Source organism: Lissotriton helveticus, chromosome 5_1, assembly GCF_964261635.1.
Source record: "Lissotriton helveticus chromosome 5_1, aLisHel1.1, whole genome shotgun sequence".
NCBI classification, from domain to species: domain Eukaryota; kingdom Metazoa; phylum Chordata; class Amphibia; order Caudata; family Salamandridae; genus Lissotriton; species Lissotriton helveticus.
The window spans coordinates 81,540,230-81,795,170 of NC_136065.1; the positions used below are offsets into that span (position 1 = coordinate 81,540,230).

The following is a 254,941-nucleotide window of genomic DNA, read 5'->3' on the forward strand; positions in this document are numbered from 1 at the left end:
CGGAGCGCGAACAGGATTTGCATATTCAGGGACTGTGTCGTCCAAATAGGACGAAATAAAAATATCAGCTGCGGTCGGTTTGTGACGTAGCTTGGTCGGAACTAATGGTGGCGGGAAATTACTGGATGCCTCCGGGGTCGCTTTTGGCAAGCCCTCGGCAAGAAGAGGATACATACCCTTAATAAGGGCATTCCTCTGTCTGTCTCTCTGTTCAGTTTTGACTTGTTCACCTATCTCGATTAATTCTTTTTCTTGGGCTCGCTCTAAGGATTCTCTACTTAATTCTGACTTTCTGATTTCCTTTTCAGTTCTTTTATGAGCTTCTTTACGCCATAACTCGATGGCATCTTTCTGTGACTGTCTGGCTTTCTTTTTCCATAATGCTTCTTCTACTCGCATGATGCATTCGGCATCCCATGTACCCGATACGGGCCATCTATACTTTTCCTCTAACTGTTTGGTATACTCTACCCATAAATCTAGATACAATATGGCGCTTATGCCATGTTTCTGATACATAAAGTGACCTGGACTGTCCCTGGGCGGGACGGGAACTGCTGCTTCCAGCAGACCCTTTCTAGTTTTTAACTGACGTAACTTGGAAAATATGGGCATGACTAAACTGTAATCTGGACACAATACAATACACAATGAACACGATACTTATTCCCCATTCATACCACGACATTAAAATACATGAAAAAACATTTAAAAATAACAGTTCGAACAGAATACTACCTGGAAATACTGAGAACAGAACACATAAATTTTCTCGAGAACAGAAACTGACTAGAACAGAAACTAGATGCACTGCTGAAACAGTACGAAACTTACCGGTCTCATAAAGAGACACGTCAGGACCCGCATCCACCGAAGTGGACACTTCGTTTGTGGGACTGTGTACCACCAACCCACAGACCAGAGTCAATTTAAATTGACCCTGTCTAGATACCACCCCAGTAACGGTACTCACCGGGCAGCAAGAACGGAAGGCCTCAGACTGGACTGGACTGCTACGACGACGGACGACGAACTTCGGACTTCGGACTTCAGTTACGGGTGGACCTCCGGATACCTCGGACCTTGGACTCTTGGCTTGGGCTCTGGTCGGGACTCGCCGCGTTCCTCCACCGTCTCGTCTGGATGCTGGACCGCCTCCTCCGTCTCCTCCGTGGGCCTGAGGGATACTTGAGCAGAAATATCTGCCACTGCGCAGAAGAGTTCCGTCACGACTGCAGAGGGTCAGGGGGTCGGCGTGGCTTCACCGACGCGTGGGGAAAGGGCAAGTCCCTGTTCGGGCGCCATTATGTGGTAAATAAATAAATAATACCCTATTTTTGACTAGACATATATCATAACAGATAGCTCAATAAATAAGAGTCAAGATTCGAGGTAGTAGGAGTTTTGCAGGTTTAATACAGCATAAGGACAGGAACAGGACAACCTGCATAGGAATAGGATGACAGGGCCCAGCAGCTGCTGGGGCTCGATCTAGGATGAGCGCGCTGGCTTTTAATAACAATACATGAGCATATATACATAACGCAAACACATAGCATTACATTGCAGTGGGCGTAGCAGTGGGTGGAGCAATAGGTGTGACGCGTAGCAGTCGCGAAAGATAAAGGCAAAAGTAGGTGTAACTGGGCGTATACATAGACATGTGATGCAAACGTAACAGAATATGTCATAAATGGGGCGGAAACCATGGAGGGGGCTACCTAAGGAGCCGGGACCTCTAACCTGATGGTGCGCGCAAACTGGCAATGACGTATTACTAGGAGAAGCTGGGGGCTATGAACTCTGTGCTAGGAGCAGAGACTGAAGTCTGGAGAGTCAGGGCGACATGTACCTAAACAGTATCTAGTATCTGATGTTTAGAGAACATGTTGATAGGAACTAGAAGTCAGGAGGGGAAAGGCTAACTTGATTCTGAGACTGGACCATGCATTATTCTACATGTAGTGCGTGATGAAGAATATTAAATGACCATTAAATGCAGTATTTCTCTAACGTGGAGACGTGAAGGCTAGACAATGACGGAAACTATTGATGCGATTCAGTAGTTTAGGAATGCAGGGAAGGAGGGCTGAACTGATAACTGGAATCATAACATATTCTTGGCAGACTCAGAGACTGAGCCAGGCTGGGCCGGGCACTGCGAGGCAGGAAGTAAGTGAAGGGTCGAGGATACAGGTGGGGGCTGTATCCCTCCTCAGCGAGGCTTCAGGAGACAGGAGCTGAATCTGGTGTCCGGGCCCTTTTGAGGCCTAAAAACGGGGACTTTATAATGGAATAACGTGCACACTGAGAAACGTGGCAACGTAGCTTTATATAGGCCTGATATTCGTATTATTCACGAGGACTGGAAACTGGCATACTAGAGGTGGACACAACTGTAATTGCGTCATTAATCGGACATGGGGAGTACATATGCATATTTAATCATGCACACATAACATATGATGGATGACACGTAGGGACACAGAACATGGCAAAATTTACTTTTCCACAACTCTCTCCACTGTATGCTATTACACTGTACGTCACTTCACTGTATGTCACTCCACTCTACCATATTACACTGTCACCTCACTGTGTCACTCTCTCCACTGTATGCTATTACACTCTACGTCACTTCACTGTATGTCACTCCACAATACGCTATTACACTGTCACTTCACTGTGTCACTCTCTCCACTCTACGCTATTACACTCTGCATCACTTAACTGTATGTCACTCCACAATACGCTATTACACTGTCACTTCACTGTGTCACTCTCCCACTCTACGCTATTACACTCTACGTCACTTAACTGTATGTCACTCCACAATACGCTATTACACTCTACGTCACTTAACTGTATGTCACTCCACAATACGCTATTACACTGTCACTTCACTGTGTCACTCTCCGCTATTACACTCTACGTCACTTAACTGTATGTCACTCCACAATACGCTATTACACTGTATGTCACTTCATGTGTCACTATCCCACTCTACGCTATTACACTCTACATCACTTAACTGTATGTCACTCCACAATACGCTATTACACTGTCACTTCACTGTGTCACTCTCCCACTCTACGCTATTACACTCTACGTCACTTAACTGTATGTCACTCCACAATACGCTATTACACTGTCACTTCACTGTGCCACTCTCCCACTCTACGCTATTACACTCTACGTCACTTAACTGTATGTCACTCCACAATACGCTATTACACTGTATGTCACTTCACTGTGTCACTCTCCCACTCTACGCTATTACACTCTACGTCACTTAACTGTATGTCACTCCACAATACGCTATTACACTGTCACTTCACTGTATCACTCTCCCACTCTACGCTATTACACTCTACGTCACTTAACTGTATGTCACTCCACAATACGCTATTACTGTCACTTCACTGTGCCACTCTCCCACTCTACGCTATTACACTCTACGTCACTTAACTGTATGTCACTCCACAATACGCTATTACACTGTCACTTCACTGTGTCACTCTCCCACTCTACGCTATTACACTCTACATCACTTAACTGTATGTCACTCCACAATACGCTATTACACTGTCACTTCACTGTGTCACTCTCCCACTCTACGCTATTACACTCTACGTCACTTAACTGTATGTCACTCCACAATACGCTATTACACTGTCACTTCACTGTGTCACTCTCCCACTCTACGCTATTACACTCTACGTCACTTAACTGTATGTCAATCCACAATACGCTATTACACTGTCACTTCACTGTGTCACTCTCCCACTCTACGCTATTACACTCTACATCACTTAACTGTATGTCACTCCACAATACGCTATTACACTGTCACTTCACTGTGTCACTCTCCCACTCTATGCTATTACACTCTACATCACTTAACTGTATGTCACTCCACAATACGCTATTACACTGTCACTTCACTGTGTCACTCTCCCACTCTACGCTATTACACTCTACGTCACTTAACTGTATGTCACTCCACAATACGCTATTACACTGTCACTTCACTGTGTCACTCTCCCACTCTACGCTATTACACTCTACATCCCTTCACTGTATGTCACTCCACAATACGCTATTACACTGTCACTTCACTGTGTCACTCTCCCACTCTACGCTATTACACTCTACGTCACTTAACTATATGTCACTCCACAATACGCTATTACACTGTATGTCACTTCACTGTACACTACTCTACTCCATAATCACTTGGCTTCATCATTACCGCATTACATTACTTCTCTTGATACACCCAAGTTCTTCTCGCATTTAAGTGATCCCACAAATTTGATGCCCCGCCCCTCCCCTCAACAAAGCCATCAATTCCCTTGTATGATATGAGAAGAGCTCCACAAATTTTCCACAAAACTGCACAATTCCCAGGATCACCGCAAATGTTGGCATGTCCTAACTACTACCCTTTATTGACAGCAAAGCAGTATCATTCCTCAGACTTCTGGTTAAACCTGCTCTGCTCAGAATTTGCAACATGTCTCTCACCATTTAGTCATGTTGCTCTTGATTCTTGCCCCCTACCGACTTGTTCTCTTGGAAATATTTAACTTGACACACTCCGGTAAAGAACTTCTGCATGGACTTTTGAAACATGGCTAAAGTGGGAAGGAGCCCAAAGGCGTCCTCACAAATGTTTACATTCCTTTTATTGTTCTAAAGGATGTAAGTTTTCCAGAGGAGGAAAGCAACTTGATTTGATGGTAAGCTACAGACCAATCCAATGCAGTAAACACACTCCTTCGCCAATGATAGATAACTTTCCCAGATGTTCAGTTGCCAGGCCACCCAAATAGCTGTATTAATAGATCCCTAAGGTCAATGCACTAAGAGATCGTTCCATCCGGTTTCTTGGCCAAGGCAATGAGACTCGCCCGCTGGGCAGACTCAACCTGTTCCATTATGCCTAGTTTTTCTGTTATTCATGCAGCGATCTTATTGAGAATGGAACATTCCTTGGCTTATGCATCACCTGTGTTACTTCATCTTTCACAATAATATTGTTGCAAAAGCACTTCAGTAAAATGTAACCTCTCTGCAAAAAACATCAGGAAATTAATATTCGTAGCATATGTGGCTGTAGATACATGTGCTTTGCATACTCCTGCCATCTGGTGCTGGGCTCAGACATTTGCTACTTGTTTTTGTTTGAAGTCTTTCAAATTGTGATGTATGGTGACTTAGTTGGCAATGTGCATCAGCCCTATTGTTTTCTTGTAGCTGGTGAGCATACTGATGGAGCAGTGTGTAGGACATTTTGATGACCATGGTGAAAATGTATAAAGAAGGCTAAATCTGTGGCAGCCACTGGCTCCTGGGAAAGAGGGTGGGCACTACACGCTATGAGCAGATGCTTACAGGGTAAGTTACATTTTCTGCTCCTAGCATGTGTGGCTGTAGATACATATGCTGTGTATAGTCTGTAGAGCAGCATTTAAGTGGTGCTCTCCCAGTGAACGGTACGAATGATTGAAACAACATCCTTAGTATTGTTTGACCAACTTTAGTTTGTTGGTGAGCTAAGACATCCACACAGTAGTGTTTAGTGAATGTATGTGGAGTGGACTATGCAGCTGCCTTGTAAATGTCATCTATTGGAATGATACCCAGGAAAGCCATACTAGTTTCGGTTTTGTTGTTAGAATGTGGTCGGGGTCTAACTGTGAATGTTCTCTTGGCTTTAAGGTAGCAGGTCTGGATGCTCTTACCTATCCACCTAGCTATATCCGCTTTTGACAAAGGGTGGCGTTTTTGGGTTTGGCAAATAGAATGACGTTGCTGTGTTTTGCGGAAAGTTTTGGTTCTTGGGCGATACACACCTGTCGTACGGGTTGTACTTACTGAGTAAAACTGTGCATTTGCTGGGCATCATAAACATCAAAACTGTGCGAGACTGAGTCCACGCACACCATCGGGATATGTTGTCCTTAGTCCAGGGTAGCTCACAGTGTACCATCTGTACCCTAACCCAAGCAGGTGACAGGTGGAATGTGCAACCCCAGTACATGAGAACCCTGAGTCCCCAAGGAAATTGTGGAACCCCTGAGGAAGGGTCAGGAGGGACCCGAAATGCATTGGGTTATTTTGAGAGTTTTCTTTTCATTGTTTAGAAAATGTTATTGATTTGATACATATGTACAATATTTGCATTGATGCACGTACGAGTCTTATGGAAGTTATGATTCATTGCAGCATCTTTAAAATTATGTTGGACAATTGAAATACTTGAACAATTTGTGTAAAAAATAAACAAAGAATTTTTTTTGAAATCATAGTTACAAATGTTTGAGGTATAACTACCTTACAGCTGTGCGCTGCATAGTCCCCGGTTCCCGAGGACTCATTTCAGACATAGTACCCAGGGGGGGTGGTACCCTCTCCCCATGCACCGCACGCATATAAATTGATTACAACACTGCACACATCGAGATTACATAGGTTTACTTAAGGTGTGCAGACCCACCCACATTGTTCACAGATGTACAATGGAAGCACGTCACATGTCCGTAATAATTTTGTTGAAAGTGCATAGTGCTTTATAAATAAATAGCTTGTATCATTGTATAAAAAGGGGGGTTTTGCCAGATGGTGGGGCTAAGCTTGACATCTACTGATTTTTATCCAGTGGCTCATTTAAAGCTTTCAAAAATACCCTTCTTGCACACCACATGGAAAACAGAAACCCTGCAACTGAGTAAACAACTGGAATATTGAGGTCGTACTTCAATATCCTAAACACTTCAACACAGTGTCTACTGCCTAGGTTTCTGCAGATCTGAACCAGCCATCTTTTTCTCACTTTGTTGTAGCCCGGGCAACCGAAAAAGACATGCAACTCTGATTCCTCAGAGTAATCGCAAACAGGGCACCTAACCTCATTTTGTGCTCTCCACTTTGAGGTGAAACAGCGGAGAGGCAGAACCCCAAATCTAAATTGTAGATAAAGTTTTCTGGCAGTCGCTGGTTTAATGAGGTCAACAGTTGTTTGATGAGGGAAAACCAGGGCAATCTGGCAGCGCCCCTAATCTTTAGGACTTCGGACAATTCTTCTCTATATGGAAGGAGTTCAGGTGTCGACCATTAGCGTCGCCAGTATAAAAGGGGTCTGAGACACAGCACTTCTCCTAATGCCATCAATCCCACATCTAGGCGAAGTGGGATTAGAGGAGTACTACGAGGCAGTCTAAAAAGGTTCTTAATGTATTGGTTCTCAACCTGTAATAAAGACTTGGTGTTGCAGTGACCCCAAAGCTCTGCACCATATAGTGCACCCCCTCTTGCCTGGACCCTGTAGATTTCTAGCTCTGGGCTGACAGCGCTCTTGTCTGATTTATTAAAGACCTTCAGGATGCCCCCTGTTGATTGGGCTAGTTTTAATGTTGACTTCACTATGTGCGCCCCCCATCCCATGGACTCAGTGATGGTGATGCCTAGATACATAAAAGATGTCACTCTTTCCAGGGGTTTACCATTAAGTGAAGGATTTGGACGGGTGCTCTTTGGTTTGTTAAATACCATAAATTTCGTTTTCTGTAGGTTGATGTCAAGACATCGTTCCTCACAGAACAACTGAAATCTGTCCAAAACCCTTTGGATCCCCATAGGTGATTTGGACACCAAAAGGGTGTCATCGGCAAACATCATAGCCGAGATCCTGCGTGAAGCTAATTTTGGGGCATCTAGATCTCTTTCTTGTGTCAGAGCGTCTATCGGGCCGTTAATGTAAAGACTGAACAAAGTTGGGGCAAGAACGCAGCCATGACGTACACCACGTTTAATAGGTATGGGTGCTGTCGGCTTTGCATCCCTACCATATCTTATTTGCGCAAAATTATTTTCGTGCAAGCGCCTAATAAGTTGTATTAAATACACGGGAGCCCCCAACTCAGATAAAACAGACCACAGTTTTTCCCTGGGCACCAAGTCAAGTGCTGACCTCGGGTCTACAAATATTAAATAGAGACTACACCCCTCCAAGCAGACCGTCTTCCAGTGTAATAGTTGTAATCCTAATACTTGGTCCAAGGTTGACAATGTTTCCCTGAACCCTGCCTGGAAGGGAGAAAGTACCCGCTCATCCTCCATCCATGATTGAAGCCTGAGGACCAAGACTCGGGCAACATTTTTTGGGGGGGATATCAATTAAACTGATTGGTCTGTAATTGCTTGGTAATAGAGGAGACCCCTTTTTAAAAATCGGGATTGTTTCCGCGCCTGCCCAACTAACCGGGATCTTTATACCCATTAATATTGCATTAAAGAGGACCCAAAGGTAGGGGGCCCAAATGGATGGCTCGCTCCTAAAGAGATCCCCTGGAATCTTATCCAGGCCAGGGGCTTTGCCTGGGGCTATTTTATCTACTACGCCCTTTATTTCCTGTTGGGTTATATTCGGTCCTTGGCTATTTTCAGAGTGGTGATTAAAATCATTTAATACTGGCAGACGGAGAGGAGCTACGACACCAAACAAGATGGCCGCATAGTCTCCCGGCTCCGCTGACCTCCGTCCTTTGCTCTATCATCCTGTTGCTTATCCTGATTACCTGCACCGGATCTGTGTGTGTGATCCGACCCGCACTCCAGTGGTGCAATCCCGGAGTTTCTCCGCCGTTGTGGAGCGGAGCTACGTCGATGGTCGCATTGAGGCCTAACCCAGCGGAAAAGCCGGGGTCTCGAGTGCTGGCTCTGCCGGGTCCGAGTTGAATAACAACGGACTGCTGAAGGTGGTTGGGTCCGGTCTCTGGAACACTCGGACTTTTTTGATTGTTTTGCTGCCATCGGCTGCCTGGTGCCCTACAGAAGGTGAGGTGACGAGGGACGCACGGTGCTGTGTCGTGGGGGTCCCTGACCGGGGGTCCGGCATTCACATCGCCGTTCCCCCGGGTCGGTGCCTCGCTGCGTACTACTGATCGCTAACCGTCTGTCCCTCATGGCTTACTCCTGCTCCACCTAATTTTGCCCCGGTGGAGGCGCCTCTCCGTGGGGTCCACCATGTTGGAGGACGAAACGAATCTAGCGGAACAGGCTCGAAATGGCCCGTCACTGCGTACGGTGCTGGAGGCACTCATGGCACTTAAGGGAACTATTGAAGTCCAGACTTGCAGTTTGCTGTCTGCGACGGATGGACTCACAGGCATGAGACCAGATCCTGACTCGACGCCCGCGACCCGGCAGCCAGCCCGCTTTTCAATAGATGTCTCGGAGGTGTATCTTGACCCGGCGATGGAAGCAGTGTTTGCCCCTATTGAAGTGGATCTACCTGACTGTACTGTGCCTGGTCACCCCACGGAACCGTTGGAACCCCCGATCGTGTATCCCCTGGAACATTTACATGTCGTCTCCATTTTGGATCCTTCCACTCTCTATCCTTTGCTGTTTCGGACCGTGTCGACTCCCCTCCCCTGTCGGTCTTTCAAGATGGCGGATGGGGTAAAACTTGGCTTCGGAGGCAGGGAGGGTCAACATTGGTACCAGCCATCTACATCGGGACCTGCCGTTCTTTTCTTATCTGTGTACTCCTGTTCGGTAGACTTTGACAGTACTTTGTGGGAAGTGCTTTCCTTAATTGATGACTTCAGTGACTTTGATAGACGGGGCCAGGGTTGAGATTCTTCTCCGAGTCTCTCATTGTGGCACTATGTTTAACGGGATTGTTTATTATTGACCCAACGGAGTCCGGGGCGGGGCGGGCTACGACGGGGGAAGGAGACCGGGAGCCCGTAGAACTATGCCCTCCTCCGATTTCCCTCATTATGTGGGGTTCTTTGCCTTTTCCTTTCTTTCCCTTTCTACTATATTTCGGGTTCTGGTTACTGGGCAACAGGCACGCTGCGAGGGGGGTGGCCGTAGTCATCAGCAGGGGTGCAGGGTGGGGGGGTGTGGGGGTGGGTGTTTCATTTTTTATTTTTGTTCTATGGCCTCTTTTCTTCCTTCTCTTCCCTTGCCTTTTCTTTCTTTTTCCTTTTCCGGGTTAGTGTAGTGGGTTCGGCTTTCCTTCCATCCTTGTTTCTACATCTGTACCTTGACTTTCCTGAGGTTTTGGTGCTGTAGGGCGGACAATAATGATGGCGTAGACGAATAATAGTGTGCTACTTATCCTGATGTCGTATATCTTAACGCCGCTGACCAACATGATAGCGAACTTATTTTGGACACGTTGTTCTTTTGCTCGCCCCCTTTTGTGATCCGAGACACTGTACGACACCTGATCCTTTCAACTTTTTATATGTAAAATGAAAACCTCTTATCCTGTTTCCGAGTTGAACTGCTTTTGCAACCGATGTGCTTTGTGGATGGAGTTCCTATGCTCCCCAGGGAGGATGGGTCTGACGTTGGATTGTAGTAACGTACTGAAATGCTTAGCGGCCAGCCCTGGGGGTTGTAGGCCCGTGTCTGTATTTGATTGCAAATATTAAATAAAGGTTTTAAAAAAAAAATAAAAAATAAAAAAAAAATACTGGCAGACGGCCTACTTGTGAGGGGGATCCAGTTGGGAGCACCTCATAGGTCTTCTCCTCCTTATATAGGGATTCAAAGTACTCCCTCCAGACTTCTTCTTCCAGGTTAGGTTCTAGCGCTCTTTTGGGTATAGTTGAGCCAGAGTTAACAACTCCCCAGAATGTTCTCATATCTCTATCCCCTAGAGATATTTTTAGTAGTTCCCAATTAACCATCTCCCACCTGTGTTTTGCTTCCCGGACAGCTACTTTATAAGCCCTTCTCAAAGTTTTGATTTGGGGGCCGTCCTTCGCTTTAATGGATGCCACCAATGCGCTTTTGGCATTGCGGCAAGATGCATTGTATCACGGGTGGGGCGTAGGCCTCCTAGGTCTGATAGGTTTACTAGGGAAGAAGTAAGCTAGTAAAATTCCCTTTAATTTTTCGAGGTTTGACCCAATCGCCTCTTTGTCCATAAGGTCGATATTGTGATTATAAAGGGTAGAGGCTTCTAGAAAGACCGGTAGTAGAGCTTCATAGAGACTGCTCAGGTTTTCCTGCGATTGGCTAAAATTAATCCATTGTACTCGCCTCCTACAGTTTGGAACAATTAGCCTGGAGTCATCGGGGGTATCATCACAGTGCATACGCCCAGGGTTTACTATTTGGAGGTCTGCTACAAGCGCGTCGTGGTCACTGTCGACACGGGGAAGAATTCTAAAATCGGACATCTTGTCCCAAAAACTAATATTTATAAAAATGTAATCTAATAGGAACCCTCGAGCCTTGCTGTGGAATGTGTGACCACATGATGTTTCGGAAAGTGATCTTCCGTTACACGCTCTTAGGGAATGTTTAAGAATAAGGCAATTCATCTAGATTACCAAGGGTGTCCATTTGGTCACGGTCGGGCATCTGGATTCTGGTATTTCCAAGAGGAGGTCCTCCTCAGATATACTGTCAAAATGCAAGCCCTCAAGGGGCCCGAACTGGCAGTTGAGGTCCCCTCCTACTATAACCATGTGTTTGGAGTGATACTAGATAGAAATGTATCTAAATCCTCCAGAGTGGTGGATTCCATTCCCATAGTGGTGGGCCTTGAATACACATTAATTAAAACAATAGGAGTTTTAAGAGGAAAGTGCAGTTGTACACATAATATGTCAATGGAGCCTGTATCAAGTTGCACAGCCGTGCAGCCTAGGTGGACGCCTACCCATGTGATTAATCCCCCTGATGGTCTCTCTGCACCAACAGAAATTGCCGGGATGAAGAATGAAGCAAAACCCAGCATGGTAACCTCTCCTCTTGCCCATGTTTCCTGGAACATACAAATATCGTGTTCACCAATGAATGATCTCCACTCAGGGCCATCTATCTTACTATTGATGCCCGCTACGTTCCAGGATATGGTTCTTGTGATCTGGTGATTAGAGGTTATCATATTATCAATTTCCAGAGGCTCGGGATAACAGTTCTTAGTTCCTGTTGGCGTAGCCAGTTGTGTGGCTACCTGCTCAACTTCCCCTCAACTATAGGGCAGTGGAGACCTTCCAACTGTGCTAGACCACCCCCATTAAATATGCTGGATCGGGAACCGCTCAAGTACTCTCCGACCAGACCTTCCTTTCCAATGGGGTGTGGCCCAGGGGAACAAACCCCGTCATCATAATTACAGGAGTTAACAGAATTTTCTTCCTGTGCCATTTCTAGGGCTTTCACTAGTTAATCCACCCCTTCAACCTATTCCCAGTAGGGATGTTAAAAATGGGTTGGTTTCTCCAGTTTTGACCCATATTTCGAGAGAAATGATCATTGTGGAGAGGTCTCCATCCCATTTGCTGGCAATAGTCAAACTGCTGGGGAACTTTTGGAGGGTAGAAGAAACCCAGAGGGAGTAACAGAATGCTGCCCGTGTTCCTCCCAAACACCGATGCTAAAATTCTCTCGGTGATTGTTGGATTTCTAAAATTAATGACTATAGTTTCCAGGAATATCCTTGTGTCGTGCACCAATCCACCCCACCCTTCTTGTAGATAAAATCTTTTCAGTATTTTCGTATCCAAAATCACTGTGATTATTTACCCAATGAACGCTTCTATTTTTTAATTCTTGGTGGGATTCTGTCTGACCCTTTCTTAATTCGGGTACCCCCGCCAGAATTAATACATAAGGGGCTGATGCCGGGGGAAGATTTATAATCGGATGGCAGTATATATGTTAATCACGTCAAAGGGGTGGTTGCATTGCTACCAGTCCCGGACCCGGATTTTTTACATTTTCCCCTGCGCAATTGATTGCTGATGATTGGGCAGTTATCACGTTTGTTTGATTTGTAGTGGGCTTTGCTACTCCATTTTCCTTGATGGTCCTCGCCTGTTGTGGGGCATCTGAAATTACATTTATTGTAGGTGAGAGGACTCTTCTATTTGTGTGAATGTTAGGATTATCTCTTATAGGGCTGTTGGCGACATGCTTTCTTGTCACATAGTCAGGGCTATGATTGGTCTTACAGCCTAATTCATCATTGGGCCGTTTTGCGAGTCTGAAATAGCGATTCATAAGGAATCGCTATTCCAGACTCGCAAAACGGTATTCATGTAGGAATCGCAAAAAAATATGCGATTCCTACACATTCCTTATTTGCGATTAGCAAATTGCTAACCGCAAATAAGGAAAAACTCCCCATTCATTCCTATGGGCCAAAAGGCCCATAGGAATGAATGGGGAGTATTCCTTATTTGCGATTAGCAATTTGCTAATCGCAAATAAGATAGCGATTTGAAGGGTGCCAGGGGTGTCCAAAGGACACCCTGTAGCACCCCTCAAATGCACATTTGAACAGTTGTTGCGCACACACATGTCCAAAGGATATGTGTGTGTGTAACATGCAAAAGAAAAAAATGCACTAAAGTGCTTTTTACTCTTTTTTCGCAATTTACCACCAAGTCAGACTTGGTGGTAAATTGCGACCAAATATTGCGATTTCGCAATTTCTAAATGGTTGATGAATTGCATTTAAGGAATCTCTATTAGAGATTCCTTAAATCCAATTCCTCGCAAATATGTGATTTCGGTAATAGCGATTTTTGCATTTGGGATGATGAATCCCAAATGCAAAAATCGCACTCGCAAAGGGCCAGATTCTCAGAATCTGGCCCTTTGCGAGCGCAATTACCTTTGATGAATCAGGCTGTTAGTTTTTAGCCCCTCATTCACAATTGCTTTCAAACCCTCCAGCCTTTCCATTATAGGACTAAGTTCCTCTTTAATGATGGCTCTCATCTGAATATGCAAATTTGTTACCAGAGTTGTCACCCACCCAGGCTGGTCAATAACTTGAGCAGAGGGATCTGCCGCTAAATTAACCTCCGGGGTCTGTTCTACCTCTACAGTATGGACATGCATTTTTTCCGTTTAGCTGGTGGCTTTGCTTTTGGTCTCACTTTCGCTTTGGTGTTTCTTTCGAGCCGTGGGCGCACACTGCAATTCTGGGACTCCCCACATGTCGTATCTGAATTTGGCGGTAAATCGTTTAACAACTCAATAGAAGATGTTTCCATTTCATCAGGGGGGTTAGAAATCAGTGAGGCAGTGTCTAAGTTTGGTGTAATAGAGAGACGCCTTTCTGTCCTTTCTATTTCAGAGGCTACCGCTCCAAGGGCTTTTTCCACCATTCTGTCTATTGATGTTGGTTTGGCGGCAGGTTTAGGCAGGGGTGATGCTGATTTCTTAGTGGGACCAACCCTTTTGCCCATCTTGATGGTGTTCCAGGTAAAAGGATAGCAAATAGGTTTGGAGATACACGTAGAGAGACCAATATAATTTGCATGAGTGGTTTTGGTAGCTTTTACAAGTCCATGCTGGGTGTAGAGATGGTAGTTAGCCCTACAGGGGATTTTCAAAATACAGGACCAGAGAAAAGAGTAACAGTACCTTAATGTCCAGCAACCTTCTTTGCAAACGCCAAGAGGGGGGGCCCGGCCCGGCCTCTGATGGCCTAAGACGGTCCCGCCCTTCTCCCGGGCTTCTCCCGGCGCTGCTCGGGCACGTCCCGCGAGGCAGGAGGCGTTCCGCTGTTTAGTAGCGCCTCCGGGCGCAGGCTGTGATGTCACGGGTGCGCCGGTGGTCCCCGGGGACCTGGGATATGGAGTCTTTAGCCGTTGCCCTCACGGCGATGCGGGGGAAGCTGCGTTTTTTCCGGCTGTTTCCCTCACGGCGGTGGGTAGAGTAGATGTGGTGTTTCTGCCGTTGCCCTCACGGCGGGAGTTTCAAGCCCTACAAGCTGGCGTGCCTCGCCACCCCAATATTATCCTATGCAGGCAGGCAATGAAATGTGTGTCAAATGTCAGTGTTCAGGAAAAATGTCAAATGTCAGTGTTCAGGAAAAGATATCAAGTTTAAACGTGAACATGCAAAGTGGTGATATTATTGCTCGAACCGAATCTGACCACATGACACACCCTTGATATAAAACGTGCCCTTATGTACTAACATATAGGCGTGTTTTACATCAAGGGTGTGTAATGTCCTATCTGCTACCGAGTCTGGCTGTGGGGAAAAGGCAGGGAGTGTGATCATTTGATTGAGGTGGAAGAGGGATATGAAGTTGGAGAGGAATTTGGGGTAGGTCCTATGGCCGACTGTCATTATGGACATGAAAAAAAGGCTCTCCTAAGGGGGGAGCCTGTAGCTCGCTAACTTGTCTTAGGTACTTGAGTGCGGCCAGGACAGCAACCTTCCAGGAAAGAAATGTAAGGTGTGCGAGTTCAGTGATTCAAAATTAAGAGTCCTGGCGGGGCAGGAGCAACTCTAGGTGGGATGACCTGTTTGATACTCTCCGTGTAAGACTAGATGATAGGAATGTTAAAAAAGATGAGTGTTCCCTGTTTACACGTAGGTTGCAACGGCAGCCAAGTGAATGCATCTGGAAGTGCAAGCTTAATTTGATATCTGTAAGTGAAGTGGGCAAGCAACAATATTTTGAACATTGGGTTAAGGAGGGTTTAAGCGTTTTCCAATGCAGTCACTGACGCACCTTTTCCAGTCAACAGCGTAACAGGCGCACGCAGTGAGCATGCATGCTTCCTTGAGGATTCTTGTTGGAGATTGAGATAACCAAACTCGAAGACCCCAGGAGCCAAATTGCTGTATTGACCTGCTTTTGGTCTGGTTATCTGATCTTGCCCTGACCCCGGCCTGGTGGGGAGCTTTTTGTGGGGTCAACAAACCTCACAAGAAGGCACCCCGAGCTGTCTCACCCATGTGAGAGCCACCATGAGGAGGGAAGTTTGCCAAACCTTCTTGACCACATCCACAGGGAGCATATGCAAATATCTCCGATCAGTTCCTCGATAGAGCATTATCCATTGACTGAGGTTGTGGAAACCTGAGGTGAAGTTTTGACATTTTGCGTTCGCGCAGTGGGAAAGAGGTCAAACTTGGGGCCCCAAACCTCACACCTCCAAGACAAAGGTATGGCAATAGGACTTGTGGGTGGAGTTCCCGCTCATGGGTTTGTTGCTGCAGCCTTCTGAGTAGGTATGCAAAGTCGCTGTCCACTCCTAGGAGGTACTCCACCAGGAGGTGTCTTCAATAGTGAACTGCCCTATGCCAAATACTCTGCACTAGTTCTTATGACTGCGGGAGTGTGTGCCATGCCTCTGTAGGTAATACATTTTGCTCTGATGACCTGAAGGAAGGCCTTGAGTGCTAGCATGAGGGCTAAAAGCTTGCGACGATTGGTGACTAGTCCAATGACAGTAATGGTATAGAACACCACACAGGTCTTTTAATCTCCAATAGTTTTATCCTTCTGCACATTCCCAGAAGTTCTGACCGCCACCAGAACCAACCAAACTGTAAAACAACCAAGCTTCGTTTCAAACAAACAAACACAGCCAACTTTTTCCGTCCGTGCAAGTGGACTTCATTAGGGCTGAACATATTTTATCTGGTGTACATTGTACTATGGTCGTGTATATATTTCAGACAATTATAACGACATCGCAATCAGCAAACCACCAGGCAAAATCCTGATGGACAATCACTTAAGAACAACATGAAAATAAAAGAAGTTCAGAAGCCCATCTGTTTGGAATCTAATTTGCATATGAACTAACGTTGCTACTTGACCATCCAGATGAGAAGTTTGATTGGCCTTTTCCCATGGAATCTTGGATAACTACAGAGTTAATATAAACTGCCTTCCCCATGGGTGTTGTTTTTGAGGTGATTGATGTGTAGGCTCCGCTGATGTGGTGATCACAAGTCCTGAACTCTCAGATCTTAATGTGCTCCCCACCTGAAGCTGAAAGGGAGGTATCTGTGGTGATGGTCATCTGCAGGCGAGTTCCATGAAGGGCTAGCTCTGCAACATGTTGTCGCTGTTCGACCACTGCAGAGAGCGATAAATGCTAGCTGGTGTCAACACTCAATCTTCACAGTGGCCTCTGCCTGTGAACATTAGGGCAACAGGCTCTGCTAGAGAAGACACAGGTGCAGTCAGGCATGAGGGATTATTACTATGCGGGAAGCAATCCTCTTTAGGAGACACGTTTCTTTTCTTACTGATAGGTGAAAGTGTGGCTGAAAAAGAGGCTGTAACTCTTGGAAAGATTGTACACCGCCTGGCTGGGTAGGCCTTGGCCATGATTGAGTTGAGAGCAACCTTTAAGAAGGGCTGAATCTGAAGTGTAGGTCAAGATGGCATTTGGTGACATTAATGGTAATCTCAACATGGAGAAGGGGGATGGTGGTGTGTGTGTGTGCCAGGCACTGATGCTTACCTGTGCTCGTTATTAGCCAATCGTTGAGATAGGATACACAAGAATACTCCCTTCTGCGAGGGCTGGCACCACAGCTAGGCATTTGGTGAACACGTGTCGAGCTGTGGTTACTGAACCTCAGTACTTCGAACTGATAATGCTGATCACTTACCACGAATCGCTGGTCGCATCCGTGAGCAGGATGGATGGGTGTGAGAAAGTAAGCCTTCTTCAGATCAAGAGCAGTGATTCAGTCGCTTTGCTGCAGCAGTCGGATGACGTCCTGCAGGGTAGAAATATGGAATTGTACTGACAGAATGTAGCTGTTGAGGGGCCTCTGGTCCTGTATGGGTGTTATTGACCCAACTTTTTGGTGAATGAGATAAAATAGGGAGTTCACCCCTTACCGTGGTGCTTGGGCCGAGCTGGCTCTGTGACCCATTGAGGATGAGCCCCTGAACCACCTTTGAAATGTCTGGCTGATCTGTGTTTTGCAAGATAAGGTGCTTGGTGAGGTTGAGGTGAGCTCAAGGCACTACCCGTACCTCAAGGCACTACCCGTACCTCAAGGCACTACCCGTACCTCAAGGCACTACCAGTACTCTATGATGGAGAGAACCCACCAATCGGAGGTGATCTCTTCCCAGTAGGCTCATGCTCTTTCTGTATCGTGGTGTGACAAACCCGGATTTCACTGGCTCCAGGGCAGTCTTGATAATCAAATTTGATTGTATTTATATTTTCCAGTCCAAGCATCCACTGCGATACAATTGTTAATAGTAACATCTCTGGGTCACATGAACATATAGAGTAGTAATCCCAGACAACCTGTTCTTACGGCGGTGTCCCATGGTACTCCCTCCACCTCCCCCATATTTTGTCGGTTTTATGAGACCGCCTCTTGCCTCGTATATCAGTTTCTCCTGGTGTTTAGACCAGTCAACTCCCTTCAACCACAGCTGCAGCAAGGGGGTGGGGCTGAAGGCTGTTTCCACATGCAAGCAATGCCTCATTTCACCACTAGACACTCGAGTCGGGTGGAGGTCAACTCCGTCAGGCAGCGATCCCACCAGTGCAGCCCTCCAACAGAGCACCGCCCCCTGGGTGCAGGACGGTGGCGATAGGGCCATGCAGCCTCCATAGAGCCAGTGAAGGAGTCCTTCAGACTGCAGCAGGTGGAGCTCTAGGTGGTAAGCAGGGTCATCCCGGCCACCTGTGAACCATTCATTTATGGGCACTAGCTGGGGTGTTGGGTAATAGCCGTAAATTTACGACATGTCAAGCCCGCCATCAAAGTGAGATTCAATGGTGAGTTAAATGCTATACAATGTTGCATACCCGCCCATATGAAGGATGAAAAGGTGAGGACCTGGATCAAAACCATCCCTGGGTGATTGGATAGGGGAATGCACATCATTTTGAAAAGTGTGATACGTCCCTTAGAGTTAAAATGCATTCCATTTACACAAGTCTGTGCGTCGCAGCATATCATATGGGCCAGAGGCTCAATAGCCAGGGAGAATAGAAGTGGGGATAGAGGCCATCCCTCACTGGTGCTTCTTTGGATTGGAAATGGGGATGGGGAATAAAACTCTGACACGGACCGAGATGTGGAGGCATTGTATAGAAGATGTAGCATTCTCCGAAACATGGGGCCTAACCCTGCCAGCTGAAGCACAGCATCAGGAAAGACCAAGAAACCGTGGAAAATGCCTTCCGTAAGTCTACGAGAAGGAGGGCTAGATTACCACCCAGGTGATGCATCGGGGAGAGCACCAACTTCACTCGGCGAATAAAGTGATGGCTACTTCTTTCCGGCATAAAAACCACATTGGTCTGGATGAATAAAGTGGTTCAGAGTTCAACTCAGTCGAGTAGCAGGGCTTTAGCACATATCTTGACATCAGCATTAATACAGGAGGTTGTGCGGTGAGAAGAGCCCTGATCCATAGAGAGAACACCTTTGGGCAATACATCGATAATGGCACAGCGGCGATCCTTGGGGAATGAACCCTGCCGCATTGCCTCCGCATGAAGGGCCAGTAAGCGTAGTATCAGATGGGTCCAATATCTTTTGTAGTATTCAATAGGAAAGTCATCTGGGCCGTGGGTCTTCGGAGATGGCCTAATTTGCCTCTCCACTGTTAAGGGTTGGTCCAGTTCATGGGCCAGGGAGGATGGGGTCGAAGGTAGGGGTATGTTCCAGATAAGTGGTCTTTGGGCCTCGGGGAGCAGTAGGGGGTACACCTCATATAGGGCTTGGTAAAATGCAACAAAGACTCGAACAATTGCCATTGGGTCCTCATGGAGGTTAGTGGCCGAGTCTTTGATAGTGAGTATGATTCTAGTGGATATATTACGGATGGCTAGCCAATATATCAGTTTATCTGAGTTGTCTCCTGATTCATATACTTATTGAGTCGAGGCCCAACAGCACTGCTTCGCCTCCTCCAGGGAGACTTGTCTTAGGTTGAACGGCCAGAGCCACGGACCCGGCGTTCCAGAGCAAGGGTTCGGGCCTCTCGGTCTGTCACTTGTGCCTGTTGTGTCAATTCCCTCTGCTGATGTGGGTCTTGAGCAGCCCTCTCAAGGTGGGCTAACTCTCTGCGTCGTGTCGGAGGATACCAAACCCCATTGGTTTGAAAGAAGGCCCACAATTCCTCCTTCACAAAGGCGGCGCATTCAGGGCCTTATTTATGAAAAGTGACGCATCGCTGCGTGAAAGCAGCGATGCGTCACTTCTCAGTTCTCCCTCCTTGCGACATGATTGATGCGTCATATTTACTGTAAGACGCATCGTGGCCCAAGGAGTTACACATGCATCAGTATTTCTGACTTATCTGTATGGCGCAAAAGTGGCACATTGCTGGAGTGTGTCACAAAAGTGACGCAACTCCAGCAATGTGTCCTTTCACATGGGGCAAGCCCCATGTGAAAGGGCCTTCATCATTCTTACGCCTGCTGTGAGGCAGGCGTAAGATATTGACGCATTTGTGTCCTAGAAGTGGCGCAGTGAAATCTCATAGATTTTACTGCGTCACTTCTACGACCCTTTCTTGCGTCAATACGCCCCCCCTTGCATACATTATACCTGGCGCAGGTATAATGTGGCACAGGGGTTTACAAAGTGACGCATCTACCTAGATGCGTCACTTTGTAAATATGGCGCAACAAGGTGCATTTTTTATGCCACTGGTGCGTCACAAAAAGTGACGCACCGGCGGCGTAAAAGTGACGCACAGCCTCATACATGAGGCCCTCAGAGTCTAGCGAACGCCACACATTAACTCTCCAAATGGGGCTTGGGTGCTCAGAAGGGCATCCCAATCAATAAATAGGGAGGGGGGGGGGGGAGGCACGGTTGGATATCCCACGCTGGAGTATCCGAATGGATCGCAGGGACAAGAAGTCAATCTTCAATGCCGTGTTCTGAGGCGTGGATTGGTGTGTTAGATATAAGGGCCCACGGGGGAGCAGGCCATAGGTTTCCTCATTTCGGGGTAAAAAGGAAAACCAGTCCCTCCCGTCCGCTTTAGAATGTCTGTGTGGGAGAGAGAGAGACTTCGGCCACCTCCCGGCCTCGCACTAGTGAGGAAGCCTGCAACCCCCATGTTTGCTCCGGCCCTGTGCGTGGCTGAGAGCCGAGCTGGAGCAGGCCTGCAAAACAGGCCCGGCGGGCTCTGGACCGGAGGTGGGGCCAGAGCGCTCCACACCAGCTGGCAGGGGTGGGAGGTGGCGAGGATTTGGTGGAGGGGGCAGCCCTCAAACCACTCTCCATCTGGAAATTGCGAATTAAATTTGATCAGGTCGAGCTATTTTTAGCACCTACTAGTCCCATTTGGCCAGTAAACTTAGGCTGGAAAGGAAGAGGTGTGAATGAGCAATAAAGATGCCATTAAATCTTGTTTTTATCTTGATGCATTTGCTGTCTTTTCAGGGAAAGAGGTCAATGGTCAGTTTGTCTTTTAACCCCTTCCATGCTGATGACGAACCCCAGCGGTAATGCACTACGGTGCTTGTGTGCTGATGACGGCTGGGGTTCGTCACGGCCCGCCCCTGTTCGTGTTGTTTACAGCACACCAGGGGAATCGCGGCCGCATGGAAAGGGTTAACTAATGGCTGATGGTAAAGAAGGTTTATTTTTCTCTCTATTACTAGAGTTAGATATGTTTCTCAAGTGAGCTTTCTGAAGATGGTATTTAACTGTTGGTACATATGAAAAATTTGAAAATGATATAACAAATAAGTGTTTTCTAAGAATACTTAATTCAGTTAATGCGAATAAATGTTATGAGCTTAAGTTTAATGTACATATAAAAAAAACAAGTATTGTGATGTATACATCTAAACAAAAGTTTTAAAAAAAAATGAAATTTTATTAAATATATAAAGAAATTAAATAAATAATGATAATGATAATCAAATTATACATTTCAGTGTCACAGAAGTGATTTAATTGATTATTGAGCCCAGTAGTGATTTAGTCCTCAGGATAATAGAAAGATAGGCCTCGAAGGAGTTTTCTCAGTGTATAATGTGCAAGTTAAATACATCTTGCTGTGCGCACTAGGATCCAGGTACACATTTACTTGAAATGTATTCCATTAACACGGAACGGGAGACCGGCAGCTCCCTGGCCTAGTATAGCACGCAAACATTTTAAATAGGTGGTGTAAACGCTGACAAACATAGTTAAAACAGGTGTGTGCCACTCAACTCGTTGTTTAGTTATTTTTCTATAACACGTACCATTTATATAAATAGCCTGTAAATTAATTTTGCCAATATTTCAAAATATATCAGGAATTACAAAAGCAGATGTTTTTTGTAATTAAGAAGTGTGATACAGAGTTAAATAGGAGCAAAACAAACCAGAACACGTGGCTTGGTGATGAGCAAATGACACATATTTGCAGAAACTCTATTTACAAACATTATTGTATATAGTTTTATCAGTAAAAACGGGCTACAGCCACATAGAGATCTAGATGCGGGACGGTCCGCCCCAAGCGGTAAGAGAAGTATCATAAAAGATGTGGTACACAGTCAAAATATCGAGTTAAAAATATCGAACTACTAAAATATCGTGTTTAAAATTTCGAAGGTGTAGAATATCGATGTCAAGTATATCGTTGGACAGAATATCGACCCTAAGGTAAGTAATATCGAAATTCTTAATATCGATGTAAGTATTATCGAAGTTAGTAATATCGATACCATATATATCGATGTAACTAATTTCGATGACACTAATATCGATATTTGTATTATTTTTTAGTATTTTATTATGTATGTGTTATATGTTTTATTTAAGTATTTGAAATAATTTATATTATATGTGTATTAATTGTATAAAATAATAAATTAATTTATAAGTAAATTATATGTTTTTTTACCGGAGCAGGATGTGGGTTTATAGGGGAATAGGGTGGGAAGTAATTTAATTGTAATTAATAACATATATTTATGTATAATTTATTTTTTAATTAATTATTAATTGGCAATTATTATTTTAATAGATAAATTAATTATATAATTGGTAATTAATGTTAATTTTAATTAAATGTAATGTTTTAGTACCGGAGCGGGTTGTGGGTTTATAGGGGAATAGGGTGGGAAGTAATTTAATTGTAATTAATAAAATAATTATTTATGTATAATTTATTTAGTAATTAATTATTAATTGGCAATTAATTATTTTAATTGATAAATTAATTATATAATTGGTAATTAATGTTAATTTTAATTAAATGTTATTTTTTAGTACTGGAGCGGGTTGTGGGTTTATAGGGGAATAAGGTGGGAAGTAATTTAATTGTAATTATTAAAATAATTATTTATGTATAATTTATTTAGTAATTAATTATTAATTGGCAATTAATTATTTTATTGATAAATTAATTATATAATTGGTAATTAATGTTAATTTTAATTAAATGTTATGTTTTAGTACCGGAGCGGGTTGTGGGTTTATAGGGGAATAGGGTGGGAAGTAATTTAATTGTAATTAATAAAATATTTTTTATGTATAATTTATTTTGTAATCAATTATTAATTGGCAAATAATTATTGTAATTGATAAATTAATTATTTAATTGGTAATTAATGTTATTTTAATTAATTGATATGTTTTTGTACCTGAGCGTGTTGTGAGTTTTTAGAGGTATTGGGTGGAAAGTAATTTTATAGTAAATATTTAATTATTTATACATGTTTAGTAATGGATAATTACTGTATTAAATAATTATTAATTGGTAATTAATGATTTTAATAGATAATTATATTTCAAATTGTTAATTAATAATTTTAATTTGGATATATTTTATAATACTTAGAAAAATTAATTAATTAATTGTGAAACATTTTTTTAAAAATATTAATTTGTATAATGTATTTAAAAATTTAATATTGATTTAAATTAAAAAAAATATTTTATTGTTATGAAAAATAATTTATTATTTAATATTTAATATTTGGTGAGTAATATTTAATAAATATTATTTATTAGTTGTTTGTTGTTAATTTATTGTCAATTAATTATTCTATTTTAATTCGTTTTATTTATTATTAATTGTTTTTATTGATGTTGATGTATTTGAAAGATTAATTATACATTATGTCAAATAAAAACATTATTTAGAAGTATGTTAAAATAAAATCTATGTTATTAAACGCTTTCTCTACTGTTGTACCCTTTGGAGTTGGAATAGTAATTTTTTCCCCTACGCTATCCAAAGTTTTCCCTACTGTTGCACCCTTTGGAGTTGGAATAGTAATTTTCCCCCCTATGCTATCCAAAGCTTTCCCTACTGTTGCACTCTCTGGAGTGGGAATAGTAATTTTACCCCCTACACTATCCAACGCATTCCCTACTGTTGCACTCATTGGATTGGGAATAGTCATTTTTACCTACCCGCTATCCAAAGCTTTCCCTACTGTTGCACCCACTGGAGTGGGAATAGTAATTTTACCTCCTACACTATCCAACACTTTTCCTACTGTTGCACCCACTGGAGTGGGAATAGTAATTTTTATCCTTACGCTATCCAACGCTTTCTCTACTATTGCACTCACTGGAGTGGGAATAGTAATTTTTACCCACCCGCTATCCAACGCTTTCCCTACTGTTGCATTCTTTGGAGTGGGTATAGTAATTTTACCCCTTACACTATCCAACGCATTCCCTACTGTTGCACTCATTGGAGTTGGAATAGTAATTTTTACATACCCGCTATCCAACGCTTTCCCTACTGTTGCACCCACTGGAGTGGGAATAGTAATTTTACCCCCTACACTATCCAACACTTTTCCTACTGTTGCACCCACAGGAGAGGGAATAGAAATTTTTATCCGTATGCTATCCAACGCTTTCTCTACTATTGCACTCACTGGAGTGGGAATAGTAATTTTTACACACCCGCTATCCAACGCTTTCCCTACTATTGCACTCTCTGGAGTGGGAATAGTAATTTTACCCCCTACACTATCCAACGCATTCCCTACTGTAGCACTCATTTGAGTGAGAATAGTCATTTTTATCTACCCGCTATCCAACACTTTCCCTACTGTTGCACCCACTGGAGTGGGAATAGTAATTTTACCCCCTACACTATCCAACGCTTTCCCTACTGTTGCACTCACTGGAGTGGGAATAGTAATTTTTATCCACCCGCTATCCAACGCTTTCACTACTGTTGCACTCTCTGGAGTGGGAATAGTAATTTTTACCCACCCGCTATCCAACGCTTTCTCTACTGTTGCACTCTCTGGAGTGGGAATAGTAATTTTACCCCCTACACTATCCAACGCTTTCCCTACTGTTGCACCCTTTGGAGTTGGAATAGTAATTTTTACCCTTACGCTATCCAACGCTTTCCCTAATGTTGCACTCATTGGAGTGGGAATAGTAATTTTTACCTATCCGCTATCCAACACTTTCCCTACTGTTGCACCCTATGGAGTTTGAATAGTAATTTTTAGTCTTACGCTATCCAATATAATTTATATTTATTTATGTATTTTATAATATTTTTATTATGTTACATAATGTTGTGTTTAAATAATGTTATAAATATTGAAAGTATATTTCATTGTTTTTATGTATTAATTATAAATATGGATTATTATTTATGTTATTATTTTATGAGTGTTGATTTATTTGTAATTTATAGTATTTGTTAATAATTTTAAAATAATAAAAAAAATATTATAAATAATTAAATATATATTACATATTGTATGTTTAATTTTAATTAAATGTTTAACATTAAATATGTATTATTTATTCATTTTAAACATTCTAAAATATTTTAACATAACTTTAAATTATATAGAAGTATTATTTACTTTATATATTTTTTTTAATAACAAAAAAACCCCGATATTTTTAATTACGATATTTGTAACATCGATATTTTATTTTCGATATTTTTGTACTTACCATGTTGTAGATAGGGTGTCGATATACTTACCTTCGATATTCCAGCGTTGATATTTTGTCTGTCGATATCCTGTCTCTCGATATTCTGTCAGAGATTCAAAAGATGTACTTTGCAATGTTCTATTTTTTTTTTTTATGTTCATTACTTCATTTGTTTCTTACAGAGCTTTCGGGCAACCCAAGAAAGGTGAGGACTGATTTCACTTTGCTGTAGTTTGGGGACGCCGGTCCTATGCTTCTGCCTCTTTGATATTGTCTTGCCCTTGATGTTCCACTCATGCCTTCTAAAGGGGTATTCTAAAATGAGAACATAGTGACTTTTGTCTGTTTCGAAGTCGCCTTCTCCTGTGTGAGCTGGGGGTGGTCTGTGGTCCTCTCCTGCTTGTGCCTGTCATTGGTCCTTCTACGACTAGTATTATTGCATCTCTTGTTTTGCTCCAGTTTTATTTGTGCGTTTGTCCTGCATGTGGGAGAGGGAGATGCTCTTTTCCGTTTGCCAGTATATGCGGGGGCCCTAAAATGCACACCTTCATTTTATTGGGGGGCGAGGGAGGTGGATGCGGGGCAGGTGGCAAGTCATTCTGTACACACTGACTGTGGCTGTCAAGAGGCTTGGGGTGCCCCCCCCCCACTTTGCAGAACCATTATCCCAACAGTGGATGATGACAGCACCCCAGTGGAGCTTAAGGAGGAGACCTACACTGGCCCCTACAGCTCTGGGTGTGTCAAGTCAAGTCAAGTCAAGAGATTTATATAGCGCGCTACATACCCATAGGGTCTCAAGGCGCTTGAGGAAGGGTGGGGAATTACTTGTCGAATATCCAAGTTTTAAGTTGTTTTCTGAATGCTAGGTGGTTCTGAGTGAGGCGAAGGTGGGTGGGAAGGGAGTTCCAAGTTTTAGCTGCCAGGTAGGAGAAGCGTGGCTCAGTGGTTAGAGGCGGCAGACCCGGAAGCTGAGATCAGCCGTGGACCAGGGTTCGATTCCCCGCCTCGGCGGGTCTCGGGCTCAAAAATTCCACGGACTTGACAATTCTCGCTCCGGTGCCTACTCGACTCACGGGGTCACACTCTGCGACTCTGGGCAATAGCTTGCTTAATCTCCACTACGGCCCCTCGCGGCGGGATGCCTGGCTTTCACCTTGTGGATACCCTGCCGGGGTATCTCACAGGGGAATACCAGGACGGGTTCCCTAAGCAAGCGCCTTGATACCTTCGGGTGATACGTGCACTATATAAGTCGCAATACATTTACATTTACATAGGAGAAGGATCTACCTCCCATGGTGGTTTGGTTGATGCGAGGTACAGTGGCAAGGGCTTGGTTGGAGGATCGTAGCTGACGGGAGGGGGTGTAGAAGGACAGTCGTGTGTTGAGGCATTCGGGTCCAAGTTCGTAAAGTGCTTTGTGTGCGTGGGTTAGGAGGCGGAAAGTAATCCTCTTATTTACGGGGAGCCAGTGGAGGTTTTTCAGATGACCAGAGATGTGTTCTTTACGCGGGATGTCTAGTATGAGCCTGGCTGAAGCGTTCTGGATGCGTTGGAGTTTTTTCTGGAGTGTTGCGGTGGTACCGGCGTATAGGGTGTTACCGTAGTCCAGGCGGCTCGTGACCAGTGCGTGGGTGACCGTTTTTCTAGTTTCAGTGGGGATCCAGCGAAATGTTTTTTTGAGCATGCGAAGAATGTTGAAGCAAGATGATGAAACGGCGTTAACTTGTCTGGTCATCGAGAGTGAGGAGTCCAGGATGATGCCCAGGTTCCGTGCGTGGTCCGTCGGGATGGGTGCTTTTCCCAGGGCCTCTGGCCACCAAGAGTCATCCCAGGCGGAGGGGGAGGTGCCTAAGATGAGGACTTCTGTTTTGTCAGAATTCAGTTTCAGACGGCTGTGCTTCATCCACTCGGCTACTTCTTTCATTCCTTCGTGTAAGTTGGTTTTGGCGGTGTTAGGGTCTTTGGTGAGTGAGAGGATCAGTTGAGTGTCGTCAGCGTAGGAGATGATGTTGAGATTGTGTTGGCGAGCGATGGTCGCAAGGGGGCTCATGTATACGTTGAAGAGGGTGGGGCTGAGTGACGATCCTTGTGGCACGCCGCAGATGACTTCAGAGGCCTCTGACTTGAATGGTGGGAGGCGGACTCTCTGGGTTCTTCCGGTAAGGAACGAGGTGATCCATTCCAGTGCTTTTCCTTGGATTCCGACGTTTCTGAGGCGCTGTAGAAGGGTGCTATGGCAGACTGTGTCGAAGGCAGCGGAGAGGTCGAGGAGGATGAGGGCGACTGTGTCTCCATTGTCCAGTAGAGTTCGAATGTCGTCAGTTGCTGCGATAAGTGCGGTCTCAGTGCTGTGTTTGGCTCGGAAGCCGGACTGTGAGGAGTCGAGGGATTTGTTGATTTCGAGGAAGGTGGCAAGCTGGTTGTTGACAGCTTTCTCGATGACTTTGGCCGGGAATGGAAGGAGCGAGATGGGGCGGTAGTTTTTGAGTTCGGTGGGGTCAGCTGTGGGTTTTTTCAGAAGGGCTCTGAGTTCTGCGTGTTTCCAGCTTTCCGGGAAGGTGGCGGAGTTGAGGGAGCAGTTGATGACATCTCGGAGGTGTGGTGCTATGATGGAGTCTGCTTTGTTGAAGATGTGGTGAGGGCATGGGTCAGTTGGGGATCCTGAGTGGATGGAGTTCATCAGGCGGATGGTGTCCTCAGTGGAGATTGGGTTCCAGTCGTTAAGGGTGTTCAAGGGGGGTGAAGGTCCTGCAGAAGGTTGGGTGGGTTGGTCTCCGGGTCGGTTGTCGAAGCTGTTGTGGATGTCTGCGATTTTGTTGTGGAAGAAGGTAGCAAGGGAGTCGCAGAGGGCTTGGGAGGGGGTGATGTCGTTGGAGTTGGCTGATGGGTTGGTAAATTCTTTGACGATGTTGAATAATTCCTTGCTGTTGTGGGCGTTGTTGTCTAGTCGGTCTTTGAATACGGCTTTCTTGGCAGACCGGATTAGTTGGTGGTGTATGCGGGTGGCGTTTTTGAAGGCGTCCCTGGTGCTGGTGTTTGGTTTTTTTTTCCAGGCCTTCTCGAGGGAGCGACAGAGTTTCTTCGATTTCTTAAGATCATCGTTGTACCAGGAGGCGTTTTTGCTGCCTAGTTTGATTTGACGTTTTTTCAACGGTGCTAGGATGTCGGCACTGTTGGATAGCCATTGGGTGAGGTTAATGGCTGCTTGGTCGGGGTTTGAGGAGTGGGCGGGGGGGGTTAGAAGAAGCGATGAGGAGATCTGGTCGATGGTGATTTTGTTCCAATTTCTTCGCAGGGTGGGTTGAGGAAGGTTGTGGATTGTGGTCTTATTGTAGATAAAGTAAACGCAGCTGTGGTCCGTCCAATGGAGAGCTGTGGTGTGACTGAACGAGACATGTTTGCTGGAGGTGAAGATAGGGTCGAGTGTGTGACCTGCAATGTGGGTGGGGGTAGTGACAAGTTGTTTGAGTCCGAGGTTGGCGAGATTGTCCAGAAGGGTGGTGGCGCTGCTGTCATTGCTCTTATCCAGGTGAAAATTGAGGTCTCCCAATAGAATGTAGTCCTCGGAGGGGAGGGCGTGTGGGATGATAAAGTCAGTGATGTCGTCACTGAATTGTGCACGGGGTCCTGGTGGCCGGTAGAGGAGGGTGCCTCTGAGTGTGGTCTTGGGGTCGGTGTGAATCTGGAAGTGGAGGTGTTCGGCGCTGGCAAGGTTGACGTTTGAGCTGGTTGAGATGCGGATGGAGTTCTTATGGACGATAGCGATGCCTCCTCCTGTTTGCTTGATGCGGTCCTTACGGATGATCTTGTATCCTTCCGGGATGGCAATGGTGATGTCTGGGGCTGAAGAAGCATTCATCCATGTTTCTGTTAGGAAGGCGACGTCCGGTGAGATGGTGTCTAGTAGATTCCAGAGGTCGATGGTGTGTCTGTGGACTGAGCGGGTGTTGAGTAGGATGCATTTTAGGTGGTTGGTGTCAGGTCTCTGTTTGGTGTTGGTGGATGAGGAGTTGGTTCTGGTGCCGTCAAACTTGCAGGAGTTGCATGAGAAGGGTCCATGGGTGTGTCCAGGAACGGCTTGGACGCAGTTGGGGAAACGGCCGGGGTTCAGGGCTAGGAGGGTGGTGGCATCGTAAGCGATGCGAGTGGGCTGGGCAATGCGGGAACCAGGGGGTCTGGCGCTGGGCGCGGTCTTGGCGCGGACGGGCGTAGATGGGCTTACCTTTGGCACACCTTCGGCGCGGCCGTAGCGCGTGGACGCTGCGCGTTGGGACATCAGTCTTAAATGGAAGGTGGAGGGGGATGGGCGGGGGAGGGACAGCTGGGAGGCCGAGGGCGGGGTGTAGATCCGAGCAAGGAGGCGCCACAACAAATGTGACGATGCAAATGGCTGCTAGCAGAGTAACCAGGTTGGAATGGGCAGTACTACTGAAAGCAATGCGAGGCAGAAACTTAAGATGCAGGCGCTACGGTGTCAGATCACTAGAGGTGGCACAGTTACAATATATGAGCAATGCAAGGCAAAAACAATTAATTAATGCAGGCGCTGCAATGCCAGAGCGCTACAAGCAGCACAGTTACAGCTGATGAACAAAGCGAGGCACAAACAATTAATTAATGCAGGTGCTGCGATGCCAGAGCGCTACAAGCAGCACAGTTACAGCTGATGAGCAAAGCGAGGCACAAATCAGTCTGCAGCCCAGGCGCTACGATACCACTGCAGGCGGGTGAGGAGCTGCGTGGGGGAGCGGCCGTCTCAGGAGGAATCCGGACGGTCACGGTGTGGAAGAAGATGCTGAAAATTCTCGATGTTGGCGAGTCTTAGAAAAGCGCGCGACCCAATCCCAGAGGAGCAGAACTTCACTGGATTGAGCAGGGCCAGCGGGTGGAGGCCATCTTGTAGTCTGGATGCGCCTTATGGGTAGTGTAAGATGGTCTGTGGGGCTAGTAAAGTGGGATGCATTGGGCAGGGAAGATTATGGAAGTGGCAGGAGACATTTCCTTTTACAAACCTGCTTCAGAAGCAATAGTCTCCACCCCCAAACCTCTTTGCAGGAGGAAATTTCCTGGGCATTGGCTGCTTTCAGGGATGTTCCGTCTGTTTTCCCTAAGATGTCTTTGCTCATGTTTTACTTGCCAGCTCCAGAAGTCATGAAGCTGGACAAACACGGCCAGCCCCTTCCTGGTGATCACGGACAGTGTGAAGGTGGCTGTGGAGACAAAACACGGCCAGTGCCGGACGGGCCAGAGCCGGATTGGCCGGAGCGCTTCGACCCTGCCGCGTGCGTGCTGGGCGCTACTGGCTTCGACCAAGGCCGACACTACTGGGAGGTGATGGTCGGCCAGAAGTCAGAGAGGGGGCTGGGTGTGGCGAAGGAGTCAGTGACCCGCAAGGGAGAGGTCATGTTGTGTCCGGACAATGGCTTCTGGGCGGTGGTGCGCAATGGTGAGGATTACTGGGCGTTCACACTGCCCCCTACACCACTCATGTTGGAACGGAAGCCGCAGCGAGTGGGCATCTACCTTGACTACGAGCAGGGGCAGGGGTCCCGGACCCGAACAAGATGGCGCACTTCACACCTTCAGCGGATCTTTCTCTGAGAAGTTGTTTCCCTTCTTTTTCACTGGTGTGAAGGAAGGCACGGGGGACCCTCTCGAATTCTGCAGTTCCGATTGTAGAGTCTTCCACCTGATGCTCCTATGGAAAGATTTTACTTTGTCCTCTGTTTCTACACCAGAAATACAAAGTTTCCACTTTACTTTCCTTTTGGATTTTTCTGGCGTCCCTAAACCATTTCTGCCCATTTTCCATGATGAGGGGGGGCATTAGGGCACAGGGTCAAGGCTAATTTGCATATGGCTGGGTTCAAACTGGAATCGCATGGTGAGCAAAAAAACGATGGATTTAGGCCCAGATCTCTGTACTGGGGCGAATGTATGACATTGTTCTGCATTCTGTCCATCAACGGTTGTTTTGGCCAACACTAAAGGCGCATCGTCAAATCAGTCGGCCTCCTGTGGCGCTACGACAGAGCCTAGTGGGAGGGGAAGGAGGAATTTCAACAGCACCTCCCTAACCAATTCAGAAAAGGGGTGGGGGGATAGTCTCAAAGTGCATAAACATCTCTCATGCCACCATACAGTTTGCCCTTGACCCAGCTCACACCTCAGCCAGGGGAGTAAATGCTTCCATTACACTCAGATGGCACTTCTGGCTCTGTGTGCTCAGCTTCAAGCCAGACGTCCACAGCCAGTCATCAACCTGCTGTTCAACAGAGAGCACCGCTTCAGTCTGCGGTTTGTTCAGATGCTTGATAAAATTAAAAAGGACACACAGACGACCAAGGCTATGGGTGCTCTCCGGACCGCGTCTGCTAGGGGCTCCTTTCGGGAGCCACAGTAGAGGGGCGGATTCAAGGCCTTCTCTGCAGACCCACTTGTACCTCAGGCCGCAGCAAACCTACTACCAGCAAGAGGATAAATGGTACATGCGGGGCATCATTTAGGGTGGCAGTTCAATAGAGGCAAAGGCATGCCCGGTAAGAGAGCTTCTGCTTCCAGGCACAGACTTTTCCTACTTTATCTCAATCACAACTGACAGCAGAGAGGCTTCAGGATTTCCTCCCTCATTGGGAGGCCATCACCTCAGATCATTCAGCTCTGGTATTGCTTGGCACTCCTTTTAACCCACTAAGCATCCCACCCTACCCCCACACATTCAGCCCAGAACCGGTCCACTGCAGGAGTAGGTTCAAGTGTTCCTTCTCAAGGGAGCAATAGAGCCAGGCCCCTAGAACACTAGAGCAGAAGTGTCTACTCCTTGTACCTCCTCTTCTCCAAGAAGGGCGACTGCCTCAGGCCAATCCTTGACCATTGCACTCTCAACAGATGCATCCTCTCAGAACATTTCCATATGACCACCCTGTAGGATGTCATTCCCCTGCTGCAGCAATGGAACATCATGACCACGTTTCACCTGAAGGACGACTATTTTCACATCCCCGTTCATCTGGCTCACCGGCACTACCTCTGCTTCATGGTAAGTGGAGGGCACTACTAATTCAAATTGCTGCCCTTCAAAGTCACCTCACTCCAAGGACCTTCACCAAATGCCTAGCAGCAGCTGCCGCCTGTCTCTGATGGAGGTACTCATGCGTTCCAAAGTCTGCCGCCCGTCTCTGATGGAGGTACTCACACGTTCCCTAGTCTGCCGCCCGTCTCTGACGGAGGTACTCACGCGTTCCCTAGTCTGCTGCCCATCTCTGATGGAGGTACTCACGCATTCCCTAGTCTGTCGCCTGTCTCTGATGGAGGTACTCACGCGTTCCCTAGTCTGCCGCCCGTCACTGATGGAGGTACTCGCACGTTCTCTAGTCTGCCGCCCATCTCCGATGGAGGTACTCACGCGTTCTCTAGTCTGACGCCCGTCCCTGATGGAGGTACTCACACGTTCCCTAGTCTGCCGCCCGTCACTGATGGAGGTACTCGCACGTTCTCTAGTCTGCCGCCCGTCTCCGATGGAGGTACTCACGCGTTCTCTAGTCTGACGCCCGTCTCTGATGGTGGTACTCACACGTTCCCTAGTCTGCCGCCCGTCACTGATGGAGGTACTCACTCGGTCCCTAGTCCGCTGCCAGTCTCTGATGGAGGTACTCGCACGTTCCCTAGTCTACCGCCTGTCTCTGATGGAGGTACTCACGTGTTCCCTTGTCTAGACGATTGATCAGGAGTATGAGCAGGCAGGAGTGCCTATCTTATACCCAGTCTATCCTCTCCCTCCTCCACAACCTGGTGTTTACAGTCAATGCCACCAAGTTCCTCCTCTAACCCTTTTAGGTTCCACCTTCAGGTTCTTTGGCGTCTGTCCTAAATGCAGTCACCCTCGAGGCATATCCAAGCGACCAAAGGGTGGCTCATTTCAGCAGCTATTGCCTCTTTTTCAGCCACATCGCGCTCCCATAGTCAGAACGGTAATGTGCCTCCTAGTGATTATATCCCCTTCTTAGCCATATTCTCCCACGCCAGGCTCCAAATGTGTCCACTGCAGGAGTGTCACAAGCAGAGCAAGAAGATCGAGTGTTAATAAGGGCCAGCACCCATCACCCGCTGCAGTGGTACAGCAGTAAACATGCGTGGCAGGCCCTTATGGATCTCATTCTGCAGCTGACCATCACCACAGACGCATCCCTCTCCGATTGGTGGGCGCTTCTCCTAAATATGGCAGTATGGGGTCTGTGGCCACCTCATCTACCATCTGGAACATTTAGCCATCCAGCTAGACCTCAAACTGTTTCTCCAAGACATTCTTGGCAATGTTGCCCGGGTACAAACACAACATCACTGCCATGTACTGGCTCTACAAACAGGGCGGCGCACATTCACCACAGCATCAGCTCTGGCGCAGTTGCCACTGGATACACATCCTAGCTGAATACCTCCCAGGAGCAGACAATACATTTGCAGATCTGCTCAGTGGGTCCCACCTCCAAGTATGTCAGTAGGAACTTCATCCACCAGTCCTTCTCCTGTACTTCTACTGGTAGGGTGTCCCAGAGATGGATATCTTCGCCACTTGTGAAAACGCTGATGGACAAATTTTACCTTCAAATCTCCACACCTCTAGTTCGTGGGCAGTTCACTGTGGATTAACTGGTCAAGGATCTTTGCCTATGTTTTTTCTCCTGTACATAGTGATGAAACTAAGGCAAACATACCTCACCCTTATCTTGGTGGCTCCCGCTTGGGCCAGGCAAACATTGGTTCTGACCCTTTCTAGAAATGTCCATCGCTCCCTAAGCAAAGCTCCAAAACATGCCGGGCCTTCTCATGGAGAACCAAGGCAGACTCCCTCACCCAGACCGCAGGCAGCTCAACCTAGCAATGTTAGTCCTCAGGTCCTAGAGTTCGGTTACCTTAATCTACCTCAAGAATGCATGGACATCTTAACGTAGCCCATTGACCCACCACACAGCCCTGTTAGGCTGCTAAGTGCAACAGGATTGTTCCCTACTCCATTTGCAACCACACAGAGCCCCTTAAACCAGCAGTCCAAGACACTGCTGGCTACCTTCTAGGATACAAAACGCAGAGCTAGCCTATACCGCGATACGGCTACATCTAGAGGTCATCGCTGCATATATGCAGAACAGCGAACACTGCTTGAAGTTTAAAATCCCTCTCATCAAAGCTTTCCTGGCAACCAGTTATCCCACCGCATTTGCCACCAGTCCCAGCGTTGAACCGTAATATTGTCCTTATCAAGGTCATGGGCCCTCCTTTTAAACCACTACATTCTTGCCCTCTGCAGTTCCTCTTGTGGAAGGTTGCCTTTCTAGCAGCTGTTCCATCTCTCAGGCATAAAAGAGATGTGCAGGCTCTTACATTGCAGAGGCCTCTCTTCCAAGTCCTTAGAACTAACTCTAAGTTCTTACCCAAGGCTGTTCTCTTTTCCTCTCAACCAAACACTAGAGCTCATGGTCTTCTTCCTCCGGCCTTGCTCAGTAGCTGAGAGGACACTACACACTCTTGATGTCAAGCATGCACTAATGTACTACATTAACAGGACTAAGCCCTTGTGGAACACACATGTTTGTTGCCTTTACTGAATCTCATAAAGGTCGCCCTTTATCGAAGGCAGGTCTGGCCAGGTGGATCGTCCAATGCATCCAAACCTGCTACCTCAAAGCCCTGAGAGCCCTTCCTGCCTCCTCCCAAGCCACACTCATACACAGAGCGTCACTATGGCTTTCCTTGCCAATGTTACCATAGCTGACATTTGTAAAGCTGCCACATGGTCACCTCCACACACTTTCACAAAACATTGCATGGACATCCTTGCTAGGCAACAAGCTAGAGTTGGACAAACTGTCCTAAGGACTTTATTTCATACATCTGCACCATCCACTGGCTTACCAATGATCAGGGGAGCACTGCTTACAGTCAATGCAGAGCATGTGTATGTACACCCAGACATGCTACAAATGGAATTTGTTACCCTGTAAGTATCTGTTTGTTGCAAAAGTACTCTAGAATCACATTCGCTCGCCCACCTTCCATGGAACCAGTGCTTGCTACAGATACCATCACCCTTAATATTCTGTTTCTCATATACAGCACATGCATGGTCACCATAGTGTTCTACTCAGTACTCCATACCAACTTTCACCCGCTGTACTGAAAGAATTCGAATGGAGTTGGTATCCAAGTGAGTTACTAGTTAAGGCTGGAGCCACATGGTACCCCATGACTCACAAGACATTCCATAGAAAAACACAAGTTGCAACAGTCCAAGCCCAACACTAGATGACAGGAGTATATAGAGCATGTGAAACTACAGCACTGCATGCAAACAGCAGATGCTTACAGGTTAATTAACATGTTTCTTCCAGATTATGACACCATCAGCTCTCTTCTTCACTTGAAGATATACCTGATGAAGGGTGTGCTGGGCCTGCCTACGAGGATGGAGGCCCCATAGATGTATGCTCTCATACATATTTATGTCTCCATTGTATGTGTTAAACACTTGGACCAGGACATGAGCTGATTCTATACAGGTTAAATCCAGATATGTAGGGTGCGACCAGATGGGTGGATTAGGGCAACCCTTGTTTAAGGGTTTCGGGGTTATCCTTTCTGAAGACAGGCGAAGAACTGACAAGACATCAGTCAGTCGCCTTTCAAGTCTGTGGGGTGTGAATCAATGCTAGAGTGAATAACCAAAGTTGTTAGGTTAATACTGCAGCATCCTCCCAGGAGCAATGAAAGAAACACACAATACAGCAGTTTGTGCAGGAACTAAATTAAATGCATTTGTTGGTGCCCATTCATGTTTGCTGGCCAGCAAGGAAGAAGTCATTTTACACAATGGTGCTCTGTCTGCTTCTTCTCTGCATGTCTGGTTTCTTGGCCATATATGGAATTAGTAATGCATCTTCAGCAGAACTGTAAAAAGACAAGGTGCCAAATATGGGCAACAGAGAAATGCAAGATTGGCACTGTGCCAATTATAATACAGACATATAGTGTAAGCAGAAGTGAACAACCTGATGAGCAAACTAACATGGACGTCAGGACTAGGAAAGTAACCTCTGAGGTGGTTCCGAACAGCTGTTGAAACTTGTCCAGGCAAGGTCAGATGTGAAGCCTGAGCAGCTCGATCAGGGAGAAGTGAGCTATTTTAAGGATATGGATATCTATTTTTTTTTGTATCCAACAAAATTGGCTCAATGAAAAGAAATGGAAGGGAATAGTATCCAGATACCATATATCAGTCTTAATTCTACCAATCGCCCCATCAACAGCCTGTATTTGAGTAGTCGCACTTCTCAGAGTAGTAGCCCACATCCCAGAGAGCATGAATTTTGGGTTCTGTCTCTGCAAAAAAAGTTCTTTTGTGGGTTAAAGGTTTTCATAGAAGTGGGTGAATTAAAAAGATGCAATGTTTTATCCTGAGCTGTGATGGTTCAAGCTCAAGCAATTCTTGAACACCGGGGTTTGAACATATTGGACATTTGTGAATGGAATGGTCCTGACACATGACTTTACTGTCCCTTAGGAACAGGAGATTGACATGGAGAGAAATCACTTGTGTAACTGCCTTGCAGGATCGAAATAATGACACTTGGAGCAAGTCCCAACCACATATGAACAATTTCACTATTGTTTCCTAGGTTCATTAATTTATTTATATAATTGTGTATAGTGTATTGTACTGTATAAAACAAGCAGCTACAACATACTGTTTAAGGGTGTACTCCTTTTAATGGACATATACATTTCCCCTCCAAAGGAATACATATTTGTCACTATGAAGCTGAGTGACTCCAGTAATTAAAAGCTACACTGGCTTGAAAGCAGCCTTTATATTTGGTGATGAACTGTTGCACACATTTACATTTCTTTCAGGTAGCAGGCACCTTGGTGAGAAGACCTGTTTCTTCTTTAGTTCTCTACCATCTGTTTCACATCACAGGAGCCCCCACACTCTGCGAGGGGGCACTGAACCCCAGTTATGGCAGTCTTCCTATGAAAAAAGAACATGGGGTGTATTTTCCTTGCTTGCATTAGGGCCCAGGTCACCATTTTTACGCAGGTAACCGGTCCCAAGCAACGGGGGAGGGTCGGGCCTAAAGTAACGCCCATGTCGAGCTTCGCAAAGCTGTAGGTACTGATGAAGCGAGATTGAGAAATAAAATGCGTTTTCACTCGCTAAGTTAAACTTTCATACTGAATTAATAATACTAATGGGTTTATGCATGATTTGTACTAATTCAACCTAGTTTTATAATGCATTTACACGAACATGAGGGGATTAACATTATTTGCTCTTTCTTGCATCTGCGTGTACGTTGAATTAATAAACTAACTTTGTCTTTTCGTTTTGTCAACATTAATTGCGGCTGTTTAAATAATAGCATGTGCTTATTTTTAAATGTGCTTTCGTCTATGTCGTGTCTTTTATGTGGCAAAGGCTCGTGGTGAATCCTGAGACTCGTGTGAAGAAGGTCTTTATATTTGCTGCTTATTCGTGCTCAAAGCTAGGTAACATAAACTAATGGGTTAACGTTAGTAAAGGGGGTGGGTAACAGAATGACTTTCATTACTCAAATTAATTAATGTTTTGTGTTTCTTTGCATACTAGTGCTTCCAAAAAGAGGCCTGAGGCCTAGTTTTTCAAAAGGGTGTTTGGAATCGTTTGGAATCCTGTCATGATGAGCCGAGCACAGCAAAGAATGAAAAAGAGTTTGTCGTTCATAATCTTCAGTAAACAAAATATGAGGAACTGTGCAGGATGTGCTCCGTGTTGTATAATTTTCCAAGGACAGGATACGGCAGAAAAGCCAAGGTGAGGAAGCAACGAACTGTTATTCAATAAAATGTTGCAAAGGACCTCGGAAGCTAATGTCACTTGTAGACAATAGACAAAGACGTTATGGAAAAAGCACGATTTCGAATGAAGAGTCAATGACTTCATGTGGTCTGACGTCTGACAGCCAATGAGCGTGCTGAATGTCACTATAAAAGTATTCTTTTAGTTAGTTTTAGATAGAGAAAAGGTATAAAACTTGACCCCTTGGGAGGAGCTTTGCTGGCTCGTTACTGATTCCTGAAGAGCGTGAGATGCCGACAGACTTTTGACTCACGTAAGTGAAATCTGAACTAATGTCTTTCCTTTAGGTTCTAATAAGTTTAGTTAGGGAAATAGGGTTCAGGGAATGAGATTCTTTTTGCTTAAATTCTTTCCGTGCTGATTTGTTTGAGACTGACAGTCTAATGTGCCTTTACTTAATAAAATGATGCTTATTAAATGCTAATAAAAGATTTATTAATTAAAAAATGCTCTTTATTTGAAAATAAAGTTAATAAAATAGATTTAAAAATGACAAGCTGGTCTTGGTTATTTTGAGTCTAGTTACCATTAGTTAATCCATTGCCTAGGTGACTTAATTAAATGACATTATTTTATAAACATGATGATGATAAACTGCAGTTGTATATAAATGTAAATAGTTTTGTGAATAGTTCCGATTAATTAGGTCACATGGTTCAGTTGGCCAATTCTTGTCTCAGTCTTTTATGGGCCTTGTGAAGAGTTTATGTTTAATGGTGAGTATCATGGTGTATGTTAGTGCTTTTGAGACAGAATTTCTTTAGGCCCGCTGGATCAATTCTCTGGTAGCAGAATTTGATGGTTACTATGGTAACTAACATGCTACATGTAGATACATAGGATACATGTGATACATGTTTAGCACATGTTAAGTTTGTCCAGTTGTTATATGTAGTCGAAAGGTTTTTCCAGCAATGTGAAAATACCTGGTTAAGTTGCAGGCAGAGTAGTGTGACAGGTGAAGTTACACAGTTCATTTGTTCTGTTTCAAATTAGTGATATTATATCACTAGTATTGTGGACGTACAGCACAAGTTTAGGGATTCTAGGTATGACAGGTTGTATGTATAGTGAGGATTGTCTATGAAATCGTAGCTTTGAGTATAGGGACTAAGAGCCCGTTTTAAAACTCGCTGTGAAAAGAGTAATAGGATTTTTCCAAGCTTGAGTGAAGGGTAAGGAAGCGTTGTCTATTCTTACTGGCGATTGAGGATTTCTATTGGTGGGTTAAAGTCCTGCTGAAGATTTCATGTGTACATGGTCAGGGTTTTCCGTTTGAATGTGTAAAAATGATTTTGTGAAAATAGCGCCGTCTATTTCACGAGAGTGAGTACTCGAATGATTGATAAAAACTATCACTTTGTTTAGCGAAACAGACAAATGGTTTGTTTTTCTGTAGTTACTAACTGAATTTCATTGAAAAGAATTGTTTTAAAATGGCGCTGTGAAAATATTTTGTAAAGGAGGGGTGAGTTTGCGAAGCGGAGACAGCGAAGCTGCAGCGGCTGTATACGTCACAGAGTTCACGCTGCGATTGGTTGACATACGTCACAGCAAACACACTGATTGGTTCACGTGACTGAAACGAGCTGTTAGCTGATTGGTCCTTTCTGAAAACTGTATTTCTATTGGTTGAGCAAGGTAGTGACGTGGCTTAACCTGATTGGCTTGTTGGTGAGTTTCGCTCACGGATTGGCTAGAGTAGCGGAACAACAAAGAAATACATACGATCTTTTCCAAATTAAACGGAATAGTTTTAAATCATGAGCTATTGGTACGGAAAGGAGGAAAAGAAGCCTTCATGGTTTCAGAAATGTAAAAATGTATTCAGCCCTGATAAGAAAATTGAAACGCGTGGTGGAAAATTACTCCATAAGTATAAAACACCCGCAGCATATATGGAAGGTGAATATGGTTATCATACTGTCCTTTGGTTTGAAAATTGGATGCAATATACCAAAGATGATGGTGTATTAGCATGGCCAGAAGATGGATCATTTAATGTTAAAGTTTTGAAAAACCTGAGAGAAAAAATGATGGCTCTTATGCCACAGCCTAGACCTACACAATTTGAAGCTTTAGTTGAATGGGAGATTGAAATGATGGAACTTGAGCGAGAAAACAGAGAAATATCAAGAGGCCCAAAATTAGACATAAATAGGGAAACTCATCAGGATAGAGTGCGTCATTGGAGAAAAGCAGACATGTGTGATGGTTTGTACCCAGTAAGGGAGATGGTTGTTGAAACATCAGGTCAGAGGAATACCCGAAAGAGAGGTCATCTTGATGAAGAATTAGATGATGCGGTTTTAGAAGCATTTTTTATTAATCCACCACCCTATCAGCCAAGTTGTTCACAGTCTACCCCGAGAGTTTCTTCAGAAATCTCTCCTAGTGCACCTCCTAGAGAGTCTAATGAAAATTCACCCAGATTTTTAAGATTACCTGAAAGAGCAAGGTCAATAATTAAATCTAATACTCCAAGAGAAAACAGAAATTATCTAGAGATTCCAGAGCAGAGAAAGGAATTCCCGAGAAATGAAAAGAGAGCAGAGGGACCTGAAAATGTACCAAATATTTCAGAATATTATAGAGCAAAAGAGGAATTAATACAGCAATTAACGAAAGGGATTGAAGCAGTAACAGTACCAGTAACAATTGGTCATGTTGTACCAGTTTTTGAACAAGGAGAAAATAGACACTCAGCTCTGACTGTTCCATTAAATGCAGAAATTCAGAAAGGTGCTGAAAATTTTTATTCAGAATTATCAGAAATACATCGAGAAAAAACAATGCCAAATTTAACTTTTAATCAAAGTTTGTCAAATGGTCAGATACCATCAGTAGCAGGATCTGATTCTGGATCTTCAGAAAAGAGCATGAATAAAACAGATTTGACACAGACTCCATTAACTCCACAAGTTCCTGAATCTAAACAACTTGATGTGGCAAAATTAAAAGCAGATTTAGAAGAATTAATTATTGGCACAATTGGAACTGACTGTTTGAAACAATATCAGGATGATGAATTGTTATTTATCTGTTAGAGCATACAATGGAAAACGAAAAACAAATATGATCAATTTGAAGAAGTGGCTGCTGAATTAGTCATAGATTTGAGCAGACAGAAACAATTGCAAAAACATTACAGAGTGGATTTTTCTGAAAAAGACATGGAAAACCTAAATACCACAGGCAGAATATCCCATGTAAAAAAATGAATTGTGTTTTTAAAAAGATTAGGTGAATTAAGTAAATGGAGAGTGAAATGGACAAAGAAAAGAGAAGAAGAAAAAAGAGAAAGAGGGGAAGTTGTTACAACTGAATGTCCTTTGAGAGAAATAGCTGGTGGAGGTTATGTTCATGTTCCATGGACAAGGCAGGACATTTTACTCTTTACAAATGATTTTCCTCGGCTGAGAGAAAAGTCAGTAGAATGGTATCGTCAGGTAGACAGGTTCATTAAAGTGTCAAAAGTTCTGTGGATTGATCTTGATGGATTCTTTGACGTTGTTGTCCCATCAGATCTTTGGACAGAATGTAAAATTTCTGTAGGTTGGCCCAGAGAAGAACCAGCTCGAAATAAAATAACAGGTGCTCCTTCAGCTGATGTCATGGATTTCTATGACAAGGTAATTGTGTGGCTGAAAAACAAGATTCCTCCAAAAGAAGTAGATTGGGTTAAAATTGACAGAACAAATCAAGAACCAAAAGAGTCAGTACATTCATTTTATGAAAGATTACTGCTGGTATTGAAACAATGCAGTGGCTACGAAAAATTAAGTGAAAAGGACATGAGCCACTTCATATACAGATTTGTTTATGGCTTGAGACCTGAAATTGGTGAGATGATTAGAAACGGAATTGTCGGTTGGCAATCACTTACAGTTGATGACATCCTGAAAAAAGCAAAATACTGCAGTGATGAGATAGATGCAAAGCAGAAAAAGCTTAAGGAAAAGGCAATGTGGGCACAAGTGAAGGTAGCTGAACAGCAAATAGCAACCTTAGAAAATAAAAATGTTTACCAGAATCAAGGCAAGTTTAAGGGGAATTTGAACAAACCAAAATTTAATGTTAATATTGAATAACTCAAACAGAAGCTACCATGTTTTAATTGCATCGAGATTGGACACTGGAAGCGGGAGTGTAAGAATCCGCCCAGAAATTTAAAAAAATCATCATTAAATCCACAGATACAGAATGAGATAAATCAGCAGCAACAGCTACAGCGACAGTTAAATGAAATAAGTCAGCAGCAACAGCTACAGCGACAGTTAGTGAATCAGCAGAGCCAATTGAATCAGCAGAGCCAAATCCCACAGCCACCACTTCCAAATTGTGTGAATGCGCAAAGGTTCAGTCCTGAGACGGGATTCTGCGGAGGTGACCAGGTAAACAGATCCTACAAAGAGTGAATGTGCCAAAGGTTTCTCATCAATTTTGGTTGAACGGAGGGAGTGACTCAGAGAATAACTCATGACGGTGCCTGAGAGAGGAAGAAGAGTGTGTGCTTGGAGCCACTCTTGAGGTAGATCAGTCAGGTCCATTGTAAATGGTAAAGTGAATGATGTAGAAATCACTTTTCTTGTGGACACTGGTGCTACCCGTTCTACTGTTAGATCAGTGGAAATTGAACACCTTCCTCTCTCTGGTGAGTCCATCCAAGTAGTAGGTGTAGCAAATCAGCAGATTAAAACAGATTTAACAGAACCAGTTAACATAGAAATTGGAAATTACAAAGATAAACACAGATTTGTAGTCTGTAACAGCAGTCCAGTTAGGTAGGGATATTTTATGCAAGATGAACTGCAAAATATATTGCTCACCGGATGGTATTGAGCTCCAAACTTTAGAAGAAGATGGTCTGTACAAATTGACAATGCTAATGGTTGAGGAAGATAATAAACTATTTCCTGCTTTTGATAAAAACAATTTACCTGAAGAGTTGAAAGAGGCAGTTAATCCAAAAATCTGGGATTTAACTGGTGATGAAATGGGTTTCATGAAACATGTGGACCCAGTACAAATTACTGTAAAGCAAGGAATAGATTTCCCAAACATTCCTCAGTACAAAATGAAAGCAGAAACTATTGAGGGTGTCATTCCTGTGATTGAGAAATTCATAAAACAAGGTGTTTTAAAAGAGATTGAGAGCAGCCCATGTAATTCACCGATCATGGGAATCAAAAAGCCAAACGGAACTTACAGAATAGTTCAGGACCTGAGAAAGGTTAATCAAATAGTTGTTCCTTGTTGTCCAGTTTCCGCATGATGCAGAATGGTACACGGTCATAGACCTGTGTAATGCCTTCTTTACAGTTCCACTGCATCCAGAGAGCCAACACATTTTTGCGTTCAGATTCCAAGATTGTATCTTTGCATGGTGTCGTATCCCTCAAGGGTATACTGAGAGTCCATCTATCTTTAATCAGTTGTTAAAGAAATCTTTAGAAGATCTAGATTTGCCTGGAAAATCAACATTTGTCCAGTACATTGATGATCTCCTAGTGGCTGCAAAAACACGAGAAAATTGTGTAATAGACACCATTACACTTTTGAATCGTTTGGCAGATGAGGGACATAAAGTGTCACCTGCAGTAAAATACCTTGGTCACAGAATTGCAAAGGGAATCAGACAAGTGACATTTGAGAGAATCAAAATGATTCGAGCAATACAACCTCCAACAACACAGAGACAAGTCAGAATGTTTCTAGGAATGGTAGGTTATTGTCGTCAATGGATTAGTGGATTTTCAGTAATTGCGAAACCACTACAAAGATTGACAAAAGCAGACTTAAAAGACCCGATTACTTTGACAAACACTGAGTTAGAGGCTTTTGAGCAGCTAAAGAAAAGTCTGTGTGAAGCTCCAGCATTGGGGATGCCAGACTACGACAAGGAATTTGAGCTGTACTGCAGTGAAAGGGAAGGTTGTGCATTATCAGTTCTGATTCAGAGACATGGAAAAATGAGAAAGCCAATAGCTTACTTTTCAGCTGTTCTTGATCCTGTTGCAAAAGCATTGCCAGGTTGCTTAAAAGCAGTGGCTGCAACAAGTGTAAGCCTTGAGCAAAGTGAAGGAATCATCATGGGGTTTCCTGTAAAAGTGTATGTACCTCATTCAGTTGGAACTCTCCTTACCAGAAGTAAGACACAACACTTATCAAGTAACAGATTAACCAAATATGAAAAGGTTATTCTGGGATCAGATATGTCTCGATTGCAAGATGTGTGAATTTAAACCCTTCCACATTGTTGCCTTATGGTGTTATTACCGAAATCAAAAATGAAACTGATGTTGATCACGAGTGCTTGGATGTTTTGGAATACTGTACTAAACCTAGAAAAGACATAAAAGATATGCCCTTACCAGAGTCAGACATTGTTTACTTTGTTGATGGCTCTTGCCTAAGAACAGATGAAGGCATTCTGAGAGCAGCATATTCAGTTTGCACAGTTGCAGAAGTGGTTGAAGGTTCAATTCAAGAAGGAATTCGTTCGGCTCAAGTGGCAGAATTAATTGCTTTAATTCGTGCATGTGAAAGAGCTGAAGGGAAAAAGGTTACCATAGTGACTGATAGTCAGTATGGATATGGCGTAGTCCATGACTATGGCCAGCTCTGGTCTCAAAGAGGTTATTTAACTTCTGCGGGAACACCAATCAGGAATGCAAAATTGATCAAGAGGTTGATTGATGGCATTCAGGTACCAGAAAAAATTGCTGTTGTGAAATGTGCAGCTCATGAAAAGGGTGAAGACTATATTACTAAAGGTAATTATTTTGCTGATGAAATGGCACGTTACTGTGCGAAAAACAATTTTTCAATTAATCGGGAAAAAGACAAAGAACATATTTTGAACTCTCTCATGCTAATATCTGTAGTTGAAACATGGCAGGGAGTAAAAGATCTACAAGATGAGGCAGATGATGAGGAGAAAAACACGTGGCTGAAAGATGGTTGCAGACAGAGGGAGGAAGATGAAGTTTGGGTTTACAAAGATGACAGACCTGTGATGCCAAATTGCATGATTGCTGACATGGCACGGATGTACCATGATCCAGGACATTTAGGAAAAGACTCTATGATAAGGATGTTCAGGCAGACATGGTATAATCCAAAATTTAGGATTATTGCAGAATCACTTTGCCAGAGATGCTTGATCTGCCAACAGATCAATCCAAACAGAAAAACAGTTGTAAGCATGGGAACCATAGGACGGGAGGGTGGTCCTTATACCAGGTTGCAAATGGATTTCATGGACATGCCACCACATAATAAACTAAGATATGTTCTTGTGATTGTCTGTCTGTTTTCAAGATGGGTGGAAGCATTCCCACCTCGTCACAATGACTCAGTTACTGTGGCAAAATTGCTCTTAAGGGAGATTATACCGAGGTATGGATTTCCAGTCACTGTTGAAAGTGATCGTGGCCCACACTTTGAAAACAGATTGTTACAAGTGATTTGTGAAGCTCTGAACGTAAAACAAAAGCTACACTGTGCATACAGACCAGAAGCATCAGGTGTTGTTGAACAAATTAATGGGACTATTAAGAATAGACTAGCGAAAATGTGTCTAGCTACAGGAATGAAGTGGACAGATGCACTTTCACTTGTCTTAATGTCTTTGAGAAGCACACCAGATAAAAAGACAGGTCTAAGTCCCCATGACATACTTATGGGGAGAGTAATGAGACAGGCATTTATACCAGTTGGAAAAGTTCTAAGCATTAATGAAAGTGCAATTATGGAATACTGTACGAATGTATCTGATGTGGTAACTTCTGTATTCCATCAGGTGGGAACTGATGTGGTTTCAAAAGAAAAGGAGCAAGCTCATGATCTGTTACCAGGTGACTGGGTGAGGACAAAAGTTCACCGAATAAGAAACTGTTTAGTTCCCAGGTGGCAAAAAGCAAGACAGGTGATACTAGTCACAACAAATGCAGTTAAATGCAAAGGTTTGAAAAGGTGGGTGCATGCAAGTCATACCATTCGTGTACCACCTCCTGATAATCCTGATGAGGATAGTGACACAACAACTGATTCAGACACTGAAGAAGAACCTGAAAGAAATCCAGATTCTGAAGTTCAACAAGAAGGTCGACATCTGGAAGATTCTGATGCAGATCAGGCACTGAATGAAAAAGATCTAGAGATTGTGATTTTAGATTCAGAAAATGATGAAAATGTTCTAGAAAAAGAAGCAGAAAAAGAATCTGAGTTAGAAGAGATTCAAGGTCAGGAGAGTATTGAAAAGCAGATTAAAAACTCTGAAAGCAGGAACAAGAATTCTGAGACTGGGAAGTTAGAAGTAATTCCAGAAGAAGAAGACGAATTACCGAGTACCAGCTACAAGGATGATGTTCCTAACGGAGTGAAACATCCGAGTAAAGAAGATCCTGGACATAAATTGAAATCTCTGAAACAGATTCGGATGAGAGTGATGAAGACTCTGAGATAAGAAAATTCAGAAAAAGAGCTTGGAAAGCTGAATGTAACGAAACTGAACCTAAGAAGAAATCCATAAGAAAAGGAGATAATTGGCCAAGAGAAAATATAAAATTCAAACTGGTGAACAAGTCAAAGGAACAGATTAATGAGATATCAAGTCAAAAAAGTGACTCTGAAAAGAAAAATCAGGCAGGAAAGAAAATTGAAGTGATTAGCAGTAGGGGCAAAAGACCATTAAGGCCAAATCAAAAGTACAAGTCCCCTGAATGGACCTATATAATAATTCCACCAGTAGTGAAAATCAGTAGTAGTAGTTGGAAGAAGCAAGTGACATTGATTAGTTTAGTTTTCTTTAGGTTGAGGTTTATTTTTGGCATAAGGCTGAAGAAATTGTGTTAGGTGACACAAGGTCGATGAAATTGTGTTAGCTGGAAAAACACTTTGATGTAAGACGCAAGGTCGAAGAAAAGCTGTTAGAGGGTTATTAAAAAAAATTAAAAGGGGAGGTGTTTATAAGTACTATTTTTAATTTTTACATTTTTGTTTTTGAATTTGATTTAAGTAAAAACTTTGTAAAAAAAAAAAAGATGCCTAACACTGACAATTCAAGGTGGGCTATTTTTGGAAGATATTGTAAAATGTCTTCTATTTGTGTGATCCTAATAATCTTGGTTTGGTTAATTTTGGCAGTCATCTTTCCCTTTGGCATAGATAAAGAGGATTACAAGGCTAACATGACAAGCAAAGCTGAATCTAAAAAAGCTGTTCATGATGTTACAGGCAAAACTAATAGAGTTATTGAGCACAAACCAGAGATCCACCAAGATAGATCTGTTGGTGATTTTTCTACTAATTCGTTTTCAAGACTCTTGACTGAATATGTAAAAGTCATGGATGTGAAGGATTGCTACGTCTGTGTGAAGCTTCCTGCTTCAGTTTCAGAGGGGGTTAAGTATAACATGCTTCCTCTTACTTATGGCATTACATGCAGTGTCATAGCTAGCTTGTTCTATCAAACAGGTCGTCTGGAATACTATTACTCAGACTATGACGAAATATTTGCTAACCTGAAAGTTGTAAATAGCTTAAACAAAGTTAGACCTGCTAAACAGATGAGGGAATTCTTTTTAGTGACTAATGAACTTACCTACGAATATGCTTACAAGAACAACTTAACTTGCAAAATGAGAGATGAAGAAAGATCTTTCCTAAAGTTGGTTGAGGAGAGAAGGGCGATTTATAAGAGAAATGAGATGCTGAAACAAACAAAATCCAAATTTTGGCAGCTTGAGGATGAGAAGCTCAATGGTGGGATAGTTATGCTGCTATTCACATAGATGATCCTGTTAGTGAGAAACTCTGTATTAGAAGAGATAACACATTGTACGACAGTTATTTTGTAGGAGCTAGTCAATGTGAGGATACTTATCGTATTGTAGGGGGATTGGGATTTAAAGGTGGCAAAGACCCAATTTTTCCTGGAATTCATTTTGTTTGTGGGAACAAAGCTTACTTTAGCCTCCCAGACCATTGGTATGGGTCGTGCTACCTTGGATTGGTTTTTCCCAAAAAAATTCATGTGGACAGAAATGCAGAAGGATCATTTGAAATTGGCAAACACCTGAACAGGTACAACAGAGAGAGTTTTTCAGAAATTATGGGTGACATATTTGGTGCAATAATTCCTATGGTGGGAATAACCCTGAATGCAATCAAAATCAGAAAGGTTTCCACAATTGTAGATAGATTGTCCACAGACACTGCAAGTGGTTTCCAATTAGTTAATACTGAACTTGTCGCCATCAGAAGCATGGTTATGCAGAACCGTCTTGCATTAGACATTCTGCTAGTAAAAGAAGGAGGAGTTTGCGGGATTTTACATGTCCAGCATTGCTGTACTTATATCCCAGACAAGAGCCAGAATATAGAGATGCTTATCAAAAATATCACTGAATTTCACTCAGAAATAGAACCCATGGAAAGTGACAATTTTTCAGAACGTCTGAGCAAAAGGTTTGAGGCAATTGGAAAATGGTTTAGAGAAATTGGCAGTTCAATCATTGGCAAAGTACTTTATCTTGTAATAATCATAGTTTTTTTTTTTTTTTAGGTGTGCATTATGCCAATGTTTTTTTTTTTTTTTTTTTTTTTTTTAAGTTTCAAAAACCTTTATTTCGTCGTCAAACAAGTTACAGGGCACACTGCTCCCAGCACAGCAAGGCTGAACGCCGGAATAGAAACGGTACATGCAATCACGCTCACGTATCTTAACACAGCCAGATTGCCGACATCTCGGAGGCCCGGCGGCGTTCAAGGAGAGCATGGTGCAACAATATGCAATAGGCATGTGGCCAGCAACTCAGCACTTTCACACCCACATCCACTCAGTGCCCTTTGTCGTGAGTTACTAGCTGTCGTTCAGCCCAACCCCTAGTGCCGCAAACCCATACCCCCTGAGCGTTAAAGAAAAACAACTACTAACTACCCCAACTAACCCCCCACCCATTATTGTCGATTGTGTGTCTGCCCGCACCACCTCTCTAGTTGGATTAACCGAGTGTCACCCCAGGGGGCAGCCGGGGGGAGGGGGGAAGGGACGAGGAAGGAACAGAAGACACGCCAAGCGTCCCCAGCCCGCCGCCCAGCCCCCCCCATCCCCCAGCCCGACCCCCCAGCAGGCCCGAATACACACATTAAGTGTGCCAACAATCCCAGCCCACTCACACTATCCATGCTAGTGACCGTGTCAGAGTATCTATCCTAGATCATCTTCCCGCCCCCGGCCCGCTCCCAATCCCTGAGTCCCTGTATCCTCCGGCTCCGATGAATCAACATCCTGCTCACTGCCCTCCCTACCACCGCCGCCCTCCGCATGCGCCTTATATAAACTCCAGAAGTTCTTGGGGCGACTCTTAGGGGGAAGCAGTTCACTATATACTTCCGATTGAGTGCAGCAGTACAACATATCTCTATTCCACCTCTCCTTAGTAGGCAACGGGCCCCTCATCCAGCAGGTAGCAACAACTCGTCTGGCCATAAGGAAAGCCATATCCACCAGACGCCGCAACGCCACTGGAAGCGGCTTCGAGTATCCAAGCAGGGCCAGCGCCGGGGAGACCTCAATCTCCGTATTCAGCAACAGGCTTACTTCCGAGAACACGTCGCTCCAAAATTTTTGTATCCCAGGGCAGTTCCACGCCATGTATAGGAAGTCGGCTACTTGTGCATGGCAGCGTTCGCACTCCGGGGACTGTCTCAGACCATATCTGTGTAGTCTCTCCTGCGTGTAATAAACCCGATTCAAGTACTTGAAATGCACCAGTCTGTGCCGTCCGTTCAAAGAATTTTTTTTCGTGCTGACACAGCAATAGGTCCACATTGCATCATCTATCTGCGTCTGCAGGTCGTGCTGCCACTCTGCTCTGGCTTTGGAGGGTAGGAGTTGTTTATGACGAACCCCCAGTTTATTTAGGTTCGTTACCAATTTGCGGGAGGACACTGTCTTAATGACGTACGTGAGCTCCGGCAATTCAGAGGGCTCTGCCAGCTCCGGGCCCAAGAGTTCCTGCATCGCCCCACGGAGTCTGTGATATTGAAAGCGTGTCAACAACGACGCTGCAGCCCGCACTGGGGGCAGTTGTTCCCATGTCTTCACCTTCCCGTCTAAGAACAAGTCTTCCAATTTCGTAATCCCAAGACCTGCTAGTGATCTCGTGACACCTCTCTCCATCAGCAAAGGGAGCCATATCGCCCAGTCGATTGGCATGACGGGGGAGTACAGTAAATCGCATCCCTGCGCTCTCGCCAGCTCATGCCAGGCATGGTTCGTGGCTTTTATGGAGTCGAGCTGGCCAACCCTACAGTCCACCGGAAGACAGACCGTGGCCGGCAAAGGCGTGGGCTCCGCGAACAAGCGTTCTAGAGTTACATGCGGAATGCGAGGGTGCCCATGTATCCACGAGTGCAAATGAGCTGCCTGTGCCACCCGGTAATATCTTTCCATATCCGGGGCAGCTAGGCCCCCCATTTCATATGGCAGTGTCAGTACTTTCCATTGAATTCTAGGCTGGCCCCCCCCCCAGGCAAGTCTCGTAAGAACTTGTGTCAATTGTTTAAAGAAGGCCTTCGAGAGGACAATAGGTAAATTATTGAACAGAAACAGAAACCTAGGAAGAACTACCATTTTCACTATAGCGATCCTACCCATGAGCGACAGGGGGAGCCTGCACCATATGTCTACTTCGTCAACCAACCTGGAAAACGCAGTCCCATAGTTCTCCCGGAGCAGTGTTTCGGGGTCCGTGTGTAATCGTATTCCCAGGTATCGTACCGGGTCCGTGGACCACTGCAGCGGATAGTCCATCTCAAATGGTTCCGTTACTGGTGTTAGGGGGAACACAACTGACTTGGCCCAGTTGACCTTTAGGCCCGAGAGGACCCCGAACCGCACCACCTTTCTGATCACTGATGTAAGGTTGGAGTCCGGATCTCGTACATACAGCAGGGTATCGTCAGCATACGTGGAGATACCAATTTTGTACGTTGGGAAGTTGATACCTTCAGCCGCGTGATATTCCCTAATAGCGCATGCCAAGGGTTCCGCGATCAAGGCGTATAAGAGCGGGGAGAGGGGGCACCCCTGCCTAGTACCTCTACTTATTCCAAAGGCGTCCGTGACATAGTCTCCCACTCGCAGTCTGGCAGTGGGTGTATGATATAAAGCCCCTAACATTTGCAGGAAGGGTTCTCCCAACCCCAATTTCCTCAGGACCCTGACCATGAATGGCCACTCGACAGAGTCGAAGGCCTTTTCCATATCCAGGAAAACTGCAATCGCTTTATTGTCCTGTCTGACATGCTGCATCGTTCCCAACACAGTACGAATATTGTAAGTCAAGTTACGATCTGGGACAAACCCAGCCTGCTCCGGGGCCACTAGGTCTGGGACTAGGAGGGCCAAACGCGTGGCCAGAATCTTTGCATACAGCTTGGCGTCGACGTTCAATAAGGAGAGTGGACGATAGGAACCGCACAAGTCGGGGGGTTTCCCAGGTTTCAAAATTGTGACTAAAAGCGCTTCGCTCATGGTTAGGGACACAGACCCCTCCTCGCAGATGTTGTCAAAGAGGGCCAGCAGGTGTGGGATCAGTTTGTCTAAGTATACCTTATAAAAGCCCACTGTGAGGCCATCCGCCCCAGGCGCGCTACCGTCACGCATCCCTCCCAAAGCATCCCTAATTTCGTCCTCCTGTATCGGTGTCGACAAGAATTCCCTCTGTGCGTTCGTCAGGAAAGGCAATTGTATATAGCTTAAGTAGTCCTCAATCTCTTCTTCCATATGGGAAGCCCTAGACTTATAGAGGTCAGCATAGTCGTCTTTCAATCCTCCTATAATCGCAGACTCATCCGTCAGAACCTCTCCTGTGGCAGTTCGGAGTTCCTCTATCACCAACGGTTTCCTGTCCTGTCTCAGTATTCTGGCTAGGACAGAGCCAGGTCTGTCACCCTCCCCATAGGTCCGTGCCGTGGCGTATTTGCCCATGTGGTGTACCTCCCTGTCTGCCTCTTCATTATATTCAGCTAGTAGTGTTTTGAGCTGTTCTGCAACGGCAGCGTCCGGGTCAGTGCGCTGTCTATGCTCGGCATTCTGCAAGAGCGATTCAAGAAGTTTCAACCGCTGTCGAATGGCCTTGAGCACACTGGAGTGTTTAGCCATAGCCATCCCGCGAATGTAAGCCTTGAATGAGTCCCACAGCGTTTGGAAACTATCAACTGACCCCAGGTTAGTCTAAAAAAAAATATCTATGTCATTCGCCAACTCCCCTCTAAATACTTCATCCAGCAATGAGTAGGGAGGGAATCGCCACGTGAATGGGGGAATCCGCTTTGTAGGGGTCTCTAGGGTCAAAAGCAGCGGAGAATGGTCCGACAGGGTCCTAGGGAGCACCGTGCATCCCCGGGTCCAAGGGAGAAGTGTTTGGGACGCCAGGAAGTAATCAATTCTCGTGTGGATGTCGTGGAAGGCCGAGTAGTGTGTAAATCCCCCCTGCATGGGATGTTTGTAGCGCCACACGTCCACAATGTCAAGGTTGAGAAGTTCTACCTGCATCAGCTGCGCCGCAGCGGAAGGCGGACGGGAAGGTCCCCTGGATCTATCCCTGGTAGGGTCAAATACAAAATTGAAATCCCCACCCCAAAGCATATTAGAGGAAGCGTAAGATCTGCAGAGCCTGGCCAGTGTCGCATAGAACTCTGGATTATCAAAGTTCGGCCCATATACATTTATCACCATGAAGTCATGACCTTTCCCCACACACCTGGTTATCAAATAGCGACCGTCAGTGTCTGCCGCCAATAGCGTCTGCTTCAAGTGTGAACGCGGATTTACCCATGTTACCACCCCTCTGGAGTGCGTAGTGTAACCCGCTGCCAGGCTATTACCCCCCATACCTCTAGTGGTGTGCATCTTACTCTGAGGGGGGAGATGGGATTCCTGTATGAGGGCCAGGTCAATATGGTGCCTGTATAGGTAGTGCAGCACTTTCCTGAGTTTACGGTGGTCATTCAGCCCCCTGACATTCCAGGTCAACACTTTCAGTGTGGTAAGGTCACCATCTTCAGGTACACTGTTCAGGTCAGCCATAATAGAATAAAAGTACAGTGTTTGTGCGCAATAGCCACACCCGGCTGGTGAATTGTCTCTGCAGGTACACACCCTGTATGAACTTTCCACGCCCAACATAAGCATTCGAGATTATGCGAAATTCAAGACACACAACCATAACAGTGCTGAAAGAACATCCCCCCCCCCAACCACCCCCCCACCCACTGCAGGCCACCCCCAACCTGGCCAGACAGAACCCCTCCCCAATCCCCACACGCAAACTTGAAACCATCCCCTGAGTACTCCCTAATGAAGGCAGCTCGGGGAATGCTGGGCCAAAGGCTCTAGGGCGGAGGTCACCAAGTGAGTCACACACTCGTGTGTCGGGGAACTATCGCTGCAAACGAGCCCTCAGCGCCATTACCCCAAACAAGTTTCCCTCAACGGACACCCAATCCAGGGTGCTACTGGACACACCGCAGGCATCCCTCCGATCAGTGACCCACACCCCACCGTTATGTAGGACCATGTGCAGTTGGGAGTAGCAGTGAGCGCAAAACTTAACACTACACAAAAACAAACCTATGCGGCTCCCAACAGTGTCATAGTTCACAGGAGACGATGCCAGTGTAAATAAAATGAAACTATCTCACCCAGCCGCCACCAGGCAGCAAGTCACAGAGTGCAGGCCTCTCCGCTTCCCAGCCATAGGATTCTACTGGCGATCCCTCTAAGCGATAGGTGTCCAATCCCTCAATGCCACAACAAATAATATACATCTGACAGAAGTTCAAGCCTTAGAGAAGGCAGGAGGTCATTCCTGTTCGTCAAGGCGGCTATCGTCGGCGAGGTCCTCAGCTTGTCCGCGCGGGCTTCTCCGTTGTTCCTTGGTCCATTCCTTCAACGACTTCTGGAGAGACTTAGGGTCCGTGAAAAAATGAGAATGTCCCTGACGATTAACCCGTAGCTTCGCCGGATACAGCATCGCGTAGTCCAGGCCTAGGTCACGCAATTGCTTCTTGTAGGGGGCAAAGTGTCGTCTCTCCTCCTGCACTTTAGCCGTGAAGTCCGGGTATAAAGAGACATCCATGCCCTCGAATTGCAGCTTCCCCTTGTCCCTGGCCACCCTCAACGCCGCGTCTCGATCCCTGTAATTCAGTAGTTTAGCTATGATCGGGCGCGGTGCGGCTCCCGTGCGCGGGCGCGGGCCCAGCGTGCGGTGCGCCCTCTCCACTATGAACATCGGGGAGAAAACATCATCGCCCAGCAGAGTGACCAGGAGTTTCTCCACAAATAGTTCCATCTTCCCAGTCTGGGTCGTCTCCGAAATCCCAGTGATGCGGATATTCGACCTTCTGGAGCGTGCCTCCAAATCCTTGGACTTGTCTTGAATGACCTGCAGTAGCTTGGAGAACTGCCTGCGATCCTTGTCCCATTCAGTCTGGGCCTCCTCCACCTCAGTCAACCGTCGCTCCGACATGTCCAGTCTCTCCGATTGTTTGTCCACACGCTCCGACATGCGGTCCATGCGGTAGGTGAGTGCGTCGATTTTCGTGCCTATAGAGGCCATGCTGTCCTGCAACCCCTTTTCCATAGAGACTAGCATGTCCTTAATGTCTGTGTACATAGTGTTCTCTGAGCCAGCGCCCCGCTGGGATGGGACCGGCGGCGATTCCTCAGGGGCCCTGGTCTTACGCTGTTCGAACGCCAATTTCGTTTGGGTCCTGTCGCTCTTGCCCATAGTGCGACACCTGGCGTGGGCAACGCACTGCCGTCAATCGCTCGGTCCACCCGGAGAGGGGTTCCCCACCAGCTGAGTCGCACCCCCAATATCCGCAGTGTTCTAGCGTATCCGGGGAGCAGGTGCAACTGGGAGCCACTGTAGTAAATAAACTGCCAAGTTCAGTTCAGCTGCACACCCCAGACTCCGCCCGTGTAGCAAAGGCACAGTCAAGTGTCCCCCAGTGGTCAGACACACGTGCTCACAGGTCTGTAGGCCCCCGAAGTCCTAAGGGCGAATACTCCGGCGGCGCGCAGCCCCCAGTGTCCAGTAGCTGCCCTTCTCTTCCTCCCTCAGTGTAACTCACTCGTTGTCCAGTATGCAATGCCCAAAGTTTTATGAGCTCAGGCGCGCTGGCTGCTCGTGCCACATGCGGTGGGGACCCCGCAGCATACCTCAGGTCCTGGGGGGGTGAGAGCGGGCTCCAGAGGCCAGGGCCGCCATGCCCGTGTGCAATCGCCGACCAACCGTCTGGTAATAGGCACCCCTAGTAAAAACGGCCTCCGGGGCTCAGCAACAGTCCCCCGTGGTCCCGCACCTGTATTCCGTCCGCCGGGGCCGTCCGAGACCGCCGGTACTCCAGTGATGTCCCCGCAGTCAGGGGGAAAGCAGGTCCGTCGGGCCTCACACCGCCACCAGCCGCACGTCGAAGCACGCACACCGGCCAGCTCACCAGGCGAGGCCGCGGCTTTTGGGCCTATTGGCGCGAACGTCTGCGGGGCTCGTAACTTCCCCGTACCACCGCCAATCTGCTCCGGAAGGCCACCGGGGGTGTCAGCATGGGTCAGCACACCGCCCCACACTTAATCCGCTGCGGGGGTCCGTTTAGGAAGGATAATTATGAATTGTGTTCAGGTAATGGCGCGGAGCTCCGCTCTTACACGTCTGGCATCGACGCCGGCAAGCTCCGCCCTCCTGTAATAATCATAGTTATAGTAACGCTTTTGTTAAAAATTAGTTGCATGATTCACAAGAGAAAGAAGCATGTGAGGGAAAGGAGAAGGATTTACAGACTCAAAAAGGCACAGGAGAAGGAGATAGAAATGGAAGAGTTTCGTAGAGCTCAATACGAGAGTTCTAGACAAACTGCTGAGACAGGGGTTTAGAAATAGAAATACTAACACAGAGAGTGTTCAAAATATGTTGTCTACAAAAGATAACATTTTGGTAAAATTTTTGGGTATTGTTTGGTGATTTTAAAATCACCAGATGAGGGAGTTGATGAAGCAAGATTGAGAAATAAAATGCGTTTTCACTCGCTAAGTTAAACTTTCATACTGAATTAATAATACTAATGGGTTTATGCATGATTTGTACTAATTCAACCTAGTTTTATAATGCATTTACTCGAACATGAGGGGATTAACATTATGTGCTCTTTCTTGCATCTGCGTGTACGTTGAATTAATAAACTAACTTTGTCTTTTCGTTTTGTCAACATTAATTGCGGCTGTTTAAATAATAGCATGTGCTTATTTTTAAATGTGCTTTCGTCTATGTCGTGTCTTTTATGTGGCAAAGGCTCGTGGTGAATCCTGAGACTCGTGTGAAGAAGGTCTTTATATTTGCTGCTTATTCGTGCTCAAAGCTAGGTAACATAAACTAATGGGTTAACGTTAGTAAAGGGGGTGGGTAACAGAATGACTTTCATTACTCAAATTAATTAATGTTTTGTGTTTCTTTGCATACTAGTGCTTCCAAAAAGAGGCCTGAGGCCTAGTTTTTCAAAAGGGTGTTTGGAATCGTTTGGAATCCTGTCATGATGAGCCGAGCACAGCAAAGAATGAAAAAGAGTTTGTCGTTCATAATCTTCAGTAAACAAAATATGAGGAACTGTGCAGGATGTGCTCCGTGTTGTATAATTTTCCAAGGACAGGATACGGCAGAAAAGCCAAGGTGAGGAAGCAACGAACTGTTATTCAATAAAATGTTGCAAAGGACCTCGGAAGCTAATGTCACTTGTAGACAATAGACAAAGACGTTATGGAAAAAGCACGATTTCGAATGAAGAGTCAATGACTTCATGTGGTCTGACGTCTGACAGCCAATGAGCGTGCTGAATGTCACTATAAAAGTATTCTTTTAGTTAGTTTTAGATAGAGAAAAGGTATAAAACTTGACCCCTTGGGAGGAGCTTTGCTGGCTCGTTACTGATTCCTGAAGAGCGTGAGATGCCGACAGACTTTTGACTCACGTAAGTGAAATCTGAACTAATGTCTTTCCTTTAGGTTCTAATAAGTTTAGTTAGGGAAATAGGGTTCAGGGAATGAGATTATTTTTGCTTAAATTCTTTCCGTGCTGATTTGTTTGAGACTGACAGTCTAATGTGCCTTTACTTAATAAAATGATGCTTATTAAATGCTAATAAAAGATTTATTAATTACAAAATGCTCTTTATTTGAAAATAAAGTTAATAAAATAGATTTAAAAATGACAAGCTGGTCTTGGTTATTTTGAGTCTAGTTACCATTAGTTAATCCATTGCCTAGGTGACTTAATTAAATGACATTATTTTAAAAACATGATGATGATAAACTGCAGTTGTATATAAATGTAAATAGTTTTGTGAATAGTTCCGATTAATTAGGTCACATGGTTCAGTTGGCCAATTCTTGTCTCAGTCTTTTATGGGCCTTGTGAAGAGTTTATGTTTAATGGTGAGTATCATGGTGTAGGGTAGTGCTTTTGAGACAGAATTTCTTTAGACCCGCTGGATCAGTACCATCAGTGCTACAGATGCATTAAAGGCCCAGGACATACTTGATGTGCCACTGTTTCTTTGAGCCTTGGAGCAATGGCCGAAGGGAGGGGAAAATAAAGCATATTGATTTGGGCATCAGAGAGATGAGAGGGAGAGGGAGGCTCAGAGACCAGAGGGCGAGGGACAGAGAAAGATGAGAGGGAGAGGGACGCGGAAAGATGAGAGAGGGACGATGAGAGATGATAGGGAGAGGGACAGAGAAAGATGAGAGGGAGAGGGACGCGGAAAGACGAGAGAGAGAGGGACGATGAGAGGGAGAGGGACAGAGAAAGATGAGAGGGAGAGGGACGCGGAAAGATGAGAGAGAGAGGGACGATGAGAGGGAGAGGGACAGAGAAAGATGAGAGGGAGAGGGATGCTGAGAGGGAGAGGGACAGAGAAAGATGAGAGGGAGAGGGATGCTGAGAGATGACAGAGAGAGAGCGACGGTGAGAGATGGGAGGGAGAGGGACGGTGCGAGATGGGAGAGAGACAATGAGAGATGGGAGGGAGAGAGACGATGAGAGACAGGAGAGAGAGAGAGAGACGGTGAGAGATGGGAGGGAGAGGGACGATGAGAGACAGGAGAGAGAGAGAGATGGTGAGAGATGGGAGGGAGAGGGACGATGAGAGACGGGAGGGAGAGAGACGGTGAGAGATGGGAGGGAGAGGGACGAAGAGAGACGGGAGGGAGAGGGATGATGAAAGACGGGAGGGAGAGAGACGGTGAGAGATGGGAGGGAGAGGGAGGAAGAGAGACGGGAGGGAGAGGGACGATGAGAGACTGGAGGGAGAGAGACGGTGAGAGATGGGAGGGAGAGGGACGAAGAGAGACGGGAGGGAGAGGGACAGTGAGAGATGGGAGGGAGAGGGACGATGAGAGAGATGGGAGGGAGAGGGACGGTGAGAGATAGGTGGGAGAGGGACGCTGAGAGACGGGAGAGGGACGGTGAGAGATGGGAGGGAGAGGGACAGTGAGAGATGGGAGGGAGAGGGACGAGAGGGAGAGGGACGATGAGAGACAGTAGAGAGAGCGAGACGGTGAGAGATGGGAGGGAGACGGACGAAGAGAGACGGGAGGGAGAGGGGCAAAGAGAGATGGGAGGGAGAGGGACAGTGAGAGACGGGAGGGAGAGGGACGGTGAGAGATGGGTGGGAGAGGGACGCTGAGAGATGGGAGGGAGAGGGACGGTGAGAGATGGGAGGGAGAGGGACAGTGAGAGATGGGAGGGAGAGGGACGATGAGAGAGATGGGAGGGAGAGGGACGGTGAGAGATGGGTGGGAGAGGTACGCTGAGATGCAGAGGGACGCTGAGAGATGAGAGGGAGAGGGACGCTGAGAGATGAGAGGGAGAGGGACACTGAGAGGGAGAGGGACGCTGAGAGATGAGAGGGAGAGGGACGATGAGAGATGAGAGGGAGAGGGACGGTCAGAGATTGGAGGGAGAGGGACGCTGAGAGATGGGAGGGAGAGTGACAATGAGAGATGGGAGGGAGAGGGACGATGATAGACGGGAGGGAGAGGGACGCTAAGAGATGGGAGAGAGAGGGACGATGAGAGATGAGAGGGAGAGGTATGATGAGAGATGGGAGGGAGAGGGACGCTCAGAGATGGGAGGGAGAGGGACGATGAGAGACGGGAGGGAGAAGTACGATGAGAGACGGGAGAGAGAGGAACAGGAGGGAGAGGGACGGTGAGAGACAAGAGGGAGAGGGACAGTGAGAGATGGGAGGGAGAGGGACGATGAGAGACAGGAGAGAGAGAGACGGTGAGAGATGGGAGGGAGAGGGACGATGAGAGACGGGAGGGAGAGGGACGGTGAGAGATGGGAGGGAGAGGGATGAAGAGAGACGGGAGGGAGAGGGACCGTGAGAGATGGGAGGGAGGGGAGAGGGACAGTGAGAGATTAGAGGGAGAGGGACGATGAGAGAGATGGGAGAGAGATGGGAGGGAGAGGGACAGTGAGAGATGGGTGGGAGAGGGACGCTGAGAGACGGGAGGGAGAGGGACGCTGAGAGATGGGAGGGAGAGGGAAAGAGAGAGATGGGATGGAGAGGGACGATGAGGGAGAGGGACGGTGAGAGATGGGTGGGAGAGGGACGCTGAGAGGGAGAGGGACGCTGAGAGGGAGAGGGACGCTGAGAGATGAGAGGGAGAGGGACGCTGGGAGATGAGAGGGAGAGGGACGCTGAGAGATGAGAGGGAGAGGGATGCTGAGAGATGAGAGGGAGAGGGATGCTGAGAGATGAGAGGGAGAAGGACGCTCAGAGATTGGAGGGAGAGGGAGAGGGACGCTGAGAGTTGAGAGGGAGAAGGACGCTGAGAGATGAGAGGGAGAAGGACGCTCAGAGATTGGAGGGAGAGGGACGCTGAGAAATGGGAGGGAGAGGGACGTTGAGAGATGGGAGGGAGAGGGATGATGAGAGATGGGAGAGAGAGGGATGATGAGAGATGGGAGGGAGAGGGACGCTCAGAGATGGGAGGGAGAGGGACAATGAGAGACTGGAGGGAGAGGTACGATGAGAGACAGGAGAGAGAGGGACAGAAGGGAGAGGGACGGTGAGAGACGAGAGGGAGAGGGAAATTGAAAGATGGGAGGGAGAGGGACGATGAGAGAGATGGGAGGGAGAGGGACGATGAGAGAAGGGTGGGAGAGGGACAGTGAGAGATGGGAGGAAGAGGGACGCTGAGAAACAGGAGGGCGAGGGAGGCTGAGAAACGGGAGGGAGAGGGACAGTGAGAGACGGGAGGGAGAGGGACAGTGAGAGACGGGAGGGAGAGGGACAGGAGGGAGATGGACAATGACAGATGGGAGGGCGAGGGACAGGAGGGAGAGGGACGATGAGAGACGGGAGGGAGAGGGACACTGAGAGACAGGAGGGAGAGGGACGGTGAGAAACGGGAGGGAGAGGGGTGGTGAGACACAGGAGGGAGAGGGACGAGAGGGAGAGGGACGCTGAGAGACAGCAGGGAGAGGGACAGTGAGAGATGGGAGGGAGAGGGACAGGAGGGAGAGGGACGATAAGAGACAGGAGAGAGAGAGAGTCGGTGAGAGATGGGAGGGAGAGGGACAATGAGAGACGGGAGGGAGAGGGACAATGAGAGATGGGAGGGAGATGGATGATGAGAGCTGGGACGGCGAGGGACGGGAGGGACAGGGACAATGAGAGATGGGAGGGAGAGGGACAATGAGAAATGGGAGGGAGAGGGACGATGAGAAATGGGAGGGAGAGGAACGGTGAGAGACGGTAGGGAGAGGGAAGATGAGAGATGGAGGGAGAGGGACGATGAGAGCCGGGAGGGAGAGGGACACTCAGAGATGAGAGGGAGAAGGACGAAGAGAGATGGGAGCCGATGTTGTTTACAAACGTCAGAGGAAACAGTAAGGCAGTTCTTATCATTAGTAAAACAGGTGTATGGACACTTTTGCCCAGAGTCCTCTACATTGCAATTATGAAGGTTTTACAATAAAAAGTAAACACAAGGCTCATTTTCATTGCTGCATTAGGGCAGATTTCGTCCTTGGCCTAAAAAAGGCGGCAGCAGGCAGTAGCTTGTTTTCTTTCAGGAGACCGGACTAGTTTTGAGATTGAAGGGGAAGGAGTGAAAGAAGAGGAGAGAGCCTGCTTCTCAGGGCTACAGTATCATTAGTGCAGCACCACAAATTTAGTCAGAGTCATCCAAGGAAGTCCAGCAGTTTTCTTTATTTATTTCAATATTTTAAAATGGCCTTCAGCCAACGCTGTGGAAGATCAGCCCAATTTACAACCGATGCCCAGGCTGCTGGCGCAAGATGCCTCTTAGTTCCCATCCTGAATAGTTACCAAATAAAGAGACGGGCACTGGAAGCAGGAACACAAGAACAGAGTTTTATTTTTCATGAGGAGAGCCTGTCATTTCGGACACGAAACACTGTGTCTTTCGGGAGGTGCTCTAACAAGTTCTCTGAGACTTCGCTTTTTATACACAAGTTTATGATGCACAAACATTCCTTATTACAATAAAGACTTTGTGAAGCAAGGAAAAGACATCCCCGACACCTCCCTGTTCCGGCTCAATCCAACACGTGGCTACAGTAGAGGTCCTCACCCCCCATACAATAGGAGGGGGCTATCACGCAGCAGAGTGTTCCGCTGATTCCTTTGGAATGTGAGCGCCTGATCGGATCTTAGGGGGTGGGGAGATCATGATCAATAGTAGCTCCTTTGAAGAGGGGCGAGTGCATACAGTAGGGGGCGATAAACCGTATCCTCAGGCTAAGGGATGACCAGCGGTCCGTGCAAACAATCGGGCTCAGTGGAAGGGGTCATCAAAGGAGGGGTACTCATGAAAGGAAGGGAGGTGATGGTCAGGCGCGGGGTGTGATTCCCAGGGGCAGAGTCGCACAGAAAGAGAGGTCTTATGACCCGTGCATGAGAGAGCAGGGGCAGTCAGGTACAGCTGGGGGGGTTTCGTCAGCAGAGGGGAAGGGTGTTCCTAGGAGGAAATGGGGGGGTGAGGGTCAAGCAGGAGAGTTACTTCTAGAGCAGCGTCACGCGGACGGAGAGGGATTTAGGGTCTATGCATGTGAGGGTGGGGGTGTTCAATGCGCGCAGGAGGGAAGCCGGGGATTTTTAACAAACGGGCAGAGAGGCCATGGTGCCTAAAATGGCTGTTGTGTACATACGTGCATGGACCTATACTGGCGGAATGATGCGGTCAACGCTTCACGGTATTCATGCTGCTTACAGTGAGGGGTATGGTGAAAAGCAAATGAACGCCGCTTATGTACACTAACATTGTTATTTTCCACAACGCGTTTCGTTCCTATGGAGGTACTTTATCACAGCTGAAACAATCACACAAGACATAACATAAGTCATCACAGGAAATATCCACAGTAATAACAAAAATATTGCTCAAGGACAATTTGAAAAAATCAGAATTACAATGAATGACGCACGTAGAGTAATCACAGGAACATACAATCACATTATAAGACGGCCCACCTAATGTAAACAAACTAAACATATACTGTACATATATACATATAACCACTGTTATATCATTTTAATATTCCAAAAAGTATTCATTCCTATATTGTATAAAAAAAGAATATATATATATATATATATATATATATATACACATATATATATTCTTTTTTTTAGACAATATAGGAATGAATACTTTTTGATAGCCAGTAGGTAGTTATAGTTAGGATCTACTTTCCATAGGAAATCCGCAACATTCTATTGGGAAAAACTTTGGCGCCGGTGGACGAATCTTCGCGAATTTCTCAAAGAAGATGGCCCGCTCCGCTCCGCTCCTTCCCTGAAAATGTGGGGGGGATTCGTCAAGCGGGGCCGAGATAAAAGGGGGGTCCCAAAACGTGTTTTCTCCATGTTAATTTCCATAGGGCGGTCGAACTCACTTTTAGCCCGAACGGCTGAATGGATTTCCAACAAACTTGGCAAAATTGTAGGGACTGGTAGCCCAATGTGCCTTTGCTATGTCTCAAGATATGTGCTCCAGTGGATTTTGAGTAATTTAGGTTAAAAAAAATATATATATCTATAAGCGCGCACCGGGGAGCGCACCGGGCGCGCCACGCGAGGAGCGCACGGAAAGCTGATTGGCTCTCGGGTGTCTGTAAACATTCGAAACAGTCCAGAGCGACCGCCATCTTGTGTCTCGGTAGGATCGAGACACAAGAGGTGGCAAAAACAAAGGGGGAAATGACCAAAAGGGGGCAGGGTAGACCCCCCTGACCCCCTAGGATTGATGTGGGGGCCATAAAATGGCCCCGTGGGGCAAAAAAATGTTTTGTTTTTTTTTGATTTGCGCGGGGGGAGCGCCCGGTACGCGCACCGGGGAGCGTACCATGGGGAAAATGAATGACAGAGTTTTTAAAAAATATAGCCTTTTTTTATAAATTGGAGGTAGTTCTAAAAAGAACTGTTTTTTTCTTCTTTTTGTTGTTTTATATTTTTTTATTGCTTTTTTGAACATTTTTTTACTTTTTTTGGGTTTTCTGAACAGTTTTATATTTTTTTTGTATTTTTTATGGGGAGAAACAAAAAACAGGGAATTGTAAATGGCTCAACTGGAGCAAAAAAAAACAGAAAAAATTAGGGATTTTTCGGGCACTCATGGTTATCCCCAGCACAGATGATAAGTTTTATACTTTGCTCACCATAGCAAATTAACTTTCCACAATATTTGCACATGATTTTAAAATCGTTAAATTTTGGTTGAATGATAGACATTGTCTCTGTTGCCTCTGAACCCGATGGAGTTGGTTCTGTTGTTGAGGGTCTAGATGTGGATGGGGGTAGTGTACTGCAGAGGTCCCTTACCTCTGCAGCAGAATAGTTGATTGGGTGCCAACTGATCATGTGCCGAATCATGGTATGATTCCCGAAGGAATATTTTTTGTTAGGGTTCCCCCTGGACAGCTCAGCATCACAAATCAGACAGGTTACCTTCGCAGCGTTGACTTTTTTGAAACCCCTTGGGATTTTGTAGAACTGCCATACGAAGTACTCTTTTGGTTTGTAGGGCTGTTGAACTTCACACAGGAAATGCCTTCTCTGTCCCTCCTCTTCATCATCCTCCTCCTCTTCTTCTTGACCACCAATGTGATCTTCTGGTGGTCTTTTTGATGGTGGTGGTGGTGGGGCAGATGCTCCAGCTGCTGTTGCTACTGTAGCCAGTCCTCAGTCAAAGGACAAAGTCAGAATAAGGAAAAAAGGTGGGGGCTTTCATCATTTGGAAAACAAAACTGTTCAGGACCAATGAAAAGTGTTATTTTCAAGTCACATGACCAGGGCTTTCATCATTTGGAAACCAAAAGTGTTGTGAACCAATGAAAAGTGTTATTTTCAAGTCACATGAGCAGGGCTTTCATCATTTGGAAACCAAAAGTGTTGTGAACCAATAAAAAGTGTTATTTTCAGGTCACATGACCCGACGCGCTTAGGCTACGCGCCCCGGGGCGCGCCTTGTAAGCGCGTCAGGACGTTTCGCGATCGTATGCGCTCGCGTGCTTCCGGGTGCGCTTACGCTGTGCGTCATATGACGCATCACGCGGCTACGCGATACGTCACGATGTTGTTTTCGTTCGCGGCAACAGCGCTAACGGGACGCTCACTGGTACGCGCCCCGGGGCGCGCCATAGCACTGCGCTTACCGGTGAGCGCACCGGTACGCGCCCCGGGAGCGCACCGGGGCAAAAAAAATAACAAATAAATAAATAAATTACATAATTATACCATATAAAATTCGTAATAAAAAATATTACATTTCATACCTATAAGGATTTGCTATTAAAAAACCTATGAAATTCACTGAAAAACCATAGGTTTCACATCAGTTATAGTTAGGAATTAGCATTTAAAAAACCTATGAAATTCATTGAAAAAACCGTAGGTTTCACACCAGTTATAGTTAGGAATTAGCATTTAAAAAACCTAGTAAATTCACTGAAAAAAAATAGGTTTCACACCAGTTATAGTTAGTTGCAAATTTTACTGATATAAAACCAGTGAAATTCCACGTTATAGTTAGTTGGACTCACTATAACTTGCGCTCCTGCAATGCACTGCTGATGACGTCACATATTACATCACTCATGACATGGTCAGTGACATCACTCATGACATGGCCTTTTGGGCTTCCCTCCCCTTATCAGTGCTGGGCCGAGTGGCACTATTGAAGATGGTGGCACTTCCGCGGCTGCTTTATTATTTCCGGACATTGCCGATATGGATATATGGATATGGATCCCATAGCGGATATTTAAAGAACTGAAGGTGATGGTGACAGGCTTCCTGTGGGGCCACGGACGGCGCAGGGTGGCGTTGAGTACCCTGACTAGGCCCAAGCTCGAGGGGGGGATGGCAATCCCCGATTTTGAATTATATTATCTGGCCGCACAACTGCAGATATTGACGCAACATATAGCCAGGGAATTCAGGGGACCAGACCACGAACGAGGGTTCGGTATCCAGCGGCATGTCTTGTCTTACATAGTCATGCAACAGAAACTAGATATGAGGGACCTCACGATGGAGGAAAGAACACTCAGGTTTTGCTGGAACAGAAGTCTGAAGAGAGCGAAAAGCACCCGGTCGTATGCACCAGAGATACCACTGGGGATGCTGACTGCGCTGCCACATGGGGGCGATTGGTCCCCGTTATCAGAGTGGGAGGAGTTGGGATTGCAGATGGTGGGAGACCTATACTTTGAGGGGACACTGGTCCCTTTTGTGGACGTTGCAGGAACAGTTTGGCCTACCGGACGGGAATTTTCTGCTGCACGCAGCAGTGGTTGCAGCGATGCAAAGGCACTGGAAGGGAGGGCTGGCAGAGCCGGAGACGACTATGGCATGCCAGTATGTGGTTATGGCTGCGGGCACTACCAAGGCGGTGACCTGCCTCCATACTAGAATGTTAAACGAGGGACTGGAACCGCTACTGGCGCTGAAGGCGAGATGGGAGGATAGTATAGGTAAGCCCATACCGGACACGGTCTGGGGACATATTTTGAGAAGAACATGGAAGAGCACAAGGAACGCCCGATTCCAGCAGGTACACTTCTTCATCATACATAGAGCTTACCTGACCCCGGAGAGGATTAAGCGGTACTTTCGGGTGCATGACGCTACGTGCCCGAGGTGCTTGGCGCCTGAGGTTGACCTGGATCACCTGTTGTGGGGATGTCCAAAGCTGGGGACATACTGACCTGAAGTGGGGGAACTCCTGAACATGGTTACAGACAGGGAAGAAGATTTCGACATGGCGACATGTCTGCTGCTCTGGTTCCCTCACACAAAGAGGACGAAAATCACAAGCAAATTTATCGACTTAGGACTCATGTTGGCTCAGATAGAGATCACCTGGCACTGGAAATCTAAAGAAGGCCCTTCAGTGAAGAGGTGGATGAATGAGCTGTTGAAATGGGCCGGATGCGAAAGTATTCTTAGGATGCGACAGGCTGCCAGGACTGATAACGATAAAAGCTTGGAAATGGCGAGAGCATGGGAAATGATAGTTCAAGCATTGCGTGATTACATGTTAGAGGATGAGGATGAAGCACAATGAATGAATAGGGCTCCATGAGGCTTAAACGAGCGATAGCAACTCCCGATTAGTGGCGTGCTCCATTACTACTACTGATTACATACACCCACATCAGCAGGAGTTGGGGGGGTGGGGGGGAAGGGAGGGTTTGAAATGGGTAGTTAGGCACCGCGACACAGTTACGGAGGGTGCTGGGAGATGGTACCTAGGGCTGGGTCACAGTACTAAGGCCCCCGAAGGAATAAGGCAGGAACCCGGGTGGCGAGAATAGTATATCCCAGAAGATGGTCACCACAAGAGGAAATGGTAGGACTACGTTGGAATAGGGGTTAAACACTGAAATTACCTCCGCAGGATGTTTGTTTGTGTCTGATGGTGCATAGGGGGGTGGGATTTTAGGGGGGTAAAAAGCGGATACCGAATGGTGTTGTTAACCAAACACCCACGTGAGGTGGGCACTGTGACATCTTCTTGCAAATATGACCTGGCGCGCCGCCCGACCTCGGGGATGTGAGCTAAATGGCTGTGTACGATTTCCCTGTCACCTATATGCTTTGTGATGTCATAAGTGTACTGGTTGACCTGTTCTGAGGTCTTGTTTCTAATTCTGCAATAAAAACAAATAAAAAAAAATAAAAAAAAATGGAGCTGTATAGTAAGGCTTCGAGTTAGTAGTGATAATATTTGAGGGTGAGTAGTATAGAGTGAGTATTTGAGTGAGTATTGGGAGTTGTAGAGAGACAGAGCCACACACACAGACAGAGCCACACACACAGACAGAGCCACACACACACACAGACAGAGCCACACACAGACAGAGCCACACACACACACACAGACAGAGCCACACACACACACACACACACACAGTGTGTTACAATGCAACGGTCTCGCCTTTGCAAAAGTTAGAGCTATTGGCATTGTAAATGACAAATTTTTTATTTATGTGTTGGTTTTGAAAACAGATAAATATATGGCATTGTCATTTACAATGCCAATAGCTTAATCTCTCAGAAATGCGAGACCTATTGCATTTGCACCCACACCCCCACACACACACACCACCCATCAAGAAGGGTCATATCAGTTATATTTATGAAAGACAAGAAAATCTTGAAAAAGTAATGGAATGCATGCTTTCATTGAAACAGCATAAAGCAGTAGACAGGTTAGAAATAAAAACAGACTTATCTGAGACTGAAGCATGGAGGAAATTTCTAAGGGCTTTTACACGACTTAACTTGCATGCCTGTCAAGTAAAGGAATTCCACGTTTCAAAAAAGTTTCCAGTTGCATAAATGCGAAGTGTTTACACCATCATATTTACTTAGAAACTAAAGCTAGCCATCTCTGTACTAATGATGCGCTGCTGAGGATAAATTAATGCACATGGCTCAACATGCAGAAAGTCATGAACTATTTGGCCACTGGATTAGAGTCCAAAACCTTGACAAAACGGGAAATCCTTATTTATAGTCCATATTAAAAACAAAAATCCTCATACCTTACCAAGAACACTTAAAATCATAAATGCCATTGATTAATACCCTGGATCGAATTAAATAACTAGGAAAAAGTTCAGGAGAAAAAACCCACTCATGGGCAAAAAACAGGCAGCTGTACCCTACCATCTCAGATACTCTTGACCCTGCTTGAAATACCTGGAATTCGTCGAAGAATGAGTGGGATCAAATCAACCCCGTAAGGACAATTCCATCGAACGGAGTTCATTCTCTTCGTCAAAGAATCATCACGTGCCCATCTCTGGGTTGAAATTCTCCTTTTCGAATGTCCCCAACAAAACGTCTGAATGATCACGTGACTTTTCAACCGCACACCACCATAAAATCCAAAGTCACCCACTACCACATCTGCCAAACCAGATCACTCTCGAACAAGGCTCAGTTCTGCTTGCAGCTAAAGGTCCCACGGAAATTGTCACAGGTAACACCAACCTGAGTGCACCCTACACGCTGCCAGCCTCAATCAAATGGCGTCATGGGAATAAGCTAGGCAAACAACCCACCTTTACTCCCCCGAGTCCACCTCAAACGGATCCTGCAAAATGAAGGGTATACCCGTTTTATTCTGGAAACTACCTGAGAAAATGGGCCTGACTGACAAAGCTTTTTTTCTTGGAGTAACTGAGTTTCACCGACCTCGGAGGTTAGTTACAGCGGTATACCTTGGTCAGATCCACAGGCCATTTTTCGTAAACAGTTCCAATTTAATTTATGCCTACTCACAAAAAATGTGGGTAAGCCTTACTCCTAAAAACTCATGATGAAGTCAAACATAAGCCTGGACTATGCTACACCTTCTCAAAGAGAATGATTGGTGAATCATGTCTGGCTATTTGAGGTAACTCACGCGAGCAAGGAATTAGACAGACCTATTCATAGAAAAGGCTTTGTGAATCGAGACCAAATAACATGAAATCAAACCACATCTTCAGCTGTTTTGTGAGCATGGAACATTCACCATCAAGAATTATGACAGGCCTCCACTCTTCTTTACAATGCAACGGTCTCGCCTTTGCAAAAGTTAGAGCTATTGGCATTGTAAATTACACATTATTTATTTATGTGTTGGTTTTGAAAACAGATAAATAAATGGCATTGTCATTTACAATGCCAATAACTTAATCTCTCGCAAATGCAAGACCTATTGCATTTGCACCCACACACAGAGACACACACACACATGGATGTGGTGCATCTGGTGGTGGATGTGGTGGATGTGGTGGTGGTGGATGTGGTGGATGTGGTGGTGGATGTGGTGGTGGTGGATGTGGTGGTGGATGTGGTGGTGGTGGTGGATGTGGCTGTGGTGGATGTGGTGGTGGTGGATGTGGTGGTGGTAGATGTGGTGGTGGTAGATGTGGTGGTGGTAGATGTGGTGGTGGTAGATGTAGATGTAGTGGTTTGTGGTGGTGGTGGATGTAGTGGATGTGGTGGATGTAGTGGTGGTGGTGGATGTGGCTGTGGTGGACGTGGTGGTGGTGGATGTGGTGGTGGTAGATGTGGTGGTGGTAGATGTGGATGTAGTGGTTTGTGGTGGTGGTGGATGTAGTGGTGGTGGTGGATGTGGTGGATGTAGTGTGTGTGGTGGTGGTGGATGTGGTGGTGGATGTGGTGGTGGTGGTGGATGTGGTGTGGTGGTGGATGTGGATGAGGTGTTGGATGTGGATGTGGTGTTGGTGGTGGATGTGGTGTTGGTGGTGGATGTGGTGTTGGTGGTGGATGTGGTGGTGATGGATGTGGTGGTGAATGTGGTGGATGTGGTGGTGGATGTGGTGGTGGTGGATGTGGTGGATGTGGTGGTGATGGTGGATGTGGTGGTGATGGTGGATGAGGTGGTGTATATGGTGGATGTGGTGGTGGTGGATGTGGTGGTGGATGTGGTGGTGGATGTGGTGGGTGTGGTGGTGGATGTGGCAGTGGTGGATGTGGTGGATGTGGTGGTGATGGTGGATGTAGTGGTGATGGTGGATGAAGTGGTGTATATGGTGGATGTGGTGGTGGTGGATGTGGATGTGTTGGATGTGGTGGATGCCATATTAAGAAATACCGAGTCATAAAACGATACACACTCCACGCCAAGATGGAATCTATCACATAGAAAAAAAAATAAGGTACCATAACATAACGTACTGAAGAGTAACATAGCATAACACACCATAACATAAAACAACAATACATAACATAAAATGATACATACAATTATAGGATAAGAAAATGAATATCAGTCAACACAACAAAATGTAACGCAACGTAACATAACGTAAAGTAACGCAATGCAACATAACGTAAAGTAACGCAATGCAACATAACGTAACAGTGTAACATGATAATATTACATAAAATAACATAATGTAAGAACATAATATAAAATAATAATATAAGAAAACATACTGTAACGTAACATGACAACATAACATTAAATAATATATAACATTAGAAGATAAGAAAAATGAATAACATAAGCCCTGCATGTGGAAGAGTCCTTTGAGTCGGTGTGACGTAACCGGCAGACATGGTTCAAATCCTGGACTCTCGGCATTGCTTCTCTTCCAGTTCAGGGCTCTGCCCTCCCAGGGCACCTCGAGGCCAAGATGCCCGGGCCTTTGCTAAACTGTGCCAGGTGGTCTGCACGCAGCTCTGAAAATGCAATCAGTACAAGGCTGCAACATTAGAAAGAGGCGGGCGAACCAACACAATAACAGTGGCCACAGTATCCCCTCGTCCAATACTGCCTCTTGCCCACAGCCCTGCCAGGGCACCGCAGGGTTCACAGGCAGGCAAGGTTGCCATCAACATGTGGGTACCGGGACCCAGACAGCTCTGTCCTGATCGCCAGCACTTGAATCTTTTTTCAGTAGCCGCACATATTAAACAGTCATACACAAACTACTTTCATGAATGCTTGCAAAGCGCTCCGAAGCTATTAAGTCGGTTCTGTCAAAAATGAATCTAAAAAATAGGAAATTGTCCCAGAATAGCAGCACCCATATATCAGACATCCCCCCATCCCGTGAAATACGACCCAAACTACTGACAACAAAAGAATAAACTTACTAATCATAAGAACCAACCTTCTTGGGTCCCGGAGTATCGTGCAAATTAAAGTATCGCCAGGGGTAGTAAGCGCTATATAAATGCAAATACAATAACAGAACAAACTGTACAAACTTATTGGATGGCTCGCAATTAAATCGAGGTGTAGTGGACGGTAAATCCGCGTAACCCATGAAAAACTCAGCGGGGTCTCCGCTCTAATAACGGGACCGGTTATTGGCGAAAAACAGGCTGTTGTCAAAATGCCGCCTGTAATCGTGTGCAATAATAAACTTACAGCCAGGGGCGTAGGAGACACTAAAATTCTGGGGGGGGGGGGGGGGACAGGGACAACCTTGTGGACTTTCCAGTGCCCCTATACAAATCACAGCCCGTTAAACAAATGCAATCGCATACTTTCGAAGTGAAATATTAAGAAAAGCAGGCATGTTGTCACAATTGTCATTTATGCTTTATTGTTATTTACATTCATACAGTAATCAGACCAAATGTTAAAAAAAATGTATATGAATCATCTTGCTGCACCAAGCAAACATAGGTGGCTGCCTTAGGGTGGGGGCGTCGTGTTTGCAAGTGCCTTATGGGTTGAAAAGTACCTGCTGCTGCATTCCTGGTCTCCAGCAATTTTCAGGCAACAATAAAAATGTGAAGATAACTTTGGTGCTTAATGTTCTTTATTGAGAGAGATCGGAGGTTTGTCTTGTGGAAGTTTTGACTCATGGTAAGGTAGACACAGTGTGTTAATATGCCTGCAGCAAAGAACGTGTACCACGCAGATCACAAAATGCATATCATGTAAATAGGTCAGTGAGTTACTGCTTTTGTCTGAGAGATTCTTTTGTTATTTTCAGTTTATAAGTTAAAATCCTAACATTGAACAGTGAGCTATTAACCGTCATCAAAGAGCTGCATCAAAACAGGTATAGATTAGAACGTTATGATTTTCCCCCAGTCTTTCCTTATCCTAATGTTGGAAAATGGGTTTATTAGGATAGAAATCAATTCTGATTATTAAAGAGAACCCCCCCCCAACCATGGTGTTATGTTTTAAATTCTGAGTGTGTGCTTCTTTAGTGTTGCAAAGCCACCCTGTGCCCTGGGCACTCCCCAACGTTTTGCTGACTGGTACTGGTGGTACCTGACTCTGACTGACCCTGGCCTCTGCCTGAACAGGCACAGGACCAGTGCTATTCTGAAAGAGACACCTAAAGATACTGTGAAAACACCTACAGACACTAGGGTGCACTATGGGTTAGGGTACCCCTATGATTGGCATGGCTGCTCCTATAAGGCCCTAGTTCATAATAGGGCAGGAAGATTAGAACTACCTTTAAGTCCCTAGAATATAATAGGGCATGGCAGTTTAGAGGCCAGCAGCCCTTTCTGCGTTTGCATGTGTGCACTGCTGAAGCCCGAGGTCAGTTTAATAGTAGCCCTGTGTTGTAGGACTGCTTTTAAAATGCAAATTGTGCCCAAACTCGACTTTTGGGTTTGGGGAATTTATAAATTGATCAACTACAATGCTGGGGCAAAATTAGGTGGAAAAAAAAATTCCACTTAACTATGGCTGTATCATATTTGCCACATAATACATCATCTGCTGCATAATCTAATGATTTGACCCAAAACAATTTTGTAGCTCAAACGGCTCACAAATTACTAAAAGAAATGTGACTTATGTTGCTGTGAAGTGTAGGGCCCTTTGCAAAGGTTGACTGGTCACCTTTCCCTCTTCTGCATTTGTATGTTACACAGGTACTAATGAGGCAAAAGCTTTGCAGAGGCTGTTAGTATGTATAAATATGTTAAAATAATAAAGTATCATAAAATGCACCGCATCACACTGCAGCCTTTTTATTGTTGCATCATTTAGTCAACACTGCAACATAATTTTGGCCTCCATTGCTGCATAAATCCAGTGGCCCGAAAGAAGGCTGCACAAGTTAAAAGTGTTTGTGCATGAAGCAGAGACCATGACGTTTGCAAACTTAGGGGCTGATTACGAAGGCAGGCGGACTTCAGTCCGTCTGCCATCGAATCGGGGAATGGGACCGCTGTCCTTCAAGGTGGCGGCCCGATGATAGGCATTACAATGCAACCGCCACTATGGCGTTCGCAGTGCCTATCTTTTACATTGCAGCAGGTGCTGCTGGCTGCATCATCTGCCGCAATGTAAAAACTGACATGTCAATCAATCAATCATAGCATTTGTAAAGCGCACTACATACCCGTGGGGGTCTCAAGGCGCTAGGGGGGGAACTGCTACTGTTTGAAGAGCCAGGTCTTGCGGAGTCTCTTGAAGGTTAGAAGGTCTTCGGTTTGTCGTAGGCGGATGGGGAGGGTGTTCCATGTCTTGGTGGCGAGGTGGGAGAATGATCTGCCACCGGTGGTCACTGTTCGGATGCGGGGGACGATGGCGAGGGCGTGGTCTGCGGAGCAGAGCTGGCGGGTGGGGGTGTAGAAGCCGAGTCGTCTGTTGAGGTACGCCGTTCCGGTGTCGTTGAGTGCCATGTGTGCATGGGTGAGGAGCTTGAAGGTTATCCTCTTGTTGATGGGGAGCCAGTGTAGGTCTTTCAGGTGGGGTGTGATGTGGCTGTGGCGGGGTATGTTGAGGATCAGTCGTGCAGAGGCATTCTGGATGCGTTGCAGTCGTGACAGGAGTTTGGCCGGGGCTTCTGCGTAGAGTGCGTTGCCGTAGTCCAGTCTACTGCTGACAAGGGCTTGGGTGACCGTCCTCCTAGTTTCGGTGGGGATCCACTTGAAGATCCTGCGAAGCATGCGGAGGGTGTTGAAGCAGGTGGAGGAGATGGCGTTGACCTGCTTTGTCATGGAGAGTGTGGGGTCGAGGATGAACTCTATGTTTCGTGCGTGGTTGGTGGGTGCTCCTAGTGCCGTTGGCCACCAGGAGTCGTCCCAGGCTAATGGGGTTGAGCCGAAGATGAGGATCTCTGTCTTGTTCGAGTTCAGCTTCAGTCGGCTGTCCCTCATCCAGTCGGCGACAGCCTTCATTCTTTCGTGGAGGTTGGTTTTGGCAGTGTGGGGGTCCTTGGTGAGCGAGAGGATCAGCTGGGTGTCGTCAGCGTAGGAGATGATGTTTAGGTCGTGCTGTCAGGCGACGTGGGTGAGTGGTGCCATGTAGGCGTTGAACAGCGTTGGGCTGAGCGATGAGCCTTGGGGGTACGCTGAAGATTATCTCAGTGATTTTGGAGTGGAAGGGGTGAGGCGGACGCTCTGTCAGGTCCCATGTCTGGGGGCTGAGGGGAAAGGGGCCCGCTATGGGCCTCCAATGTCCCTTTCCGCCATTTTTTCATGGCGGGTGAACTGCCATGGATAGGCTGGCGGGTAAGGGGTATCATAAGCCCTACTGTGGTGCCTGGTAGGCACCACCAGCACTATAGGAAACAAGAACCCCTACGCCTCACTGGCGGGCCCAAGGAGCCAGTCGGGTGCGTGGCGGTTGGTCTTTCCGACTGCCAGGAAAGCACCTGCCATTGTAATATGGTTGGCGTTGATGCAGTCACCGATGGCAGTGGGACCGCCAATGACGGGGTGACGTGGCGGTTCCACCTTCATTATAATCACCCCCTAAGTTTGGTGTGCATGCAAATCCCATATTGCCAACCCCTGGTAAGTTGCACCACTACTGCTGAAAAAGGCCAATAGAGGTATCAATGGGTGCGGTGGACTGGCCTCAAGGATCTTGTGACCTCAGTGACAGTCACTGTCGATCTAGGGTGTGCTTCTTTGTATGCCTGCTCGCAAGACTGGAGGTGAACTTCAGTATAGATTGTGGTGGACAGGCCTTCCAGGTTAACTCACACTTGCCACCGTTGGGGTTCACCTGCTGGTGCTAAGACACCAGGGCTTCTAAAGTCTATCGGGCCTTCTAAGGTGTAGCATCGGATTGAGCTCTGTCAGGAGTGCGGTCTGGTGGACTGGTCCTGAAGGCTGAAAATGGTGCTCCAGTTCCGAATTCAGCAGCTCTGGCCAGAATGCCACATCCTCTCCCACACTGAACACCATAGTGCCCCACTGAGAGAAACTTGCACTGCCTTCAGCTACAACACAATTGTGCTGCAACTAAATTCAAATTATGCACTAGACAACAGTAAAATGCTGCCTGAAAAAAATTATTAACACCCTATAAAAAGAAAACACTCAAAAGGAATGCAAGAATAAGCAAATCATGGGAAATGTATTCAGGAACAACATGGTTACCGTAACAGTTTTAAACTCATTATTCATAAATCAGTAAGTGATTTTGCCTGAAAAATGCAGGACATGGCTACAGGACCAGGAAGGGACCTGTTTCAATGTCCATTGCTTATATCCTTTCAAAATGTAAGCAGTTTGGTTAAAAAAAATCACATACCCGAACACAGAGCCGCAGTACACATTTTATAAGCTAAAATAATTAAAACAGTTGAAAACGATCATAGTAAACATTTCCACTCCACTCATCAACCAGGTATTGCAGTCCCTTTAGAAATGGTGCAATTCCTGTGGGAAAACAATGTTGTTCAAAGAAAGAAGAAAAAAAGAAAGTAGCACTTTCACTGGCAAACTCTGTAAAGTGGTTCTAATGTGTGTGGGTGTAAATAACAATCTGGCCTGTCTGCTGACCACTCTGTATTGCTTAATTTAGGTATTTAATTTTTTTTTCTCTCCGTCCCAAGGTTTTTCTTTGGAATTATAAAACGGTCAGTAAATGAGGAAATATCCAGCCAGTGTCCGCCTATTTTGGATCCATTTCACAGAGAAACAAATGAAGAAAAGGAGATGCAAGAGAGAGTAATAAGAGCTCTTGAAATCGGAACTTAAGGAGGAGCGAGACAAAGACAGAAATGGGTATGATGGAAAAGAGACAGTTTTTTTCCCCTTCTCTGACCTTCCCAGGCCTCTGAGCCTTCCTGCAGCATAACAAAGGGCAGAGGGCGGGCGGCCTCTTTGACTCCAGGCAGGTCAAGTGCAGGGCCATTAGGTAGCGCTTTCGCGTGCTAATGGCCCTGCTGAATAACAGAAGGGAGAGGGGAAATTATTTTGTCCCCTCGCCTCCCCCACCCTTGTTCCCCGTGTCCCCCCCACTCCAAAATCTGGGGGGGACATATCCCCGCGTCCCCCACACTTCCTACACCCATGTTTACAGCACTTCTTGCCCTGTTCTTTACGCCTCTGCCAATATGGTTGGGCTTCATACGCAGGAAAGCTCCTAAAACTACAACTCTTGACAGGCGCTCTGCTGGGAGATCTGCACTGCGCATGCCTTGAGCTACTGTTGTCTCAGCGGGGGCAGAGTGCACCCTTCAACGAGTAAAGATGTTGCGGTGCGGGATAGCAGCGGCCCGGGCGCTCTCAGTCGGGTCTTCGGGGGCAAGACGGCAGTGCCCTTCACGACCTTTGAGTGCGCGTGGAGACCCTACAGCTCGGGACAGGTGAGACCTTTCGGTGTCAAAGGTTAGGAGGAGTAGTGACAGGAGTCCTGAGGCAAGTAATGCTACGAGGTCGGGAAAGTAGGACAAGGCAGATGAGACTCGGGGTCCCTGCGCCCCACATCCCTCTTGTCTTGACCACAGGACGTGACATCCAGATGCCTCGCGGCGGTCACCTTGGGGTCCGTGAAGTGCCATTCGCCCCGGTCTCACTTGCACGGAGATCGGCCAATGAATGCACTGGGATAACGGATGCTGGTGTGGGACATTCCCAACAGCCGAGACACCTCCAGGGCTGGACCCAGGGACACAGAGACCCTCTGGTGGGACCACAACAGACATCTTTCGTGTATCTTTCACCAAAGCATATATCCTTCGCCTGTGTAAGGGGGAGGGGCGATTCACATTCCAGCAGTGACCATTAACCCCCTCCCCTAGCAAACAATAGAGAAGGTGCTTGTGAGTCGGAAGCGCGTGGCGCAGTTAATTTTTCTCGGCAGGCGGAACCGGCTGGAGGAGAGCAGAGGAAGCAACAGCTGTTCGTATCAGCTGAGGAAATTGTGACGAGAGAGGAGCGCTCCACACGACCATGCAGCCTCATTTTCGTATTCGGGGGCGTGGTTTTCGTTCTCTCCTCTTCCCATTGGCTGGAAGGTAAAATTCCAGCCAATGGGAAGAGGAGAGAAAGAAAACAAGAAAGAAGCTTTATAAAACACCCCCAATCGGGAAAAGAAGGGGCTTAAAGGGAGTGACGCCCCTCTCCTCCAATGGCTGGCCAGCATTTACGAGGCCAGCCAATGGAGAAGAGGGGCGAGTTCAAGCCCCCTAACTAAAAAAACATTAAATCTTCGGACCGAACTGCGCAAGTGCAGCCTATGGTCCTTGACCTAAAACCCCCCGCATCCGGCAAAGCATTCCACGCCCATGGTTGGCCAAAGGGTGAATGTGACCGAGAACGGGCACATGGAACGGACTTGAATGACCTACAATGAAAGTAGGAAAGTTCCTAAGCATGCATGCTGTATTGATGTCATCGTCCCCGAAAGACGCCACACTTATTGCCTTCCCGAGAAACAAGTGTTAAAGCCATATCTAATCACGAGGGCGAAAACATCAAAACCACATCCATTGTCTGCAAATGCAGAGAAACTAGGAGAATAACGGGCCTTATGAAGGTAAGGAGACTGGCTCTGGGTCACCCCCCCCCCCGCGAGCGCCTGCCCTTCTTTATCCCCATTTGAAGCACTGACACTCTTCATTGACAGATATAGGGACCCTTCTTAGCAGTAAATGTAAATGTGCTCATGAGGATGATTCATTGTGTGTGCACCTGAAACATTTCACAAAGTTGCATTTTCATACTTGTCCCTAGAACGATGCAGGGGATATAAATCATATGATTTTACATTTCCTCCTGAGAGCTGGGACCGTAGACAGGGGTTGAGGGGCTCTGTCTGGAGGTTTGGTATCAGCTGTGCAGATGTTTACGATTGCATTTATTTTACCTTTATCCTGGGAATCTGTACACAGTTTAATGATGTCACTGACATCATGGGATGTGGATAATGGTGGCAAGGCACATTTTTGCCCCTCCCCCTTCAGGTGTGACTGATATGTTCATGACATATGGTGTAATATAGGTGCATTAGGGCCCCAGAAGTCACTCTGGTGTCACCACCCTTAGCCTGTGGCGCTCTCACAGACCAGCCAATAGCCTCTTTTTTCCTCTTCTGAAAACATATTGGGGCGGAGAGAGAGAGGGCTTAAAGTTTCTACAGTCCCTCAGCTGTGCTTCCCCCTTAGGGGTGGATACACCCGCTCATGATTCGCCCCCTCCCCCAAATACTGTGAACCTGTGAAACCATGGTAAGGTGTTTTCCTGCCCACCGCCCAACTTCCGTTAACACAAAAACACAGACATGCGGCTTGTTCCTGTAATGCCCACACCGTACCCTATCACTCATCAGCTTTGAAAACAATACCTGCAAATCCAACAAGCATTTGCAATGCAATTGGTCTCGCCTTTTGGACCTTATATGTATTTAGCTATGCAGCACATTAGCCTGTGTGCTGAAACATCTACTGTTCTTGAACATGGAAAGTAAGCACCAAACTGCGTGACACGCCAGTTATGGGAACACATGGAGAGAAATATTGCCTTTCAGCGGGCAATGGTATAGTCCAAAGCTCTGTTTTTAATGTAAAAGCAGGGCCTTCAGAGGTCAAATCACTGGAAAAAATACAATATTTGAAAGAAAATATTATTGTCTACGGGTGCTCCTGGAAGACAATTTCTGTGGAGTGGAATCTAGAGAATGCTAAAATCCCTACATCCACCTCACCCGCCTGGCTTGAGACCTGGCATATGTCCTCCTCAGTCCCGGAACTGTCAAACCCATCCTACCCTCTTTTGATCTCCCCCGACATACAGGCTATTAGCCCGCCTGTCCTCACTCATTTCCCTGCCCCTCTTTCCAAGCTCTCAGAATCATTCAAAATTAGCAATGACCAACCCCCCCTCCCGAATCTTAATTGTTCCACCTTAGAACTCTCGGGCTCCCCTCGTTGACTCACCCCTCTACCTTATCCCCCTAAACATCCATTAACCCATACCCTACCTTTACACCTAGTGGCGCGACTCAATCTAGCTCATCAGTTGCACCTTCTTACTGCCGAACTTCAGGTTCTGAAAGTATGGACAGTCGTGCACCTCCCCTCGATCAACTCCCTCCTAAATTTGCCCATCAGCCCCCCTAGCATGGTATCCGGTCCTCTCCAATATCCTCTCCTCTGCACATTTAACACCTCATCCCTTCCTAACACAGACTCCTGGCCTAGAAGGACGAAGTCTGATCTTGCATATAAAGACATCAAGAGCCTACTCTCCTTTTACTCCCTTAATCTGGCCACCGACAAGACTCCTCCCGGTCGAATTCAAGCCATTTACCCTAATCCGAACAGAGAACCCCTGCTCAATCTCAGAGATGTAAATAACGGCAACCTCAAAAGAGTGAACATCATGCAGTCGCCTCTCCCCCACTCACAGGGACGACTCAAATGCACACTTCTCAACTGCAGATCAGCCAGTAAACACGCCTCGGATATTTGTGACCTTATAAAATACCAGGCGATAGACATCATCATCCTTACCGAAACTTGGTTGAATTCCGCCTCCTCTCTTATCATAGACCTCCTAGTTCCTTCTTCCCATGACATAATTCATCTCAACAGAGCATTAAAGCAGGGCGGTGGCCTAGCTTGTATTCATCAGAGCACTCTCTTGGTCTCTCACTCTGAGACTTCTGCACCCTCCTCCAGTGAATACCTCTGTCTCAACATTTTAAGCAATCACATCCCGATATGCAAATTACACACTTTCTATCACCCCCGGGGGCCAATTTCTCCTTCATCGAACAATTACTCGAAATCATCACCGGTAATTTGATTCCGCAGTTCCCCAAATTTTCCTCGGTGATTTCAACCTTCATTGGTCTAACCCCAATGACCAAGCTGCTACATGCCTTAAATGCTTCTTAGATGATCACGAGCTGACTCAATACTGCGACAGGCCATCACATAATAAAGGAGAAATCCTGGATCTCATCATCTCCAAAGGAAGCACCATATCGCTGGATAACATCTTCCCTTGCGACTGGTCTGACCATCACATCATCCTCTTTTACATTAACAGGGCGATGTCCGCGAGGAAGCCTCAATTGATGAAGCTAAAGTATTGGAAAGGGGACCTTAAACATATCAATACAGCTGAGCTAGCAACCCAATGTAAACTTGCCCTTTCCGCCCAAGTTGTCAAGCCTGAGGTTCACTTACTCACAGACTTTTACAACTCTACTATTTCAAGTATCATGGACTCCGTTGCACCGATCGAACAAAAAAAATGCATCAACAAAAATCGCAAAGCCATGGTTTAACGACAACTTAAACTCTGAACGACGTAACCTATGGGCAACTGAACGATTCTGGAAATCCAACCCTTCCTTGGAACTACTAAAAGTCCTCAGAACAGTAAGGAGCTCCTATAACAAACTAATCAAGAGTGCCAAGGATGACTACCTCAGATCTCAACATCAACCAAGCCTCTAATCGTCCCAGGATACTTTTTTAAATTGTTAAACAACAATTGTGTGACTCACACACTCCGTCTGACCCAGGTCACAGCCCACCCTCTTGTGACACTTTGGCCACGTTTTTCTCTGAAAAATCCAGACTCATCAACCCATCCAATCACTTCAATGACCTGCTACCTCCCTCCATCTTCAAAGAAATCAAGGAAGTCCTCCCCCCCTCTCTAGACAAAGATTGTTAATGCCTCGCTGTCTCAAGGTATGATCCTTGACTGCCTAAAAGCAGCTCAGGTTTCCCCTATATTAAAAAAACCTAATGCGGATAGTTCAGACCTTAACAACTTCCACCCTATCTCCAACATCACTACTCTGGCCAAACTCCTTGAAAAATGTGTCCAATCTCAACTTTGTGCTCACATTGAAAAATTCCTACTCCTAGACCATCACCAATCTGGCTTTCGGAGCGGACACAGCACTGCATCGGCTCTTATTCATGTTTTTGATGACATTCTAAAAATGCTCGACCACAACGAATTCTGCCACCTGATCCTCCTTGACCGCTCCTCTGAATTTGACACTGTAAATCACAACAATCTGCTATCAGTTCTGGAAAAAGGATGGGCTTCTCCGGTCTGGTGTTGCAATGGTTCTCCTCCTTCCTCCACCACAGATCCCAAAGAATAAAGGTGAACCACTCCCTATCCCAGCCCTCGCCTGTATCCATGGAAGTCCCACAAGGGTCCGTCTTATCCCCCATACTTTTCAACCTATTCTTGAACCACTTGCAAATGCACTAAACCCAATGAACATTTTCTTCCATGTGTACGCAGAAGACACGCAACTTTACATGAAAATCTCTTCACCTGACAATCTCACATCACCCAACACTACCCTCATGAACACTCAAAACTGGCTAACGGGAGAACCACCTCTTACTTAACACCTCCAAAACCGAATTCTTGCTCATTTTCCTCCAAATCATACCCCCAAGGTAGACCTCTGGTTGAATCATCTCACTGCTTTCAACTCCCCCTGTCATCATTGATTCTGCCAAATCGCTCGAAATCACCCTCGACAAACACTTACATTTGAAGAACCACATTAGTAAGGCTTGCAAGGGAGCGAATCACCAGTTGAGACTACTTAGGAATCTCAAACCTTTTCTCCCACAAGCTGACTTCAAGCAGGTTGTTCAAGCTCTGGTTCTGCCGAGGCTAGATTATGGCAGTGCTACACTATGTGGCCTCCCGAAATATACCTTGGCCCCTCTTAAAGCGGTTTTGAATGCGGCAGCCAGACTGCCCACGGGTACTAAAAGATCTGCGCACATCTCCCCAGTCCTAAAATATCTAAACTGGCTAAAGCAAGAATACAGCTAAAGATCGCTTGCCTGACTCACAAAGCTCTCCATCTCAAAACCCCCAAGTACCTATGCCAAAAGCTGGAATCATCTGGAGGTGGTAGACCCTGAAGAAGCGCTAACACCTTCCTTCTGAAACCTCAGATATTTCGAAAAAAAGAGAACTTGTCAAAGGACTTTCTCCGGCTTATCTCCACGGATCTGGAACTCTCTTCCCCCTGAAATTCACAGTCTCACCTCCAAAATTGAAGTAAAACGATTCCTTATGAGCAAGTTCTTACCTTAATGGGGCTCCGATCTTTCGCTTGAAGTTACTGGACTTACTCCCTCATTCATTGTACTTACTGTGATGATGTGTTTGCACCCTTTGTGTAATTGTTCCCTGTGTTATGTATTTGACACATGCCTAACCTTGTCCAACCGTAATTGTGAAGCGCTCTTATATCCCTCGGGATCATGTTCGCGCTATATGAAACGTTATAAATAAAAAAAAATTAAAAAAGTGATTCTGCTACTTTACTGACCTCTGCTGTTTGTTTTCTATCAAAAAGTCAAATAAAGGCAGTTGAACAAAAAAAAAAGCCCCTAAGCGGAAGCAGACAAGTCCTAGGGCTGATCTCCAGAGCCCACAAAGTACATACACATATAAGTATATACTAAAGTATATACAAAAGGGTCTTGAATGCTCAACCTAATAAAGTATATATACTAAAGTATATACAAGAGGTCTCGAATGCTCGACCTACAAAAGGAAATAGAAAATATGTGCATGGAGTTGTCCACCCAGTCCCAGGGAAGATAAAATGAATGAGGGTTGCCCACACTACACATAGGTCACAGTGGTGCTTGCACCACCCTGACAGCTTTCAGCAGGCAGGCCAGCCATCAAGTCAATGGATTTGGCCATCAGAGGCAGCTGAGGCTTTGCTGGTGTACATCCAACACTTCCCCTGAAGTCAAATAGAGCAGGAGAACTGCATTTTTGGAAGGCCAGGAGCTCTGCCGCTCCTGCTCTGTCAAACTTTAAATGACGCCCACAGTGCAGGCCACATGCCCTGCAGATTAAATCTAAGGGTAGATAGCATAGACCAAGCACGGGCAAAGTCAATAGGTTTCGCCTATGTGAGATCTAGTGGCACTCTTAAAGTTTTTTTAGACATGTGGCTCAGCAGTGCAGGCTGCTATCCAGCAAGACTTCACATAAAGAAAAATAGTGCTGTGGCTCTACTTTTTAGCCATGCTGCACAGCTGAGACCGCAACCTGTCGACCTTGGAACAGGGGAACTGGGTTGGTGTCCGGGTAGAATGGAGGGAATCAAAGTAGAGTTCAATGAGGCAGAGTGTAGTGACACAGAGTAGATTGTTTTAGAGTGGAGTGGTGCACAGTAGAGTACAGTGGTGGAGAGTAGAGTAGCGCAAAGTGCAGAGTAGATTAGAGTGGCATAGAGTGCACTTGCGTAGAATAGAGTGGTACAGAGTAGAGTGTTATGTTATGTTATGTTACATAAATTTGTAGAGCGCTCATGTCCTTGCAAATTAAATTATGTAGGCATGACCTCACGTAAAGTCAAATTACGAATTATGGAACACATGAGCACTGTGAGGTGCAAAAAACAAGCTACTGGTCTAACGGCTCATTACCTGGAACAGAATCATCAACCAGAAGATATGTTGTGGACTGTTTTAGAACAACCTTTTATGCCACAGCACATCACTGATGTTTCGAAATTTCTACTTCTAAGAGAACAACGTTGGGTCTTTAGACTCAAGAGTGACATGCAGGGACTTAACGACTCTATCCCCTGGTGTACTCTCTAACATTCCGCATTTTTGTTATCACTTTTACTTGGAATGTCGTCTTTTGACCATCATCTGTATTTTTTGGAGGGGTATTTTCTGAGGGTTATGATTATAAAGTACATCATCCGGCCCCGGGGATTCTGTACCCCTAAATGTCACTTGTGCTAGTAATTAACAAGCTGGCTTTGCACTCTCCATTTTATGAGTAGGCACTGTACTTTATAGCTCAACCCGACTCATTAGTAAGCACCAAGGAGCCCTTGTTACAGGCTTTGCTGTTTGTCTTCTATACACACACTGTGCTTCCATATATTATGTTTACATATATACTGGCTTTGTTGCAACACTTGGTTATGATTAAGAATATCCTCACAGTTTCTTTTACAATCCACAAGCTTTTTTACCATAGCTTGGGGATTGCAACTACAAATCCCATGATTCTCGCGGGCGTTCGGTAGTTGCGTGCGGAGTCCCGCGAGAGTTCGAGTGAACTCTCGCAATTGACCGGGACTACGCTAGTGAGCAACACGGAAGCGGCCAAGAAGAGTCAGGTCTACTTATAGCGCTTCGTTTTACCGTTCGGTACCTCCCCGACGGCTCTGAAGACCGTCAGAGGTACCGACGGACAGGTAGGAGCGAGCACGTTCGCAGGTTGCCTCCCGTTAGTTTAGAAACTTTTGGAGATCGCGAGCGTCTGTTGCTAGGACTTTGTTACCTTGCATTGAGTTATGGGCTACTACTACCTACCTTTGGAGGCCTGAAAACAGAGCCCGATAGAGACCCGGTTCCAGGCCCCCTGAAAATAACTGCCGGTGCTCAGACCCGGACAGACCCGGCCCACTTAAAGCCCTGAGTATGGGCACTCCTGGGGTAAGTCCTCCATTTCGCAAAGGGACCGCTTGGCTAATTTGTGGGCACCAGTGCAGTACTAATGGGCATAACACAATCATTAGTTATATGAGTTAGCAGAGGGCCGCTTTTGCCTATTAATGTATCAGAGTTGGACATACCTTTTGCGTTCCAGCGGCTAATGTTTCCTCGCAGTGCCAGTATTACCAGAGGTGCTGTGACCCAATGGCTGTGATTATATCCGGCCCTTTTCTGAAATTAGAACACTTAAGCAAGGTGTATGGTCATCAAACTACGCTTTATTGTTTATGGCCACATTATTGTTTATGTGCAATGTATTGTTTATGTGCAATGGGTTGAACACTCTTGAGAGAGGGTAGTACTGTCTTACATGAGAGAGAATGGGGCTGTATGAGCTAGGAGTGCTCCACCATATACCTTTGGTGTTTGATCTGTTTTTAATGTTGAAGGTTTATTGTTTCACCACAGAAGTTTTAGTTTGGTGTACTTTTCCTTCTAGAGCGGTGCCTCCTTTGTCCTGAGCTGTTGCCAGGTGGGGTGAGGTCTTTTCCTCCATACTCACGAGGTAAGATGGTGGTTATAGCTCAATTCTTGAGCGTGAGCTTGATGGTTTATTGTGATACCACACAGCTAATAGAGAATGAGTGGGAATGCTCTGTTCCAAGATTCTGTTGTGCATTTTTTCACTTTATTTTTAATTTTCAGATTATTCGAGAGCCACGAGGAATTCCGGACTGTGAGCACTTTGACTCACATTGTATCCTTTTCCTGTTTTGTATATACTTTTTATAGCAGTAGCTTTATTGTTTTTTGAGGTCCTGATGAAAGCACAAGGTTTATTTTTACCGCCAAGTGCTGAAACATGTCGACCGCTTTTGTAGAGGACGGCTATTTGTTAAAACCGGTCCTTACCACTGTTTTTAACCCTTGATCGTAGCAGACATCAATAAAGTTCACAGTGTGTCTACGCTTTAATTTTAATCTTCACTTCACTTTTTTTGCACTGCACTTTTATTTTGTCCCATACACTCCACAATTTACATTCTGCTCATCTTGGCATCTATACCTTTTAACATTCTTGAGCTCCTATGTCAATGGAGTAAGAATGTTAGCCTTTACAAAAGGATACCCAAATGATGAAGCAAATCACCTGGTATGGTGAGTGATGGGAATCTATTCACATAAATCATATGTTTTTCTTTTGAGTCTTGCTTTTTGTTGAGCATTTCCCTATCTTTCTCCGTTTTCGCGACATTGGGATATATCATGTATTTATAAGTTATGATGGGGCTGCATATCCCGGTTAGTCTTTAAACTTTGGCCTCTGACCCTATTCGAATTTTTTGTGTGTTTTGAGCGCTCAGCTGCCCCAGCGAAGGGGCGTCCCGGCGCTGATTCCAGATAAAGAGAATAGGCAGAGGAGACAACAGAAACACAGAAATTACCTAAGAGGAAAAAGGTAGGTCTTAATCAATTTCCTAAATTCTAACAGCCCTTCCACTTCACGAATGTGGGCTGGCAGGGCATTCCAAAGTTTTGCTGCTAAAAAGCGGAAGGAGCGCCCGCCAGCACGGCTGCGCTTGACCCTGGGCACTGTAACTAGGTTCTGGTTCGCCGAGCGTAGGGTCCGAGTGGGAGCATACCAAGTCAGCAAGGATCCAAGCATTTTGGGGGTAGACAATCTCAGAATTTTAAATGAAATACATAAGGTCTTAAATTGTATTCGCTGGGCTACCAGGAGCCAATGAAGCCTCCGGATGGTGGCTGAAATGGAGCTAAACCGGGGGAGGCCAACTAAGGCTCTGGCCGCCGCATTTTGGATACGTTGCAATCGAACGATTTCAGCTTGATTAGCTCCCAACAACAGAGAACAAGCATAGTCCAGTCTGGACAGAACCGTAGACTGGACAATTAACTGCCTAGTAACAGGATCAAAGAATTTTAATACAGGCTTCAGGCTGCGCAAAATGCCAAAACATGTGGCGGCAACCTTTTTGGTGTGCATACAGAAGCTGAGGGAAGAGTCTAGCCAGACCGCCAGGTTTTTCACTTCGGTCTTAGGCGTAGGAGCTTTGCCCAAGGAAATAGGCCACCAATGATCTCCCCACAGGTGAGTGTTCTTACCAACCAGTAGCGCCTGAGTCTTAGAAGCATTCATTTGAAGACAGTTGGCAGTCATCCATTTAGACACATCAGCCAAACCAGCTTTGAATTTGTAAGATTTGAATCAATACCATCCGTAAGGGAAACCACGAGCTGCGTGTCGTCCGCATATGAGACGATGGTAAGGTCCCATTTTTTGGCGACCGCAGCCAGTGGCTGCACATAAAGATTGAACAAGGTGGGGCTCAAAGCTGAGCCCTGAGGAACACCCTGTTCGATGGGGGAGTGGAAACACGGAATGACCTCTCCGTCAGAAAAGATCTGAACCAAGCCAGAGCCTTATCCGTAATCCCTGCCTCCTCGAGCCGTTGAAGTAGGATCTGATGGGAGAAGGTGTCAAAGGCGGCACTCAGATCCAATAGGATCAGTGCCGCTGTTTGACCCAAGTCAAGAGTAGACCGAAGATGTTCCGTCATGGCCAGGAGAGCCGTCTCCGTACTATGACCTGCGCGGAACCCATGTTGAGTTTCGTCCAGAATCTTATTGGCACTCAATATGTTGGTAAAAATTAAATTAACATGGGATTCCGCAATCTTCGCAGCCCAAGGAAGAAGGGAGATAGGTCTAAAGTTTTCAGGCTTTGAAGGGTCTAAGGTGGGTTTTTTTAGTATTGGAGAGACCCATGCCTGCTTCCATTTGACTGGAACAATAGCTGTTGAAAAGGAGGCATTAATAAGATTATATAGCGGGGGCAGGCAACACAGAGACAAATCTCTGAACTGAGCCGGCTTGAGAGGATCAGCCGGAGAACCGGACTTAATGCGCAGAGTAAGCTTGTGAAAGTCCTCCCGGGAGATTTCAGGGATAACAGACAGTTGGAAAGCTGGGCTGAGCCTCGTAGAGAGGCTGTAGTCAGACACATTCAGAGGAATAAAAGATTGATAAATACCTCGAATTTTCTCTACAAAGAAGGAGGCAAGTTCCTCACATTGGGCTGCAGATGTGGGAATAAGTTTGGAAGATTTCTTAGTGTTCAGCTCCTTAAGAATCTTGAAAATGACTTTCGCTGGATTAGAGCTAAGTTTTATCTCGGCGGCATAATACTCCGCCCTAAGTCATAAGTCAAAAGCTTTTGTATAGTGCGCAGTTCACCAAAAGGTCTCAAGGCGCTTGGCAAAAGAAAAAGGCAGCATCCTTGTTAGTATGGTAGAAGAGGGGGGGAATTAATTAGGGAAGAGCCATGTTTTCAGGCTCTTACGAAAAGCCAAGTGGTCAGATAGAGACAAGAGATGAGGGGGCAGCTTGTTCCAAAGTTGAGGGGCAATGAAGGAAAAGGACCGACATCCATTTCTTGAAGTCCGGACCCGGGGCTGGACTAGGAGGGATTTGGAGCTGGATCCCAAAGCTCTAGAAGGTTTATACCAGACCAGTTTTCTCGCCAAATAAGAGGGCCCGGTGCCGTGGAGGAGTTTGTGGGTTAAACTCAGAATTTTGAAATGGCTCCTCAGGCGTACAGGCAGCCAGTGCAACTTTTTAAGGTTGGGTAAGGTGGGAGACCTAGGAGGTAACCCTAACACCAGTCTTGCGGCGGCATTCTGGAGGGTTTGAAGTTTGGACAACAGAGACTCATTGATGGTGGCGAACATTGCATTCCCGTAATCTAACCGGCTTATAATTAATCCTTGGACCAAAGGCTTTCTGGACTCAAGCGGCAGTAATTTAAAAAATTTCCGTAGTTTCTGCATTATTCCATAGCATATGCCGGATACTTGGCTGACATGTGCTTTCATTGAGAGAGCGGATTCAATCAAGATTCCCAGATCACGCACTACTTCTTTGGGTTCAGGGCAGAGTCCTAATTCTTGGGGCCACCAGTCCTGTGACCAGATTGACTTGGCCTTGCCAAATAGCATTATTTCGGTTTTACTGTAATTGAGCTGAAGTTTGTTTTCACTCATCCACTCGCTAATTTTAATCATACACTGTTTGAATCTGGTACATGTTTCATGGAAATCTAGACTGCAGGTGATGAGCACCTGAGTGTCGTCCGCGTAGGACACTGTAGAAAAACCATGAGATTTTATAATATTGGCGAGAGGGGTAAGGTACAGGTTAAATAGCATGGGGCTTAAAATAGACCCCTGCGGAACCCCTACTATAAGGGGGGTCTTACTAGAAGCAAAGGTATCAACCTTGGTGTAGGTGTGGCGGTCTGCAAGATAGTTCTCAAACCATGCAAGGGCGTTTCCTCCGACACCAATCTCCCACAGCCGTTGTTTAAGGATGCTGTGGGAGATGGTGTCAAATGCCGCCGATAGGTCAAGTAGGATCAGAATTGCGGACTCGCCTCTATCTAGGGTCAGACGGATATTGTCCACTATCTCCATTACTGCAGTTTCCGTACCGTGGGCAGCACGAAATCCCGATTGCGAGGGATCTAAAATCGCATGGGATTCAATAAAAGTGGAAATGCGCTTGTTGACCAGATGTTCCAGTACTTTCCCAAAGTAGGGCAGCAAAGAGATAGGCCTGTAGTTGGACATAATGGAGGGGTCGCTACTGGGCTTTTTGAGAATTGGTTTTACCTGGGCCACCTTCCAGCTACTCGGTATGGACGCCAGCTCGAAGGAGGAGTTAATGATGTTGGTGGGAGAGCAAGCCAGAAGTGGGAGAATCTGATTGCACTTCCGGGGGGCCAATAAATCGGTAGGAGAACCCGATTTGACTTTCCCAAGAGCATCTAATACTTCGGCTGGTGTGGTGGGCTCAAATTCCATCAAGGATGGACGCTCAGTGGTTCCTGGAGTGAAAAAGTTTGCAGAGAGTTTGTCTCCATCTTGGATTACATCAAGTTTGGAGGCAGGGAACGTAGAATAAATCAGCTTGATTTTATTATCAAAGTGAGAAGCGAGTGAGTTGACCCACTCCAGGCTAGGAATAAATGCTGATTGCTCCACTTGCGGAGTAGTGAATTCTTTCAGTATTTGATACAGTTCTTTACCAGAGTGTGCCGCTTTATTTATCCTCTGTGTAAGATAGGATGATTTTGCTTCTTTTATCTTTTTTAGATAATTAGAATGGATTAATTTGTAATGCTTTCGGTTAGCCAGCGTTCTTGTTTTCCTCCACAATCGCTCCGCTGATCTACTGGCCAGTTTCTCTTTTTTTAAGTCCTCAGTAAACCACGGGGACGCAATAGTTTTTACATTGACTTTAGCGATCGGAATAACATTGTCCAGTGCGCGCTCGATAGAAGCTTCCAACTGAGTAACCGCTAGGTCAATATTGTTGGATATTATAATGGGGGGTTCGAAATGAATAAGGAAAGCCTCTTGGGTCAATTTACGCCAGGGCCGTATTGAAGTTGTCTTTTTGCAGGTAGTAGGTCTAGTCACAGGGGGTCTAGGGAAGCTAAATTTTACAAGAGAGTGGTCGGTCCAGATCATGGGCAGGGGTGATTCGCATGTAAGGTTAGGTATGTTGGAAAAAATTAGGTCAAGGGTATGCCCTGCTTGGTGAGTGGGGCCTAGCATCCTTTGCGTTAATGCTAGGGTATCCATGGCAGAGATCAAATGGCAGGAGTCAGTGTCATGGGTTTGTTCCGCATGGTAGTTAAAATCTCCTAGCAGGATGAAGTTATCAGTGGCTAGCACATGAGAGGCTATAGTGTCGAGGAGATAGTTGACAAACTTGGATTTATCACCAGGGGGCCTGTATACCAGAGCTGCCCTTCCCAAGGGCGTCTTGTTAAGCTTTATATGGACTACCAGGATTTCGAGCAAGGAGTTTGAAAAAGACTCGAGCAAGGTGATATCAATGGGGGCCTTAGCTGCCACCGCAATTCCTCCCCCTCTCATTCCGTCCCTATCCTGCCTAATAAGGTGGTACTCATGGGGAAATGCTATAGCAATGTCTGGTGATGCCTGGCTATGGAGCCAAGTTTCGGTGAAAAAACAGATGTCCGGTTTGTGGATGTCTAAGAGGCTCCATAGCTCCAGAACATGCTTCGGGATAGACCTTGTGTTTAGATAGAGAGCAGAGAAAGAAGGGATTTCCCTAGTGGCCTTGGAACGAGTTAATTCTGATGTTATCACAGATGTCAGGTACTTATGACCAGTCATGTGCGCTCGGGTGGCAGCAGCTGTGACAGGTTCACTGATAGAAAAACTGGGCTGTGGATTGAACCCATGAGTGCACGACGTGTTGCCAGGCTTTAAGGTGATCAGTTCCTGCCTAGAATAACAGATCATGATAAGAATGTTACAAAGCCCTACAAATAGCCCTATGATAGGCTTTAAGCTCTGATAAGTAGTGGGATTTTTTCGCAGAGGAATATTCTTTCCTCCACTCTCGTTCATGTCTTTTTTAGTGCCGCTAAGGTGTCGTTATACCAGGGGTTGGCATCCTGCGTGCGACCTTTAACCCAGGTAGCAGGTATAAGTATATCCAATGCCCGAGTGAGCCATGCACAGAAGGAATCATAGCCTGTCTCGACGTTGCCAACAGGACCCAAAGGGTCAGATCCCAACAGTGCATGAAAGTCTTCTAGACGAAGCTTACGCCATGGTCTTTTAAGAACAGAGCGTTGAATAGTACAAGATATAGATGTAGGAATAGAGAAAGTCATATTGACCAGGAAGTGATCCGACCAAGCTATAGGGGTAGGCACAGCAATGTTGGACACCTCGATGTTAGTAAAAATCGGGTCCAACATATGACCTCCTATATGAGTGGGGCTCTTGACTATTTGGAGGAGCTGAAAAGCAGCTAGGTCAGCAGTCAGGGCACGAATGGTTGGTTTGTGTTCTAACTCGAAATGGAGATTAAGATCACCAAAGACACTAAAGTTCGCTGATCCCACAGCGAACGCTCCTACTGTCTCCAGGAGGGTCTCTTTAAACCCAGAAGCGGGTCCGGGGGGCCTGTATATTAACAGCCCAGAGAAGGTAAAGTGAGTGTTAACAGAGATGCTAAAATGAGCGCATTCTCCACCCTCCATGTTAACCTTCTCAAAGAGGCAGGAAAAAAACGACCTCGTGATCATGGCAATGCCACCACCCCTGGTAGCTCTATTAACCAGGAAGATCGAATAGTCTGGGGGTAGTGCCAGGTGCGGAATAGCCGTCATGTCATCACTCATCCAAGTTTCCGTAAGAAAAAGAATATCGGGAGATTCATCAATTATGAGGTCGAGCACCTCCGCGTGATGTTTAGCTAGCGACCGAACATTCAGCTGTAGTATTTTTAACTGTTGTAGAGCAGATGGTTTAGAGAGAACCCCTATCTTAGCGGTGTGGAAAGAGAGAATAAGCCACATGAACAACTTCGTGGACCACTCAAAGGATACAGAGGGGCCAAACACTCACGGGATTTAGGAGGGCGCAGACCGACCAGCTCCTCTCTAGAGTAATAGCCACCATTCGGCACACTTTGTCCAGCGTGTCCGGCGAGAGGCGACGGACTGGCGCGCAGTGGCGTCACTAGGGTTGGTTTCACCCGGTGCGGGTAACTCATGGTGTCACCTCCTCACGACTTACCACATGGACCTCCTCCGCCAGTGGACACAATTGGCAAATAACGGAAAGCAATATACACTCCTCCCTGCAACCAAGAATTTATTTCTGGTCCCTCCACTAAGGATTTTTGCTAATGGGCGTTGTTTCTACATCCAGTGTAGCTTCTACATCCTGCCACGCAAGACCACTCATATCTGAAAGGTGCATAAAAAAGTATGGGAACTGTGATTGTGAGTATGATGGGGCAGATCAGTGAGTGTGGGAAGGGGGTTAAGGCAGGTAACTAAAAAGAACAAAATATTCTGTAGCTAAAATGTGGTCTTTAGCCTACATGTAATTGTATATTAAATGTAATGCAGACACCTCAACCGAACAAGCATTGACAAAACCAATAGGTCTCAAAATGAAAAAATGTGTGTACTCAGTACCTGAGAGTACCGGCACATTGAAAGGACTGATTATGATTATAACTACTTCAGTCCCATGAACAAGCGGGAATATATCCGCCACAAAAACAGAATACAGTGATGGAGAACGGGAAGTATGACGGATTGTATATTGGGAGGGAGGAGTGGACTGTGGGACAGAAGTTAGCCTGGAGATCTAGTTACAATTGGTAAAGGATTGATCCATTCAGGGTGCCAGAGAAAATTTAATTAGGTCGTTTTCTACTATTTGGGTGGCTGGGAGCAAAATTTCTTTTTTAGCCAGTAGAGGGGTAACTGTTATTGCCAAAAATACTGTTTTGTGGAGTATAAAAATATATTTTCTTTTAAAAATCAGGCATATTTTCACACTGTGGAGATATATACATATATTCAGTTTTGGAACTGCGGACAAGGCCAGAAGACCTGCACATGGAGGGCAGAGGTGTACCACAGAGGTACCAGACACAACTGGCACATGTAGGGCAAGAAGTCCCACCCAACCAACACATAAACAAAGGAACTAAACTATGATTGTAATTTAAAGTAATACCACAAGATACTGCATCCTCTCATTTATTTGTTATGTGAATATGTATAGATGGTTGATCTTTTTAACACATAAGATTTTAATCGTTTCTTTGAATTTTCAGTGTATATATATATTCCTAAGTGTATTCAATAAAGCACCGTTAAAAACATGATTCTAAAAATGCATAAACCACTGATATTTGCTAGTAATACTTAGTAACGCACATAATGCATGCCATAACTTATAATGTCACCATGCAGATAACACAAAGCTAAAAAGAAAAAAAGACACAGCAGCAACGGAAGTCTAGCCTCAATGGGGTCCACTTCCACTGCCATGACCTTCGTCTGTGTGCTAAGTGTGTTAGCCAGAAATCCTGTGCCCAGCCCTCAGCAGGGGTTTTCGCAGGCATTAGCCTGTGGCCATACTCTGTGTCCATCCCAGAATGGGCGGTCAGCCTTCGGTCAAAGCAGTGATTGTTCTTAGGCGGTGGCCTGCAGCAAGGCCCTGCACCTACTGACTGTGGGAAATGCTTGTATGCTTATTAGCAGCAAGCTCTTATATTTATTTTGTGGTAGTGGATTTAAAAAGAACCTTTTCGAGTGTTGTTTAAATTTTTATAAATATATTTTTTGCCCCTCCAGGCCCATAATCTTGTCTACCCTCTGAAAGAAACTGAACGAAATTTCCACCCTGGACCTTAGTTGACTCTGCTAATAGATTTCGAAATTTTGTTCACATGTATCAATGGTGTCAAAACGATATTGGCAAATCGAAAAATGGGCTTTAAGTTGAAGGTGCTGCTGAACCATATTTGCACAATGGCAGCTAAAGATATATATACGTTCATATATAGATAGAAATATATCACCTATGTCTTTTTTTATTCTTATAATATTTCCTTTCTGACCACTGGTGAAAATGCGTGCTTCTGCAACCCTGTGTACGCCCTAATCACAAACAGTGTGCTATGAGTCATTGTGACTTACTTGTGTAGTACTCATGGCATACTTCTGAATTTCACAAGTGAGCTAGGAATACTCCTGGCTCCTTAAATTCAAGGGAAAGTCAGAAGCACTACAAGGGTAATTGACAAAAAATATTCGTTAGTCATGCTTTTTGTTTACATTATGCTATATGTATAACATCTATAAGTAATTCTTAGGTATTTAAAGACTGTAGAATGCTACTCCTTATTTTGGAGCACTCGTGCTCACCACTTCCTCCCTGCGTAGGGGGCACGCAGCCGCCCTCCTCTGTGCCAGCCTCCCAGTAATGCCAGCAGGAACCAATGCCCAGGACGGAGGGGGAAGGGGGATTGCTGCGTAGAATCTCGAGACCCGCCCGTAGTTAGTGTTTACATCATCATGATGTCCTCGAGGGAAGTTTCGGAAGCCTCCTGGAAACGTCAAAAGCCTTTTCCTTTTAAAGTTTTCCTGCCTTTGGCCCGAGCCCTGCGAACTTTGAAAATCACACCAACTATCACCCCACTAACCTTTTATTTAGACTCCGCTGTGGTTGTGGCTGGGCCCCTCTAGTAGGGGTTCTGTAAATCACCCAGTAGCACTCCCCTGCAAAGACTGTCTCCCTGACTCAGTGGCGAGCGTGCGTCAGAGGAGCACACCGCAGGGCCTGGAAAATATGCTTGTAAGCAGGTGCGCTGATTGGTGTCACCCCATGTGAAGGTGTCACCCGGTGCGGTCCGCACCCCCCGCACCCCCTAGTGACGCCACTACGGGCGCAGACGGGCTTGCCTTTGGCACGCCTTTGGCACACCGTCGGCGCGCCCACTGCGCCCGCCCGCTGCGCGGACAAATAGCCATGGACATTTATAAGGCAGGAAGAGGGCGAGAGAATGACAGCAGCTACTCCGCCACCCTCACAATGGTGCAGTGGCATAGTGTACAGTGTTGCACAGTAGAGTGGTTTAGAGTGAAGTGGTGCGCAGTGGAGGGGTGTAGAGTGCAGTGGCGAAGAGTGCAGTGGTGAAGAGTGCAGTGGTACATAGTGAAGTTGTGTTTGTAGAGTTCGTTGGCGTGGTGTAGAGTGGAGTGATGCAGAGTATAGTGCAGTATTGAGTGGCATGGAGTGGCGAGTGGCAGAGCGTGGAGTGGTGTAGAGTGGAGTGATGCAGAGTATAGTGCAGTATTGAGTGGCATGGAGTGGCGAGTGGCAGAGCGTGGAGTGGTGTAGAGTGGAGTGATGCAGAGTATAGTGCAGTATTGAGTGGCATGGAGTGGTGATTGGCAGAGCGTGGAGTGGTGTAGAGTGCAGTGATGCAGAGTATAGTGCAGTATTGAGTGGCATGGAGTGGTGAGTGGCAGAGCGTGGAGTGGTGTAGAGTGGAGTGATGCAGAGTATAGTACAGTATTGAGTGGCATGGAGTGGTGAGTGGCAGAGCATGGAGTGGTGTAGTGTGGAGTGATGCAGAGTATAGTGCAGTATTGAGTGGCATGGAGTGGTGAGTGGCAGAGCGTGGAGTGGTGTAGAGTGGAGTGATGCAGAGTATAGTACAGTATTGAGTGGCATGGAGTGGCGAGTGGCAGAGCGTGGAGTGGTGTAGAGTGGAGTGATGCAGAGTATAGTACAGTATTGAGTGGCATGGAGTGGTGAGTGGCAGAGCATGGAGTGGTGTAGAGGTGAGTGATGTAGAGTATAGTACAGTATTGAGTGGCATCTAGTGGTGAGTGGCAGAGCGTGGAGTGGTGTAGAGTGGAGTGATGCAGAGTATAGTGCAGTATTGAGTGGCATGGAGTGGTGAGTGGCAGAGAGTGGAGTGGTGCAGAGTGGAGTGATGCAGAGTATAGTACAGTATTGAGTGGCATGGAGTGGTGAATGGCAGAGCGTGGAGTGGTGTAGAGAGGAGTGATGCAGAGTATAGTACAGTATTGAGTGGCATGGAGTGGTGAATGGCAGAGCGTGGAGTGGTGTAGAGTGGAGTGATGCAGAGTATAGTGCAGTATTGAGTGGCATGGAGTGGTGAGTGGCAGAGCGTGGAGTGGTGTAGAGTGGAGTGATGCAGAGTATAGTGCAGTATTGAGTGGCATGGAGTGGTGAGTGGCAGAGCGTGGAGTGGTGTAGAGTGGAGTGATGCAGAGTATATTACAGTATTGAGTGGCATAGAGTGGTGAGTGGCAGAGCGTGGAGTGGTGTAGAGTGGAGTGATGCAGAGTATCGTACAGTATGGAGTGGTGAGTGGCAGAGCGTGGAGTGGTGTAGAGTGGAGTGATGCAGAGTATAGTACAGTATTGAGTGGCATGGAGTGGTGAGTGGCAGAGCGTGGAGTGGTGCAGAGTGGAGTGATGCAGAGTATAGTGCAGTATTGAGTGGCATGGAGTGGTGAGTGGCAGAGCGTGGAGTGGTGCAGAGTGGAGTGATGCAGAGTGTAGTACAGTATTGAGTGGCATGGAGTGGTGAGTGGCAGAGCGTGGAGTGGTGCAGAGTGGAGTGATGCAGAGTATAGTACAGTATTGAGTGGCATGGAGTGGTGAGTGGCAGAGCGTGGAGTGGTGTAGAGTGGAGTGATGCAGAGTGTAGTGCAGTATTGAGTGGCATGGAGTGGTGAGTGGCATAGCGTGGAGTGGTGCAGAGTGGAGTACAGTGGAGTGGGGTAAAGTGAAGTATGCATGGTGTGTTGTGTGTAATGGTAGTACACTACCACATCTTCAATTTAAATGACAATTACATTTGCACAGACATAGTTTGGTCTTTATTATACAGCGAACAATAATGTATGGAAATGCGATCACCTAGTGTATTGATTTGCTTTGACCGTAATAAAATATTTGTTCCCATCACACATAGGAATTACCAAAAAAGGAGCTTCATTATGCTTTTCTAATTCTAATATATGCTGATCTACACAGTTCATATAAAGGCATTTACATTTTGTTGTGTTCTAGAATAAAATGCCATTGTACAGCCTTCCTCAAGCACTTGGCCAATATCCAGCAGGATTGTCACAAAAACTGTCACTTAGAAGTCAGAGCAAGAAAAATAACACCAAGCTCCCTTGGAAGACAGAGCCTGACATGTGACCTCTGTATTTGAATGCACAGCAAATGTGACAAGATAAGAACAAGAGTTAAAGGCCTGTTTACAGAAAGCAACCACTGGTGGATGAAACAGTAAATGGGTTTTGGAGGTGGGATGGAACGAACTCAAACTGGACAGCCTAAAACAAATCAAGCCAGCAAATAGAGAACAAGCAAATGTGAGTGACAGACCACAAATGAACTGGTAAGAAAAGGGCGAAATTCCTTCCCAGGAAAGCTGTCCACATGTCCCCAAGATGTCGTTAGCAAACCAAACAGCTGCGCGTCTGGTGGTCTTCGGCCTAAAAAGGAGTACTAATACAGGAGTTTGACAGTCACATGTCACTCACATAAGGCAACCCACGCACTTTCTCATGCTGAAATCACTGTCCAATCCACCTGTACTGTTGGTTTGACTTAGAGCTTTCCACAACTAATACCATCCCATCGCCGCACTTGTCAACATGGTGCAGAAAAAGAGGTCTGATTTTTCCAGGTTTTTAAAACACTGCTTATTTTATTGATCCTGTCACTCAAAAAGTCCACAAGAAACTCTTGGCTGTGACCAGTTTGATCTCAGGTACAGCCTGTGCCTCCCCTGTTTCAACGATACCAACAACTACATTCTTAAGGCTGGCTCAGGGGTCACTGGACTAGCGGGGTTCCAGGAGCTATGCCTAGGAAGGACGCTCAAGCCCCATCACCAGACCCATGGATTCATTATTTTTTTATTGACATTATTCCTTAAGGGTAAAGTGGACTACTTATGACCATGTAACAGTATTTAATACAGATATTAAAATACTGTTCTAATATGTTTATCTACCGCTCGATCGACACTACATCACATACAGAGTCCCACACTCCACACCAGTTAATGGGGAGATTGAAGGTAAGACTCTTCTAAACTTTAACACTTGTATCCTGGTTACTAGTAGTTACATATTTGTTGGAACTAGATACTTAGAGGGTATATTCATGTTTCAGATCTCTAATGGGGTTTTTAGAACTTTGTTCAGATCTACTGAATTTTAGCAAACACACCAACGATACTTATGCGGAACTATGTGAGCTATACCTTCTGGACGGCTAGCATTTGTTTAAGAAGATTACATCTGAACTTGAGACACCTAATGTGCATGAAGCTGGGGACAGCAATATAGTGAATGCACTACGATACCTAGTGATGATTTTCTCACATCTGTTGACTAACATTACACGACAAGGCTTTTTCTGCCTGACATCATTGTATCTTTATTACCACTTAGAAAGGACAATGCCTAATAAGAAATGGTCAAAGCAGCCATGTTCAAGTACACTGGTGCCTTGAGGGTCACCGACCCTGGTGATGGGTTCTTAAACACTCTAGAGGCTCCTCCTGAAATAAGAATGGGATTATCTTCAGGTCTATAGCCCTGTCTAAGTCCTTTCAGAGTATCAGCAACAGCCGAAACACGTGTTGGCATCATTAAAAGCTAGGGCGAATTGGAGTAATAGACACCCAATGAAAAACTGTCGAAACCACGACCTCAACTCTGGACTGTGTGTGTCCAGAGAACTGTAAACTGTTGTGTTAGTTTTGGCACTCAGTGGTCACAAAGAACATTTCTGAAGATGTGGACACTGGCACTGCTCATGGCGTCCAAGAAACTATTTTCTAAGAATGGTTTTTACTTTTGTATCTCTCCGCAATCTGCATTTTGCTTTGTCAGAAATGCACAGTATTCAGCAACAAAGTTTAAAGTAAAAATCACAGGACTTAACTGTGCAGTAGTGCGAACAATGGTCTTGTTTGCACAGTGTCTCCACCCGAAGGTGGAGACCTCCCAGAGCCAAGGGGGTGATGGAATTAATCAGTACTAGGAATCCCATAGGCTTTACTGAACCTCTCCAGTGAGCCCTTGTCCACTGCTGGTTGAAGGAGCACCTTGAGGGAAGCAGTAGAGAGGTAGACAATTTATGGGTAGAGCAGAGCCAGTAGTCTGGCTAGGCCCTAAGACCCAAATACGAGTTGAGCCCCCCAAAAAACAAGTACCACAGGAGTGGAGAGATGTGGTGCAGCGTCCAGAGCTGCGGACTTGAGAGCGATCCCAGTTAGAGTCTTGGTGTCGCAACGTGTTGGGATTCCGGGCAAATCACTTAATCTTTCCAGGAGACAAATTGGGCTATATAAACCTGCTTTACAAGGGCACTAGTTATGTTACACAAGAGCACATTCACTTTTTATTTTTTTTTGGCATGCGGAGATTGAGTGATTTACACAGGTTCATGGAATGTTGAGACGATGTGGGTTCTTGAACCTCCTTCCCCAGTATCAAAGTTGGAATCTCTGGACATTAAGCCACATCCTCTCCATTAGCTGCTACAGAGCGACAACGAATGAATGAAAACGAAAGTATGTGAGTGAAGTAGGGGGTCGAGGTTTGTGTGTACAGTCTGAAGGACAACCATATCACGCCTTAAAGGTGCAGCTGACAAACAATTTCAAGACTAGGCACACAGAGCATGCAGAATTACGGTCCCTGCGCAACAGTCAAAAGGGGTCCAAGCACCAGAATTAAATGAAATTCTAAAAGTTTTAGTGGGGCATCTCGGAAACTCTTAGAAACTTTCTGACAGATCACAACACGCGCCTTGTGACTTCCTATTGGGATACTTCGCGGTACTACAGACCCCCCCCAAACCCCATTACAAGACGTAACCTTACCCGTTTACCCAGCTCCAGCAGATCAGCTGGTTGTTGCCTGGCTCCTCCAACAGAGTCCCGAGCTTGACAATGAAGGCAGGCACACCGCTGTCTGAGGGGTGCCCCGACCTCTGGGTAGACCCCCATGGTCTCAGGGCTCCTCCCCAGCACTTGTAGAGCGTCCTACGCTCACTCCAGCAGGACAGGCCGGTGATGACAATAATAACACTTGTTGCCGAGACGCACCCTGATCTGTGCTCCACACTGCGGCTGTGCGTGCAGACACCGTAGACGGGATCGGCCAGCTTTGAATAGTCTTGCTTGTCCTTTGGTGCCCACTAGTAATAGCAAAATAAACTAGGAGGAAATCTAGCTTTGGGTGGGGATCTCTGCTAGATGAGCAACTGTGCGCTCTTGGGCCAATAAATCGATCGGTGAAAGGTGAATTACACGAATACCCAGATATATAATGTAAAGATTTTCCTTAGCACTTTATTAATGCCCCATAACATTCCTGCCAGTTATTAACCACTTCAGTTGTAATATTAATATCCCGCCGGCTGCCCAAGCATCTCCCCTACCCTGGGTCCCTGGTCAACGGCACTTCAACCTCCCATTTACGCAAGACCGACCTATTGCATTGCAAATGGCAATGCATGCGGACTACGAGGCTCGAAGGGGGAGGGGTGGCGGCGAGAAGGCATCGGACTGCAGGGGGGGAGGGGGAGCGGCGAGCAGGAATGGACTGGGGAAGCAGGGGAAGAAAGTAGTCTGTGCCAGTAGCCATGGAAGGGTACAAATAACTGACATGACTGTCATGGGGAGTGACTAACAAGCTTCAAACCAATCGGAAGGCAGCATTTGTAGCCTAAGCCAATGAAGAAGATGGGCTGGAGAGTGGGCGGAGCTTCCACGAAGCTTCCACACTATAGTGCATACTGCATTCCTCGCAAAGCGATGGCACCGCGTTCGCGCTGCAACGCTAGGCGAGACCTAAAAACAATATACATTTCTCAAAAGGGACGCATGCGCTCCATCTGAGCAATATGACACGGCATTTTCTTCATTAATATTTACACGTGATGACACGTTTATCCACAAGCTTGTACAAAAAAAGCTCTCACTGATCTATTCCGTTTGGTCTTGATTTGTCCTTAGCGCTGGGTTCCACATCATCCCATCACACCCAGACTCAGTCCGTACGATGCATGTGCATCCCCAAAGCTCTTCATCCTCACCAAGTCCACTTTCATCTTCTTCAGCAAAGGAAGGCCCATTAGTGGCACAGATCATTTTCTGCTAGATTTATTATTAGTACATCTAGACATCCTCTGCTAATTAATAGTTCAGCCTTTAACAGCCGCAGCTGCCCCCACCTCATCCTACTCTTACACCATGAATATATCCCAAGTCTATCACTTGGCAGTCCCAACGAGCAGCCATATGGATGGCAATGAGTGAACTTTGCAGCCACCTGAACCAAGTAATGCCCCACAACCACACATCACTATTCCTTCTCCCAATGGCCTTGCATACAACGGAGTTGATCTTCAAGCAGCTGCTTTTCATCCAGGCCGCGACATCTGTCATTCCTTTTTGGAAGCAGAGTCTGGTGTCGTCGGGGTTCTTGGTGAGAGAGAGGATGAGCGGGGTAAAGTCGGCGTAGGACACTATGTTGAACCTGTGTGTCTGACGACGGTGGCGAGGAGGGCCATGTAGATGTTGAAAAGCGGGGTGCTGAGTGATGATCATTGGACTCCGCAGTTGATCTCTGTAGGCCCGGAGAGGAACAGGGGGAGTCTGACCCTCTGGGTTCTGTTAGAGGGCAAGGAGCAGATCCAGGAGAGGACGGTTCCTCATATCCCAGCGTCGTGCAGTCTGGCAGCGAGGGTGTGATGAGAGACGGTGTCGAAGGCTGCAGGGAGGTCTAGTAGGATGAGTGCTGCGGTGTGTCCCTGGTCCTAACCTCGTATGTACCTCTCACAACACCTGGATCGTCCTCTCTCAATCCTCTTTATGTCCTCAGTCTGAAGACCTTGCTGCCTCAGATGCAGCATCAGTCTGAAAACAGCACATGCCAAAGCCCTTTGCGTTCAATCCCAAGTAAACCAATGATTTTCTCAATATTCCCAAAAGATTGGCCGCAGTCACTGTCTCACCAACAGTAGGGTAAACAACCTCATCTCCTAAACACACCTGGAAATTGTAACATTTGTCAAAAGTCCACCTGCCTCTGTGACAAGCCCAGTCTTCAAGACAACCCATCTCCTGATCCCTCTGCGATCTGTTCTGGAACGCCTCAGCCATATTTTCAAAAACATATCTTCCATCCCCACCTCTTGTTGTTTTACACCTGGTCTCTTCCTTGAGCCCAACAATGCAGACACCATAAAAACATCAGGTAAAGACTAAAAGATTTTAACTTCAAAATTGTTATAACAGCAAAACCCAAACACCCAGATTAAACTTGTCAACAAGTGAAATTACAAGTTTACAAGCCTCACCAGTTCCTAACCCCCCGGGGCATATCCCTAAAATAACTTCACATGGATGACAAACCTCCCTGGTTCCCAGCAATGGTAGCAGCTGATAAGCTCCTGTCAATCAAAGAAAATAAAAAATGCATGATGTCCTCGTTACTCAGTTCCAAACCGTCTTTATCACCCCCTTTCTTCCTACCTCATCCATATTTAAACTCCCACCAAGCCTGTTAGTAGGTTCATCTAGTAGTTACTGATACAGAATGTTCAGCAAGTTCCAGCATGCTCATTGCCCCAGTGACCAGATGTCCTGTTGCAACTTGGTTGTCATCTCTTCCGTTTCTAGGGCGAAACTTCGAAAACTCTTCCACCGCGAACAAGATGAAGTATCAGCAATGTCATTGCTCGTTCCAGGAATATGATTTGCTCTAAAAGCAAAATTGAAATACAGACAACCCTACAACCCTTCCATAAGAGCCGCGAAACCCTCAAGTGCTTGCCTTCTGTTAAACAACTCAACCCCTGATATGTTATCCACGTTGAACGTTACTCTTCTGTTCGTCAGTTTAAAAAAACACACGACCAAAGCAACCACCAGTAAAAAAGTCACTGTTCTGCACCGCCATCCATCCCAGAACAAGCCACAACCAAGGGCCTCTTGCTCAGACAAAACCTGCACGTCAATTTGTCTCGCCCTATGCAAAAACATGCTTACTCTGTTTAAATTCTCAATAACATGCTAGCATACATGCAGATCTGCCCGAGGATGAACTGTCATTCACCCTCTATGGTGCAGTAAATCCACCCACGACATGGCAAAGCCCAACCTTGTACAAAACATTCTGCCAGCCCTGACCACTCTGCATGCAAAATTGAGAGGCACCAACAAACATTTAACCTTATGGAGCACAAACTTCCGCTCTTTGCGCGTCTCTTCTACCAATAAAACAATCTCTTGCACTTTGTCTCCTGGCAATCTCGCCTGCATCTTCTTTGTGACAATTCTGAAAAAAATCAATGCAGTACTCGGGCCCTCTGTCTTTCTGGTGCTAGGGAAATCCTCTGCCAAGTACTGAAAAATGCCCAACACTTCTCTGTAATTAAATGAACCTCCTTGTCAACCAACAAGAAATTATCCATGAAAATTAGCCTGTGACCAGCTCTTCTTGACGAACCACATTATAAGAAGGTGCAGAAAAATTCAAAAAGAGGACAAGAATTTGCACAACCCCTGGACAAAACTCAGTCTACATATATTGTCCCTTCAAATGACATCCCCAGCAAAGAAATCTCCACTGTATGAACTGGCATTATGTAAAATGCCAACTTAAGGTAACATTTTACCTGTTTTGCCCAAAACTAATAGTATCAACTGATGCATCCCACTGCTCTGTTGCATCTTCCTGAGTCTTGCATCCATTCACTTACGCCCCCTCCGGCCACGATAAATGGTGAATTAAACAATATTCCCCTGGGGTTTTCTTTGAAACTACCCCCAAAAGAGACAGCATCAAATCTGGCAATGACCACTCAAACCTGGACCTGCAATCCTTTCTTCCTCCACTTCTTTCCTTGGTTTCTCCTTCATCACTGACTAAAGCTGACCAGCACTGTTGTCGCGGGCCTTGATATCTCAATGTAAAACCACCACTGAAACCCCCTTTGAGTCTGACGGCCACTTCCCTCTCTGGATAACGACAGTCAAGCCATCATTTAAGGCTCAGACTGCTGCCCCGGGCCCGGGATGACTCCCACTGTTCCCCCACCATCAACAGCCCAAACATTGGTAAGCGGGTGTCTCCACACACAGCCACAACATTCATACCAACAACAGCAAAACTGGTGGAAGCACATTCCACTGTTATATGTATAACATGCCACTCTTGGGACCCCGGCTGTCCTCTTCCATAGCTTTCCAAACTCCACAGACGGGAAAAGCCAGCAAGGGCTGGTATTGAATCGGCATACCACTTGATGTAAGTGCCGCTGGCACCGGTCGTGGTAAAGACGTGCAACACCCCATCGGCAATTTTTGTGATGGACTGATCACATGTTTAGCTGCGATACTTCATGTCAGGATTCTAATACACTGGTAGAGCGGCCAGGGCTGGTTTTACAGAGGTCTCTGCAAGTTGGAATTGAGGGGATTGGCAGAGTTATGTGCAGATCCCTAGTTCAGAAGGGCAAGAGTTTGACGGGTCAGTTGTGAAGGAAGTTGAGAGATGTGTGTACCTAATAATTTTAAAATGATAAGATGCTAGGACAGGAATGCCCCCCGATAGTCACTGATGGTTTTTTGACTCACTGTCAGCCTCTCGTGCATGGACATGACACATAGATCGTTACGGTCTGAGTGGGGGGGGGGCACCCAAAGTGCCACCCTCCTGGATAAAACTATCACCATCCTCTCACTCTGCTGCAAGAGACTGGCCCTGGTGGCAGCATCTCTGCTTGTGCCCCTTGTTAAATTTTCATTACTGCAGTAGGGTGGGGGTGGGGTAGAGTTCCTACACCAGCCTCAGCTTTGCTGCTGTGTCCTTGGGGGGTGTGGGGTATGGGTGTGGGGGGTGTGGAGGGGACAGCTACTCTCATTTGGTGCATTTTAACTGGGCTGCCATGATCCTCCGGCCGGGGCACCTTGGCGCTAGATTACACACCTGTTCTTCCATAGGGTCTAGCTGGGCGGGTCAAAAGCATGGTGTCCTCCTAATGCAGATCCCAAGGGCCCGGGTCACTTCAGTCCATCACAGGTGGTGGAAGCCGGACAACCCTCAGACGTGCAGCTCCTTCATCTGAGCAGACACTCCTCCTGTGGACTGACTGCTGGCAGTCTCTCTCTGTTTCCCACCACCCACCCTCTTTCTCTATCCCATTCTTTCTCCACTCTCTACCTCCTCCTGTCTCTCTTACACTTCTCGATCTCTCGCTTTCTCTCTCCACTTCCTTCCTATCTCCCCCTTTCTTTCTCTCCACATTAGTAAATCTCACTCCCTTCTCTCTCTTTCTCCCTCTCCTTTCACTTCTACCACTTTCTCTCTTCTCTCCTATTCCCCTCCAATGTCACCACTCTCTCGCTCCCTCTCTACCCATCACTTCTGCCACTCTCTCTCTCTCGCCTCTCACCTGGACTGGAGGCATGCCCCTGGGAACCAACGGGAATAAGTGCTCAAGGTAGGGCCAAGGCAGAGTCAGCCTGGCTGCCTCCAGGAGCTCTGTGTGAGCACGTGCACTATTGGAGTGGCACTCCCTGACGAGTCCAGTGAGAACGCCCTCTAGAGAACTAGAATTAAGGCACAGTGTGAACTGAGACCTTGTAAGAAGGGGCCACCACAGACATTGGTGGAGAAGCGTGGCTCAGTGGTTAGAGGCGGCAGACCCGGAAGCTGAGATCGGCCATGGACCAGGGTTCGATTCCCCGCCTCGGCGGGTCTCGGGCTCAAAAATTCCACGGACTCGACAATTCTCGCTCCGGTGCCTACTCGACTCACGGGGTCACACTCTGCGACTCTGGGCAATAGCTTGCTTAATCTCCACTACGGCCCCTCGCGGCGGGATGCCTGGCTTTCACCTTGTGGATACCCTGCCGGGGTATCTCACAGGGGAATACCAGGACGGGTTCCCTAAGCAAGCGCCTTGAGACCCCTGGGTGATTCGTGCGCTATATAAATCGAAATACATTTACATTTACATTTACATTGGCACCATTACGCATTGGCACCAGCCGATTTGAACGCTGTCGCGGGCCGCCATACCTGGTGTCATCATTCTGGGGAAGCCTGGTCAGGCCACGCCCCCTTCACAACAGGCCACGCCCCCCGCCTTCATAACGCGCCAAAATCCGAGCGCCGAACAGATAGAAAGAACTCCTGAGGCGGAAAGCCGGGAGCAACGAGCATTATTTTAAAATTGTATTTCTTGTGTGCTTTTAATCTTACTTACCTGCCAATACCCTCGCTAGCACTCCCCCTGCACAGCCGATTTGAACGCTGTCGCGGGCCGCCATACCTGGTGTCATCATTATGGGGAAGCCTGGTCAGGCCACGCCCCCTTCACAACAGGCCACGCCCCTTCCTGTTTTTCTTCTATTTAAACTATGTGCTTCCCACGTCCGCGCAGCGGGCACGCCGAAGGCACGCCAAAGGCAAGCCCGTCTGCGCCCGTCCGCGCCAGGACGGGCCTGAGGGCATGTCACGCGGACCATCCCATCAGATACTCACCCCAAGCACTCAGGGATTTTCAGAACACTGCCATATTGCCATCTCCTTTGACTTTGCAACACATTTCATCTGCTGGTCTCACGCGCCCCGACCAATCCCTTGTCGACGGTCGCCTACCTCCAGCTACGTTGACTAAGAACTCTACATCCATCAGGGTATCTTATTTGAATACTCGATCGCTAGTAAAGCATTCTGAGGACATTTTCATCTTGCTTTCCAGTTCTAATCCTGATATACTTCTACTCACGGAGACGTGGCTTACTTCAGAATCTCTGCCAGACATCTTGGCGGCCCTCCCCCCGATTATTACATTCTCCACGCCTACCGTCCCGGCGACCGGCCCGGGGGTGGGGTAGCGGCCATCATATCTAAACGCCTGAATTCCATTTCCTCCTACTCTCTTCCCCTCCCTGAGGTGGAGAACCTACTCATTAACGTGAAAACGGATACCGGCCCTCTTACTCTCTTCCTTTTATATCGGCCTCCACTCTCTATGCCATCTTTTTCCACCATTATGAGTGAACAACCGTTCGCCCTCCTTACACTGCACTCCCGTTTTGTTATTTTTGGCGACCTAAACTACTGGTTTGGCGACACTAATGCCGGCCCTCATGCCACCGAGCTCTTCGAGACTCTTAAAAATCGGAATCTCGCCCAACATGTCTCTCAACCTACCCATATTAAGGGACACATATTGGACCAGATTTGGACCTGTAACCTGGCGCTGTCCCCACCAGACATACTTCCGTGTGCCTGGTCTGATCACCACTTGGTGGACACCACCATCACAGTTGTCGGTCAGACTCCTGCCCCCCTGATGGCTGGTGGCCTCTCCCGTAAATGGAGCTCATACGACTCCCAGGGCTTTCTCATCGCCCTGGCCGACTCCTGCCCAGTCAATCGCGACCCCAACGACATCGACGGATTAGAACAAGACATCGCCTCCTGGTTAGAGTCGGCTAGCGACCTGTTTGCCCCCCTAGTCCAATTCCCCTGTACTAGACACCGGAATTCTCATAGGTGGGTCTCCGACGACCTGAAAGCCTGGAAATTAAAAACACGCCAGTTAGAACGCATCTGGAGACGTGACTACTCTGACTTAGCCAAGCAATTTTATCTGGCCGCACGCAAAGACTTTAAAACAGCTATCCGCTCAGCCAAAATGGAACACTTCTCCAACAGGATCTCCCTGACAGTCGACAAATCTAAGGAGGTGTTCAGAGTCTTGAATGAGCTAACTACAGACGACAGAACCCTCCCAGCCCAGACCCCCACCCAGGAGGCCTGTGACACCCTGAACTCCTTCTTCTTAGAAAAAATCGCAATAATCAAAAAATCCATCCCTACACTTCCCCAATCGTCACTACCAGACAATTCCTTTAACAATCCCTTGACCTTCACCTCCTTCCCTACTCTAGATTCCACCTCCTTGGCGGAACTAGCCACCCGCGTGAAATCTGGCTCTCCGAACGACTGCTGTCCACCATCTGTCCAGCGGAGCATCTGCCTTAACTTACCAGATAGTGTCCTACATCTACTTAACAGATCGCTCAGCAGTGGCATCTGTCCAATCTCCTTTAAGGAGGCCATCCTGGTACCCCTTCTAAAAAAAAACGGGTGCTGACATGTCGGAGCCGTCGAACTACCGCCCCATTTCCCTCCTCCCTTACTTCTCCAAATTTATGGAGGCCCATGTCACCCGCTGCCTGTCAAGCTTCATAGAATCCTCCTGTTATCTCGAGCCGACTCAGGCCAGCTCCAGACCTGCCCACTCCACAGAAGCCGTCATTTTGGCAGTTCTCGACACACTCAGGAGTAACGCGGACGCGGGAACCCCCCAAGCCCTTGTCCTACTGGATTTGTCTGCCGCGTTCGACACGGTGGATCATAACATCCTTCTCCACCGTGTCGAGCAGGCGGGCATCCAAGGCGTTGCTCTTGAGTGGGTCAAATCCTTCCTTACGGGAAGAACCCAAGCGGTCCGCCTAGGTCCCTACACTGCCAAACAAACCCCCACGTCCTGTGGTGTTCTCCAGGGCTCTTCTCTCTCCCCGCTCCTTTTTAATCTTTATCTTCGGCCACTTATTCAGTCACTTTCGAAATGGGACATCGTCACTTACAATTATGCCGACGATCTACAAATCATTTTTCTCTCAATTCTCCACATGCCATCAAAACTTTCCACGGAGCCATGCTTCACATCCAACTCTGGATGAACCAGAACCAATTGAAGTTGAACCCCGGTAAAACCGAGCTCCTCCTCCCTGGGCTCAGTCACACTTACTGGGGCCCACAGTTCTGGCCTCCAGAGTTCGGCTCCCCCCCTACCCCAGTAAAAACAGTAAAGAGTCTGGGTGTCATCATTGACACCGAGCTCTCCCTCAGGGCTCAAGTTGGAGCGGTGGTCTCCTCCTGTATGTACCAACTTCGGAAGATCCGCAAAGTTCGCTACCTTCTCCCCCCAGCAGCACTTACCCAAATCGTTATCTCGCTGGTACTTTCCCGTTTGGATTTTTCTAATGCCATCTATCACGGTCTGCCGCAATTTCTGATACAACGCCTCCAAGTTGTCCAGAACCAAGCGGCCCGCTTGATTCATGGAACCCCCAGATGGCAATCAGCCAAGCCTCTGCTCACGAGCCTTCATTGGCTCCCAGTCGATCGAAGGGCCGCCTTTAAGGTAGCATGTCTCACGTTCAAAGCACTTCACTGCCCTGGTCCCGCCTTCCTAAAATCCCTCATTCACCCTCACTGTCCCACACGCAATCTGCGATCAGCTCACTGCGATATGCTGATCACCCCCAAGAGTAAAACTAAGAGATTCGGCGGCCGCCGTTTCTCCTACCTAGCTCCTGTGCTTTGGAATCTCCTCCCTCTCCCAATCAAATCCTCTTCTTCCCTTTTGAACTTCAGGAAAATGTTAAAAACCCACCTCTTCCCCATCTCTGGCTAGTTTTGTCATCTATACTCCCCCCTCATCTGTTCTGTCTGTCAGCGCCAGGAAGCTTCGGTGTCAGCGCGCTCTATAAATTGCATTTAACATAACATAACATAACATTACAGTCCATAACTGGCACAGCCCATTCCAGAAGGAAAGGGGGAATAACTACAGACCCAGAGAGAGCGGCGAGAGCCTGAGGACCAAGTCCTATTCAACCTTCTGTTCTACTGCATAACTGTCCTCATTCACAACTGTCCAACAGCACATTCACTGCGACAACACAATACTGTTATATGCCTGGATGAGGCCTATGTAGCGAAGCTGCTCGTCTCTTACATTGTCCTATTTTTCACAAACATTTCTGCCTGACCTTCTGCACATATTTGCGTGCACGGCAATGTTGGACTAGTTTCTCTGAAACTGCTCTGTTTACATATCTAGTTTCAAACAACATTAACACGATGCCTCAAACATCATGTACAAGGCCCTTCTACGCACTAAGTACAAATGTCGTTCTATCTTCATCCACGGGGCGACAGGGCTATCTACATGATGGTCCCTATGGACCACCCCCCAACCTCCAGAGTATCACTAGGTGCATCTGTCTGTCCCCTCTATTTTTTGTGTACAGTCCTGAGTTGTGTGTTTGTGATTAAAGCACCTTTCATTTTTCGAGTAAAAGTACTGGCTGCACAATCATTTAACTGTATTCTGCTTTAGAGAGTTCTTGGTTTCTAACCCGCACCTTCTCCTTGAGTAAGCCTCGGACAGCTCGACTTCACTCCTTTGAGTGTCCAAGGGTGAGGGGTTCACTTAGTGCTCAGTCTTGGACCCCACAGTAAGGTGAAGCCCCCTGAAACCAGTGGTAACAGGTTCACTTTGTTATAGTTTGAGTCCAGTTACCCCAGATTGACACAGAGCTCCTGAAAAAAGTCAGACAATTGCAAGCATCGGAAATTGATCTGTTTAGTATGTTTTTGTAAATGTTTTGGTGGTAATATTAATTTATCACCAGTAAAAATTCTTTTTAATCTGATATTATTAATATTTGTACTGAAGTAAACCAAAACTACAAGCCCAGAATTCATAAGGATCTTAAATGAATGTCTAGGCCTTGGAGGTCCATTTCTCAGTGACGTCAGCTGCAGCCATTGGTAACAGCATGAAGGTTTATATAAATGATACAATACTGTGCAACCATTAGAAAGTCTGAGAAGCCCCTGCCAGGAGTCTAACCTGGGACGTCTGGATCATGGGTCTCGCAGATGTGCCTCAGCCTACTGAGCTACCTTATAAAAGGACGTCATGACACTAAAGCTGAAAGAGAACATACTTAGCCCACGTCTTACTCAAGAGACAAGAATTACATCCATTCTCCATGAAGCAAAGACGAGGATATTAAGAAGCAGAAACCCCTGAAGGGATGAAGAGGTGACAAGCGTTACACAATATTCCTGTCGTACAGGAAGCATCATTTAAAACTCATAGCAAAATCATTCTGCTTTGCTTGACCTGGTGTCAAAATCTCACTCTCAGTGACCCCTCCAACCTCTGACATTTTGTATCAACAGCACTTTGCATTTTGGGACTTGTAGTTTGATGTTTTCTATTAAGTACCTTGTTATCTCAGTCTCAGCATGCACGTGATGTTGGCTTGAAAGGCAGATTTACTTCTCAGTGTCACACATCTAGCTGATATTTTTTAAGTTTCAGGACAAAAATAGATTCTGCTTTTAATACAGGATGGCCTGTAAATACACAATAACGTCTGGAAAAAATGTTGCAGACAAGTTAATTCTACCTAATATGTTTGCAGGACCTGGAAATGTTTGTGGAGTCATGAAAGCCCTGCAGGAGGCTATTGTGTTGTATTTGTGCTGCTGGAATAGAACATTATTGCACATTGTTCACATAATCTGCATATCTTTGAACAATACACATTTCATAAGCTACAATAGTGGCTTGTGCAGCAGGGCAGACGTTTCACAAGAAAACAACTTATACATGATGGTCTGTAATTGTGATGGAATCTTTGCAGTTTAGAAACTGCAATATTTTAAAATAGTTCTGTATTGTGATATATCTTCACTGGCCTCGTCATGCTCACGTTACAAAAACACTGTCATCAGAAAGAAGTTTTAAACCCTTGCAAAGAAATATCAGCTTAATTCATAGATGATGGATCACAAAAGCATTAACATTTAAGGTAAAAAGGAGAGACAAATAGATACCTATTTAGTAGGTAATTTGTTCAAAGGGAAACTAGAACACCTGGATTAATTGCGGCTTCACCGCGTAACCAAATTTTGTGATCCTAGAAAAATATTTGATTTCACCGATCGTCCATTTTCTTCCTCATCCCATATTAAAGCACCTTCAAAACCGTGAGTTTAGAATACCAGCGCTACAAAAAACAATTGCGTGTGAATTAATGGATCTAAAAGAATCTGGGCAGAGCCAGCTTTAGAGTTAGAGGCGCCAGGTGTGACAATATTTCTTTGCGCCCCTCCGCCCATGACCACCATTTCCAAATATTCCCTCACTCCCACCTTCCAACAGTGGCACCCATCTCTGTACAGCCCCTCTCTCATACGCATGTCTTTTGTTTTGTAGCACTTCTCATGCTAACTCTAGGGTGTCAGAGCACTTTACAACAAACACACATTAACAGGCAATGAATCTTATATGAGTAAATCAGTCTATAGGAAATGTTACACAAACCAATGAGGATTAACGTTCTGTGTTCTGCATGTGCACGTTCTTTGCAGCTGGCATATTAACCCTCTGCGCTACTTAAGGATGAGTTGAAACTGTGACAAGACAAAACTTCGATCTCCCTCCAGCAGAAACATTGATCACCTGTGTTATCTTGACATTTTTATTGTTGCCTGAAACCTGCTGGACACACAAGGAAGCAGCAGGTGCTTTTAAAACCCAACGTTATTTCTGAACACAGTGCCTCTCCCAGGTTAGCACAGGTGCGGCTGCACCGGTCGCACTGCCCTAAAGCCGCCCTGAATCTGAGTTACATACAGGGTTCACGTGACAACTGTCTTGCGTCTGAGGTCATTATTAATATCCCGGTTGTTGGGCGGGGGCAGGAATGGTTTCAAGGCCATGTTTAAAAACAATCACTTTCAATAAGTACTTCTCAGCGCAGCGCTATAATCTGCATATTAATGTCAAAGCTCCACGTGTGAAGGAAATACACATTATTGAATTTTACAGAGACTTTATCATATGTTACATGATGTCTGGTGCATGATTCACACAGCAAACATTTCCTGCCCTTGTTTTAAAAAATGTACAAGGAAAAGAGATATGAAGCAGTCAGTTTCACATGAGGCTTCTGGTTGTCATGGCAACATGTGGGAGGGTCGTTGTGAAGTTGATTCTTTGGAATGTTGGTGTTTGAAGATTCTTTGAACTGTAGATGACAGTTGGGGGGAGGGGCTCACACCAGCCTCAGCTCCGCTCCTCGATATAGATAGAAGATCGGGAAGAGCCTCTGTGTGAAGGGGGCCTGCGGGAAGGAGTAGAGAAGCTCCATGGAGTCAGCATTGTACAGGGACAGCCGCCCCCCCTCATAGTCCAGATACACCCCCAGCTTCAGGGGCTTCTCATGAGGGGCCAGAGGGGTCTGAGGGGAGGTGAGAGCCCAGTACTGACCCTTCCACCGCTGCACAGCCCAGACTCCCCCCTCAGGTGACCATGTGATCCCTCCCTTCCTGTTCACAGACTCTGCTGCGACCCCCACCTCCCACCCTGACCCCTCCTGCAGCAGCTGCACCTCCCAGTAATGTCTGCCGGAGGTGAACCCCTCGCTCCCCAGCACACAGCGGTAGAGGGTGAATCTCTTGGGGGTGTCCGGCAGGGCCTGTGCTGTGCTCGTCCCTCTCACTCGTCTCCCCCCCTCAGACACGAGGAGCTCACGATGAGCCGTGTCAGGATCCAGAGTCACCATCACTGCAGAGAAGAGATTCACAATTAGAGATTTAATGACAAAAATAAAGGCTGTAATTACTGCTTCTGTTTTACATATGATTAATTTACACCACATCTGGAAGGAGCACACGGCGCTAGAGAGCGCGGCACTAGACCGCTCACTACACTAAAGCGCACATTCATCTAGAGCACACACTACACTGAACATCACACTGCACTACATAGACAAGGCATTCTACTACACACTACACTGCACCTCTCAGCACATACTACACCACACTACCACACAGTAACAGATACAAGAAGAGCACTGTACTAGTCAGTACTCTATATTACATGGTACAGAGGAAGAGACCTACTAGAAGGAATACAGTACTAGTCATAACCAATGTTCCCTCTAATTTTTTCCTCTGTGTGCGGTAGTGTAAGGTCTTTGTGCGCTGCAACTAAGGCAATGTGCGCCAGTAACCAGACCACGCGTGTGGGTATAGCGCCAAATATCACTCCAACTTTTGCTTAAAAAAGCGAAAAGACGGTGCATTTCCTCACATACAAATCCACGTGAACGGTGTTAAGGCCTGTTTGAAACAGTCCCACATAGCAATTTGAAAACTTGGCAGCTATGTTGCTGCATTTCTTTTCTTAATTGAGCTGGGCTGCGGGGTGATTGTGTGCATTTGTTCAGGTTTTCATGTTAATTTTAGTTCATGATGGGCGCTGCGATTAACATGAAAACTTTAACAAATGTAGGAAAAATAAAATTATAATAAAGTTGTTCTTATAATTTTATTTTTCTCAGTTTCAGGGGTGGGTTAGGGTAGGGCCGCATCAAGCTTTCAATTAACGCATTTTAATGCTAGTGTCCACATCTTCAAATTAAAATGCATTAGTCACGCATTCTCGCGCCCCCCTGACAATACTGTAATTGAGGCATACTGCTAAGAAGGCAGTACCAGCACACTAAAATTGTCTAACATATATGAGCATGCAACTGCGCCTTCAAATTTGAAATGCTATGCGTCAGAGATAGAATATTCATGAACAGCACTGAGCAGGCAGGCCAGAAATTAACAGATCAATTAGCCGTGCCCCAATCAGCCTTCCTGCGAGTCTACTCTGGGGGTACCAGCAAACACGTGGGTGATCCATGGAGCGGGTCTTGCCTGCTGTTTTCCCACAATCACACTACCCTTTTGGTGACCAGAAGCACACACATGCTTCGAAGATTGGACACACCGGCGGGTGGCGGCTTGATTTTGCCTTCCCGCACTCTCCAGCAGAGAAGTCACATTATCTGAGTCTCTTGCGCAGGATGTTATAGTTTACAGCCTGCTGGACCCATTCTCTCCTAAGCCCCCGAATCAGCCTGGACAGAGATTGTTGACAAAACAGTCAACTTCTCAGCTCCTGACGTGCCCTTCGAACATGTGTACTTTCATGAACCGAAGGCACAGTACTGGTCTTGTCACTTGATCCCGAGACTTGATTGTCACAAGTGTTAAAGTGCGACCGGCAGAGGTAGGAGGCGTTTTTTTAAAAACTGCTTATAATCCATATTTTCAGACATTCTGTTTGTATGATCTGGGTTTAAAGCAATAATCGCTTATATATTTCAAAACACTTTGCTTTGGAAATATTCTGCTTTGCCACACTTTTCCAATCATCGTTGTTTAACTAGACTCACCGTCAATAAACCTTGCTTTATCTCTAAAAAAACAATTTTTTTTCTTTTGTGAAAGTGGACTTTGGGAGATTCCGGTCATTACCCAACCCTTACCTCAGCTCCCACCTGCTCCACAAGGATGGGCGCCCTGCAGTCTTACTGCTTTGTCACACGGCTGCTGCTGTTGAGAACACATCAGTTCAGGGGTCAAGAATTAGGTTTTCAGGGAAAGGGAATGGAATTGGTAATTCTAAGTGTTCGTGATTCATTACCCCAGGAGTAAAAAGTAGAGCTTTCATTAAAATACTCTGCATGCTGCACAGAGAAGGGAATTAAACATCTTTTAGCAATAGAATGAAAATGAAGCTCTGCCGGGGTTTTCTCCCCTCACTGGCAAACAAACTATGTTCATCCTATTCCTTTTCTTTTTTGTAGTGACTCTGTCCATTCATGTTGATTCACCTCATGAACTCTAGCTCAGCCATTCTAGTAGCAAGACGAGTATTAAGCCTTGAAGTAGTCTGCTTGCTGCCTATAAGCACCACACATGCAGTGGTCGTAGTGGGAGGGACTGGCAGGGCACGGCTGCCTCTACTTCATTAATTTGAAAGGTTCAGTTCCCCGGTTTTTTATTTTAAACATGCGTCACAGGATGGCAGAAATAGCCAAGGCACACAGATCCGGCTCGGCATTCATGACAGTTCGGGGCGGGGCGGGTAGAGAAGGAAAAGGACTCTGTCTCTTCCTTCTTGCCCAGAGAAGACCAGGACAGTGTCCACTTCTGCTGTGCCACTGGGAAAAGCACTCACTGATTTCTGAATAAATTAATGTAAAAGCGTTAAGGTAACCATGTTATTCCTACTTACATTTCACGTGCTTTACTTAAACTTGCATTACCTATGAGTCTTTGCTTTGTCCATGATTTTTTTTCTTAGGCAGCATATTACTCTTGTCTAATGCATAATTTATTTGTCTCACATCCAGAAGTTTATAGCTCGGTACAATTGGGTTGTAGCTGAAGGCAGCGCACATTTCTCTCAATGGGGCAGTATGGTGTTCAGTGGAAGAGATGATGTGGCACTATGGTCAGAGCTGACGAATTTGGAACTGGGGAACCAGGTTCAGCCTTCATGACCAGTCCACCAGACCACTCTCCTGAGGGAGCACATTGCCTTGCTAGAACTTAGAAGCCCTGGTGTCTTAGCACCAGCATGTGGACCCTAACAGTGGCAAATGTGGGTTAACCTTAAAGGCCTGTCATCCACAATCCAGACTGAAGTTCACCGCCAGTCTTGCAGGCAGGCCTATGAAGCAGCACACACTAGCGCGACAGTCACCGAGGTCACAGGACTCTTGAGCAAGGTGGCTCTTGGGCTGTGTGATCGCACCGGGAGCTGACTTCGGGTGGGGTGACATGCTCGCAAGTATATTATGTTTCTAAAAGCACTTGCTGCCTCCTTCCTGGCCTCCAGCAATTTTAGGCAACAATAAAAATGACATGATAACTCCGGTGATTAATGTCCTAGGAAGAGATGGAGTTTTGTCAAGTGGAAGTTTTGACTCATGGAAAGGTAGCGCAGAGGGCTAATTTGCCTACTGCACAGAACATGTACCAACCAGATCACAAAGTGCACATAATGTAAATTAAAAAAACACAAGCGGTTTCAGCTGAAACAGTGCATTTCCAGCCTGCAGTAAGAGAAACTCAATTAAGTATATAGTACTTACTGACAAAATAACAGGTTCCATGTAACAACCAAACTAAAGGGGCCAGTACCCATGGGAGGTTACAAATGAAGACAAAGCTGTACTAAGGAGGGACAAACAAGCCTATTAATGAATCTGAAGGCAGCATTTAGGAAAGAGAATGACACAAGCCAATGAAAAATATCGGTGGAGAGTGGGACGCTGCTTCTCTGTCATACTCTACTACAGTAGTCTCGTATGCGCACTGCCTCTAGGCTCGACCTAAGAAGGTATAATAGCAGCCATGTAAACGACATAGCGGTAGTGTGGCCCTGCGTGGGACATTTACCACGCTCAGGCTCGCTCCGCTCAGCATCAGCTCCTTTGCAGCTGGGGTATTCAGGATAATTCAAGAAGTGTGGCTAGTGAACCGGTGATGACACAGGGGCAACAAGAAGTAAGTGACACTGGAAGCAACTAGAGCTGGAGATTATACTTAAAAACCCAGGAGGCAGGTGGTTGCAGGCAGTGGCATAACAAAGGCCTACGCAGCCCCTGTGGTGCAGGGGGAACCTGGGCTGCAGGGGGCCCCTCAGCACAGTACTCAGGCCTGAGAGCTCCGGATTAAATGCGGAATGTGTCCCCTCCATGTAAATTGCAGGGAGGTACCCTCAACTTTCGTTAAGCCACTGGTTGCGGTAATCTCCGAGAGGCGCAGGAGCGGCTGGCACAAGGCCGGTGCCTCATGCTCCTTCGGATGGCCGCACCTGTAGGTGACCGTCCAACACGCCAGTGGCCCAGGGAAAAAAAACCCTCCCACTAATAGCCTTGCTGAGGCAAAAACTTGTGTCTGACTTTGCGTGTTGAAGTAACCATCTTGTGGTTACGTGGGGTGCGCAGTGTAATCTTTAAGTCCCTGAGAGCGCATAAAGTGGAAAACCCGCGAAGGTAATCACCACATGACGGCTATTATATTTGCTGCGTCAATTTAGATACTCAGTATAGCGAGATTGATAGGCCCACTATGCGCTCACTATGAGCTCAGGAAGAACAGGAGGGGAGCCAATAACTGCTCAGCGTAGACAAAAGTGTTCCAATCGGTTGATATAAAAAAAAAATGAAACCCACGCAAGCAGAGGCTACAACAAAACAAGTAGGGGGGTACCTTTTATGGTTTACTTTTGTGAAACCAAATAAAGTTTATTTGATTGATTGATTGATTGATTGAACAAGAAGGGGATTTCCTTCAATTATAGCAGAGGTTCAAACTACCAGCAAAATACTACAGAGGGAAATGGAGACGAAATGTGTTTTTTTTTAAAGAATCCAGTGACTGCTTTACTTACATATCACAACGAGGCAAGTGGATTACAAGCCTGCTACGTGCATGTTAACCTGGTTTTTCCGAAATAACACCCAAAACTCTGAAGATATCTTTCAAATCTGTTACCTCCGCAGAAATTAAAACTAAAAAACCTGCCTTCCAGTGGGAGGACTGAGCGAAAAGGAGCTTCTGAGCCATGTAGAGAAGGCAAACTCAGGTGTTCAGCTCATTGAAGTCAGAATGACTCAGGGATTTTGCAGTCAGAGCTGGATAAAGTTCCTGAGGGACTGGTTCTTAATTCCACTGGCCACCGGCAGCTAAATGTGTAATAGAGCCAAACACTGTCCTGACAAAGGGCAAAGTTAGACAAGTGATAGTTGAGCTGCACCAACCATTTAATTCCAACGATAACAGCTTTAAGCCTCAAGTTTCAGGCTTGGACGCCAAGGATCCTGTCCAGGGAACAAAGCAGTAAATTACCAATGGTATTTCTCTAATAGGTGTGCCTAATTCACTCGAGTTTGGGAGGAAGACTCAACTGGATGAGACCTTTCCACACACAGGAGGAGCCACAGGCAAAGCCTGTGTTGATACAGGGAGAAGGAATACCTCTGGCTGCCCCCCCCCCTTATCATTGTCTCCAGACATCTCCCTACAAGCTGAAGTACTGGACCGCCACTCCCCTCGTCGGGGAGGAAACGACAACAATACGTGGGATATTTTGCTTAGTTCCTTTCAAACTGTCGTCAAAGCCTTAACATACCAGTCTAGTAAGTCAGACATCCAGGTGGACTTATTGAATACAATGGCTCTCTACATTCCAGAGGGCACAAGTTGACACACAATATGTTCCTGCTTGTGTCTGCAGTCCAGTTTTAGATAAACTGGCATCACTCCCAAGATTTGTAGACTCTGTTTTGGACGACATTAAGCTGCAGTTAGAGACAACTCCAAGAACAGTGGATGTTACCACACCAACCAATTCTGACAATTGTGCTTCAAATAATAAAGTTCCTTGCCAAAAAAAACAACACAATTAGGAAAGGTTACAGTGGAGCCGAGTGAAGTAATTTCGGAACAGCAGCGCGGTGGAGCCGAAAGGTCGTTAACTAGCAGATGCCACAGGAGAACTGAAAGCTGTGGTGTCCCTCTGCTTTGTCCACCTTACAAAACTAGTATAGATCTGGGAGAACCAGTAACCCATATTACCCATACTTTATTAGGGTCGGACACACTTGAAGACATCACACAACCGACTAGAAGACAGCGTAAAAGGCTTAGGAAAGCACATTACAAAAAGTCACATTTTGGAAAAGAGTGGATCGCATGCTAGTCAGTCTGGTCAAGTCTACCCAATTTTAAAAACAACCATTGGAATAGCCAATCGGTCTTGCTTTTGGGACCTTATAAGTGTTTAGCGCGCGCTATTGCCATTTCTGTTACCTTATATATAATTAGTATTATATTATGTATAATTGAACACCTGTATTAAAAAAGAATTGACATAAAAAATGCTGCAACACATGTCTACTATGAAGACGAACCTTGCGGGATGTTTCCGGGTTATGTGCACTTGTGTCAGTGCTGGGGCACCTTGAAATCAATCAGAGTACTTGTAGAGCGCGCTACTTACCTGTGAGGGTCTCAAGGCGCTGAGGCTCAGGGGGGGGGGCTCCTCCTGATCGAAGAGCCAGGTCTTGAGGAGTCTTCTGAAGGCGAGTAGGTCTTGGGTCTGCCGTATGTGGGTAGGGAGGGTGTTCCAGGTCTTGGCGGCGAGGTAGGAGAAGAATCTGCCACCGGAGGACGTTCGTTGGAAACGGGGGATAGTGGCGTGGGCGAGGTTGGTGGAGCTGAGCTGGCGGGTGGGGTGTAGAAGCGGAGTCTGCTGTTAAGGTAGGCTGGTCCGGCGTTGTGGAGTGCTTTGTGTGAGTGAAAGCAAATGGCAGTGATGATCTACTCAAGCTTTAAGTCCCTTGCATGTGAATAACAAAGAAGCTCCCATTAGGAGAATATACCATGCGCTATCCAGAAACAGATAAGGGTCTTGTGTAACATCGTGTCACTGCCGTTATATTATTTATATGAAATACTGATAGAGATATCAAAATAAAAAAGATTGTTGTTTGGGCCTTTAAATCCACGATGGGTAAACCCGCATTACATGCCGCGCTGTCACTGAATTAGTAAATGTCTTCAGGGATCCATCCCAAACTGAATTTGTTTTTTTCATCGACCACAAAGGGGTTCATTTTTGCACAAATATTATGAGCATTAATGATCTAATAAAAACAAAGCTGCTCTTGTTATGTAGCTGTATATTCATTCATTCCATCATCTTACAGGGAACATTCAATAAAAGCATTGGAAATGCAATAGGTCTCGCGTTTGTTTGAGTTAGAGCTATTGGCATTGTAAATGACAATGTGCTTCACCTGTGTAAAACACATTTTATGTTTGTGTATACATGTGTTGTGTAGTGGAATAATGTGGGTTGGTTTGTAATTTTTAGTTGCGGAATTATGTCGAGTGGATTAGTGTAGTGGAATTATGTGGCATGGCGTGCATTAGAATTATGCGGATAGTAATTATGTGGTATTGAGTGCAGTGGAACTATGTGGAGTGAGATTGTGTGTTATGAGTGTAATTATGTGGAATGGTATTTTGTGTTGAATGATGGGATATTTACTTTTATTTTAATATCTTTTCTTTCAAACACAAATACAGTGATGAACAGTAAAAACTGTACCTCAGCAGAAAATGTTCCCTTCAGTGTTGTTAAACATGGGGCAGTAGTGTGAAAACACGATCTGTAGCAAGTCTTAGGCTGACTAGAAAATGCCCTGTTTAATCCCTTATTCAAGATCAGTGTTTAAGGCAGCATGGAAAACAATCAAAACAATGTATTGCTGCTGTTAACAATAAAGCCTGAGCAAAAAAGTCTGTTTTGTACTCGTCAATTAAAGTCACTCATAACCAATATCCTGACTGATTAAAGATAATGCTTGATGTCTCTGAAACTCCACCAATACACATAATCAGACATTAAAATGAGCGAGAAGGTTGCACTACCACAACATGTAGATGTCCCGGCAATGGTCACTAAATGAAACAGCGATATTCCCACTGTCAGCAAACATGATTTTAGTGATATCATCAAAAATGTTGATAGTGATGTAACATCACCATTAAGATCATCTTTGACCATGTGCGAGGCCTTGAGCAGTGCCCTGGGCCCAGGGTCACCGCTCAGTAGATCTCTGTTTCAAGTGACCGACTCCACGCGTTTTCTTGTGCAAGAGATCCGGGTAACATGTCTCCTGATGGGTGTTGTACATGATTCAGAAGGTTGCTCACTGAGAGAGCACTAGACTTTGATGTGTGGTAGGAACACAGCCCCATGAATCGGCCAAGACAACGACTAGTAGCAGCTGATCAAACCATTTAGAGAACGATTACCAGCTTTTCCTGTGTAAATCTATGTGGTTTACATGGCTAGTCTAACTAGTACCAAATGTATGTGTGAGTAGATCTTAATTAAATGATGGGAGGAGCACACCCACGTTGGGAGGAGTCCTGTATTTATTTAGACCCTACAGTTATCAGCAGGGTTTACTAGTAGTCAGAACTGATATACTTCCCGTCCTTTTCCTACCTGTTTCCTCTACTGCTCTCCTATCTCTCATTCTCCCTCCCTCCAGAAACCAATGGAACGCCAAGTGTATGCATCTTGTGTGAAATCACCTATACTTCGATGGAGCAGGAAGTCTGGAGTACACCTTCGTTTGACTAAGCCACTTCCTGAAGAATGAAAAATTGTGGACAGAGGCAAGATCAGAGTTGCACACCCACACATAGAGATGGGCTGCATGTCAATTTCCTGCATTATGTACTGCATGAACAAAGGAACCAAGTTCCTTGAAAGAGTACTCTGTGTTTTTGGGTCCTTTCACCATGTTCGTGTTCTTAATTATCACAGCTGGAGAGTGCCACATCACTGTTTCCCTTGACATGATGCTGAATTAGCATGGAGGACCATGAGCCGTGTCACTATTCAAAATGGATGTTAGTTAGCTCAGAGCACAGAGAGCTATACTTCGACAGCACCACCCACCAGTCTGAACCGCATTTACTAACAGTAAACGCGAGTGCGACTCCGACTACTATTCACCGTGTCACTATTCACCATGCCTTGGAGTCAGTAGTAGTCATATGCGTCCCCATACGTGATGTCATTAAGGTCAAAGGATGTGTGATGTTACTTCCGGTACACCTGCCATTTTGGTGTATTGATGTCTATTATTCTGCCCATAGCCGAATCTGTGAACAGCAACAGGTCAGTATGAGCTTGCATAACTTGCAAAAGGTGCCAATGCCTGGTAGTCGAATTGTTGCAATCAAAGCTATTGATCAACAGAATGGACTGCAGGGATTCGAACCTGTACCGCATGTGAATAAGTCTTTCATTATGATCCCTAAACCAACATTCGCAGGCACTCAGGGGTCACTTGTGTGGGGTAAAATGAATCAGTCTATCTTGGCAACTAATAAAGCTGTGGAAAATGCTGCAAAATGACTTCTGCACTTCAGAACAACCATCTTGTCGAGAAGCTCCCGACTTTGATGCTAAAGTGTCCCAGAAACTGAGACAATAAACAAGCAGCTGTGCATCACCTACAGTGACTCTTTGTCTTGACCTCGGTCTGGTACATGGATGTAATAACTGTTTAATTCCTTGCGCCGTGACACAAGCAAAAAGAAAATCACATATATAAACATTGCCTGAAGTCCACAGCACTACGGCTGCATATGCCAATCAGTCACAATTAGAGAATCCTAATCAAGTTAATGGACATCTCGTATCTTGGTCGGTACGTCTGCGGGGTATGAGGAACGTGTATATCGTATTCAACTTGAAAATGCCTCCCTGACCAAGCCCACACAGGGGCAGCAATAATGGAGCAAGCAACGGGAGGGGCTGCTTAGCAGATCCGCTCTGGCCACAGGAGAGGGCAAGGTACGCTAATGGCAGAAGGGATGAACAACATAAGAGGAGCTACGGGCAGTCCCATGGCGGAGCAAAAAGATGGCGGTAATTAGACGAAGGGACACGTAGCACAAAAGGAGGGAGGAAAGGTGCAGAGCGGCATGCACAAAAAGTGGGAGGGCGCACAGTAGTGGTTGTGAAAAGTGACTCGTAAATAAATTCCAAAATAGTCCCGAACTCAGCCAAAGTACTACAACGCCATTGTATAATTGGTCAAGGTGCTGTGGGACAGCACTGCTACTCTTCGGATGCTCACACACAACACAAACAAGGGTGCAAATGTTTCACCTGGGAGTGCAGGCGGTGTACTCGGTTGCCCAGCAACACGCCGTCAGAGGCTGGAGGTGATCAGGTATGCCGCCTCATGTTTCCAAGCCGCTCTCCGCTTGCTCACCCTGCCTTGTGGCAAATCTATATACACACTTCTCTCTGCTTATAGAGAGAGCAACTAACAGAACAAGCCCGGGAGTGGTGCGTGTATGCGTGCTCGCGAGGTCTTCACTTTTCAAGCACTGCACTTGTACTAGTGGCACGCCGCTGCTCAATCCCGCAAGGTGGATGACGCCACAGGCACGAGTGCAGCGCTTGAAAAGTGAAGACCGATGGCTAAAGGCCCTCCTAGAGCAGTGCATGCGCGCTGCCTAGGCGAGACCTAAAAAATAACTGCTAACAGAACAAAACAGAATCAGTTAACACACTGGGAGAGGAGATGGACTGAATTCAGACGGCAGGTACTCACAGTGAACAAAACGGACCCCAGTCGAATAAATAGTGACATGATAATCAAACCCTTGTTACAATTAGATCCAACCTTACTACTGGAAGTTTCCCCACTACTGGAAAATAAGAGTCTTAAAGCAGCAAAGTTAGAGCAGAAGCAAGAACTAGGAGGAAAGAAAAGGCTTACAAGAGGTGAAGCTGCTTCTCAAAAATAAACCAAGCTTCAACAGATGTCCTTCAGGTAGAAAAGGATGAGAAATCTTGGGGCAAATGTTCTGCAAGGGGGGTGCATCTCAAAGGTGCTAGAAGGTGATCTGTACTAGTCAGTACACTCTATTAGAAGTCACAGAGTGACAAAGCTACTTCAAATACTTCAAAGGTATACAGTAGTAATCAGTACACCGCAATGGATGCTGCAGGGAAGGAAAGCTACTAGAAGGTGTACAGTACTAGTCAGTACTTCTTTACGTGGTACAGAGTGAGAGAGTTATTAGAAGGTATACAGTGCTAGTCACTACACTGCATTAGATGGTACAGAGCTACAGAGCTACTCCAAGCTATAATGTAATAGCCAGTACAGTGCATTAGATTGTACAGAAAACAGAATTGATCCAAGACATACTGTACTAGTTAGTAATCTATATTAGATGATACAGACCGAGAGAGCTACTCAAAGGTATACAGTACTAGTCAGTACACTACATTTGATGGTACAGAATGACAGATCTACTCCAAGGTATACAGTACCAGTCATATACTAACCTGCATTGTAGATGGATGCACTACATCAGTGTAGATATATGCGCTAGGTTAGTGTAGGTGCATGCGCTAGGCCAGCGTGGGTGCATGTGCTAGGTCACTATAGGTTCTTACGTTAGATCAGAGTAGAAGTATGCGCTAGGTCAGTGTAGGTGCATGGGGTAGCTCAGGCTAAGTGCACAAACTACGACAGTGTAGGTACATGAGCTAGGTCAGTGTGGGTGCATGTGTTTGGTCAGTGTAGAACCATGTGCTAGGTCAGTGTGGGTGCATGCGCTGGGTCAGTGTAGGTGCATGTGCTAGGTCAGTGTAGATGCATGTGCTAGGTCAGTGTGGGTGCATGCGCTGGGTCAGTGTAGGTGCATGTGCTAGGTCAGTGTAGATGCATGTGCTAGGTCAGTGTGGGTGCATGCGCTGGGTCAGTGTAGGGGCATGCGCTAGGTCAGTGTGGGTGCATGTGCTAGGCCAGTGTAGGTGCATGTGCTAGGTCAGTGTGGGTGCATGTGCTAGGTCAGTGTAGATGCATGTGCTAGGTCAGTGTAGATGCATGTGCTAGGTCAGTGTAGATGCATGTGCTAGGTCAGTGTAGATGCATGTGCTAGGTCAGTGTAGGTGCATGTGCTAGGTCAGTGTAGATGCATGTGCTAGGTCAGTGTAGGTGCATGCGATAGGTCAGTATGTGCTGGGTCATTGTAGAAGCATGTGTTTGGTCACTGTTGGAGCTTGAACTCTGGAACACAGAATGAGTTATGCAGTACATGCCAAATTTTGAGGTGCAATTCCATGCCATCCCATATTATACTATGATCCCACCCCATATCACATCACACCATCCCATCATAAAGTTCCATACCATACCGCCATAACATACCATTCCATAAAACTCCAATCCACACCATCCAATCGCATCTATCCCTTCCTACCCCATACCATACCAAAATAACATTCCATGCCATACCGTTCCATAGCACACCACACCAATCCACACCACACCATCCCACCATACCATATTACACCATGATACCAACCCATAGCACACCACACCCTCCCATCCAATCATAACGTTCCAAACCGTACCATACCATACCATACACACTCTCATCCCTTCCTATCCCATACCATACGAACATAACATAACATTCCATACCATACCACACAAAACCATACCATACCACATAATTTTCATGAACCATAACATACAGAGCTAATCGTCACAATGATATTTACCTTTATAACTCTTCACCACCATCTCTGGGCACTGAATCGTCACATTATTACACCTGTAATAAATAACACACACATCATCTTTGTATTAAAGAGCAATGACAGCTACAGGAACGAAGGATGAACATCACATAAGACCTGGATTTGAAATAATATTCAGTATTAGGAGCAGCGCCTGCGGACTAGAGCTCAGTGTGAGTTACTGTTCATACACAACAGACAAAGCTCTAACGATATCGAAAAGTACCTTTAACATCTTATGACAGGATGTGGGTGTTCTATGGCAGATAGCTCAGTGAGACCAGTGTGCTTCATGTGATGCTATGGAGTGCCTCAGATTGGGTCTACTAGGAGCGGGGGTCAGCTCAGTGAGAGGGGGGCTGACTGACAGGTTACATCTGCTTCTGGTGGAGTCTTGTGTATATAAAGTACGCACAGCCGGAGATTGGCCCCAATAATGCACATGGCTGGAGGGGTTACACGCTCCGAAAACACCATAAATTCAGATGCCACATTAGTTAGGAATATATAGCCAATCAGGTAATGAACAAGTGGTCCACGACTGCTTTAGAGAAGAGTAATTTATAATTTATCATGTGTGTGTTGCTTAATTAAGTCAAACACTGGTAAGAAATACCAACAATCAACACAACAACATACCCTGCTATCTAAGATAGCATTTTTCAAAACGTACAGTTAATGTAAAACACGAAAGTGTCAAAGAATTGTTTAAGTCCAGTATATTTAATTTTATATACTTGAACCAGATCAAAAGTTAATTTAGACAAAAGGAAGGTACAAAGGTTGCTCAAGGGACAGGAGAAGAATGGGTGTGCTCGTGATGGGTAGGAAAAGGTGAATGGTCACTAATATTCAGAGTTTATACATTTTTAATGCTTAGGCAATGGACTGGTAAAGAGACAAGTACAGAAAGGCCTGTCCCAAACAGATTATTTATAAAAATGTTTACAGTTGTTTGTAAATGCATAAATGCAACATCAAGTGAAGGGGATGGGATGAGATACAGGCCGTTGATGGGTGGGGTGCGTCGACGTTTCGACTCGGCTTGTGCATAGATGGTGACTTATACCTCTTCAGGATGAAAGGGGGGGCAACCTAGGGGTAAAAGATCAACTGTGCGTTAATTGGCGCCTATTACCCAATCCGGGAGAGAACGGAGTGACGGTGTAGTACTGACCTAATCCTGGTGCCACACAGGCATCTCAGGTAAACCACTGAAGGTTGAGTAGTTAATGGCTCAGTCAGGGTTTTCTGTGGAAAACCAATACTAAAATTAGTATTGGTTGACTGATCGTGGCTATCCCATCAGACTCCTCAAGAAGGCGCGTAAGAGGGCCTGGTTTAGCCACAGGGAGTATCTTCTGGAACCTTAAAGCAATAATTCCCAGACACAGGATCGATTAACTTGTGTCACGACCTATTACACCAAGAGCAATGACATCGGAAAACTGTGAACAAACATTGCCACCTGGTTGCTGACGATCTGGGTATACCAAACCCCACCCACCATGCATGCCTTTAGAAAAGGGAAAGTATCAGGGACTTTTTGGTGAAATCTTTAATTCCACCTAAACCCAACAGTGTCCAGTTACCACTATGGAACATCACCCCCATCAAGGGCCGTTTTGAGTGACTACACGTACACAAAGAGGGATCACACCAATTGTAACTCCTCAGGGGTCATATATGCCACCTCATGCCCCTGTAACTTTTTATATATCGGGCAAACAACGCAGAAAGTCAAAACCCGTGTCTTACAACACTGTAGTAGAATACGATGTGGGGTACAAGGTGCCCCACAAGTAGAACACTTTATCACCTTTGGGCACTGTAGTACTGAAAATTCATGACGATTTTTGTATTAGCAGACCGGTAATGAGTTAAATACTATACATGAGCATTTCCGTCATGATTGAGTGACGGAATAACCCTGAAATCGGAGTTTCCGTTCCGAACCCTCGGGTTCCATTTTGTGAACGGCATCCATTTTGTGATTGCCCTCACATAGCTAAATGACTGAAGCCAAAACCCAGTCCGAAGGACACGTACACCCTTGCTGACTCCCCTGTGACCTGGGCAAGCTGACTCCACTGCCCGAAGCCAAACCTGTTCGGCCAGGTCCTTTCCCAGTGGCCGAGCGAGATTAGTATCAAGGCACAACATATCATAAACCTTTCATCGCACACAAACTATGCCTAATCTTACACACACCTGTCCCTGTTTTTTGCTTTATGACTTGCTTTACGAGGAGGAGGTGCCCAATTTTATTGGGGGTCCGTCGATATCTGATGGAAATACTGGACCTTGCCGGATAATTGATTATGAACTGGACGAACAGAAATGTGGGCTTGTCATCATGACTCTGCTTTTTCTTTGTATTGAAAATATGTGAATGGTCAACTGTAAAATAAGGAATGTTTGCCTGAAGCATATTATTTTGTATAAAAGAAGTAGACTGGCTTTGTAGGAGAGAGCAGTCTCCTGAGAACAAACATGCTGTTGTACTTCTAGGATACCTGTTACTGGCTGCAGCCAATAAATACGATCTTTGACTTCACCTAGAAGACTCTGTGTTTCTGTAGTCTGAAACAGGAAGGACTCGGAGTTTTCAGGTGTGTTCCCTGGCACCGCTGGGTTCTAAAAACCCGGTACTCCAGTTGGCGCCCAATGTGGGGCGGTATCAGCGGTACCGGTCCAAGCCAGAGGTTCGTGAGGAGCTTCGTGTGAAAATTCTGGAGGAAGGCCGCCACTTCATCGACCCCTGTATGTCGACGTGGTCCGAAAGTCTTTGCTGCGAGGTTCCCTGCGTCCCGACGGCTACGAAGGACTGCTGCCCTGACTATCGCCCTGTTTTGGACCCTTGATGATTGGTAGAGCGAAACGTTAGACGAGTCTTCTGGTGACGTCATCGATACCTCAGTTAAGTATAAGTGGAGCGTCTCCCAGTCCTTAGTTTGATTCTTAGTTTTTGGTATCCTTCGGGATTAATTTGTTTGGAACTTGCAAGTGCCAAAACCGACGGACTCGTGTATTCACGAGACTATCGTATTCGATAATCCTTCGAAGTTTGAAGCTAGACTAGTGAGCGAAGATGCCTGGTCTTAGCAGACTTGGAAATTTGTTTTGTCTTGGTTGTAATAGGGATTCCCGATTGGAGGACTCGTGTCCGGTTCCTCCGATTGGAACTCCAACATATGAGCTCTATGTGAAACACGGCGTAGGCCCCATCACATATAATGAAGTATGGATCGGATACACCAGAAACGACGGTGTTTTACAATGGCCCCAATATGGTAGTATTGACACAGAGATTTTAGATAATCTAGAGGTAAAACTTTTTAAGAAGAAAGCCCGGCCGGCAATGTTTGACTCTTTCCGCCTATGGCGAAAGGAAGCCAAACAGAAAGTAATTAAATTAGCCAAGAGAAATAAGAGAGAAAGGGGTATCTCGATAATACAAGCCGCTACACAGTTTAGAGATAACGAAGAAGAACAGGCAAACAAGCAGTTGCACAGGCAACGTAAGATGGAGATCGATAAATGTTATCCAGTCTTGCCACCTCTCCACCCAGATTCACGAGAATCTGAGAGGGATCCTTTAATGTCACACGTATTAAATTCACCACCCCCCTGTGCACGGAGTGCTACAGCACCTCCGCAACCTTTTGTTATACAACACCCAGTCGTACAGCCCCTGGTTCTGCCACAACCACCAGCTCCCCTTGCGGTGGCTCCTAATATTCTGGTACAGCCTCCTCAAGGGCCACCGAACCCACCTGCTCCACCTGTGCTCTCTACGGCTCTGCCTATTGTACCGACTACTTCTCCTAATACTCCCTCTGCTACTGCCTCCGCCTCTGCCTTACCTCACCCTGTCTTTCCTCCTGTCCTTCCGTCAGTTTCTCCTTCTGTTCGACAGAGAATGGCCAACACTGTTACTGGTCTTTTCTCACCTTTCTTTGGGTCGCCTAATACGACCCCTAACGCAGAACGAAGACAGTTGCGGAGTCAACTGCCTGACTATCAAGAGAGAGAATTACTGAATAGTTTAGCGCATAAATGGGTTGTCGATCCTATAAGATATGATGTACAGTCTATCGTGGAAGCGTTCCGTCAATGGGAAGCATCGAAGCAGAGATATGTTTTTGAGCAAATGTGTGTTTTTCTCTGTGAGGATTTGAAGGAAAATGATCTGGAATACGATCTGCCTAAATTGTGCCGTGTGCGGTTCGAGTTTTCAGAGGGCATGATCGTAGGTCCCGATGTTGAGAGGGCGGTTGCGACATTGTTGTCGTATCGGAATGAGGAGGGCACTTCTCGGTCACTACTTGGGCGTGACGGTAGGAAAAAGGCGCAACAGTATCCCATGAGAGAGGTTCCGCCGGTATGGAAGGAAGAAGTGGCCGCTGGTCCGGATAATAATCCACCAGTTGTACCGGCTCACTTTCAGCGTGTTTGGGTACACGTTCCATGGAAGCGAACAGAGGTTTTAGCTCTCAAACAGACGTTACCTGACCCCCGTAAAAATCCTGCAGGGTATTATAAGGAATTATCGCAGACTGTAAGCTCATGCATTATGAACTTAGCGATATAGACATGTTGTTCGGGAATGTGGTTCCGCAGCCTTTATGGGGAAAGATTCGCCACGCCGATCACGATCAGGAGTTAGGTGATACATGGGTTAATATTGCTGCTGTTGATAACAGACAAGTTGGTGGTGCTACACCAGAGCCTTTAATTGCGGAACTCCCTGGTAGAATCATTACTTATATGAAGACTTTAATGCCTGAATTACGTGTCAATTGGGACAAGCTGTCTGCCTGTAAGCAGAAGAAAGACGAAGCGGTGTCTGACTTTTTCACGCGGTTTGAAGAGACTTTTGTCGATCATAGCGGTCAGGATATGGCTACTGAGGGTGGCCAGAGATTGTTCGTCGGCAAATTTGTGCATAATTTGCTTCCCGAGTTGCGTGCTAAGTTGAAGGATTCTGAGAGTTCTTGGGCTGTTTCAACGTCAGCACAGATTTTAGCTACAGCCCAGTACTATGAAAATAGGCGCAAAGATGAGTTAGAGAAAGCAGATAAAAAGACTAAGGAATTAAAAACAAAAGTTCTTCTACAACAAGCTTATCCACCCCGCACTAATAATCAGCGTGATTATCAGCAACCTCAGCAGTATTCGGGAAACTCGCAAAGAAACGAGTCTTCTCAACAACGTTTTCCATATGGGCCCAATCAGTGTGCGTATTGCAAAGAAGAAGCCCATTTTAAGAATAGTTGTCCGGTTTTATTACAGCGCACAAATGGGTCTGGTGCAAGAGGCCGTGGTGCTCAACAGACGCCTAGAGGTAGGGGACGCCGTGCGTTCCCGCAAAATGCACGATCTCTTCCGCCACAGAATTCAATCAACGCGTCTGGTAGGACAACTCAGTACTATGCTGATGACTACTATGCAGAAAATGAGGATATGGAAGGTAATGATTGCTAGGACAGCCATGGACAAAGAGAGGGAGTTGTTTCAGTTCCAGTAGATCAGAATGGACCTTATGTAGAGGTGATTACATCAGGAGTGTCAGAGCCTTTTCTGTTGGAAACTGGTGCTACAAAGAGTTCTATTATGCACTTGAAACTCCCTGGCGCACCTTTGTCTGGCGAAATGAATGTTTCAGTAGGTTTTTCTGGCGCCCCGGTTAGGAACCCGATTTCTAGTCCTATGTATCTTTCTGTTGGACCTTGTGAATTGGAAGCCCCCCTAATTCTTACAACAGGTTGTGGTGAAAATTTGTTGGGATTGGATCTGTTGAAAAGATTATATGCGACTTTGTACTGTTCTCCTTCGGGAGTACAACTTACACTAGGTAAGAGAGTGGTTTCTCCAATGTATTTATCGAAGGATAAATTCCCGACAGAATTGTCTTCTCTTCCGGATATTCTTTGGGCTACTAGTCCTAATGATGTGGGTCTTTTGGAAATACCGCCATATGTTGTGACATTGAAAGCCAATGTTAGAATGCCACGCATTCCCCAGTATAAAATCTCTAGCGAAGGCGAAAAGGCATTGTTAGCGATCATCTATGACCTGATTGATAAATATGTAATTGAAGAGACAAAAGGCAATGTTTGTAATAGTCCTGTTCTGCCTGTTTTGAAGCGCACTGATCCTTCCCAGCCACCTGTTTATAGGTTTGTGATTGATCTTAGAGAGGTGAATAAGATCGTTGTGCCACAGTTTCCAGTTGTCCCTGATATCACTGCCCTATTGACAATGATTCCAGCTTCAGCGGCTTGGTTCTCAGTGATTGACTTGAAGAATGCTTTCTTCAGCATCCCGATTGCCGAGGAGAGCAGGGATATTTTTGGCTTTAGTTTAGGAGGGCGAAGCTTCCGCTTCAAACGCGCTCCTCAAGGCTACTGTTAAAGTCCATCAATATATAGACAGGCTCTGAAAACACAGCTTGATACGATTGTTATACCTGATGCCGCTACTCTTATTCAGTACGTCGACGATTTGTTATTTGCTGCGGATACTGAGGAGATTTGTAAAGAAGCCACCTTGTCGTTGTTGCGTCACCTCTCTGATTTATCACAAAGTCTCTCTCTCGAAGTTGCAATACTGTCGACAAGAAGTGACCTACTTAGGTCATCTCTTATCGAAGGAGGGAAGGAAACTGACCCCAGAAAGAATTCAGGCAATTGCAAAATTGAGTGTGCCAAGGACACAGAGAGAAGTGCGTGCTTTCTTGGGCATTACATCATATTGTAGGCAATGGATACCGAATTTTTCCTTGCTAGCCAAACCTTTGGTGGCATTGACTTGTAAAGATACACCGAATCCCATCCCATGGTCTGAAGATTGTCAGAAAAGTTTTTCAGAATTGCGCGATGCATTGTGTTCGGCTCCTGTGTTGGGTACCCCCGACTACAGTAAGCCCTTTACACTATATGTCCATGAGAAGGAAGGTTGTGCATTGTCAGTGTTGACACAGTCTTTTGGGGACAAGCAACGTCCATGCGCGTATTTCTCGTCGACTTTGGATCCGGTAGCTAGGGCGTTGCCGAGTTGTTTAAGAGCCACAGCCGCAGCGGCTGTTTCGATCTGACAGTCTGCCGGATTAGTGATGAATAAAATGCTGATCGTGATGGTTCCGCACGCAGTAGACACTTTGTTAAATAGAACCAAGACACAGCACTTAACTAGTGCTCGATTGTCAGGTTATGAGTTAACCTTGTTAGCGAGTCATGTCCACATTAAAAGATGCAACGCATTAAACCCAGCTACGTTGTTGCCGATCCCAGTTGAGACAGAGAATGCTGAGAAGCAGCACGACTGTTTCTTTAGGACAGAAGAAGAAACGAAAGGGAGAGTAGATCTTAGGGACACTCCTCTTACTGAATGTAAAGGTACTTTGTGGGTCGATGGTTCGTGTTTCAAACTTCCGAATGGTGACGCGACTGCAGCATATGCTGTTACGACTTTGCATACGATTGTTGAAACTGCACGTATCCCACATAACTCTGCGCAAGCAGCAGAATTGATTGCATTGACAAGAGCGTGTGTGTTGGCGAAAGGAAAACGAGTGAATGTGTACACTGACAGTCAGTATGCCTTTGAAGTTTCTCATAGTTTTGGACGATTGTGGCGTGAACGTGGGTTCCTGACTTCACATGGTGCTAAGATCCAGCATGGACAGTTGGTGAATGAGCTTCTTGAGCCACTGACCTTGCCATTACAAGTTGCGATTGTGAAATGCAGTGCACACAAAAAGGTTACAGATGATGTTGGTCGTGGAAATGCATTTGCTGACGAACTTGCGAAAGAAACTGCAAGGAATGTGATGAGTCGAATCTATGTTGCAGGCCCTGCAAGATGGATTGGTGACGTTGGAATGTGTGAAGATACGATTGAGAGTGTGAAGTCCATCCAAGCTGAAGCTACAGAGAAAGAGTTGAGTGTGTGGAGAGAGAGTACGGGGAAATTGGATGCGAATGGTTGTTGGGTTGAATTGTCAGAGCATCAGCGTTGGCTGTTACCCGATGCGTATGTGCTTGCAGTGGTTACAATGGCACATGGAATGGCTCACATCAGTTTGAAGGGGATTTGCAAGTTGTTGGCTCCAGTATGGCAGAACACTAGAATTCCTAAGTGTGCAGAGAATGTAATTAAGAACTGTATGGTGTGTCTGAAATACAATCCTGGTAGGGGAACCCCAACTCCAGCTGGTCATTTTGCTCCTCCTACGTATCCGTTCGAGGTTTTGCAGCTAGATTTCATCCACATGGAAAGGTGCAACAATTTGAAATACGTACTCGTTGTTGTTTGCGCTTTTTCAAGATGGATAGAAGCATATCCCCTGAAAGACAATACTGCCTTATCGACAGCTAAAGCCCTTGTCAAATAATTCTTCCCCAGATTCGGAATGCCAAGAATGGTCTGGAGTGATAATGGGAGTGAATTTGTGGGTCGAGTGATGAAGAAAGTATGTGAAGGGCTAGGCATACAGCAAAAGTTCCACGCTGCAAATCACCCCCAATCAGCTGGACTAGTAGAGTGCTATAATGGCACCCTGAAGTTTAAATTGGCCAAAATCCAAGCGAGCACTGGTCTTAAATGGCCTGACGCTCTGCCCTTGGCACTCCTATCAACAAGAATGACTGTGCACTCGAGAGTGGGACTTAGCCCCTATGAAATAGTGTTCGGCTGTCCGGCCAACATCTGGGGAGTGCCAAGGCCCACAAAATTTAGCGAGATAGAACACCCTGTACTGCTTGATTACCTGTACGGATTGACGGCTACATTGCGTGTTTTACACCAACAGGTTCACGACGCTCTACCTCAAGCTACTGAAGCTCCAGGACATCCTATTGATCCTGGATCCTACGTATTAATAAAGAACTTTCAGCGGACAAAGAATGATGAGCCCCGCTGGACTGGCCCCCATCTAGTGCTCCTCTCAACAAGATCAGCTGTTCGAGTGGAAGGGAAAAAACACTGGGTCCACGGGATCCATTGCAAGAGGGTCCCTTTACCTCTGCCGCACGACCGATGGGTCCAGGAGGGGATCGCTGATTCTGAGACTGAAACTGTGCCTCGCTTTCTGCCCTTTTGCGATGCACGTGTAAAAGGAACAAACTCTGAAAGTGAAAGCGATAAAATTTTGCAAGAAGCTGTGCCGCCGTCAATTCGATTGAACACTACAGAGCCTGAACTCTTGTTTCGAAACCAGACAATACCCGGAAAAACCCGCTATAATTTGAGGCCGAGAACTATGACTATGGACAAATAAAATCCTTTTCTTCTATTTTTGAAAGTGCAGCTCTCTCTCTCCTCTGAGAAACTTGCTTATTTTTGTTTTTCGAACCGCCATCCGGGTTCTGCTGCTAGGGTCGCGGTTGCCCAAGTCTTTGGGGTGCAGCCGAAGACGTTAGGTCGACGGTTCTGGTTGGTCTAAGGGAGTTGCTCTGGACTGACAGAAGCATTCCTTAGCATAGAACACCCTACCGCCGCGGGCAGCAATTATAGAGGATGGAGTTTTTCAAGATGGAGAGACCTGCCAAATCAATGAACTTTAAAACCAAAATGTGTACATTGATGACAAGAACACGATTTTTGATAATATGCATTTTCATGTTGCTTAGTGTAATGACGTTTTTGATAGGATATGTTTTATATACCTTCCAAGTGACATTTGCACCCACTACACAGCCCACACCTCCTTCTCCTGTTTCCTCGCATTCTTTTCACCCTCTGCCTGAACACGAGTCTGCTAGAAGATTGGAGTTTGTCAATAATTCATTCGTTCAGCTTTTACACCAACATCAATTAGTAATGAACACGACTAATTGTGGGGTGTGTGGTCTTATGCCACATACGACAGATAAAGGTATCCCATATTTTGTCTTGCCATTTAGCTACTATGGTTCGTTATGGGCGTTTCAGACGATGTTCCTATTTGCCATCGAACCATATCCCCCACGTTCCACGAGAAGTAACTCGAGCAACAAGGCATTAGTGGTGGGAATCACAAATATGAGCAGAGATATTGACACGTATAGAACGATTCCCCGAGATGAGCTGAAGGCTTACAGTAGATGGAACGCAAAAGAGTATGGAGTTACCTTGAGTGAAAACAAGCGAGCAAAGAGATCCTCCCCAATCTGGATCGTACCCCATCAGGGTCACCTATGTCTGCAGGGAAATGGCAAGAACTCCAGAGCTCAGTTAGGGAAGAGTGTCTGTACTCAAACGTATGTCTTTTCGTCTCAGACCTCCCCTTCATTCCTAGCAGCTAAGGGTACCTACTTCATCTCCCACGATAGAGCATATACATGGTTGCCCCCTGACTTCTCGGGCACATGTTTCCTTTCGTTCCTGTTGCCTCCCACCTACACGGCCGCGGCAGATTACCATAAGGCAAGGACAGTTAGAGGTGTCGTGAGTAAAGACGACACTGCGGGACAAGAATTTGGTGACTTCGTAAAAGGTTTTCTGCCGTTTTGGGGGCCTATGGTGAACAGCAGGAACATTCGCCAATTGACGAGGGTGGTTGAATCTACCATAGTTGAAACTGCCGGTGCCCTTAGTAACTTGACTGCTGAGCTCCAGTCGGACCGCCTTATGACTCTTCAGAACAGGGTCGCCTTAGACGTCATACTTGCAGACCGAGGTGGGGTATGTAAAGTGATCCAATCAAGTTGCTGCATTTTCATCCCAGATAACGCTCCGACAGTATACCAGGCCATCTCCAAACTGCATAAAATCTCTGAATCTATTCACGTGGATAAAGGAGACTGGTCACTGATGGGGTGGTTCTGGGAACTGATATCCGCCTGGGGATGGAAGATTCTGATAGGCATTGGGATGATCTTAGTCATTCTTTTCCTGTTCTGTCTGTGTATACAGTGTGCTCCTGCAATATGTGGCCTCTGTGCTACATCGTGTATAAGGAAACCTGTGTCAAGAAATGAGCTAAGCAATAGGATGATGCTACAGCAACATCTCAATGACTTTATGAACATAGACCTGGACTCAGATTAGCGTGAGTATAGGTTATTGCCTATGTAAGGGCAAAAGGAGGGTCTGTAGTACTGAAAATTCCGGACCCGTGTCATAAACATCGTCGAATCATGACGATTTTTGTATTAGCAGACTGGTAATGAGTTAAATACTATACATGAGCATTTCCGTCATGATTGAGTGACGGAATCACCCTGAAATCAGAGTTTCCGTTCCGAACCCTCGGGTTCCATTTTGTGGACGGCATCCATTTTGTGATTGCCCTCACATAGCCAAATGACTGAAGCCAAAACCCAGTCCGAAGGACACGTACACCCTTGCTGACTCCCCTGTGACCTGGGCAAGCTGACTCCACTGCCCGAAGCCAAACCTGTTCGGCCAGGTCCTTTCCCAGTGGCCGAGCGAGATTAGTATCATGGCACAACATATCATAAACCTTTCATCGCACACAAACTATGCCTAATCTTACACACACCTGTCCCTGTTTTTTGCTTTATGACTTGCTTTACGAGGAGGAGGTGCCCGATTTTATTGGGGGTCCGTCGATATCTGATAGAAATACTGGACCTTGCCGGATAATTGATTATGAGCTGGACGAACAGAAATGTGGGCTTGTCATCATGACTCTGCTTTTTCTTTGTATTGAAAATATGTGAATGGTCAACTGTAAAATAAGGAATGTTTGCCTGAAGCATATTATTTTGTATAAAAGAAGAAGACTGGCTTTGTAAGAGAGAGCAGTCTCCTGAGAACATACATGCTGTTGTACTTCTAGGATACCTGTTACTGGCTGCAGCCAATAAATACGATCTTTGACTTCACCTAGAAGACTCTGTGTTTCTGTAGTCTGAAACAGGAAGGACTCTGAGTTTTCAGGTGTGTTCCCTGGCACCGCCGGGTTCTAAAAACCCGGTACTCCAGTACTCAGCCAAGAGCCTAAAAGGGTGGGTGATCGAAAAAAGTCCAAAGGAACCCAAGGGGTGGGAATTTCTCCAACACCCTGAACTATTGTGAGTGTAAATGGATTCACACATTTGACACAGCACTTAGGGGGTTGAACGAATACGAGGAGATTGCCAGACAGGCGGCAACTTTGAGTATTGGCTAAACACCCCCATCCAGAACCTTGGGCCTTAGACCTGCACATTCTGACACTGCATATATAGCTCGTAGGATGTATATAGGCAGGCTATATTGCTACCCAGCACCAACTTTATAGTTTGTAAATAGTCAGAATACATTAGATTCCTTATCACTCTATGTATATACACCGCTTGTAAATATGATTAGTAATATGTATGCACTCCATGTATATACACCGCTTGTGAACATGAATTGTAATATATGTATGCACCTCCCATCCATGTCATCATGTATAAACACCTAATTGTTGTCGCTCCGTACCTTCACATGTGACCTTTATACATGCATAAATATGTATCCCCATGGTTTGTTGAACTACTATGTTTTCTTCTCTTGCATATAAACCCCTTAAGCTCCTCCTATGTTATATGTACAACTCCCTACGCTAATCGGTATCCTCACATGAATAATTACCACGATTGCGAATACCACATTAGTTTTCTCCCACACTGCGTACTCCCATTACGTATTAGTACACTGCATATAATGGCACCCTATTGCTCTCACTGCACTGTAGGGAGTTAGTACACATACGTGTTATGTAATTCCTACACATATCTCCGATTAGACATGCTTGGAGGCACATGTTATTCTCCAATTGAGATTGGAACCCAGTTTCTTGTCGGTACCTTCTCATTTGAGAGTTATCACTGTATATAATTGCACCTTTTAAAATTGCCGGCATGGCTTTAAGGATATTACAGTATTGCACTCTCTGGCATCCACCCTGGGTCTTTGAACTTAACCTACGGGCTCCATGGATTACGAGTTCTGAGCTCGAATGCCGCGCGAGGGCTGAACGTGCGACGTGCATGTTTTCCCGGCTCACACTGCTTTCGGCATATAAACGGAAGCCTTCTGCCAGTTCGTTCCTGCTTTTGAACTTGGCAGAAGGGATTCTAGGAGGCGTGCGATGCCCAGCTTTTCATTTCAGGTAAATTTCTGAAACCACTGCCAAAACAACAAGCATTACTTTGCCAGCTTTTAACCCTTATTTAACTTCGTTCCATCTCCTTAACTTGCAGGTCTTGACAGATTAATTAAAATGTCTGATGACTATGTTCTAATTAATTGACAGTTTTAAATACCGGTGAGGACTTCACAAGGTGGGCTCTCATGAGTGGATTTCAGCTCACTACTAATGGGGGAGTGCAGAATCAGAGTAACCTCATACCTTGTGCCACATGCAGAATTGTATGCATACTAAGTTTAGTATTGGTTTTCCACAAAAAACCCTGACAGAGCCATTAACTACTCAACCTCCAGTGGTTTACCTGAGATGCCTGTGTGGCACCAGGATTAGGTCAGTACCATACCGTCACTCAATTCTCTCCCGGATTAGGTAATAGGCGCCAATTAACCAACAGTTGATCTTTCACCCCTAGGTTGCCCCCTGCCCCCCCTTTCGTCCTGAAGAAGACTCACAGCGGAGGTATAAGTCACCCTCTATGCACAAGCCAAGTCGAAACGTCGACGCACCCCACCCATCAACGGCCTGTATCTCATCCCATCCTCTTCACTTGATGTTGCATTTATGCATTTGCAAAAAACCTGTAATTTTTTTTTATAAATAATCGGTTTGGAACAGACCTTTCTGTACTGGTCTCTTTACCAGTCCATTGCCTAAGCATTAAAAATGTATAAACTCTAAATATTAGTGACTATTCACTTTTCCCTACTCATCACAAGCACACCCATTCGTCCCCGGCCCTTGACCAATCTTTGTACCTTCCTTTTGTCTAAATTACCTTTTGATCTGTTTCAAGTATATGAAATTAAATATACTGGACTTAAACAATTCTTTGGCGCTTTTGTGTTTTACATTGACTGTACGTTTTGAAAATGCTATCTAAGATAGCAGGGTATGTTGTTGTGTGCATTGTTGGTATGTCTTACCAGCGTTTGACTTAATTAAGCAACACACACATGATAAGCTATAAATTACTCTTCTCTAAAGCAGTCAAGGACCACTTGTTCATTGTGCCCAGAATTTCTGGCAATTATTGGGTTACCCCATAACCCCATAATTTTGTAATGGGCTTATAGCCAATCAGAACACAGCAATCGGGTGCTCCCCATGCCAGACATCTGGACACGTTACCCACTGGCCGCATTGTGTCCATGCAAGGTCGAGGCCCACCTGGATTATCCATTTAAAATAATTTATGACTCCAGAGGCAGTAACTTGTATTCCTCGCCATACAAGGATCGCCAGAATAATTTTCCTGCCAATAATGAACTTTATATAAGACTGCTACAGAGTGATTGAAATTTGACCCTGTGCCTGTAACTGTTCTCCCAGCCGCTATGTTTATTCGAACTAACGGTTCCTGTTTTGCCAAATGCCTCTGCTCTCTTGTTTTTCAAAGATCTTTTATGTTCAAGCAACACCATGATAGAGATGATCTCCTTTAACCCGTTGCGTGCTTGTGACGGAACCGCTCCGTCACAAGCCACGGGTGAGCTGTGCTTGTGACGGAACGGTTCCGTCACGGCCCTGCTCGCCGCGCCTGCGCGGCGCGAATTCCGCGCCTGCGCTGACGCTTTAATGGGCGGGCGGGTTCGTGACGGAACCGTTCCGTCACAAGCACAGCTCACCTGCGAGCCGTGACGGAGCGGTTCCGTCACTAGTACGGAGCCGCCGCGCGGCCGCCCCACCCCCTTAGCGCTGAGGCGGAATAGCCGCCGCAGCGAAGAGGTTAAAGGTGGGAAAATCTCCAGTGGTATTGGATATTTATTTCTACGGCAGATGAGAAAATGGGAGGACCATCCCTGCACTGGGAAAAGGATCTTCCAGAGCTGGCTACAGAGCAATTATGGCGCGTATCTTTAAATCTGTTATACACTCTGTTCAAACCAACACAACTTAAAAAGTGGACAATATATGAATGGCATGTTTGAAGATTGCCGTTATTGGCATTCTTCCGGGGGAATGTAACTCAGGTGTTTCAAGAATGTATTGGCTGGAAAACTTAAGGTACGCCCCTGCCTTATCCTATTTGAAATGGACTTGTGCCCTTACTAGGATGAGTTATTTATATATACATGTATATTTTTTCTGATATTTATAGCAGGAAAGGAAATCTGTAAGAAATTGATTATTCCCGACCCGCCAAAGGTATCAGAAAGGCTAAGATCTGCAAGAGATGTCAGTAGACTGGACTTGGACCGCAAGTCACCCTCAGAAGAGAAAAGATGGCGTCCCTTTGTGATATGGCAAAGTAAATCGTAACATCCTATGATTATACTTCTATCTTGCTGAGAAATGGGAAGTTCTCCTTCCTAGAAAAGGGCAAAACTATAAGAAATATTCAGCATGCACGTACGCTGGACGCTCCGGGTGGAGGCGTCTTGGCTCACAGCTCACTTAGCTGGATGGTGATCTAAGGACAAGAATATGTAAACCATTCCTCTACTACCTTGGCAGGATTAGCACACACCCTCTGTTACTGCAAACTCCATCATCACTGATCTAGAACTTTAGAGCACAAACCCCTCTAAAAATATATCCTCAAGTTTACTGGAAGGCTCAGTGAGGTAAGTGCTCACTGCCAGCATCTGTCTGACCTGTAAGACCCAACTGTGAATTCCAGCAAGGCAAACTCACCCTTTCATCCTTCTCAGGTTGTTACGCTGCACACAGTGGGTAATGGACATTTTGTTATCAGCAATGATGAATGCTTAAAAGCTGCAGTACTTTGGGAGATCTCTGCCCAGAGATCTCTGCCCACAGTTCTCTGCCCACATACCCTCACTACAGAAGGAGACAGGCACATAATCCCTGCAAGTGTAACCACCATCATCTATGCTCTAGAACCTTGGTGGGGTTAGCACGCAATACCTCCAACTTTAAACCCCTTCATCGCTGCTCTAGAACCTTGGATCAATAAACACACAATCCCGGCCACTGTAGACCCCGTCTTCCCTGTTCTAGAACTTTTAATGGGATTAGCGCAGCATACTATCTCTGTAGAGAGGAGAGTTCATGTCACTATACGCTGTGACCTCGAGGCACTGTTACTTCTTAGGATTCTTCCTTCATCTTTGGCTGAACGTGTCTGTGGCATCCATAGGATCTATCTGTGATTTATCCTATGGGGGATCCATAGGGTCGGCAGGGGCATTCATTTTATTATTGATATATAATATTACCATCTTGACTCCTTCTTTGTGTATACAGCTGTGTAGAACGAGGTGTGTTAAATAAGAACCCACTGTGCTCTGGAAGCCCCCACGTGCACGAGGATGTGCATCCAAATCCCTTTATTCAATCCCAGTCTGGGGTTATTTACACCTAAAATGCATCCATCAGATGACCTTTAATGGGTCAAATGTGGGCTGCAATGAATGCTGCAGTCAAAGCCTCCCAGCTCCGGCTGATTCTCCCTTAAAAACATATTGGCGTTGGTTTACACCCTTCCAGACACTGAGCAAAGGATGTAAGGGGGAAGGGCCTTCCTGATAGGATGGCTGGAGGGAAGCTGGACCCCACCCTAATTACACTTCTAAAGATTCACACAAGGAAACTGACATCAGGCCTGGTCTTGCCTTTGTCACCCCGGACAGTTTAGAGACAAGACCAGGGGATGGGGAAGAACGGACCAGAACCAGTTTTGGGGTTGGTTGGGGAATTTCCCCACAAAAAGCTGACACTAGTATGAAATGAGGACCTTCAGAACATTCCATCAGAACACTCCTGGACATGTGGAAGATTCAAAAGAAGGACTGCCCTGCTGCTGGAAGGACTGCCCCGCTGCTGGGAGGACTGCATCGCTGCTGGGAGGACTGCCCCGCTGCTGGAAGGACTGCCCTGCTACTGGAAGGACTGCCCTGCCGCTGCAAGGACTGCCCTGCTACTGGAAGGACTGCCCTGCTGCTGCAAGGACTGCCCTGCTGCTGCAAGGACTGCCCTGCTGCTGGAAGGACTGCCCTGCTGCTGGAAGGAGCGCCCTGCTGCTGGAAGGAGCGCCCTGCTGCTGCAAGGACTTCCCTGCTGCTGGAAGGACTGCCCTGCTGCTGGAAGGACTGCCCTGCTGCGGGAAGGACTGCCCCGCTGCTGGAAGGACTGCCCCGCTGCTGGAAGGACTGCCCTGCTGCGGGAAGGACTGCCCTGCTGCTGGAAGGACTGCCCTGCTGCGGGAATGACTGCCCTGCTGCTGGATGCACTGCCCTGCTGCTGGATGCACTGTCCTGCTGCTGGAAGAACTGCCCTGCTGCGGGAAGGACCGCCCTGCTGCTGGAAGGACTGCCCCGCTGCTGGAAGGACTGCCCGGCTGCTGGAAGGACTGCCCTGCTGCTGGAAGGACTGCCCTGCTGCTGGAAGGACCGCCCTGCTGCGGGAAGGACCGCCCTACTGCTGGAAGGACTGCCCCGCTGCTGGAAGGACTGCCCTGCTGCGGGAAGGACCGCCCTACTGCGGGAAGGACCGCCCTACTGCTGGAAGGACTGCTCCGCCTCTGGAAGGACTGCCCTGCTGCTGGAAGGACTGCCCTGTTGTAGGAAGGACCGCCCTGCTGCTGGAAGGACTGCCCAGCTGCTGGAAGGACTGCCTCGCTGCTGGAAGGACTGCCCTGCTGCGGGAAGGACCGCCCTGCTGCTGGAAGGACTGCCCTGCTGCTGGAAGGACTGCCCTGCTGCTGGAAGGACTGCCCTGCTGCTGGAAGGACTGCCCAGCTGCTGGAAGGACTGCCCCGCTGCTGGAAGGACTGCCCTGCTGCTGGAAGGACTGCCCTGCTGCGGGAAGGACCGCCCTGCTGCTGGAAGGACTGCCCCGCTGCTGGAAGGACTGCCCCGCTGCTGGAAGGACTGCCCTGCTGCGGGAATGACTGCCCTGCTGCTCGAAGGACTGCCCTGCTGCGGGAATGACTGCCCTGCTGCTGGATGCACTGCCCTGCTGCTGGATGCACTGCCCTGCTGCTGGAAGGACTGCCCTGCTGCTGGAAGGACTGCCCTGCTGCTGGAAGGACTGCCCCGCTGCGGGAAGGACCGCCCTGCTGCTGGAAGGACTGCCCTGCTGCTGGAAGGAGTGCCCTGCTGCGGGAAGGACCGCCCTGCTGCTGGAAGGACTGCCCTGCCCTGCTGGAAGGACTGCCCCGCTGCTGGAAGGACTGCCCTGCTGCTGAAAGGACTGCCCTGCTGCTGGAAGGACTGCCCTGCTGCGGGAAGGACTGCCCCGCTGCTGGAAGGACTGCCCTGCTGCTGGAAGGACTGCCCTGCTGCGGGAAGGACTGCCCTGCTGCTGAAAGGACTGCCCTGCTGCTGGAAGGACTGCCCTGCTGCTGGAAGGACTGCCCTGCTGCGGGAAGGACTGCCCTGCTGCTGAAAGGACTGCCCTGCTGCTGGAAGGACTGCCCTGCTGCTGCAAGGACTGCATTGCTGCTGCAAGGACTGCCCTGCTGCTGGAAGGAATGCCATGCTGCTAGAAGGACTGCATTGCTGTCTGAAGAGGAAGGGTTGGACCTGCTTGCCTAGGTCACAGGCTACCCAGAGTGACTTTAAGGGTTAGTCGATCGATCTCCTGTGTGAGCGACATTGACACCACAAGCTTCTAGAGACCTCCCTGCAATTGCCCTGCTGACCAGTACCAACTTGAGCTGCCTGGACCTGCAAGAACCTGTTGTTGGCCTGTAGGCATTATAGACTGTGCACTCTTGTGATACAACGCAGGGATCCGGATATGGTATAGCATTACAGAGCGTAGACTCTTGTAATATGACGCCTAGCTGATGACATGATGTATCCTTACAAAGTATAGTGTCCTGTAATATGACAACTGGCTCCTGACATGGTGTAACCTTACAGAGTGTAGACCCCTGTAATACGATGCATAGATGCTTACATGGTAAAGGCGTACACAGTGTAGACCCTTGTAATAGGATGCCTGGTTTCTGACAAGTTATAGGCTTACAGATTGTAGACTCCTGTACTACAACGTCTGGACCACAACATGGTATAGGCGTACGGAGTGTAGGCCCCTGTAATACGATGCCGATTCCTGACATGGCACAGGCTGTAGACTCTTGTAATATGGCGCCTGGCTCCTGCCATGGGATAGGTGTACAAAGTGCAGACCAGTAATACAATGCCTGGATCCTGACAGTTTAGAGGCTTACAGAGTGTAGACTCCTGTAATAAGATGCCTGGCTACTGAGATGGTATAGCGTTACAGTGTGGACTCTTGCAACACGACACCTGGACAATGACATGGTATAGGTGTACAGAGTGTAGACCCCCTCTAGCACGAGGCCTGGATCCTGACATGGTTCAGGCTTACAGAGTGTAGACTCTTTTTTTATCACATCTTTTTATTGAATATGTGACAACAGGAAAATCCAATCAATATCATCAGGCTTTGTAGATATACATAGTAGAGACAGGATCCCCCACTTCACACAAGTTGGAACTCGACGTTATCCAAGTCTACATCACTACATACATTTGTGACTACATTCCTGCTCATGGCCATTGCAGAGGACCTCATTTCTGAAGCAGAGCAGAAGTTCATTCCAGTGACCCCAAATCTTTTCCCACTTACTGGGGCAACCGCGACCCCCATAGATCACCTTCTCCGCCACCATCACCAGTCCATATCATGCCTCCAATCCTTGAGCTGTGGTGGTGATTCTGCTCTCCACAATCTTGCCATGTTCCTTTTGGGGACCATGAGGCCTAAAGTGACTCATATTTGCTCCATGCGGCCCAGATCCGTGGCCTCCCACACATTCAGGAGGAAGCACTTCGCCGAGGGAGACGAGCCCCCACCTCTGACACTGTTTATACAGGTCACCACTGAGGTCCAATAAGTCTGTATTGATGAATAGAGTATATGGTAAGAGGTGCCTTCTCCCCCACACCCCCGCACGCAAGCTGAATCGGTCTCCTTCCCATTTTGACCAATGTATTGCAAAAGACATACGCCCTGTGTGGTATCTTGAGTTGCACCAGACGAAATCGTGATATGATCGCCATCTCTTTGGGAGAGGCTAGGGCTACCAGCCAGTCCTCATCCTCTATGTCTCCTATGTCAGTACCCAACGTTGCCGGAGGTGAAGCAATGTGTCTGATGCACTGTTAATAAGTTTATTATATGTTAAGGTGATCGCTTTGCATACCATGTAGTCATCTAATATTCTGTTTTGTAACAGGGATGCTTCAGGGAGGACCTCCCCTTTAGGGACCGCTGCCATTAAAGTTTAGGGTAAAAAAGAACGGTCCAGAGATCCTGAATCTGGATATGAAACCCTAGAGTTATGGGGGAATTTTGCTCAAAGCCCTGGACCTTTTCAGCCTCAAAAGGACGAGTAGAGAAAGGGTTGTGAGCTTCAGCCCTCACCAGCCAGGCTAGCTTGAATTCAGTGGCAAAGTGAGCAAGGGTATGCCCAGACGTGGGTCCCTTGCTCACTTTGCCACTGAATTCAAGCTAGTCTGGCTGATGAAGGGTGTTACCCAGAAACCGGTTCCAGGATGCTTGATTCCGGTTCTGGGAAGACCTGGCTTGGCAATTCGGGCTGGACTGTTCCCATGAGGCACAGAGTCAAGACTGATTTGCATATAGCTGGGTCTGAACTGAGGTTGTGAAGAGAGCTAATAAATGATGATGGATTCAACCCAGATCTATGACTGGGGGTGAGTGTCTGAAATGTTTTGGCGCTCCATCCATCATCTCCTTGTCTTTGCTGTGTTCGCACTAAGTTGGCAGGGTATGTCCAGATGTGGGTCCCTTGCATACTTTGCCACTGAATTCAAGCTAGCCTGACTGATGAAGGGTGTTACCCAGAAACTGGTTGAAGGATGCTTTTTTCCGGTTCTGTGAAGACCTGGCTTGGCAATTTGGGCTGGACTGTTCCCAGGAGGCACAGGGTCAAGACTGATTTACATATAGCTGGGTCTGAACTGAGGCAGCGTAGTGAGCTAAAGAATGATGATGGATTCAACCCAGATCTGTGACTGGGGGTGAGTGTCTGAAAAGTTGTGGTGCTCCGTCCATCATCTCCTTGTCTTTGCTTTGTTTGCACTAAGTTGGTAGGGTATGCCCAGACGTGGGTCCCTAGCTCACTTTGCCACTGAATTCAAGCTAGCCTAACTGATGAAGGGTGTTACCCAGAAACCGGTCCCAGGATGCTTGTTTCAGGGAAGACCTGGTTTGGCATTTTGGGCTGGACTGTTCCCATGAGGCACAGGGTCAAGACTGATTTGCATATAGCTGCGTTTGATTGCTCCATTTATCAATGCCATATATACAGCCCAAATGGGGGAGCGGTCAGATTTCCCCCTAGCCAAATGGTGCATCTCTCGGAATCACGAGACGTGGTGGGCCGAAGTGAGTAGGAGGGAAATACGGGAGAGAAGCCCATGAGCCTCCGAGGGAAATGTACAATTCTGAGTGATGGGATTGTATGTTTTCCATACATCTACCAACCCCATTGCTGTAAAGAAGTCCATCAAATGTGTGTGGGAAGTGGTCACGTGGCGTGGGGGTCGACAGTCAAGTGAATCACGCATGGTCATATTAAAGTCACCCCCTAATAGGAGTTCACCCAAGTCCAGAAGAGTGCTGCTGTGTAAGGCCAGATGGTTATACACTGATAGGACATTTATTGGTTCCCCCTCCCATATCCCAGAGAGGGCTGTGCATCTATGTAGGGGATTGCTTCATTGTCAACTGCAATTATTTTTTTAATACAATGCCTACTGCTCTAGAGCTTGTTGTGAAACCTGCATGTATCACCAACTTGTGTCCCCTGCCGTCTAGGGCTTTGCAAGTGTTACCATCAGATGCATCTCCTGTAGGAGTACCACCATCAGGTGAATGCCGGTTAACATATTGTAGCACTACCCCGCTTGATACTGTCTCCCAATCCTTTCACATTCCAGGATAGGATACAGATATCAGAGACTGCTCGCATCATCATTCCAAGGGCCTAGTGTTGTCGGTAGCCATGCGGGCCGGGCCTGTCCGTATATAGATAAAGTGTAGTCTCTACATTACAATATGTGTGGAGCACATCGTCAAGAGAAAGAACAATAAATTCCACACAACACATTCCCTTATAAATGTTGAAACCCTCCATCCCGCCTCCCTGCACAGCAAACTCAAAACTGCCTGCCACCAAACTCTGCAGAGTGCCCATCACCCCACCACAACATGAAACAAGTACAGGAACTGTGGACTACCCAACGAACTGCACCCCCGGCCTCTCTCATAACTGGTACCAAAGAGCACAACTAAATCCCACAGTAGTGCAACACATTTAAATAGAATTTTCATCTTTCATCCCATTGCATCTATATATTTCAGCCATCTTCATAGGTTCCCTGCCACCCATATCTCAGTAGTCGGGGCCTGTGCTTCAATCCTGGCCTGTGCCATACACAGTTCCATGTCATCATGTGAGATGTCTCATAGTGCGAAAATAGCCCAAATCATCTCTTTGCGTTCTGTTCATGGATCGTGTTCAGGAGGTTCCCTTGTTTCCGCCTGATGTGTTTACCCGGGGCTGTTGTCCTGATGAATCTCCTGAACGGCATCATCGTCATCCAAGCCGGTTCGTAGCCCCCTGCTTGCGGACAGTACTCCAACCATCCAACCACTCCCAGGCCTCTTCTGGGGATATGAAAAACCATATTTTTCCCTCTGCTTCCACTCGTAATTTAGCTGGGAAGAGCATTGCACACTTAATTGCATTGTCCCTCAACGCGTTTTGGACTTCGAGAAAGCTGCGGCGTTGTCTCTGAACTTCGAGTGTAAAGTCCTGCAAAATTTTATTTGCGCATTTTCATAAGTCACTGGGGGTGCCCTGCGGGCAGTTTGTAATATCACGTTCCAGTCTCTGAGGTAAAAATTCAGGCTATGATAGGTCATGGATTCGGTGGGCCCGTTCCACCGAAAAGTACCAGGTCTTCAAGAAAGAGGTCTACTGCAGGCCCCACTGATCGCGCCAGAACCCCCAGTATGCGTATGTTGTTGTGTCGCACTCTACGTTCAAAGTCCTCCAGTCAGGCCTCCATTGGGTTATTAGCCTTTCGTAGATCGTGAACTTGGCTTTTGAGGGTCTCAGTGTCTAGGCCGAGAGAGGTGGTAGTGTCTTCTATTTCCTTCACTCGTTAGCTCATGTTCCGCAGATCCGCCCTCATTAGGGATACCTCATTCGTGACCAAGTCCAAAAGTATTTCCAGCGAGGACTTTATCCCCTGGATCGAGGCCATGATATCTTGCAGCATCAAGCAGTCCTGCCCTGACGGAGGTGGCCCCACAAGCAGCGTTTGGTCTCGGGTCTCTTGACAAAATGGGTGCGAGCTGCCCTCTGAGGCCCTGGGCCTAGCCTGTACCTGCTCATCAGTCGTAGATAGGAGGTCTTTCCTCCACTCTTCCCCCCAGCAGGCAGCAGAAAGCCCATTAGACTACTAGGGATTATATTTGGAGGGGGGGGGGCGCCCCCTTCAGGCAATGGGTAATGCATCCCCCTACCCACCACCCCAAAAGTCTTTCTACTCCCATGGGGGTATATTGGCAGCTTTTACCCACTAGACACCCAGTGGCGGTTGGCACGGATTAGGGTAGTAAAACTTTTTTTTTTTAAATGTAACTCACCTTACTTCCACCACATCTTCTCATCGTCCCTCCTTGTCATTGCCCTGCTCTGGCCAGAAGCAGGAAGCAACCAGGCCCCCCTGAGCCAATCACAACGCTGTAGTGAAGAGTTGTGATTGGTCTGAGTGTCGTGGTTCGGCGCTCAGCCAGGGACTGGGAGCGTGGGCATGTTCTCGATCCAGGCTGTAATGCAGCCTGCGTGGAGAACATGCAAAGTGCGCTTGATGGTTTGGCATGCCTGTGACGGCCAGCCAAACTGTTGGAAGGAGGGGGGGGAGCACCGTAGAGCCAAGGGATGATTTCTGCGGGGAGAAATGGGTGGGATTGGCCGACCTAGGCATTGGACCTAACCCAACCCCTTAAATGAAGCACAACAGTCTTTCTGTCCAACCCAGGGGACAGATGAGGCCTTTGACCCAATCTGCTCCAGTGGGAAGGGCAGAAAGCCCAGTAGACACCAGGGAGCTTTTGTATTGCTACTAGGTGTGGGGGGTTACCTGCCCACACATCGTGCCTAGCCTCCTCCTCCAATGTGACCCCAAAGGTCTTTCTGCCCCCTTGCAATGTTCAACACTCGGTCCATCAACCCCTTTGGTTTTGCTTTGTTTGCCCTAAGTTGGCAGGGTATGCCCAGACGTGGGTCCCTTGCTCACTTTGCCACTGGCTTCAAGCTAGCCTGGCTGATGACGGCTGATTAGCCAGAAACCGGTCCCAGGATGCTTGTTTACCGTCCAGGGAAGACATGGCTTGGCAGTTCAGGCTGGACTGTTCCCATGAGGCACAGGGTCAGACTGATTTGCATATGGCCATGTCGAACTGGGGTGGCGGAGTGAGCTAAAGAATGATGATGGATTAAACCCAGATCAGTTGACTGGGGGTGAGTGCTTGCAATGTTCAACACTCCGTCCATCATCCTATTTGGTTTTCCCTTGTGGACTAAAGCATCCCCATCTTTTTGGAAAGAAGGATAATTTACATTTTGGAAGCTTTCTTTTTTTTTTTTATTACATGCAAATCCTAACTGCCTCAGTTCTTGACATCACTGCAACACAGGTCACCACTCCTGGCTGCTGCAGATGTGTTCTCCCTGCAGTATCGCCACCGTAGGCACCAGCTTCAAGGTGTGACTGACTACCCGCCTGCTCCACTCTGCGTGCACACATCCAGACCACCCAAGATGTCTTCCATCCTCGCCATCAGTCCATTCGTGATCTCTTGGTCATCCTCTCCACAGGCACCTACATGGAAGGTGTGCTTGGACAGAACATAAATGTACTTTGCAATCAATGGTGTTTTGGAGAAGAGGAAGAAAGAACTCCAGATTCTCACACACCCTTTTCGGTCCAGTCTGCTTCACACTCCATGGTGAGTGCATATATTTTGCACCCCTGGTACACCCTAATTATGAAGATTTCATACTCTGTCGAATGAGATCGAACCTTGATGGATCAATGGATGAGTTTTATGCCTGGTTAAAGGCCTGGCCAGTGTGTGCATGTTAACTGATGAGAGCTCAATCCATAATCAAACAAAGAAGATAAAGACATCCAAACCCACTACCCTTAACAGGAGTCTTCAAAGTGGAACTCGCTCATGAGAAACAAGCAGTCAGGGCAGAGGTGCTCATTACCAAAGAGTGCATGAATGCTCCTAAGCTGCCACAAGTCTTCAGCTGATTCAGTTTACCAAACTGCTGAGCTGGACAATCTTCTCCTGGAAAGCAACAGCCTGTTTCGTGGCCTTGGGTGTTTGAAAGGAAAGACTGTGCATCTGCAGATCGATCAATCTATTAACATCACTGAGGGGCGATTCATCTCCAGGCAAAAGTGGAAGAGGAGCTATGAAGGCTGGAAGAGGCTGACATCATCGAGCGAGATTATGGGCCACTGCCTGGGTTCCACAACTGTTGTCACCCGGAAGCCCAAACAGCCAGGAGAGGTGTGGCGGAGTGTGGCCATGCACCTCCTAAATCAGGCATGCCAAAGACAACAACATATCACGCCTTTAAAGGATGGACTAATAAATGAGGTCAAAGGAGCTAGCTTGTTCTCCAAAACAGATCTTAAGTCAGGGTATCACCTACTGATGCTCGATCCCTCGTTTTGATATATCACGACCTTCCCCACACACCTGGGTCTGAGACTATACACAAGATTAAACTTCGGAATCTCCAGTGTCGCTGATGTTTTTGAGAACACCATCCCAGAATTTCTATACGGATTGACCGGAATAATTAACATCTCTGATGACATCTTGGTGTAGGCACACAATGTGATAGTCATTATTGTGTCCAAAAAGTCCTATAGTGCCTTCAAGCGGCCTCAGGCTGAACCCTGCAAGTGTGACTTTCTAAAGCAACACATCAGTTTCTTCGAACAGAGATTTTCAGCGGCAATGGTGACTCCGAATCCCAACAAAGTCAAAAACAAGAAATCTGTACTCACACCAACTTTCATGACAGGAGTAAGACATTTCCTAGGCTTGATGACATACTGTGGTAAGTTTGCAAAGAATTTGACAGCCTTTATGGATCTAACCCAGGCACTTACAAAGACTGATGTCAAGCAATGGTCATAGAGGGTAGATAGTGTTTCAACAGACCAAGGATGGGACACCGCAGTATCTGCCGCTCCCTCACCCGTTTCTCCAGGCCCCGGACTCCTGCCTCACGACTCTCCCTGCTCCACTCGGGAGCCAGAGCCTGCGCCGCCATCAGCCTCAGGGAACTAAAGTTCCCAGCAGCCTCCAGGAGGCGGGCCTGGCCCGTTTTTACACCTCGCAGCAGATTAATTCCTTCTGCGGCTCCTGCATCGCGGGAGCAGTGCGGGCAGTGCCCGGGCAAAGCCTAGACAAAGGGTGAACCCGTCCATGCCCGTCAGAAACAGAAGGAGGCTGGGCCACCCCTCTCACGCCCACAGTTTCAGTTACAGTGCTCTGTGGCTTTGTCCCCCGACACCATGCCAGGCGCTCTCCCCTCAGCCCAACCTGCACCAGACTCCCAGTAGTTACTGCCCAGCTGCACCCCTCTTGATCCTGGCAGCCTGGGCCAGCTGCAGTTGAACTTGCAGTCTAGCTTCTTCCCCTTCCCTTTCTCCCTGCCTGCACCACCTATCCCTTGCCCCCAGGCTCTGCTGGAAACCTCCCTTCAGCTGCCTGCAGCCCTGCGGCTCCCTACATCTCGCCTCCCGCGTCGCTCACCGTCGTGCCTGATGTCTCCCCCTATGGGCACCATTGGCACCCTCCTGCCAGTAACCCAGTCTTCTGGCATGGAGACCACAGCGCACCCACGCAGCAGACGCGCACAGTGGGTATGCTGTGCATGGACCTCGCTCGGCACTAGGTCTCCACCCACCACGGACCGCCTGTGCCTCACATCAGACGAACTTAGAGCCCTGGACTCCGGATGCCAGAACAACTGCTGCGCCCAGGCCTCACCCAGGACCACCAATGGCCCTTTCTCCTGCCGGAACTGCCGATTTACCTGCATCACAAGAGAAACAACTGACACCACGTTCATCAGCCACAACAAGTCACTCACACTCAACAGCAGGGCTGTGGCCAACACCTCCAGAGAGATCAACTGCCTGCTGAACAACGCACGCTCTCTTGGAAAAGACGCCACAGAAATCTGGAAAACCATCACCACCCCAGACACCGTCTTCTTCACAGAGACCTGGCTGAACCCCGCATCAGCACCTCCTGTATCAATTCAGGAGGACGCCTGCCACCAAAGTATTGTCTAGGTTCCTAGACTTGGGGATAATAGTAGCTAAAAGGCTCCTAACTAGATGGTGGAAAGTGGTGGACCCACCACATGTACGGGCATGGCGTCACTCATTGTTAGCATGGGCCAAGGCAGAAAGCATCTCCATCAAGCATGAAGAAACGTTAGAACTGCGTTGAGAACCCATAGCAGCATGTTGGGACAACCTCTTAAATGAGCTGCAACAGATAGAGGGCGGTGACCCTGAGGATTCGCCTGGTTGCGACGTGGGCGAATAGATGTAGCGAACCATACACTAACCATACACGCTAACGGGCGTACCATGATATTCCAAGGGTGTACGCAGACCACTTAAGAATGTGAATAAGCGTGGACACTATGCAAAGGGGACATTGAGTAACACAGCAGCAAGGAAACATTACGCAAACAGTCCCGAAGATGGAGAGATTGGAGGGAATTTACTAAAGAATGAGGCCTGAACCTGGCTTTAATTACATTTCAACGCTGTTTGGAAGAAGAGAAGGGATGTTTTGAAGACTGGCATCGTAGTTCGGAAACTTTGAATTTGTTTTTCCACAACTCCTAATTGAAGAAACCGAAGGGGAAGTTTCGAGAATGTGCATTAGTGAGGTTCCGTGAGAATCGTTACGACGTTTTGGGCATGATCGAATATGGACGAGCTTGGTGTCGGTGAACCGTAAATGACGAGTACAGTAAGTGTACGCATTTTCGCTACACTACTCGAAGGGATTATGCCTAGTTTACGTGTTTCTTCACCTGAACCCTCGGGTTCCATTTTGGATACGGCATCCATTTTGTTTCTTGCCCTCACGTAGTCGGCGAGCAGGCAACTGTTCGCTTCATGACCCTTTGGTTCCCAAGCCTTATGGAAGACGCATCTTCCTTTCATGCGTCTTTATAACCGGAGGAATGACACTGTAGAGGCAGGTGGCCCAGCTTGAGGGTAATCTTGCTGTGCCGGGCTAGTGTTTCAGCCGTGCATGTGCGGGGATCAAGCCCTTTGATCCTACGATTACGCTACGATATTACCCCCACACTCTTCTCTCTGTTTGTCTGACTTCCTTGCAGCTGCTCTTGTCTCCTCTTCTCGCTCATTTACAACTCACGTGGAATGTGCATAATGGTGGGAAGATGTGCTTTTACAGTTGGGAACCGGCAATGCTACTGTGATTATGTTCCGGGGTTCTGAAAACATGAAAGCGACCCTTTTGTAGTTTTACTGTGAGAACGAAGTGTAACCTTTTGTTCACATGTTGTGCTATGGTGAAATCATGTATAAAAGGAGCGACTCACATATGCAATTTGAAGCAGACTCTCAGAACCTACATGCCGATGTACTTCTAATGACTCTTGCCTCCCTGCAGTAATAAACGCTGATCTTTGACGCCGAAGGAAGTCTCCCGTGTCTCTGTCTCTTGTGCGCCGAAACAGGTATCCCATGAAGGTTATAGGTGTTGTTCCCTGGCACCGCTGGTTCTGCTAAAAGTCCAGTCCTTCAGTTGGCGCCCAACATGGGGCGACATCAGCGGTACCGGTCCAAAAGCCTGACGATTGCGAGGAACTTCGTGTGAAATCTCCGAGGGAAGGTGCACCCCGCTTCATCGATCCTGTTGTCGAAATAAGTGGCCCGAAGATTTTCCCTGCGAAGCTTCCCGCCTCCTGACGGCTGCAACGGACTGATGCCCTGACTGTCGACCTGTCTTTGGTGCCCGGCGAGACCTTACGTAAAGCGAGACGATAGACGGGCCTTCCTGGTGACGCCATCGAGTTCTCAGTTAAGTATTTGTGGGTCGCTCCCAGTCCTTAGTTGTTGTATGCACGGTTCCATTACGGTTCCGTTGCATTTGTGGTTGTTCATGCAAGGCTACGTAACAGTTCCTTCGCATTTGTGGTCGTTCTTGGTGCTTAGTTGTATGCATGGTTCCATTGCATTTGTGGTTCTTAGTTGTTGGTGCTTAGTTGTTATTTGACAGTTGCAATTGCCAAAAACCGAGGGTTTTGTTTTCCACGGAGATTTAGTACTTCGGTAACCCTTGAAGTTTGATACTAGGTTAGTGTGCACGATGCCTAGCCATAGTGGTTTGCTTAGTTTCTTTAAATGTTGCAACAAGGATTCCCGGTTAGAGGACTCGTGTCCGATACCTCCAGTTGGAACTCCGACATATGAGCTCTACAGCCGGCATGGTGTGGGTCCTATTATTTATAATAAATATTGGGTCCGTTACACGAAAAAGGATGGTGTCCTTAGTTGGCCACTGCATGGAAGTTTTGAGTCTACAATTCTGGATAATCTCGAAGCTAAATTGTTTAAAAAGAAAGTTAGACCCGCTATGTTTGACTCTTTTCGGATGTGGCGTAAAGAGGCCAAACAAAAAGAAATCAAACAGCTTAAAAAGAATAGAAGAGAGGGTATTGCTCCGATAGAGCAAGTTGTACAACAATATGAGCAAGATAAAGATGAAAAAGAAATAGAAGTTTCTACTAGATTAAGGCACATGCGGATAGACAAATGTTATCCGGCCTTACCAACTAGTCCAGATAAGAAAGAAAAGGATTCAAAGGAGGATCCTCTGTTAGCGTATTTAATGAAATCGCCACCTCCCTACGCACAGGGTGCTACGGCTCCCGTAGCTCCACCTGTAGTTCCCCCTGTTGTCCCTCCCGTTGTTCCAGTGGCTGCTGGTCAGCCTATTGTTGGTCCTACGTTTGTCCCTCCATCTGTTTCTGTTCCTACCGCTCCTTTGCCTATACCTCCTCAATCGCCAGTTTCTGCTACTTCGACAGCCTTGTCGGCTTCTACTGTCCCTACGTTCACTTCTAATATTGTTGCTCCTGTTCTCTTTCCTTCTTCTCCTTCTGCTCGTACCCGTATTCCTAATTCTGTTGCTACGCTCTATTCACCACTGTCTGGATCGATACTACCGTCCAGCGTTTCTGAAACTCCTCAGAGACGTAGTCAAATCCCTGGTGGAAGAGAGAGTGCAACACTAGCGAATATGGCCCGTAAATGGATAAGACATCCTGTTAACTATCCTTCACGTGTGGTTTTCGACACGTTTTCTCAGTTTAATGAGCCTACGCAGAGATTTGTGTTCGAAGAAATGTGTAACTCTTTGAGAGAACAGTGGTATAATGATGATCTAGATAATGTACCGCCCGATATGATTGAACTTCAGAGTCAATTTTCGAACGGTATGATTGTAGGTGGAGACGTGCGGCGTGCCTTAGAGCGCTTGTTAGCATTTAGATCCACAGTACCTTCTCGAGTATCATTTGATGGCAATGTTGAAACTTGGAAAGCGACTCCTGGTCAGTACCCTATGCGAGAGGTTCCGCCTCTTTGGGTGCCAGGTGATGCTACTGCTGTTCCTCCGGTTCAGCCGCATTTCCAAAGAGTATGGATACACCTCCCATGGAAACGATCAGAGGTTTTGCAGGTGAAACAATCTTTGCCTGATCCACGTAAAAATCCGGCAGGTTATTATAAGGAGTTATCTCAATTAGTGGATGCTACCATTATGAACCTTGCCGATATTGACATGCTGTTCGGAAATGTTGTACCGCAACCAGTTTGGGCGAAAATTCGTCAGGAAAATCATGCGAATGAGTTAGGCGGTGATTGGCCTGCACTTATAGCGGCTGATGGCCGACAAGTTGGTGGGGCTAAACCTGAACAGGTAATTACGGATCTGCCACAGAGAATTATTACGCTAATGAAAACGCTTATGCCGGCGATGAAGGTAAACTGGGATAAATTAGCAGCCTGTAAGCAAAAGAAGGATGAGAGTGTCTCTGATTTCTTTACAAGGTTTGAAGAGGCATTTATTGATCATAGCGGCCAAGATATGGGTACCGAGGGAGGTCAGCGGTTATTTGTCGATAAGTTTGTCTTAAATTTATTGCCTGAGCTATGCAACAAATTGAAGAATTCGGAGAGTGCATGGGCTGTTTCGACCACTGCACAGATATTAGCGACTGCTCAGTATTATGAGAATAGGGAGAAAGAAGAAAGTGATCGTTCAGAGAAGAAAACGAAAGAGCTCAAAACGAAGGTTTTGCTGCAGCAAGCATATCCTCCACGTTCGAATCAAAATGATTTGCAACAGCAGTATAGGCCGCAATCACAGTCCTCCAGAACGCAGACACGTTCTGACTCCTTTGACTCTAGATCTATGCTTGGGTATAATCAGTGCGCATATTGTAGGAGAGAAGGACATATAAAATATGATTGCCCGGCTCTACGTGATCGCCTTAATGGTGTATCGACACGAGGGGGTCGTGGTGGTCCTCAACAAGCATCACGAGGTAGAGGTCGTGGTACTTACCAGAATCAAACTGAGCGCTCTAATACGTCGGCCGATGCGAATAATTGTTTTGACCAGCGTAATGCGGGATCAGTTAGATCAACACAGTATCATGTGGACGATTATTACGTTGAACATGAGACTATTGCAAATGATCAGTACTAGGACAGCCACCGACAAAGAGAGGGAGTAGTATCAGTTCCAGTTGATCAGAGTGGGCCTTACATCGCAGTTGCTACATCTGGCGTGGTTGAGCCTTTTCTGTTAGACACTGGTGCGACGAAAAGTTCTATCATGCATTCGAAACTCCCTGGCGCACCTTTGTCTGGCTTAACAAATGTTTCCGTTGGATTCTCTGGCGCCCCGGTTAGCAACCCTGTCTCTAGCCCGTTGCACCTTATGATTGTCCTCGTGAGCTAGAGGCTCCTTTGATTCTATCTACTGGTTGTGGTGAGAATCTTTTGGGTTTGGATTTGCTAAAACGGTTATATGCGACTCTGTATTGCTCTCCTGAAGGAGTGGAGCTTACATTAGGTCGGAGAGTGATCTCTCCCATGTACTTATCGATCGATAAATTCCCGCCGGAATTGAGCTCCCTTCCTGCGTCTCTGTGGGCCACCGGTCCCAATGATGTGGATCTGTTGGACATTCCACCCTATGTGATTCAACTGAAACCAAATGTGCGATTACCACGCATACCTCAATACCGCATGTCTCTTGAAGGTGAGCGAGCGCTATTAGCGATCATTGGTGACCTGATCAGCAAGGGTGTTGTTGAAGAAACTCGCGGAAATGTGTGTAATAGTCCTGTGCTACCCATGCAGTTGACACTCTTTTGAACCGAACGAAAACTCAACATTTGACGAGCGCAAGATTGTCTGGGTATGAGTTGACGTTACTGGCCAGTCACATACGGATAAAACGGTGTAACGTGTTGAATCCAGCAACATTGCTGCCGATCAACACGGAGCCAAGTGATGTAGCACCACATGACTGTTATCTGCGTACTGAAGAGGAAACAAAAGGTCGTATCGACCTGAAGGATACTCCATTAGTAGACCCTGATGGTACTTTGTATGTTGATGGCTCGTGTTTTAAGTTGCCGAATGGTGACGTGACGACTGCGTATGCTGTAGTGACATTGAGTACGATTGTAGAAACTGAAAGATTGAGTCAGAATTCGGCCCAGGCTGCTGAATTGATCGCCTTGACGAGAGCATGTGTGTTGTCCAGAGGAAAACGGGTGAATGTGTTTACAGATAGTCAGTATGCTTTTGGTGTGGCACATAGTTTTGGGCGATTGTGGAGAGAAAGAGGATTCCTTACGTCGCATGGCGCGAAGATTCAGCATGGACAACTCGTGAATGACCTTCTAGATGCACTTACATTGCCTAAGCAGGTGGCAATAATTAAATGTAGTGCGCATCGGAAAGTGATGGATGATGTTGGTCGTGGTAATGCGTTTGCAGATGAGACTGCTAAGGAGACAGCTAAAGATTTGACGAATCGAATGTACGTTACGAGTTCAGTGAGATGGCCGACTGAGACTAGTATGTGTGAAGATACAGTTGAGAGTGTGAAAGGAATACAGAATGAGGCCACTGAGACGGAAAAGACTAAGTGGAAAGAGAGCACGGGGAAATTGGATGAGAATGGATGTTGGGTTGATTTGTCGGAGAAACAGAGATGGATGTTACCGGATGCATATGTGCTTGCGGTTGTCACAATGGCTCATGGTACAGCACATATTAGCGCAAAAGGTATATGCAAGCTGCTGTCTCCTGTATGGAAGAATGATGGGATTACTAAGTGTGCAGAGAGAGTGGTTAAAAATTGTATGGTATGTTTGATGTATAACCCTGGTAAGGGTACTCCCACTCCACCTGGTCATTTTGCCCCTCCTACATGCCCGTTCGAAGTTATTCAATTGGACTTCATCCACATGGAGAGATGCCACAATTTGAAGTATGTGTTGGTTGTAGTGTGTGCGTTCTCCAGATGGATTGAGGCTTACCCCCTTAAAGATAATACTGCTCTGTCCACAGCGAAAATTTTGCTTAAAGAGTTTTTCCCCAGGTATGGAATGCCTCGGATTGTATGGTCGGACAACGGAAGTGAGTTTGTGGGGAGTGTGATGAAGAGTGTGTGTCGAGGTTTAGGTATAGTGCAAAAATTTCACAGTGCTAATCATCCTCAGTCAGCAGGTTTGGTGGAAGGGTACAATGGCACCCTGAAGCTGAAACTCGCTAAAATTCAGGCAACTACTGGTTTGTCATGGCCGGATGCATTGCCTCTAGCTCTCCTATCGACCAGGGCAACTGTACACTCACGAGTAGGGCTTAGCCCATATGAGATTGTATTCGGTCGTCCTGCTAATGTTTGGGGAGTCCCAAGGCCAAAAGAATTGAACAGACTTGAATATCCTATGTTGATTGATTATCTTCATGATCTGACTGCTAAATTGAGTTTGATTCATCAACAGGTCTTTGAGGCTCTGCCGTCACAAACAGAGGGTCCTGGCCATTGGCTCCAACCAGGGGACTGGGTATTAACCAGAAACTTTGGACGAAAACGAAACCTTGAGCCGAGGTTTGTGGTACCCTTCCAGGTGCTGTTGGCGACGAGGACGGCGGTTCGGCTGGAAGGACGAAAGCACTGGGTGCATGCCACCCACACCAAAAAGATCCCACTTCCTCTGCCGGCGGACACCTGGATACGTAAAGGCTTTTCCTCGTCTGAAACCGACACTCCACAACACTTTGTCCCGTTCAGCGAAGCTCAGCCCATATCTGACACCCCTCAAACAATTTCTTTGCCATCACCCTTGGAGAACTCAAGTACTGAACAATTGCCTGAACAATCAAACACTCAGTTGTCAGCCGATCCACTGTTTGAAGATCAGACTCGTCCCGGAAGCAGCCGATACTTCCTTCGTCCACGTACAAAAGACAAATAAAAAATATTTTGTTCCCTTTTTAGATTTTACATTTGCTCTGAACATTGTGGACATATTATATTGTGTACCTTTTTCCTTTTCGTGCAGCCAAGAACATTATAGTAAATTGAATGATCAATTTATCTAGAACCTATCATCTGGGTTGGCCGTAGGGCCGTGCGGGTACTTTCTTCTGTTTAGCAGCTATCGACACTAGGTCGGTTTCTTTTATCAATTTCTGGGAACTCCTGGGGATTGATAATCGCTACTCGGAACGAAGTGCGTCAAGAACGTCGCGGACGGTCGTTAGAGGATGGAATTGCCTACGCTGTCGAAAAGAGAGAAAATGTTGGCACAAAGAGCGGTATTAGATAAGGTGTTTCGTACAAGATGTTTTTTATTGCAGGTTTTCATTCTGTTCCTGACTGTATCTATGCTACTGGTGGGAGGAGTATATTATGGTTCTCAATTATTGCTGCCTTCTACGATACCTACTCCACCTTCTCATGATCTAAATTTCATTTCTACTGTCTCTCCACATTCCTTTCATCATCTGCCTCAACACGAACAAGTCAGACGTGCAGAATTTAGAAATAATTCCTTTATCCAACTCTTGCATCAGCATCAGTTAGTGGTAAACACTACCAATTGTTGGGTGTGTGGGTTAATGCCCCATACCATGGATAAGGGTATTCCGTATTTGGTTCTTCCCTATAGCTCCCAAGGGTCAGCTCGAGCATTCCAAACTATGTTCCGTAGTGCACTAGATTCCTATCCCCATCGAGAGCCACGCTCAGCAAACTTTGGTCCTGGCCCGTATCACAAGTCTCTGGCGATAGCTATTGCTGATTTAAATAGAGATGTTTTTGACGCATCGCTTATCCCAGAGGAGGAGGTGCGAGCATATAGGGAACTAAGTGAGACTGAGTATAGTGTATCAGTGGGTGACAGGCAGCTTAAAAGCTCATCACCAATATGGATTGTACCTCACCTTGGTCACTTCTGTCTGGAAGGTCTTGGGCGAAATCCAAGAGCACGGTTTGGGAAGAGTGCTTGTACTGAGACGTATGTCTTACCGATGCTCTCTTCCCCTGTCTTCCTAACTGCCAAGGGTACCTATTTTGTATGTTATGATCGAGCATATACGTGGTTGCCTCATGACTTCTCAGGTACCTGCTATATTGCAAATCTCTTGCCCCCGACCTTCACTGTTGCCTCAGATTATCACAGAACTAGAATTGTGAGAGGTGTAATTAGCAAAGAAGATACTGCTGGTCAAGAAGCAGGAGACTTCTTTAAGGGTTTCCTACCGTTCTGGGGCCCTATGGTCAATAGCAGGAATTTGAGACAGTTAACCCGTGTAGTAGAGTCAACTGCTAACATAACCGCAAGTGCCCTAGGTAATTTGACAGCCGAGCTTCAGGCGGACAGACTTATGACGTTACAGAACCGTATGGTTCTAGACGTTGTTCTAGCAGATAGAGGTGGTGTGTGCAAGGTCATCCATTCAAGCTGCTGCATATTCATCCCTGATAATGCTCCAACGGTTTATCAAGCCATCTCTAAGTTGCACAAAATCTCGGAGTCCATACACGTGGACGAGGGGAATTGGACGCTTCTAGGATGGTTTTGGGGCCTGATGTCGACTTGGGGTTGGAAGATTCTGATGATCATAGGGGTTGTTGTGACGTTTCTGTTCACGTGTTGTCTTTGTGTACAGTGTGGTCCTGCCTTATGTGGCCTTTGTGCTACAACGTGTATAAGAAGGCCATCTGTTACCAAAGAGGCATTGATGGATAGAATAATGTTTCAGCAACATCTGAATGATCTGATGAATATCGAGATCAGTTATGATTCCGACTAGTGCTTGCCTACATGAGGGCAAAAGGAGCGTCTGAGGTTCCGTGAGAATCGTTACGACGTTTTGGGCATGATCGAATATGGACGAGCTTGGTGTCGGTGGACCGTAAATGACGAGTACAGTAAGTGTACGCATTTTCGCTACACTACTCGAAGGGATTATGCCTAGTTTACGTGTTTCTTCACCTGAACCCTCGGATTCCATTTTAGATACGGCATCCATTTTGTTTCTTGCCCTCACGTAGTCGGCGAGCAGGCAACTGTTCGCTTCATGACCCTTTGGTTCCCAAGCCTTATGGAAGACGCATCTTCCTTTCATGCGTCTTTATAATCGGAGGAATGACACTGTAGAGGCAGGTGGCCCAGCTTGAGGGTAATCTTGCTGTGCCGGGCTATTGTTTCAGCCGTGCATGTGCGGGGATCAAGCCCTTTGATCCTACGATTACGCTACGATATTACCCCCACACTCTTCTCTCTGTTTGTCTGACTTCCTTGCAGCTGCTCTTGTCTCTTCTTCTCGCTCATTTACAACTCACGTGGAATGTGCATAATGGTGGGAAGATGTGCTTTTACAGTTGGGAACCGGCAATGCTACTGTGATTATGTTCCGGGGTTCTGAAAACATGAAAGCGACCCTTTTGTAGTTTTACTGTGAGAACGAAGTGTAACCTTTTGTTCACATGTTGTGCTATGGTGAAATCATGTATAAAAGGAGCGACTCACATATGCAATTTGAAGCAGACTCTCAGAACCTACATGCCGATGTACTTCTAATGACTCTTGCCTCCCTGCAGTAATAAACGCTGATCTTTGACGCCGAAGGAAATCTCCCGTGTCTCTGTCTCTTGTGCGCCGAAACAGGTATCCCATGAAGGTTATAGGTGTTGTTCCCTGGCACCGCTGGTTCTGCTAAAAGTCCAGTCCTTCATTAGTTTTCTGTGTGTACAGGGAACTCTTCTGAGGACTTCAGGTAGGTTTTATAGATACAAATAGGTTTTGTGAGGACAGCAGCTCATTTCTGTAGCAATTATTTCAAGATTCAAAGGAGTTTTCTGATGACTTACAGGGATTTAGGAAGATTTAAGAGCATTTCCTGATGATACAAGGGAGTTTTCAGAGGACTTAAGTTTTCAGAGGAATCAAAGGTATTTTCTGAGGACTTAAGAGTTTTTTTGAGGATACAAATTGATTTGATGAGGATCTGAAAGTTTCCTAGCACTTTGTGTGAACTTAGTAGTGGCATTTACACACTGCAGCAGTGAGACCTGCACCTTACACACTGAGAGGAGAATAATAAACCAGCCTTACCTGCTTAGGGTGCTTCTGACATCCTGCAAAACAGAAACACAAAGTGAAATCAGTTTCCAGAGAAGATGTTAAAGTTATGATAGTATTTGTAGGAGTGAAACACTCGATCTATGATCAGAAAACATTGGCTGCGGTCACATGACAAAGCACATTCTGTGGCATCTCATGACCGAGCACAGAGTGTGACATTCTGAATGTCCACAAATCACATAGCAGAAACTGATATTCTGAATGGTAATGCCACAGCACGGTGTCATTCTGAATGGAGCCACAAAACACGGCACATTCTGATATTCTGAATGGAGTCACTTGACTCATTGTATGATGTTCTCAACAGGGTCACATGCAGGGGCCTCATTTAGGACTTGCCAGGGGTTGCAGCTGCGACTCCTGGATTGCCCCTTGTGACCCGTCACTGCTTGTGCGACCCCTGGCTTCAGAGGTAGTAAATTCAGTGCCAAGAAGACAGAGGCAGCTCGCCCTTATGAGAGTTGTGCTCCACCTTCGTTTTCTGCCACTTTTTAGGTCGAAGCCTCCATTGCAGGGCATGGCCCTGCTGGAGGCAAAGACTTATTGTGAACAGGAGAATTTCAGTACTGCGTGAAACCACGCCCCCTTTTTCCATTGGCAGGCCTCTCGAAACGGAGGCCTGCCATTGGAAAAAGCTCCTGTTTAGCAGATTTGTCTGCTCTGGATCCCACCTCTCGAGGACTCCATGACCTGCCTTACGGTAGCACGACAGTATTTTCAGAAATATTGCCTTGGCAACCATGAGGCAGGTCAGGGAGTCCTGGAGGGGCGGGAATGCAAGTAACAATTATCACAGCATGAGACCCCACTTATCACAGCATGCCAACAGGCGCCCCAGGCTGCTGGAGCACTCAACTATAATTAATGTGCAGTTGAGTGCTCCAGCAGTGTGGGGCGCCTCTCTGCATGCTGTGATAATTATCACTTTGGGGCCTCATGCTGTGATAATTAGGGCGGCATGCTCTATTTGCAGCACTGAACATTTTCAAAGAAGGCGAAGCAGCGAAGCAGCACATTCATTGGAGACACTCACCCTCACCCCCCTCACTCGCCCTCACCCCTCACACCCCCTCACCCACCATCACCCTCAAAAACCCTCACCCTCACACACCCTCACCCCCCTCACCCTCACTCACCCGCATAGCATAACAAAACATAGCATAGCATAACGAAACACAGCATAGCATAGCATAACAAAAAAAAGCATAGGATAGCAAAAGCACAGCATAACAAAACAAAGCATAGGATAGTAAAACAAAACATAGCATAACAAAACAAAACATAGCATAGCAAAACACAACGAAGCATAGCATAACAAAGCACAACAAAACATAGCATAGCATAACAAAACATAGCATAACAAAACAAAGCATAACATAAAGCATAGCAAAACAAAACATATCATAGTAAAACAAAACATAGCATAACATAACACAACAAAACATAGCAGAACAAAACATAGCATAACATAACATAAAACAAAGCATAGCATAACAAAACATAGCATAACAAAACATAGCATAGCATAACAAAACAAACCATAGCATAACATAACAAAGAATAGCAAAACAAAACATAGCATAGTAAAACAAAACATAGCATAGCATAACATAACACAACAAAACAGCAGAACAAAACCGCATAACATAACAAAACATAGCATAACATAACATAAAACAAAGCATAGCATAACAAAACATAGCATAACAAAACATAGCATAACAAAACATAGCATAACAAAACATAGCAAAACAAAACATAGCAAAACACAACAAAATATAGCATAGCATAACTAAACACAACAAAACATAGCATACATAACAAAACACAGCATTGCAAAGCATAGCAAAACATAGCATAGCATAAGAAAACACAACAAAACAGCATAGCATAACCAAACACAACATAGCATAGCATAACAAAACAAAGCTTAGCATAACAAACATAGTATAACAAAGCATAGCATAGCATAACAAAACATAGCATAACAAAACATAGCATAGCAAAACAAAGCATAGCATAATAAAACACAACAAAACATAGCATAGCATAACAAATCATAGCAAAACACAACAAAACATAGCATAACAAAGCATAGGATAACAAAACTAAACATAGCATAGCATAACATAACATAGCATAACATAACAGAACATAGCATAACAAAACACAACACATAGCAGAACAAAACATAGCATAACATAACAAAGCATAGCATAACAAAACAAAGCATAGCATAACAAAACAACAAAACACAACAAAACATAGCATAGCATAACAACACACAACAAAACATAGCATACATAACAAAACCTAGCATAGCATAACAAAACACAACAAAACATAGCATAGCATAACAAAATACAACATAGCATAGCATAACAAAACACAACATAGCATAGCATAACAAAACACAACATAGCAAAGCCTAACAAAACAACGCTTGGCATAGCATACCAAAACATAGCATAACAAAGCATAGCATAAAAAAGCATAGCATAACAAAGCATAGCATAACAAAGCATAGCATAACAAAACATAGCATAGCAAAACAAAGCATAGCATAATAAAACAAAACATAGCATAGCATAACACAAAATAGCATAACAAAGCATAGCATATCAAAACATAACAAAGCATAGCATAGCATAACAAAACACAACAAACCATAGCATAGCATAACAAAACAAAGCATAGGATAGCAAAACTAAACGGAGCATAGCATAACAAAACAAAGCATAGGATAGCAAAACAAACATAGCATAGCATAACAAAACATTGCATAACATGACAAAACATAGCATAACAAAACACAACACATAGCATAACAAAACAGCAAAACACAACAAAACATAGCATAGCTTAATAAAACACAACAAAACAGCACAGCAAAACAAAACATATAATAGCATAGCAAAACATAGCATATCAAACACAACAAAACATAGCATAGCATAACAAAACATAGCATAGCAAAACAAAGCATAGCATAATAAAACACAACATATAGCATAGCATGACAAAACATAGCATAGCATAACAAAGCATAGCATAGCAAAACATAGCATAGCATAACAAAGCATAGCATAACAAAACATAGCATAACAAAACATAGCATAGCATAGCAAAACACAACAAAACATAGCATAGCATAACAAAGCATAGCATAGCAAAACACAACAAAACATAGCATAGCATAACAAAACAAAGCATAGGATAGCAAAACATAGCATAGCATAATAAAACAAAGCATAACAAAACATTGCATAGCATAACAAAACATAGCATAGCAAAACAAAACACAACACATAGCATAACAAAACATAGCAAAACACAACAAAACATAGCATAGCATAACAAATCATAGCAAAACACAACAAAGCATTGCATAGCATAACAAAAAAAAGCATAGGATAGCAAAAAAACATAGCATAGCATAACAAAACAAAGCATAGAATAGCAAAACAAAGCATAGAATAGCAAAACAAAACATTGCATAGCATAACAAAACATAGCATAACATAACAAAACATAGCATAGCATAACAAAACACAACAACACATAGCATAACAAAACATAGCAAAACACAACAAAACATAGCATAGCTTAACAAAACACAACAAAACATAGCATAACAAAACAAAACATATCATAGCCTAGCAAAACATAGCATAGCATATCAAACACAACAAAACATAGCATAGCATAACAAAACATAGCATAGCAAAACAAAGCATAGCATAATAAAACACAACATATAGCATAGCATAACAAAACATAGCATAGCATAACAAAGCATAGCATAGCAAAACATAGCATAGCATAACAAAGCATAGCATAACAAAACATAGCATAACAAAACATAGCATAGCATAGCAAAACACAACAAAACATAGCATAGCATAACAAAGCATAGCATAGCAAAACACAACAAAACATAGCATAGCATAACAAAACAAAGCATAGGATAGCAAAGCATAGCATAATAAAACAAAGCATAACAAAACATTGCATAGCATAACAAAACATAGCATAGCAAAACAAAACACAACACATAGCATAACAAAACATAGCAAAACACAACAAAACATAGCATAGCATAACAAATCATAGCAAAACACAACAAAGCATTACATAGCATAACAAAAAAAAGCATAGGATAGCAAAAAAACATAGCATAGCATAACAAAACAAAGCATAGAATAGCAAAACAAAGCATAGAATAGCAAAACAAAACATTGCATAGCATAACAAAACATAGCATAACATAACAAAACATAGCATAGCATAACAAAACACAACAACACATAGCATAACAAAACATAGCAAAACACAACAAAACATAGCATAGCTTAACAAAACACAACAAAACATAGCATAACAAAACAAAACATATCATAGCCTAGCAAAACATAGCATAGCATACCAAACACAACAAAACATAGCATAACAAAATATAGCATAGCAAAACAAAGCATAACACACACAACCACACACACACAACCACACACACACAACCACAACCACACACACAACCGCACACACAACTATCTATCTATTTATCTATCCATCTATTTATCTATCCATCCATCTATCTATCTATCTATCTATCTATCTATCTATCTATCTATCTATCTATCTATCTATCTATCTATCAATCTATCGCCCTCACTCCCATCTATCTATCTATCTATCTATCGCCCTCACTCTATCTGTCTATCTATCTATCGCCCTCACTCTATCTGTCTATCTATCGCCCTCACTCTATCTATCTATCGCCCTCACTCTATCTATCTAATCGCCCTCACTCTATCTATCTGTCTATCTATCTATCTATCTATCTATCTATCTATCTATCTATCTATCGACCTCACTCTATCTATCGCCCTCACTCTATCTATCTATCGCCCTCACTCTATCTTGCTATTGCCCTCACTCTATCTATCTATCTATTGCCCTCACTATCTATCACCCTCACTCTATCTATCTATCTATCTATCTATCTATCTATCTATCTATCTATCACCTTCACTCTATCTATCGCCCTCACTCTATCCATCGCCCTCACTCTATCTATCGCCCTCACTCTATCTATCGCCCTCACTCTATCTATCGCCCTCACTCTATCTATCGCCCTCACTCTATCTATCGCCCTCACTCTATCTATCGCCCTCACTCTATCTATCGCCCTCACTCTATCTATCACCCTCACTCTATCTATCTATCCATCGCCCTCACTCTATCCATCGCCCTCACTCTATCTATCGCCCTCACTCTATCTATCTATCCATCGCCCTCACTCTATCGCCCTCACTCTATCTATCTATCCATCGCCCTCACTCTATCTATCGCCCTCACTCTATCTATCTATCCATCGCCCTCACTCTATCTATCGCCCTCACTCTATCTATCTATTTATCACCTTCACTCTATTTATCACCTTCACTCTATCTATCGCCCTCACTCTATCCATCGCCCTCACTCTATCCATCGCCCTCACTCTATCCATCGCCCTCACTCTATCCATCGCCCTCACTCTATCCATCGCCCTCACTCTATCCATCGCCCTCACTCTATCCATCGCCCTCACTCTATCCATCGCCCTCACTCTATCCATCGCCCTCACTCTATCCATCGCCCTCACTCTATCCATCGCCCTCACTCTATCCATCGCCCTCACTCTATCCATCGCCCCCACTCTATCCATCGCCCCCACTCTATCCATCGCCCTCACTCTATCCATCGCCCTCACTCTATCCATCGCCCTCACTCTATCCATCGCCCTCACTCTATCCATCGCCCTCACTCTATCCATCGCCCTCACTCTATCCATCGCCCTCACTCTATCCATCGCCCTCACTCTATCCATCGCCCTCACTCTATCCATCGCCCTCACTCTATCCATCGCCCTCACTCTATCCATCGCCCTCACTCTATCTATCGCCCTCACTCTATCTATCGCCCTCACTCTATCTATCGCCCTCACTCTATCTATCACCCTCACTCTATCTATCTATCCATCGCCCTCACTCTATCTATCGCCCTCACTCTATCTATCTATCCATCGCCCTCACTCTATCTATCTATCTATTTATCACCTTCACTCTATCCATCGCCCTCACTCTATCCATCGCCCTCACTCTATCCATCGCCCTCACTCTATCCATCGCCCTCACTCTATCCATCGCCCTCACTCTATCCATCGCCCTCACTCTATCCATCGCCCTCACTCTATCCATCGCCCTCACTCTATCCATCGCCCTCACTCTATCCATCGCCCTCACTCTATCTATCTATCTATCTGTCTCACACTATCTATCAATCTATCTATCTTTTGCCATCACTCTATCTATCGCCCTCACTCTATCTATCTATCGCCCTCACTCTATCTATCTATCGCCCTCACTCTATCTTGCTATCGCCCTCACTCTATCTATCTATCTATTGCCCTCACTATCTATCACCCTCACTCTATCTATCTATCTATCTATCTATCTATCTATCTATTGCCCTCACTATCTATCGCCCTCACTCTATCTATCTATCATTCTATCTATCTATTTATCTAGATACTGATCGCCATCACTCTATCTGTCTAGCTATCTATCGCCCTCCCTCTATCTATCGCCCTCACTCTATCTATCTATCGCCCTCACTCTATCTATCTATCGCCCTCACTGTATCTATCTATCCCACTCACTCTATCTATCGCATCACCACAGCATTACTCAGCACCACCACAGCATCACTAAGGGGCACAACAACATCACTATGCGCTACCACAGGATCATTGAATGCCACAGCATCACTAGTCGCCACCACAACATCACTCAGCGCCACCACAGCATCAATCTGTGCAACCATTCAACAACAACTGGGTCAAATATGTTCTCTCAATGTTTCAAGCTTTATTACAAATGTCACAAAAAGAGGTTAGTATTTCACTTCTGTTCTTGGATTTTCGTCACAATAAAATACACTGAACATATTCTTCACAAAAGTTATTTACAAAAGTTTAAGCTATTGCCATTATAAATTACAATAACTTTTATTTGAGTATTAATTATTAAAAAAATTAAAAGCCATTGTTATTTGTAATATCAATACATCTAAGTCATGTGAATACAACACATATTGCATTACAAATGCTATAGGTGTCACAAGTTATAACTATTGGCACTGTAAATGACAAAGCTATTATTTTTGCTATTTTCAAAACCAACACATAAATAAAAAATGTGTCATTTACAATACCAATAGCTCAAACTTTCTTAATGCGAGACCTTATGCATTGCAAATGCTTGTTTATTACATTAACAGTGAATAATCTGCCAGAAGTCCTTCTTGTAGATCCTGGTGCGCCATGTTTTATTATACTAATAGCATTACAGGTAACGGGCGTTGCAGGAAGAAGTATTAACAGCAGGGATACAAGAAGAGTGTTCCTCAGCAGAGCAAGGTACGAATAGAAGCATTACTAAAAGAGTGCCATGAAGGAGTAGTTAAGAGCTAAAGGGGTAGAAGAGTGCCCTGCAGGAAGAGATACAAGAAGAAGATGTACTAGAAGAGTGCCCTGCAGGAAGAGGTACAAGGAAGGGGAACTAGAAGAGTTCCCTGCAGGAAGAGGTACAAGGAAGGGGAACTAGAAGAGTGCCCTGCAAGAGGAGGTACAAGAAGAACGAGTACTAGAAAGTGCCCTGCAGGAGGAGGTACAAGGAAGGGGTACTAGAAGAATCCCCTGCAGGAGGAGGTACAAGAAGATGGGGTACTAGAAGAGTGCCCTGCAGGAAGAGGTACAAGGAAGGGGTACTAGAAGAGTGCCCTGCAGGAGGAGGTACAAGGAAGGGGTACTAGAAGAATCCCCTGCAGGAGGAGGTACAAGAAGATGGGGTACTAGAAGAGTGCCCTGCAGGAAGAGGTACAAGGAAGGGGTACCAGAAGAGTGCCCTCCAGGAGGAGGTACACTGCAGGAGGAGGTACAAGAAGAAGGGGTACTAGAAGAGTGCCGTGCAGGGGAAGGAGGTACAAGGAAGGGGTACTAGAAGAGTGCCCTGCAAGAGGAGGTACAAGGAAGGGGTACTAGAAGAATCCCCTGCAGGAGGAGGTACAAGAAGATGGGGTACTAGAAGAGTGCCCTGCAGGAAGAGGTACAAGGAAGGGGTACTAGAAGAGTGCCCTGCAGGAGGAGGTACAAGGAAGGGGTACTAGAAGAATCCCCTGCAGGAGGAGGTACAAGAAGATGGGGTACTAGAAGAGTGCCCTGCAGGAAGAGGTACAAGGAAGGGGTACTAGAAGAATCCCCTGCAGGAGGAGGTACAAGAAGATGGGGTACTAAAAGAGTGCCCAGCAGGATGAGGTACAAGGAAGGTATACCAGAAGAGTGCCCTCCAGGAGGAGGTACACTGCAGGAGGAGGTACAAGAAGAAGGGGTACCTGAAGAGTGCCATGGGGGAGGAGGTACAGGCAGAAGGAGTACTAGAGGAGTCTGTGTGAGTGGCAGCCATCTAGGAAATGAGATCACAGCTGCCCAGGAAGGACAAAGAAATGTGACCGCCTCTTGATAGTTATGGACTTTTAAAGGATCTGCTTGTGTGAAGCACCTGCCAATTACTGGATTAATTCATCCCAGCATGGGGTGAGCTGTTGGATTGAAGGGGCTGAGATGAAAGACCCTCTATAAAAATTTAAGGAAGAACCAGACAAGAGTTAAGAATTTGGACTATTGGACTCTTTATGACAAGTTGTCTATCACTTGCTTGCGGCGTGGCTATATTACAAGTTCATCTCAGTATAAGGAGTTAAACGTACTGTTTAGAGGGTGACGCCAGGATCACAGCTGGTGAATGGAGGCTCTCTGTCACCCTCCAAGGAGTCTCTCGGTCACCCTCAGAGGGATGCTCTATATTACCCTCAGAGGGATACTCCCTGTTGCCCTCAGAGGGATGCTCTCTGTCACACTAAGAGGGCTGCTCTCTGTCTCCCTCAGAGGGACGCTCTCTGTCACCCTGGGAGGGATGCTCTCAGCCACTCTGAGAGAGATGCTCTCTGTCACACTTGGAGGGATGCTCTCTGTCACACTTGGAGGGATGCTCTCTGTCGCCCTCAGAGGGTGCTCTCTGTCACCCTGAGAGAGATGCTCTCTGTCACACTTGGAGGGATGCTCTCTGTCACACTTGGAGGGATGCTCTCTGTCACCCTCGGAGGGGTGCTCCCTGTCACCCTCACAGGGATGCTCTCTGTCACACTAAGAGTAATTCTCCCTGTCGCTCTTCGAGGGATGCTCTCTGTCACCCTTGGAGGGATTCTCTCTTTCACCCTTGGAGGAATGCTCTCTGTCACCCTTGGAGGGATGCCCTCTGTCACCCTTGGAGGGATGTTCCCTGTCGCCCTCAGAGGGATGCTCTCTGTCACACTAAGAGGGTTGCTCTCTGTCACCCTCGTTGGCATGCTCTCTGTCACCCTCAGAGGGATGCTCTCTGTCACACTAAGAGGGATGCTCACTGTCACACTAAAAGGGATGCTCTCTGTCACCCTCAAAGGGATGCTCTCTGAGACCCTCAGAGGGATGCTCGCTGAGACCGTCACCGGGTTGCTCACTGAGACCCTCAGAGGGTTGCTCTCCGTCACCCTCAGAGGGTTGCTCTCCGTCACCCTCAGAGGGATGCTCTCTGTCACCCTCGGAGGGGAATGCTCTCTGTCACCCTCGGAGGGGAATGCTCTCTGTCACCATTGGGGGAATGCTCTCTGTCACCATCTGAGGGATGCTTTCTGTCACCCTCTGAGGGATACTCTCTGTCACCCTCCGAGGGATGCTCTCTGAGACCCTCAGAGGGATGCTCTCTGAGACCCTCAGAGGGATGCTCTCTGTAACCCTCAGAGGGATGCTCTCTGAGACCCTCAGAGGGATGCTCTCTGAGACCCTCAGAGGGTTGCTCTCCGTCACCCTCCGAGGGAGGCTCGGAGGTTCACCGTCACCCTCCGAGGGAGGCTCTCCGTCACCCTCCGAGGGAGGCTCTCCGTCACCCTCCGAGGGAGGCTCGCCGTCACCCTCCGCGGGATGCTCGCCGTCACCCTCCGCGGGATGCTCGCCGTCACCCTCCGCGGGATGCTCGCCGTCACCCTCCGCGGGATGCTCGCCGTCACCCTCCGAGGGAGGATCTCAGTCAGCCTCCGAGGGAGGCTCTCTGTCTCCCTCCGAGGGAGGCTCTCTGTCTCCCTCCGAGGGAGGCTCTCTGTCTCCCTCCGAGGGAGGCTCTCTGTCACCCTCCGAGGGAGGTTCTCTGTCACCCTTCGAGGGAGGCTCTCTGTCACCCTGCGAGGGAGACTCTCTGTCACCCTGCGAGGGAGCCTCGCTGTCACCCTCCGAGGGATGCTCCCTGTCGCCCTCCGAGGGATGTTTTGGATGTTCTCTGTCACCATCATCTAGTGCCCTTTAAATAGAGCTACTTCTCAGGAAGCTTCTTGGCTTTCAACTAATCAACTTATTTGAGCAGAGCGTCACTGTTAAAGTGACAGCGTATGACCACAATAAGGAGGTTTACACCTCTAATCCCACCCTAAGCCATATTGTTGAGGAATTTGGTTGCAGTTTACAGTTTTAAAGTAATCCAGCTGTAAATCAAATTTCTATTGCTGCAGGGCAGCAATTTGCCGACATTCATTTTGCACACTGTAATATAATCAGGGGTTACCCGTAATATAAAATTGTTACTATTCTTCAAACTAAAGAGTTCTCTGTGGCAGTCTCTATCTTTATCTGGGATGACAAAAAACCCAGTGAGCTTTCCATTACCGATTCCAAATTCCTGGTTAAGTAGATGTTCACCCTAACAAGAGGTTTGGTGCACGTGAACCTAAGTGGCCACCTGCATCAGGAGACCAGTAAACATATTAGAAAAGAAATGTTTTCAAACTTCTTAGAAAAGAAGGAATTTGTTTTCTTTCCAATTCTCTAAGGTGTTGTCACTTATTAAGCTTTCCATTTCTATCTAACTTTTAACACATTTTGCTCCTTGGTCTTCATATATTATTTACTGTCACTGGAATTTCTTGGTGTGTTGCATTCTCCCTAATAGATAAAATACATAAATATTTTGTATATAGATGGGTTAGTAACTTGTATATCACGCTGTAAACAGTCACTGTACATTTCACAGTTTGTATATTGAGTTGGGCTCAAAGCATCAAGTGGGACAATGTAAATTATCCATGTCTGTATATTGTGTGCGGCTCTCAGAGTGCGTGGGGTCACTGTGCATTGACCCTGCCAGGAGATCATATGTGTTCCACTCATACATTTAATAATGCATACAAAATACAATTATTTCACTTCTTTCTTCTGTTTTATTTCCCCAGCAGTATCTCACCTTCAGGAGTTCCCACGACGGCGCCTCAGACTTCTTTTCTATCTCCGTTATCAGGGCCTTGAGAGAGGTGATTTGATTGGACAGTTTGGTGATATTTGCATTTTCTATCGTGGTCATTTTCTTCGCCATCTCCTCTAGTCTTCTGTTCAGTGCTTGCTCATTTTCTTTCAGAAGCTGCCGTAGCTTTTCAAACTCAGATTGAATTTTCGTCTTCTCATTTCTTAGCTTGTTCTGTCAGAAGCAAAGAAAAGCTGTTTAGATATTAAAAAGCTTTCTACAAGCCGTCCTTGGAGTCTGAGTCCAGGAGGAGGGTGGAAAGGTTGATAGATCCTTAAAAAAAAAATCAGACCACTAATGTGCTTTTCCTAATTTCTGAACTGCAATCTCTTACTACCTTCCCTTCTATGGTCTTCCATCCTTCTCACACTCCTGCCCTCCCCTTCCCTCATACACCTCATGAACTGTAGAGAGGTCAGAATTTGTGAAGTTGTAGAGAAGCTCGATCCATGGAGAGAGTGCAAGGAAGGAAACCGACTGCAGGCAGAGACGCTCGATCCATGGAGCGAGTGCAAGGAAGAGAACCCACCGCGGGCAGAGACAGTCAAAGGCCGAGAGACGGGCTGAGGGGAGACACAGGCTGAAGTCACATGATGATGTAAAAGAAGGGGGGCATGAAGACACAGCCCTTGGGATGGAAGACACAAGATTTGGGGAGTGCAGGCTGCCCCTGTCCTGCCAGCGCAATGGATGTGTTTGCCCAGAAGGAGACACTGAGAGGGTGTCCTACAATGGCGCTCATTCAAAGTGATGGGTAATCACTGGTGTCGGAATGTCACGTTCAAAACCATAAACAAAGTATGTGCATTCTGTCACAAAATGCAGAATTACCAGATAAATCAATGTTTCTGAAGGTAATTCAGCGAATTCTGTAAAAGATGAGTGAGGAGATTGGATAAACATCCTTTCCTATCCTAATATAAGTGGCTGTGAGTTATCATGTGAGGTATGAATATATAGGTGGGGGTAGAAATTCTGCTCCCAATTTCAAGGTGTGCACATTTTACTATGGACCTATTTGGTCCTGATCTTTACATCATCAAAATCCATTCACAAATTCATCCAAGTCATTTGTTGAACGTAATTATACTCTTTTATTGATGAAAGTTATATTCTCATATTTCATTTCAATTTTTTTAGGTATCAACAACTTCCTTGTGCTAGAGGATTTTACATCAAACCCAATGCATTTCGGGTACACCTGGACCCTTCATCAGGGGTCTCTATGGGGAGAACCAAAGAAAACAATATGAGCCCAAAGCTATGTTACATCTAATACACAACGTAATACAAAGTAAAAAGCAGCCTTCATAACTCAACACGATTAAATGCGTTCTCATAACTTGTATCTAAATCCTTTAACTTATTGTCTACCATGTCTACTGTCGAAATAATAGTAATATCGCTATGCGTTTATGAAATCAGAACGACCCGCGTTCTGTGTCGGTTACTCACGTAAATTAGAATGTGGCGACCCGCTTCTGCTCCTATCCAATAGCGTTCGAGTAAACATCACGTTCAACATTCTTCATTGCAAGTTTAAATCTTATAGGCTGTCGACATGGTCACATGCCCGCTACCCATTCCGAATGTTTACCAATATTAAGTTACACTCATGCTATGTTAAGCAACAATGTGTACGTCGCAGCATAAACATTTTACCTTGAGGACTCGTTGCTGAGTTTCTGAACATAATACATAAATAAAGCGTGAAAATCTCAGATAAGGTTATTTCGAGTTTCACAATTACAACAAACATGTATGCTATCCCCCAAGTTAGTTATGTCAAAATTACAATGTCAAAATTGTAATTATGACGCTATAACCAGAAATGTTCACATCACGAAAGTGTTAGCTTGTCGGCCATCTTGGAGTAGAGCATATAAGCAATATTCAACATATGTCATACCGGTAAGTACATGATAGCAAAGATTTTTAAAGTTGCCGCCGGGTAACACTAGTCACCGAGGCTGGTGCAGGGACAATACAAAACACATGCTCATATTTACAAGAAACAAGATAGTTCCAGTCTATCGTTGAGCCCATATGGTTGTAGACTTGCCATCTTTCTGATCCAGAAATATTCGGATCTTAGTCTCATTTTGTGAGTGTCTAAACCAGGTCGTGCACTCACCACTTCAAGTATTGTGAATCTCAACTGTGCGATGTTATGACCAGATTCAATCCAATGCGCTGCCACTGTGGATTTCAGGTTTTTTTGACGAATGTTACTTTTATGTTCAGTGATTCTGACCTTAATCTTGCGCTCTGTTTGCCCTACATATAATTTTCCACATGGACACTTGATGCCATAGATAACTCCTTTGGTGTCGCATGTACTAGAATGTTTCAAAGGGATCAATTGGCCCGTTGTGGGATGTGTAAAAGTAGAACCAATTATTACGTTGTTACAATGTGTACAGTTTTCACATTTTCGCATACCTTTATGCGTTATCTTCGTGACATTTGTTTCTTTTCTCTTCAACAATTCTTTAAGATTTTTAGACCTGTTATATGCAAAAGTGATTTTGTCTGCAAACAAAGGTTGAAGATCAGGTTCCTGAGTGATTATAGACCAGTGCTTCTTCATAATATTGCTGATTTGAGTTGACTGCATTGAATATTTTAAGACACACACTGTACGTTTTTCATCAGTTTTATCCTTTTTAATGAGTAAAGACTCTCTTGTCATTGCCATGACTTTCTTTTTTGATTCTTGTAATAGTTGATTAGGGTACCCTCTTGTCTCATACTTTTTGATCTGTCTGTCAATAGTTTCGGAAACGTCCAAGGTCTCTGAGGTGATTCTCTTGTAACGAATGAACTGCGATAGCGGTAAATGTTGTTTCAAAGCCTGATGGTGAAAACTGGAGTAATGTAATCCACTGTTGCGATCTGTTTCTATGATGTGTACATTGGTGCATATTTGCCCCTGTTTTATGGATACCATGACATCTAGAAATGAAAGTTGTTCCTGATCAATGTTGTAAGTGAATTTTATCCTTTCATGGATCATGTTCAGTCTCTCTATATTGGCTGTTAACTTTTCTTTCCTGCCACGCCACATGATAAAAATGTCATCTATGTAACGTTTAAAAACCATCAATCCATCAGTCCAGTCTCGGTTGTTAAGTATATGATCACTTTCGAATTTGGACATGAAGATATTCGCGTACGACGGCGCACCCGCAAAACCCATGCTGGTTCCACTACATTGTGCAAAATACTCTTCATTCCATTCCAGGTAACTGTGAAAAAGTGCAAAATGCAAAATTTCAAGCAAGAAAATTTTTTCTGGGCCTTCAATCTCATTGTTGAGTAAACACCACTCCATTGCTTCAAGCCCTTCGTTGTGAGGGATCGAAGTGTACAAGGCAGTTACGTCGATAGAACTCAGCCAGACTTCTTCATTCTCTGGAATGCTTACTTCCTGTAGAATGGTTAAAAATGCCGTCGTGTCTTTTATGTGGGTGCACCACTTTTGAACTAGAGGCTGTAAGAACCAGTCTAAGTATTGTCCAATAGGTTCCGAAAGGGATCCACAGGCTGATACTATTGGTCTGAATGGCGGTCTTGTTAAGTGCTTGTGCACTTTGGGTAACATATAAAATTGTGGCCTCCTCGGATGTTTGATGTTCAAAAATTGGTAGGTTTTGTTGGTAATCCATTTCATTTCGAGAGCTTTATCTAGTATTTCTTTTGATGTCGCTGCAAAGGTTTCAGTAGGATCATTCTCAAGTTTAAGATAAATGAGTGTAACTTAATATTGGTAAACATTCGGAATGGGTAGCGGGCATGTGACCATGTCGACAGCCTATAAGATTTAAACTTGCAATGAAGAATGTTGAACGTGATGTTTACTCGAACGCTATTGGATAGGAGCAGAAGCGGGTCGCCACATTCTAATTTACGTGAGTAACCGACACAGAACGCGGGTCGTTCTGATTTCATAAACGCATAGCGATATTACTATTATTTCGACAGTAGACATGGTAGACAATAAGTTAAAGGATTTAGATACAAGTTATGAGAACGCATTTAATCGTGTTGAGTTATGAAGGCTGCTTTTTACTTTGTATTACGTTGTGTATTAGATGTAACATAGCTTTGGGCTCATATTGTTTTCTTTGGTTCTCCCCATAGAGACCCCTGATGAAGGGTCCAGGTGTACCCGAAATGCATTGGGTTTGATGTAAAATCCTCTAGCACAAGGAAGTTGTTGATACCTAAAAAAATTGAAATGAAATATGAGAATATAACTTTCATCAATAAAAGAGTATAATTACGTTCAACAAATGACTTGGATGAATTTGTGAATGGATTTTGATGATGTAAAGATCAGGAACAAATAGGTCCATAGTAAAATGTGCACACCTTGAAATTGGGAGCAGAATTTCTACCCCCACCTATATATTCATTTCGGAACAGTGTTCTTAGACAAAACACTACACAAGGGAGTCGCACACAATCAATATATTGTTGAACATTTTGGATTCTAGAGAATTAACGCGTGTGCAACTGACGGCTTAACATTATCATGTGAGGTATGTCACACTGTGGCTTAGAGCAGGAGCCTGTGTGTTATCAGGTGAGGTACGAAATGAACAATTGATGGACAAAATGCAGAACAATGTCATACATTCACCCGCGTACAGAGATCTGGGCCTAAATCTATAGTTTTTTTTGCTCACCATGCCATTCCAGTTTGGACCCAGCCAAATGCAAATCAGTCTTGACCCTGCGCCCAATGGGAACAGTCCAGCCCGAACTGCCAGTCCAGGTCCTCCCTGGACTGGAAACAAGCATCCTAGGACCGGTTTTGGGCTTTCAGCCCTCATCAGCCAGGACCTGCCTAAGCAGTTCAGGCTGGACTGTTCCCATAACAAACAGGGTCAAGACTGATTTGCATATGGCTGGGTCTAAAATGGGATGGTGTGGTGAGCGAAAGAATGACGGATTAAACCCAGATCCTTCTGATTGGGGGTGAATGTTTGCATTGTCCAGCATTCCGTCCATCAACTGTTTCTTTTGCGTAGGTCGCCCTAAGTGGGAAGGGTATGCCCAGACATGGGTCCCGTGCTCACTACACCACTGGATTCAAGCTAGCTTGGCAGATGAAGGGTGATGCCCTGAAATTGGTCCCAGGATGTTTGTTTCCGGTCCAGGGATGACCTGGCTTAGCAGTTCGGGCTGGACTGTTCCCATAAGGGACAGGGTCAAGACTGATTTGCATATGGCTGAATCCAAACTGGGGTGGTGTGGTGAGTGAAAGAATGATGGATTAAACCCAGACCCTTGTGACTGGGGCTGAATGTTTACATTGTCCAGCATTCTGTCCATCAATTGTTTCTTCTTTTATCAGGTGAGGTACATCACACTGAGGCTTAGAGCAGGAGCCTGTGGAATATCAGGTGCGGTATGTCACACTGTGGCTTAGAGCCGAAGCCTGCGTGTTATCAGGTGAGGTATGTCACACTGTGGCTTCGAGCGGGAGCCTGTGTGTTATCAGATGAGGTATGTCACACTGTGGCTTAGAGCCGGAGACTGTGAATTATCAGGTGAGGTATGTCACACTGTGGCTTAGAGCAGAAGCCTGTGTGTTATCAGGTGAGGTATGTCACACTGTGGCTTAGAGCAGGAGCCTGTGTGTTATCAGATGAGGGATGTCACACTGTAGCTTAGAGCAGGAGCCTGTGTGTTATCAGATGAGGTATGTCACACTGCGGCTTAGAGCCGGAGACTGTGAATAATCAGGTGAGGTATGTCACACTGTGGCTTAGAGCAGGAGCCTGTGTGTTATAAGATGAGGTATGTCACACTGCGGCTTAGAGCCGGAGCCTGTGAATTATCAGGTGAGGTATGTCACACTGTGGCTTAGAGCAGGAGCCTGTCTGTGTGTTATCAGGTGAGGCACTTCTCGTCCCAGTGAATAGGAGGGTTTCAGCAGTGGAGAGAGGTGTGTTTCTCTTGCGTCACCAAAAATGACTGGTGTCAGACATTTTGTGGAGTTGGGTATGTCTCCACTACTGGTAGGGGGTTGTGCTACGGTATGTATCACTAGTGTACAGGTAGATGGTTGTGCTCCTGTGATGTGACACCAGTCCTGGTAGTGTTGTGCTCTTGTATTGGGTCACTGGTCCTGGCAGAAGGTTGCACTTCTTAGCTCTCTCCTTGGTAGAGGGTTGTGTCCTTGTATCACCAGTGCTAATAAGGAATGTGTTCCTGAGTTCTGCGACACTGTAATGTTATTGCTCCTTGAAGCCCAGAACAGTACCTGTTTGGTGACCTGCAAAGGCCAAGCGTGCCCTCATAACAGAGATGACACTACTTCCCATGTCCTGAGTTAACAACCTAAAGTGGTGGTGGCAGCGTATTAAATTTATTGGCTCATTAGTTATGACCAGACCTCTTTCCTGTGTCCGGTGAGAGTGCAGTCTATTGAACTGCTTTGGTGTGAGCCCCAGACCTTTGCACTAACCTTCCGTGTGCATGTCCAGTGCATGCAAGTACGGTGGATGTGCTGCACATGGGTGGTAATAGGAATCTCCAGGCCCAACTCATGAGGTCGCACACTGTGGCGTACACACTGCAGACTTAACCTAAACCTCATGTCGCTAAGTACGCATACACACCTGATCATGATCAGACCTACACACTAGATAGATAATCATCAAATATGAATGGTAAATTACAGATTGTTGTTTTTGTTAATGTTAACAATGCTCATGGTGATATATTTGCACAATTATTATGATCTTGAGTTCCTGTTGGGTCATTGACATCGAACCACAATTCTATAGTATGTATAATGCTGTTATTATATCCTTGTACCCCATCAATGTTCTATATAAACCTGTATGAAAGATATTATGTACACTCACTATTGTCAAGGATCTATGTACAAACCTCTGAAAAATCAATAAATGATATTTAAAAAACAATGAGCACTAGTTATCCTGGGACATTCCAGTCAGCTATGGCCTATCCCTGTGAGAGGTCTAATGATGGCATAAAAAATGACACTTCAACCTATTGACGATTAGTAAGACTGTTTCAGGAAATCCTTGCAGTGAGGATTAAGCAGACAGAGAATGCCCAAGGTCAGTGGCTGATGCTGGGCCCAAGTAATTTCTAGAATTAGAAATGCATATTTCCTGAAGAAGGGAATGTACATGTCCTGAAACGTGTTAAGATTAGAGGGCATTTGGTTTAGATTAACTATTCTTGGGCTAAAACTCATCTACACAATGTTGGAGTTTCCATGCTCGCTTTATCACTTAGACTAGCAGCCCGTCCCGACGTTGTCCGGGTATGAATTGCTGCCGGTCAGTAGTATATTGTTTTGTAGGATTTCGTTTTGATAGCATTTCTTATCTGTGACAGGCCTGTGAAACGCTCCGATTCACAGTGCACTGCTGATGCACTTAAGAGTGCGCGTTCAGTAGTGTGTGAACTCGAGTTTCCCTACTTTATTTTTCCTTGCAATATTATATATTAGAACATTGGAATGTTGGGAGCTCCATTGAAACAATGGAGTGCTTCGGGCTTATAATGGCTGGTATAAGCCTGGAGCTCCAACATTACAATCTTTCTATGTTCACAGCTCTGGATGTGAACAAAGGCTTCAGGGAGCCTGAGGGGATTCTAATCCCCTCAGGCTCCCAAAAGGCTTTGTTCTTTTTTGTTAGAACATTCTACCCTCTAGTGGCAGAATGTTCTAATAGCCTTATAGCCCTCCGTAGCTGGGCTATACCGCTATTAAAGTCCCTCTCCCTTGTTAACGCTGGAGAGGGCTTTTAATAGCCGGTATAGCCCTCTACGGCGGGCTATAAGGCTATAGCGCGAACTCGACCACATGGCATGACCACAATTTACATTACAGAAGAACACATTCATTTGTGGTAGGCACGGGTAGACAAAGCGATTTGCCTGGAATCACAGGATGTTGAGCTGATGCCGAGATTCGAACGTAGCTCCCCAGCTCTAAAGTTCGCAATTCTAGAACTTGTGGAAGGAGGTGTGTCTAAAAGTGTATGTCGGTGCGGGCCATCAATGAGAGAGACCTGTGCATTTTTCAAATCGGTGCTGAAAAAATATGAGTATGTTGCTGGAGATGTGGGCCGCCGTGCCACCAATGTACTTACCGGGGGAAGGTAAACACCCATTATTCCGCAACTTTCTTTCCGCATACTTTCATTACGAAAGTACCATAACTCCGTAATGCCATTATAAAGCATGGCATTACATTTTATATGCTTTACCACGCATATATTTACAACGAAATTCGTTGTAAATGCATGAATGGTAAAAGCATATTTTTTTTAAATGTTGGGATAAGGTAAGTACGGGTATAGGGGTATATGTTTTGGGGTACTGAGGTATAGGCTTTGGGGTGTTTGGGTATTTTAAGGGTTCAGATATAGTTTTGGGTTATGGGGTACAGGGGTAGTTTTAGGGTTTAGGGACAGGTATGGGTTTTGGGGTACAGGGGTATTTTTAGGGTTAAGGGCTAGGTTTGGGTTTTGGGGTATAGGGGTATTTTAGGGTTCAGGGGTAGGTTTGGGTTTTGGGGTACAGGGGTATTTTTAGGGTTCAGGGCTAGGTTTGGGTTTTGGGGTACAGGGGTATTTTTAGGGCTCAGGGGTAGGTTTGGGTTTTGAGGTACAGGGGTATTTATAGGGTTCAGGGCTAGGTTTGGGTTTTGGGGTACAGGGGTATTTTTAGGGGTTAGGGATAGGTTTAGGTTTTGGGGTACAGGGTATATTTATAGGGTTAGGATGGGTTAGTGTTTAAGGGTGTTGGGGTATTTTAAGGAGTAAGGGTGGGTTATGATTATGGGGTGCAGGGGTATTTAAAGGGAGCAGGGTCGACACCCGGAGCTGGAACGTACAGAACCTGGGAAGGAAAAACAATGAAATATTGGGCAGAACGCTCGCTTTTTTTTCTCAGTAATCCCGCGCCCCGCACATGCCCACGCCACCAGCACACACCCACAGAGCACGATATGAGACATGGCATGAAGGGCGGAACGTACCACATGCCCCCAGCGTTTGTCACGCCCCCTGCACACGCCCACAGCACAACACAGACACGCGCACAAGGGACTACTTTGCTGGTGTGGTTCTTTTACCTTTTAAATGTATATGGTGGGCGTCTGCATAGCCTATGTCCTTCTGCTGCAACTGCCCTTTCCAACGCTGTATTGGGTGTTGTGATTGGTGATGTCGTTCCTGAGATGACCCGCCTCAAAGGTTTGGACTCTCTCTTTATTATATTAGTATAGATTAACTCCGTTGGAAGATCTGTGGTTTGATGATGTGGCTGCTTGTTGCCGTTGCCGAGCCTGGCTGGATCATTTGTGGTAAACGTCGAATACTATTTAGAAATAAACTCAATTATGGAAGCCGGAGTCCTTATTACCAGGACAAGATTCAGGGATGTAATAAATTATAAGATTGCCTATTCTACATGGTTCCCAGTGTGGTGGCACCACTACAGACAACAGGTAATAATGCCAACTTAGAAGCGCTGTCGTTCACTTACAAAGAAAATATCTTCGAAGAATAAGCAGAGAGGATTCTTCCTGTCTACGCAGGTTTAACAGAACTGAAAAGAAGACACAAAGCGGTAAGATGAGGAGCTCTTCTTTATTCGTCCTGGTGCATAGGTCTCCCGGCAGCAACTGCCGACATGTCAAAGGTATACATTCTACGCCAGAACATGGAATCCAAAGAGATGTCCCGTGCGGGCTGGCACGCGGGACATTAACTAAAGATATCATCTTTTCACATCCCCCTTCCTACATTGCAAACAAAGAGATTCAACATTCCTAAAGAAAATACAAAATTACCTAAAACATTCCCTTCCCCCCACCAATAATTAAAATAATAACAAAAACAAACCAAAAACAAAACCCCAAAGCGGAATGTACAAATTAGATGACAATTCAAGATACAATAAAATCACGATACTTAGTAGGCACAGATTTAATTCTTGACTACCTCCGCTGAAAGTCAGAGCTGCAACCAGTGGAAGCTGTAGAAGTAATTGAATTCCTGATACTAGAGGAATCAAAGGAATCCAAACCAAATTTGTTCCTCACAAACTCAACCTTAGATTTGGGTACAATTGAAATACAAGACTTATTCCAAATGTTACCATTGTCAAGCACTACAACCTGATCTTTCACCTCCTTGACCTGTACAGGAGGGGAGAATTTAGCTTGCCCTTTGCGTATAAGCACAGGTTTTTTAATTTTAACCCAATCACCCTGACATACTGGAGATGTTCTAATGCTTTTCTGTGCATATTTTGCCTGAGCAGCACTCCTAATATCTGCTACCCTCCCAATCTTGGTAACATCAATGTCTTTTCTCAACATCCAATCTTTATTGACTTGGAACCAGCTACTCTTCCTCTGAGCAAGGTGAAAGGTGAAATACCCGTGCTGTCATGAGGAGTGACCCTCATAGCCCACAACATGTCAGAAATCACATGTCTCCAATGAAAGCCATTTATAGCAGCCAGTTGTAATTGATCTTTAATAACACGATTCAGGCGTTTAACCAAACCATTGCTACGTGGATGATATAAGGAAGTGAGCACAAGTTTAATCCCATGCCTTTTAAAATAACTCTCCATCTCACCAGAAACTAATTGAGTACCATTGTCAGATACCAACTCTTCTGGGAAACCCTCCCGCAGGAAAACTTCAGTAAAAAAATTGATAATAGTAGAAGAATTGATACCTTCCACAAACTGAACTTCAGGCCATTTCGACATGTAGTCAATCAAGACTAATGCATATTTAGGGGTATTGCCCAAATCATTAAACGGACCAGCCACATCAAATGCTAACTTGTTCCAAGGTATTTCCTTTACAGAAATGGGATTAATAGCAGAGGGATAAGTAACTTGAGTTTTGTTGCTAAGAACACATGCCCCACAATCCCGAACCCAGTGCTCGATGGCCCGATCAACACCAGGCCACCAAAAATCTTCACGTACTCTGCGTTTCATGGCTCGAATACTAAAATGCCCCACATGAGCCAAGTCAAGAACAGATTTGCAAAGTGAAGTTGGCACAACTAGAAGACTACGTCTGCGTAAAATTCCATCAACCAAGGACAGTTCATCACAAATTCTTCTAAACGGAACTAACTCAGGAGATAACGATTTGTCATTTGGCCATCCCTGAGTCAAAAAATCTATTACTTTACACAAATTCACATCCTCAGAAATAGCACGCTTCCAATCAGTTTCTGATAAGGCAGCACCAGTGTCAGATACAGAACTGACAGCACACACCATCTCAAATTGATCAGGTTCCTCCTCGTGATCGGTGTGAGCAAGAGGTAACCTTGATAAACAGTCAGCTAGATTGTTTTTTATACCAGGTACATACTCAAAGTGATATTTAAATTCAGCAAGTCTGTACTGCCATTTGGCAATACGGGGTGTAGCCCTACCACCACCCTTGGATGTGAAAAGGTCCACTAATGGCTTATGGTCAGTTTTAAGAGTTACATGATTGCCCCACAAAAAGTTCCTAAAATGTTGTACACCCCACCATAAAGCCAACGCCTCATTCTCGATTGTGGAATAAGTACCCTCAGCACCTCTCAGGGTTCTGGAGGCAAAAGCAATGACTTCTTCTCTATTGTCAGCTCTCTTTTGCATAAGGACAGCTCCCAGTCCAACATTACTGGCATCTGTAACCACAATGCATTGATCATTCAAATCAAACAATTTGAGAGGGCGTGCCTGCACAATCACAGTTTTCAACAGGTTAAAATCATTTGCGCACTGTTCAGACCAGTCATACCTAGCATTTTTAGGTCTCGGCAACGAGAACTATTGTCGCCATGTAAGCTCGCAAGGGAGTACAGAGCGGTGCACGAGCCGACCAGGGTCTGTGGACGCGCACACACAAAGGCAGGCAGGCAGGCACACACCAGACAGACACAGACAGACACACGCACGCACACACACACGCACACACACACACACACACACACACACACACCCTCCCTCTCTGCCCACTCCCTCTCTGCCGCCGCCCCCCCCCCCACTCACCGGGCTCTTTCCCTCTGCAGCGGGTCAGTCACGGCAGCAGGCAGGCTCGGTGTCTTCTCCGGCGATCTTCAGCTGATGTGCACGCTCACGCTGCGTCTCCTGCGCGCCCACCACGCTGTTTCGTGCCCGTTGATCCTCAGCTTGTGATTACTACTCCTTCTAACCCGGATTCTAAATTACTATTTCTTGGTTCTCTAACTCCACTCTGTTGATTCGTAACAAACTGATATTCAGCACATTTCACAGTCTCGCTTTTGCTTCTCATAAATACAATAAGATTATTTTAAGCAATGTCTACCCTTCTTTTGGTTCTGTGCCTATTATGCTTCGGACTATAGAGTTTTAGAAAGTGTGGTGGAAGATTCCATGATATCAGCGGCGTGCACAGTGCAGAGTGAGTGTGCAGAGTGCAGAGTAGTGAGTGCAGAGTAGTGAGTGCAGAGTAGTGAGTGCAGAGTGAGTGTGCAGAGTGAGTGTGCAGAGTGAGTGTGCAGAGTGAGTGTGCAGAGAGAGTGTGCAGAGAGAGTGCAGAGTAGTGAGTGCAGAGTAGTGAGTGCAGAGTGAGTGTGCAGAGTAGTGAGTGCAGATGAGTGAGTGCAGAGTAGTGAGTGCAGAGTAGTGAGTGCGCAGAGTTGTGAGTGCGCAGAGTAGTGAGTGCGCAGAGTAGTGAGTGCAGAGTAGTGAGTGCAGAGTAGTGAGTGCAGAGTAGTGAGTGCAGAGTAGTGAGTGCAGAGTAGTGAGTAGTGAGTGCAGAGTAGTGAGTGCAGAGTAGTGAGTGCAGAGTGAGTGTGCAGAGTAGTGAGTGTGCAGAGTAGTGAGTGCAGAGGAGTGAGTGCAGAGGAGTGAGTGCGCAGAGTAGTGAGTGCAGAGTAGTGAGTGCAGAGTAGTGAGTGCAGAGTAGTGAGTGCAGAGTAGTGAGTAGTGAGTGCAGAGTAGTGAGTAGTGAGTGCAGAGTAGTGAGTGCAGAGTAGTGAGTGCAGAGTAGTGAGTGCAGAGTAGTGAGTAGTGAGTGCAGAGTAGTGAGTAGTGAGTGCAGAGTAGTGAGTAGTGAGTGCAGAGTAGTGAGTGCAGAGTAGTGAGTAGTGAGTGCAGAGTAGTGTGTAGTGAGTGCAGAGTAGTGAGTGCAGAGTAGTGAGTGCAGAGTAGTGAGTAGTGAGTGCAGAGTAGAGAGTGCAGAGTAGTGAGTAGTGAGTGCAGAGTAGTGAGTAGTGAGTGCAGAGTAGTGAGTGCAGAGTAGTGAGTAGTGAGTGCAGAGTAGTGAGTGCAGAGTGCAGAGTAGTGAGTGCAGAGTAGTGAGTGCAGAGTAGTGAGTGCGGAGTAGTGAGTGCAGAGTAGTGAGTAGTGAGTGCAGAGTAGTGAGTAGTGAGTGCAGAGTAGTGAGTGCAGAGTGCAGAGTAGTGAGTGCAGAGTAGTGAGTGCAGAGTAGTGAGTGCAGAGTGCAGAGTGCAGAGTAGTGAGTGCAGAGTGCAGAGTAGTGAGTGCAGAGTGCAGTGCAGGTATGTGCAGTGCAGTGCAGGTGAGTGCAGTGCAGTGCAGGTGAGTGCAGTGCAGGTGAGTGCAGTACAGGTGAGTGCAGTGCAGTGCAGGTGAGTGAAGTGCAGTGCAGGTGAGTGCAGTGCAGTGCAGGTGAGTGCAGTGCAGGTGAGTGCAGTGGAGTGCAGTGCAGTGCAGGTGAGTGCAGTGCAGGTGAGTGCAGTGCAGGTGAGTGCAGTGCAGTGCAGTGCAGGTGAGTGCAGGTGAGTGCAGTGCAGGTGAGTGCAGTGCAATGCAGGTGAGTGCAGTGCATGTGAGTGCAGTGCAGGTGAGTGCAGTGCAGTGCAGGTGAGTGCAGTGCGGTGCAGTGCAGTGCAGGTGAGTGCAGTGCAGGTGAGTGCAGTGCAGGTGAGTGCAGTGCAGGTGAGTGCAGTGCAGGTGAGTGCAGTGCAGTGCAGGTGAGTGCAGTGCAGGTGAGTGCAGTGCAGTGCAGGTGAGTGCAGTGCAGGTGAGTGCAGTGCAGGTGAGTGCAGTGCAGGTGAGTGCAGTGCAGGTGAGTGCAGTGCAGTGCAGGGGAGTGCAGTGCAGTGCAGGTGAGTGCAGTGCAGGTGAGTGCAGTGCAGGTGAGTGCAGTGCAGGTGAGTGCAGTGCAGTGGAGTGCAGTACAGGTGAGTGCAGTGCAGTGTAGGTGAGTGCAGTGCAGTGCAGTGCAGTGCAGGTGAGTGCAGGTGAGTGCAGTGCAGGTGAGTGCAATGCAGGTGAGTGCAGTGCAGGTGAGTGCAGTGCAGGTGAGTGCAGTGCAGGTGAGTGCAGTGCAGGTGAGTGCAGTGCAGGCGAGTGCAGTGCAGTGCAGGTGAGTGCAGTGCAGGTGAGTGCAGTGCAGGTGAGTGCAGTGCAGTGGAGTGCAGTGCAGGTGAGTGCAGTGCAGGTGAGTGCAGTGCAGTGCAGGTGAGTGCAGTGCAGGTGAGTGCAGTGCAGGTGAGTGCAGTGCAGGTGAGTGCAGTGCAGTGGAGTGCAGTGCAGGTGAGTGCAGTGCAGGTGAGTGCAGTGCAGTGTAGGTGGGTGCAGTGCAGTGGAGTGCAGTGCAGGTGAGTGCAGGTGAGTGCAGTGCAGGTGAGTGCAGTGCAGTGCAGGTGAGTGCAGTGCGTGCAGTGCAGGTGAGTGCAGTGCAGTGCAGGTGAGTGCAGTGCAGTGCAGGTGAGTGCAGTGCAGGTGAGTGCAGTGCAGGTGAGTGCAGTGCAGGTCAGTGCAGTGCAGTGCAGGTGAGTGCAGTGCAGTGCAGGTGAGAGCAGTGCAAGTGAGTGCAGTGCAGGTGAGTGCAGTGCAGGTGAGTGCAGTGCGTGCAGTGCAGATGAGTGCAGTGCAGGTGAGTGCAGTGCAGGTGAGTGCAGTGCAGTGCAGGTGAGTGCAGTGGAGTGCAGGTGAGTGCAGTGCAGGTGAGTGCAGTGCAGTGGAGTGCAGGTGAGTGCAGTGCAGTGCAGGTGAGTGCAGTGCAGTGGCATGCAGGTGAGTGCAGTGCAGGTGAGTGCAGTGGCGTGCAGGTGAGTGCAGTGCAGGTGAGTGCAGTGCAGGTGAGTGCAGTGCAGTGCAGGTGAGTGCAGTGCAGGTGAGTGCAGTGCAGGTGAGTGCAGTGCAGGTGAGTGCAGTGCAGGTGAGTGCAGTGCAGTGCAGGTGAGTGCAGTGCAGTGCAGGTGAGTGCAGTGCAGGTGAGTGCAGTGCAGGTGAGTGCAGTGCAGTGCATGTGAATGCAGTGCAGTGCAGGTGAGTGCAGTGCAGTGCAGGTGAGTGCAGTGCAGGTGAGTGCAGTGCAGTGCAGGTGAGTGCAGTGCAGGTGAGTGCAGTGCAGGTGAGTGCAGTGCAGTGCAGGCGAGTGCAGTGCAGTGCAGGTGAGAGTGCAGTGCAGTGCAGGTGAGTGCAGGTGAGTGCAGTGCAGGTGAGTGCAGTGCAGGTGAGTGCAGTGCAGGTGAGTGCAGTGCAGGTGAGTGCAGTGCAGGTGAGTGCAGTGCAGTGCAGGTGAGTGCAGTGCAGGTGAGTGCAGTGCAGGTGAGTGCAGTGCAGGTGAGTGCAGTTGAGTGCAGTGCAGGTGAGTGCAGTGCAGGTGAGTGCAGTGCAGTGCAGGTGAGTGCAGTTGAGTGCAGAGTGGTGTGTATTGACAATGTAAATGACAATGCCATTTATTTATGATTTAAAGAAAAAAAAAGAAATGTCATGAGCAATGCCAATAGCTCTACCTTTAATGATGCCGAGACCATTGCATTGTAAATGCTTGTTCTTTAAGAGATTGCGTAAACAAACGGTCTTGTCAGCAAAATTTGGGACAAATTTCGCATAGTATTCAACTAGTCCTAGAAACGAACGTAGTTGATCTTTATTTTGCGGTTCAGGTGCATTACAGATAGCATCTAAAAGTTTCATTTTAGGTTCTACACCTTTGGCTGAAATATGGTGACCTAGATAATCCACACCATCTCTGAAAAACATGCATTTGTCCTTCCTTAAAGTCAACCCATACAACTTTACAATATCTAAAACTTTCCTCACTCTATCGTTGTGTTCTTGCATGGTCTTACCATGTATGAGAATATCATCCTGTTAGGACACAGATCGGTGAACTGACTGCACTGTCACCACCGTGTCCGGACTACAACCCCCACAATCAAGCCGGTGGGAACTACGACTCCCGTCATGCTGCGCGCTGCGCATGCGCGAACCAAACACACGGAAGGAACAGTTTAAAACGGACCGGGAGCAGGAGGAAGCTGTCGGATATTATCGCGTCCACCGAGGAGTCCGTGTTTCAAGTACTAGGTGAGCTGTTCCTCAGGAGAGGAAACTCTCGTCTTCTTGTACCACGCGCTTGGAGCGCTAGCACGCCCCAGTCCCCGCTCGAGGGTTCGAGCAGGATACAGAGCGCATTGAAGCGCCTCCACACCCCAGTCCCCGCTCGAGGGTTCGAGCAGGATACAGAGCGCATTGAAGCGCCTCCACGCCCCAGTCCCCGCTCGAGGGTTCGAGCAGGATACAGAGCGCATTGAAGCGCCTCCACGCCCCAGTCCCCGCTCGAGGGTTCGAGCAGGATACAGAGCGCATTGAAGCGCCAGCACGCCCCAGTCCCCGCTCGAGGGTTCGAGCAGGATACAGAGCGCATTGAAGCGCCAGCACGCCCCAGTCCCCGCTCGAGGGTTCGAGCTAAACTCTAAGCGCATTGAAGCGCCAGCACGCCCCAGTCCCCGCTCGAGGGTTCGAGCTAAACTCTAAGCGCATTGAAGCGCCAGCACGCCCCAGTCCCCGCTCGAGGGTTCGAGCTAAACTCTAAGCGCACAGAAGCGCCAGCACGCCCCATTCCCCGCACGAGGGTTTTGGAACGGTGGGGCTCTACCTTTGCTTTCCGTTTATCCTTCTTTTGCCCTCTGTTGGGAGATGTCGGGACGGGCATCTATGCAGAGGACGAATTAGAGAGTGCTCATTCTCAAAACCCCTATTCCTTAGTTCGAGTGGCATTTTCGGCCACTGCTTAGCACGGTGTCCTCTGTTGGGTGACTGTCGGGACCGGCAGTTGTGCAGAGGACGGTTGGACGCCCATATCATCGGCTACACCCCAAGTCTTTGGCCCTTCGGGGTTTGTGGTGCTCGTTTGTTCAGTGGTGCTATTAAACCTACCGAGTTTCAAACCATTTGTGTACTTGCTGTTTTCTCAACCCCGGGGTACTCAGGGGGTTACAGAATATCCGACCTTGAATCACCTTAATCCACCTCCTGGTTGAGAAAGGAGAATGGCAGCCATGGACGACGTGTTGGCCGCCTTACCTGATGTGCAAACAGAGCTAGCTACATCGCGGCAGGAAACCGCGGATCTAAAGGCCAGGATGGACCTGGTACAACGGAACCCCTTTAACGCAGGGGCACATGGAGGAGGCCCGCAGGCAGCGGTGGTGGTGGAAATGCCGGTAGCCATACCATTAGCCACGCCGGAGCGATACAGTGGAGACCCGGCAACAGTGCAGGTGTTCATAACACAGGTAGCCCTGCACTTCTCCTGTAAGCCCAAAGCGTTCCCTACAAATCAGGCGAGGGTGGCGTTTATGATATCATATCTGGCAGGAAACGCGGCTCAATGGGCTGTTCCTTTGGTGAGCAGAGACGATCCGTTGTTATACGACTGGGAGGCCTTTCAGGAGGAGTTTGTCAAGGTCTTTGACAGAAGAGCTGATACCTATACAGCTGACCGTGAATTGCTACAGTTGAAACAAGGCTCCACGGGCCTCGTTCAGTATTTGAACGCGTTCAGGCGACTCATCGCTGAGACCAAATGGCCCCCGGCCAAACAGACAGCACTGTTCCACCAGGGTCTGAGTGAGGAGCTGAAGGACGTTATCGCGCAAATCGACCCTCAACCTGCACATTGTGAAGACCTTATCAGTCTAGCGCTCCGCCTGGAGCATCGACTAAGCGAACGCCGGGGTGTGGGGCCTCGCAAGGACAAGTCTGCCTCTGTTTCGGGTCACACAGGTGCCAACGACCCCGTGACAACTCCAAAAAACGAACCTATGGATATCGGGGCTGTCCGAGCCAGTCTCACGGCCGTAGAGAAAGAATCCCGAAGGAAACAGGGCCTTTGTCTATACTGTGGAAAGAAGGGGCACTAAGTCTGTGAATGTCCAGTGAAACCCCGAACAGGTTCCTCACGATCCAGCCGGCTGTCCACCACCTCGGTGGAGAAGAAGGCGGAAAACTAACGAGCTCCCGGAACAAAGAAGGGGATTCCTGGAGTCATGGATACATGCCTTCCATACAAAGGTGCAGCGTGAACAACACCAAACACCTGTTCATCCCTCTACGGGTCAAGGTACAGGGGACTTGGGTAGCGGTTTCCGCCATGGTGGACTCAGGGGCCACAGGGCTGTTTATGGACAAGAAAGAGGCGGAACGCATAGGGGTATCGCTTCTAACTTGTGCGATCCCCGAGGATGTGTATGCGGTGGATGGGCGCCAGTTGGTTTCTGGGCCCATCAGTCAACACACGGGGAATGTGGAGGCACGCTACGGATCTCAACATCAGGAAGTCCTGGATTTCAATATCATCAGTGCCCCGCAGTATGGAGTCATCTTGGGGTTGCCATGGCTGAAGAAACATAACCCTTCCATAGACTGGGAGTCCCTCACCATACAGATGGATTCACCGTTCTGTTCCCGTTTCTGCAGGTCCACAAGGGACGCCGTCACGGAGGAATCAACAGGGTATGAGGTGGCTACGGCAGCCGAAAAAGAAGTTGCGCTCCCCCCGGAGTACCTCCCCTACCAGGACGTGTTCGATGACAGGCAGGCGGAAACCCTTCCTCCACACCGCACATACGACTGCCAAATCGATCTGGTTCCGGGTGCTACAGTACCCAGCGGAAGACTATATGCGCTTTCGGAACCCGAGAACGTTCACCTCCGGTCCTATTTGGATGACATGCTACGGATGGGGTTCATAAGGCCTTCCAAGTCCCCAGCGGCTTCTCCTCTTTTCTTTATCCTGAAAGCCAACGGAGAATTGCGCGCATGCGTGGACTTCAGGGCGTTGAACGCCATAACAGTAAAGAACAGCTACCCCCTGCCACTCATCAACGTACTACTAGAGCAGGTCAGGAGCGCGAAGGTGTACACCAAATTAGATCTGAAGGGGGCATATCACCTAGTACGGATGCGAGGAGGCGACGAATGGAAGACAGCCTTCAAAACCAGATACTGCCTCTATGAATACCGCGTAATGCCCTTTGGGCTGTGTAACGCCCCCGCTGCATTCCAATTCTTCCTGAATGACGTCCTCCGAGACCTTCTGGACGTCTACGTGGTAGTGTACATAGACGACATATTGGTGTATTCAGAGAACACGGAAGACCATGTGAGACATGAGTTTTGCAAACTCAGCAAGTGCGACTTTCACGTCACCACAGTGGAGTTCTTGGGGGTGATGTTGAGCCCCAACGGCCAGACGATGGCAGAAAGGAAAGTCAATGCTGTTGTTGCATGGCCCTCTCCCACGAACGTTAAGGAAGTGCAGAGCTTCCTTGGCTTTGCCAACTTCTACAGGAGGTTTATCGAGGGGTTTTCTGGAATGGTGGCTCCCATCACCCATCTGCTGAGAAAAGCTACGCCTTTTTTGTGGGACGCAGGTGCTCAGCGAGCCTTCGAGGCGTTGAAACATGCCTTCATCACTGCGCCTGTGTTGGCCCACCCGGATCCTGAACTACCATACGTGGTGGAGGCGGACGCCTCCGATCTGGCAGTAGGGGCCATCCTCTCGCAGAGGAACGAATTGGGAGTGCTCCATCCGGTGGCTTTCATGTCCAGGAAGCTTAACAGCGCGAAGAGGAACTACCACGTGGCTGAGAAGGAGTTGTTGGCCATCAGGGAAGCCTTCATGGAATGGAGGCACTTGCTGATGGGGGCACGACATGTGGTTAAGGTGTTCACAGACCACCGGAACCTTCAGTTCGTGACTTCGGCCAGACAGCTGTCACCGCGACAATTACGGTGGATGCAGTTCTTTTCTGGCTTTCATTTCACCATCACGTACCGGCCGGGCTCGGAAAACAAGAAAGCCGACGCTTTATCGAGGCAGTCCAACGGTGGGGAGCGCCCCTCACCAGTCATCAGGCCCATCATCTCTCCCAGCGCCGTGGTAGGAGCCATCCAACCGGGGTCCTTCCTCCTCGGGATCCAGAGAGGAATTCGCACCTTCGAGTGGAAGGCATGGCTTCGACGACACGAGGAATGGAGGGTTAAGGATGGGATACCGGTCAAAGGGGCTTGCATCCTTGTCCCCACGTCCACCCTAAGGAAACAGGTCTTTGAGTGGTGTCACGACTCACCCAGCGCGGGACACTTTGGGTTGGAGAAGACGCTGGACTATGTGTTGCGTCAGTTCTGGTGGCCCTCAGTAAGAGCGGATGTTCGAGGGTGGGTTGCTGAATGCCCTGTATGCGCAACCATGAAATCTGACCACAGGCAGCCCCAGGGGCTCTTGCGTCCTCTACCAACTCCGGTTCGACCCTGGGAACGCATCTCATTGGACTTCATAGTGGGTTTGCCCAAGGACAAAGGGTGCACAGCCATTCTCGTGGTGGTGGATTACCTCACGAAGATGGGAAGGTTCATCGCCTGTAAAGGGGTACCCACAGCGGGACAACTGGCAAGCATCCTACTGAAGGAGGTGGTACGGGTACACGGCCTGCCCAGTGTGATCGTTTCGGACCGCGGATCCCAATTCACGGCCCGTTTCTGGAAGACCTGGTGTTCAGCTCTTCACGTGACAACGGCACTATCCACCAGCTATCACCCACAGACGGATGGCCAGACGGAACGCCTGAACCAGACCCTGAAGCAGTACCTCCGCTGTTTTATCGACCAGGGCAAAGAGGAGTGGGTGGAGTTGCTGTGGCTTGTGGAAATTGCGTACAACAATGCAGCTCACAGCTCCACGAAGGTGTCGCCTTTCTACTGCTCCTATGGACACCACCCGAGGTTCCTTCCGTTGTCCCATCCAGCGGCCACAGCAGGGATGCCAGAAACCAACAGAAGAGTGGCACACATCAAGGAAACGATCGGGAGGGCCCGACAATGTCTGATGACAGCCAAGGAGGCCTACAAGAGGTGCGCCGACAGGAGAAGGAGGCCGGGGCCATTGTACCGGCAGGGCGATTACGTCTGGGTGTCCTCCACAAACCTGCGCTTCCGCAAGCATAGCGTGTTCCACCCTCGGTTCATTGGCCCATACAAGATCAAGGCCTGTCTCAGCCCGGTGACGATGCGGTTGGAGCTCCCGAACACCATGCGGATCCATCCGGTGTTTCATGTATCGCTGCTCAAACCGGCCCTCAAGGTCGGAAGGCCTGTCCCTGATGCAAACATGGTGGAAGCCGACACGGAGTACGAAGTGGAGGGCATCCGGGATTCGAAATGGAGCAGAGGCAAGCTTTGGTATCTGGTGGCTTGGAAAGGGTTCGGCCCTGAGGATCAGACATGGGAACCGGAGGCGGGATTGCACGCTCCGCGTTTGGTGTCGGCCTTCCACCGGAAGCATCCTGGCAAGCCTGGCCCTGATTAGGGGTGGTTGGATGGAGGAGGATGTACTGTTAGGACACAGATCGGTGAACTGACTGCGCTGTCACCACCGTGTCCGGACTACAACCCCTACAATCAAGCCGGTGGGAACTACGACTCCCGTCATGCTGCGCGCTGCACATGTGCGAACCAAACACACGGAAGGAACAGTTTAAAACGGACCGGGAGCAGGAGGAAGCTGTCGGATATTATCGCGTCCACCGAGGAGTCCGTGTTTCAAGTACCAGGTGAGCTGTTCCTCAGGAGAGGAAACTCTCGTCTTCTTGTACCACGCGCTTGGAGCGCCAGCACGCCCCAGTCCCCGCTCGAGGGTTCGAGCAGGATACAGAGCGCATTGAAGCGCCTCCACACCCCAGTCCCCGCTCGAGGGTTCGAGCAGGATACAGAGCGCATTGAAGCGCCTCCACGCCCCAGTCCCCGCTCGAGGGTTCGAGCAGGATACAGAGCGCATTGAAGCGCCTCCACGCCCCAGTCCCCGCTCGAGGGTTCGAGCAGGATACAGAGCGCATTGAAGCGCCAGCACGCCCCAGTCCCCGCTCGAGGGTTCGAGCAGGATACAGAGCGCATTGAAGCGCCAGCACGCCCCAGTCCCCGCTCGAGGGTTCGAGCTAAACTCTAAGCGCATTGAAGCGCCAGCACGCCCCAGTCCCCGCTCGAGGGTTCGAGCTAAACTCTAAGCGCATTGAAGCGCCAGCACGCCCCAGTCCCCGCTCGAGGGTTCGAGCTAAACTCTAAGCGCATTGAAGCGCCAGCACGCCCCAGTCCCCGCTCGAGGGTTCGAGCTAAACTCTAAGCGCACAGAAGCGCCAGCACGCCCCATTCCCCGCACGAGGGTTTTGGAACGGTGGGGCTCTACCTTTGCTTTCCGTTTATCCTTCTTTTGCCCTCTGTTGGGAGATGTCGGGACCGGCATCTATGCAGAGGACGAATAAGAGAGTGCTCATTCTCAAAACCCCTATTCCTTAGTTCGAGTGGCATTTTCGGCCACTGCTTAGCACGGTGTCCTCTGTTGGGTGACTGTCGGGACCGGCAGTTGTGCAGAGGACGGTTGGACGCCCATATCATCGGCTACACCCCAAGTCTTTGGCCCTTCGGGGTTTGTGGTGCTCGTTTGTTCAGTGGTGCTATTAAACCTACCGAGTTTCAAACCATTTGTGTACTTGCTGTTTTCTCAACCCCGGGGTACACATCCTGAAAGAAGACGACCCCTGCAGAGTCCTTGAAGAGATTACCCATAAGGCGTTGGAACACTGCAGAAGCCGACGCCAAACCGAATGGCATCCTGAGATAACGGAACGCCCCTTCGGGAGTCACGAATGAAGTGATATGTCTGGAATCCTTGCTTAATTCAATCTGATGGTAAGCAGAGAATATGTCCAGAGTGGTAAAATATTTGGCACCTTCCAGGGTAGACAACATCTCATTAATGTTAGGAAGTGGTTGGCGATCTATCCAAATACATGAATTTAAATTGCGTAAATCAACACACATCCTAAGAGATTTATCAGCCTTCCGTGCCAAAACAATGGGGCTTAACCACTCTGACCCTTCAATTGGTTCGATGACACCCAAGGAACACAACCTTTCTAATTCACTTTTCAACTCACAACGCATACTCAAAGGTACTTTGCGGACTTTGTGTGTAATAGGTTTTGCTCCTTCTTTTAAAACTATGCGATGTTGGAAACCCTTAAACTTACCAAGATTATCGCTAAACACCTCCGGACAAGCACGTGTGGAAAATGACAATGTTAATGTACATAAGCGGCGTTCATTTGCTTTTCACCATACCCCTCGCTGTAAGCCGAATGAATACCGTGAAGCGTTAACCGCATCATTCCGCCGGTATAGGTCCATGCACGTATGTACACAACCGCCATTTTAGGCACCATGGCCTCTCTGCCCGTTTGTTAAACTCCCGGCACCCCTCCTCCGTGCACTCTGGCTGCCCCCGCTCTCTCCTGCACGGGTCATAAGACCTCTCCTTCTGTGCGACTCTGCCCCTGGGAATCACACCCCGCGCCTGACCAACACCTCCCTTCCTTTCATGAATACCCCTCCTTTGATGGCCCCTTCCACTGAGCCCGATTGTCTGCACGGACCGCTGGTCATCCCTTAGCCTGAGGATACAGTTTATTGCCCACTACTGTATGCACTCGCCCCTCTTCAAAGGAGCTACTATTGACCATGACCTCCCCAACCCCTGAGATCCGATCAGGCGCACACATTCCAAAGGAATCAGCGGAACACTCTGCTGCGTGATAGCCCCCTCCTATTGTATGGGGGGGGGGGGCGAGGACCTCTACTGTAGCCACGTGTTGGAATGAGCCGGAACAGGGAGGTATCGGGGATGTCTTTTCCTTGCTTCACAATGTCTTTATTGTAATAAGGAATGTTTGTGCATCATAAACTTGTGTATAAAAGACGAAGTCTCAGAGAAATTGTTAGAGCACCTCCTGAAGACACTGTGTTTCGTGTCCGAAATGACAGGCTCTCCTCATGAGAAATAAACCTCTGTTCTTGTGTCCCTGTTCCCAGCGCCCGTCTCTTTATTTGGTAACTACTAAAAATGGGAACTAAGAGGCGCCTTGCGCCAGCAGCCAGGGTATCGGTTGTAACTTGGGCTGAATTTTCCTCAAATGGCGTCCCAACGCGGGGCCCATCAGCGACATAAGGTCCAGTAAGAAAGGTCCAGACGATGGGGTGAACATCTAAACGATTGGAGTATACCTGCCTTGAGAGGGCCCTCGTCCGGCTGCCAATTGAATGAACTTCACCGATTCCGAACGGACCTCTCTCAAGTGACCTACTGTCCTGACTGGAATCCCACAGGAATGCTGCGGTAAAAACATGGAGTAAGAGAACGATCGGGCGCTGGAAAGGGAAGGCGAAGAACTGTCCACATGGTCCGGTCCGGGTAAGATTAAGTAGGGCGTCTTTCACGCCTGATTGGTAGGATGGCTTTACCCATCTGATTGATTGATTGATTGTTTGTATTGGAATCAGTATTTAAATACTGATATTGTTCATTGATTGGTTCATTTAGCTTTGGTTGCTACTTGAAGTATTGGTTCTCTTTGAGACATTCTCTGTTTGCAAACAGCGGCGAATAGGAACGTTCCTCTCTCTTTGCAAATAGAGAAGGGTAGGTAATGCAGACTTTTGTCCCCATTGTAATCCGTCATGCCTATCTTTCTCCCCACTGATTGTTTGTTATCGATTTTTATCGATTGTTGCTCTTTAAGATATTCCCTGTCTACAAACAGAGAGGAATAGGAATATTCTGTCTCCCTTTGCAGATAGCGAAGGATAGGTAATGCAGACTTTTGTCCCCATTGTAATCCGTCATGCCTGTTTTTCTCCCCACTGATTGATTGATTGTCTGGACATTTATTGTTCAAGGAATAGTTCGTTTGAGGTATTTTCTGTTTGCAAATAACGTAGAATAGAAATATTCTGTCTAGTCTTTGCAAGTAGTGAAGGGTAGGTAATGCGGACTTTTGTCCCCCGTTGTAATCTGTCATACCTATCTACTCCCCACTGATTGGTAAACTAGTTCCACCCGGACCATTTATTAGAGGTAGAACGTCTGTCTTAACCGGAGGACACCCCCCCTAGTAAAAAGGACATATGTAAAATATGAAGTGATCACCGTATCCTGTTAACAGAAACTTTAGCATGAAACACACTAGAAACGGAAGGAAAAAGAAATCGAGCAAAGTCAGTAGGCCACTGATGAATTTTCGACTTCGCTAAAAATAAGAAACGTTAGAAATAGCCTGCAATAAAAAACATAAAAATGACGAGAGAAGCTAAGCTTGATACCAAGGCAGCCACGAGGTAGTTAGGCTCCACCGCCCCTCACTGCTCCAAACATGTCTGTCCCACCGCCCGCCACGCCCAATAACGGTAACATGAAATAGATACAAATCAGCAGATACCTACCCCCATTCCGGAAGCTCCCGAGGTGCAACAGGTCCGCGGTTACGCCCATCCGGAAGGCAAGGCCTCGACGCGTGTAGAGCAGGGCCCGGCTGGCCGCCATCGGAAGGAGAGGCCGTGGGGCGGATGGCCCGAAAATGTACTGGTCTTCCCTTTCCCTTCTTCTGCCGCCCTGCAGGCCACGGGGGGGATGTCTTGCCTCTGCCTCCGACCCCCCCCTTCTATTGCCCGGTCCGGCCATCATGAAACACTGGAGCCAAGGCCGGCGGGGTCCCTTGCTGACAGCACTTCTTCTTTCTCTAATAATGGCTGCGACAGCACTTCTTCTTTCTTTGATAATGGCTGCGACGGCACTTCTTCTTTCTTCAATGATGGCTGCGACAAACAGAGGGGGGGGATGTCTTGCACATGCCACCGACCCCCCCCCTCCCCTCGTATCGCCTGGTCTGGCCGCTATGAAAAGTCTCCTGAAACAGCACCCTGCAGGCCACGGGGTGGGGGGGATGTCTTGCCTCTGCCTCCGACCCCCCCCCTCTCTCTATTGCCTGGTCCGGCCATCATGACATACCGGAGCCGGGAAACGGCGTGGGGTGCGCTGGGAGGGGGAGGCGGCGCGAACGAGCCTCCCCCACCTCCCCAGGTGGAGGCTTCCAGCGACAACCCCAACGCTTCATTAAAAAGGGTCCCTATCGAAAAGCGGCGCTTGGCCCAGGACCGGTGCACGTCCTGTGCTCTTCTCCTCGACCTTGAAGATTCTAGAAGAGCCGGGGGGGCCCCGACCCCTCCACACAGCCGCCCCCGTCCCCCGATGGGAACCACGAGACGTCGGCGCACTCATGCCGGCGCCAGCCTCAGTTTTTGAAATGATCAAAATCCTGCAAGACTACCAACGTGATCAGTTCCGGTGGGACACCAGTATGACCAGGTAGGAAAGATTGTTGCCTCCCTCCCCACTTTGACTGATGGTTCATATCGCCAGTCCCTTCTGTTACCCCTTTTTACGAAACTGTTCGGACTTCCAAGAGAGGTTCTGGTCCAACCACGAGTTGGTGGAAACATTATGACTATCCTCGGATATGCCTGACCTCACCCAAAATGGCGCCGATACAAATGACACTTTCAACTCCTTGTTGTACCCTGATTGCTCAGCCTTGATGTTCTGAGATATGTATGTAGTTTTTAGGACAATGAATTGATATAGGATGGGTATTGATTATGTGTTAGGACAATGAATTGATATAAGATGGGTACTGATTATGTGTTAGGACAATGAACTGATATAGGGTGGGTACTAATTATGTGTTCGAGCAATGAATTGATATGAGATGGGTACTGATTGAACATTCGGACAATGAATTGATATTAAGTTTTAACACACCATGGTTATTGAAAGTTTGAATTTTCGACACTTATGATACTTGCTCACAATGAATTTTCGATATGATTTTATTGCACTTACCGCACTTTCTATTAATAAATGATCACCGACTCCGTTCCCCTCATGCACAATTCCAGTCTGCTCCGTGGCCGGCCCACGGGGTTGTAGGCCCGTATTTGTGCGCCAACATTTTTATTAAAGGTTTTTGAAAAAGCAAGTATAATTGTAGCGCTTGGATTAATGAGTTTCGAATGTATGGCTACTGTCTCCGATATAAGCGAAATCTAGGCAGCTTGATTAAGGTTGAAGGTTAAAAAGCCCAATACTTAGCCGCTACCTTATATGCCACAGGCAATAGGAAAGATGTTTTAGATGCCCGTAAGCCGCCCGAAGGAATGCCACCTGCCCCCCCCCCCAGTACGAACGGAAACGATCCTGTACAACTGTAGACTTTCCCTCCCCCTCGGAGGAAAGCGCGAGTTCACCCCGCTCTACACCGACTGACCTTTTTGCTTTGACCCTCCCTTGCACATGATCTGAAAGGCCACGCTCGAGTGATTCATGCGGATACGCAGACCATCGATGATTATCTCTCCAACACCACTGGTCCCTCTGGGCTTAAACGCCGAGATGGTAGAGAATGCATCCCGTGGAGATAGGTCGAGTATGTGGTAAGTAAAAACATTTTCGGGTTTTTGCGCGCTGATGTGTTTTAAAACGCTGCCCCCGCCCCCCTTCTTTTTCCCTTCTTTCTGCAGGTCACGACGGAACGTCGATTAAAGTACGGAAGAGCGATAACCGGATGACCGATGGAATGGGAAAAGGGGGACTTGAACATGGTTCCCATACACGACGAGCCCTGAAAGATATAGCACTCCCTTACTTAGAAATGACTATTCCTCTCTCAGAACCCAGCGACTGGGAGGGTGGTCTGAGGTAGAAATTTGACGGGTTATTACAGTATGACTAAGTATGACCCCAACCGGCACACCAACTAACGTAACTAAGAATGATGGACACCATAAATAATTTCATACGTTTAACTAGATAGGAAAAGGTTAAAGGGCTATTCCGGGGTAAGGTTTACCTAAGTACCACCCGTCTGGAAGACTAGAAATGTTGTCGGTGCTTAAAATGTGCCACCTCCTTCTTGCACCCTCATGGGCATATAGCTAAGCTGTCCCGTTGCTCTCCCGATTGATGTTCTCCGTTGCCGCAGCCTGGAAGATCATTCGCCAGAAAAGAAAAAGAAAACAAATGATGATTAAGGGATTCCACCGTGAGCATTAGCCCGACCAGGTTAATTCCTGACCAATTGGCAGAGGTGTAAGTATTAGCAATCGAGAACACTCGCAAAGACAGCCAACGATAGGAAAGAAACAAAAAAAAAAGGTAAAAAGCTCAGCCTCAGATGAATTGAGTAGGATACTAGGATTGCGCAGCATGCAGGAAGAGATCTTTTTGGCCAGAAACTGTTCTATGTTTTGTCTTGGATTTTTGTATGTAATGCATGTACTGTCACCTCCGCCTGAATTCGTGTGTACGTCATGTATGGATCTATGTCGTCCCCCTGCCTGTGTTTCTATATTGCTTGACCCCTGCTGTTCTGTGTTGTGTGCGCACTAAATGGCCTATTCTCGTACACGTCTCTCTCTCTCTCTCTGTCGTGCGTGTACCGGATGGGTCGTTTAGAATGCGGACGACTCTCACTCTCTATGAGAGTCCCCCTGCTCCCTCTTCCTTTTGTGTGGTAACATTGTGCCCTGCTGGCACCAGTCTAATTGGGTCCTTTTTTGAACACGAAGGTGTTCAGCAAAATTGATAGGAACTAAAACGATTGTAACTCGCCATATTACTACCTCTCCTTTCTGCAAAATAAAGGAACTTGAATTGGCTAAGAAGGAAAGGACAGGTAAGACGACTGATGTCCCCAAATCTGGCCTTTTATAGGGGGACTATACGTCAATGGCCTTCTGTTTTCAGTCCTTAGAAAAAGAATCCCCAATGCCCAGATTGTCCCACCCCTCTGCACCCAAGTGCGGATGTCCAAAGCGTCCTCGCCTCTCCCGATTGACCCCAGCTCCATAACCGTTGCCCCCGAACTATAACTGATGACCCTGATTAACAGTTGCTCTCCGAGAAAAGAATGTCTAGCCTCTGTCCCTCTATAATGATGTTGGATGTTAGTAACACCCCCCCGTTCGCAAGAATTAGCCGATTATGGAGGAAAATGTTAGATTGCTAGGACTCGGGTTAGCAAACGAGTCTCTACTGAAGGTTCCAGTCTCAAGTTTAATGAAATACGCAATTGATAGGAGTCTGACTTCTCTCCATATATGTCATGAATGAACGTCAAATAGATTTAGTACAAACTCAGTAGAAATGCCTGCATACATACTCCATGGTAATAACTTCTGACTGTGACCGATGAACGCACCCCAAACTACGTAGGATTGAGGGCGGAATTGAAATGTGTAAATGTCTTCTCCCGCCAGTTCTCTAAAACTTGTTTTGTACCCATTCAAGGATACACAATCACCGGAGGAGAGGGGCCGGACATGACGCCCAGCCTGGCCACAGATCATGAAGCACGTGTGACCTGGACCAAAGGTGGAGCCGCAGAGCAACGAGACGCGGGACGAGGCACCACTCTCAAACACGGAAAATGAAAGGATGAAGGGCTGCCCTGAAGCCCCCTGTTTGTTGACCAACTTGTGCCTGAAGTCCCCCGCCCCTCTGAGCCCGATCAATGGGCCTGCCTGCTTGTTATCATTTGCTCCCTGGGTCTGCTTCGGAGAATCTGACTCCACTCCGCCCTCTCTTCCCTCGACTATCCAACAACACCCCCTTTTTTCCTCCACATGACTTTTTGACTCAAAAAAGAAGAACAGCATTTAGGTGGAAATGGGGTTTGCCACGGAAGGAAAAGGAAATGCAGGTGCCGAGCATAAGGCACCCCTAAATGGATTGATTAAGGAACAGGACTGTGGTCTAATAGCAGAGGACAGATCACACCCTGCAACGCGTAAGGTTGGATCCGAGCTGGACCTATAGCTCCACCGCCGGTGCTCAACAGCGCCAACGAAAGGAGACGGACTAGAGCCTACCAGTGATGGCTCACTGCTAAAAAGACACTGTGACGAAGATATCATCCACCTGTCCCTTCACTGATTGCTTGTATTGAACTGAATTCCTCCCTCAACCACTTAGTATTGTTTCCAAAATGTTTATCGGTCACTTTTAAACTGTACATTGATACCACCGAAGAGAAAGTCAGAACATTTATACTATGTAGTATACTGAACCCTAGGCTTGTATAAGTAACCCATCAAATGTAAATTCCTATGTACTGCATTTCGCCAATCGCATCGACTGCCCATGGTCGTACGCAATTTGCTAATATTAACAAACGCTATCTCATTAACCACACATGATTATATGTACACCCCATCAGTTAGGATAAACGTGGAAATGAACTAACTTATGTTAAAAAGCGGCGACTGTGGAAAATGACAATGTTAATGTACATAAGCGGCGTTCATTTGCTTTTCACCATACCCCTCGCTGTAAGCCGAATGAATACCGTGAAGCGTTAACCGCATCATTCCGCCGGTATAGGTCCATGCACGTATGTACACAACCGCCATTTTAGGCACCATGGCCTCTCTGCCCGTTTGTTAAACTCCCGGCACCCCTCCTCCGTGCACTCTGGCTGCCCCCGCTCTCTCCTGCACGGGTCATAAGACCTCTCCTTCTGTGCGACTCTGCCCCTGGGAATCACACCCCGCGCCTGACCAACACCTCCCTTCCTTTCATGAATACCCCTCCTTTGATGGCCCCTTCCACTGAGCCCGATTGTCTGCACGGACCGCTGGTCATCCCTTAGCCTGAGGATACAGTTTATTGCCCACTACTGTATGCACTCGCCCCTCTTCAAAGGAGCTACTATTGACCATGACCTCCCCAACCCCTGAGATCCGATCAGGCGCACACATTCCAAAGGAATCAGCGGAACACTCTGCTGCGTGATAGCCCCCGCCTATTGTATGGGGGGGGGTGAGGACCTCTACTGTAGCCACGTGTTGGAATGAGCCAGAACAGGGAGGTATCGGGGATGTCTTTTCCTTGCTTCACAGTGTCTTTATTGTAATAAGGAATGTTTGTGCATCATAAACTTGTGTATAAAAGACGAAGTCTCAGAGAAATTGTTAGAGCACCTCCTGAAGACACTGTGTTTCGTGTCCGAAATGACAGGCTCTCCTCATGAGAAATAAACCTCTGTTCTTGTGTCCCTGTTTCCAGCGCCCGTCTCTTTATTTGGTAACTACTAAAAATGGGAACTAAGAGGCGCCTTGCGCCATCAGCCAGGGCATCGGTTGTAACTTGGGCTGAATTTTCCTCACACGAACCCACTCATTTTCACTCAATGTGGTCACAACATGCACTGACTCAGGTTGTGCAAGTGAAGCGTAATATTGTTTGGCTTCATTCCTAGACAAAACCATGTCGGGATGATTGGGGTCAAGGATGATATTTAGCTCACCTTGTTCATGCCATCCCAACAAATTAGCACCATCTTTGACAACGTAAATTACACATGACGTGCACTCGCCCTTAAATTCTAGCTTGTTTTTAAACTTTCCCAAGACTTCAACCCTTTTCCCACCATATGCCAACATCTTAATTGATGATGACACCAAAAAGATCTCATCCAAACCTTCAAAATCCCTAACATTGATCAAGGTGAATGGGGAACCAGAATCCGCAAGGAATTTGACCGATTTGTCGTTCAAGTTTATAACACAAGTAGGGGATTTCCTCCTCTGAGATTCATTAAGAGATGCAATCTCTACAATACCTTCCGCTTCCATGGGGGAAGCCGATAACATTAATAATTCATAGAAATTATCATCATCATCACCATCGGTATTCTCACACTCTATATTCTTCACACTTTGTGACGGTGCCCTTTGGGAAAAAGCAATTTTACACATGCGTGCAAGATGACCCTTCCTTCCACATTTAAAACAAGACTGATTAATAGCAAAGCAAAACTTGAAATTTCCCAGATGCGACCTGCTACCACAGCGATGACATGACAAGGCTTGAGCATCATTCCTGGGTTTGTTAACAAACGCTCCCGGTAAGGTAGTGTTGGTAGTTCTGGAAGATACCGGAACAGTAGCTTTATTAGTTTTTGGAGGAACCTTGGACGTTACTAAATTAACCTCAGATGACGCAGGTGTAGGAGTGGTAGGTGTACTTAGTTCCTTCATGCAAAACTGGGAATGTTCAACAAATTTGGCAAGAGTCAACGCAGTCTCCAAATCAGGCTCATCTGAGCACAAAAGTTTCTCACGCACTTTCTTGTCACATGTGTGTTCAATTAATTGGTCTCGAATAATTTCATCCCTAAACTCCCTATAGTTGCAATTCACAGCCAAGATCCTTAAGGCAGCAACAAAATCGTCGATCGACTCTCCAGGCATCTGTGCACGTTGCAAAAATTTGTGACGTTCCAGAACAATATTGCGCTTTGGATTGAACCTTTTATCCAACGTTTTTATGAGAGAAGCATATTCGTCAATCACCAATGAGTCCCCCTCTTCACGAGAACCATTGGATACTCTCGCTTCCTCTAGGGGTAGAGTCTCTAGAATAGATCTGCCTTCAGCTCCTAAATTATAAACAAGCAACGCTCTCTTTGTTTTAAGAGGTGAAGGTATCACCATCAATAGCATCAATGTAGGCTTCAAAAGTTGCTTTCCACTGTTTCCAAATCATAGGAGGCGGACCAGGAGACTGTAAAAAGGGAGGTGGAGTGGCCACTTTCTCCATTTGCGTGGGTGAGTTGCTGCCCCAGCCAACAAAGTGAAGATTAAACAAAAATGCAAGGTTTAAATCACGAGTCTGCTGTAATACAAGAAAATATAGGTTTCCGTTCTGAAAATCGTCACTAAGACCACATAATGCGTGTAAAATTAGAACAACAACACACACATGATGAATGCGGCAGAAAACAATGAAGTAATGCGCTTCAGAAGGAGTTTAGAATGGCACCATGGTAACCGTCAGAATGAGAGTTGAAACGCAAGCTGGAACGCACACTGACATGACGTTGACACACGCTGATGCAGCGTAGAGCTGGGAAGCGGTGTGAGCTGGCGCGTGCAAGATCGCACGGAAAGACGTGCAGAAACAACCAAACAGCAAAAATCGAACAAAATGAAATAATCCTCAGAGAGGCACTCACGGGGAGCAGATACAGAAAAGCAAACACGAAGACAGGAGGACTCGCGTGTAAAGCAGGCAGTCTGGAAACGCGATCAACCAATATCGCAGTTGCCTCATCGAGAAAGAAGCTTTCAGACGTCCAGCAACACTTGGGACAACCAGCAGCACCAGGCGGGTCCTCGTCGCCAATGAAAAGAAGACACAAAGCGGTAAGATGAGGAGCTCTTCTTTATTCGTCCTGGTGCATAGGTCTCCCGGCAGCAACTGCCGACATGTCAAAGGTATACATTCTACGCCAGAACATGGAATCCAAAGAGATGTCCCGTGCGGGCTGGCATGCGGGACATTAACTAAAGATCTGAAATTCTTTGGTCAGCGCACAGGCTTCTAAATGGTCAATTTGTGCTGGTGGAGCGTGCTCCAGTGGTATCACTCTCTCCCTCTTAGAGTGTTAGGCTTATGTAGATTTGACAAATATGAAGTGCTGTCAAAGACCTGATAGCATTCCATAGGGCACACTGTCTGGTGATTCTTGCCTTCGCTACTCAGAGAAACATGGTGATACAAATTTTCTTGATCAGAAAGTTTTTATTCCATTATGTTCGATTAGAGATATGTTAATTCACATATTCATTGCAGCGATAATTTCTACTTTTTTATGCATTATTGCTCCAATGCATTTCCATTGGGCTATGGACTTTAAACGATCAAAATCTTTCTGGGTCATGTTCTTATGTGGATTCCTCTTATAATTGATACTAGCCAAATCCTTTTTAATCAATTGTTCGTGGCAAAACTGAGCACAAGTCAAACATCCACACTATGAACCCAAAATCTACAGTAGCCATTCATTTTAACGAATGAAACACACTGTTTCCCAGTTAAAGTACATCATTCTGAAAGTCATTAACAAGGAGAAGGGAAGAGACAATAACAAACATTTACTCCAAAGGGAAAATTATTGGATATATAGACTACAGTCGATGAAACCTTTTGGTCTAAATGAACGCATTGAATTCTCATGCTACCTTTGAATTATGGTTATAGACATCCCCAAGTAGAGGGATCATTAGTTCTGTAAATTCCCCTTGTTGTCTTATCCTAATATCCCGGTATTTTTTACTTGTCTATGTATGCACACTGATCATTATTGTTTTGATTATGTTTCATATCTGGTATTTTTTGTATGCAACCAACTTTTTATTTTATGCGACCTACTTTTCATTGGAATATTTTACGTTTATTTTTTATACACTGCCATTGACTCCATGCAGTTAGTTTCATTTAATCTTATTGTCCATAGCACACTTCGTGTCCCTCACGTCATTTCACACCACCCTACTAACACACGTTAGTCTTTCGTTTAACTCTATTCCGATCACGTGACCCTCCCTGTTGCGTTAACAATACACTTCCGCGTTCAAACGCGTAAAACATACAGCGGAATTTTTCAACCTGGCGTGTACTCACCAGAACACTTTGGTAAGTTCGTTGAACACCCTTGCTAATATTTAATTTTGCAGCGTCGTTGAACATCCGTATGCTAATATTTAAACTTGCTACGTCTTACTCGTAACATCACCCGTAGTTCCGAACGTCGTTATTATGCACGCTTTGTCTTGCTAAACACTTTATGTTGAAATTCCAGGAGATGTACCTGACGCATTTGGTTTGTTCATCACCTAACGTTCGTCACACGTTCGTTTATAAACCGGCACTTAGTCACTGGTTGTTAATCCATCACACGGTTAATTCTTCACCCGCTGTTTATTTCATTTCATTCACACAGTCACGACCTTGAGCCAGTATTACCCTGAATGATTTAACTTTCTGTTACACGGGTCATTAGCATAGATTACATTGGTTCTTCATATGTCGTTCTTTCAGATGCCCCCCGACGAAGGACAACCGTCCGAAATGCATTGGAGCAATAATGCATAAAAAAGTAGAAATTATCGCTGCAATGAATATGTGAATTAACATATCTCTAATCGAACATAATGGAATAAAAACTTTCTGATCAAGAACATTTCTATCACCATGTTTCTCTGAGTAGCGAAGGCAAGAATCGCCAGACAGTGTGCCCTATGGGATGCTATCAGGTCTTTGACAGCACTTCATATTTGTTATATCACTCGTCCACAGGGGAGAGGACGATACCTGGGAGCACCTACCTTAACATACGAACCTTTGTTCTCAAAAAGAATTCAACCAAAGCTGTGCACTTGTCCACTAACCATAAACTTGTTTATGTAGATTTGAAGCATCCTCTGTGTAGAGGATGACCCTCTGGGCACAGCTTATGGGTTCGCTATGATGCGTTCAAAGTTTATTCAAATATTAGAACCAATCAAGGTGCACTTTTCAAAGTGTTTATTTGGTTGAAGGTAATTGTTATCATTAGCTTCAAAATTAATTACTTTTCAGCAGATATCACATGTTAATTTATGTTCCACAATTTTTCGCAATGTTCCCAATGCATTTCGTGCACCGAGTGCACTTCGTCAGGGGAATTGGTCATGCAAGAGTGGAGTCGAGTTAGTCCGTGTTCATACATACCTTCAACCAAATAAACACTTTATTTGGTTGATAGACCCACGTCTATTAAAAATCTTCTGATATAATTCAGCCAAGTGGAATAGACTCATGGCGTCTCCAATAATATCTCTGTTTAACTCTGTACTATTAGACGTCCAAACTCTATGCCATAGTAACAGAGGCTGCATCTTGATCAAATCAGAGATATAAGGAATCCCCAGCTCATTGTGGCAATTATAAATGGAAGAGCTCTGCGGTACTGCTAATATAAACCTTAAAAAAGTATTTTCCTCTTTTTGTATTATGGCTACATCCTGGTATCCCCAGACTCCTGCCCCGTACATAGCTATACTCAAGCATTGAGCTTGGTAAATTTTAAGAAGTATCCCCGGGGGCCTTTTACCCAATTTATTAGAAATATTCATCAATGCCCCGATTTACCTTTTGACGAGAAGAGTTCTGCTCTTAACCGCCGGGTTCCATGAACCAGAATGATCAGGTAGGACACCCAAATAGGAGAATGTGTTAGTTGCATCTATCCTATCATTCCCTAGGGGCAGACTTTTACATTTATAATAGGAGTCATCTAGAACTGACCCAGCAGACTTACCAATAGTTTGTCAATTTGAAGGTGGCAACCATTTGAGAATTTTTCTTGCATCATTATTATCTGTACTCCTACCACTAGGTGAAAGATATATGATTTAAAGAAGGTCCTGCAGAAGGTGGTTAACATCAGACATATTCCACCGAAACGCACGTCGACCTTACTGTATGCACCCAACCCACAACACGGTCATGGAGATTCACACTATCTATATCCCCTTCTGACCAGGATGTGTATGTGCTTTTGGGGTTGTTTGATAGTTTGATTGGTGTAATTGAGTGCAGGTGTGATGGAGTGTGAATGTGATTCTGTTTACGTGATTAGTGTATGATATTATTATAGGGGTCCAGTGAAGAGCACTAGATTGAATCTATACTACTATTATAAAGAGAGAACTGGAAACCTTTGAGGCGGGTAAACTCAAGAACTGCAGCACCAATCACAACATCCAATACACCATTGGAAAGGGTAGTTAAAGCAGATGGACATAGGCTATACATCTGGCCACCATATACATTACAAAGGTCAAAGAACATAGGGTGTAAAGTAGTCCCTTGTGGGTGTTGTCGTGGTTGTGTTAAATTCCAGTGGGCGTGTCGTGGGCATGATCGTGGGGCACGGGGGCGTGGCGTGTGGCATCTCATCAACCTCAAAGTTAGCCACCTTTACTCCAGTGGACGTGTCGTGGGAGTGGTTGTGAGGCGTGGCGTCGCTTGACCGCAGCGAGGTGTTCGTTATGGATGTCGGCGTATCGTGGCCGTCAATCATATATGGCCGTGTAAATGGGAGCATACTACAAACAAAATATGGCCGTATGCTATAGTAAATGCCCGCAGCGATGCGTTATGGTGTAGTAAATGGTCACGTCAATGTGGGCGTATCGTGGGCGTGGTTGTGGGGCGTGGCCTCGCTTGACCGCAGCGAGGCGTTGTGGATGTTGGCCGTGTAAATGGGCCCGTACTACAAACAAAAGCGCCGCAGCTTCATGTGCAGCTTTCAAAATATGGCCGTATTCTATAGTAAATGCCAGCAGCGACGTGTTATGGTGTAGTAAATGGCCACGCCAATGTGGCTGTATCGTGGCCGTGCAAATCCACAATATTAATTTGCATACAAAGGGGCGCGGCTACCGACAGCAAGCACGCGCCAACATACCTTTGTCATGATTGGACGCGTCAACGTTGTCAGAGGGAAGGAAGTAAACAAAAAAAAAAAAACAGGCGGCTTCCGGGGACATTGACGAGCCGCATTGACGTTACACTTTAACTTGCTTTGGGCACTTACCGAAATACTCTAAACGGCTCCGTCACACGGCTACACAAAGCCAGGCAGACTACGGAGAAAAAAGAGGAGACATCGCTAACACTCAAACGAGCACTCGCAAACACACATTTAGGCAGGACAAATATTCAGAATCTTCACGCACGCACATTTGCACCGGTAAAACATTCCAAATCTGCACGCAAAGACAATGAAGGAAGTAAAGATAACGCACATTCACGCCACACTAATATGTGAAAGCATCAAGCACACACAAGGAAAGGACTAAAAACGCGCAGGCACTCAAACCACTAAATAAATGATCACGCACACCCAAACAAACAACTACATAGACGGACAACAAGCACAACGAAGAACATAAATAGAACAACAACGCACAGGCACTGGAAACACCCCTATCAAACGCAAATTCATTCAAAATAATCATTAACACTCACCAGGACACAAAACAAAAAAGTTCAATATAGAAAAAAAACGCAGGCACTCAAACCACCACTCAAAAAAAAGTAAGTTGATGACAGCAAATTACTTACAATCAAAACCAACACACAACCAAGGAAATTAAAATAATAACAATGCGCTGCAACTGAAAACAGCACTCAAAAACGCACACTCACGCCAAGACATCATTAAAAGAAGCGCTCTCTAGGTCCGGCAATGTCCTAAAACAATTTATTCTACGGCCACATTCCAATGAAACCAAAAATTTAGTATACCGTGAAATCTTAAAATAAATGATCCTTTAACATTACAAACATTACACACATACATTTTCTACCCCGGACAACGTCGGGACGGGCTGCTAGTGTGTATATAAAGATATGAAATTGTTGGTCTATGTAGAAAATGTATAAAAAAGTAAAACTTGTGACAAAAAGATTTTTATGAATATGTATGTCTTTTTAGATTACATTTTTCCCTGTTTTGATACTATCAATGTAAATGAATACAAATACCAACTAAAATGAATAAATACAATTTTTGAATAAGATGATGTATCCATGATGTTTCACAAAATGTAGTTATAACCCATTAAGATTCATACTACAAGGTAAAGAAATAGAGGTCTAGAGGGAGGTATATTATTTATTGTGTTTGGCGATGTATATACAATACCGTAGCATTATTACATTGCTAAGACCTTTGTTTAAAGGGCCTTAAACTATGCTTGCTCAGTCCGATGGATAGATAGATAACTTCAAATCCATACATACACACATCCACAGAGGTCCACACTCATACAGACACACACATTGATTTGCAGACTCACACATAAACCTTGTACAAACTCACAGATGGATTTCTTCAGTCCATGCATGCACAGACTCATAGAGACACACATCCATACATATATACTCACACACAAATGCATATAAAATCTCACGGAAGTATGACACCAGACTTATGCACACACGTCACAAACTCACAGATGCACACATGTATTTGCACACTCACAAAAGCCACCAGACCTTGTGATATACAAGCCCACAGGCAGGCATCCACTTATGTAGGTACAAACTTACAGCCAATTAATCCAGACTGAAGCATACCCAACCCTCAAACATGCATGCATAAAGATAAGGACATGTATTTGTATACTCTGTGGCTCAAAATGTTATATATGAATATGCAGACACACACAAGCAGTAATCCATGCCCACAAAAACAGAGAGATATAGGGACGAGCAGACATGCATGTACTCCCAAAGATAACTCCAGGGCCATCCATATATAAGCACATACTTAGACACGTATACCTAAGCGTGAACACGCACACACACATATGCACACACACACTCGCTGGTATGTACTCACAGCCAGATAATGCCACCCCACTACACACATACTCCAACACACACAGTGTGAGTATGCAAGTACTACCTTAAGGTCAGAAGAGTAATACTTGATTTTATGTTTTTTCAGGACGCGCCCTTGTCCGATTTCAGCCCCAATATCGAGGTGCAGTGACTCCCGTCAGAATATTTATCTGGTGGGGCCCATGAACCAGTCTGTAGGGTGACTCATCCGCCTCTGTGTGTCTTGAACTAAAAAGGCCACACAAAGACATGGGCACAGACATATACAGAGACACAGCACTCACTGCAGCCACTCACCCTCATGGTTTTATATTGTTCCTCCTCCTTGAGTTTGGACTCCAGAAAATATCCCTCCTGTTTCTTCAGGACAAGCAGCCACTCTTGAAGTTTCACCTGTAGGGATGAGAGAGCAAGAAATAAGTGTAGATCTGTCGAGTGTGGTCTTAATTACAAAAAAAGAGTCACTACAGTGCCTGCCACAAGTGCCCAGACTGTACGTACCAGTCATACATTAGTATTGCTAGCACCAGCCACACATATCAGGATTGTGAGCACCGTTGTCCTAGAGACATTATCAAACATTCCAAAACAACACACAACCAAGTGAAAATATCTAAGCAAACACGTCTTATAAGTGCAATAACTGTGTATGGAGCCCGGACACAGCCACACTACAAGTAGTTAACAACACCCTCCTCGTCAACAACAAGAACGACCCCTGACCTCCTGGACCTCTCTGCAGCCTTCGACACAGGCGACCAGCTGGCCCTGATCAACACACAAAAAACATGATGGATTTCGAAGATACTGTCTTGAAATGGATCACATCCAACCTCACTAACTGTCACCAGTTCTTACAAATAGGTTCCACAAGATTACAGAAATGCCCTGTCTACAGCAGAGTACTTCAGGGCTCCATCCTTTCTCTCATCATCTTTAACCTCTACAAGGGATCTCTCGGATCCATCCTTACAGACAGCAGCAGCAAGATCCATCAATATAGAGATTATTCCCAACTCTACCTAAAATATCCTCACCCAAGGACATCCTCATACTCTGCCCTGATCTCATTGGTTGTCAACTAATGTATTAAAGTTAAACCCCATGAAGATTGAATTCTTCCTTATGCCACCAGCCCAGAACAGCCACAGACTTAAACCTGGGTCTCCAACGTAAACCTATCGGTCTTTACACCCCCCCCCCACCCTCGACACAGACCTCTCATTCAAGCAGATCCTGTTGGCCCCTCCCGAAAGATATTATTGGGATATGCATAAGGTACAGGCGTTCCTGCCCCAAGTAATGCTTCATTTCAATTGCAAACCCAGGATGTTCTCAACAAACCAATCACGAGTAGCCTTCGTGATCTCATACCTAGCAGGGGACGCTGCACAGTGGGCAGTCCCTATAGTCAGATGAGACGACCCCCTCCTCCATGATTGGGATACTTCAAGGAGGAGTTCGAAAAAACATTTGACCGCAGGGCAGAAACTTTATCTGCAGGTAAGGAGTTGCTTGAATTGAAGCAAGGTAGCAAGGATCTGTTGGTATACCTCAACTCCTTCCGACGATTGGTGGCATATTCTATCAAGGGCTTCGGGATGACCTGAAAGATGTTCTAGCGCAAGTGGATCCTCAATGAAAACCCTGCCCCGGGTTGATAAAACTAACATTGCACCAGGATCATCGCTTGAAGGAACGTAAAGGTGACCCCAGAAGAAGGAAACGAGTACCTCAGCGCTTTGACCAGCCAAAGACCTCCAAGCATGGATTGACTCCTTCTGAACCCATGGAGATAGGGGCAATCTGGGCTTCTCTCACACCCAATGAACGGGAATACCGGCGGAAACAGGGACTATGTTTATACTGCGGTAAGAAAGGGCATTACCTCCGCGAGTGCCCTGTTAAGCCTAGAAACAGCCGTCCCAAGTTTGGACAAATGGGCGCAGTGGCAGCGGACAAGTCGTCGGAAACTGATTTGCTTGAGAAGTATGGAAGGGGAATCCTTGGGCATTAGTGAAATCCCTTCAGTGAAGAACAATTCCAGTGATAGTTCAGAACACTTCTTCATCAACATGGAGTTTGTTGTGGGTCAAGAAAAAAAACATATCCAAGTCATGGTGGATTCATGGGCCACAGGCTGCTTCGTGGACGAAAAGGAAGCCCTCAGACTGGGAGTAGAACTGATTGAGAAGAGAACCCCTGAGGGTGTGTTTGCGGTGGATGGCAAACTCTTAGAATCCGGTCCCATTCGGTTTAATATGAGGGAGCACGAGGTATGGTATAAGGACGACCACTGTGAGTTAATTACATTTGACATCATCCAAGCTCCCAAATATAGGGTGATTTTAGGGTTACCCTGGCTCCAGAAGCATGATCCAACCGTTGATTGGTCTACCTTGACATTAAAGATGGATGGGGCGTGTCCAAGATGGCGGCAGAGTAGGACGTGCCTACCCACCGCTCCTGTCAGTTACCCGGGCCTCACCTGCACAGCTTCAACAAGCACGACTCTTCTGGCAGATTTGGACACTGACCGGACCAGAGACGAGCCCTCGCATCTACGCTGTGCCTTTCGTGCAGCGCGCCTGCTTGATTCCCGTCTCCAGAGCCTAGGACGTGCCGCGCTGGAAGGGCCCGGGGGCCATCCCGCTGCGGAGGTGATCGGAAGCAGTAGAGTCCGGCACTGTCCCCCGCTGTACACTGGCCGCAAGCGGGAGGATTGAAGAGAGCAGGCGCCGGTACCCGGGGCCTGGAGCACATGTAGCGTACCTCCTTCACCGAGACAAGATGGCGGCGTGGATATAAACCCACGGGAAGAGTTGTGTCATCCCCTCTAAGGTGAGACGCCACTTAGCGCGATTTGACGGCTGAGCGCGCCAGAACTGTAGGCCATGCCCCTCCGTGCGCTCCCTAGCACCCCAGATCCCATCACTATCGGGTCCCCTCACAGATGCACAGGGACCGGCGAACTTCCACAGGAGGTGCATTGTGCCAAGCTTTGGACTGGTGGCGGTGCCTCCGGTTATTGTGCCCTGCCGGACGGTGCCTTGCTCCCAGACGCCCCCAGAGAGGAATGTGGAGGGCAGCATATACCCACTGCCCCCGCTGAGGTGAACCATACTGCTGTGCAATAGACTGCCAAGCGCACTTAAGAGTATTGGGCCCTCCCTCTCGGCACCGTAGGGCTCTACATACTTCGCCACTAAAAGTCACCACTTCTACGCTAGAGCGGATGGATTCGATCAGGAGGGCACGATACTTCACTCCTACCAGACCATTGCACGAAGACAGACAAGGCCTTCCCCCGGTGCTCCCTGGGAGGAGAGTGTTGATAACGGTGAAGAGCTAGACACCAAGGGACCAGTCTCGACACTGTATATGCCGCACGCTGACAGGCTGCCTAGCACTGCAACACCTTAGAGATAAGGATAAGGGGGGCCCCTACACCAGCAAGTGTCACGTGGGGTGTGGGGCCCTAGAGGTGACGGCGGCGTGCGATTCGAGCCCTCTTACCCCTGTAGGTCTGAGGTCCTCTCTTTTTCACAGTTCTAGGAGGTGGGCCACAGCTAGGCAGCACATCCAGGGATTGGTGGCCATGACATTGGGTATTCCTTCACTATCCCGGGGCACAATCACGGGGGAGAGCCTTCGCTATCCACTAGACATTGCCAGTGAGCACCGACCGAGAGGTGTCCCCAGTTGCGTGACACACCTCACACGACGCTTCCATCAGGAAAGGACATTTTGCACAGCTTTCATTAGCGCGGCTCAAGGGTCGGGGAGACACTTTTGCAGACAGGGCCTGGAGGCCTGTTACACGGATCTCATCGCTACGTGCTAGCCCTCCAACCGACCCCCTCATTGTGAATTGGGAGTGGAGGCTCCTACAAATGGCTGCTGTCAGAGCTCCTAAGGACAGATCAGTAAAAGACTGGTTACTTAAAGTGGGGGGCGTTGGAACAGAGACGATGACCCATACTGGAGGGACTGTTGAGAGGAGGGGGGGGTCAGAGCAGAGCTCGACGGACCATTTACCAGTAAGGTCCTAGAATCTCTTTTAGTGGACCTCACCAGGGAATTCCATACCATGAAGAAAGATCTTACTACTAAAATCCGTGAGATGCGCAAAGACATTGATTCTGTGGGGGGACGAGTGGCCGAATTGGAGAATCAGACAGTGGCCAGAGATGAAGAGGTGTCCCAGCTCCAACAGGAGGTACTCGGGCTGCGCAATCAACTTCTGGATCTTCAATCCCATGTGGAGGACCTGGAGAACCTCTCTCGTCGAAATAATATTCGGATCCGGGCGGTACCTCAGGGGACAGAAGGGCAAGACATTGAGGCCTTCGTCATGGACTTGTTCCGTCACATCCTGGAAGGTCCCCCGGGCCAGGAGATCCGACTGGACCGGACACATCGAGTGGGTCTCAAGAGATCTCTGATGCCCCCTCCTCCCGATATCTTGACGTGTGTCCACCACTTCAAGCTTAAGGAGCGCATTCTCTGTGAGGCACGGTCTAACCGTCCCATTGAATTTCGCTCCTGTAGGCCTCTTCTCTTCCAAAACTTAGCGGCCTCCACTCTACAGAAACGCCGTGACTTCCCCCCATCACCGCATTTCTCCAATCCAAAGACATCTCTTACTCTTGGGGGCATCTATTTAGGCTAATTTTCAAATGGGAGGGCAGACTCCGCCAAATACGTTCTCTGGATGAAGCAACATCTCTTCTGCAAATGTCGGAGTCTGACCACGCCGAGCCGGTGAAACCCACAGCGTCCGCCCGACTGGGGGACACCGGCCAATGGCAGAGAGTCGGCGGCTCGCCGTCTGGCTCTCGTCCGGATCCAGACGTGATTGCCAAAGAACTCTCCGCAGTCCTTCAGAACCTGTCAGAGGACTCCAACAACGCAGATTGACCTATAAAATTGTGAGGTGCTGATTTCTGTCACTTTGTAGAGTCACACCGGCTATTATGGCCGGGTCCGGGCGGGTGGGGGCGGCGGGGGCTCCTGCTATCCATCCCACGTCTCACCACAGGCAAAATGCCTGGGACATTTGTGAACTATTCATTGGAATGTTTCTTCCTTTACGTTTGTGGTGTGGGGTTTTTCATTTAGGTTGTCTCCTCCTCCTCCGATGTATATCAAGGGTGGTATTATACTATTGCACCTCATTTTCCATTCCTATAATCAATCAATCAATCAATCATAGCATTTGTAAAGCGCACTACATACCAGGGAGGGTCTCAAGGCCCGGGGAGGGGCGGGGGGGAGGAGCTGCTACTGTTTGAAGAGCCAGATCTTGAGGAGTCTCCTGAAGGTTAGAAGGTCTTTGGTTTGTCGGAGGCGAATGGGGAGGGTGTTCCATGTCTTGGCGGCGAGGTGGGAGAATGATCTGCTGCAGGTGGTCACTCTTCGGATGCGGGGAACGATGGTGAGGGCGTGGTCTGCGGAGCGGAGCTGGAGGGGAGGTGTAGAGGCCGAGTCGCCTGTTGAGGTACGCTGGTCCGGTGTTGTGGAGTGCTTTGTGTGCGTGGGTGAGGAGCTTGAAGGTTATCCTCTTGTTGATGGGGAGCCAGTTCAAGTCTTTCAGGTGGGGTGTGATGTGGCTGTGGCGAGGGATGTCGAGAATAAGGCGTGCGGAGGCGTTCTGGATGCGTTGGAGCCGTGTCAGAAGTTTGGCCAGGGCTCCTGCGTAGAGTGCGTTGCCGTAGTCCAGTCTACTGCTGACAAGGGCTTGGGTGACCGTCCTTTTAGTTTCGGTGGGGATCCACTTGAAGATCCTGCGAAGCATGTGGAGGGTGTTGAAGCAGGAGGAGGAGACGGCTTGTCATGGAGAGTGTGGGGTCGTGGATGACCCCTAGGTTTCGTGCGTGGTTGGTGGGTGAGGGGGGTGTTCCTAGTGCCGTTGGCCACCAGGAGTCGTCCCAGGCCGAGGGGGTGGAGCGCTGTCTTGTCTGAGTTCAGCTTCAGTCGGCTGTCCCTCATCCAGTTGGTGACAGCCTTCATTCCTTCGTGTAGGTTGGTTTTGGCAGTGTGGGGGTCCTTGGTGAGCAAGAGGATCAGCTGGCTGTCGTCGGCATAGGAGATGATGTTTAGGTCGTGCTGTCGGGCGACGTGGGCAAGTGGTGCCATGTAGACGTTGAACAACGTTGGGCTGAGAGATGAACCTTGGGGTACGCCGCAGCTGATCTCGGTGGTTTTGGAGCGAAGGGGGGAGGCGGACGCTCTGGGTTCTGCCGGAGAGGAAGGAGGTGGTCCAGTGCAGGGCCTTTCCTTGGATTCCGGCGTCATGGAGGCGTGCTCCTAGTGTGCGGTGGCAGACTGTGTCGAAAACGGCTGACAGGTCCAGGAGGATGAGGGCAGCGGTTACGCCATTGTCGAGCATGATCCTGATGTTGTCGGTGGCGGCGATGAGGGCAGTTTCGGTGCTGTGGTTGCTGCGGAACCCGGACTGGGATGGGTCCAGGATGTTGTTCTCTTCGAGGAGCCTGGTTAGTTGTTTGTTGACGGCCTTTTCGATGTCCTTCGCCGGGAACGGGAGCAGGGAGATGGGTCGGAAATTCTTGAGGTCTTTGGGGGTCGCCTTGGGTTTCTTTAGTAGAGTGTTGATCTCTGCGTGCTTCCAGCTCCCTGGGAAGGTCGCTGTCTCGAAGGAGATGTTGATGGTTTTCCGGAGGTGGGGTGCGATGGTGCTGCTGGCTTTGTTGAAGATGTGGTGTAGGCAGGGGTCTTCCGGGGATCCGGAGTGGACGGTGTTCATGATCTTGATGGTGTCGTCATCGTTGATGTTGGTTCAGGCGATTGGTGCGGGTGGTGGTCGTGAATGTTGGATGTTGCCATGGTGATGACGGTGTCAAAGCTGTCGTGGATGTCTGCGATCTTGCGATGGAAGACGGTGGCCAGCGATTCGCACAGGTCTTGTGATGGTGGTATGTCGTTGCTGTTGGAGAGTTCCTTCACGATGCTGAAGAGCTCTTTGCTGTTCTGTGCGTTGCTGACTAGGTGGTCTCTGAAGGCGGTCCTTTTGGCGGATCTGATGAGTTGGTGGTGTTGGCGGGTGGCGTTCCTGTGGGCTGTGTAGCTTTCCAGTGTTTTTTTGCGGGTCCAGTTTTTTTCTAGTTTATGGCAGGCTCGCTTGGAGTCCTGGAGGTCTTTGGTGAACCAGCTGGCTCTCTTGCTGGTGTGGGTGTTGGTGGGCTTCCTGAGCGGGGCGAGGGTGTTGGGACAGTCGTTGATCCATTGTCTGAGGCTGTGGGCTGCGGTGTCGGTCGGGTCTGCGGGAGGGCTCTAGGTGAGGGCGGCAGTTAACTGTTCCTCGGTGATCTTGCCCCAGCTGCGGCGAGGCATCTGCTGGGTGCGGTGGTGTATGGAGGGTTTACGGAATGTGAAGTGGATGCAGCGGTGGTCAGTCCAGTGGAGTTCGGCGGTGCGGTCGAAGAAGACGTGGGTGCTCGCAGAGAAGATGGGGTCAAGCGTGTGGCCAGTGGAGTGTGTTGGTGCTGTGACGAGTTGTCTGAGTCCGAGGTTGCCGCGGTTGTCGATCAGGGTGGAGGAGTCGGTGTCGTAGTTGTTCTCGAGGTGGAAGTTCAGGTCCTCGAGGAGGATGTAGTCCGTAGAGGCGAGGGCGTGTTTGCTGACGAGGTCGGTGATGGAGTCGCTGAACTGCGGTTGGGGTCTGGGGGGGTCTGTAGATGAGTGTTCCTTTGAGGGTGGTGTTGGGGTCGGAGTGGATTTGGAAGTGCAGGTGTTCGGCGGTGCTGAGGGTGTCGTTGGTCGAGACTCAGAGTGTTCCTGTGGACAATGGCGATTCCTCCTCCTGTCCCATTGGTGCAGTCCTTGCGGGTGATCTTGTAGCCTTCCAGGATGGCTATGGAAATGTCAGGTGCCGAGGAGGGGGTCAGACAGGTCTCCGTCAGGAAGGCGACATTCGGGGTGTTGGTGTTGAGTAGGTCCCAGAGTTCGACGGCGTGTTTGCAGGCAGAGAGGGTGTTGAGCAGGATGCATCTGAGGAAGTTGGGTTCTTCTGTGGGTGGGTTGGCGGGCCGTATGCTGGTGAAGTTGCAGGGACAGTGCTGTTGGCTATAGCAAATCCGCGTCCACATTCTTATGACTCCTGACCTCCAAGTTGTGTCCCTCAATGTGAAGGGGCTAAACAACCCCACCAAACGCCGAGCCCTTCTGTCCTATTTGGAGCATTCGAATGCCCATATATGCCTATTCCAGGAGACGCACCTGCCCCCTGCTGATACCCATTGACTGAGATCAAAGGCATTCCCTCACCAAATGTTCTTGTCGGCCACTTCCAAAACCGGTGGGGTTGCTATATTGGTGTCTTCCAGGTTCCAGGGGCAGGTTGGTAAAAAGTGGGCGGAAATTAAAGGGAGGTTCTTGGCTTACACCCTCACCTTAGATACACACACGTTCTCTGTAGCCTCGGTATACGTCCCCAACAATGGGCAAGAGGGTTTTATTAAGACAGTAATTCAGGAACTCCCGGGCCTACCAGACAAAACAGTCCTGTTAGGAGAGGACTTATAGTGATAGATGGTGACTTGGATCGTTCTGGGCATAGGTGGGGTCAAACGGGGACTTTGTCCAACGCAGGAAAGCGATTGCTGGTGGAAGCTGGACTGACCGACATATGGAGACTTCGACACCCCAACACTAGGGCCTACACTTTCTACTCCCACCCCCATAAAACATACAACAGAATTGACTATCTCTTTACCTCGGACCTCCTAACGCGGCAGGTCCGAGAGATGAAGATTCTTCCATGTCCCCTGTCTGACCACTCCGCACAGAGGCTCTCGCTGACCATGCCCCAGCAGCGCCCTACTCACCGTTTTTGGCGTCTTTGTGAAACTATGCTTCAACGCCCTTCCATGGTGCAACAGATTGAAGCAAGCATGGCCGACTATTTATCCTCTAATGACAACCCAGACAGATCTTTGACGACCCTATGGGAGGCGATGAACGCAGTTATTCGAGGGGTCTTCATCAGAATAGCGGCCGCCGACAATAGAGATAGGCGGGAAAAACGAGACCACTTGATGAGCGAGGTCACTGAGTTGAAGCGTATCCTCCAGCGGACTGGTGCTCCTAGAGTCTGGAAACTCCTAAAGGCGGCCCGGGCACAGCTAGTGGGGTTGGATGTTGACCGAGCTGAATATACGGCTCTACACCTCAAGCATACTTTTTATGTGGGTGGGGACCATTGTGGGCGACTTCACGCAAACCGCCTTGGAGTGCAAAGACAAGCTCACATAGTGGAAGCGGTACTAGATCCCGAGGGGGGGGGGGGCGGGAGAGAAAGTAGTGAGGACGCTGAAATTGTGGAGGCCTTCAGACACTTCTACGGAACGCTGTACTCTGCCCAAGCTCTAACCGTAATTGAACCGACCCGATACCTCCATGACATGGCTACAGCCAAACTGCTGCCATCTCAGGCGGCCGAACTAGAGGCCCCCATCAAATTGGAGAAGGTCATATCGGCAGTTACTCGCTTGAAGCTCAACAAATCCCCCAGCCCTGATGTGTTCACTTTGGGTTTTTATAAAAAGTTTTGTGGGACGTTGGCCCTGCACTTGGTGCATGTTTTTAACTCTGTCGGGTCGTCCCCCCACCTCTTCCGTCCCGTCTTCTAAGTTAGAGGCCTTAATAACCGTGATTCCTAAACCAGGGAAGGATACCCATCTATGCAGCTCCTACTGCCCCATATCTCTACTCAATGTGGACCTAAAAATCTTTACCGGTATTTTTGCGGCCAGACTCTCTCGTCACCTCCCCGGTCTGATTGATCCGGACCAATCAGGCTTTGTTCCCAGGCGACAGTGCTCCAATAATATCAAACGACTCTTCCACCTGATGGACCGCTCTGAGCTTTTTCCGGCGGAACGTATAAGCCTCTCGGACGATGCTGAAAAAGCGTTTGATAGGGTCCACTAGCCGTACCTCTGTGCGACACTCGTCCACTTTGGCGTCACTGACCGCTTTATCGATTGGATCTTTCAGAGTTATGTGAACCCTACAGCTACGGTATGGGGGAACAGTGTGGCATCAGCGGCCTTCCCTATTTATAGGGGAACCAAGCAGGGGTGCCCACTGTCACCACTCCTTTTCACCCTCTATATGGAGCCTCTATCTCAAAGAGTCCGTGATGATCCGGCCATTAAAGGAGAGCCCTTCGGAAAGTCGGAGCACAAGCTCTGCCTATAAGCCGATGATGTGGTGGCAACCCTGGAACATCCTCGGGAGTCCCTGCCGGCATTTTTAGATGAATTGGGTCAGTTTGCGCTTACCTCGGGCTTCCAGATTAATATGCATAAGTCGCAAGCCCTGAACTTATCGCTAGAGCCCGAGACGTTGGAATATCTCCAGCATACTTTTCAGATTCAATGGGTTCATGACGCGATTACCTACCAGGGTCTTCGGGTGGCTTCCACCATCTAGGCAGTTGAATTACACAATACTATTGAAACAAGTTTGAGATTACCTCCGCAAATGGAGACCACATTCCCTCTTGTGGCTAGGCCAGATTGTGGCAGTGAAGATGGTGCTGCTTCCCCAGATTCTTTACCTATTTCACACTCTTCCGCTAATGCCCCCCTCTGGTGTGCTACGTGCCTTGCAGGGAGACATAGAGCACTTTATGTGGCGGGATCAGAGGGCTCGGATGCATCGTGATCTTACATATAGAGACCCGATAGATGGAGGGCTGGGTCTTTCCGATCTTTTGGCGTACTGGCAGGCGGCTCAGCTGAGGGCCCTGGTGGAGTGGTCACGCCCTGTATCTGAGAAACACTGGCTATTTATGGATAGGTCCCTGGCAGCCCAACCACTATGGGGGGGTTCCATTCCTCTCCCACAAGGGGCGGCCTCGCAATTTGTACCTCTCAGAAGTAACAAGACCCATAATGTTAGCCTGGGATAGAACTGTGATCACCAGGGGACTCACATCTTTCCTATCTCCCATTATGCCCATCGTACAGAACCCAGATTTTTCACCTGGCCTCGACTATGGGGAACTCAACCACTGGACGATAGAAGCAACCCGCTCCATAGGACAGTTCTGTGATCTTTCCGGACCGCGACGTTTCGTCGAGTTCCGCACTGACCACGGTGTTCCCGAAACGGAGCGCTTTCGATATCTACAGATTCGACAATGGGTGCTACATGTGGAGGTGCAGGAGGGTGCGGGGAGACAGCTCACACTGTATGAGAAATGGTTAATTACAAGACACAGCGATGCACGCTTAACGTCCGACCTGTATAAATTCACTCGAACCATCCCTGACACCGGGAAATCCCCCGGTCAACTGCGTTGGGAAAGTGAGCTGGGTAGAGACCTCTCGCCGAAAGAATGGAAGGATATTTTCTTCCGAGACCGACGCATGACCCGCAATGTTTCATCTATTGAAACAACCACTAAGCTGGCCACCTATTGGTATTTAACCCCAGTAAGGCTCCATAGCGGTAACCCTTCACGTAGTTCGCTATGCTGGCGAGCCTGCGGTTCCCTAGGCACTCTCACACACTTACTTTGGGACTGCCCTATTCTGGGGACATACTGGCAACAGATCCTAGATGAGGTCGACCCCCACTTCGATACCCAGGTCCCGAGATTCCCAGTGTATAACCTCCTTGGCCTTCTCAATGTCATAATTTTCCTGCTTACTTCTAGGAGAGGCAAACAAATAGAGCTCACCCTAGGCGCGGCAGTCCAGAATGTTCTAACACATTGGGGTTCCACAACAGTCCCTTCTAGCGATGAAAAAGATCTCTCTCTCGTTAACCAACCCCGGAGCTTCCTTTCACGATTTGTGGGCAACCCTCCTTGTACTCTTGACATCCGAATTTATGGAGCTCACCTGTCCCAAATATCTCAGATTGTTAAGACCAACATCTGTCTCTGTTACGCCCACTACTTACTAGCTCCATAGACCCTTCTTTTCAATCAGGTCATCCTTTTGTTTTTTCTTTTGAGGAGGAGGAGGGAGGGGGTTCGGTTTCCATTCTGTTGTTGTTCATGCCTGCCATATACGATAGTGACGTGCCGGGTTGCAACCCGATGATTGTGGAGCACCATGGCTCTTTCGTTCTTCTTGTGGATAAAACCAATAAAATATTTTTTTTTTTTAAAAGATGGATTCTAGGTTCTGCACCACTCACTACATATATCCCCCTACTGTTCCATCCAAGGGATTATCGTTGCGGCACCACATCGCCACAGCCACAGAGAACGAAGTGGAACTGCCCGGTTGCTATCAGAAGTATGCTAATGTGTTTTGTGACAGCATGGCTGAGGAATTACCTCCACACAGGATGTACCAGAATGATCTTATACCGAGTGCAGTGGTTCCTTGCAGCAGGATGCACACATTGACTGAACCCGAGAACCTACATCTCAGGCAGTACATTGAGAAATACCTTTCTTTGGGATTCATTCGTCACTCCAGGTCGCCTGCAGCTTCCCCTCTTTTTTTTTATACCCAAGGCCAATGGGGAGCTCCGAACATGCATGGACTTCAGAGCGCTGAATGCCATCACAGTGAAGAACCAGTACCCTCTCCCCCTTGTATCGGTTTGGCTGGACCAAGTGAAGTGGGCTGAGATATACAGGAAGCTCGACCTCTGAGGAGTCTACCATCTGGTTCGGATGCGAAAGGGGGACGAGGGGAAGACCGCCTTCAAGACTTGTTACGGGCTTTGTGAGTATCTCGTTATGCCTTTTGGCCTTTGTAATTCCCCAGCTGCCTTCCAGTTTTTCCTGAACAATGTTCTCCGGGAGTATCTGGACCGATTCTTGGTATATAGATGACATTCTTGTCTTTCCACAGACATTGAAGAGCATCAGGAAAACGTGAGGATTGTATTACAGACCTTGCAAAGGAATCACCTTTTCTGCAAGATCAGTAAATGCGAATTTCATGTCACCACCGTGGAGTTCTTGGGGCTCATGCTCACTCCTACAGGCTAAATCATGACTGAGAGGAAGCTGACAGTCATTACTGAGTGGCCCAGCCCAAAGGACGTATGTGACAGACAAAGCTTTTTGGGATTAGGCAATTTTTATAGGAGTTTTATCCATCATTTTTCTGCCCTGGTGGCCCCAGTCACACAATTGTTAAGGAAGAATGTTTCCTTCGAGTGGGATGAAGAAGCTCAAACCCCCTTTGAAGCACTTAAGGCAGCCTTTTCCTCCGCTCCTATCTTGGCCCACGCTGATCCAGAACTACCATTCATTGTAGATGCTGACACCTCCGATGTAGCAGTAGGAGCCATCACAAAGACATCCATCCACCGGGCATTTACATCATGTCACTTTCATGTCCCATAAGCTGAACAGTGCGGAGAGAAATTACACTATCACCGAAAAGGAGCTATTGGCCATCAAGGATGCCTTTTTGGAATGGAGACACTGGATTAAAGGAGCGAAAAACCAAGTAACTGTTTACACAGATCACCACAATCTGCAGTTCATTAAATCCACCAGGCAGCTTACTCCTCGTCAGCTAAGGTGGATGATGTTCTTTTCTGAATATCACTGTGTCATCACCTTTAGGCCCGGCAGAGACAACAAGAAAGAAGATGCTCTGACCAGACAAACTACTCAATTGGAAGGTACAACGAACCCCGTACAAGCAATCATCACACCTAACCAAGTAATTTGTGTAACCCATACTAACGACTTCCTAAACAAGGTAAAGAGAAGAGTACAGACCGCCACTTGGAGAGACTGGTTCAGACATCATCCCGAATGGAGAATGCATGAAGGCATTCCCATGAAAGGAAAGCAAGTCCTATTACCCACCAAGGAAGGTAGACAGCAAGCCTTTCACTGGTGCCATATTCTCCTGTGTGCTGGACATTGTGGTGCTCTGAAGACCATTGAAAACACCCTACGACGATTCTGGTGGCCCTCTCTCCGCAGAAACATCTCTCTTTGGGTCAAGGGTGTGGTGAATTCTAAGGTCAACCAGAACAAACTATGGTACTTGGTGTCTTGGAAAGGATATGGTTCTGAGGAGGACTCCTGGGAACTGCCTTCCTCTGTACATGCTCCCCGGCTGGTGGCTCTTCATAGGAGATTCCCAGATGAGCCCTGCGCCTGTCAGTGCTCTCCGAAGGGATGATGTACAGTCAGGGCGCACAGAGGGTGAGCGCACAGCCAGTGGACGCGGAGATGCAACGGGACAAGAAACTACAATTCCTGTCATCCGCCTGCGCTGTCAACGCACGTGCTGACATAGCATGCTGTTAGACATCAGGATATCAGGAGATGGCGCCGTTACGAAGACGCCAATTACACTGTGATTCCCGAAGTACCAGAAAGTACGGTCGGGTAAGGGTGTGAACTCGTACCGGCTTTATTCCTTTTTGTTTAAGTTGTTATTGTGCTATGAAAGCTCCCAGAGCACGTTTCCTTTTTCCTCCCGTTGGCGAGACGTGTTACTTCTTACGGTCTCATGCGGAAGGAAATGTTGTTGCCGTTTGCCTGAGACAAGTGTTCTGGAACTATTGCCACTCTCTCTTTGAGACAAAAGGGGGAGCGCAGGAGTGCTACATTTTGCTTTCTAGTATTGCTTTTATTGGCTGAAGTTTAACACTGTTCTCCAAAAACACTATTATGCGCTGAGAGAATCCCTATTCTGGAGATTGTCTTCCCTTAATCCTGGGTAATGGATGAGAACTGTTAATGACCTTTTGGAATTACTAATGCCCTATCCAGGAACGCAATTCTGATTCTTACCTGCAGTTAATATTGGCTTCTGTGTTATCTTTTAAATTGTAGGTGAGATCAGTTGGGGGTGTCCAGGACTGAACTGACATAGTCTGGTGGGGACAAGCACATTTCATACGAAGGATAGGAAAGTGCTGATACCTTGTGTTCACCCTCACATCTCGCCCGGTTTAAGGCCATCATTGTTTCCTTTACTGGTCTCCCTCCCCCGCTGTGCCTACCCTTTCCTTCCCTTGCTTGACCATCCCACTAGTCCGAGAGGATTTATTCTATCCGGACTTGGGGCTGTCGAGAGGTGGACCCCTTTAAGTTTCAACCCGATCCTGAGGATAACATGGTGACCGTGACATAAAGGCTATGCAACAGGCAAATGAAAATGAAGGCTCAGCTAACAAAGAACAGAAGAAAGATCAGCGCTCGACAACGGTGAAACAGGCTGAAGCAGACTCTGGTGATAGATTCTTTCACTGTCAGATCACTCTAGTCTCTCTGGGGAAGAGGAAATGGACCAACCAGACACCACACGAGGGAGAACTCATTGGACAGTATGTTTAGTGGTGGGAGCAGCCTGGATGAAAATCAAACATCGCAACCAGATGGAACAGGCATGGGAGTAGAGGGCACGGTTAAAATCAATCTTACCTAAAATATTGTACTTTTCAGGACAATGCCAGTGGAGCTTTGTAAACTCTGGTTGCAGAAACTAGACTCTATGTGTGTGAGTTTCCTGTGGGGGTATAAAAGCCTAGGAGGGCTATTAAATATATGACCATGCCAAGATTACGAGGTGGGTGGTAATTTCCAAATTTTACCTCTTATTACTGGGCATGTTGATTCAATATATGGGGAATTTATTAACTGGAGAAACAAGGGGGAGTGGTGTCATAGAATATCCAATTATATATAAGATGGAGCTTGGAATTGAAGCAAAAGGATGCTTCATGAAACAATTGGAGCCACGCAATTACAAGAAAACTAGATTTAAGGTATTAAGAGGCCCCTACAAAATTTGGCCTCAGCTTAAGCGACAACTGGTGATTCCTAAAATAAACTTTTACACTCTGGTCTCTGAAGCCACCCTACTGCCTACTATTTTTCAAGACTCGGTGATGGAAAGGTGGAAACAGAAGGGTATTGATTCAATAGGAGATCTATTTAATGACAATCTGCTATGCTCATCTGCAGGAGAGGTTTGACTACCTCAGGAGGTTTTTATTTTTAATTCCTACAGATTAGGGATTTTCTATTAAAAACGAAAAATGAATTAAATGATATAGAGAAGATCCCTATCATTAAGGCATCCAGACTTAGCTACAGTATAGGGGCCATATATGATCTACTGGTTGAGATACAAAGAGATGATTTAGATGCTCAAGTTTCTACGTGGAGTCCAAGGCTGGATAGCCCAACAATATGTCTTAAGGAGTCTTTAGAAATGTGCAAAAAAAATCTATTAACAGCAAATTTAAAGAGCCAGTTTTTAAAGACTGCTTTTAATGTGTACTACACTCTAAATGGGGACCTGAATTTTATGGAAAATGCAAACAATGCGGAGCTGATCAAACAGAGATTGTGCATATGTTTTACTCATGTCCTCAGCTACTACCTTTTATTAAAGGAATAGAGGCTTTTTTAAATCCAATTACCAAAAATTCTATTAGCTTCACTTCGGTAACGATGCTTTTAGGACTGGTGGATAGCGCATGATCTAATATCAGAGGTCAGTAAGAAATGTACCTGATTCTCGTTGCCACTGCGGTAGCACGATTATGTATCGCCTCGGATTGGCTCAAACCTGACCCCCCCAACGTTTGTATTGTGGCTGAATAGATTCATGTCTATTAATAATATAGGAGGTCAGCTTATACAAACTTAAAGGCCATAAGAAGGAAAGACTGGTCGAGAGATATGGTTACCAGTCACAAACTGGGTCTTAGGGCTCTGAATTGAGCTAGAACCAGTAGCATTAGCTGCGGATGGACTAAGGTTATATATTACTCGACCTAGATGACATTTTACAGGCCCAGCTCTTTATAGGGGATGACATGTCTTCCATTGGTTCAACCTGTTAAAGGTTATTAAATATGTATTTATAGCCACATAGCACTTTACCGCACTATATATGAAATCTAAATTATTTATTTAATGATGTATTCAGATGGAAGTTACTAGTTGAATTTGGATCAGGATATTCTGTGTAATTTGACATTCAGCACTTTATCTATTATGTACAATTCTGCAGCTTCTTCCGGCTTAATATTGCTGTATGAAACCTAATGTTTTATTTTTATTTTTATTTCAATGGAATGTTTAGAAGAAACTCACTGGTCAAGTCTGTCTTAAAATATAAGGTGTGTATTTATTGTCACATATCACTTTATTTACTATGTACAGCTATGCTGCTCTTGCTTACTAAATATTGCTGTATGTAAATTCTCACATGGGTGTAAAATTAAAATAAAAAAGACCTATACTAGCTGTTGCTTCCAGCCCAGGTCATCTTCATGACCAGGTGCTTCAAATAAAGCACGCAACAACAAGATCCCAGCTTACCTGGCAAACAAACAATACACGTTCAAGGAACGACATCTGACCAGGAGCGTGGATATCACCAGACTCAAGACAAAAATTGTAAGAAGAAAAACCCAGAAGGCAAGCCTTCTCCGTTCATGCTCCCAGGATCTGGCACAGCATCACTTTCGACGTGGCATCAGCTCCAACTCTCCCCAATTTAGGAAAATGCTGAAGACCAATCTCTTTAAGGAACACTATCCCTGATCCGACAGCCCACCCTAGACCTTCCGCCAACAATTGCATCTTCTCAAGGCCAGCCCCTCGGTTTGCGCTCTATATCCAGGCTGTAAGTACTGCCCATATATATTTAGACTGTCAGTACCAGTAACAGACATCCAGATTGGAAATTCTGGCCACACATATCAAAATTGTTCTTAAATACGTTACATCCAGATCCCCGCGACTGATTAACCATAACTGGACCTTGTCCAATACAGGTGCCGGCTACACGTAGGGTCTGTGAAAGAACAGACAACCAAAGAAATGATCACAGTCTGTGACAGAAAACAGACACGGGAAGAGTGCAGGCCCCAACCCCAGGCAGGGTCTTTGATAGAAAACAAACACAGGAAGAGTGCTGGCCCCAACCCCAGGCAGGATCTGTGACATAAAACAGACACAGGAAGAATGCAGACCCCAACCCCAGGCAGGGTCTGTGACAGAAAACAGACACAGGAAGAGTCCAAGTCACAACCCCAGGCAGGGTCTGTGACAGAATACAGACAAAGGAAGAATGCAGGCCCCAACCCCAGGCAGGGTCTGTGACAGAAAACAGACACAGGCACATGAAGAGTGCAGGTCACAAACCCAGGCAGGGTCAGTGACAGAAAACAGACACAGGAATAGTGCAGACCCCAACCCCAGGCAGGGTCTGTGACAGAAAACAGACACATGCAGAATGCAGGCCACAACCCCCATGCAGGGGCTGTGATAGAAAACAGACACAGGAAGAGTGCAGGCCCCAACCGCTGGCAGAGTCTTTGACAGAGAACAGACACAGGAAGAGTGCAGGCCCCAGCCCCAGACAGGGTCTGCAACAGAGAGCACACAACCAAAACGAGAGTGCGGGCACCAAATTTTGACACGGTCTGTGACAGAGAACAGTCACAGTAAGGGAGCGGGTACTAGCCTCATACAGGGTCAGTGACAGAGAACAGACACAGGAAGAATGCAGGCCCCAACCCCAGCCAGGATCTGTGACAGAACAGGCAGTTGCCTGCAGACAGAGTCTGCAACAGAGCCAGTTCCAGCCCTTTACAAGGTCTGAAGCAGGAATCGACACCAGCCTTACAGGGTCTGCAACAGAAAAGAGGCAACAGACTCATAAAAGGGTCTGAGAAAATAAACCTGCTAGAACGAGAGACCATATACCAGCCCTTAACCGGGTCTGCAACAGAGAACAGGCACCAACCTCATACAGGGCCACAGCTGGGAACAGGCAGGATTAGCGAGAGAGCAGGCAACATTCTGATGCAGAGTCTGCAACAAGGAACAGGCAGCCAGGAGAGCAGGACCGACCCCAAGCATAGAGCATGGCAGGATGGCAGCAGACAGATTGAGAGCGTGAACAGTAGGGTGAAAGGTTTTGGCGCAGTGTCCATGTGACATACTGCTTCCGTTTTACTATCCTGGCCCGGGATATCTTCTTGTGCAAGAGACCAGCACCGGAGGTCCCCTGACAAGGGCTTTACATCTGGAGCGCTGCTCTCCAGCAGAGTGCCAGATTGAGATCCACCCAGAGAGGTCCTGCTTATACCCGAGTGGATCCCCCTCACATGACCAGCCCATGACGCTACTAACGGCTTGTGGCAGACGAGTATAGAAGTGGGGTGGATGTCGCCTCAAACTCAGATCAGCGAGTAACTGACACTACCTTCTGACTCTGTGTAGTATGCCACATCTGGGCTCCATCTGACTGTAGCATACATGTGACACACATGTGTATAGCGCTGTATTACCATGAGCAGGGCCTCACAGCGATGTCAGGCTCAGGTGCCTTCCGGCCCAGGTCCATAGGATGCAGGGCCTGTGGACATGCGAGGCGAGGTTCCCATGTGCGGTGATGGGGGCCACAGTGGATCATCTCGTTCCTCGCCGGAAGAACCCAGAGAATCCGCCTCCCCCCGTTCCGATCGGCGCCCACCGAAGTCATCTGCGGCGTCCGCAAGGATCCTCCCTCAGCCCCACCCTCTTCAACGTCTACATGAGCCCTCTCGCAGACATCGCTCGCCAACACAACCTCAACATCATATCCTACGCTGACGACACCCAGCTGATCCTCTCCCTCACCAACGACCCCGCCACCGCCAAAGCCAACCTCCAGGAAGGAATGAACGACGTCGCAGAATGGATGAAGATCAGCCGTCTGAAACTGAACTCCGACAAGACGGAAGTCCTCATCCTCGGACCATCTCCCTCTGCCTGGGACGACTCCTGGTGGCCCCCTGCCCTGGGCATCGCACCCAAACCAACAGACCACGCCAGCAACCTAGGCTTCATCCTGGACTCCTCCCTCACGATGACCAAGCAAGTGAACACCGTCTCGTCATCCTGCTTCAACACCCTGCGCATGCTCCGTAAGATCTTCCGATGGATCCCCACCGAAACCAGGAAGGCGGTCACCCAGGCCCTCGTCACCAGCCGTCTGGACTACGGGAACACCCTCTATGCTGGAACCACAGCCAAACTCCAGAAAAGACTCCAGCGCATTCAGAACGCCTCAGCACGACTCATCCTGGACATCCCTCCTGCAACCACATCTCTGCCCACCTGAAAGAACTGCACTGGCTCCCCGTCAACAAGAGGATCACGTTCAGACTCCTCACCCACGCACACAAGGCTCTCCACGACACGGGCCCGAAGTACCTCAACAGCCGCCTCACATTCTACACACCCACCCGCCAGCTCCGATCCGCCAGCCTCGCCCTCGCCTCCGCCCCACGCTTTCGGACGTCCACCGTCGGAGGAAGATCCTTCTCCTACCTGGCAGCAAAGACATGGAACTCCCTCCCCACTCACCTAAGGCTGACCCTGGACCCTCTCTCCTTCAGGAAACAACTCAAGACCTGGCTGTTCGAGCAGTAGCATCCCCCCCCCCCCCCTCAGCGCCTTGAGACCCTTGCGGGTGAGTAGCGCGCTCTACACATTTTTGTTGATTGATTGATTGATTGAGTGTGTGTGAAACGCTTTCTGTTGTAGGGTGACTCAGAGTCTTGGTTGTAGTCTGTGCCTACAGCCCCCTTCTCTCTGTAGCCTCCCCGCCATCCTCTGCTCCTCACAGCCCCCACTGCCCCTGCCCTCCATTAGGATGTTTTTGAGGCCAATTGCAACGTTTGTCTTGAATGTCTATCCTGATGGAAGGAGGGATTGTGTGTGGTTCACTCTCAAGTTCACCGGTTCCCTCAAAGGTCTGGGGCTAACTATGAATCTGGCTGGACAGTTGGATTGGAGCGAACTATCAGAGGACAGGATATAAACTGTCCCCTTCTAACTTTATGGAGCTCTGCACAGCACTGAAGAGAACGCTGAAGACCAGAGGCGGGAATGATGGCGTCTCCCTTCTACAGGAGGCGCTGGACCCCCGGACCCAGGAAGGACCTCTACTGAAGAGAACGCTGAAGACCAGAGGTGGGAATGATGGCCGTCTCCCTTCTACAGGAGGCGCTGGACCCCCAGGACCGAGGTAGGACCTCTACTGAAGAGAACGCTGAAGACCAGAGGCGGGAATGATGGCCGTCTCCCTTCTACAGGAGGCGCTGGACCCCCATGACCGAGGAAGGAACTCTCTTGCCGCTGAAGACCAGAGACGGGAATGATGGCCGTCTCCCTTCTACAGGAGGCGCTAGACCCCAGGACTGAGGAAGGACCTCTACTGAAGAGAACGCTGAAGACCAGAGGTGGGAATGATGCCCGTCTCCCTGCTACAAGAGGCGCTGGACCCCCAGTACCGAGGAAGGATCTCTACTGAAGAGACCGCTGAAGACCAGAGATGGGAATGATGGCCGTCTCCCTTCTACAGGAGGCGCTGGACCCCCAGGACCCAGGAAGGACCTCTACTCAAGAGAACACTGAAGACCAGAGTCGGGAATGATGGCCGTCTCCCTTCTACAGGAGGCGCTCAACCCCAGGACCGAGGAAGAAACTCTACTGAAGAGAACGCTGAAGACCAGAGACCGGAATGACGGCCGTCTCCCTTCTACAGGAGGCGCTCAACCCCAGGACCGAGGAAGAAACTCTACTGAAGAGAACGCGGAAAACCAGAGACGGGAATGATGGCGTCTCCCTTCTACAGGAGGCGCTGGACCCCAGGACCCAGGAAGGACCTCTACTGAAGAGAACGCTGAAGACCAGAGACGGGAATGATGGCCGTCTCCCTTCTACAGGAGGCACTAGACCCTAGGGACGAGGAACGACCTCTACTGAAGAGAACGCTGAAGACCAGAGATGGGAATGATGGCCGTCTCCCTTCTACAGGAGGCGCTAGACCCCCAGGACGGAGGAAGGACCGCTACTGAAGAGAACGCTGAAGTCCAGAGACGGGAATGATGGCCGTCTCCCTTCTACAGGAGGCGCTGGACCCCCAGGACCGAGGAAGGACCTCTACTGAAGAGAACGATGAAGACCAGAGACGAGAATGATGGCCGTCTCCCTTCTACAGGAGGCGTTGGACCCCCAGGACCGAGGAAGGACCTCTACTGAAGAGAACGCTGAAGACCAGAGACGAGAATGATGGCCGTCTCCCTTCTACAGGAGGCGTTGGACCCCCACGACCGAGGAAGGACCTCTACTGAAGAGAACGATGAAGACCAGAGGCAGGAATGATGGCCGCCTCCCTTCTACAGGAGGTGCTAGACCCCAGGACCGAGGAAGGACCTCTACTGAAGAGAACGCTGAAGACCAGAGACGGGAATGATGGCCGTCTCCCTTCTACAGGAGGCGCTGGACCCCCAGGACCGAGGAAGGACCTCTACTGAAGAGAACGCTGAAGACCAGAGGCGGGAATGATGGCCGTCTCCCTTCTACAGGAGGCACTAGACCCTAGGGACGAGGAAGGACCTCTACTGAAGAGAACACTGAAGACCAGAGACAGGAATGATGGCCGTCTCCCTTCTACAGGAGGCACTAGACCCTAGGGACGAGGAAGGACCTCTACTGAAGAGAACGCTGAAGATCAGAGACGGGAATGATGGCCATCTCCCTTCTAAGGAGGCGCTGGAACCCAGGACCGAGGAAGGACCTCTACTGAAGAGAACGCTGAAGACAAGAGACGGGAATGATGGCCGTCTCCCTTCTACAGGAGGCGCTGGACCCCCAGGACCGAGGATGGACCTCTCTTGCCGCTGAAGGGAGGGGTCTGTCCTCATCACTCCGAGCCCAGTCCACTGCTCTGCACCTTGAGGTGAGGAGGTCGGACACTCTGAGCTTCCCCAGACCAGGAGCCTGTGATCGCAGCCCGGCCCGACGGTCGTTCATCCTGTGAGGGGTCCCCAAAGCCAGCGAGCTTCAAGCAGCCAAAGCTACAGAAGATCTTCACTCTGTGTTCAATGACGATGCAAGTCTAGCGCCTGGACCCTGCACCTCTCTTTGTGTCTGATGAACCCTGCACTGCTGGGGAGTCATCTGCACAGATGCCCTCGTGAGACTGTGCGCGTCACAATGCATTGCTGCAGCTCTTCTGCTGTGTCTCTGCTCCTCTGAGCCCGTGTGCTACACCCTGCATTGTCGCGTAAAGTCTTCTGACACCGACAACTCACACTGCAGTGTTACACGGAATGAGTATAATGTAAGATCCTAAAACACCCACACACATCCCTTCTGATCCTCTGCAGCCGCCTCTGTGGCTCACAGTATACGGCCCATGATCCCAGCGCTCTTACAGACACACTTTGTGCTCTTTTGCAGCTTCTTATAAAGCCCTCGTGGAGTAGATTCACTTACAATCGTTAAACACCAACAAACGTACCTTGTATTTTTCAGCAGCTTCTCTAAGGACACTTAACACCCCCTAAATATACATTGTATCCTCTTAAAGACTTAACAAGTTTATTCAATTGTGAATCGTGAATGCCACAGACTGCCTTGTGCTCCTCTGCAGAATGTACACACTGCCTTCACTTGTGAATCGTGAGCACCCACATACACTCCTTGCACAGACCTCTCTTTGGGGTCCGCGTGTGCATTATGATCCATAAAGATCCACACACATACCCTGTTCTCTTCTGCAGCCTCCTCTATGGCATAAACAGGGAGGGTGACCAGATGACTCCATGCCACCGGGACACAACTTTTTCATTTCTAGGATTTTGATTTAACATATCAGTGCATTCTGGGATTTGTAGTTTTGATTCACTTTACTGGACCCTATTGCTTGAACGCACCAGGTCAAAATATGTAAAAAGCAAAATACAGAAATGTAAAAGTGTTGTCCCAGTGACATGGCGCCTTCTGGAACACTCTCACACACAGCGTGTGCTCTCCGGCTGGCCCTTGGTGTGGCTCACCAGGCGACTTTGTGATCCCTGAATGCCCACAGACGTACCTTGTACTCCTCTGCAGCCTCCTCTATAGGACTTGCTGAGTGAGTTTTATGCTCCTTGGACTCCCGGCAGACCCAGCATATCATCCTCTGATCCTCTGCACAGAACAGCAGCTGTGGCTGCTCATGTTTCTCGCACAGATTCTCCCCTGGGGGCTTCACGGGGGGCAGATGAAGCTGTTTTAGCATTTCCACCATGTTCCCCACTAGTCTGTTGGGTCGGAGGTTTTTCCCAGAAGATATTTCCCTGCACTGTGGACAGGGGAAGTTTCCATCTCTTCCCTCCCAGCTCTGGGTGATGCAGGAGCGGCAGAAGTTGTGTCCACAATCGATCATCACCGGATCCTTAAAATATTCCAAACAGATGGAACAAGTGGCCTCTTCCTGGAGGTTCCCGAGCTGAGCTGCTGCCGCCATGATGCAGAAATGCAGGAAGTGAAGGTAAGTTTCAGTTTCTCTCTCTCTCTCTCTCTCTCTGTGCAGTGGGTGTGTCTGTGCGTCTGCCCCTCTCTGTGTGCAGTGGGTGTGTCTGTGCGTCTGTCCCTCTCTGTGTGCAGTGGGTGTGTCTGTGCGTCTGCCCCTCTCTGGCTGCGCTGGGACTTCCGGGTTCATGTTACAGTCACAGAGCAGTGAACTGACCCCTCTGCTGCCTGTGCTCTGACTCGAGGGTTCACTCCTTTCTCAGCTAAAATACCAGCAATTTGGTTTTCTTCTCAGGTTCTTTAAGTGCCAGGAGCGGCCACCTAAATATGGATTTGTATAAAATCCTCCAATTTACTTTTAACTTGTCAATTCTGCGATCTGCGTTCTCATTTTCACCGCCAACATCTCTAACTTTCACCAATGCAAGACCCATTGCATTGCAAATGCTTGTTTATCTGTTTGAGGTAGGCACAGTTGTATGCGGTACATGTGGCATATCCATAATTATGGGCACAATTCAACTTGTGCAAAATCCCTTAATTCCATTGGCTTTGATCAAAAAACATTTGTGCAAAAACAATTCTATATTTCATTCGAAAAATTATTTGTAAATATTTTACTGGTTATAACTGCACATATTATTTGACTTTGAACACCATAGAATGCCTTCTATTCACTATTTATATTTACACTGCTCATATTAGTCACTTTTTTACTCAAACAGTCTCTGTTCGCGAAGGTCAAAGGTCTAAACCTAATAGTGACTACAATAAAAAGCTGAGTTTGCTTTCTGGTGGTAGACCCACTGAAAAAGTGAATAAAACAGAAAAGACACTTTTACTCTCCTCATCTTGCATAGTTAGTGGTCACTATTAACTATTTCTAAATCAAAGGTAAACATAAGAAATATATACACTTTGCAGATATTAGGCGTGCACCTTTAATTGTTTGTATGTGTTTATTTAGCAGACGCCCTGGTGCTGTAAGTGCATTGTTTAGTCATTTCTTTACTCCTAGTCTTTCCTCAGCTTTTTCTGTTTTTTTACCGCTTATGACGTTTCAGGCAGATGCTGAAAGAAGAGAGAGGGGCTTCCCCAGGATTCTGTGAATAGTGTAAGGATGGAAAGTCCTTCAGGGTCAGTGTAAGGCATGAGAATGAAATATCTCCACAACATGTCTGCAGCTTGCACCGCTCCTTTGTGTGATTAGAATGGGAAACATCCTTTACAACGCAACTTTTACCACGCAGTGCCTTGACGACGCAACTTTTACAACGCAAACCATTACAACGCATTGCGCTGGGGGGCGCTCTAGGATAGGGAATAGATTTAATTAAATTAAACTATTCACTATCCAGCGCCCCTAAGCACTATGCGTTGTAAAGGCATGCGTTGTAAAAACTGCGTTGTAAAGGCATGCGTGGTAAAAGCATGCGTTGTAATGTCATACATCCGATTAGAACGATTCACTGTCTACCATGTAACAGGGCTCCCCAGAGAATCTGTAATTATTTACTATACTTTGTAGTAACCGCAGATCTGTACGTTATATCTTAGAGAGTACATACATATCCCGCTGTTCTTATGCCAATCTAAACTTTGTCCAAACAGACTGCACCAAGAAGGGCCAATGCCTGTGTGTACATTTACTGACACCTATATGAATAATTTATTTATGTAAAAATATGCATGCAGGTTTTTATCCATACATTTCAGTCATTCATTAAAAATATCATGATGTGAGGTTTATTTTGTATTTTTAGGTCTTGTGTTAGCCAAAACCTTTTGATGTTACTAAAATATGCATAATATATTACATATACGGGCTTTCAGCCACCCCTTTTCATCCATTGGTCTGTTGTTGTGTCACTCATATTTTGCCTCCACCCACTGCAGCATGTAGCAGGGGGCAGAGGGTCAGCCATCTAAAGCCACTCGTTAACTTCACTTTGAGAGACTGCATTCTGCTCACTCTCAAGGAGCACATCCACACAAGCTGGTTCCCTTCGGTGCCAGTGGTTTAGTTTTTCTTTATAATTAGTTTGTAGTTGCCTTTGTGGTTAGAGCTGGATGTGATAGCAGGACGCTTCTAGCGCACATCCCATCTTTATCAGATCCCATCACTGTTGTAAACCTCTTTTGGAGTGTTTTGCTTTTTTGGCTTCTGCTATTTCACAGCATACAAGATTGTGTCAATTTGAAACGATTCTGTATTCATTTAGCCTCTTTTTACTTCATTTATTTTTCTTCTTTCTTTTTTTTCTCCTTCTATTCCTGTGTTCTTTCATTCTGTGTCTTTCTCTCTTTCCTTCTATCTTTTTTCTTTTCTTCTATTCATTTCTTTCTTTCCGTCTCCCTCTTTCTCTCTCTTTCATCCATCTGAGGTCGATAAAATGAGTACCATTGAGTTGGGTAACAATAATCATCTGTTATTCAGCTCCAAGACACGTCCGGGTGAAAGTGCGCTTTACAAATACACGTTATGTTATGTTTCTTTTACTTTCTTTCACCTTTTTCCTTCCATTTTTCAGTCTCTTTTTCTCTCATTCTTTCTTTGTTTCTTTCTTTCTCTTTTCTTCGTTCTTTCTTTCTCTTGCCTTTTATCTTTGCCTTCTTTCATTTCTTCTTTCATTGCTTCCATCGCTCTTTCTTTATCTCTCCTTCTCTCTTTCTTTATCTTTCCTTCTCTTTCTCTTTCTTGTAATTCTTTCTTTCTTTCTTTCTTTCTTCTCACCTTCCTTCTTTCCTTCTCTTTCTTTCATTCTCTCTTTCCTTCTCTCTTTCTTTCCTTCTCTCTTTCTTTCCTTCTCTCCTTCTTTCTTTCCTTTTTTCTTGCCTTCTGCCAGAACCCCTTTCAGAGGGCCATTGGGCCCGTAGGGGGTACTGTGCTCAACCGTGGAGGTTGAGGCCTTCTACTTCTGTTGTCCCGGGGCCGTACCTACTATGGGTCCTGAGCAACTGGGCCAGGGACCTCTTCTTCACTTGACTCCCAGGGTTAGCTGTGGTTGAGTCCTCACAGCTCCCTTGGGGGGATGTAGATACAGGTCAGTGAACACGACTCATAATTCAAGGTGCAAACAGTATGACCAATAAATCAATCTCCAGTCCAAAACTCACTTTTATAGAAAAATTAAGTATTTTATTTCTAACGCTACACATACAAAGGTATATGACATTCGGAAGCAATGACTAAAGCCCACTTGAGGTCCGGGCTCAGGCAGATCCCTGTCCCACCCGCATTCTTGTAAACTGTTTGGGGTTATTCCCCATTTACTCATGCCTGCATCCAGGTAATGCAAACTATTAGGTTGCACTCAACAGTTTTACCTTTGATTCTTGAGGAATTAGTCAAAAGTGTCCATGGTGCCGCAGGACCGTTAGCAGCAAGTCCCCCGGGGCCAGAAGGGCCCAGTTCCAGTCTTACCCGCTCTGGCTGTATGGCAATGCTCAATGGAGCAGCGAGTGCCCTCTCCTGGGAGCTCAAGAGTCCGCGTCCTGTATGACGAAAACACGCTGCTCGCGGTGTACGTAGCAGCACCCAGCGACGCAGTTTCTCTCTGTCACGCTGCGCTGCCGGTTCTTTCCAGGGATCAGAGCTGCTCCCGCTTGGCAGACACTGCACTGCCCCCTAGCAGGGGAGAGGGGGCTGGTGTGGTCCTCTGGCTCCTAACCGGGGCTTCAATGAGGGTATGAAATCCTCAGCAGTGGCTGGATGCACCTCGGGGAATCTGTCAGGTTAGATCAGTGTGTCGGCTAGACCCACTGGTCACAGCAGTATTGATTAGGTCGAGACAATGACCCGAACCCTTGGCCAAAATGATACAGACAGCTCTGCGTTACTCACTATCTGGGCGCATACTCTCCTTATGAAAGTGAAAGTGGATTTTCTTTATTGTTTAGTTAATTAAAACCAGAACAATGTTCCAAAACAAAAATGCATTGTACCGTTAAAGCAAACGGACATTTAGACATGTTAAAACTTATAATTTCCTCCTTTTCTTTAAACATTCTATTTGAAAGGTTAAAATTGATATGAACGGGCGATACACCACCTTTTTTGTTCAATACATTAAAACTAATTGGTCATTTCTATTTACCTTATTATTGTTGTTAAAAGGCACACAGTGACCTCTGAACGACTATGTGACCAATTTCATTGTGTCATTACTTTCTTATAACAGATTAAAATTTGTATTAAGTGGCAAATGAGTTGCGGATCATTTGAGTCAAGGCCTTTTAATATGGCAGTTCTACCGGGGCGGATGCCTCTTTCATTGAACTGTCTCCTCAATAGGCTGGGCAAATGCATATTAGATGTATAGAATCCGGTGTTGGTGACCCACAGAGAATGCATGCTTTTGAACCCTGATACTTCCAGCTGGGCTGGTCTGCGTTGGAGGGCAACTTTGCCATATGTAACTCTAAAAACGTGTTTTTTAAGTAAGGGGAAAAGGGAAGACCCAGATATGCCGCTGGCACAGGTTTTGTATAGGAATGCAATACCATCCAAGGGTGGACTCGTCGACTTAACATTGCTTTATCTTCTAGTAGCAAGTGCATATCTACCGCATTTTGCATGATAAGCTGAAATGAGCTAGAGGTAATATCTGGTGTTTGATTGCTTTGCATTATATAATAATTTTGTCCAGAAGTTATTATGTTGTGTTTTTTTGTCTTCCCAAATTTGTTTTTTATATTTTTTCTTTAATTGACATACTTACTTCCATGTAGTGGAGGATGGGCTTTTTTGGCGTGTCAACCAAACTGCCCTTCTTAATTGTTTCCTTAGAGTTCTGGCAGTTTGACTCTTCTTATGAGATCGTCCTCACTACGGCGTCCCCTCCTAGCGTAAGAAGTCACCGATTTCAGCAGTCACAAGTCGGGCACTCCTGGCCCAAAATCAGTTCAACTGTGACACCCATGGGCAAACGTTGTGACCACGGAGGTGTGACCTGGTGCATAGCGCTTCTGATGCGGCTCAGAACAATGCACCCTCTCTTGGCATGCTGACGTTGCAGAGGCGATACTGCACATGGGCCACGGTTCGATTGGTGCACAGCCTCACACCTCGCTCAGGGAATGCATGCACAAGGCTCCCCACTGGACTTCACTCCCTCCAACGCGCTCCTCACCCTCACATGGCACTCTGGTCTTGGCAAGCAGGCAGACGATGGTGCTCCAGGGGAGGTGATCTCCCCTCACCCAGCATGGAGACCAGCAGGCTATCACCCCTAGTCCTGGTCGTACGTCTTGCAGAGCTTCCCCTCTCGCACAGCCCGCTGCTTGGCAGAAGACCAGTTTTTGGTGGCTCCAACCTCCCCTTCTTATAGTCCTTTTTCTAGACACCAAATGGGATTTAGAGTCTGAGTCTTTGTAGTTTTATGTTGGGGTTCAGCTTCTTTTAAAGTGCACACCTCTCTTTTTTTCTTTCCTCATGACACATGTCTGTCACAGCAGGCAAGACTTTGAAGTTGATTGTCCCACAACACCACTCATGGGAGTGACCAGAGTTCACATCTGGATGTCACCCAGAGTGATATGTGCATCGAAAGGTTAAGTCCAGACCCCCGCCCTCCTCTTTATGATTCCCTTTTCAGCCCCAACTCTCTTCCTGGGATGTGTCCGGGCCCCTTCCTTCCGTCTCATCTCTCACTGAATCAAAGAGCATCTTTTGAAGTGTAAAGGGAGTCGCTTCCTTTCCCTTCCAGGGTGTCTCACCCACCTCACAGGAATGCAGCAATACACACATCTGTCTGGGGGTATTCTTTTCCTCATGTCTTCTCCAGACAGGCCTGCGCTTCCAAAATGGAACCCAAGGTTCTCCATATAATGTACCACTTCTGGCACACTTACGTAGTGTACATTCACAGCACACTTGCTGTCCATGCATTGTACCACTACACATACACATGCATTCGGTGCACACCCTCAGTCTGCGAGCACCTGCTCAGTACTGCAGCTTTTCTATATTTAACAAGGGTGTGCTATTTACAAACATACACACACCGCCAGCACACATACTTATCGCAAGGAGGGGGAGTGGAAAGGAAGCTCTCTAAGGGTTTAACACTGACCCAAAAAAATATTTACAGGATAACTCCCTGCAGGCAAGTATAAGAAATAAACTGAGCACAGACCGTATTTGAGGTCAAACTAATAGCTCAATACTAACCTTAATAATCAAGAAATCTTGAGAAGTGAAAACAAAGTTTTAGTTTTTTTATTTCTGAGAAATTTATTTCATAGGCCAACATGTGTTTCACGACACCTGTCACTTCTTCAGGGCCAAAATATTAACATTACAAAATGCAATATATAATTCTCTGGTTGTGGAAAAGATATTTTAGGTGCAGTGATGATCAGAAAGAAGATTCCCCTGAGTATTGAACAGTATATTCATGTATATCGAAAACTCATATAAGGAGCGCAGAGGAATTTTACTTCACTCACGGTACGACGGCCGTATGTAATGGTAACGGGGGGGTCTGTGACCCAGCCCCTCGTTACCATTGCATACGGCCATCGTACCATGAGTGAAGTGAAATTCCTCTGCGCTCCTTATATGAGTTTTCGATATACATGAATATACTGTTGAAACACGTGTTGGCCTATGAAATAAAATTCTCAAAAATTAAAAAACAAAACTTTTTTTTTGTTGCTTTCTCTACTCAAGATTTCTTGAATATTAAGATTTGTATTGAACAATTAGATTGACCTCAAATACAGTCTGTGTTCAGTTTGCTGCCAGCACACACACTCACCATGTTCGCGCTGCACAGCACTTCATGTATTGCACTTCCTGCACGCACCCATACAACCAGTACAAGCTTTCACACCGTGCAAGAGCAAACTACAATGCCTCTGCACTACAACACTTAGCATTTCAAGTATATTCAATTTTACAATCAAATATCTTATGTAACATTTACAACAGATGAAGACTCTTTGAGAAAGGTAAAAAACACGTTGTATACATATGTAGAACAAAAGTCTTTTTGTTTGTGTTTTCACGTTCGTTTATTCGTTCCAAATGACAGCCGACACGTGTTTCATCGCAGGGAACACATATACAGCGCATCCTAATCACAGGTCAGCTGCGGCAGAGGGTGAGGGGTTACTGGGAATAGTGCCAACATCGGCCCATACCCCAGCCCGATCACAACAATTTCCCCAATAACCGACACCACACAATGTTTTGTTGGAGAAAGTTGTTGCAGCTTTATATGCATAAACATTATGCCAACATATTGGGTTATCTTATGGGCGATCCATGGTCAGGCCGCCCTTCGCAACATTCCCACCTGATGATCCATAAACCCCCTGTGGTGTTAACCGCGGGGTGTTGTCAATATTGGGAGAAAGGCTATCCCCTCCCCCGGCAGACCTCCAGTCCACCCCTTACTCACGCCCCTCCCCACTACGGGGGGGGGGGGGGGCGGAGCATTGCAGGCAACCCCCGGTTTGTGGTAAATAAATAAATAATACCCTATTTTTCGGATGAATGAATGAATAACAGATAGCTCAATAAATAAGAGTCAAGATTCGAGGTAGTAGGAGTTTTTGCAGGTTTATTACAGCATAAGGACAGGATCAGGACAACCTGCATAGGGTGTCCCAGCAGCTGCTGGGGCTAGGTCTGGGATGAGCGCGCTCTCATTCAAAAACAAATCACAGGCATATATACATAGCGCAAACACATAGCATTACATTGCAGTAGGCGTAACAGTGGGTGGAGCAGAAGGCGTGACGCGTAGCAGTCGCGAAAGATAACAGTAAAAAGAGGTGTAACTGGGAGTTCACATAGACATGTGATGCAAGACGTAACAGAATATGTCATGAATGGGCGGACACATAGGAGGGGGCTACCTAAGGAGCCGGGACCTCTAACCTAATGGTGCGCGGAAACTAGCAATGACGTGTTACTAGGAGAAGCTGGGGGCTACGAACTCTGTGCTAGGAGCAGAGACTAGAGTCTGGAGGGTCGGAGCGACATGTACCTAAACCCTATCTGGTATCTAATGTTTAGAGAACATGTTGATATAAACTAGAAGTCATGAGGGGAAAAGCTAACTTGATTTCTAAGACTGGACCATGCATTATTCTACATGTAGTGCGTGAAGAATATTAAATGACTATTAAATACAGTATTTCTCTAACGTGGAGACGAGAAGGCTAGACAATGACAGAAACTATTGATGCAGTTCAGTAGCTTAGGAATGCAAAGGAGGAGGACTGAACTGATAGCAGGAACTATAACATACTTTTGGCAGACTCAGAGGCAGAGCCGGGCTGCACCGGGCACTGCGAGGCAGGAAGTAAGTGAAAGGTCGAGGATAAAGGTGGGGGCTGTATCGCTCCTCAGCGAGGCTTTCAGGAGACAGGAGCTGAATCTGTGGTCCGGGCCCTTTTGAGGCCTAGAAACGGGGACTTTATAATGGAATAACGTGCACACTGAGAAACGTGGCAACATTACTTACATAGGCCTGATATTCGTAGTATTCACGAGGACTGGAAATTAACATACCAGAGGTGGACACAACTGTAATTGCGTCTTTAATCAGAAATGGGGAATAACATATGCATATTGGTCATGCATACATAACATATGATGGATGGGGCGTAGGGACACAGAACATGGTAAAATTTACTTTTCCACAGGTTGCTCAGGTCCACAACCGCCCGAAGGACTAACGGGGCGCCGTCGCTCCTCCAAGATCCCACCGAGGATCTCCCTGGGGATAATTGGTTCTCGCACCCTTACTGTGCTCCTGTAGAGGGTACCCTTCTGCACCTTCCATCGTTGGATCGCCCCGTAACTCCACCATGGCTCTGGATGTGGCCCCCGCAGCCCCAAAGCCCCCCCACCTTCTATAGTTCTTTTATTTACCACCTGCCACTACCAACGCTTCCGCTAAATCCAGCAGGAAGAGGTCCAACCCCACTTAGGATAGGTGTATGCCCGTGGTTCCCAAACTGTGCGCCGCGGCACCCCGGTGCGCCGTTATGAGTTGCCAGGGGCGCCGCGGCACGATGTGGGAAATTGCAGTAGCAGCGCTGCTGATCTTTAAGCAACATGCAGAGTGGAGCTGCAGGGGCTCTTAAAAGGGTGAAACAACAGCGAGGTCTCATTGACATGTAAATGGTCTTTAAAAGACCTGTGAAGTGCTTGGGTGGGGCTGCGTGTGTGCCCAGGAAGCGGTCTTATCCCCGGGCTGCCACACACTACTGGGAGAGGGGAGGGTGGGGCTGGGGGGGCTGAAGCCCTTTGAGTTATAAGGGAAGCTTTACTGCTGTGAAGAGGCTGAGCCCGGGCGCGGAGGAGTGACACAATCAAGCGGTGGGTACAGCTGTCATGATCAGTTGATATATGGTGTCCCTACGAGAAATAATAGGTGGCTTCAGAGACAAATCTGATCAAGGAGAAAACCTGACTTTCCTGATTCCTAAATTGTTGCCGCTCCACGTGTTCTTTCAGAGTTGTGATCAGCGCGCTAAGTAGGTCGTTTGGGGATCAACTCCAATGCACCGACTAAATATGTATTGATTTTGTACTTTCGAGCTTTAGCATAGCTAAATGGGCCGAGAGCCTCACGCAGCACAGCCCTGCAACAATTTTCTAGATCACAATAGACAGACAAGGCCAAAAAGCTTGAAACACAGCAGAATGCCATTCATCTGATATACAATGCTTCAAAGCTAATTTCATCCAGTCTATATCCGCTTTGAATGTCGATTATTTTGGCCCACAAATTGCAGTTATGCAATTTTCATAGATAATACTGAGATTCTCGTGACGATTCATCGATTCGTTGTATAGCTAAGGGTGCATTATTATTTGTGTGTGTTTTTTACAGCAAGCACAACTAAAGCGATCTATAACAGAATGACTATATGAAATATGTTTTCCATCCGTTCTGAATTGAGGCGCAGCCATGCTATCCATTGCTTAGTTCTTTTGTAGGACATAAGCAGAATTCGAATCATTTTATCTGCCTAGAAATACTGATTTGAAAGTTTAGTAGCTAGAGCTATTTCATAAAATCTAAATGGCACATTTTTTATGAATGTTTGAAACAGGCCCGTGAGAGATTTCCGTTAATTCAGAGTAATCTTGCATAATTTCACACAATTCGCTTTACACGTGGTAATTAAAATTAATTAAATTATGACATTATGCCACAAGGCGTAAGTACGTTTGCAGCAAAAAGTTTGCCCTGGTACATGGCAACAACACAACTGGCCAAAATGCAAGCTGCTGTTTCTTGCAACTTTTGTGTTTTGTTGCACTACTCTTTTCAGGAGTAAATGGTTCCTTGTGTACAAAATGGGTGCATGTTGCTCTTATTCTGTTGTTTGTGTGCTTTCACTGTACATTTAGATATGAACAAGGGAACCCAATATACCCTTGTAGGTATATTAAGATATCTTTTAATAGATGAAATTTGGATGATTTTTATGTTTATTAAGTTTACAATATGTTTTGATAGTAATAGCAATCTATTGTTTTAATTAGGGGGTTGTCCCAGCAACGAATGATTATTGTCCTGATGATGGTCTTCTTGACGACTGCACAATAGACCGAAACGTCGACACTTCCATCATCTCCAGAAGCGTTGCGCTGGCACCAACATACGACCATTATTAATTACATTATTTGGTTGTTTGCTATATCCACCAGGAGTTGATGTTTTTGTTGTGAACCAATGAGTTGATGTAAACTGTATCTTTGTTCATAACTCTTTTTGCTTGATTTACTCTCAATGTATCTCCCCATATGATGCTTTGACACTCAATATAAAATAATTATTTGCATATAATTTATTTCTTCCGTGCTTCTTTTTCCTTCCATTCTTTGTTTGATATGTTTTAGTTTCTTAGTGTGATATCAGTTTTGATTCACTGGAGGACGATACATTTGTACTACTCCCATTTGTAATCTATTGCTGTTTACAATCAAGTCCCTTGTAGCATACATTCACTGTATATTTAGCCATTAGAGGTGAGTTTAGTGGTAAGATTTTACAGCAAATTTAATCTAGGTTTGCAAAGTGGAGTAATGGCGTAATTTCTGGAAGCGGAAGAAGAAGGGCCATATTATCAAGAAAGGACGGCATGGGGAGAGGGTGGCAGGGGGGAAGAGGGTTGGCAGGGTTCTGGCAGAGAGGGGGAGAAAGTTGACAGGGGTGTATTAAATGAATTTCGGCGTGTGTGTTTGCCTGTTGGGTGCATTTTTCCTCCAGTATGCAATGATAACACCGAGTGGCTCCGTCTTAACTTGGTGGAATTTAACTCCAGATTAACCGAGAGTTTTACTGGGTTTGGTCTAGAATAGATTAGAAAAATGACGATGGCCCTGTCTGTAAAGGCACACTTGAAGATGTTTTTTAATCAAAATACACTTGTATTGCAAATGCATATTCCATATATTCAATAGGGAATATGCATTTACAAATAAATAAAAAGAAAGTGTATTTTGTTTAAAAAACATCTTCAAATGTGCGTTTACAGACCGGGCCGTCGTCATTTTTCTAATCTATTCTAGACCAAACCCAGTAGAACTCTCGTGTGGTCCCTAAAAGGGGAAGGCCTTCAAATATTACTGAAACATCAGTATGGTCACTGGCTTCAATACAGCCTCCCACGCCCGAGTTCACAACGCATTTACATTCTCGATGAGAGAAAACGTATCAGCACATAAAACAAAAGTTTATTTTTCCTCTTTTACAACTGTTATCTTTTTATTTTGTTACACATATGATTAAATACCTTCATTGCATCCCAATTAATTTAAGGTAGACAACAGGAAGTACTCCCGAGGTCGGCTTACATCCCCACCCACCCGTCCACCGGTAAAAAAATGGGGGGGGGGAGCCACGGCCAACTGGCAATTAGGTCAAGGGAGCCACAGGTCAAAAAAGTTTGGGAACCACTGGTGTATTCCATCTTCTTCAAAGCACCCTGTGCATTTCGCATGTAGCAACCCATGCCTGGCAAAACCAAATCCCCTTTGCTCGGTGAATTTGCGCAATGCGCTGTTCACCCGCCTGCGCGCGGCCTCCATTGCCTCCCTTGACCTTGCGCCCCGCCAGGAAAGCCTTGGGGTGATTTCGGACCACCATAGCTCACAGGTCCCCAGCAAGTTGCTCAATTTGCCCAAAGTGCTCTTCATCAAGTGCAGCAGGCCCCGGCGCCCCTAGGTGAAACAACTCATCACCTCCTAGGTGTATTACCAATAACTCGGTTGGTGAGCTGCCAACCAGGAACCAAAGAGGGCGCAGCTACCAATGCCTCTGCCAAATCTAGCAGGAATAGGTCCATCCCCACTTTGGATAAGTGTAAGCCATCGTCTTCAAAGCACCCTGTGCATTTCGCATGTCGCAACCCATGCCTGGCAAAACCAAATCCTCTTTGCCCCGTGAATCTGCGCATTGCGCTGTTCACACGCCTGCGCGAGGTCTCCATGGCATCCCCTGAACGTGTGCCCCGCCAAAACAGCCTTGGCGTAATTTTAGACCAACATATCTCACAGGCCCCCAGCATGCTGCTCAATTCGCACAATGTGCGAATCATCATGTGCAGCAGGTCCCTGCGCCCTAGGTGAACCAAATCTTCACCACCTAAGTGTATTACTAAAGAATCGGGAGGTGAAACCCCCCCCCCCCCCGCCCAGTCTCTGAAGGATCTTTTTCTTCAAGCTATTCCAATGCATGTCGGTTGTTCACAACCAAATTATCCTGTTGCTGTGAACCCGTGCTTCCATTTTCCGCATCAGCCCACTGAGATACCCTCAGGATTCCCGAATCTCCCGTCACCCAGACCGTTTTTCCTGGTAAATACAGATGCAGAAACCAAAATTCCCCTATCAGTTCTGCCGCTCCACAGGACTGTGAACTGTATCAGTAATGTCCCAGAAACTCTCAACTATTACCGCAAACTGTGCTCTGGAGATGTCCCAATTAGTGCACCATTCCCTCCATTTCAGCACAGTCTAGGCCAAACGAACCCTCCTTGGAATGGCTCACTCGCGCCCCCTGCACCCAGAAAGGCCTAATTTATGCGTAACCCATAACCTTGCATTTATTCCTGACAGTGTATCAGGGTTCTGTTGAAACATAGTTTGCTTGTCTGCCGAGTGCACATTGCTCCGTCCCGGATATGATTATTCTCTACTCCGTTTCCGGCTGTCAAGCTGCTGACCTAGCCCGCCCCAACCCTGGGCGAACTAAAAGAGGGTATACTGCTATTCATATAAGCAGCTGCTGTTGCTAATGATGATCCCATACAGAACTGGTAAACTAGATGCTGTACTATATAATTTCCACCTGGTGCAGCACCCCTTGGCCCAACACATCAACTTTACAAACCCAGGAGCAAGCCTGAGCGGGCTACCCCGGGTCCATGCTGCACACGCCTTAATCGTAGGAGCTCTACCCAATGCAGCATACGTCCCAACACAAATGACACATTTGTATCCCACAGCAGTGTTTCAAACGAAGCGAACCAGGCCTCCTTATGGCTAAAAGGATGCCCTGGACCGAAGGCAATTGTCCCTCATGATCCTGACGGGCCCTAGCCGCGCTTAAGAAAGTCCAGACTTGACAATACCGTTGCTCCTTACAACAATGTCAAACGCACACAACATGTATCAATTGATTGATTTAGTTTCGTAATCAGTCAATGTAAATATAAGATCCGACTCCGGTGTTCATAACATCTTGGGTATTTTATTCATCCAGTATGGAACTTTGTTTTACAACATAACCAGCCGTCACGTGTTTCGTCACTATCGGGGTGAACCCGTGACTCTTCAGGGCTGAGGAGTAATCGGATGAGGCTTGTGCAGTCGGACCGGTGATACTTCCAACCCGGTCCTAATCGGGTAAGTAGGTCAAAGACGCTCGAAGTAGTTGCTTCTTATGCGTCTCACTGGCGAGGGTAGGTTGGTAAAGTCCGCCGCCGGGTGCGGATTTGCTTCCCAACTCTTCCGACCGCACACCCGGAAAGACTCCTAGCCCAGACAACGCTATGGCCCACAGGCCTAGTTGCAGCGCCACAAAAATAACAATTGGACCAGCTGGGAACAGAGACATAAGAGATTTTATGTGCCTCACGGCACCCACACCAATTGACCTTAGTGGGGCTTCGGGTCCTCTACCCACTCCATGCTCGGGGAAAAAACCCTAGATCCACCAACACGTTAATAGAGCTTGGAAAAAAATTAAGCCCCACACTACCTTGGTGGCCAGTCATTCCACTTTCACCTAAAATAATCACCCTCCAAGGGGGCAGACCATCTGAAACACCGACATCAAACATGGATTCAATAAGGCCTACTCACATAAGTTCAACCAGCACGGCCTCTCAACAGCTGGAGGATTCTAAACTACGCCTTCCAACAAATGGAATGATTGTGGCCCATGAAGCCAATGGAGCTAAAACACCTATAATCTGTGATACATCACAAACCCAGCCCATGAATCCGTCACAATCCTGCGACCCGGAACAAGACAAAGACGCGCAGCTTTTAAGCCCCGGAAGTGGAGAAGCGGACAAGGACGAGAAGCCATCATTAATTGCAAACCATTTAACATTGATTAAAGAGGCCCTCATCTCAATGGCAAATGCGGCAATAATGCATGCAGACAAACTTGATGCTCAAATTACCATTCTACAAGCAGTTGCGGGGCTGATCTCTGGGATAGATTCCAAACTGGACCACCTGAACTCACTAATACACAGAGCACAGGCTAACACAACCTTAATGGCCAAACCAGCGACCTGTGGTTGCAGCCCCATACTGCTTAATTTAGAAAAATTACCAGATATAATGAACACGCTAATTGACGACCTTAAGAACGAAATCAGTAGGCATCAGAACAACTCACCTGCACAGCAAAACACCAACATGCCCTGTAACATAAAAGACCCACAAATTCGTGACACAGATTCTCCCCAAGATGAGAAGAGCTCGGGCACTGAGGCTCCAGCGATGGTCAATGAGACCGGAACAAAACCCAGCTCCATCCGTGATAATAATCTCGAACACCATCACTCTCCAAAGCCAGTAAGCCCAGAAACTTATCATCTTTATAGAAAAAACAAGAAAAAACTAAAAAAGCTTAACAAGCAGAAAAAAAACAAATCTCTTACCAACGGATCGATCCGGCAATGGTTGCTGCCCGAAAACCAGATGACCACCGCTCATAT

General features: G+C 46.7%; 1 protein-coding gene across 1 annotated transcript; it reads right to left on the minus strand.

Annotated features, from left to right (window-relative positions):
• Positions 1-113,478: 113,478 nt before the first annotated feature.
• LOC144754164 (E3 ubiquitin-protein ligase TRIM39-like) lies at positions 113,479-239,757 on the minus strand. The gene is made up of 6 exons (XM_078641746.1): positions 239,316-239,757; positions 215,755-215,850; positions 175,947-176,177; positions 164,551-164,573; positions 126,635-126,687; positions 113,479-114,232 (listed from the first exon to the last, which is right to left on the minus strand). Exons 1-6 carry the CDS (start codon positions 239,727-239,729, stop codon positions 113,721-113,723), a joined length of 1,329 nt encoding a protein of 442 aa, XP_078497872.1. The 5' UTR covers positions 239,730-239,757; the 3' UTR covers positions 113,479-113,720.
• Positions 239,758-254,941: the final 15,184 nt, after the last annotated feature.

Bases quoted from the DNA above. Each gene is read 5' to 3' on its own strand.
- LOC144754164 (XM_078641746.1), bottom strand. From the start codon at position 239,729: ATGGCGGCAGCAGCTCAGCTCGGGAACCTCCAGGAAGAGGCCACTTGT. The intron at 215,851-239,315 runs GTACGTCTGTGG...TCATCCCTACAG, and splicing joins AGGCTGCAGAGGAGTACAAG to GTGAAACTTCAAGAGTGGCT. The intron at 176,178-215,754 runs GTGAGTGGCTGC...TGCTTCTGACAG, and splicing joins AACAATATAAAACCATGAGG to AACAAGCTAAGAAATGAGAA.